We start from the raw sequence: 204302 nt of genomic DNA, 5'->3' as shown, positions 1-204302 counted from the left end.
ACAGAGATTGTCATGGTCCCAGGAGGAACAAGACATGCTGGCCAAAGCAATAATAAGTTAATTATAAGTAGTTATGATATTTGTTCTATGATGTGTTGTTATTGTATATTTTGATAGACCTCTTTGATGTTATTACTGCTATGACTGTTTAAGCTTTCCATGCTCGGGTTTAAGAGATTTAGGTATAATATAATAATAATAATAATAATAATAATAATAATAATAATGTGTTATTATCGGTAGTTGTTTGTGAAGATACATCCTCTTTCTTTTTGAAAGACAGGTGGCTCTTACAAGGAACTGGAAAAGTACCGACATTTAGCTAGACAGAGGAGGTTCTATTTTACAGCAACCGCAAGCTGCTTCCATGGCATTTCACAGAAATGTCACTGACTTACTTTTATTTTAGGGGGGCTTGCAATTTAAATAAGTTGTTATGAGTGGTCTCATCTTAATCTTCCAAGTTGTTGCTATCCACGAATATTGAGTTAAGCTTCTGTGATTGGCTCGCAATAACTGTAGGTTACAAGGTATATATTACGCTTACTGGATCTGCGTAGGTCAGAACATTGCTTGGTTTTCCTAACACCTGCGTGTGTTGAGATTGTTCTCGGGTTTGCAAACTATTAAACTTATTTACTCAATCTTGCCTGTTCTACTGAGTCTCCTAGTTTCTGTCTTACAGAAGTTTAAAGTGTAAACTTCCATTACACATCCAGCCAGCATCTCATTATGTAATGTTTTGGTCTAATTTTTGTCTAATGAGTGAATTGCCTTAGTGATACAGTACATATGAATGTGTTACAGAGAGAGATGTTCAGATTGAATGGATCTGGTCAGTTTTTTGTACTATAAGTCTGAAGCATGTCATACAATTTATTCTACCTGCTCTGTGCCCTGAGCTTGTTATGCAATTAACATTAACTGCATTCCTGCTGAGGGGGCGTATGGGACATTAACACATAATTGTGGTTTTGCTTCATGTTTCTGTTTGCTATACATGGCACAGTACATTGGGGTTATTGGGGATTGTGTGGTTCTCACTAGAATGCATGCTGGCTCTAAGATTTAAAAATGCACATCATTAATATATCCAATCGGATAACATTTCACAGAAGCTTTGTCAAGTAGGAGTGACCCCCATTCTCTGCACACACCTTTGTCAATGCCACCCATGTATTAAAGAAGTGCTTTGGCAGGATCCCTTTGTAGATGTGGTGTTTTTAATCAGGGTTTTGTCTCTAAAAGTAAGCATTACTAATGTGAATGTTTGTGAGAGGGAGAGAGAGGGAGAGCCTGTGCAAACAAGCTGAGGGCAGTGCATTGTGTTTAATAGAAAGGTCCTTTCTTAGAAGACAACATGCTGTAAAACGAAACCTGCCAGGATTTGAGCGAAACCTGCCAGGATTTTTCTTTTGCTAAAGCCATTTGAACAATAACATCATTCTTTAGAATACTATAGGAACAATTAAAACTACAAATGGGCATGGGGAAATGACATTTCTGATCTAATGGTTTGTAAATATGAAGTGAAATACCTGTGCTTTGCATCATTGACATGGCCACAAAAACCTATTAAGAAAATCATAGAAAACAGCTGCTTACCCAGTATGAAAACAATAACTCAAATGTTTGTTTCCTCAATATACTACAGTATATGTCACCAACACACAGCACGCAGTGTTTCAATCTCCCTTCAGATTTGAATTCTTACCTCAAAATGTTTTCTGAGGCAGTGTGGCAGCTTTGTACAATGACTGCCTCATGGCGGCTAATAGGGTATTTCTTTCGATAGTTGCAAATCAATTAACTTCTTGTCGTTTCCCTCTAAACTGTTTTTTTTTAATGCATGCTTTTGCCACAGCCATTAACACTGCATAAATCGGTAGTACTTTTAATAATAATCTGGTACACAAGGGTTGATTTTCTCTGACTCTTTCATTATAAATGCATCAAAACAAACACAGGTGTAAATGTGATTGCTTCTGTACAGTATGGTAAGCGATTAACTGCCTGACAGCAATGCCATACAGTAAGCACCGCTTTCCCAAGCGCAAAGCATTTTCAGTGCAGGCTATAAGGTGAGCCTTATTTCAGAAACGTGTCAAACTGGTAATCAAATGCTTTATCTTTTAATAACTGTTGCAAGCGGTTTTTATGACAATTACTCAAATATTGTGGGATTTTATTTTTTTAATTTTTGATAAGGCTATGTTAAGGTGCTTTGACTATGAATTCAGAAACGGTGTAGTTAACAAAGCAGATGTGTTATTATTTGTGTTTAAGTGTTTGTTGTTGTAATATTTCTCACCCTAAACCTAAAAATGTCCAATTAACCCTACTAGGGTGTACCTGCAAATCTGTCAACCTTTACAATCAATCAAATCACTCCGTTGGCAGAGGATACTACAGCTTTTGATTTCTGAAGTGTATGGAATAAAAAAACAAGTTTAAGTTGAAAAAAAAAACCATTCTATCAGTATGGCAACCGTAGAAACTACTGCAAAAGAAAGAAGTCAAAAACAAAACATATATTCAAGTATTGGAAAACAAAAAACAAAAGAAAGTGAACAGAACCCGTTTTAAGGTATTGCTCTATACAGTAATGGTGTATCATAGTGAAGGCTTGTTTTTAAGTGAAGTGTACGAAGAGGTAAACATTGACAATTGTAAAATAAAAGATCCAGCAGGCCTTGCTGTTTATTACAATTCAGAATGTTTGCCTCCTTGTACACTACACTTAAAAACAAATTATCGCTTGCATGTTATAATTAAAGATAATAATAATAGCTTTAATAATAGCTTTAACAGTTCAGCAGCTAATATTACACAAAGTTATCAAGCTGGGCGAGGGCGACTCATTTAATTATGTAAGCCTCCATCTGACAAATTACAACATAGCAGACTGCCTTAACTTTGCTTTTACTATGATTTATCGTAGTTTTGGTATTAAATATTTTACACAGTGGGGTTCTGATTTTAGGGTTAACCCCAGATAATGCTCTGAAAATCTAACAGCCGAATAGGATTTGTTCAAGTAAGGTTGAACCCAATTTCATCTGAAACCTGTTGACCTGATAGATATTTCACAACAAGAATATACCAAAATAATTATGAAAATCATAATCATGTCTAGGTCTTTACCATGTTACACCATTGTAAACTTTTCAAAGGGTCTTACTATGAGTACTGAAAATTGTTACATTTCAGTGTGAGTTACTTTTTTTTTTTTACCTTTTTATTTACAAAATGTTTGGCAGATACTGGTAACTGATGAACATATATTATAGTGGATTACCTATGCAAAGCATTCAGTTGCCCTAAATCAACAAACCCCACTGTAAATATATTACCTTCAATAGCCCCCAACAGATGTATTGACAGACCAGAGCTTTACAGTACCAGCAATGAAAGCACAATGGGATGTGGGATTATGGTAGGACTACTGGTAGGACTACTGCAATGGAATACTAGTGTATTGAACATAGGCACAGGCTATCACTAGTTGGCAGGTGTAGCCCTTAATCCTTCTATTGGAGAAGAGAAGGTTGGCAGCATCTTTGTGCCTGACCTTACCAAGATGGCAGCCGTAAACCTGGCCATAGACACTGGTCTGTTTGATCTTGGCAAGGGAAGGAAGTTGATGGCTTTAGTGCCTACGCCTGTCAACAGGCCGAACTTCACAACTAAATGTCCTTCCCCCATCACATGGCAATGGAAACCAATCTGTCTTTAAGGCCATTTTCATCTGACTATGTTGGGTATAAAAACATGCCTTTGGAAATAAGATATGTAACCTCATTGCCATCTGCTGGTGACAAAATAGTTTTAGTGTGTTATTTGGTGTAGCATATAATTATGGAATAATGTATGGGGTAGTGTGTGATGTGAGAATTGCATGCCCATCTGAGATATATAAATCTCTGATGAGGATTTATTTTTTTCTTGGCTGAGAAGCGAGCGAGAGAAGACAGCAGCTATGTGTGAGGAACAGATGGAATTCCTTTCAGTTTCAGCCCTCACATGTCTGGATCTGCATTGCTAAAGTTAGCCTATTAACATTCATGACCCAACCTCAATTAAGCAACAGAACCCTTTACTTTCTGTAAGGGACCACCGAGTGCCGTTAAATGTCCCGAGCCGAAAATGGTTACATTAAAAAATTACATTTTAAGTGTTTCTGTTTCTTTTTTTTTTGTGGTTTTATGCAGCACTCATTTTTGTTGCTACTGAATGCAAACATTGTGCTCATTATTCCCCGAGTAATGCGGTTTGCTCACATTTCCATGTGTGCTCTGGTAGCTTCAGGCTTCATTATCCCAGTGGTAGATTATGTCGTGTTCAGGGTATTTCCTAAAGCCTAAATAATACCTCAATACTAAAAAAAAAAAAAATTCTATTTACATGGAGCTGTTCTTCAATTCAGGTGCCTTGTATACAAAAGAGATCATGGTTTATTTAACTAAATAAAAGTAGTGGTGTAGAGCCATCATCAGAATGTGGTACACATACCAAAACTTGACCCGTATAACATCAGAAAATGGTACACTGTCAATGCTGTGATTGACTACTGCACAAATCACTACAAAGAAAACTGTAACTCACCCACAAAATTGTACAATTTTAGATAACCCAATTTGTTGCTCATCAGTTAAAGTCACATAAATGTGCTGCGTTGTGAAAACAATTATATTAAAATAACTTTAAGGGCCAAACTCAGTACATCATACCTCTTTCAGATGGGCGTTTCCTTGTTTTCTGAGCTAAAATAACTTTAAAAAAGCTACTGAAAGTAATCAGACTGCATTCAGTTGTTTGATTTCTTTAATTCTTCTTTCAAACTGAACTGACAGCAAAACACTATTGTCGTTTTTTTTTTTTTGGGGGGGGGGGGGGGGTTGTACTTTATATTTGCTATACTAAATGTATATAGATAGATTAAGTGTATAGGACAGCCAGGAAACTGACAATGTACATTGACAGACAATATTCAGAGGCTGTGTGCAAGAACGGCAATGTTCTTTCATCAAGCAGGAAGTGGGTAAAATGGACAAATACTGTATTTGCATATTTTCAAGCAGTTTCATTTGGAACCGTGATTAACTTGAAAGATTGAATTCAAGGTTCCATACTGGAGACTAAAGTTCTCATATTGATCCATTTTCTAATTACAGTTTAACTTGCATGTAAATGATTACACATTTAAAAACATGTTTCTAAATCATTAAGCTTAGCTGAACACACCTAAGCTTGTAAAGCTCATAAAACCGCTGGAATGGATCAAACTGCTCTGATCTCAATCGCTCATGCATCACAGCATACAGAATAAGCAATAAACCTTTATCGCACCGTCACAAAGACGGTCGAAGTGGGCGGCGTCAGAACCAGGAAACGGAATGAACGACAGAGAGGTGTGGTTTGGCGAAGCTGAGCGAATGTTTCGCTCAGCATTTAATAAACAGAACAGAAAAAATAAAAAGGTTGTACAAACAAACACAAACACAGCACACGTTGCCAAAACAAAGAGACAAACAAAACGGACTAATACTAAACAAAAATACGGTGAGCAGATATTTTACTATTCTTATTAGAATTACAATAACTACCTCCGTCTCCAATCCTGTTCTCCACTCACCGAACACCCAACCCCGAGTTGGTGAAAACATGTTGTTTTTATGCAGCTGTACCAAGACTCGATTGCTAATCAATCATTCAATTGGATTCGCGGTACAACTGCACGTGAATTAATAAAGTGCAATTCCCCATGCTCACATATTACATTTTACTTGCACGTGAAGTGCTGCGCAATCCTCATGCCTAAATACAAATACACATTTTAAACACTCGTGTTACACAGACCTGTTTATATCTCATGTACCAATGACTATACACCAACATATAACAGATAATATACACAGGGGTGGGCACTTTGTCACACACACAGATAAAGGGTTTAAGCCATTAGTTTTGCTTTAAAAAAGAAAGTGCTTGTGGTTATATTATTAACTGATGAACAAACACAATCTGTTTGTAGCAAAACTACTTCAAATGTGAGCTTTGATTCATATTACACAAGATCATTCAAGTTTGAAAAACTAAGAAAAGTTTTTAAACAGACGAGCAGGGTAAATCTACCACCCCTTATCATTCCATTCAGATTTACCTGTTTGACAGATCTGTGTTGGTGAATATGCATATAGATCCCACTGCTTTAAAAAATAAATAATAATGAGTACTTTTTTTTTTGTAGATCTAAAAAGAGGCATGGATAGGATATTTTTAGGATTGAAGCTTTAAAGAAAGACATGTTGCTGGTACTGTTACTGGCATTCTGCACTATTTGCTAAAGAGTTTGGTACTGGTGCTGGTACTGGTACTGGTCTTGGAAGCCATAAAGTTGTTGGCAGTATTATTTTTTTCGTAATGGTCTATAGATTTTTTGATGTCAGTAAAAATAGTATTGGATTGGCAGGCCTGGGCACTAAAATGATAGATTTTGTCTGTATATCCACAGAGCCTCCCCAATCTTGGCATCAAGCCTGTCATAGGGATTGAGGGAATAGTTCTGTTACCATGGAAATAAGTTATTTTCAAGTCCCTAGATAAACAGATCCAAATATCTTCAGAACCACTTGAATAGATTAAACTTTTTTTTTTTAAATACAGCTAGCCACTAAAATCACTTTTGAACAATCCTGCCTAAAGTACAGTATGTTTGATGTGTTTACAGTCTTTGTTTTGAATACAAGAACCTTGTTTTTAGGCACCAAGGGATGCTCTTAATTACTGTGGAGTACTGGTGGCCTCAGTTTCTGTGATAATTATGACTCTGCTTGTTATAATGCTGTAACCCATGTGTTTACAAAAGAGTGCCAGCCAGCTTCAGCCTGGCTGTTGTGAGTTCTCATGTTTGATAGCGGGGCTTCTGCCTGAATACTGCAGTACTGTGTGCGAAGTGACTCTTCCTGACAAACCGTTTGGTACGCAGGCTTTAGACAATCTTTCAGAATCTCCGAATTTAGTTTCAGATGTAAGTTTGGCTTGAAACTGCACAGCATTATGGCTGCCATACTTTCAAAAACTTCCATCTACACAAACTGCCCCCTCTGTATTTCCACCATATCAATTATAAAAGTGTACCTAGGTAAACAAGAGTTTCACAGCACATCATGTTTACTTCAATACATTTTACTTGGTATTTATAATGATGTCCCGTCCCCCGTCCACTCCCCCCCAGGCAAAACAATGGCAATGCAGTGGTTCTACTAAGGGGGAATGGTAGTACAAGAGTATTCAAATAATAATTATATATGTATCAAAACATACTGGTTTCACATTCTAGCACCCAGGTACCAAATCAATATAAGCGTGCAATATTGGATCCACATCCAAAGTCTGGTACTTTTGTGTTAATGCTTTCAGGTGACTTTGCTTTATGATATACGATAATGGTAGATGAGTTGTGCTGTTTTAGGAGGCTTGGTGGTTGCAGTAAGGGAGCTGGAAAAAAACGGAACCTTTAAAAACACTATAAAGTACGAAAGTCACCTGTCTGTTATCTACACACAAACACACAAATCAAACCTTCCTGTATTGTTTTTGAAGACGTTATTGCAGCGTGGCAAATCAAATGAGCAGTTTTAATTTCCTTGGTTAACTCCCCACAGTAAAACGGGTGAGCTGTAGTATTTGCGTAGAAGACCGGTCCAAGCTTGATCAAACCACGCCTATATTGTATGTGAGGCGGTGAAGAATGTAACTTTTGGTTCATTTACAAGTTGTTGGTTGTTTTTTTTTTTGCAGAAGTATTCAAACAGGGCTAGACTTAAGCTTATTTTAGGTACGTCTATCGACCGTAAGTGAACAGCACACTACCTACAGACAACATGACGGGGATGGCATCGAAATTAGCCAAAGAGCGAGCAGCGGCCGCTGGCTTTGGAAGCAATTCGAACGCAGTGAAATACCTGAATCAAGACTTTGAAGCGCTCCGAAACCAGTGCCTTCAAGCTGGAAAGCTATTTGTAGACAACACTTTTCCTGCAGTACCCGAATCCTTGGGATTCAAAGAACTTGGGCCGAATTCCTCCAAAACCCGGGGAATCCAATGGAAAAGACCCGGGGTAAGTATTTATTTATTTATTTATTTATTTATTTATTTATCTTAATGGACTTTTCTGATACTTTTTGCTAGTAGTCGTAGTAAGCGGCTAGTGGGTTAAATTTAACGCCAGGGAATCTCTTTATTGTTATGTGTGCATACGAAATAGAATTGCTTACCCGAAAGAGATGTTGCCGGACAGTAAACTGGTTAGCAACATACTGGATTTTAGTTTTTTTTACGGGGGGGGGGTTATAGTAATGTTGAAAACATGCATATAAATTACCTAAAGACCTGTCAATGATCTTGTGTACGTTATTCAAGAATCTCCTGTTTGTTATAAGTTGACGACGCCCTGTCAAGTTTAGTGCGCAGTAATGTGTGGATTTTCTGGCACTGGTGGTAATTTAATTGAAACCAGACGAAGTTCCTGAATTGATTCAGCCTTTTCAGTTATTGAATTCGAGTTGTCTGCGAAGTGAAAAAATCCTCGCATTCGCATTGTGTTAAGTATTTTATGCTTTCGTATGTGCAGAAATTATAACAAACTTTACAGATTTTTTTTTGACTTGTACTTCTTAATGACCGGATAACTACACGTAGGATAAGGTGGGGCTCGTGGATACAGACGCTGATTAACGTCATCTGTGATGTTTACTGTCCAGAATTGAAGCTATATAACATTTCATACTTGATAATTTAAAAAAGATTATTATTTGGCAATTATTTTATTTATAATTAGATTATTATTTGCCAAGTACGTGACTCGTGTTTGATGTGCACCTAAGAAGCAATCACTTAGTACTGTATGATTATATATATCTCAACATTATAATGTACTTGTGGTTATAACATCAAAGAATTATCAGCAGTGTTGCAGAATGTAACACTAATTATTCCCAAAACCCGGTCCATTGCGCTAGTTTACAGCTTGGTCATTCAGATTCAAGAGACTTCCTCCATGTGGGAGAAGTTGAAATGCTTAAAATGGTTCAAGAAAAAACAAATCGGTCCATTCAAATCCTAATACAGTATAAATGCATTGTTGTGTAGTAATCACATTGCTGTAAACTTGCGCACCTTTAAGCGTATCTACCTTATGGTTATCCAGGGGGAGCCAGTAAATAGTGTTCATCCTGTTGCCAAACCTGCTGAAACTGAACAGCAGGTAGATAAAATCCAGACCAGGTTTGCATCAAATAGATTTTGCCTTTAGACAACAAACAGAATACTTTAGAATTTGTAAAGGGATTTTTAATCAAGTATTCTCGAATTTGACTAACAGATACAACTCCTGGATTAAGTGTGAAGCATACACTGCACAGTGCATACTCAAAATGAGACATCAGACAAGCCTATGCCTGTGCGCTTTTATCTTGCAAATTCAACATGGTTGGTCACAACGCAGTCATGTGCATTTCAGTTAAAATAGGGTACTACAATCATAATTGAGCAGTGGTGATGCTTAGTAATGCACAGTTACTCGATGCATGTGACCTTTTTGAAGATTTCCTCTGTTATGTTGTACATTTTGAATGCTGCATGTTTTCCAGGACTCCTTGAAAGTGTTGTGTCCCACATGAAACATTTTAAAAGTCACAATGTTGTTGCATTAAAAGCCCACATTGAAATATTAATTCAATGTCAGCATTGTAAACAAACTGGATTATCAACAGTGGGCTGTCTGAAAACTGTGTTCTAAATAACCACCAATGAATTGAGGAGGATTGTGAGACTGCAGCTTTAAATTAAGATTCATTAGTTTAGTTGGTTTTTCTGTTTCCTTCCAGTGTTATCACTGTTGACTTTTTTCTGCAGACACTAACAGCAGATTTCTAATACCCTAGCTTATATATAGCTGTAAGCGTACTTCTGTCCAGTTGTTATCCAGCATCAGTCTGATGTTCTGTATTTTAATCTTTTTTTAATCAGCCATTTTACATTGTGCATGCCAAAATGTGTTTTATTTTGCCTTGTAATTATTAATCTTTTACTGTTGTACTAGACCAGGGCTTCTCAACCTTGGACCCCCTGTGTCTTCTGGTTTTCATTCCAGCTGAGCGCTCAGTCACTTAACTAAACCCTTAATTTAACTGATCATTATACTTATTTTCAGTTCTTAAACAGTTGCAGATTTCAAGTTAGCTATAACATTGTATAAGTAACTTGAACTCTGCAACTGTTTAAGAGCTGAAAACAATTAAAAAGGTCTAATTCAGCAAATTATTAGTTCAATTAAGGGTTTAGTTAAGTAACTGAGAGCTCAGTTGGAATGAAAACCAACAGGGGGTCCCCAGGATTAGGGTTGAGGAGCCCTGGTCTAAACACTAGTTGCTAGCCTACTGTATATACTACCAGATCTGACCAGCAGCACACAAAAGGGCCTTTGAGACTGGCTTGTAAACACAAGAGAGACATCTACTTATCATGGGCGCAATAGATAGATTGATGAAATCAATTCTATGTAAAAACTAAATTAGAGCAACCATGAAAAAGTACATCCACGGTGGACCTCTGGATGTTTGTGAAAAGATATCAATCAGGGATCCACGATATATTTTACACTATACAAGTACATGTTGAAACTTACTGTTTATTTGCCTTTTATTAGGAGGTTTGCTCCAATCCCAAGTTCATCGATGCAGGTGCCACAAGAACTGACATCTGCCAAGGAGCGCTGGGTAAGTGAGATGATGTGTTGTAGGAAATATATATATATAATTGAATATAATGACAAGCATTCTGTATTAAATCTGCCCAGTCTTGTATCACAAAGGCTTTCACGTGATCAGTGATGACAGATGTTTTAAATATGCTAGGGGCAGTCCTTAACAAATTATCTTTAGTGGAAAGCAGTTATAAAAGGAAATGGTAGCACAAGGGTACAGTAGCTAATTGCTAAAATGGTAACGCAGTGGTAAAATGTTCACATTGTAAAGGAAATATAATGGCACTAACCAATAACATATCAGTACCACTGGGCTTCATTTTATAAGGACTGTACAGTATATGTTCCAGATCCATTTGAGCTGCCACTACTGGCAATTCTGTGTACTGCTAGGTTTTAAAATAACCATATTACAGTAGCTTGTATTAATATCCTGAAGCAGTATTAGAAAATCTTTTCAACACAAGCAACAAGGACTTGTTTTCAATCACTTTATAAAACACGCTTTGCAGAAACACCAGATGGAGTGCAGCTGTTCAGTATGTCATAAACCTTTTAAATCTTAATGTGTCTGACTGTTGCCATGGTTAGTTACATGTTTCATTCCCACCAGAGCAGGTCAATATTGACAGGTTCATAAGGTGGAGGGAGATTTTACCTGCTGTAAAACAACTTTTAATTAATTTTATTGCATGTGTGTGTTGCGCCAATGGCAAATAATATAAACAGGGCTGCGTTTGAGAATAGGGTAGTATTTGGTATGAAGGCAGTCTGTTGTTCTGTGGGTGAATAACTTTTCCTACATAATGCTTGATAGGGGAATATGAGTCAGACCTGAGCTACTAAAAAAATAACTGGGTGGGGCCTGCATTCTGGGCTTGTTTTGGAGCCAAACAGATATACACTTCTGGGTTGCCACTGAGACCGCAAGGTTATGAAACAAGGCAAATATTTCTGTGAATCACTGGTATTCCTATTCCAGTGGGGGTTGAATATCCTTACAGTATAGCTGCATCTGTATTCACCCACAGCTTCAACTGTATAAGCTGAATCTGTAATATGACATATTTCAAAAGGAACCGGATGTGAGGAGGAATGCTAGTTTCAGAAGTATAACTATTTTGACTCAACCTCATCCATGCCAATTTAGTGTGTGCTTTTCTCTGCCAGTCATGCATTTCTCCAAAACTCACAGCCCTTGAAAGTCTTACATAAGTTTTGCTTTTTGAACTGAGAGAAAAGATTTTAATGAAAACAGTGAAGCTCAATGTGTGTGTCTGGGGGAGTGATAATAACAATGAAACCAAAGTAAAAAAAACAGTGGGTTACAAAGAAGACAAACTGCAGTTTAATGTAGTAAATTCATTTAAAATGCAGTACAGTACAATGCTGTGCTGTATGTTCAGGTTACTATTTACTGCAGTATTCTGTTGTAAGGTGCTATAACATGGCTATATACTGCAGTATTTTAAACTATGCACCAGTAAAGTGTGTACAGAATTAGAAACTGCAATACTGTAGAAATATGGAAAGTACGTTTTACACAGGCGTTTTTAGCAGCAGAATAAATGGAGCAATATAAGAACTGAGCTGCTACCCTAGTAGAGCTAAGTTCAGCCCTGTATTAAACCTTTTCTCCCGAATGCCACTTCAGTAGTTACTGGTTTTATCTGAGATAGAAATGAACAATTTCTGGTTCTTTTGATTGTGTGATTTCTGTTTCCGCTTCAGTATTACGAGGCCAACACAAGATAAGGTTTATGTCTGTAATTTAACAGGGACTGTATGTGGGCTTCCAGGATGAAAGGGGTTAAACAAAATGGGTGGTACCAGGAACATTTAATTGTGTTTAAAAATGAAAAGAAAAAGCTTAAACTCGTTCCAAATGCAGCCTGGCACAAAAGGAATTGTGTTTCCCCTTTTGAGTATTGTTTTATGCTTTAAGTTACACGTTTCCAAGGGAAACGCCTGCTCTTTTACTTTAGTGGTATTTGCAACTAACCTGACCGAACAGGAAACCGTCTGCGTTGCTTGCAACCCGAGAGCTTGGGGCAGTGTGCCTGATTCAGCACAGATTCAACACTCTCAGTGCAGTGCTCACTGCACATTGTTCTTTCAATAATCAGTTTGTTTCTTTTGGGTTCAAGGGTTGCAGTTGTAGTTACCGCAGTATTGTGTTTTGAAACAAACAGAAACAAAACAGACAAACCTTCTGGCAGTAAATGTACTCACAGGAAATGTAACACTTTGATATAATGGTCCGGGTACAGCAATACTTCGGGTGATAGCTGGTTCAGCTAACCTAGTTCTCCTTCTGCTATAGACCAGTAGATTCAGTAGACTACTACTAGCAAACGTGCAGGATTAACACTGCACTGCCTCACATTCTGTGCTATTCGTTTACTTGTTTCAGTCTGTTAAATAACATTTATTTTCGTCATAGGGCTTGATATTGTGTAGCAGCACTTTTACAAATGTTTTCACAATAATAGATGCATACGTTGTAGTGTGGTTATTTGTTGAGCATTTCATATATAACCTGTGCTTGATCTAGAATTTTTTTTTCCTTTCAGCAGTGTCAGTTACAACAACTGAAGCATATTAAACCAATAAATTCCGAGGGTTATAATAATAATCTACTATAAACAATAGCTCTCAATAGCACGTTTTTTTTTTTTGATTAGGGGACTGCTGGCTCCTGGCTGCCATCGCCTCTCTGACCCTCAACGAGGATGTTTTGGCCCGGGTCGTTCCCAGCGGACAAAGCTTCAAGGAGAACTACGCCGGAATCTTTCACTTCCAGGTAAAAGAGAAAATGCAGTGAGGGACACTGTAATGGTTTGGAATATTATCCAGAAAAGCTAAGCAAATTGTCCCGCTCTCCCCCCAAGCCCAAAAGAATGTTAATAACAAAAAAATTGTTACATTGTTTTCAAGATGTTCAATTCTGTTTGCCAATGTTATTCTCACGTTTGTTCTTCAATTGTTAAAATCAAACACTTTGCTAGTTCTACATTTTTTGTCTGCTATGTCACCGTGTATTGTAACAAATAATATACACCAAAAGTGGTGCTAGCACTCTCGGGATTGATATGTCGCCAGAAACCCTTGATAGAATTGCAGCTGTATTTTGCACTGTTGGGTGTAGGTTATTCCTTGTATGTGTGTGCTGTGGATTGTGTTGTGAGTGGCAGTGGCGTTTCTAATTTGGTGATTTCTCCTTTCAGTTCTGGCAGTTTGGGGAGTGGGTTGATGTTGTTGTTGATGACAGGCTGCCCACAAAGGATGGGGAACTGGTTTTTGTGCACACAGAGGAGAAAACAGAGTTCTGGAGCGCACTGCTGGAGAAGGCCTATGCCAAGTAAGTAGGCCTTGTTGGTGATTTGTGCTATGTTAAGTCAGGGAAGCACTTCTCACTTTGAAAAAAGCTGGCTTGTAGAGTTGGTGAGCTCTGCATCAGTGGAAACAAGTGAGAAAATACAGGTAGTGGAGTGAGTCTACTGATTAATTAGTTTAAAGATAAGAGGGTCTACCCTGACCCCACTTCCAATTGAAGTATCCTTTACTCTACAGAGACTGACAGTTTCCTTAATATCACACTGTGGCAAAGTGGTTGCAGTGCGCAGGTGTAGAGGTGTTGCAGAGCTCAAGACAAGAACAAACAACAAAGTACTGGTGAAATGATGGTTTATTTATAGTCCAAAGTCTGATGACAAACAGTAAATAATAATGATAAAAGACAATACACAGAGTTTGCGTATTGCTCTGTTTAATCCACGGGTTGGTCCTGAAATAATAGTCCCAGTATGTAAACACCCACAGTTAACACAAACATGATCACAAGTCCACATTGAGTGGTATAGTGCTCGTGGTGCAAATACAATTGACCATGAAACAAGTGCACTGTCACATCTCTACGTCCCCTTACATACCGTCAATCACGCTCACTTGGTTAATGAGCGCAACCACTCCTCCAGTCTGCGGTTGCCACATCATTTCCTTCCGGGTCAATGATTTAGTGTACCGTAGCTCCGTCCCCTTTCTAAATGGACGACTTCCGCCTAACCCTGGGAATGAATTGTCTGGTGACCCAGTCCAGGGCACTCTGTTCCCTTTACACAGTGCCCTCACAGGTTGGGAGGAAGATATATCACAAAGAATCATTTGGTCTCTGTCACACACACTAAAACATATTTACCCTTAGTCACATTTGGCAATGTAAGAACCCACATCATTAAAGTTTGGTGGTAAGAGATTTGAAACAGTTCGATCAAGAACCAACCCTTTAAAGACACACCACCCTGTACAGGTTTACAACTCAGCACAACATCTTGACGAACATCCACATGTTTGTCTTGCAGGATGAATGGCTGCTACGAGGCCCTGTCTGGGGGGTCCACTACTGAAGGCTTTGAAGATTTCACCGGTGGAATCGCAGAGATGTATGACCTGAAGAAAGCTCCAAAGAACCTTTTTCAGATCATCAGGAAAGCCCTGGATTCAGGATCTCTTCTGGGATGCTCTATTGATGTAATTATTCTGCAGTTGTTTGACACATTTAACTTTTAACAGTGGTAAGAATTTGTTTTAGGAAAATGCAAATTCAGGCAAAAAGAAACCAAATGTAGAGCAGTTTTTATGTTTGATGTTAACCTTAATAATGGAAACATCATTGGTAGTGCACACTGTTTTCCTGCAGCAAAATGAACTTTCTTGAAGATCCTAACGTTGTATACATTTTTAAATATCTTCTGGGAGCTGCAATTTCAAGTACAGATTTCTGAGTTGAAGGTGTACAAGGTGTTGCAGTCATACCAACTTTACTGCTACTTCCAAGTCATTCTTGATAACTAACTGTGGTTTTATTAATGCAGATCACAAGTGCATCAGACAGTGAGGCGGTCACTTACCAGAAGCTGGTGAAGGGACACGCATACTCACTCACAGGTGCTGAAGTGGTAAGTGATGAGCCAAGTGCTTCGTCTCATTGCAGTGTTTTACTTTGTATTTCACATTCACTGCTGTTTTACGCTACCCTTATAACAATGTACCACTGTATTTATGCAGCTAACATGCTTTTCCCATGGCTATACTGTGCATTTACCATAGATTACCCTGGTTTGCCATGTTTATTAATATGTTTTACCATAGCTCGATATTCTTTACCATGGTTACCTATTTCTTTCCCATGCTTTATTACATTTTGCTATGCTTGTTAGACAAAAAAAGATATCCCTCCATTACCATCTGACAATATCCCTGGATGGACTCCTTTTAATGTGTCCTTTAAAGAGTAAGTAGTGTGGTTCTGAAAAATATAGCGTTGCACATCCCCAGGTCAGGGGTCTCCCCAGACCTTTTGAGCCAGACGGGCTGCCCGGCTGAAAACACCCGGTCTGCCCTTCTTGCAGATGCTACTGTGTCTTTAACAATAAGGATTGATTCTGCTTCTAGCAGACAAGATCACTTGCGCTTTGCTGGGTGAAAAAAAAAAAATCTTTGAACCACATGACACCTGTGTGACATCTTGGCACAACATTTAACCAATCTCAGAGTTGAAGGGGCGGGTTTTCTGTATTAAGCACTTTGAGAGGCTAAAACTTTAAAATGACTGCTAAAAAAATAACCAATTTATTTTCAAAGCATAAATAGTGACAATGAATGCACTATATACTTGAAGCACGGTAATTTACCATAAAAAAAAAACTAATAAAAAATGTAGAACATAGAAAAGAGCAAGCAGATAGCAAGCAGTCAACGAAAGACAACACATTATTCAAATTCTTTTGTTGTATTACATATTTAAGGTAAGGCAGGTTTATTTTTCTGTTAAAAGTGCTCCTGGCTGTACAGAATTCCTGGTGAGAACCCTACAGGTGTTGCTACAGCTGTTTACATAACATACTGTTGCAGAGAAGGGGAGGAGCAGGCAGAGGCCCTGCACATGAAAAAATGTGTGTTTTGTGTAAAAAAAAAAAAAAAATAGGGTGCGACCAGGGGTAATTGACCAAACATCATTCCATTATCAACTGGCCACATACCACTTTTCAATAACAGTCACACCATTCAGCACTTACACAATCCCTACACCAATTAAATAATTGCATTCACTCATTGCTTAGTGGGCCTCTGCCCTGCTCACATCCTCCCCCTCCTCTGCCACAGTTGCCTATCGTTTTTCTTTTTATTGTTAACATCCTGATAACTTTTTACGAAACAGAAATGCCAGAGCACTTGTTTTTTGGTTGGTTGTTTGGTTTTTTTTTTTTTGTTGTTTTTTTTTTTTTTAAATCTGACCTTTTTTTAAATAACTTTGAAACAGACAACTGTAAAAAGTTGTCAAGATGTTAACAATGAAAAAAGAAATTATAGGCATTATTTAAACAGGTGTAGCAACGCGTGGGGATGTACAACGCTGTATTTCCAGAACCCCGCTACTTACTCTTTAAGACTGCACTAAATCTTCGTGTTCATTTTGAAGTTATGTTACGCATCTCTGTGTTATGGGCTATGCGAAGAGAAATAGTTTTAGTAAGTTTTTTTTTTTAATCCACAGTGTGTTCATTTTTTCTGTTTTGTTGTTGTGCGCAGTCATGATAGGCAGAGCCTGCTGGTGTTTTTTAGGTGAATTATCGAGGCCGTGCAGAGCAGCTGATCCGAGTCAGGAATCCATGGGGTCAGGTGGAGTGGACCGGTGCATGGAGTGACAAGTAGGTTGTGGACTGTGGGAACAATTTTGAATGAGTTTCAGAGAAAATGTCACAACGGAAATATTGCAATAGAGAAAACAAACTATAAAAATCTAACAGGGGACTTCAAAAGACGATGCATCACCAGTGATATACGTAGTCTGAGGACTAACCCTGCCAGTGAGTTTCACATTCACTTGGACAATAAACAAGTCTTCTTCATCAATTGATGAGTGCAGTGGCTACATAAACAAGTCAAAGTGAAAAGCGAAACAACAATAAGGGACTTGGGAGAAAATGATTGTAGAAACAAGAAACGAAAAAAGGCTCTTTTTAAAGTTATTGCTCCTTTTTAAACTTTAAATGCATGTAAAATGCATGCTAATAGCAGAATGGTGTGTTTATAATGCATCACCAGGGTTTCTCTTGTTTTGGAGGTTTCTTTCTGGGTGTTCATTCCAAACCTTGTCTCTGGTGTTTCACCCTCACAGCTCCCCCGAGTGGAACAGCGTGGAAGCTTCTCAGCGGCCCAACAAAGCCGAGGACGGAGAGTTTTGGTGAGCCGCACTTTGAAATTGGGGTCTTTTTCTAAACACTGTGCATGTATTTTACTTGGCACAAACCGTTTTAAAAGTAAAGTAGTACAGTATGTACATTGTAACTTTGTGTTTCACACAATAGAAAAAACTTACTATATACCAGCTCAACTGTCAAGTTAGGAACTACCTAAACTGTCTATATGAACTATGTATGTATGTAAGTATGTAAAAGCTCCTGCTGAAAAATGCCTTTTCTTTGTTTCTGGTCTTTGCCAGGATGTCGTTTTCAGACTTCATGAGGCATTACTCCAGGCTGGAGATCTGCAACCTGACTCCTGACACCCTGACCAGTAACGACTACAAGAACTGGAGCGTGTGCAACTACCACGGAACCTGGAGAACCGGCTCCACAGCGGGGGGCTGCAGGAACAACCCGTGTAAGAAACCCAGAGAGCATAAAAACCCATTCTGACCAAGGCAGCCGTTTACTATGAAGAGTTTCTGTGTGTTGACGAGAATACAATGAGTCATAGAGGTGGGGCTCATTAGTCATGGCAGGAAACAGGAATTGTCATCCTAGCAGTGCCGCTGAATTTTTTTTTTTTTTTGTCTTTTATTTTTTATGACATTCTGACACAGAAGCCATATAACAAGGTCCCTTAAACTTCGGTTTATTATTGTGTCATTCAGCTGAGACATCAGCACTGGATTTGTGCCACATTTAATGCTGCATGACTTTTCTGATTATGCAAAGCAGTTAGTTGTTAAATTTATAATACCTGGCTGGTTGTATATTCGGCATGTATAGGTTTGAACTGCCGGTATTGTATTTACCTCCTGATTTAGTTTCTCTGCTTAGCCACAAGTCTTTATCTGTGCATCTTCTCTGTTGGCTCATGCAGTACATTCTTGTTAAAAAATACTTTACCCCTCAAACAATTTCTTCTGCAAGAAACATGAGGATATATCATTGCATCTTAAAACCAATGCACCATCCCTCCCCGAAGGGAACTATATACCTCAAACTGAGATTTGGCTTGTATGTGCAGCAACAGATCATGACAGGCACCATGAGAGCTTTCTCTCACAGCTCAGTCCTGCTCTGAACATCCCTGCCACCCAATCCTGGGCCTCTCTCAACTCAAGGAGTGACTGACAATGGTTCCAGGTTATGCAGATTATTTTGTGATGTGGATTACACTAATGTCGGCTAGGGCTAGGTTGAGACCACCAGCCACATTTCACCTGTTAATTGAAAAAAAATATCCTGCTGAACCTCCTATCTCGCACACAAGGTCTTTCCTCCTGCCAACATTTTTACTTTCCTTTGTCATTAAGTTAAGATGCTATGTTAAAGCAGTAGCACATGCATCATTTAAAATGTTTTAAGTAATTTAGGTGCAACATTTTAAAATTATTTTAAGGTCAAAGCACAGCACCCTCTGAATAATCTAAACCAGTTGGGACTGGATGTATTGATCCCCTTATTCGCCACAAAAAGACACTAGAGGGCTAGATGAGGTTTAAAATATTTAAGGGTGTGTTCAGATCATTGACACGATAATGTTTCGTTGCTCTCTGCCAGATGAGGGTCTTGTATGAAGCTCATGTGAGGCACATGAGGAGCAGTGTGTAAAGATACATTGTGTATCAATGAATTCTGCTACCTTTATTTCCATCAGATACTGTGTTGTAATAAAGGTCTGTATTGTTTGTATTGTAATACAAGAACAAAAGCACAACAGAGCTCATTGTAGCTCACCAAATGGTTCTGGAGGAGGAATACGTGTGTTTTATAGTTGGTAGGAATACGTGCCCTCTGTAACTCATTTCATTTTAGTTACATGACATGAGCAAATGTTCTTATTATGCATCGTACAAGTAGGCAATCTAGGCTTGCACATGTATCGTGATACATATCGTATTGTGACCTGCATATCGCGAAAAATATAATGTTGTGACATTACTGTATCGTCGGACCCCTATTGAATCATCAGATACCTTCTGGACGAACCCCCAGTTTGTGCTCAAGCTGGAGGAGGTGGACGATGACCCTGATGATGGGGAGGACGGCTGCACCTTCCTGGTGGGTCTGATACAGAAGAACCGCAGAAGGCAGAGGAAGATGGGAGAGGACATGCACACCATCGGCTTCGCCATCTACGAGGTACATGCACTGTGAACTCTGAGGGGCGGGGGTTACATCTACGAGATACAGTTACTGAACTCTGAGGAGGGGTTACATCTACGAGGTACAGTTACTGAACTCTGAGGAGGGGTTACATCTACGAGGTACAGTTACTGAACTCTGAGGGGGGGGTTACATCTACGAGGTACAGTTACTGAACTCTGAGGAGGGGGGTTACATCTACGAGGTACAGTTACTGAACTCTGAGGGGGGGGTTACATCTACGAGGTACAGTTACTGAACTCTGAGGAGGGGTTACATCTACGAGATACAGTTACTGAACTCTGAGGAGGGGTTACATCTACGAGGTACAGTTACTGAACTCTGAGGGGGGGGTTACATCTACGAGGTACAGTTACTGAACTCTGAGGAGGGGGTTACATCTACGAGGTACAGTTACTGAACTCTGGGGGGGGGGTTACATCTACGAGGTACAGTTACTGAACTCTGAGGGGGGGGTTACTGAGGAGGGGGTTACATCTACGAGGTACAGTTACTGAACTCTGAGGGGGGGGTTACATCTACGAGGTACAGTTACTGAACTCTGGGGGGGGGGTTACATCTACGAGGTACAGTTACTGAACTCTGAGGGGGGGGTTACATCTACGAGGTACAGTTACTGAACTCTGAGGGGGGGGGGGGGGGGGGGGGGGGGGGGGGGGGGGTACATCTACGAGGATGTCACTGGGGGGGTCCCCCCATCTAAAGGTAGTTACTCCACAATGAACTCTGAGGGGGGGGGGGGGGGGGGTACAGTTACATCTACAAGGTACATCTACAAGTACAGTACTGAACTCTGGGGGGGGGGGGGGGTTACATCTACAAGGTACAGTTACTGAACTCTGAGGGGTTGCATCTAAAGCAGGTTGCAAGTCTGGAAAGGGCTTATATAAAGCGGATGAATTAAAAAGTAAGATGTTAAAACAAAACAAAACAAAAAAATGTCTAGCTGTCTTGGTCTGAATCCCAGATGGTATCTCATAAAAAATAATTCCATATTAGTGTGAAAGATTTCATATAGAATAATGCTCAAATTAACAAGCGATTACTCGCAAAAATATATTGCATTGCAGTACTTTTTTTTTTTTTTTTTTTGAAAGCATGACAAGTAATTTCCTTTGTCTTTCTGTTCCAGGTTCCACAGCAGGTATGCACACTGGCTCGGAGGGAGTTCTTCTCACTCTGATTGGAGCAACGGTATCCCCATGATGAAAGAGAGCAGTGTCTCTATGACTAGGGGTTCATTAGTATTGCCTCCAGCCTTTCTGCGACTGCATGGTTCACAAATTTTTTGACTTTTCTTAATGAAATTTCACTTGGACACGGAAGCAGTTGCCAGCCGAGCCTCTGACCACTTTTAAAGTCTAACAAATCTGCTGTCTTCCCCATTGTACCCTAAAGTGACTTGTCACAGGGAGATGCAGCTAACACATGTTACAGAGTGTAATCGAGGGATTCAATTTGCTGTGAACTTATTCAGTCATTTTCGAGGCAGACGATTTCACATAAATGTGTGCTACGCATTTCAGCTTTCTGCTTGTGCAACACGTATTAAATAAAGTATAAATGGTATTCTATTTCATATACCAGGCACGTTTGGTATTTTCTCAGATCACAATGAAACATTTAGTTTTTTTGTTTGTCCCGAAAGTTCCATGGTCAAAGGGATGTTCACTTGGATAAGAACTTCTTCCTGACTCACGCCCAGACTGCCAGGTCTGAGACCTTCATCAACCTGCGGGAGGTGTGCAGCCGCTTCAAGCTGCCGCCCGGGGAGTACCTCGTGGTCCCCTCCACCTTCGAGCCGCACAAAAACGGGGACTTCTGCCTGCGTGTCTTCACAGAGAAACAGGCCGAGACACAGTGAGTACCGCGGTCCTGGGAAACGTAGCGCAGGCACAGTTTGAGAGAGCCTGGGTCCTGTAACCTGTTGCCGCTTAACCAGCTATTTGGGAAATTCTAGAACAATGGAATGTGCTGCTGCAAGGCATGGTATCCTTGTTTATATCTGATTTTAAATCTGATGTAATGTCAGTGGGAACACCTTGTCAAAACCAATCTGTCATCCACTAGTATGTTTATTTTCAAATCACTGAAGAGATAGAGTTCTCCCCCTGTATAGCTCCTTAACCCGTTCCACACTATAGAGGACGAGTATTATGAACTTGATTTTAGCCGAGATGCAGTATGCATGTTTTTTCTTTCTTTTTTTTTTATCCTAACGTCTGCATTATTCCATTTTGTTCTCGCGTCTTCCTTTTAAATCAGAATTGTAATGTGTTTTTTTTGTTGCATGCAGGGTGTGTGATGATCCCGTTGATGCTGTCCTTGATGAGGTACGTTTGGTTTGTTCTCACTTGCATTTTGTTTTTCTTTTTTCTCTATTCTCTGTTGTATGTCTATTGTTTTACAGTCCACCAAACACAGTTTTACTTAATCAACATACTTATAATGATATAAAATATGAAATGAGATTAAGTCAGATTACTAAACAACTAATATATTGTTATTATTCTTTTAAAAAACATGTTTTTTTATGTTTTATTTTTTTAAACCAGGGTTTGGTTTCTGAGGACCAAATAGAAACAAATTTCAAGAACTTGTTTGTCAGACTTGCAGGGCAGGTGAGTGTAACCTATTATTATTATTATTATTATTATTATTATTATTACTTCTGTGATAATTAATTAGAAGTGCGTGCTGGAAGCTAGTTACACAAAACTTTTTTTTTTTTTTTTTTTTTTTAACTGCAGTCTTCATAGAACGCTTTTAAAGTAGTGTGTTTGCATTGGGTTAGTTATGAACTTGTCCTTACAGCCTCTGATAACGTGTTGTATTTTTTGTTTGCAGGACAATGAGATTTCTGCCTCAGAACTGAAAACTATTTTAAATAACGTGGTGTCAAAACGTAAGTCAGTTTATTATTTTGTTATTTTATATATTATTATTATTACTTATTTTATTTTTTTACATTTTTGTTGTTCCACAAAAGGCACGATATTAAACCCTGAAAACAGTCTCATCGAAGATGTGAAGTATTTGTACATTTTTCTTTGTATGAACGGCCTTTTTTCTATGTTCTACTCATACTAGATGGCCTGTGGTCTTTGGTTTCCTCACTCCAGAATGCCACTGAGTGACTGTGTCCTTTCAAGTGTATTTGCTCCACCAGCTCTAACAGAAGGGCTGTGATAAGAGCAAAACTGCATACTGAGCATACTGAGGGTTAAACCACACCTTCTTATTTTTACTGATTTTATTTTTCAGGCTCTGACATTAAAACGGATGGCTTCAGTCTAGAAACTTGCAGAGTCATGGTCAACCTTATGGACGTATCCTGTATTTATTTTAAGAGTTTTTTTTTTTTAATTGTTTTATTTGTTTGTTGACACTGCCCGATGCTTACTGCAGCATCCCAGACTATATGGTTAGGCATGAGTCATCAGTCTAATTACAGATGTCCCATAAGGGTGTAGTTATATACATTTCAGTATAGTAGTATTTTCTGCTGCTGCTGTTATGAACAAAACATAAACAATGTGTTGAGCAGGTTGACCTTAACACAACCACAGGACAGTGGAAATGGTAAACTCGGAATAGCGGAGTTTGCAACTCTATGGAAAAAAATTCAGAAATATCTGGTAAGAATGTATTTAATCAGCAACCAGTTCAGATGTGTTTTATTTTAGGAGGTTTCCTATACCGTATTTAATGTTTGAATAAAATAAATAGAGATTATATTTGTGTGTTTTAAGACGTAAAGCAATTAAAGACAGTGTTTTCGGAGCATTACAATGTTTTTCTTTTCAGTCTAAAACCTCAAGTGTAACAATACCATCACTAATCCATGTTAGTATGATAATTCATCTCAGTTTAATTGGTTTTATTTCTAGAAAATATACAAGGACAACGATCTAGACCAGTCTGGCACTATGAGCACCCCTGAAATGCGAATAGCACTGAAAGAAGCAGGTATTTCTTTGTCCCGATCGGAAACCTTTAACTCATCCCGGTTTTGCTATTGTAGATTTTTTTTAATTGTATCAGTGTGCTTAGAAAGATAACAGCAGAGCAATTAGAGTATTGTATTGGGTTGTGTTAGCGCCATTCAAAAGTACAGTAAACAATCTTGATTATGTTTCATAATTCTGATTATGTGTAAATCACTTGTTTTAATGGTAATCGCCGAGTTGAGTGTGTGGTTTATGACAGCAATGAAGCTAACGTTCTTTCGGCCAGGTTTCAGACTGAACAACAGCATTCACCAGATTCTTGTTGCCCGTTACGCTGACACCGACATGACCATCGACTTTGATAACTTTGTTGCCTGCCTGATGCGTCTTGAAAACATGTTCAGTAAGTACCTATAGCCATAACCTCAAGCATTCAATTCGATTCATTCTGATGTCCGTTGAACTGTAAGTGACCAAGTCAAGCCTTCTCCAGGGTTGTATCTTTTCGGTTATTTAACCAGTGGAGCTTCAGCTAAGCAATCCTTAGGTTATTTTGGGGGGGTCCCTATGTGGTTCCCCAAGTAAAAGCAGGGCTGCATATTGTGCAGGGCGAGTCACACAGCCAGGGGAGTGCATGGGGAGCATGTTGTCAGTGTCAAGTTGCCGTTCGTCGCTGCGGATTCCACAGGCAGCGTCACAATGACTGGCGCTTATTCAGGTTAGGAAGGCAAATGAGCAGGTTTGGAGAATACAAACAGTTCACCTGAGGTGTGGTTGGGAACATGATTGGACATTCTAATTTGGGGAGAAAAAGGGATGAGAAGGAGGGGGGGGAGAGAAAAGACACCATCACTTCTAGTCTGTCAATGGGGTAGTGATTTCAGTACATACAGTTCTACAGTGCATATTCTACCATACCTCATTAACTCAGTCTGTTTGTGGCAATGAAAACCTTTATCATTACTGGCCAGTGTATAGAAAGTGTGGGAAATCAAGGGGTTCTTATGATGTGTGTGTTTTGTTTTTTTAGGAATCTTTAAAAAGGTGGACAGTGAAGACACTGGGTTCATGGAGCTCAACTATTTCCAGGTGAGAGACCCTTTGATTTACATTGGATCGGTTTCCCTTCATGCCACAGTCATCAGCTGGATAAAGCAGACAATGCAGCTGTTGTCCTATAAAATTGCATTGTATGTTTGCTGTTTTTTTTTGCTAAAAGTCAAATCAGAAGGCAACATGTTTGCATTGGTTTTTGAAGAACCAGAAATCTAAAATCCAATAGTTCACTATTAGAAGATCAAAATAATAAATGTTTTTCTTCAGGTTGTTGGAAAATAACCCAGATTTTTCGTTTTAAACTCTGTGCCTGAGATTCAATGTTAATAATAGCTTGCTGTCTTGTATTTTCAACACCATCCACCCTGTACAGCTCTAGATTACTAGGCGTGGTACGCTGTTTTTGGGACACAATGCAAAGTTTCAGATCCCTTAGAACAGTCAGTTAAATGACACTTTGTTGTTGTTTTTTTTTCTTGCAGTGGCTGTCTTTCGCCCTGATCTAACCATTCAGAAGATTTAACAGGAGAGACAAAGCAAGAGGAACACACAAGACTATTTTACAATATATAGAAACGTTTATATTCTCCACAGTATGTAACCAATGTTTTCGATGTTTCATTATAGAGTATGTCGGGAAAGAAGATGTAGTTTGCTTTGCCTTTTTATATGTTGATGGGTCATAAAAATAAATCTTATAATCACTTCTAAATTATGAGCTGCCTTTTTTTTTTTTTACATTGATAAATACACTGTTTTCAGTAATCGGTTATTTTGAGCCATAAGTGCACACTGACTTAACCAAGGTGGCAGCGCTTTCTGAATATATCTGTTCTTCAATATACCTTTCTAGTCAAATCCTAAAATTGTAAAATGTCTTGTCCCTGTGTCAGTGCAAAAATGTACTCACTTTAGGTTGTATTATATTGTCCTAATTTATCAGAACCTAACCTTTCATTTCCTTCTAAAGTTCATATTGTTTCCCTGTGCAGGAATCTGCTCCCAAAACACACTTCCTGTCCTAAACAATGTCATTTCCCTTTGGCCTGTATGCTAGTTGGAACATGGAAAAATGTCCTTTTTTTTTTTTTTTTTTTTTACGAAGGGACAAGTCGGCAACGCTATCACTGGTCAACTATTGCTGGTCAGTTGCTAGAATGTCTAGATTGTGGGATTTGATTGGTTCTGATACTAAAAACTGGATACTGAACCACCTAACCATAGTTTGCTGGCATCTAACTTCCAGACCAAACAGGGGAGCTTGACAGGCCCTGCTGTTTCTGATTGTTTACCATCACAAGTGAGACAAGGTACGTTATTTGGTGGTGTGGGTTAAAACAACTTTGAACTTCTCTTCGAAGCTTAAAAGCTTGATTTATCTTTATGGTGAAAGTGATAGCTGTTCTTTGTGATAGGACACTATAGATAGATGTTGTTCTTGCAGAATTAGGTTGAGATGGCTTTTTTTTTTACTTTGCACATTTTAAAACATCATTCCTCATACAGTACTGTAAATGTACATGATGATGACCCACATTATTCAGAGAAGTGGCACTTGAAAGGCGGAGCCAGTGAAGGGTGGTTTTGATTAGCTTGAGAAAGAACAAGCGTAGATTCTGTTCTACGTGCAGTGGATGGTCAGAGTGTTGGAACAATTAGACACAGCCATGCTCTGCAGCTTCTACACACACTAGCAATGGTTTGCAGGTCATGTAAACAGACCAGGCCTCTCATTAAATATGTGGTGGGGCATGATGTTTACAAAAAATGCATCTCTTGATATGTTACATTTTAAAGTAGAAAATTCTGGAAGTTTTTCTTAGAAGAAAAACTGAAATTGGGTTTATATCAGTGATTTGGAGTACATGTTTGCCTATCATTTATAAAGTATCTACCAAAACTGGCTATTTTCTACATTGAGATTTTTGAGGTGGGATTTGAATCAAGAACCTCCTACTTACAAACCTGTTTCTTTAACCACTGGACCACACAGCCTACTTAACCTATAGAGACATCTTTTTTTTGGCCTATGCCCCTAAATTGGTTTTGTAATGCGTTTAACTTGTTTGTGTTGGTGGTTAATTTGAATTTGTGTTTTTGTATGATATGCCACCTTCTTGACCAGGTCTCACGTGTAAAAGGAGATTTTAATTTCAATGGGACTTTCCTGGTTAAATGAAGGTTATATATATATATATATATATATATATATATATATATATATATATATATATATATATATATATATATATATATGTATGTATGTGTGTGTGTGTTAGCCACTCCGAGTTTCCACAGTTCGACTGCAGTATATACATGTTTATATAAAACCGACTCGCAAATAACCCATAAAAGTGTAATAATTTCTAGCTGGTCGATATAAAAAGCATACACACAGGCACGCCACAGAGGGTCGGAGAAGGAATTAAGAATTAACAATGTCAGTTTACTGCTAACTTCTCGCATTTTACAACGTGAACAGTAGTAGTGAATGACATTGACTTGCCACAGGAAGATGGGGGTTTTACATGTGTTTCAGAATACAGTGTCAGTGACTTCAGTTTGTCGTGGGAGGAGGGAAAACCTTTTACAGAAGTTACACAAAGGAGGGTATTGCACATGACGGGTGTTTTTCAATGTTAAATGGTACAGGTCTGTATTTACCGTTTCACTTTTCCAGAAGTACTGGAAAACTGCGGCAGAAAAGAATGATTCAACAAAACGCGTCGTAGGACGAAGAATCTTGCAAGCGCGATACTGGCTCTTTAATTACGTCATTTATCCTGTCATGCCTGTGATCTTTGCTGACTCCTTGTATCCGCCCGCCCCTACGCGCTGGGATCGGCTCGGCTCATTGCATTGCTGCAGCAGGGAATATCGTCCCTAACTTTTCCATGTACCAGGCAATGTTGACCAGAAAATCTGAGTTCCTCTGAAACATCGGGAAAAAGAAAGCCCGCAGTCCTATATAAGCAGCTGCAGGGGAATCGTTTCTACGCAGTAAGACTTGTTTAATATTGCCAAACCTAGTAAACTGCACCCAGTAATTCTGTTTTGTGTTATTGTTAAGTTCAGGTAACAGTACGAGATCTATGGTGTGTCATTCATATGCGTAGCATGAACAAAGGCAATGTATTATGTATTTGTCATAAGCTATATAATGTATTTAAATTATATATCGGTTCAAGCTGCTTGTAATAATACTTAGGGTTATGGTTGTGATTTATTTTGCGCTTTGATGTGGTTTTTTAATTATTATTGGCATGCACTGCAGTTTTTAAACAAGTTATCATATTATGTTCTAATAATAGTTGACGTCAGGTGACTGTATAGTTCTGGTTATAAATATTATTATAATAAATAGTTTGTTTAACGTAATTCTGTGGTTTTTGAAGGAGTTGGGTTTAGTCTGTATTGTTAAGTGAAATCTGTTCTTCAGATAAAGGCTACACAGTAACTTACCATACCCTGTTAATTATGGATTGCTTCAATCATGGGAGGTTGTTGGGGGACATTATATATATTAGCTCAAAGAGCCAGCTGCCCAACGATTCGATATGTTGTACATATCTTTCTCAAGGGAGCCAGCGTTTGAATCAAAACATTGGAGGTATTTATAGGTGTTTGACGGCATGACAACTACTTGTTATTGTTTATGTTCAAATCCATGATTTATTCTTACATGATGTAATGGTGTTCTATATGTGACATCACTTTTACTTATATCGTTAAATCTATATTAACTCTAATTAACATTATTTTATATAAACTTATATTTATATTATCATGCAATGCTGGCTCTGAGGATCAGCCTTGATATGGTCTCCCCAGCGCATCAGCATGCACAACTTTTGAATTAATTTTGTTTATTTAATTATTTAACTTTTATATATTTATTGGAATTAATTAGTTTGTTCTTTTCTGTTGAGTCCCGCTGGCATAATTGTGTTCAGTCTATTTATCCATTTACTTTCTTTTATTCTTCTATATATGACATTATCTAATTTTAGCTGTTCTAATACTAAAAACCTTACATCATTTATGTCATGTCCTTGACTGGTGAAGTGCTGTACTATTGGCTCATTCATTTTTTTATTTCTAATTAATGAAAGGTGGTTCTGAATTATTTTATATAAAGTTGTTCCAGTCTCTAACATATTTTATTTCATCACATTTTTCACAGGCTATTCCACAAACAACATTGCTATTTTTACAGTAGGTATTAGTTTTTAGTGGATTCTTATGTTTAATTATATTTCTACTTTTGTAGATTTCAAAAATGCGGCAGACAGCCATCTTGTTTAACGCGAGTTTCTTAAAAGTCAATTGTATTGCTACAGTGTCAAGGATGAGGCTTGTGAAGTTTCGAGCTGGTCAAGTAAACCGTTTGTCAACTGAGACAGTTTTAAATTTCAGACGTAAACATACATCTGGTGGCCATCTTGTTTTATAAAACAACCATTTTGACATATTTATATTCCATTGTTACTGGGACAATAACTACAATGTTTGGAGTTTGTTGGTCAAATGGTGTTCAAACAGCAGCAGTTTGCTGGTGAGGGCGCGTTTCTATAAAATTTGTGGCAGCCATTTTGACATTAAAATTAATCACAGCAACTTCTGCTTCGCAAACTTGATGTGGGTTTGGATGCAGCTGATGTATGCCAAGTTTCAGAACAATCGCTTCAGGAAGATTTTTAAAGGTTTTTATCGAAAAATGCTTCACGGCGCCAATTGCAAGGACGCAGCAGCAAAATTTTTTCAGCATCTGACAGCCAATGTATCGAGCTTGTTACCTGTCAGAACCTGATCAGTAACACAGCCTCGAAGCAGCAGCAGTTTAAAGTTTTGGGAAGAAAAAAAAAACGTTAACAATAGGTTTCCCAACCTTTGGCTTGGAAGCCTAATTATTATTGAACCGTGAGTCAAATAAACAGGATCAGATAATGGGCCAGGTTATCCGAACTTTCTCCGTGTTGCAGACTGTTCAGTGTCCAGTTGATCTTAGAACGCACCGATGTCTGTATTAATGTATTTCACTCTTAACATTTAAAATACATTTAGGCAACCGCTTTTACAATAGTGACAGCAAATAGTAATGTTGTTTTCCTTTTCTTTTTTAAAACATTTGTCTCTAGAGATCCTTCCCCAACAGATTCATTGCCCGGGTCTGACAGAGCCTCCTGTACAATTCTGATTAACTCATTAGATTGATAAATCCAATCAGCAGAAGTTTTTGCTGATCTGTTGATGTGGCCAGCAGTGATACAGCAAGTCTGCATCAAACGGGAAAGGATGTGTCTGTTGGTTGCTGAGGTTTCTTGCATTTTTTAAATCAGGCCTCCAGCTCTGATTGATTAGATTTTGTTTTGTACAGTATGCTGGTGTCCCAATAGGTGTTTTAAGCATATTGTTTAACTATCCAGTGAGTGGGAATGGAGCAGAAATAATGGGTCATAAATGATGATGCCATAGTAAATGGCGAGATTTATATGGCCAGTTATCTGTGGCATATCAACATAATTGTTGTTTTCTGCTTTCGCATATGCATTACACATGAGGAATAAGTGTTTCAGAAATGTCCACACATGTGGAACTACAGCTTGCACATCTTTGTGTTAAACATCTCAGTATGTATCAGGTGAAGCAGTGTTTGCTCATCCTAAAGATTCATCTGTGAATTGAAAGAAAAATTAAAATACAATTAGAATAAAAATACAATTTTAAATAAAAAATGGTGACTATTATAGCCTTTGTTAAAGGCTAGATTACGGCAAAGAAATACTATTGTGATTGTATCAAGCTTTTCAGATCTGCAGTAGGCTGCTGACCATGCATCAATAGAATAAAGTGGCAGAAGAGCCTCAGGTGAGTTCCAGTTAACAAGCTGGCATGTCAATCCCAGCTCAGGTCACTGGGAGGACAAGAGGTGCTTTTCAAATGAAGAAGCCGGGTAGTAAAACATTTTTAGCAGAAAAATAACTAGCTTCTGTTACTCAATGAGTTTTATGTAAGTGCCTCATGAAATTTTATTGATTTAATTGAGCTGATGAAACTTACTCCATTGCTTATCTTCACACTTATCTGAAGAATCCTGCAGGGACTAAACAGCTTTCCCTCATACCATCCAATTCATGTGACAGTGTGACCTTTCAACTCCAGCCAGCCCCACTTAAGCCCCTTTCACACTGGCATGCCTACCCGTGTTCTGGCTGCCTGGGTCACAATCCTGCGTAGTGTGAAACCACGTACCTGGGTCGTACGTGGGGATGAAGAAATATTTGGGCTGATAATTCAATCCAGAGAAGCTTGGATGGAAGTGTCCATAACAAGCTGCTTCTGGGCTTTTATTATATTTATTTATTTGTTTATATTTGTGTGTGTATGTATGTAGAGTAGGTGTGGCTGACAGAGTTGAAAGGTTACACTGTCACATGATTTGAAAGGAGTGATGAGGAAGTATGTTCAGTCACAGCACAGGCCGGGTAAACACAGATTTAGAGAAATGATACTAACTCAATCTTGGATTAAATGATACGAACTCAATTTTAGATTAAATGATACAAACTCAATCTTGGATTAAATGATAACTCAAGCTTGTCTTAAATGATACTAACTCAATCTTGGATTAAATGATACTAACTCAATCTTGGATTAAATGATACTAACTCAATCTTGGATTAAATGATACCAACTCAATCTTGAATAAGCAGAACACATAACGACGCAGAATGATTGCAAGCACCATAAATAGTGATCTAAGTGTATCATCCCTGTTTGTTTTAGGTCATGTTCTCCTGACTACCTTGTGCTGCACTTCTACAGTATAAACATCTGCAGCGATACGAACGGTTTCGAATCTCAGTGGACAGCCAGCTGCAATGCTGCTGGGCTCTTTCAGTAGTTGAATGAATGTAAACACACTGCAGAGAGTCTCCCATCTTATGCATCTGGCATATAGACAGGAATGTGTGTGTGAGCAGACAGCGGTTGACCTGAGCCAACCCTCTCCATTTATAGAGAAGAACTGATTCAGTCTGTGATTCTCGTCCTGCATTAATGAAAAGAGGCATTGCAGTACTGTACCACACAGAAACCTACACAATTAGCTTCATGCACCTTTTTTAAAAGCGCTACTGCACCTTTTGTCTTTTTCTTAATGATAAAGTACTACTGTTAAAGTACTACTTGTCAGAAAAGAATGTTTCAAGCTCTGTGTTTTTCATTGAACCCCTCAGTGAAGACAGTCTTGATTGTTTCCCATTGTTCTCAATTTGAAAGCCTCAGAACCAGTAAAACGTAATTTGCAAAAAAATCGGGCAGGCAGGAAATAAAACAAAACAAAAAAACCTTTTTATTGCTAGATATTGCTTTTACATGCATCTCCATTGTCTGTATGCAGTGTTAGTTGTATGCCTGCCGAATGGCCATGGTTGGAAAAGTACTGTAAATTACATTTGTAATTGAAATCTAAAAGCAGTTTCTTTTAAATGTCGTAATTCTGGCCTTGCAGTGAACATTATCTATTACAACTCTCTGTATTCCACCTTTTAAAATTTCTTACACCTTAATTACAGAACAGCATTTTTAATAGCAAGCCTCTTTTGGTTCTGAGGCTTTCAAATTGAGAACAGTGGGAAACACATCTGTCATTCTATCATTATTATTATATTTTCAGCCACTTTCAGTGACCCTATTTGTTTGAAAAAAAAAAAGTTATATACTACGTTTCTGTATTTGTACGTGTGATTGTTGCTGTTGGTTATTTAGAATAAAGAGACTAAACACACTAATGTTTATTTACATTATTAATTATTTGCATTCATTATTATTTTAACTGCTGCAGCATAATTGTAGGTGAACAAAATATTATGACTGTAATTGTGATTTCAGCAAGTGGTTGTGCTAATTGTAATTGTGAGTATAATTGTAATTGAGCCCAGGTCTGATGTGAGCTACATCACCCCCTTACATTACATGTTCATAAGGTAACAGCAGGCCAAGTTCAGCGCTGGCAGGGGATGTATGACAGTAACATGATTATTGATGCAATGTTTGCTGCCTCACTGCACATTCTACCTGCTGGTATAGTTGGGGGTTCTCTCTCGCTCCAATGTAAAGTTCTAAAGTGAGTTGCCCCTTTCTGTACAAGTTTGGGTGCTGCCATTACATTGTCTAAGGAAACGGTGCATTATATTATCAGCTATTCCAGAGGGTAACTGGATTCCAGAGGGTTACATTATGGAATGTTTCAGCGACAGCTGGGTCAACATTTACATTGAAGGAATTCTAAAACTCATCTGACACTGTAGTTATGCAGAAAGGTGACCCTGAAATAAAAGGGTTTTATCCTTCATTGTTATTATATATGCATACATTTGACCAATACTCTGCTGTATGCATTGTCGCTGGAGTTTGATTGTAATAGCAGTCTGCTTTTTTGAGCAGAGTTAACTTATTCTGTGAAGTGCAATAACAGAATATGTTTTTAGTATATATGCATACTGTACATGCTAACCCTTATAAGTAATAAAGCATAGTTAAAAGCATGGTAAGACATGGGTAAGCACTGTAAAGAATAGTTAGTTAACGCACCATATATCATGTGGTAAACTTACTTTCTAATCACCCTGTGAATATAGATATAGCTATAAATACAAGTAGCTTTCGAGGTATATAAATGTGAATATAACACATTATTGCAAATATATGTGAGTACATTACAAGTGACTTTTGCTTTTTTTCCAAAGCTTGGGGCATTTCAGGGACCTAATGCAGGTAATAAATCCATGTTGGTGTATAAATCCATGTTTGCTTTTTGCTTACTGCTGACAAAATGAATGTTGCAGGAGGCTCCAAGTTTAGTACAACAGATTAAACAGATCATGTTATCCTTGTAACAAGTCTGTTAAAATGTGATTCCCAACAATTCAAATAAGGGTCAAGTTCTTTAAGGAAAAAGATGCATACAGTAAATCCTTGCAGGATATTTGTCATTTTATAGCTTGTTTCCCTTATAAAAGTGAGAGTTAGAAAATAAAAAGCATTAATATTTCTGCTGGACTCATGATTCCTTAACCTTTGAAGACTAATTAACCTTGGAACCTCCCGAACTTGGATTCCTAGAATTCCTTATGTGATGTTTTGGGTTCCATTTATCATGTTCTTTTGAGTTTTGAGAAACTGCATAACCATGTATTCTGCACAGCTTAAAACCCTGTTTCAGTCAACAGTATGCATTCATGTCGTGCCAGTCTTTTAATGTTGTACTGTATGTCCCACCCAGTTGTGCATTGGATGCAAATGGATCCTATATAGGTACCACAGCACTTGTTAGACAGACTGCTCTCTCCAATATTTTGCATGTATTTGAAGATGGGTGTTTTAGATTCAAGGTTAAATGCCCCGCACTCAGTAGATCTGCATTCCTAGATAGTTGATAACATTTTTGTGATGCTGATTTAAATCCTCCCCATGTTTCCTTAAGTATCTGTCCCAATACATATATTTCATATTTAAGCTGACAAATCATTTAATGTAATGACTGAAGAAAGTGGATGAATAGCTGTAAAAGTAAAATAAAGCATTTGTGTAATTAAGGAAAATTCAATTTAAAGGTATTTTGAACTTTACTAAATTAAATACAGTCATGCTGTTACATAAGGAAATAGGTCCCATTGTTACTGCCATTAACTAAATAGAATTGAAACTGCTGTTAAATTAGATTCTCTCGTATGCCTGAACAGCTCTGGTGTTTCTTGGGAATAGTGCCTGTGAGTGTGTGAGAGTCTTAACTGTAGCTTAGTGCCGTGATCAGATTGTGAAAAAGGGCCACAGCTGAACAGGAGCTATTAATACCGAGCATTTGTGACCACCCACTTTATTTATACCGTCTGCAGCATGCTTCAGTTTGGGGGGATCTCATCTCACATACACAAGGACAGGCTGAAGGCAGAAGGCATGGGCACCAACGAGAGGGCTCTGAAATTCCACAACCAGGACTATGAGGCCCTTAAACAGGAGTGTCTGGAGAGCGGCACCCTGTTTGAGGACCCCTTCTTCCCAGCCGAAGCTCCCTCTCTGGGGTTCAAGGAGCTGGGGGCCCACTCTTCCAAAACCCGGGGGGTGGAGTGGCGGAGACCCACGGTAAGGTGTCTTCTTGGTATGCCCACAAGTCATGCCAATAAGCTTTTATTATTATTATTATTTCTGTCTTTCATAATGTCAGTTAGCTTTTTTCTTTCTAACCTGATTTTATTTTTGTCAACCCAAAATTAAAAACATACATTTTTACCCTGCTAAAAGGACGTGCAAACCATTGTTCTTAAAAATCAATTCCAGTTTTAACAACCTCAGAATAGACTATGTGTACTGTGAAGGAGCTAAGCTGGTATCCTGTGTTTTTAAACAGGTAAGCCCAGCTGTAGAATAGTTAAGGGCTAGCCTTGCAACCTGTACCGGAGCTGTTTGAACTCTTTAACCTGTTTCCTGTATTTTTAAACTTTAACTGAAAGATTGCTTCCTGAAGCTCTTTTAACTGAGTAGTCGATGCAAGTTGATTGACTTCCTTAATTACTGTACACCTAGGTTTGAGCAGAGTTGACTTATTCTGCAGGTCAGTTGGGCAACAGTGTTGAAACATTTCTGTCTTGCATCACAGTCTGCTAGTTTGTGTTGAACGAGGTGAGGCAAGTCAAACACACAGTTGCTAAAGTATGTAAGATTGTATCACCTTTGTTGATGTCAAACGTTATAGCATTGTTCTATATAGTATAGATAGTCATAGTTTTGTACCCTGAAATAATCTGAAGTCTACATTACATTTTGCTCACCAGGAGCTCCCGTTAGTGTAAATAGCCATTTACTGTATTAGCTCTGCAGCTGTGGGATTGTGTGTCTTGGTGCAGTTCCAAGATATCCCACTCTGCACCTCTGTGCTTTACAACAGCCAAAGTAGTGTAAGCAGGAACATTTTATGAAGGGGAAGGTTTAAAACATAAGAATTTAACTGTCAAGAATGCCGTAGACCTTTTATTTTTGTTGTTAATTTATCAGAAAAGACTTTTTAACAAATGTGTAAGCTGTAGAGTGCAGTGATAGCCATATTATTGTCAGTAGTGTTAGTAGTTTTTTGCTTGTGAAACTTAGCTAAGCAATAGCTGTGTACATTTTACAGTACTAATAAAATAATAAAAGTCACTTACGTGCATCCTGACTATTATCATTCCACTATTAGCCATAAAGAAATGTAGTATTCATTTCTTAATAGGCTTGGTACATGCTAGTGAGTCTATGTCTGTTTGAAAGTGTCTGGGTATGTCTAAACACAACTAGGGTATGTACAGACTGATCAGAATTCTGAACTGTCTGAGTCATGGTTGTTTCTGGATTCCAGAGAGTTCTTTAGGGGTGTGGTCTCAGGGTAAAGTTTCTGAAGCTGAGGAGAGTGACAATGCCAAGGTCAGGAGGGGTGGGGAATAAAGAATGTTCACGCCCAGGGGAGTTATGATATTATAGGTAAAACCTGGGTGGATCTTACAGCTAGTTAGTATCGGATGGCTTGTATCTGGTAGTTTGTATCAACAGTTTATTATCTACCAGTATATGTATTGTAAAGGGTGCTGTAAGATACAAGCAGATTTTCACTGTCGCCTCTCAAGGGGTGGATATTAGCTTGTATCATAGAGCATCCTTTGTAAATACCAGTTCTGAACTGTACCTTTCAAATACTGTATGGCCCGAGTAACATTTCGTAGGAGTTCACAGATGACCCCCTGTTCATTTTGTATTATTTCGTAGGAGTTCACAGATGACCCCCAGTTCATTGTTGGAGGTGCTACAAGGACTGACATCTGCCAGGGGGCCCTTGGTAAGTTCCACAGGTGTGAAGTACAGGACAGGACTGTGCCCTGCTTTGTCATTGAACTGCAGCTCACAAACTGATGAAGTTCGGACATTATTGTAACATGCCTGTGTGGAATAAGTTACCAGAACAGATGCATTAAAAAATGTTCCTTATCAGAGGATAGTGGCTAATGGTGGGGGGAAGAGGGGAAAATAACATTCAGAACTACAGCAAATGCTGGCGATTGACTGAAATCTTTCTGCTTTTAAAGAAAGGTGAGGTGCTAAGCCAACGCTCACAGTATTGCGATCTCTGCTGAGGTGTGCAGTGTCTCAGTCCGCATTTATTGTGCATTCGTCTGCATTGTGATTGTGCCAGTTGGTTAGTTGTCGTTTTGTCTTTTAATCACAGTGTTTGTTACTCCATTGGTTGTCCTTCATGGGAGCTGAATATCGGCTGAGATGTGAGAGCAGAGATGCCTTTGTACGTTTGTATGGACGTTACTGGACCTGGTATATCCAGAGTTTGGAGTAGCAGTTTTGTTTGTGTACTCCTTTGAGATTACAGGTGGCAGAGAGACAGAAGAGATAAAACTATGGAATTAGACCGCTGCGTTGGGGAACAGAGTCTGGTAACCCTCTGTTTCTTCTGAGGGTTTGTTACTGGCTGCTCTGAAGAAGGAAAAGGTTAGGCCTATGTATGCTTATAAATATGTGGTAAATACGAACAATAAGGACAGAATAATTGAGAGTTTACTGCAGGTGCAGTGCATTGTGTGAAGGGAGTTCACTTTATGGATCATATTGCATTTGGAAAATAAATGGGGCCTTGTAAATATATATCTATTGTTAAGGAGCTGGTCAAAAAAAGTGGATGTTATATGATGCCGGTGGTTCCAGTGGTACTGAATCGCTTGTACAGTATTGTATGATGTTACTCCAGAAGCAAGCTTATCTATAAGGCAGGAATGTTTCTTAAGATTCTGGATATGTACTGATCAACGACAGTATGTTTGCAGTGTTAAATTTACAAGTTTCATTTTGGTCACTATTGATCTACTGTTTAATTTACATCTCTGGCTGTACCCTTGGGCCCTGTTGGGGGACTTGTTCTGAACTGTTTATTGTGTTAAATGTGTTAAATAATTAAATAAAGTTATAAGGTAGATTATAGATAGACATCTTGCAAGAGTTCTATCCTAATGAGCATTCTCATGGCAACAAGTTTTGTGGGTTGCTGTTTTGAATGGAATAAAATCCCTGATTCTCCATGTGACTGTGCAGAGGTTTCCACAAATAACAACTGAACTACTACATCGTTTTCTGTTGATTATTTTAAATATAACAAGAGAGTTTTGTATAAATATTCTTGTACTGTACTGTTATGTATTTCATTTATAATGGCATTGAACGAAGGTCGTTATTAATGTTTGTAATGTCACTGCTGAATATGAGACTCCTACACTTCTTGTATTTTCACAGAATGTTACAGCTCTCATGGGTTGCTTTACTTCTTTGTTTGTTAACAACCTTGAGAGACAGACATTATCAGGAAAAGGAAACCAGGTTTTTTTCCCTTTTGTTGCTCTTTCCATATCCCTAGTCTAGGTGATGAAAACAAAAAATGAGTCTGTGTGGTATTCTGATGGAACCTGCACATGTGTTACCGGAGAGGGAATTGCACCTTCATTGTATTTGCTATCCAGAGCTTTAACTTGAACTCCTGAAGAATCTGAAAACGGCCTTAAAAGAAAATAAAAAGATTTTCAGGAACGTAAACAATTGAAAGTATTCATTGACTGTTTCAAAATACATCTTTTCAATAGTGTTTTGAAGATTACATGTTTTTATATATTCATTAAATTTTTCTATACTGTTGATGATTTCTTTAAAAAAAAAAAAAAAAAAAAGGTCTCAATGTTAAGATCAAATATGCCACAAGGACCACTGTTGTGATCAAATTGAGCACTTCAAAGCTTGCTATGACCTCACCCTCAATGATGCATGGTCACACCCTTACCATTATCTTCCCCATGGTTACTGTTGCTACCTGCCAAGTTTCATTACTCTACAGAAGGGCATACTGCACCTACAGACTTGTTGTGATAAATATAGATCTCCCAGTCATTGTGGGAGGATAGGAGAGCTGCAAACAGGCTGCCACTGTAATACAGCTGTTAATGGTTTACATGCAATACAAAAGACTGGGTAAACAGAGCCATGTTGTCTGTTTGATTGGGTAACAGAAATGCAAAGCAATATTTAACTTGGAGAGATGCAAGTACTGCCAGCTTTTTCCCTTCAGTTGACTAGCTTGACCTTCTCATGTGTTGTAGTTTGTCTCATTTGAATGCATGCTGTGGTTTTTAATGAGAGCCAGAGCATGGGGAAGTGGCTCAGGTTGTGCCCAGCACAACAGGGGTTTTGTTTCACATGGTTTTAATTGAACCTCTTCAAAGGCTCATCCCAGGGAATGAATAGCATGGTGTTGAATGGGTGTGCTTTGTCCTGTTTCCTGAATGCCTTGTGACTCTATTGACTGTTAGCTGGCTTTGACTCCATGAAAAAAGGATGACGAGTAATTCTAAAACTTCTATTAACTGGGTATGCTCTTTACATTTCTTTCTCTCTGTATGTCCTGGGGGCACCTCCTTTTCATTTCCTGTAACTAGTTTAAGTCACCTGATCTACTTGATGTACCATCTTCAATTAGTTACTGGAACTTTAAAGAATAATTTCAGGGAAGTACTGAAAATATGATCCATCGCCTTTGTGCTGCATTCTAATGACGCTGCAGTGTTGATAGTATCAGATAGCCTTGCCCTACCCTGGCCACACATGTTTCTTAATCCATTAAGGCTTTGATTCTCTGCTCCACCCAAACACTTTGCATTGCCACAAGCTTAAAATATGGCTTAGCTGTCAGATTAATGAAATATACATAAAACAGTGTTTATGGGATGGAACCAGGACTAGTACCATATTTCATGCCATGGCATCACACATCAAAATATTAGAGTATCAAATAAGAAACGAGCTAAAGAAAACAAATAGTTTTTTAGCCTTCAAATGGTTTATCTTGACCCTCCCTGACGTGTCTGTGTGTGTGTGTGTGTCTGTCTCTGTATGTGTGTGAGTGAGTGCAGAGACAGTGGGTTGTGTTCGTGAAACCTGCCTTTACCACTTCCACACACAGTGTTGGCACCATAGTTTCATGTCCAGTTAACCCAAGCAGTGCTGGACACTTTGCTCTTCAGTTCTAGTATCATGGATACACCAGCAGAACATAGTCATTTGTTCATATTTGAAATTCCCAGCGCCCGGGCACTTCATATTAAATAGGCTGATCCATTTAAATATAGAATACGGTTTTATATAAGGACTGCTTTTAACCACAAATATAATTCTAATACTGCTACATTCTATATACAGGATTAGTTCTGCTGTTTAAAATCTGTTCTGTATGCAATGTATAATAGATATTTCAATTGCATTAAGTTTGGATTAACAATAAACTTTGGGATTGTTCTAAAGTGAATATATTATAGAAGAAAGCCTTTAACCCCATTAATCAGATTGAGAACTGATTTATTTTAGTTTTTGTTAAAGTTTGTGAAGCATTTGCATATAGATAGTGATGTGGTGTGTAGGGTATATAAATGTAGCAATAGCCATGCTCACTGTGGTTAACGCAGGAAAGAGTAATACAGGGAATTGAAACCAGGCTGTGTGACACTTAATAATCAGTTATTAAAAGAAGCAGTCAATGTTGGTGTAACCAGCGCCTGTTTGAAGACCTCTCTCTCTCTCTGTCTCTCTTTCTCTCTGCATGTGTATGTGTGTGTGCGTATGTGTGCTGCAGGTGACTGCTGGCTCCTGGCTGCCATTGGCTCCCTCACACTCAATGAGAGGCTGCTGCATCGAGTCGTACCTCACGGGCAGTCCTTCCAGGAAGACTACGCCGGAATCTTCCACTTCCAGGTAAACTGGACGCCAGGGGTCGTTGAGACTTCCGCCCACTGTAGTCCATTTCTTCTTGCGGGACATAAAGTGTTAAACTGTACAATTTAGATTTTATTTTGTTCTTTGACTCAGGCAAAGCCCCTTTATACCTGCCCCAACACAGTAGATTCACTATGTGACTCACCTGATACCACTTACTGTAGCCCTATCTGGAGCAAAGAGAGATTTGTGTTTCAGCTGGGGTCCTAATACTGTTGCGCAGGGAATGAGGGCCAAGAAAATGTTTTAAAGCCTTGGTTATTGCCCACTTTAAAAGAAAGGACTTGCGTAGTTATAAATGAAAATATTCCCCAGGAGTTCCCAGGGGGTGGGGAGGGCTTAGGTCAGCCAGGGTGTCCTCGACTCACCGTGCACCAGCAACCCCTGTAGACTGGTCAGGTGCCGGTGGGCCAGCCTGTAAGCGGCCCAGAGCTGCGTGGTCCTCCGACGCTGTAGCTTTGAACGTAGCTGCATGGCAGGCCTGCAGAGTGAAAAGAAGAGGACTGCTGACGGCACTCGTTTCGGAGGACGCAAGTGCTCGTCTTTGTCTCTCCCGAGTCAGTGCGGGGGTTGCAGCGGTGAGCCAGGTTTAAAAAGAATTGGGCATTTCAAATTGGGAGAAAGTTGGGTAAAAGACAATTGACGATTTATCAAATTTAAAATAAATACAAAATAAAAATATTGAAATGTTTTACACACAGTCATTTTTAAAGACAGAAACAGTAATGCACTAAAGAGTGTCCAACTGGCACATGAGATGGCACAGTGAGTGATAAACAAGGGCTCGTCCTTTTATCTACAGTGTCACACACTGAAATCTGATTATTGGGTTTCCCTGTTGCAGTTCTGGCAGTTTGGAGAGTGGGTGGATGTTGTTATTGATGACAGGCTGCCCATTAAGGACGGGGAGCTGGTCTTTGTCCACTCTGCAGAAGGAAATGAGTTCTGGAGCGCCTTGATTGAGAAAGCTTATGCCAAGTACGTGCAATGATATATTCCCTGATCAAGAAGAAACCTCAAAGTAACTTTAAGTGTAATAATGGAAGCCTGCGGGTGATGCCATTCTCTACAGGTTGAACGGCTCCTATGAGGCTCTGTCTGGCGGCAGCACGACAGAAGGGTTTGAGGACTTCACCGGGGGCGTGTCGGAGATGTACGAGCTGCGCCAGGCTCCCAGGGACCTGTACAAAATCATCCAGAAGGCTCTGGAGAGGGGTTCTCTGCTTGGCTGCTCCATCGATGTAAGGAAATTAATGATGATTTTTTTTTTTTTTATGTGGATTACTGCATATGAACTACATATACAAAGGTGACTACCCCCTTTATAATCAATTGTACAAAATATGAATTGACCTGTCACTCACCCCTCTTCGTTCGAGCCACATCCCTCCACCTCCCCTAATCGCCGCCTCCTCTCTTCAGTTACCCCATGGTCAACCCGCTTGAAAGTCCATGTCCTGGCCGTTAGGACGAGGCAATAGACCCCCAAACCGAGCGGCTTGATGTCAAATGTTTAATCTTGAACCACACTCCAAAATCAAATCAATACCATTCATTACAAATTCTGTGTTGTTGGGGTGTTTCTATATGAACAATTTAGGTTTTTCATTACAGATCACAAGTGCCTTTGACATGGAATCAGTGACGTTTAAGAAGCTGGTAAAAGGCCATGCATACTCTGTGACAGGACTGAGAGAGGTGAGAAAAGCCCCTTCTATACAATTGCAAGTGCTGGAGAATACATTACCAACAATGTTTCCCTGATTTATAGGTGATCTGTGCAAATATTACATTAAAAGATTGTTGTGTAACTGTTGGGAACAATAGCTGTGTCCTGAGTTCTTTATGAATTACTAACAACTGAAGTATACAACTTTAAAGTTACTTATTAAAAATCTATTTTAAAAATGATTGCAGTAGTCAAAGTAACTTGTACTGCATGACTAAATTTCAGCATATAGGCATTCTCCACTTCATTCCTATATGTGTATGAGCTGATCTTGATGTGTAACTGCTCCCACTCTGACAGGTAGATTACCGGGGGTGCAGGGAGCGCCTGATCCGCATCAGGAACCCCTGGGGTCAGGTGGAATGGACTGGAGCCTGGAGCGACAAGTAAGCCTGGCCGTTCATTCTGAGCCACCCGCAGCCATCCCAGCAGCTCCTGTCTCCCAGCCAGACGCTAACCCAGAGTCCTATAGAGATTCAGAGTAAAATACAAGTTAAACGTCACGCAGCTGCTACCACCAGTGTTTTTATTTTTTATCTTTTTTTAGGTTAGTAGTGCTTTCAAAAAAGCTGAAGAGACGCTTAATTAACTTGATTTGGTTGTTCAAAATGTATGTAGAGAAACCAAAACTGAAGCAAATCATTTTGTGAATAGCGGGCAGTTTTCTTAATATCGCTAGTACTGTCAAATTTCTCAGCTGCTTTTGAACAACAAAGGTGACTATAACCTGCTCAGAGCTGGGCCATGTTTTTCTACACTAGATTTATATAGATGCGTTGCAAAACGTTTGTATTGATTGTCTTTTTGAAATACTCCAAATTAAGAATGGTGTTTTTTTCCCCTGTGTTCCTTTGTTCTTCTTAGCTCCTCGGAGTGGAATGAAGTCGACTCTTCTGATAAGGAGGAGCTGCAATTAAAAATGGAAGATGGGGAGTTCTGGTAGGTAGTAGTCTGACAGATGACAACAGCGCAGATACCAGGGCTCATGGCAAAGGAAGACGCATCTAAATTGTCAACCCCCTGCTGTAGCTTTGTTTATGTGTATCAGCTTAGAGTATCAAGCACATCAGCATTTCCAGCAACTAATAAAAGCATTTATCCTCTCTCTGCAGGATGGCCTTCGGTGAGTTTCTGAGGCAGTTCTCTCGCCTGGAGATCTGTAACCTGACCCCCGATGCCTTGAGCGAGGAGAGCCTGAGCTTCTGGAACACCATCAAGTACGAAGGCAGCTGGCGGCGTGGGAGCTCCGCGGGAGGATGCAGGAACCACCCGAGTGAGGAAATGTCCCTTTACTGCAGTGCTTTAACCCCTTACTGTCAGGCCAGCGCCTCCCTCTGGCTGGTTATCTACCTGCAGTGCAACTCGCTGCAGCCTTTACTGTGTAATCCATCCACATCCTACAAATACCACCCCCCTCAGAAACTGCTGCGAAATGAATACTGTTTCAACATTAGGCAAAAAAAAGGGGCACTGAATCTTGCCCTACACAGCTAACTGCAAACCGGGGCTATTTGCAAACTTTTAGTGAACAAAAGTTACAGAAACCTTATTTTGGGAAAAAGTTTGGTATATGAAGAGAAACACTGGCAGGTGATCGGCTCTGTGATATAAAGTCTTTAATTAACTCCTATTTTTTTAAAAGAAGAAAACATCATTTAAATGTTACAAAAAAAGAAATGCACACACCTGGAGAGTGCTGAAGAGAACTTGGAGAACTGAAGAAAATATTACCTGCTGGTTTGGTTCTAGTTTTGTAAAATGAACAGACATTTTACCTCTTTCAAAAAGTAGGAGTAATTAAAGACTGGAGTAAACACTTTGAAAATATGGCCTCTAGAGTGGTTTGCTTTTAATTGGCTATAGAAGTGAACACTAGATTAAACCAAATATGCAAATGGAGTGTGCACTAGTTGAAACATCTCTAAGCTCCAACTGGGAAGTCAAGTATTTTTTTTGTTTGTTTTGTGCAACTTTGTAAAGCATTGTTATGTTGAATTGCAATTATTCCGACAGAGTTTTTACATAGCAAGACCTTTTTAAAAACAATTTAAAAAGGTGCAAGTCCTGTTTTGGCTTGACTCCCAAAACATTTTGGAAGTGTTGCTTGTTGTTTTTTTTTTTTTTTTAACGATTCTCCTGTGTCTGCCTGCCTCCTGCAGACACTTTCTGGATCAACCCGCAGTATAAAATCACCCTGCTGGAGGAGGATGATGACCCCGATGACAACGAGCTCGCCTGCAGCTTCCTGGTTGCCTTGATGCAGAAGGACAGGCGGCAGTACCGGCGGCACGGCCAGGACATGCACACCATCGGCTTTGCCATTTACGAGGTGAGGAGAGCCGAGGTTACAGGAACATGTATAATTAAACCTAGAACAAAAAAATGCTGATCTTCAGAACACTGCTTCATAAAAATTGACCACACTGACTGCATGCTATGTGTGTAGTTTTACCCTGCTTTCCCTGTGGTTATGCTCTGCATTTACCACAGTTGCTTTAATATGCTTTAACGTGCTTGCCTGTGCTTTCCCATGCTTTCACTGTGCTTTATTGCACTTCTCTATGCTTTTACCATTGTACTTTTTTATAAGGACTTTAAACAATTGAATCTGTATGCTGTTCTTCAGTTGTAATACTCTCTAATTATATATAGACAGATACATATTTTTCTTTTCTTCTTTTTAAACAGGTTCCGGATGAGGTATGTATTTGCACAAAGATTACTGTGTTCCAAGGTCATCTCTTCCTGGTCCATTTATACTGCTGGTGCAACAGGCTGGTTGAATTCCTAATAATAAACTTTGAGTTATTAATGCCAACTAGTGTCCTATAGGCCTACTGCAATTCCTATGATGCTGTTTAGTTATCTTATTTTGTATGTATTTCATGTAAATGTATGCATGGAGATGAATATATGACTGTACATACTTACAATTTTAATATGCAAAACAACAAATACATATATTTAAAGAGACAGGCTGACAACCTTAGGTCTCGTTCTAAAACCACCACAAGCGTCGCATGCATACGCACGCACATGCAGTAAAGTTTTAATGACTGTTTCAGTACAAGGGTTGCCAGAACGTGCACCTGAAGAAGGATTTCTTCCTGAAGCACTCCTCGTGTGCTCGCTCTGAGACCTTCATTAACCTGCGGGAGGTGAGCTCTCGACTGCGCCTGCCCCCGGGGGAGTACATCGTCGTCCCCTCCACCTTCGATCCCAACAAGGAGGCCGACTTCGTCCTGAGAGTCTTCACAGAGAAGCAGTCAGACACCCAGTGAGTCCCATTCTCCTTCCTGTGCGCAGTGCGGCTACCTGTCTGAGGAATCGGGTGTACAATCCTGGTTCAGGGTTCAAAAAAATTAATATCTGCTTTTAATTTTTTCCAGAGAGCTAGATGATGAAATCAGTGCCGATCTAGAAGATGAGGTGGGTTTTTAAAACTACCAATTACATACATTTATTTATTTAGAGAAGTTGGGCTAGAGGTCCCAAATTGAAGCTGAGCACTATAGTGGCTTGATATCTCAAGCCTATTGAATTGAAAGGAGCCACAAGGACTGGTTATTAACTCATAAGCTGTTACCATGACATTATCAATTATTGAATAATCAGAATAGAAAGTGGTAAGTACCTTTTTGATATTTTTATAAAAACTGCATGGAATCATTTCCTAGCGCTTAGAATTAAGTGGGTAGAGGGGTCCCCGAGTGGCTCACCTGGTAAGAGGTCAGGTGGGGTGTAGGGTAAATATTACAACCAGGGGAGCACAGGTTTGCATCCTGGCTCTGAGAAGACACTGGTCTTCTCTAGGGATTCCGGAGGGAGCGTTGCATTGGCCTTGGCACTGCCAAGGATTAGGGAGGCAAAACCAGAAGGGACTGTTTCTCCTCATCTCGCTACAGCGGACCCTACCGGCCAGGCACCTAGTGAGCTAAGGCAGACTCCTTTGTCCTGCAGAGGCAGGTAGCTCACCTGCTCTTGAGTTCCTGGGTGTGGAAGGGGCAGCTGGCTCGGTCGTGGGATCGGAGGATGGCACTGAACCTTCAGTTCCTTGAATTGTGTGAGGAATTGCTGCGGTGAGGGGAAAAAAAGAATTGGCTATTCTCAAATGTGGAGAAAAAAATTGGACAGAAAAATTATTCAGTGGCAAGGGGTGAAACCCAAGCTTATGTGACCCTGAATATGTATTTTTAAATGCATTTCAGGAGGAGATCTCAGAAGATGATGTTGATGAATCCTTCAAGTCCATGTTCCAGCAGTTAGCTGGGGAGGTATTTTGTTTGTATTTTATTTAAATCTCAGTTGAATTGCCAACCGTCTAGTATGGCTAATGTGTACACACCTAGAACAGTGTGAACTCTTTGAAAATATAAGAACATAAGAACATAAGAAAGTTTACAAACGAGAGGAGGCCATTCGGCCCATCTTGCTCGTTTGGTTGTTAGTAGCTTATTGATCCCAAAATCTCATCAAGCAGCTTCTTGAAGGATCCCAGGGTGTCAGCTTCAACAACATTACTGGGGAGTTGATTCCAGACCCTCACAATTCTCTGTGTAAAAAAGTGTCTCCTATTTTCTGTTCTGAATGCCCCTTTTTCTAATCTCCATTTGTGACCCCTGGTCCTTGTTTCTTTTTTCAGGTTGAAAAAGTCCCTTGGGTCGACACTGTCAATACCTTTTAGAATTTTGAATGCTTGAATTAGGTCGCCACGTAGTCTTCTTTGTTCAAGACTGAACAGATTCAATTCTTTTAGCCTGTCTGCATATGACATGCCTTTTAAGCCCGGAATAATTCTGGTCGCTCTTCTTTGCACTCTTTCTAGAGCAGCAATATCTTTTTTATAGCGAGGTGACCAGAACTGAACACAATATTCAAGATGAGGTCTTACTAGTGCATTGTACAGTTTTAACATTACTTCCCTTGATTTAAATTCAACACTTTTCACAATGTATCCGAGCATCTTGTTAGCCTTTTTTATAGCTTCCCCACATTGTCTAGATGAAGACAAAAAAAACTCCTAGGCTTTCTGGAAATCTAAATAAACCATGTCATATGCTTTGCAATTATCCATTATCGATGTTGCATCCTCAAAAAAATCAAGCAAGTTAGTTAGGCACGATCTCCCTTTCCTAAAACCATGTTGACTGTCTCCCAGTACTTTCTGTTTTCTGTTACCATATAGGTAATTTTCCATTTCAGTTTGGATCTTATTATAGTTTCTGGAAATCTAAATAAACCATAATGTTTGCATATAATAGAAGTTAGGCTTACTGGTCTGTAGTTACCTGGTTCATTTTGTTTTGTTTCCCTTTTTGTGGATCGGTATTACGTTTGCAATTTTCCAGTCTGTCGGTACCACCCCTGTGTCAAGAGACTGCTGCATGATCTTGGTTAGCGGTTTGTAAATTACTTCTTTCATTTCTTTGAGTACTACTGGGAGGATCTCATCCGGCCCAGGGGATTTGTTTATTTTAAGAGCTCCTAGTCCCTTTAACACTTCTGCCTCAGTTATGCTAAAGTTATTTAAAACTGGATAGGAACTGGATGACATGTGGGGCATGTTGTCAGTATCTTCCTTTGTAAAAACTTGTGAAAAGTAATCATTTAACATATTTGCTATTTTTTTTCTTCATCTACGATTTTGCCATTTGTATCTCTTAAACATTTAATCTCCTCTTTGAATGTTCTCTTGCTGTTGTAATATTGGAAAAACATTTTGGAATTGGTTTTAGCTCCCTTAGCAATGTTTATTTCTATTTCTCTCTTGGCCTTTCTAACTTCCTTTTTGACTTGCGTTTGCAGTTCTGTGTACTCTTTCTGCGTACTTTCTTTTTGGTCCTTTTTGACCCACAGTGTCTGTATATATGTTACTGCTAGATACCTTCAGGATTTGCTTTAACAAGTTTAAGTTTAATTATAGATGAAAGCCTGGAGAAACCAACACTTTACTGTGATAAGTTAATGTTTTCTAGGACATGGAGATCAGCATGCAGGAGCTCAGGACCATCCTTAACAGAGTGGTGAGTCGACGTAAGTGCCACAGATCAGTTCAATCAAATAAAAGCAATTTACACGTGGTGTGGAGAAACTAAAAGGTGTTTTAATAACCATCAGATTGCATACTTTGTATTTCATTTGTATGCTTTGTATGTTATCAATGTGTAAGGTTGTCATATCATTCTCAAAGCAGCTGGTGTTGACAGATGTACATATGATGGCTTGATAAATGAATCAGAATTTAAATCAGAATTTTAAATTTAGAGTTTAAATCAGAATGTCATTTTCTTTTGTCTCATGGTCAACCTTTAATAACTTGTCTCTGTGTTCATGTATTTGTCTTTTCATTCCAGATAAGGACCTCAAAACTGACGGATTCAGTATGGAGTCCTGTAGGAGCATGGTCAACCTCTTGGATGTATCTTTTGCAAAACTAAAAAAAACAAAAACACATGTCCAGAGTTTATACATTTTTGGATTAACTACCTTAAATGAAATGTGATGAATAGTGATTTATTTTTATTCATGCTTAGAGTCCTATTAAATGTGTTTTATTACAGATACACATTAGTAATGTATATCAATAATAGTGTAGTATACATCAAGTTGATTAAATTATCTGCACATTATATATATATATATATATATATATATATATATTTAAAAAAAATTGTTTTTAATGTTCAGATCTTCAACCAAAAATTAGTATTAGAGTAGTATTAGATAAAAGGGACTCTGAGTGAACAAATAACACAAAATTTTGATACTTATTTCATTTATTTATTAAAGAAAGTTATGCAACACCCAATGCCCCCGTGTGAAAAAGTAATCGCCCCCTTAGACTCAATAACTGGTTACGCCAACTTTAGCAGCGATAACTGCAACCAAACGCTTCCTGTAGTTATTGATCAGCCTCTCACAGAGGAATTTTGGTCCACTCCTTCATGCAGAACTGTTTCAACTCAGTGACATTTGTGGGTTTTTGAGCATAAACTGCTTGTTTCAGGTCCTGACATCTCAATGGGGTTTAGGTCTGGACTTTGACTAGGCCATTCCAAAACTTTAAATTTCTTGTTCTTCAACAATTCTGATGTAGACTTGCTTGTGTGTTTCGGATCATTGTCTTGCTGCATGACCCAGCTGTGCTTCAGCTCATGGATGGATGGCCTGACATTCTCCTGTAGAATTCTCTGATACAGAGCAGAATTCATGGTTCCTTCAATGATGGCAAGTCATCCAGGTCCTGATGAAGCAAAGCATCCCAAAATCAAGACATTACCACCACCGTGCTTGACCGTTGGTGTGAGGTTCTTACTGTGGACTGCAGTGTTTCAGAACGCTTGATGATCATCCAGGTGCTTTTTGGCAAACTTGAGATGAGCATTCATGTTCTTTTTAGTGAGCAGTGGTTTCCACCTTGCTACTCTGCCATGTATCCCATTTTGCCCAGTGTCTTTCTGATGGTGGAGTCATGAACACTGACCTTAGCTGAGGCGAGAGAGGCCTGCAGATCCCTGGATGTTGTTCTAGGGTTCTTTGGGACTTCCTGGACAATTTTGGCTGTTGGAGAGATTTTGGCAGGACTGCCACTCATGGGAAGATTCACTGCTGTCCCAGACTTTTGATCCTGTGTGCTGACAACTTCACTCTGATGACAAGAGCCAAAGTTAGTCAGATATATGTTGGGCAGGGCTGGCCCAAATCAGGCCTGATTGTTAACCAAAGTATTCAAACAGCTGACCTTAATTACCCCTTTAACTGGGTTGAGTTAACTAGGGGGGCAATAACTTTTTCACACCTGAAGATTGCATGTTTGATTACCTTGCACACCAAGCAAATGAAAAAAGCACCAAACTTTGGTGTCATTTTTTCTCTCAGACTCCCTCTATATACTACAACAACCCACAAAAAGATCTGACAAAATTCAATGTGAAAAATGTGTAAAAATGCAGGAAATCAGATGCGGCAAATGTTTTTTCACAGCACTGTGTGTGTGTGTGTATATATACACACACACACACACACACACACACACATACACACAGTGCCGTGAGGCTGTTGTGGGGCTGTCATAATAATTGCACACACAGCAATCTACCCATTGAAAAAAAAAGACAGGAATTGTGTTTTATTGCACTGAAGCAGGACTCCAGTATACAACAAGCTTTGAGTTTCTCAGTATTTAAACACTAAGAAAACCAGATTCATTCATTCAAAACAAAAACAGCGTTTGCTCCAGTGCAAAGTTTGCACCACTTGAAATAAAACAAAGAATTGGCACACTAATGCAAAATACAGTACAAGCAAACAGACATTTTCCCCAAAAGCAATAAACAGCTAATGATGCTTAACAACGGTATCTTTTGACTCCCATTCCAGCTGACAGCTGCAAAATCTGCACATCATTATTTTGTCAGCGTCGGCTGCATACGCCCTCTCGTGCTTAAATTCTTTGCAGCGTTGTTTAATTGTTATGCATGGTTTAGGTAATTTAGAAACAAACTTCTCTTCCATCACAATTTTAATTCCCAAACGACTCGCTTCAAATGATACATCTGCCCAAGTGCTAGTCAGAGTTTCCGTCGCCCTTCACACCTTGTCTATGGTAACGGCTGAGCCTTGACAAGTACGATTGTATTTTCTATATGAACCTCACAATTAAAAAATGTCACTCTGTTTTAGAATGATTTTTTGTGTTATTTCTTTATCTATTTGCATGTCATTTTATATGTTACATTTGGTGTTATTTTGTGTTATTTTGTATTTGTGAAAAACTCGGGGCTCTAAGTATGCTCAATTGAAGCTAATTCTGTGGGTTGAAAGTATAAATAAATCTACCTAGAGAGACCCCAAGTGGGCCCCTGTAAAAGCAGAGCCGCGTGGTGTGCAGAGTCATACAGTCAGGGGGGTGCAGGTTTGCGTTCTGGCTGTGTGAAGTTGACAGTCTTCGCTGTGGATTCCGGAGGGAGCTTCACGTTGGTTCTGGCGCTCCTGCAGGTTTGGGAGGCAAAAGCAGCAGGGACTATTTCTCCTCATCGCGCTACAGCAGACCCTACCGGCCCGGCGCCCAGTGAGATCAAAGGCCTGCAAAGCTGGCCCTTATCCTCCAGAGGCCGGTAGCTTGCTGACATCCGCTCTCGAGTTCCTGGGTGTTAAAGAGGGTGGGATTGGAGGATGCCCACTGAACCCTCATCTCTCCTGTGCTGTGTGGAGAATTGCTGTGGTGAGGAGAAAAAAATAATAATTGGACATTCTAAATTGGGGAGAAAATTTGGGGGTAAAAAACTGGGCACCCTAAATTTAACTAAATAAATAAATTAATAAATGTACCTGAATCTCTTGAGTTGGTGATGAAAACATCCTTAACCAGTCTGCCACACAGAAAGATGGCAGTGCTCGTCTAGGACTGGTGGAATTCCAGATCCTGTGGAACAAGATCAGGAAGTGGCTGGTAAGACAGCATTGATCCTGTGAATGAATTTGCCCATTGTAGCCCACGTGCTTGTGTTATTTGAAATTGAAATGGGCCCCATGTTGGCTCGATTTAATCTTGGTCTACCTAGTGATCTTTTTTCATTTTACTTCTGTAGGGCTGGACCTCTTTTTTTAAATTCCACATTATAGGGCTGATCACTTTATTAAAAGCTGTTTTATACTTGTTCATTATGTAAGCAACATACCCATGAATTCACGTTCGATAACCTCAACAACCATTATAATATCCCATTCTGCCAGCTTTAATTGAAATTCTGGTATGAGAAGCTGCTTTGCTAAGACTTTGAAAGACATTTATGAATGATAAAGTAATATAAAGAAACTGAAGGAGATATAAATAAATAAATATCATGAAGAAGGGAGGGGTACTAGGGTTAACTTCATATTTTCCATTTTGTGATACACAAATTAAGTTGTGTCTTTTATTTGTCTGCCCAGACCATCTTTAGACAGTACGATCTTGACAGATCAGGAACCATGAGTGCCTATGAGATGCGCCTTGCTCTTGAATCAGCAGGTAACCTGGTTTGTTTAGCATTGTAATAGCTTTTCCAAACGTTCTGCTGTTAAAAATCTGTCTCCCGATCTAGCCACATAATATCATTCATTTGATACGTTTCATGTTTTCTGCAGGTTTTAAACTCAATAACAAGTTAAACCAGGTTCTCGTTGCAAGATATGCAGACAATGAAACAATTGATTTCGATAACTTCATCTGCTGCCTAGTCAAACTAGAAGCCATGTTCAGTAAGTGTTTCTAAAATGAGTTGACCATTGAATGAACAGTCAAAATACAATCCACACCATTCAGGAGCATGTAGAAAAGTGTTGCCTTTTTTTCACCTGTTTGTTCCCGTTTTGCAGGATCATTTCAGCAGCTGGACAGAGATGAAAGTGGCATTGTGGAGCTGAATCTAACCGAGGTGAGAGGCCTTGTCATCACGTACCTAGCTAAGAATTCCTCACAGAGAGAGACGCTGGCCATGGGAAGTTCAGTGTATTTATTGGCATGTAACCGGAGCCGTACTGTAGCTGGGAGGTCCGGGGTAGAGAGAGTTGAGATGACACCCTGGAATTTGTTATACATGAGGATATGTTACTATTTTCAATGAGTTTGAGATATGGGCATTGCCAGGGGTAAAGACAACATTGAATGGGTAATAACCAAAGCTTTAAAAAAATAAATAAATACATCCCAATAGCTTTTTTGACCATTTGTTTGCATTTCTTTACTTTTTTTACATTTTCCACATGTTTTAATCTGTTAGCATCTATAGCAGGTATAAGCTGCTAAACTAACCAGTACAGGTACAGCTGTGTAACATATGTTTTTCTTTTTCCTGTTTCAGTGGCTGATGATGACAATGTGTGGTTAAAGATAGAATTAGTCTTCCGAGAGACATCAAGGGGCTATGCATCTTGAAACTGCCTCCCACCTACACCATCACGCACGATATCATCTAAACCCCCTTAACCTTGCTATTAAACCAAGTAATGTGCCTGCAAGTTGCAGAAAGGAATATGTGCTAGCCGGGGTCTTATATGGTGTATGCACCATTCAGGGCAGGGTAATATTGATATCTAATTTCACCATGTACTGAAGGTTAATATACTATCTTTACATAGATAAACAATCACCATACAAGCATGCTAGCAAACTTCTGGTAAGAAAAGTGTGCTGTGTTGCATGGATATTGAAATCAAGCAGTCTAGTTATGAAATAGAAGATGTATTTTGTTTCCTAGATTTAATCATGTACTGCTAAATCTCAATGATTCCAGGAGGCCTAATTTTCTACAGGCTGTGAGACTGGAAATATCCAGCAGGTGGCAGCGTCCACACGTTTTGTTTCTTTACCACTACACTACAGCTTCCTTTTTGAATCAGTGTTTTCTGTATCACCCTGCCCCAGGTAACAGCAGAATAAAGTTTGAGTTTGGACTAGTTAAAAAGCAATACTTAATAAACTGCATGGCTATTGAATCACGTTCTCATGTCTTAGATATGCATTATACAAACTAAACACCAAGGCCCTGTTGCTCTTAGCTGGTTTAACTAATTCAGGCTAATCAGAGGTCTCGATTAACCCGATAATTGAAGTCAGTCTCAGATCTCAGTTCCTCAGCGGCGAATACAGGCTAAAAGTGTCATGTTAACTCGATTCCGATTGAAGAAATCCGGGTAATTGCGCGTGTTCGCTGTACCTCAAAGGGAGAATCGCAGAGCACTGAAACAATGATCCTCACGAAAGATCACGTTGAAAGAGAGAGCAACTTTTTTTTCAGCCTGACTGAGCAAGAGCTCATCATGGAAAGTTTTGAGGAATATAAAAGCATTCTCACAACTAAATGCAACACTGCTGCTGCTGCCAAGTCCAGAGAGGAAGCATGGAAAAAATTGCAGATAAACTAAACGCATAAGTTGTTTTTTTTTTTTTTTTTTTTTTTAATTTGTGGAGCACCGCACATGTGACTGTTGTCGCAGGAGCTGTCACAGATCATCTGAGAATAACTGAGGCCAAGTCATGGATGATGTACAGTATTATCCAAAGTCTGACACCTACTGTCTAGCACTGGCATTGTGTAATTGTCATTAGAATGGATAATGTGCATCAGTTGCTGAATTGTAGATCATTTTTAATTTCATGTAAGTGATAACGTCATAAGTACCTGTACATTAATGCTGTGAAAGGATTTCCTGTTCACAAAATCCGCCTCATTTGGTTGTCTGTCCACAGCACCAGTGACGCTGGGGAACTCTGCATAATAATGTAGCCTACTTAATAAACGATAACGATGGGATTACCTATTCATTAAATTGCATATAACCTAGTAGATTACCTGCGACTGCAGAGAAGCCCTCTTTGATGGCGTTTCCCCTTGTATGTCCGGGAAATGTGATGAACACATTAAGAAATCTCTTTAGGGCGAGGTAGACCCTTCGGGCTGCACGGCATAACGGCTTTGCCGATATTTTCAGCATCGCCAACTGAGTATAGGAATGCGCCGCTAGCAAAAAAAGGCGCAGCCCTATGCATATAGTATGTGTTACTGTCAACGCACGGCTGTGCCAGGTGGTATGGGCAATGCACGGCTCAAGTAGATTTATTAGGTAAATGATACCTTGCCGACCGAATCTATAGCGCTCAAATACAAAACATCTGTGATGCAAAGGATCTTGGCGATCTCTAAATACTCTTTCCCTACGAAAAGCTAATCTAATTAAAATTGCTCCTTGATCTATGGGATCCCTAAGGAAGGGCGCTGCCGTTTTAGAGGGGTGTGTCAAGTGCTTTCATTGAATTTTTATACACAGATCCGGCTAATTTTAAGTTAGCCTGCGCTGGAGCAGGTTTAAGATTAAGGATGTGTTGCTATGGTAATTTAGTCAGCTATACTTTAAGCTTGCTTCGAGGAACGGAAAAAGCCAGACTTCTGTCAAGTTATCCTGAGAGTTATCTGACTAACTCAGTTAGCCAGCTAGGAGGAACAGGGCCCAGATAAGCAGTTATTGTGTTGTAGGCAACTATACAGCGATGGTTACTGTTTTTCTATAGTTCAACATTTTACTGTTCCAGACACTACAAAATAGAGAAGGTTGGGTGTTGATCTGGTCAAGCAACAGTTAAACAGTGGTCTGATGGACATCTGATTAATCCTCATCATCACCATTAATAATAATAATAATAATAATAATAATAATAATAATAATAATATAATTGTAATTCATGCCTTCGAAGGCAACCTAAATTGTACTGGCGTGTTTTTATTTTTAAAAGCAGTATTTTGTGGTTAGTATTTTGAGTAGAAGATCATAATGATTTTTTCAATATTATTATTAGATCTGTTTTAATCTGTGCCATTCTCTATTCAAGTACTGTAATGAAAATGAATAGATACGGTTACTAATTAGGCTGTTTTTAAAACACTGGGCTGATTCCTTCTATACTGCTATGAGAAATGTCTACCCAATAAAGGACCAAATAAAAACAACACTGCATTCGCTAGTGTCCCGTTTATTTCATTGAAAGTAACTTGTAGAAGAGTAGATGTGATTGTTTATTACTTTGTTGCAATTGCTCCTAGTAGCTGCAATATGTAATAATTTAGTGTGTCTGTCTGTATATTCACAAGGGAGCATCCCAGTTGCACAATGTAAGGGGTACATGAAGTAAAATATCTGTAAGCTAAAAACAGTGAAAAGGTTCATTTCTATACAGACGCCAACTGTAACGAAACTTTTAGATAATCATAAGACTACACATATAATGGTAATACTGGGGAGATTATGGTATTACATGTCTGGCGTTGAAACACATGTGAACGTGTGTAAATACGGTAACCCAGCCAAGCAGGGGTGGGGAAATGATGCCCTGCACGCAATCTTAACGGAAACAGAACACACATTTCTTCTTGACGTTGCAACTTCCTGTAAATGATGTTACTACAACAATGACCCTTTTTTTTAAGAATTCTGCCCGTGTCTCCGGTTCCTGAGAAATCATGTGATTTTGTGACCCATCAGCCTTCATCAAAAGTTGAAATGAATGTATTTAACACTTCCATTGCAATTATATATATATATATATATATATATATATATATATATATATATATATATATAGTGTGTGTTTTATGAATTTTTTTAATGTAAGTAGTTTGAGCATGCTTTAACTTACCACATTAACTGAAAAAAATGGAAGAAAAATAAGCATTTATTAATTTTAATATCACCACCCTTATGTCATACTTGAGAGTTTTATAGAAACCCCTTAACCAAATAAGATGAATCTTGAGCTACTTTTCCATGCTATTGTTAGCTGTGATCTTACACATACACTGCGGATTACTTGTTGTTACTTACATTGTTGCTTGCAACAGCAAAAACTGAAATGTGTTCAGTTAGTAGACTGACGCAGTAAACCGCACGTTGACATCGAGCACTGAGAACAACATAAATAGCAGTATGTAGTTCTGTTCAATATAACACGTTTATTTGTACACACTAAATGAGGAGGCCCGCATATGATCAGAATGTACACCTGCCAGATTTTTTACGAGAATATTAACATTTGCGCCGCTGTCCGTTTTGAAGTGTCCAGAACTCGGCCTGTATTATCATTTTGGCTTCGATTCCAGGAGTCCCAAAAGCACAGCATCAGCCTCCAGCAGGGTGGTGTCTGTCTTTGCTCCGAGGAACCGAGACGTGAGCTCCAGGTCCACCAGTCTCAAACGCACTCTTGAACCGCGCTGGTACTTCTCTCCGTCGACTGAAGGTCTTTTGCACACGCAGTGAAACTTTCCACCGAAGTCAATGTACAGGTCGTCGTTTACAATGTGGAAGATTTTGCCGACTGCCACTTTATCCCTGGCAGTTCCCATCTGAATCAAAGGAGAGTGCTTTAACAGATATGCAAAAGACTGTTCATTCTTGTTGCTGGCTGGCTTTCTGACAGTGCCCGCTGCCATGGCATGTTTCTGCTGCAGGTCAGAATGGAGCTCAAACGCTGCCGCAAACCCGCCGAACTTTTTCTCAGCTGGCAGGGGGGTATCCTCTTCGTTACCGGGGATTTCACCCGTCTCCCCGGTACTGAATTTTTTAGTAAACGCCAGGAGACTCCGGCATGATATCCGAGCCAAATTTGTTGCTCTCTTTGAAACACACCCCACCCTGCACAAGGCAGACATTTTTCTGACCCCAAACTTTAAACTCGGAAGGAAAAAGATGGCTAACTTCCGTCATAATATAATACAGAATTTGGGGCTATTATATCCTCCATTTTATAGAGTTCAGGTGCTCTTTACACACAATTGCCTGAAGACTGGTTACTGGGACTAACTGCCATTTTTAAATAAAAGGATTTGAGTTTTGCTGTTTCTACATGGGAGCGTGTTTAATAGCAGAGGCAATCATTTAGCCACGTTTATTAATTTTCGTTAAAATATAGTATTGTTCAAATTATACTTAAAAAGTAACAAAGGTTTCTATCATAACGTTGTTTAAATAGCTGGGGTTTTATTTGTTTTTAACAACAACCACAAAAAAGTTATCTTTGAGTATTAAATCGGATGCAAATCAATTTAAACTGCCACCTGGCGTGTTGAATCTAGTGATAGCTGCCAGTCTGGTGATTACGTATCAGTTTTAAACCCTTAATGTAGTGTATTGAAATTGAATATAATACACACATGGGAGGGGTCCTCGGCAAAAAAAAAAACTCATTAAAATGTAATAGACTTATCCCCCTCAACTCGACACGACCATCATGACAGCAAAGACATAATGAAGCGTTAGTGATCAGCAGATGTGTCAGCCGCACGAAGACCACAGCGTGTCGTTTTCACTAACTCTTACTGTGCAGCACACATACACGAATATATATATATATATATATATATATATATATGTGTAAATATCGGGACGCGGGACACTTGCTAGGAAATCGGGACTATCCCGACCATACAGGGACGGTTGGCATTTTATGCAATAGATCCGAGATTTTTCCTTTTTTTTTTTTTCTTTTTCACTAACGTTTCATTTGGAAAGGATCGATCAGTGATCTATTCTGGTACAAATGCAATTTGCTTTTCCAGATGTGGAACGTTAGTCCTGGTACCGCCAATACTCTACAATTCCACTCTACCTAAATAGTGACTGAGTGGGTGATTTCCATTTCTCATTCTCCTAGGCTTTAAAATCTGTGGAATGTGACATGCAACAATAAATGGACATTCACAATTGCATATTGTAAATACAAACTGTATTAGTTATAAAGAAAATGATGAAAAGCATGATCTAACAATTCACAGTAAAAAAAAAAAAAAAAAAAAAAAAAAGACATTCATGAAAACAATTGTTTGAATGTAGAAAGTTACCCTATATTTTAATATATGTACCATAACACATTAGCTCTATGTATTCCAAGGCTGTGCATTCTGGTGTGTTCATTTCTTGCTGGTAATAGGCTGTTAAAGTGTCACAAATAGCACTCAGGACATGTGAAAAAGAAAAAACATATTTGTACTCAAAGTATAGAACACCACATAATACTGCATAGAAAACACAAATCTTATAAACAAACAGTTTGTATAATGAAATAGCTGGATGTCTTATCTTTTTATGGCATTTTGTTTAGTTTTTTTGCACAATAAATGGTTTTACTTTTTCTTTCCTTTGGCAGGTTTAGCAAAGAGAGCTGGTTCAATCTGATCTTTTGATTTCCCCCGGACTGAGAAGAGCCTTGCAGCCCTCTCCTGCAGAGTGCCTCCACATTTCAATCCAAGCGCCATTAACTCTATCTTCATTCTCTCAAGCCCCAGCACCTCTAGTTCTGAAGCAGAGCTGAACGTCATCAGATCCAGGGGTCCATTATCAGCAGAGTGTGTGCTACTGCAATCAGGCTGAGATTCACCAGGCTTTTCCAGGCTGGTCTCTTGCATCTCCTCCTCAGTTTCTCTTTCTTCTAGTGTCTCTTTCTTCTCATCCTCCACACTGCCAATCTTTCCTGGTAGCTCTGCATCTGGCTGGGCTGGCGTTGTAACCACCATGGTCTCCTCTTTCACCAGTTCTACAGGGCTCTTTTGAGGAGAGTTGGATCCTGAACTGGAACTAGATACTGGTGCTTCCTCAGCATTAGAGCAAGAGCCAGCTGTTGCTTTACCTTTCTTTGTTGGGCTTTGAGCTTCCCCTGAACTCTCTCCTGAGGTCGAGGGAGATTCCTCCCTGTCGCTTTCAAGGCTGTCTTCATCTGAGCTGCCAGAATCCTCTAGTCCATAAACGCTAGTCCTGCAGATAAATAACCAGCAATTAATCATATGATAAAGACACGATGCCTGCCGTAGAGCCCGTATCATTTGAATACATTGAAGTATGTATACAGTACAGGGGAAGTAATTAGGATATTGGAAGAGACAAGAATTCCGATTACAGTATTTTGAGGAAGACACCTTAAAAACCAAATAATCATGTTTAGATTTTTTACCTAACCTCTTCCCCAAAAAAAGTTCCACCAAAAAGATCACACCCTAAGGGTGTACCAGTTATTTACTTAGCTTATGGCCTCAGCTAATAAAGTCAATTCATACCAAAAGCGTTTTCTCTTTCCTGATTTTGGTTTTTTGCTCGGGATGGGGCGTTTCCGACTAGGACCACCTTCTGCTTCCACCACAGCACTGGAGGAAGCTTGCATACCTTGAAAAAGAAAATACACGTCTACATTTGTAAAGTAAAAAAAACAAACATCACAAATAAACATTGCAAAGCACTGAAAAAAGCAGACATCAATAATTATTTAAATCACTTGTTTGAGAGGTCAGAGCTGCCACACTATTCCAATGGTTTTTAAAACTTGCAGGATACATGTAACTTCCCTTCTAGTTTAAGAGAAAGCATGTCACATTTAAAGACACATCTAAATAATCTGAGACAGCAAGGTGGAGACTTGGTCAATTTGGTGTAGAATGATCCAATTAGAAGTTCAGACATTTAAAATAAATGGGGACTGTTCTAAAATTAGTTCAAAACTTATCTGATGAGACAGGAAGTAATAGACTATACAATAGTAGTATTTACAACTACTCAAAAAAAAAAAAAAAAAAAAAAAAAAAAAAAAAAAAGCTTTTTACCTTTCAACACAGAGTCCTCCAGGCGCTCTGACAGCTCGTGACACTGTTGCTCATAGTTTGGGTCAGTGAAGTAATGTTTGGGTTCGGCGAGTTTGCGCTGCAGGCGCTCAATTCTCCTTTGCTCCTTTTCTGCTTCCCTCTCTGCCTGCTTTTTGATCCAATCTGCCATCCTGCACGCACAAGAAGAAAAATGATTACTTACCTATTAATTTAAGGGAACCAGTGCTAAATGCTTGTGTAATATAGAAAAGTTGTCAATGCATTATTTCATACCCTTTCAAGCTGAGAGCAGTTTGGATTACATGCGTATATAAAACATCTCAATTCTTACTCTTTCTCATGGTTAACATCTCGAAGGCGCCTTCCACTCAAATCCCGACATGCTTCCCTATTGGTGGTCTTCTCAATCTGTGCACCCAGAGCTCGAAGCATAGAACCAAAACCTGCGAAATATTACAACATTCAGATGCTGTCTCTTGCCAACTAGCAGAAGGGCACTTTAACCATTTCAAGTCTTATGACTCAACTTTGCCAAGAATCTGCATTGGCGTAAATGTGTTGGTGAGGACCACCCTTCACATTACCATACATGTTAAAAACAAAGGCATGAAAATGTTAACACATACATGCCATGTGCCTAAATACATGAAACTATCACTGTTAAGAATGGCTGAAATTAGAAGACTTTTTGGTGGGTATATTCCTGGAATCTGCAGGAGGCAGTGGTCAGGGAAATCCTACATCATTCAAGCAGGACTAAAAACATTTACAAACCCACCTGTGATTAGGTACAGTCACAGGAAAAAGTATTTAGTAACATTTTAAGTTGCTTTAATTAGTGGGTAATGTTCATTAAATGCTTCTTTTTAACATGTAAATTATCTTATATTAAGTGTATGGTGCCAATACTATTACAGGTAAATCATTTAAAATAATTGAGATTAACAAACTTCTACCCAAATCACACAGTGTACCACGTACTGTCCTGAGATAGAGAAGACGAGACAGTGACAGACTACAGCTAACGCATACCATCTGACAAGAGGCTGATTAACTGTACAAACCTCCTTTCCCTCCGCAGAGCCGAGGCTCCAAGCTGTAAACAACCCCAGGTCGAACCAGGTCATCATCACTCGCCGGACTGCCATTGCACTTAATGTAGAAATCAGTCGCAGGGATGGCCTTAAAAACCCCAAACAGATTCCTTGGTTACATGAAGCACTGACTCAATTAATTGTTTTCTCTGTGCTTTAACTACATCTACATCACTGTTCGCAAAGACCTCACAAACAACTAGTATAAACTGCAAATATAATGTCTTTGTTCTCGTTCATGTTCTTTTCCATGCACACTTAACCTTTCCACTGGCCACTCTATACGTAATAATAACATTTACCCTAGATCCATGCTTACCTGTTTCTGTGCGAATATATGCACTAATTCACCGACTAAAGAGCCATTAGAAAGTGAAAAAGACTGAAATTTGGACGACAAGTCTCTCACAAACACCTCCATTTTCAACAACAGACGGCCGATGATATCCTTTCCGGAAATTGTAAACACGTTCAACGGAGGTCACAATGTCGTACTTGAAGCCGACGTGTGACTTAGGGGCGTGGCTGAGGGGGGGAGGGGAAGGACTAAACCCTGTCATGTGATTCAGAAATGGCCACGCTATTCGTTGAACCGCGCTTGAACCAGTGTTGCAACATTAGAGGTTTTCCTCCAGATTTAGATTTTTTATTTCTTACTCAAGGATTTCTGGAGGTAAGAATTTAACAAAGGTTTTTTTTTTTAAAGATGGGTGCGTTCACGGAGATCATTCCGCGTAGATTCTATGCATAATCATCCGTGAACGCACCCGTTGATCATCCGTGAACGCGCCCGTTGATCATCCGTGAACGCACCCGTTGATCATCCGTGAACGCGCCCGTTGATCATCCGTGAACGCACCCGTTGATCATCCGTGAACGCACCCGTTGATCCCGTTGATCATCCGTGAACGCACCCGTTGATCATCCGTGAACGCACCCGTTGATCATCCGTGAACGCACCCGTTGATCATCCGTGAACGCACCCGTTGATCATCCGTGAACGCACCCATTTAGCCCTCCCCAAATTCTGCAGTGACCCTCTAGCTAGGCCCTAATGTAAGCTTGTCAAGGGCAGCTATATAGCACAGTCTTAGCCTGTGTTATAGTTTGACTGAAAAAGTACAATGAAGAATGACAAAGTTAAAGTTACAGAATTGTAATAATTGAGATTGTTCAATACTAAGTAGCCTAGATTATTATTATTATTATTATTATTATTATTATTATTATTATTATTATTATTATTATTATTATTATTATTAGTAGTAGTAGTAGTAGTAGTATTAGTATTATTAGCTCCAATCTGATTTTGGTATTTTAGTATCCAAGATTAAAATCTTTATACCTTTTGACTTTCTTTAACAAAAGCAGCATTTCAAACTCTCCCATATCTCGGCTGGGTGATGAAAGACCATTAATTCAGTAGTGTTACAACGGGAGCACTCAGAAGCTATAATTACTCTGTTTTTTCTTCCTCCAAATTCAGCACTATGCGGTTTGCTGAAAGTTTTAATGGCGCGGTAACCATTACTAAATTAAAAAAAAAAATGGAACTCTGGGTAGTTTTGCTACACTATTTTGCTATAACCTCATGTAACTCCGGTCATAATCTTAACAATAAAATAAGTTTGGATTTTTTTTCAAGTTGTATGTTTGATATCTATTCATGTTTTACTAAATTTGTATATTCTTCTCACAGTATTTTGAACATTTGCATCAGTTCACTTTGTTTATTCAAAAATACCAATAGGAATGTTCAATATTAGCATATTCATAGTTTAAACATACGTTTAATTAAAATATAGCCGATTGATACGCTTTTCATTTGAAATACAGTACTTTTAAAACATTTATAAAGACTAACGTTGTCAACACTTTGAATTCATCTTTGAAAGCCTCCTCAAGTTCCTAAGCTGAGGAGTGTTTTTTTTTACTTATCATGTGGAGCAGTTCTTATGTCGTTAGCAATTAAATGTGGAAAAATAAATATGTTTTTTTTTTTAAATAAATATTTATTCTGCAAGCCAAACCTGGAGCTAACATGCAAATAAGTCCCCGCCCATTGAAGAGTTTGACATAAGCATGCTATGCACAGAGGAGACGGGACAGAGGCTGAGTGTTCAAGGTCGGGGACCCAGAGGATCGTTCTCATAATATGCATTACACGACCATTTCTTTGGCACAAAATCATACAGCTGGGGCCGATGACATCTTTGTTTTGCATGAAAATATCAAAGAACATTTGCTCCCTGAAATGCTCGTGCAAGATAACCCCGTTTTATTGAAGGGCAGCACACTGAAGAAAATAAAGCTCCCTGTCTCCACTGTGCATATAATGCCTGCGACAAACGCTTAAATGGATCAAACTGGCAATTATTTAGTTTAAAATAACTTTGTAGTGAAACTTGATGAAGTAACTATAAGTAATCCACCTCATATTGTTGTATGAACAATTTCTTTAAAAGTAAACTTGCCATATACGTAATCCATTAGTATCTGAATGTGATATATTCTAAGATTGTCTGCATCATTTCGATTAGGCTGGGTGTGTGCGTGTGACCAAGGTGCTAGCTACGTCACAGCCTGCTTGCTGTTGAAGCTGCTGCTTGTGTGTGAGGAGACAGGCAGTGTCATATTTCAACCTCCTGCTAGTCAGCATGAGTGCAGTGAGAGCTTTTGACTTGTGTTTGGTGCTTACTTTCTGACTTTTCTGATTTTTTTTTCTTATTTGTGTACTTAATAAAATACTAACCTAACCTTGTGTCTGCGCGTGTGTGTTTATAGTAAATCTTCCATCTTTGTAACCCATCAATTAAATAAGAGAATTAATCAACCCAGATAAACATTAAATTATCAATTATTTAATTGTTCCTACATCTTTATCTCTATTCCGTTTGAATCCACCAAGAATCTCAGTGTCACCCTTGACCCCTTCCTCCCCTACTCTACAGCACATCGCTGGCATGCTCCTGTTGCTTCTTCCTCACCAACATACGTAGAATTCACCCATTCCTCACTTACTGCTCCACACAGCTCCTAGTTCAGGCCCTTGGACTTTAGTTACTACTGCAACTCCCTCCTCGCAGGCCGCTCCAGCTCATTCAACACTCTGCTGCTCACCTTGTCGTTTCTCTTCCTCGTTTCTCCCACGCTACACCGCATCTCCGCTCTCTGCAGTGGCTCTTTATAGCTGCTCGCATCCAATTCAAAACTCTTGTACTTGCCTATTGCTGTCTTAACCTTTCTGCTCCCTCCTATCTGTAGACTGTCATTTCTCCTACACCCCCCTTCGTCCCTTCCACTCCTCCACCTCCTGCAGACTAGCTGTACCCCCCTCCACTCCACCTGCAGAGCCTGCTCCTTCTCCACCCATACTCATGTTTTTTTTTGTATTTTCTCTTATTGAAAAATCGTTCTCATCCATTTATCATACTTACTACATGTTCTTGCTGGACTTTACTCATATAAGCACATATTTACTATAAGTTATAACTGCTCTGAGTCAAACATGCTCTTACTTATACCTTACTGTAATCTTACTTTTATTTGATCTTATACTTTCATAATTGTTCTTATTGATATTTTATAATACGATACTTTGTACTATGGTAACAAATGTAAGTCGCCCTGGATAAGGGCATCTGCTAAGAAATAAATAATAATAATAATAATAATAATAAAGTCACAATGATTTGCATTGAATCAGTAGTTAAAAGTAAGCTACTAAGTGACTGAGATCATGCATCTGCCAGGCTCCCACAAACTCAGTTGCGCACAAGCTGAGGAATTCTCAAGCACAGATGACGGTGTGATTTTGGATAAGATACCACTTCAGATGGAATACCAGAAACAATAATTATATGTGTGCCTTAAGCTTGACATCAGATTTCTCCCACCATATAAAACGGCACTGTGTTCTGTTAAAACATGTTTTCACAACACTGAAAGTGCTGTTTTAAGTATTTTTTAAATACTATTTTCATCAATATAATCAAGTTTGTGTCTGGGAAATCTTTTTCAGCTGTTTTTGAGAGTTTATGATATACTTCTAATTTTTCAAAGCACTGTCTGACCTAAAATAATGTTTAATAAACACTTCAGAAAACAATCCTATAATATAAACAGCCTTTAAAACAGACATTGATGTTTTTTTATATTTTTAATGTGCCCCTAATAATCACAATGAAATAGTAATTATTATAAAATGACTTATAACATTAATATATTGTTACATTGGGGATTGATTACATCAATAAAAGTGAAATCTTTTTTTTAACACAGAAAAATGCATGTAAATGTTGCCTGATTAGACTGGCTGCAGTCCCAGTTCATCACACAAACTTCTGAGCAATAGCCAACACTTTGGAATACTCTCCTTCTAGCCTGCGTAGACTGGAGGGCACAGGCACCTTGATTCTTGTCCCTGTGGGGTTTCCATTGTCCTCGATGAGAACGACGTTGTTGGAATCGAATCGTGGCATCATTCTGGGGCCAGGCATTTTGTGGCCAATTATGAGGGCTTTTTTCTTCTGTCCTTTGATGGCCAGTAGAATTTTGTCCCCCACTTTGCCAACCCCAGTTTTGTTATAGACATGAATGCATTTGGCAGGTCGATGGTAGGGAGTGTTCCCCAGCGGACTGTTGTCTACCACACGCACTCGGGACATTTTCTGAATGGCTGCACAGGCAGCAGAATGGCTGAATGGAAACAAAAAAAGAAAAAGAAAAACACTGCATTACAATCAAGACTGCATGGATCTGCTCACTGAACTGGAGACGTAAAAGCCTGATTACAGTATCCAGAGGAACAAGCTGACCTGTTACGCAGCTCTCTTTGCTACAGAGATTTCACAAGTGTCGTTTTCGAAGACACACGTTACAGCAAACTACAATCAGTTATCATTAAGATGAACTCAGATTAAAACACATTTTCTACATGGTCCCAGGCAAATTCAACAGTCGCTTATTGTAACTTACTTCTTATAATATGAATTCACTTAACATTAACAATTTCGGAGCCCTCCTAGTTTGAACAGTTAAATGTAAAGGGCATTGGGAAATGTATTCATTTCCATCCAGATTAGTGCTTTTGTTTTGTATTTATTTATTTTGGTTACACCTCTTAGGTCATGTCACCTTTTCAAGTTTAAAGTAAAGCCATCTCTAGCATTTTTTTTTTTTTGTTAGCCTCAGTTTACTTCCTAATCTCAAGAGGCGAGTGCAACTCTCCCAATGGGCCCCCAGCATAGATCAGCAATATTTTGTGAGTGCAAGTCGAATCACACCCTGCTTTTCCCAGATGAACCAGCGGTGACCCCCTACACGTGCAAATAACGAGGATGTCTGCAACACAGCAAAACTGGATATCTGAATGAAGTACCTGAAAGGCAGCTGCTGTGGTTTTCCAGATGCATGCGTCAGCAATAACCCCAGTCCTTTTCTTAACAGTGCCATGTGAACCTGCATTGTCAGGAAATGAGTATGTAAATGATTTAACCAATTTAAAGTTTGGCCTCAATACAGTTTCTCATGAGGAATATTTCAAACCACTGATATAAAAAAGTGCCAAGACAAAACTGATGCAACAGATAGACAGAGTTCTTGTAAAATGACTAATCAATCTCAGCGCCACTGCTGGTAAACTGCACCATGATTCAACAATCGCTCTACAGTCTTGGCTTTTGTATTATTGAAAACCTCTTTTAATCAAATGTGTGCAAATGTCTCAGCCTCTCCATTCGTGATGACTGCGAGTTCCCACTGCCCAAATGAAACAGCAGGCCTGCTTCAGCTACTGCGTTTTTATTTTAAAGAGATGCAGTGCAATTGAGTGTTATGGTTATCCCTTCATTACATTTTTCCATTGGATTCCTAGAACAGGTTCTCTGGCTGCAGCTTGCAGAAGTGACTTTGTCTGGGGTTACATTTTAATTGCAATCACGTTGTTGCTATAAATGCACTGCCAAAATGTATTTCGATCTCGGTTCTTGTTTGTTTTGTTATGTGGTACGTATAACCGCAGAGGGGTCTACTTCAGTTCAAATGTACAAGCGCCATCCAAAGGTGTACATAATATAAAGAATACATGCCCAGACATTCCTTGGCGTAGTATAACAACCAGCATGATAGTAAGCCTACTATTTTGTCGAAGTGTCATATTCACAAACCACAACTGAGTGTTATGTTTATGTACACAAATCAGTTTTCTGTATGCGAAGAACCACGACACACTTGCGCGTGCTGTTTCTGATTATTGACATTTTAGTACAGAATTATGAGGTGCCGCCAACGAACTTAGTCCGACACAAATAAAATAAAAGGAGAACCAACACAGATACAAATGGAAACAGCATCACTGGTGCAGTTTCATTAACATTTTCAGCACACCCTTTTAAATGACGTCAAGAGTCCATGCATTAAAGGAAAGTCACCAACACTGCACTCAAAGTAACATGCAACCGACCAACACACCCGCACCATAATAACAACACCTTTAGAAATATAAATGCAACGACATACTGAACAATAGCATCAACACATAGCTGCACCACAACAAAGCGTACCTGTGAACGTGCAAAGTCGAAAAAGATATAGGCAAGAACAGTATGAGAAAGGCGGATTGCGTCATCTCGCCGCGCAAACCCTGAGTCCTGCTGCGTCCACGCAGCAGGTGCCTTTGCAGTGACGAGCAGCCAGTCCTCCCCCCTCCTCCTCTTTCTCACCTCCCCGCCCGCAAAGTTATTCTCATCCTTGATTTGGCGAGCTGCAGATTGCTTAGCGCCCGCAACGGACCGGGACGGTAGTGGTAATGTTCACGACATTTATTTATCGAAGGCTGATAAAAGTGGTGTGAAATCTAAAGGATTAAGTGGGTGAAAAAGAGGAAAACAGCAACATTGCCTTGCGCTAAACCAGGTAAGGCTCTGTGTGTGTGTGTGTGTGTGTGTGTGTGTGTGTAGTTTGTCGTTGTTCTTTATCTAGGTTATGTAATGTGAGCAGAAATCGTCTGGATGTGCCTGCTGCTGCTGCGGCATTGAATTACAGTGTATTCCCCGTGCGGAACTGTTTATGCAGGATGGGAAGATGTACGCCTTAATCGGTTTTAATAGGAACATGTTTTTAAAAATAACAGGTTTACTGAACATGGGAATGGGTCGCGCAGTTGTAGATTTCAAGTGCTACTGTGGCTAAGGCTTGAGGATTCGTTTTGACGGACAAAGGGTGCGCACAATGAGAGTATTTCCTAATTAAACTAGGCAAGTGCTCTGGAGACGACCCCTCCCCCCCATTCTTCTTTATATATAGTTTTGATGTATTTAGTAATGTTACTGCATTTTTGTTTTCGGTGTATCTATAATTAATTAGCATGCGTGTGATTGGGCTGGATACAGAGCAACTGGAATATCATGTTGTGCAGTGCCGATTGCAGAACCGGGATAAATGCGCAAGGGAATTCCATTACAAAGCAGGGCAAACCATTATACAGTCCGGGCGCGACTATATATATATCATATATATATATATTATATATATCATATATATTATATATATATATATATATATATATATATATAAACATACTGTATGGAGATTCTATCGTTTCAATGCTATCTGGTGATATTAGCACATGCAAGTACCTTTCGACGAAAAAGCGTTATAAAATTTTGTCAGGATTGCTACCGAATCTGCAGTCACTGAAAGAATGATATAGAAATAATACAACACTTAATATTCAGACACACACAAAGAAAAGCTGCTGATCATTGATAGGGGAATTGTGCATATATAATAAATGTAGTATATTGGTTTGCACACTGATCTGTATACTGCAGCAGCTACATAAATGTGTGTTTTTATTTACAGCACGTCATCACTGTGCCAGTCACTGGCACCAGAAAATGACCTTTCTTGCCTTGCATTATCTTGAATTCTTTTATTGCCGTTTTATATCCAACGACCCTTTGTTGATATGCAGGTTTCAATATTTTTAAGAATCTGTCAATTCATGCCCACTTTCTTTTGCCAAGTTCCTCTGGGTGTTGAAACAAAGGCACAGGCGCTCAAACACTTCAAGCTATGGTATAAACAGTATATCATACAGTATTTGATCTTTGTCATGCAGAATTCCATGTGTTTTTTTTTCTTCTGTTTTCCAGAACATGTAAAATGTGGTATTGTAACTTTCAACTTTGTCTTGTACTGACTCGGTTTCAACTTTGAGGTCGGGGAGAGAATCAAATTTTTACTTTTGTATTTATGGTGTGGTTCTCAAGATACAGCCAAAGCTTTTTTCAGAACTAAACAGCAAAAAGAAAGAAAACAGAACCACTACTATCCTATACCATAAGATAGCACCAGTAATTTGTGTACAAATTAAATTACCCCAGGAGAGCATGCAAGATCACAGTATGTCAGCAGGAGCTGTAATGTGCCCTGAAGATGATGATGGAAGAAATTAAATTCCGATCACTACCAAACAGTATAACAAAAGCATGCAAATATAAGCTGCTTTAGTCGTGCCTACACACATAGACCACTGTGATTTTGTCATTTTATGTGATTAGTTTGTTAACAGTGGAAATTCATTTGACAGCCCGAACCTTATAAAGGGTAATTAAAGACCAAATGTTAGTGTTGCCTCTTTATGCAGTTTATCCTCTGACAGATGAGGATGATGTCCTAGATGTGTCATTGTAAAGTGTGTTTCAATTGCTTTCCAAAAGAAAAGCATTAAGCCATTTACGAAGGAGTGAAGCAACCCTCTGTTGGTCCACATGAGATGGAAAACCCATTTATGTAACAAACAATGAAGGTAACAGAAGGTTGTCAGCAAGGATGGCTATAAGATTCCTTGGGGGTGTTTTTGCAATTCCAGTCTTCACTATGAGCATTAGTACCAGCTATGCTTGTCCTCTCTGTGGTTTGACCAGTTGCATTCAGAGCTTGTAGGCTGCAGCATTACAAATCGCCCACATTTATTTATATTTAGTAATTCTCATTTTATGTAAAAGGTTTACATATTTGTTTGTTTACCACAGTGAGAAGTAATTGTCTGCTAAGTTACACTGTGTAACATTGTTATTAAGCAAAATGTTAAGCAAGGTTTATTATTATTATTATTATTATTATTATTATTATTATTATTATTATTACTATGCTGCTGGTATTTTCTGTTTTGCCGACATTATTTTTAGTTTGACTTCATTTAGGGGACAGTGATTTGTTTTCTCACCACATTCACTTCCTGTGTTGCAGGTAAGAGGAAGCCTCGGTTTCCTGTGGACAGCTGCTGTATAAAGACATGGGTGTCTGGCTGAGGTAGCGTCTTATCACCTGTAACTCATGAAGTGAACTTAAAACAATGTGGAAGGAGCAGTTTGCTTCAACTGAGTGGAAACAAATGGAAAGGAAACCAATTAGATGGACAACAAAACTAAAAGAATGTGAATAGAAGGAGTATTCATTTAAAAGCCTTGGTCGTTTCCCCTGTAAATAGAAATGTAATATTGATCTATTCCCTCTCAAATAGTCATTAAGTGCATGTATTTTGATCACCCACGAAGTTCATCTCACTGTTTTGAGAATTTGTGCAGCATAGTGTTGTTAGAACTTTGATTGTTTGGTCAAATGTCAAACTTTTTAGATGCAAGTGTTTTGTTTACAGTATAGGTGATGAGGAAGCTATTAGTAACAAAACTGAACCACTTTCAGTATCGCTAGGAGTTCAAATGTCTTTAAAAAAGAGGGTGTTTGTGTTTTGTTCACAGCATCTACCCCACAGAGAATTAATAGGATACACTGGTGATATGAGAGAATTCACTTGCCATTTTTATGAGTTCCTGGCATGGGAAAAGGAAATGAATTTGCAGTGAGAATATTAATTCACGATTTCCTGTCCAGTTCTGAGGTATGTAGTTGATTAAGAAATCTTCTGGAAGAAATGTCATGTAAGAAGGGGTGTGAGTCAGGGCCTGGCACAGAAAACAGCATGGAGGGGTGCTGGTTGCAAGTTTAATTTCATCAAGGCTACAATGACCTTGTTGCTGCTTGCAGTCTATACTAATCTGGGACTGCAGCCTGGTGTGTTGTGGTACATTTGTTACAGTTCATTAAATCACCAGAAAAATCACTATCAGGACCAGGAGAATCAACTCTGTGCAAAAAACAAAAGATGCGTTTAATAAATATGCCTGGTTCTGTGGAACTGCTCCCAGTGGACAGCTCATATTGTGGAAGTAGGTCATACAGTGCAGTAGGGTAGACAATACCAGGGGTTTCCTGGAAGCACTGTCATATGAAAGAAGGCTTTAAGGAGAGCCAATGATGCTTTTATATAATTTTTATTCGCTGGCTGCCTTTTTAGTGTGATCTCTTCTTTTAAAGTTAATTCAGTATTTGCAAGTATTTCAAATACAGCGCTATGAATGAACTGCTGCATCTTGGTACCTGTGCTCTAGGTCACATGGTCATCTTGAAGCGAGACCACAATTAGTAACCGCGTCCCAAATAAAGCCAATAATCAAAAGATTTTCAGCAGTGGTGATGTTGCTAGGATAATAGGAGGTAAGGAAGTGGATTTGAAAGTCTTGCGTACTACCCCTTTAACATCTACCACAGGAGATCACAGTGGTGCAGTGCTTGTGCTTTTAGAGGTCTGCTTGTTTTTACTGTCTTAAATCATCATGGCATACTGAAGTGCTATTTATAAAAAAAGACATTTCACTGGCCGCTGTTTTTAGGGCAGGGTGCTACTGCATTCTCTGACCAAATGTTTACAAATCCAGCAAATTGAAGCTTAATAGATATATTTGAAACTTCTGCATTTTTTTTTTTTTTTTACCAACCTTTAACATATTCTTGTTCAATATGTTAGTTTCCATTTTGATTGGATAAGAACCAAAGAAGTACAATTTTGAGACCAGCCTGTATTTTTAAGTTAAACAGTAATAATGGTTTAACCTGGACTGTATGGAGGTGTTTTTGTGTAATTTTATTAATTTATGAATTGATATTATATACAAGTGGAAGTAAGATGAAAAATAAAGTGCAGTAACCTGTCTGTTTTAAGCATAGATTTTGATCACGTTGGCTAGATTTCTTAATTTACCTGATCAGAGATAACACGACTTGGTGGCAGGGAGGCACATTCCGCAGTAATGGGGTTACATGCAGACCGTTAGCAGTAGTGCAAGTGGTAAATTATGAGAATAACTATTGTAGCTGACTGCACTGCCCACGTTGCAGCTAGTGTAGGCTGGTTGCCAGGGAGACCGCAGCTGCAGCATCAGCGGGCGTCACTATGGGGCAAAAAAAGAACTGAATAGTCACATGTGTTCTGTGTTCCCTCCAATTAAAGGAAGCCTGGACTTCATCACGTATTTCAGTTTTTATTCATTTCATTTTTTGGTGCTTATTATTAGCTAGTTTGGAGTTTTATGAAAAGCGGTTGTTTTTCGGGGCTTTCGCTTTTTATATACTGTATGAAATTACAGTTTTTGGTTACTTTGCAAAATGCTTGGACATTTTTTTTTCTGTCACAGTATGCATAGTAACTCGACAGTACTTGCAGACTTCAGTTGTACCTTCTTCCCTTTGCTGTCTAACACATACTGTTCTGAGGTTTTTGTTTGTTTTGGGCATGTTTTTTACATTTCGCCACAATTTGCTATTCTGTTTTAAATTCCACGAGCGTTAATGAGAGAGAGAGCTTGAAGGCTAAGGCGCTCGTTCTGTCAAGAAACACTCTGCTTCTAATTGTAATCTTGTTTTAAATCTCGCAAGCATGTTACAATCCTCCAATAAAATTGTAGGAATTTGCTGCCACACTGTAGTTGGGGTGGGTCTAAAGTTTTCAGAACGAATTAATGCGAGATTCAAGTCAGGAAGGAGGGACATTGCCCAACTGCAGTGGGGAAGTTTTAATTTTGTTTTTGTAGGGTATTTTATTTGTTTATTTCACAGGGAAAGTGGTCAAGTCAATGTGAAGTGAGTAACCATATCCTGTGTTTTTCCGGTGTTTAGTGGATATACTTGGATTTCATTTTTTGTTTGTGTCGTGGGTTTTTTTATCGGTACATATGTTTAAGAATGTAATGGCTAACTGCTGCTGTAAGTGAAGATAGCGGATACAAACAATATTGACACTGGAGTGCTTCACATTACCCTTGAACTAAACAGCCGTGTTATTTTTTATTAAGTTAATCTTTTCGGTACTCTTAAGCACAGAATGTACGGTTATTAGGAGCTAGGCATATTATTGGAAGAAATTTGTTCTGCTAAATTAAAAATCCAAGTGTTGTATTTGTCTGGAGAACTGTTGTCTGAAAGGTTACCCATACTATGAAATTATAATTCTAACATTTGAGAAATAAAATGGCTTCTTTTCTATGAGAGTTACAATTCTAGGTTGTCATGACGTGGTCCAGTTTGTGATTAAGAGAGATTTTGTTTTTTTTAGCGCTGCTGTTGAAGTGCTTGGCACATTATTATTGCTCCCCCCTTTTTTTTTTGGTACTGACAATATGGTCAATGTTTTACTTCTAATACAGTAACAGAATGCTTTCCAAACACATGTGGGGTTGCAAGAAGATAATTCCTCAAAGCATACAATGTGCTGTCCTGTGTTTTTGTTGACATTTGACTCTGGGGGATCCTGTTACTGAAAATTACAAATTGCAGAGCAGGAGGCTTTCCAGAGGGTAGGCTGACACCCGATAGGACTGTCATCATCCTTGGCTAGCTGTCTTTTTTTTTTTTTTTAAAGAGCTGAAATGTTTGATCTGAAGTAGTCTGTGTAGATGGCTTTTGTTTGTTTGTTTGTTTGTTTTTTGTTTGTTTGTTTGTTTGTTTGTTTGTTTTAGCAGCAGCAGCATTCACAACCATCCTGGATTATATTAATTGGCAGCCTGTGCCAAACACGTGTTTGTTTCACCTCTCACCCGGATATTAATGGTGTTTGTTTGTTTCTACCTTGCCAAGTAAGGTCTGGTACAATAGATGGAAGTTTACTGAGGTCTTCGGAGTGGAAAGATGAAGGAAGTGGGATTAATGCCTGCAACATACTGTAGGTTCATTAGTAGACATTACTGTAAGAAGTCCTGTCCTTCAGTTGTTGTATTGAATTGTGCTTTTTCAGAATCTTTACATTTATTCAATGCATTCTTATTATCGTTATCGTGACAGGCTTGCAAACTTTTCCTTGTCGCTCAGGAACCAAATGGATCTTGCAGCCTTAGGGTACTGTATTCTGTCATTAAATATGAAAAAAAAAAGATATATACAATATTAGTGGCAGCTGGTGGTCCAAAAAAAAAGGCAGAGAGCTTGGGGTGGGGGGGGGGTGGGGTTCCATTAAGCTTCCAGCAGCAGAAGAATCTTATTATTGACTGACAGGTGCCTTTATCCAAGTCGACTTACAGGTGTTACAGGGCAGTACTGTACAGGGTTACAATGCAATATTACTATTTAAAAACAGTAAAGTTTGCAGTAAGTGCAAATAATACTACTAAAATACAATATGATGCAACAAGTTAGGATTACACCACGTTATATCTGCAATGACATGTTAGTAGTGCAATAGTGTAAGGATAGTGGATCAGCTGAGGCTCCAGTAACATGTTGCTGAGGTCAGGCAAGTCCTGTGCATAGTAGGAGTGGTAGATCAAGAGATCTACAAGTGCAGTCTGAACAGGTTTTACCCAATTCAGCTGTTAAACGCATTTTCACCACTAGCCAGCAGAGAAAAGAAAACAGTAGCCCATCATAGTTTATTGTCAGGACAGTCCCAATTTCCTAGCAAATGTCCCGCGTCCCGATGCATAGGAAGAAAGACCTGATATTTACAAATAGAAAAAATTAATTGATTCTGCACAGTAGAGTTGGTGAAAACCACACGCTGTGGTCTTCATGCTGCTGACACAACTGCTGATCACTAACTTACACAAAGGTAAGAACACTTCATTATTCACAGTCTATTTTTACTGTCACGATGGTCGTGTCGTGTTGAGTTGGGGGTGATGCGTCTATTATATGATAATGAGTGTTTTTTGTGTATGACTCCTCCCACGTGTATTTATTAGGAAAAGGAAGTAAATGAGATACGAGATTAATTGAGTGATGGAAGGTACTTGGTTTCAGTAGCGTGGGTTTGGAATTATGATATTTGTGGAGATGGTTGGGTGTGCAAATACTGCTTTTCAAAGGTCTCCCCTGGTCGGGTTCAGATCGGTTGTTAAATTTCGGCCCAAGAAGAGCTTTACTGTATAGGTGAAAAGAGAGTAAACAGGTTTGCCTGTGCTGGGGAAAATAAATAAATACTGCTGGGGAAGGGCTACAAAAATATAAATATGACTTCCAACAAACACTAACAGAGAGAAAAAAAAAACAAAACAAAACCAACAACTAGATTTGTTCCCAGAGAAAAAGTGGTATCATAATGTGGAACTTTGAAAATATATGATGATAAACGTTATGAATGACCTGTACAATTTTTATGGTTTTAAAACTTTTTAATCACCATCATGCAGCACAACATGTACAGAAGGCAGAAGAAAGGAGACTTTGGGGCTCAAACTTGCCCTTGGAATAGACACACACTTTAACTGTGAAGGCTATTACTATAAGTATTCAGACAAGCTTAATGGAGTGACAATCATGGCTTTAAAATCAGCGTGACATCTTAGAAGTAGAGGGGGAAAAAACATCTCAGTACTGGCGCTAAACAACATTAGATTATGTTAATGTGTGTAGTTGTTTTATGTTACTTTTTAGTGTAATTGTAAATCAGGGTTCCAAGTAGTTCCCTTTTACAATGTTTTTAGCACTATCTTGTAAAGGTGAGGGAAATGCAGCTTTTCTTGTGGTGAACTTAACACATTTATTAATAGATATTATTTGTTAATATTGTTTCACTTAATACCTGCCGTAACCACATGTAAATATCAACACCTACAATAATGCAGTGAGCCCAAACTGGTTTCTTCATTCTCCACATTAATCTGACATCACAGAGAGTTAATAATCGCCACAATCTAGTTATATTGACGATCAAACTTGTATATAGAGGAAACTCCATTCACAGCTGAGTTCTTAGTTACAACTAGCCACAAATATGAAAGGCTTCTCTAAAACGTAAACACTTCTGTAGTAGAAGTTATAAAGCACATTTCTGAGCCTGTTTCTCTGAGTGGAGACATCATTTATCCTGCTGTTGATGCCTATTTGTGGCTCAGAAGTTTCAATCTTGACTTTATCAATTAATTATACAGTCTGTGTGATCCATTAACTGCTTTAATCACACCTGCTTGCTAGTAATATTAAATTGTATTGAAATGCCCTTACAAGTGATACAAAGTATTAACATAATACTATTTACTGCAAATGCTTCATAATGCCAGCTATTGTTTAATATATTTACTTGCATGTAATTTGAGTTTCAAAATATTTGCTTAGTACAATTAAAATATATATATATATATATATATATATATATATATATATATATATATATATATATATATATATATATATAATGTTGTTGGAAAACATGGATCGAGAATTGATTAGCAGTTTGCTACGCATGTGGACTGGCAGAGCTATACTGGTGTTCTTTTCTGAAAAGAAACTAATATTGCAGATAGCAGACTGTTTGGTTCAAATTGCATGTACTGCTAACAATTGATAGAGACCTTGTGTCTACAAGTTTCTTGCCCAACATTGAATGCAAGCTAACGAGATAACAATGCTGTGGACTAGAAGGCAACAGGCTCTAAAGACTTCAGAGAGATTGAAAGAGATAATGCCACTAGGATCAGAGGGGGTCGCAAGAAGATAACAAAAGGCAGATGTGTAGACCTTTTGTCTCCAGGAGTGTGAAGAATGCACTGAGTGCAGAGGTTGTCACACACACACACACACACACACACACACACACACACACACACACACACACACACACACACACTCACTCACTCACACAATAAATTAAATTACCTTGACCATTGGTTAAGTGTCAGAGAAAGGGGAGGTGGACCATCTATACAGAAGGGTATTTAATGTCATGCAAACATTGTAATGATGAGTATTCTGTTTGTCCTGTACCTGGGACCAGACTCCCTGCATATTTCAATAAACCTGGCAAGTGATAAAAGAAAAGGACTCTGTGCATTTTCTTGAATCTACTTAATCACCATCTATTTTTTGTAAGTTACTTCTATATCTATCTATCTATATATATATATATATATATCTATATATATATATATATATATATATATATATATATATAATATATATATGTCATATGTAAATTGTGTTTGGTTAAGGTATACATTTTATATATGATAAAAAATTGCTATTATTATTTATATATATATATATATATATATATATATATATATATATATATATATATAATATATATATAATTTTATTTTTAAATTTTATTTGTTTATTGATTTATTTATTTTTCTTTTTAAATTTGGAATCGACAGTTATTTTTCTCGCAATTTGGAATGCCCAATTGTCAAACCCAGCTCACGCTGTACCCCCACACAAATCCACACTGTAAGCCCACCATGAAGCCACTACAGCATCAGAGGACCATACAGTTCTGAATTGCACACAGGCAGGCCTGCAGGTGTCCGGCCAGCCACAGGGGTCGCTTGTGTGCAATGAGCCAAGGACTCTTCAAGCCAACCTAAACCCTCCCTGCCTGGGCAGTACTTGGCCAATTGTGCGCTTCCCACAGGGAACTCCCAGTCTTGGGAGCTGTTGTTGTTGTTTATTTATTTATTAGCTGACACCCTTATCCTTGGCGACTAACAATTGTTACAAAATATCACATTGTAAAGTATCACGGTACAGAATATTGCATTACAGAGTATGATATTACAGATAAGACCAGTTGTAAAGTACAATAAAATCAGTAGCAAAAAATATCAAATTCTAATAAGAATGGTCAGAAAAAGAAAGAGTGACTTGCCTTTGTCTAGGCAACCTTCAGTAAATAACCACGTTGGGACACATGTAAATGTATTTATTTTTTTGCACGGAGAGTCCTGTCTCTGTGGTATAGGTTGAGTAAATTTACATTGTCCTCCAGCTCATCAGGACGTGAGCTAGGCCTCAAAAAAGGTAGTAACCAGATTGAGTATTAGATGAGTGTGCTGGAGGATTTATACTGGAAGCCTTTTTATAAGATAGGTTTAATGTCTTAGTCTAATCCAGCTAATTTTACAAGACCGGCTGTTACCCTGCTGAGGGTTACTACATGACTAGCTTGAAGACCAGTCTGTCCTCATTAAAAACTGTGTGGCTGCTTTGTTCTGTTCTTACTTGTTATGTTTGTTATACACCAAGACTTTAGATCGGTTACAAAATTAAAGAAATTCAAAAGCACACAGCAATTATAACCCTCCACTATATCACCATGGAAAGCTGGCAGAAGAAGATCACATCTTGTTAGAGAGTGACGTGTGACTTTGCGATTACCTCGTCTAATTCCTTCAGGGATGTTAGATAAGGAATCTTCAGAGTCATACCTTTTTTAGACTTCCTTTGTGAAACAGAAGTCATTTAGTGTTGTTTTGGGATGTTATATTTAGAAACAACTGCCAACTGAACACCTGCAATTGCTGCCTGCTTTATCACATCCTGCCACCCAAGCAAATGCAGGTTTTTTCCTCTAGCTTTCTTTGTTCAATGCATGTGTTTTTTTGTTTTGTTTTTATTTAAACAAATTTCCATTATTGATTTCAATAATCACAAGCCACACTTTTTTACAGCTTAAACGCCATTACGCACTGGAGTCGTTCCGTCAATTAGCATCCATCATCTGAAGAAGTCGTGCGTCAATCCATTGCACACTAGATGCGTTAATATCATACGTCAGAGTGGTGGTGTGCAATAGAGGCTTTGTAGTGAATATACCTAGTTTCAGTATTGTAATAAAAAATAAATGCAATTCTGTTGTACATAACTTTGAACACAGAAAAAAAAATGTAGTATAAACTTAATGATCAGAAAAAGCTGATGGAAGTTAAAAAGTTTGCTAATTGTTATGTTTCTACTAGGTCTACAATAATGTTACGCAATACATAATAAAAAAAAATATATTATATTACACAACAGAGTTGTCATAGCATCAGGAACCATATGAACAATATTTAATTTTTCAAACACTCGCTCCTGTAGTAAATATATCTAAAAGCTGGGAAGCTAGCAATGAGCTACCAAAAATACTTTACAAGAATGACCTTCTGCCACTCTCTGAGGATGGAGCCAGAAATTCCGTCACTTTCATGTAGTGCCCCTCTTTTCTGACTCTTAAGCCCTGACCGCTGTTGTCCTGTCACACTTCTTTCTCTGATTTGTGTCTCCAGGTTAGGCCATTGTTTCTTTACTTCCTCGACTACATTTGAAATAAAAAGTATATGCTTGTAATAACCTATACTGCACAGAATCCATGTGTTTATGTATGCTGTCAGTTCATAGTTTTATAATACATATTCATTCCCAAGTCCACAGGAATGTTTTTCTATATGTGTTTTTTTTTTTTTTTTTTTTTTAATGTCTTCGTAATCTTTGTTGGAGTTATCATAAAGTAATTTTTGCTTGGCGACACACACAGTTAGATTTTCCATTTTATTCGGGGAACTGCAAGAATCCACGTGTCTTCCTAGTTGTTTTTTTTTTTTTTGGTCAATGTCATTTTTAATGTGCATCAAATTGGATCAAGTCGATTCCAAAATTGATGCATCACTGTTGTGCAACAATTACGGACTCAGCGTGCAAGGTGCAATAGGGAATGCACATGATCGTTTTTTTGTTTGTTTAGGCGCACATTAAATTTGGATGCGTTATCGAATCCAGGGTACAATGACCTTTATTGTTGTCATTAGACACAATAATAAGACCACTAGCTATAAGCAGAAATTAAGCAATTATGTCAGTTACCAATGTCTGGGAGACTGCAATTGACACAGCGCTGGTGTATGTTCATGGAAGATCTTGAATTGTCAACTACACCTACAAGTGCCTGCTGTTTTATACAGTTTCTACACCCCTTGCTTGCAAAACTAGTTGCTAGCTTATCTCTTGTGTGCCAACAATGTTTTAACCAGACAACTCTTGCTTACACCAGGTCAGGTCAGTTCTGCTCATTTTATTGCCCCTTTGTCAGGCAAAAATAGCATTCAAACCCTGCCCACATAACAGCATGTGCGTCATAGTTTTGTTACTAATCTTTTTTTTTTTTACTGGGTAGCTGTTGAAACAAGTTTTACAATGAAAAGAACATGCCCCCATACAAACAAAAATGAGGCCAAAGGTCATCAAAAGTTTTTAGACGGGTTGTCCACAATGGGCGTGTGCAACACAAATGATCTTCTGCATACACATGACCCAACCCTGTAACCCTGTTCAACATTCCATGTGGCAGCTGTATCAACCTCAAAACCTCCCAGTTTTTGTCCACTTGAGCTGGAGTTACCCAGTTAAAAATATCCAAACAATAATAGGATGTCCCACTTTGCGAAACAAGGTATCCCACTGCAATAATTTTTAATATATGAACCGATACCCAATTTCTGTGGCATATGTGTGTAGACTGAACAGTACACCGTGACACTAAGGAAATAAAATAACGATGTTCAGTCTTCAAGCCTGGCTCATTTTTGGGCTTTGAGTAACTGCATTCTTCTACACAGACAGGACCTGCCTTTAGCCTACAGTTCCTGTAGACACATATTTCATGAAACGATCATTGAACCGCCTCTATTGTAAGCAATGTGTGTCGCTAACTATTTCAATAAACCTGACAGGTATAGAGGTCTAGATCATGCCCCCTCAACACGGCAGACCAGTAAACCATTCTCTGGGAATGGCATACGCTTTGGTGACTTTTTCCATATGTGATCCCAAAATGTTAAATTCTCTTTCTGTATCTAGTTAAATGTCAAACATGGGGTTTATTTTTTGTTTTTGTTGTTGTTGCACACAAGCGTGCATTACATGTGCGTGTCTGTGCACACGTGACCCTGGGCAAATTAATTTGCTGTTTATAAATAAACTTTCTGCCTGGGATGGTTTGTTGCTTGCTGAGCTGCAGGTGTCAGCTGATGTTCTATACAAGAGTTTTGTAAACAGAGATCTTGTGGAAAGACAGCGCAGTCACTCTGAGATATGAGACGCGTTACGGTACATCAAGATACCTTACCTTAAGATGATGAACCAGCCAAGGATATTATCCCTCTAGACTAGACTACTAATTTGAGAAATCAGGCTGCTGCTACTTCTACTCTGAATTGATATATTCATTACAGATTGAGTGACCCCTGAGTCTATATGTTAACTATTAAAGAGTTATTCATGTCACTATAGGGGAAGAACAATACAAGCTGAACACAATAAACTTAATTGAGAGTAATTCTTAAACCCAGGACTGGGTGTGTATTTCTAATCCTGGGACATGACTTCAAGCTTGTGGTGATGAAGTGTCATTCAGGTGGGAAAATACCAAGAAAAAGTAGTTTTGGTTTCAGGCCTGTTTTCCAGTTGTCTTCTCTCTTTCATTCTGTTTTTTTTAATGGTCTCTAGATATTGGTAGATCTTAAAGTTGTCCTAAAATGTATAAAACTAGATTTTTTGTAGACTTCATTTCACTGTTTTATTTTTTTCAGTCTAGTTAAGTTAGTAAGCAGATTAATTGTGTTAATTGTGTAGATCATTAAAATCTGCCTCTCTCACAGACTGTACCCCGAGTTGTTCTTGTTCTATGTTTTTTAATTTTTCATAAAGCAATACTGAATGGTTGTGTTTCATTCGGAGCCGATTAATGTAGACACACTATCATACCTACAGTACATTAAGCTCAAAGTTATCACAGTGGTTTACTATATCTTAGACACAAGGGACTCTAAAGAGTATTTTTTACTGTAGTGTAGTTAAACATGTTCATAGACGTTAAGGCTATGTTACAGTGGGGAGTGGGGAGGTGCTATAAGACACAACGGCGGAGGGAGGCTGTCTGGAACAGGTTTTTGCTTTCTGTGTTTACCTACCAAGAACCAGCATGTTTACTGTTAATACCAATGTTTTTAAAATTTAGTTAGTCTTGCTGTGTTTATGCAGAAGACCCTCGCAATACTGACCCTCTCAGAGTCACGTACCACTCCGCTCTCCTTCTCTCCTCGGCCTCCCGCCTGCTATCCAGCGCCTCTAACAGTACCGATAGTGTAGCGTGATCCATCCCTGAGCTGACACCACGTGTGGCAGAGTGGTTGCAGTGCTCAAGACAAGGACAAACAACAAAGTACTGGTGAAATGATGGTTTATTTATAATCCAAAGTCTGATGACAACAGTATAGAAATGGAGGGTTGGCAATACACAATGATGTGTATTGCATAGTTCAATAAACACAGGGTTCAGTTCCGAAATAATAAACACACACACAGACACAGTCACAAGTCCAGAGTGAGTGCTGTAGTGCTCGTGGTGAAATACAATTTACTCAAGCGCAGAGGTGAAGTGTTAACCGGTATTGTGCTGGCCTGTAGCGACAGCTGCAGATCGTGTTAGCCATCTAATAAATAACAAGCAGTACAATTAGACGATACAAACAAACAAAACACTCAAGGTTATTTTACACTTGTCCTTCAGCAGTTCTCTCTTAACCATTACAAAGGAACAGGTCACCTAGCCGTGTCCCCTTTTGTGCCGTCAGTCACACCCCCTTGGTTAGTGAGTGCAACCATTTCTCCTCCAATCCGCAGTTGCCACATCGATTTCCCGTCTGGAGCGATGACTTGGTATACCGTAGCTCCACCCCCTTTGTAGATGGCCGACATCCACCTAACCCTGGGAATGAATTATCTGACCATCCAGTCCAGGACGCTCTGTTCCCTTTATGCAGCAACCTCACAGGTTGGGAGGGAGATTTATAACCAAGATTAATTCTTTCTCTATCACAAGATCACAGTGGCCTTTCCCAATAAAGCACTGCTTTTAGATTACTGTGGGGATAAAAGCCCATCAGCATCAGTTCCATTTGTAATGTACCATAATCTTTTAAATATCGTGCAGTTATGAAGCTGAACATTGTACTGTAAAGGTAGTGCCATTTGTGTAACATTTATGAGCTTGTGGCCATAAATGAATGAATAACAGATTTGAGTTGTTGACATCTCAATTTGGAAAAAGCCCTAGAGTGTTATGGCTAATAATGATTTCCTCGCTGCCATCTGCACAATGACTGTGGAGGTCATTCAAGTGTTCTACCAGAAATACTTGAACTCTAAATACTGCATGTTTAAAAAAAAACTAATGTGCTTCATTAATCTGATGAGAAGAGGTGCTGGGTTTCAAAGCTGGCAGTATAAAACCGGTCCACTAAACTAGCTGTCAATCGTCATTGCTGTTCTTTTCTCCTCATATGGATTTATCAGCTTGCAGTAATATTAATATACAGCAATGGGATTGTGAGTTATTTGTTTTCCTGTACAGATAAACAGACTGGCTTCAAAAACCTCCTGATCCGCTGTATAATAGGACACAGGGAGTCACCAGGATGGGGCTGTGTTTCAAGACCTGACCAATATACTTCAGTCAGCACCTCATTATAAAAGAGCGACTTCAACATGATGAGAGTCAGTGTACTGTATCAATATCTCTGCCTCAATGGCATGACTCTGATCTCGACCTTGGCTTTGGATGTCCCGGCTCTGGGACTAGGTGTTTCAGACAGGTTATGTGCCCTTTCTCATGCGTCCTGCAGCTAACTTTGTTTTATTTTCAGTTCCCATTTTAGTTTGCATATTCTGATGGAATAAAATGTTTACATAGTTTACTTTTCTGGAAGACAGATGCATGAATTTAATGTAAACTGCTTACATTTACCCCAACTCAAGTTCTTGACTGTGACCTTGGCTTAAAGGCTTGTAGCCTTTACACTGACCTCAACCTCGAGGATCCTGGCCTTTATACTGACCACAGTTTGACCTGGAGTATCCTGGCCTCAGCCATAGACTACCACTGGGCTTTTGGCCTTGGCCTCAGGTACCTGGCTTGAGTACAACACGGATCTAAATGAAACTGCTGGACCTTCTAGGGGTCTAGGTAGCTGACATGAGCATGCATGCTTCAGTAGATAGTCTTGCGTTGCTTCGTGGTTTCTTGACCTTTTTACATCAGGAATTGCCTGCTGGGTCTCAGCGGCTTTTAATTTCAGTGCAGGTTCTTCTTTTGTTGTGTTGCAGAATAATTGCAGGCATCTGTGTTTTTAAGTAATGTCTGATAAAACTCCAGAGGTTGAATTTTCCTCTGTAAGCCGTAATTCACATGGCACTGCTGTTTATGCCCTTTTCGCACGGGCTTACTAGTTTGGGTGTGTGAGAAAGGCCTTGGGGGTGTGAGTGAAGCAACTGTCTGTCGGGTGATTCAGGTCTCAGCAATAGAAGACTGGACTTTTCTGCATTACAGTATGCTGCTGAAAGCAGGGCATGAAGTTAAGGTTAATTCAGGGGCACTAAGGCAGTTCTAGGGGGCAAAACATAAATCCAACCCAAGGGCACCAAGGTGATTTCAAACAACAAAAAAACAGAGAGCCTATTATGTTAATGACATTTTAATTCAAACAAACACAAATCAATGTTTTCTGAGTGACTCACACACTAATTATTACAAAAATAAAATGGTATAAAAAAATCTAATTGAAAAACAAACTTTCAGAATGGAAAAAATACAAAGGGGAATTTGACATAAAATAAATATTCAGGGTATTTTTTATAAACTGGGCCAGCTTGTTAACAACAGCTAAATATAGCACTTGCCTGTGTTATGCAGTTAAAGCTTTTTTAAAACCCTCTGCCATGTGTTTCATGATTTAAGGTAAACAAGTTCAACTGGATTTCATATAAAATGCCGTCCGCTGGTGAATCATGCGTTTTAATCAAGCATTTTGATTGGATTGTATTATTACACGGCACTGGTTCTAATTAGTGGAAGTCCTGAAATCCATGCGCACAGCCTTGTGGTACAACAGCACACATACGTGAAGTGAAGGGAAAGGTAAAGACAGATTTTCAGGCAAACTGGCTGGAGTTTAATAACGGGAGTGGTCAGATGAGCTGTTCGGTCTGCAGTGTGTCTGCGTAACCGCTGTAACCCGTACAAAAAAACCAGAAACTTCATCAGGCAATGGAGAGTGCCCTGGATTGCAGTGATGAACAGCTGGATGTACATAATGTGAGAGAATTTATATAGTTTCACAGTTCTTGAAGTTTACAGTTGCAAATAATTTACAGTTTTTTTTTTTTTTTTTTTTTTTTGTTCGTTGCTGGACAAAAGAAAGGTACCCCGAGAATTACCTATTGTGTGTGAATTTTTAGTGTTGGCGTTTTGGGGAGGAATAACACCAACCAGATAACAAAACAACAATGTTCATTGAAATATCTATATAAATTAGCAATTTATGTACACTGAAGACATGAAAGGCGTTATAATTTTAAAGTATTACAATTATAAGCATATAATTAGATCTAACATATGTGATCATAGACTGTGTGATTTATGTGTAATGTGGTATACGTTGTTTGTAGGTTGTTTTTTTTTTAAACTAAGCTTTAAATTAAAAAAGGACATTTAAATATAGGTCTACATTATTTGAAGGATATTGTTGTGCACCCATTTCTTAACTGAACATCAGGTAAATCCTAGAGCATTTCACTGCCACATTAGATAGCTCTTCTTCTTCCTTTCTTTTTAAATGTTTTGGAGTTGGCACTGAGAATCACAGATGGAAAAATCACAGTGACACAGCCAGTGAACACGTGTGTTTTTTTTGTTCTAACAGCGTCCCAGAAGACTGGAGTTACCCAACCTTCACACAGTCACTGTTTCAAAACAATGATTAAGAACAGTCATACAGCTAACATTTTTTTAATTTTTTTTTTATTAAGGAGCGTTTACTGTTATTTGAGGTGTATAAAGAGACGCTCAGCTTTATGAAAATGGGTGTGCAGTAACTTGTAAGACCCTGATTTCAGGTTTCTAGCCTGATTTCAAGTCTTGACAACTGTAAACATCTTAATGTGGAGCCAATGACTCAATGCTCACTGTGGGACTGGAGCTTCTGTTAGAATCAGTGGAATGCTCACTTTATTGTGACCAGATAAAAAAAACAGGATGCCAGGGCTGGGCAGAGCTTTAGTAGTGTATTGTAAACCACATTCAACTCCAACCCACTTTCAAACTTAAATATATACAGTACAGCAGGCCTGTTAATGTATCGCCAGTATTTAAACATTTTACCTTGAAGTCCATGAGCAGATTTCATTTTTCACAGTGAAACCTGGGTGGTAGCCAGTGGAACAGAGAAACATTTATAGGTGTGTTTACACTTGCTCAAATATTCTGGAACGAGCATCCAGGATGATGTGTTCCGGAAGATTTTGCTGCTGTAAACTAGGGGTGGGTATTGGAATATATTGCAATACTGTCGACAATATTGTGACATATTGCTATACATATTGGAATTTAATGCTGAATGATCCTGATGTTGATTTTTTGCTACTAAAATAAATCTACATATTTGAACTGTGCGTTTTGTCATTTTTATGTAATTTAAAGTATTAGAATGTAATATGACAAATTAAACTCTCATATGAAATACCCAGTAACTCATTTTTGTTGGATCCTGAAGTACATGCATGTGCTCCCAATTTGAAAACAGAAAAACAGTACTGGCTTGAAAGCTATTTAAAATTCTCTAAAAACATTGATTTTAAATGTAATTTTTTTATGATGAATAATATTTATTTTCATTTTGTATTAAACATGTTTTTCAAAAGTACATCTTATGACTGGCCATAAACATGGGTTTAAAGCTGCTTCTATATCAGTCATGTGATATATCAGGAGTAGGATGTGAAATACTATACAGGGCATCGCTGTGATTGAAGACGGGGAGGATGTGATATACTATACAGGGCATCGCTGTGATTGAAGACGGGGAGGATGTGATATACTATACAGGGCATCGCTGTGATTGAAGACGGGGAGGATGTGATATACTATACAGGGCATCGCTGTGATTGAAGACGGGGAGGATGTGATGTACTATACAGGGCATCACCGTGATTGAAGACAGGGGGAGGATGTGATATACTGTACAGGGCATCGCTGTGATTGAAGACAGGGGGAGGATGTGATGTACTATACAGGGCATCGCTGTGATTGAAGACAGGGGGAGGGTGTGATATACTATCCGGAGCTTCGCAGTGATTGAGGACAGGGGGAGGATGTGATATACTATACAGGGCATCGCTGTGATTGAAGACGGGAGGATGTGATATACTATACAGGGCATCGCTGTGATTGAAGACGGTAGGATGTGATATACTATACAGGGCATCACCGTGATTGAAGACAGGGGGAGGGTGCGATATACTATACAGGGCATCACTGTGATTGAAGACGGGGAGGATGTGATTGAAGATGGGGAGGATGTGATGTACTATACAGGGCATTGCTGTAATTGAAGACGGGGAGGATGTGATATACTATACAGGGCATCGCTGTGATTGAAGACGGGGAGGATGTGATGTACTATACAGGGCATTGCTGTGATTGAAGACAGGGGGAGGATGTGATACACTATACAGGGCATCGTGGTGATTGAAGACAGGGGGAGGATGTGATATACTATACAGGGCATCGCTGTGATTGAAGACAGGGGAGGATGTGATATACTATACAGGGCATCGCTGTGATTGAAGACGGGGAGGGTGTGATATACTATACAGGGCATCGCTGTGATTGAAGACTGGGAGGATGTGATATACTATACAGGGCATCGCTGTGATTGAAGACGGGGAGGGTGTGATATACTATACAGGGCATCGCTGTGATTGAAGACAGGGGGAGGATGTGATTGAAGACAGGGAGGATGTGATGTATTATACAGGACATCGCTGTAATTGAAGACGGGGAGGATGTGATGTACTATACAGGGCATCGCTGTAATTGAAGACGGGGAGGGTGTGATATACTATACAGGGCATCGCTGTGATTGAAGACAGGGGGAGGATGTGATTGAAGACGGGGGAGGATGTGATATACTATACAGGGCATCGCTGTGATTGAAGACGGGGAGGATGTGATGTACTATACAGGGCATCGCTGTGATTGAAGACAGGGGGAGGATGTGATATACTATACAGGGCATCGCTGTGATTGAAGACGGGGGAGGATGTGATATACTATACAGGGCATCGCTGTGATTGAAGACAGGGGGAGGATGTGATTGAAGACGGGGGAGGATGTAATGTACTATACAGGGCATCGCTGTAATTGAAGATGGGGAGGATGTGATATACTATACCGGGCATCGCTGTGATTGAAGACGGGGGGAGGATGTGATATACTATACAGGGCATCGCTGTGATTGAAGACAGGGGGAGGATGTGATGTACTATACAGGGCATCGCTGTGATTGAAGACGGGGAGGATGTGATATACTATACAGGGCATCGCTGTGATTGAAGACAGGGGGAGGATGTGATTGAAGACGGGGGAGGATGTAATGTACTATACAGGGCATCGCTGTAATTGAAGATGGGGAGGATGTGATATACTATACCGGGCATCGCTGTGATTGAAGACGGGGGGAGGATGTGATATACTATACAGGGCATCGCTGTGATTGAAGACAGGGGGAGGATGTGATATACTATACAGGGCATCGCTGTGATTGAAGACGGGGAGGATGTGATATACTATACAGGGCATCGCTGTGATTGAAGACAGGGGGAGGATGTGATATACTATACAGGGCATCGCTGTGATTGAAGACGGGGAGGATGTGATATACTATACAGGGCATCGCTGTGATTGAAGACGGGGAGGATGTGATATACTATACAGGGCATCGCTGTGATTGAAGACAGGGGGAGGATGTGATATACTATACAGGGCATCGCTGTGATTGAAGACAGGGGGAGGATGTGATATACTATACAGGGCATCGCTGTGATTGAAGACGGGGAGGATGTGATATACTATACAGGGCATCGCTGTGATTGAAGACAGGGGGAGGATGTTATGTACAATACAGGGCCTCACTGTGATTGAAGACCGGGGGAGGATGTGATATACAGGGCATCGCTGTGATTGAAGACAGGGGGAGGGTGTGATATACTATACAGGGCATCGCTGTGATTGAAGACGGGGAGGATGTGATGTACTATACAGGGCATCGATGTGATTGAAGACGGGGAGGATGTGATATACTATACAGGGCATCGCTGTGATTGAAGACAGGGGGAGGATGTGATGTACTATACAGGGCATCATGGTGATTGAAACTGCGCCGGAGATGATCTCATAATCGAAGGGAACAGAAAAAAAACATGCATGATTAAAAATAGTCAAAAAATAACCAAACCACCAATATTTACCTGCTAGATGCTTTCAAAACAAGCAGGAGAAAGTTGCCTAAAAGTCGCAGGTGAGACGCATTCATTACCATGAAATGCTACGTCAAGTTCAATGTACAAGTAAAATGTGAATTCATATAATTTGTTTTAGAAAAATCTATTTGAATTGACGGTCCAGTATTTTAAGACGTACTGTATGTAAGGTTGGTGGTACCGTCAGCTTTGCATAAACAACATAATGTTTGATGCTATACAGCATATCCTTTTTAGATTTTTTTTTTTTGTATAAATTAATTTTTTATCATTTTCTCCCCAATTTGGTAAGCCCAATTATTTTGTTTCAACCTGGCTCACCGCTGTCACCCCTGCGCTGACTGGAGAGACGAAGACAGACACGCGTCCTCTGAAACGTGTGCTGTCAGCCATGCGCTTCTTTTCACTCTGCAGGCCTGCAAGACAGCCACCTCAGAGCGACAGCATCAGAGGACCATGCAGATCCGGGCAGGCAGGCCCGCGGAATGCCTGCTAAATATTGCAGTATACCGGTACATCGGTATTATCTCGCACCCCTAGTGTAAACGCTACCAAAAGCGTTCCTGAATGCATCTACTTACCCTCTCAAAAGTTGGGGTTTGATTCCAACACAGCCTGAATATTTGCTAGTGTAACCACGCTGAGGACAAGTTCCGGAACAATTAGAGAAAATTCCCAGCAGGCATGGCACACAAGCCAACTACATGATCGCCTTCCCGTGATTAACTAGACATTAGCAATAAGTACTGTGATTAATATCCACTGCCTTATACATTACATGAACACAATAAAAGTAAAATAAGATTACATATACACTGCATTTTTCTACTCTGGTGCGTTATGAGCATCAACAATTTACTCAAAGTCACCACTGGTGTTTTTTACTGTTGTAACAACCTTGACTTGCATAAAGAAGGAAAACCATTGAGTGAAATAACTCGCATGACTTGATTTTCAAGGTGTGGTATCCGAAGCATAATCAACAAGTACAGAGAAACATCATCTGTAATTGAAAAACCCAGGACTGGAAGACCCAAAAAGCTGTCTATCAGATAACACACCTTGAAAGTCAAGTCATGCGAGCTATTTCACTCACTGTTTTTCTTTCTTTATGCAAGTCAAGGTTGTTGTAATAGTAGAAAACACTAGTGGAGGCTTTCAGTAAATTGTTGATGCTCATAGTGCGTCAGAGTAGAAAAATACAACAACAGTGTATGTTGCTTACCTTTCCAAAAGTTGCCTAATCGTCTTCATCAATGTCCACCGCAGGCAGTGGCATTGCTCGTCCTCTTCTTCTGAAAGAAGTACTCCTTACTGTTACATACAATTGTAAATGCACCCTTCCAGAACAGAATGTTTCAGAATCCTTTCAAAACTATTCCGGAATGCAAGTGTAACCTGATCTGTGGTGAAAGAATGCATCAGACAGCTAAATATTCTAATGCTTTATTTTTTATTTTTTATTTTTTTTACAAATTAGAGATTTGTACACAATGCATATTGAATCTTTTGTGTTTTAATCGAGCTGTATAAAAGACCTTTAGCCTTGTGAGTATCTTATTTACCTTATTCTGAAAGATGAGGGCCCTCAAGCAATCTATGTTGGCAGTATTCTTTACTGTTCTGTTAACCTGAACCAGACGGCAACAATTCCTATTACTTGTGCATGTTTCACTTGAAGCCCTTTTTGATGTGCAGAAGTTACAGTAGGGAATATTTTGTTTGGTGCAGTACAGCAAATTCTGCGGATTCCTTTTTGAGTGGCTTTTATAGTTATGCAGTTTCTCTGGTCTACAGGGTAGAAATTGTCAATCTGATTGCTTTTTTAAAGTGATGAGGTTTTCTAATAATCTGCATCTTATACTGTTACAGACCAGCCCCTGCCACCCTATTCCCTGAGGCAAGGGAATAGCCATGTCAGTTTTGTACGTTCTTAAGAAGGCAATTAAATGGAACATCAAAATGTATGCTGTATCTGCAGTTGTGCTTGATACTGAATGTACTGTAGTCTGCAACTGGTAAATTTAACGTGAAAGCTGCAGGGTGCCACAATTCAGTTCAGTCTTAAACAAGTAGTTGTTTTACATCAGAAGCCAGAAAGCTTTGCGTTTCCTAAAGGTAATTTCTGCTGCAGACACACACAGAATTCATCCATTCAATTCCTCTCCTTGTGAACCACGCAGGCATGCTTTCACATGTCTACCACAAGTTCGTCTGTAGTTCAGAAAAAAAAGGGATCCTCTTTTATAATGTGTTCTGGAAGGAAACTTTAGGTAAAAGATTTCACATCATATTGCTAATCCCTCCATTAAAACTAACCTGCACCTGCTCCTCCGTCTGTATGATACTGCCAGAGTCCTGACTGCCCTTGCTGATTTGTTCAGAGCAGTCGACAGGCCTCCTCAGATGATCTCACCCCATGCTGGATGGAATATAAATGTGTCACTTCTTTGTGGAGAGAGCGGTACAGAATATAAATGTGTCACTCCTTTGTGTAGAGAGCGGCACAGAATATGCCCTTCACGAGAATGGTAGATTGGTTATTATATAATTTGCCCTCACAAGACCTGCAGCAGGACTTTCATCAAGTTAATTAATCAAAAGGCATATCATTTAGCAGTTTGAGGGAACACTGAACTGCACACACTGCTTAATACTAAATGAATATCCTGTTGCAGTCGTAATTGGGGACAAACAGACTCACAATGAGTAGGAGCTGACTGCAAGTTGGGTGGCGGTGTTCATTTCTCTAAGCTGGCTATTGAAGGAATATGGTCTTTTCATCAGTGACTGTGGTAGGCATATATTACAGTATATTTTGCATCGTATTAGAAAATGTGTAGATTTTGTTAAACTTCAGAGGGATATAACTTTAGCTCATTGTTGTTTTTCTTTTGCTGCTTGTGTGTATTTTTGTTGTTCTTGGTGTAGTTGATGTTCAGTTCTGCCAACGATGCTGCCAAGTACTTTGTAGTAACTTTCAACAGTTGAACCACTGCAAATATCGGTGCATGGGAAGGCTTTACATATGTCAGTTACTTGCACTGCATGGTGAAAGACAGCATCAGTCTTTAATCTCTTTGTTCTGGAAAGTGACTGCTTGCCTCTTGCACATGTGATCCACTGCTGTAGGTGATTGAAATACCTATTGCATAATAATGTTCTGTTTACACATGGTTGCCATGTGAGCACTAAACGGTTACCGGTATTTCCTGTCTTGTGATGCATGTAGCCGAGTCCCAGTTAAGGGTGTGGAGCGCATTTGTTAAAGCACAAGATATTGTTATTATTAGTATTATTATTATTTGTATTGTTATTAGTATTATTATTAATGTTTTTAGATTTAGTTTGGTGTGGGTAGGGGATCTAATAAAAAAGACCCAAACATTTTGACTCGATGGAAAGCATTAGACTGTATAAAGTCTGTAACAGGCTGAAATCAATGGGAAGCTGAAAACTTAACTGTTTTGATGAGGTATCTGTATACTGTATCATGTGACTTTTGTGTCACATTGGATTATATAGGATAAAGTAAATACTACTCCATTTTGACTTAATTCTCACTCACTCACTTACTCTTCTGTGCTTGCTTTTCATCAGGAGTGAATATTGCAGAAGCAAAAAGTGAACTTCTGTCTATCATGGAATACCTTATGTGTTACCTTTGATTGTATTTTTGCTGCCAAGCATTTTCCGTGGCCCTTTTATCAATGTGAAATGTGGTGTATGTGTCATGCCTCAGGATTGTTTGTGTTGTTATGTAGTGTTGTATTGTGCATTATTGCTATTCATGCTTGTGTAAAAGTCTGTTTTGCACAAACTGAACTACTGTAGTTAAAGGGTAATGCATTCAGCATTATCATTTGTTTGCTTCAAATGCACAAACTTAGCCAAACATGTGCAGTATTAACTTACACTATCACAATCTGCTGTGCTGCTTGATACTGTAGTACTGCATAGTCTAAGCACTAATGAATCAGCAGTCCTAAATGTTTGATTGTCTAATCTGAAGATGTTTCCGTTGATTGCTCCCCTGTGTAAAGCAGAATTAGTTGAACTGAAACATCTCAGAATGATGATCCAGAGAGATCTGCAATAATTTTAAACATCGTTGGGAGGCGAGCTTACTGGATGTGTACAGTAATTGCCAATATGGCGGCTCTGGCTCTGCTGTTGCTTTAACTGCATAAAGCATTTTAGACTGTGACTTTATTTTATTCAATAATGTTATCTCAGTGACTTCACATTGACTGTTTAACTTCTGGGCCAATACTATTCAGTTGGTCCAAACAGTTGCTGATATAAATGTCGCCGCTGTTTCAGTGTGAAATTAGGACCAAACCCGCGCTTTTGCTTCACCTACACATGTTTTTAACTAATGGCTATCAATGATACAAATCTGTTTCACGCATCCATTTTACTTCATACTTACAAAGTATTCCATCATAGATGCAATTCCCGGTGTTGTAAAAGCATGCATGGTCTGCAGAGGTTGACCTGGAGTTGTTTTTTAATACAAACTAGGAAAGGTCTTGATGAAATACAATACGCCCTTCTTTACTCACTCAAACAAGCAGTGGGCAATAGCTCTGTAAGCTGAGTTAAGGTGAATGATGCATGTCTGAACAACTGTTTTCATGTAGACTTGAAGACAGGCCTCGATCTGTATAAACTGTAAATGCTACTGGAACAAATGATTGAATATGGCAATAAACATTAATACAGAGTTATTCAAATTCAGCATCCTGCTCTTGATTTTATTAAAGAAGTAATGCCAACCAGATGCAAATAAAACAGTACAGCAGCGTGTTTCTCTCCTCTGTTTTCTTTGGTAATTTGCCGAGATACAGGTTTTACTGTTGTGCTGACAGAAACTGCAACTGTATGGAACATCCTTGTGATTCCAAATACAGTGATGATGGGGCCAGTGCAGCACGAGTGAATTGTTCAACCCCTTACTATAATAACTTGCATCAGTTCATTTTTTTTTGTTAGAAAGCCTTTGAAACATTCTTAAATTATAGTCTCTATGTTATTTCCAGGTTGTCTTCCACATGGGGTAACAAGATCGTAACGGCCATTTTTGCAAACTTCAGACTCTTTCTCACCATGAAGGGCACGAGTTACAAAGCCTAAAGCTGGAATTCCTTATTTCACTTGACTTGATTTTATAGGTGAAATGCAAGTTAGCTCAAAGCGAGAGGAATTTACAGTTCATCTCGCCAGCATTGTAGTAGAACTACTGGAATTCTTAAGAAGAAAATATGGGGAGCATCTGGTAAAGGCACTCCGTGTGAGTTCAGGATGCTCCTTATAGCCTGTAGATCGCTGGCTCGATATCAAGCTATTCCACTGCCGGCCGTGGACGGAAGTTTCCAGGGGGAGACGCACAATTGGCCGAGCACTGCCCGGGTGGGGACGGCTTAGGTCAGCCAGGGTGTCCTCGGCACACCGTCAACCAGCAACTCCTGTAGACTGGCCGGGCACCTGCGGGCCTGCTTGTCATTTGCTTAGAGTTGCGTGGGCCTCCGACGCTGTAGTTTTTAGGTGGCTGCATGGCAGGCCTGCAGAGTGAAAAGAAATGGATGGCACACATGTGTCAGTGCGGGGGTGGCAGCGGTGAGCCAGGTTGAAATAAAAAAATAATTGTCGATTTCCAATATGCATGTATTGTATGAAAGCTGTTTAGTTAAATAAGAGGCAGACTCTTAATAAGCAGTCATAGCCCACGTGCTGTGGAGGTGTCCTGGTAGTGGGGGCTGTGGCCAAACCTTTTATCCTCCAGTGAACTGGACTGGGACCCATGCCAGTCCGAACCAAAAACAAAATCCAACTCAGAAACAGAAGTTCAGAAGAATGGTGTGATATTTATTTACAGTGTCCAAAAGTTGTATTCACACAGCAACAACAACAACAAAAAGAATAAACAAAGTCTTCTCAGTCGGGTAGGCCTTTTTTCCCCATGGTTACAAGGGGCCCGGTTTCTGGTCACAGAGGTTCCCGTGTTTGTGTTCACCGGCTGGTCACAGGTGGAATTGCAGGCTCTATTCTGTGTACATTAAGGGGAAAGTGGTAGGAGTGTGAGAGCTGTCCTACCCACAGTTGCTTATGCTGCCAAGTCAGCTGTTTCACTTCGGTCCTCTGGCGGTGGCAACAGCCCTCCTTCTATGCTTCCCAAACACCACAAACTCCCCAGGCACCCCAGTCCCCTTATACACTTTCAATCTCTGCCTCCCCAATCACTGATACACCTGTCACTAGTTGGCAGGTGTATCTCTTTCATCACTGTATTGGAGAAGGGAAGGTTGAAAGTGTCTATGTGGCTGACCTTACCAAGATTGCCACTGTAAACCAGCCTGTGGCAGAGCAGAGCTCTGCCCTTTATAAATTGGCAGGGATGGGGTTAAATTCCCCTACCTGCCTGGGTGTATTGTGTTCAGGTGGCTGGGGTTGATTAGAGTAATTAATGATCAATCAGCACCCAGCCACCTGACATAAAAGGAGGCCTCAGCTTCCCATTAGGGAGAGGAGGGAGCTGAGGAAGCAAGCTGGTGTTTGTGCTTGCTGTGCTTTGGTTTGCTGTTTTGTGTTTTTTGTATTTTCTGAACTAGTGAAGGCATCGCCCAGCCTGGAAACCTTTATTTTTGTAAGTCTTGTTCTGTGTCTTTCTATTTGTGCTTAAATACCTTTGTTTTGGCCCTTGTGCCCTTTTATTTTGTGTTTATTTATAATAAAAGTATTATTTTTTTGAACTGCAGTCTGTCTCTGGGCCTCTATCCACTCGCTAGCCTGTCACACAGCCATAGACACTTGTCTGTTCCATCCTGGCAAGGGAAGGAAGTTATTGGCTTTAGCTCCTTAGGAGGCCAAATTTCACAATTATATGTCCCTCACGCCGTCACACCTCCTTCGAGAAGTGTAGCTAATCGTCCATATTCATGACCTTCGCGTCTCATTTAAGGCAGCAGGTATAACATCATACAGTAGCACACCCATGCTGTGCTGCTCAACAGTAGATAGATTAAGTCCTGATTACTTCTACTAGTATTCATCTTGCCTTTCATTTAATTGCAAGGACATAGATAAGTCATGGTTTCTTACTGTACCTCAGGTCATTTGAATTCAGTAATACAGAGAAGATATTTGAGTCTAATAGAATAAGATTTAACCTTGTATCTGTTCTATACTCTATGCAGATGGAAGCTAGCCAGGTATATTGCTCTTGTTCTGAGGATTGAATCATGTAGCTTTCCAAGGGAAATGTCATCAGATTAGGATAAAAGAAAAAGTCTCTTCAGTGCATTTTTCTTTTTTTAATTTATATGGCAGTCCTCCTAGATTTACAAGGTACAGCATTGTAAATGCATGCTACTGTACTGGAAGTCTTTAAATGATATTGTATATAGGGTGATATTTTTTAAGTTGACTTTCCACCCCTACACTGTACATTATATTGTTTTCAGATCCTATTTAGATGAAGACACCCCTACAGTAACAATCCGTTATGAAAATGAATGGAATTTGCTCACGCTGTCAAATGGCCTATTGAAGCAAATCTAAGACCGATCTGTTGTGGAGTTCGGCTGGTGTGTCAAATTCTGCATTTAGTTTTGGCCCCGCCTTCTGACATTGCTGACCAATCCGCTTTTAGGTTATGAATATGACACACTTACTGTAAAAGTGTACAACCCAATGAAAACAACCCTGCCTCTACCCTTGTCAAATATTCACAACAATGGGTAGGAGGCATTTTTAGATACTGAGTGGTGAAGGTGTGTGGAGTGCTGATTCATCAGGGCCCTTCAAGTATTCTGTACCGTATGCAGTTCTGGGATCAATTGGCTATTAACAACCAGACAGCCGACGGGCAGAATTGCCATCTCCTTGTTCGTAACCTTTCATAAAGGTTCTGTCTTGCCTTCTGCTCTCCAATTTTCATTATCCTGGAGGGACTTTAGGTCTTTTCCATGGAAAAATGTTTTTTCTATTTTAATGAAACTTGTTATTATCATTTAGGATAAGTTATTGAGAGTATTAGATGTATTTTAGGGATGTGGGGGGGGTGTCTGTCTGTCTGTCTGCCACACTTTTATCATTTACATGTATCTTGAGAACGCATGGTTATTCCGCATATGGTAAATCGGTCATTTTAATATAATATTTATTTTATTTTTTTTGCGGTGTCAAAATGACTGTAAATACGAGGGAGGTTTTTTGTTTGTTTCTTGTTTTCGTTTTTTGCATTAATTGGTCTTTTGTTTTCTTTCCTTTTAGACAAAGCAATGAAGCAGTAGAGATGATCCCTCTGTTGATTTTGATAATGGCAGCAGTGGCTGATGCGTGCACAGATAACTGTTCGAACCCCTCCAGGGATTACTGCTACACGGCTCGGATCCGCAGCACCGTGTTGCAGGGCCTGCCCTTCGGAGGGGTCCCCACTGTGCTGGCGCTGGACTTCATGTGCTTTCTGGTGGGTGAACTGTACCGTGCATCAGCACGTTCATACTGACTGTGTGAAAGAACCAACACCCAACACTGCAGGCAAAGTATTGGCTAATTGGTGAAAAGGGGGTGCAATGGTTATTCATGCTATGCAGAACAGAATAGTACAGTTAAATGTATCAAGCTGCTATTTGCAAGACTCCCATTGCATAAATGAGACACTTGAGTTTGTTACCCATACACTGTGGCTAATAAAACACATATTAAAACCTGGAATGGGTGAAACTGCTGTGCAATAGGGGTTTTATTTCCATCCCTGATATATGTGTATGTTTAGTGTTTTTATCATTGGTTTGTGTTATGCTTTTAAGCTGCCACTAGGAACAAGATTCTGAAGGATAATAACTGACCAACATGGTTGCCTGAGAGGTTTAATACTACCCAACTAACAGACATTTTTTAATTTGCCTGTTGTGTTCCAATACTTGTTGAAATGTCTCCAAGTGTATACACAAAAGTACTGTATTGGGACTGATTTTATTAAAATGCAGAGCTGACCCCTTGTTCTTAAGTGTCTTTGTTTCCATGAATTCATCACAAAATGGTCCCATATTGAAATGCATGCAAAATATTAGGTTCAGCAATGGCGACTACCAAACTTCAACTACCCCACCCCTAGCAGTTGTATCATTAGTATAGTATGAATACCTGTTGGAAGGAGTGTAAAATTAAGTAAATTGGGAAACAAAGGTTGGGCTGGTAAAGTTCCACTCCCTGTTGCTGCCAGACAGTGTCCTTAATTAAACTGATTACAGGGTGATGGTGACACAGTTCCCAGAAGTTGATATATGAAAGCTACAGCCTTAAAAAAAAAATAATTAAAAAACACAGTGAGGTCCAGCAAACCCCATCATGAAGCCTGAAATGCATGTCTGGATCCTTTGATTTATTATAAGCTGTAAAAATCCATGCAGACAATGTGTGTTTTTTTTTTTTTTCCTTTCAATTTTCTAGGTTTTGCTGTTTGTGTTTTCAATTTTGCGAAAGGTTGCCTGGGATTACGGGCGGCTTGCTTTGGTGACAGATGCAGACAGGTAATTATGCAGACTGATTGGTGAATAGATTGTGCTATCTACAAATTATTGATTTGTCCTTGAAAGTTGATCAAAAGTAAAAAAATAAATAAATAAAACAGTGGGTACCTTGTTACAAGGCTCAAGAAATACCATTGCTTTCTGACAGCTTATTTAAATTGACCCTTGTTTCCAAGCTGACACAGGAACACCGGAAGTGTGCAAAATCCTAGATTACAAGCTATGCAGAAGGCTTTTAAAAGTTAAAAGTAGACCTACTCTACTGGCCCAGAAATGTCTAATCTGTACAAATGCAGATATAAAGTCTTAGGGGTAGATGTACTAAAGTGTTGCGTCTGTCGCAGTTGTTGCAGTCCACATGCAGACCAGTCAGAAGTGCAGCGTGCAGTGTAATAAACAAACGCAACGCTGCTAGCATCGTTTTAATAAATGCTTTGCAGCCGCAGTTCTTATTTGCACTTTAGCCTTACATGAATATGTAATTCTGGGCATTCCTGCAGACATTTTTAAAAACAAGGTGGAGATTCAGTGCAAATGAGGGATCAAAAATATTGTAATGAGATGTACTAAAGCTGAGGGCAATTGCGACACTTACAATAGCATCAATTTGTTAAGAACTTTTGGAAGCATGTTTTAAACAGTCACAATTGTTGCTGGCATTTCCCAGTCAGCTTTTTCTCGTGCATTGCCAGTTGTGCTCAATGTGTTTTTGACACGAACACCCAAGTACCTTATTTCACTAAAGTCAGGGTTTACTTACAAGCCTTGAAAACAAATATCTATGACATGTCTGGTTTTCCCAGCATGTTGGAGCAGTACACTGCACACATGTGCCACTAACCGCTCCAGTTCATTCTGAGCATCTGTATCGGACCATGCTCTATTATGTGTTAATTATCTAGGCAACTAAGTAGACAAAGTTAAAAATTGTAATAATTAAAATAAAACCCCTAAAATCATTTAGTTTCAATGTAAAATAATCTTTTATATGCATTGTATACCAATGTGTACAGTTTCAAATAAAATAGCAGCAGTTGAGTTGTGGTTTGCTGCAGCAGAGGGTGCCCGAAGGATAACGTCTATACATGCAAGGGTGCAAGAATCAAAATGTGTACGGTGCAGCAGCATGGGTTACTCTGTGTTACCAGTAGGGTAAAGTACAAAAAAGCACTCTAGGTATTCATTTGATTTTACTGCTGTACTGTATACTGTATAGGCCTACTGTACAGATTGATACTTTCACATAATGGAACGTGTAGCCTGCCCAAAACACATTAGTGTTATTTCAGCGCAATAATTTATATTTAAAATACACTGAACTGTAAACGTATGAGTGTGCGATTTTATATATATTTAACATATAACAGTATTGAAATAGGTAAAATGAAAATGGAACAGAATGAGTTGAAAAGATGACATTTACATTTAACAAAAGCAATGTTATTTTGATTCTTGCACCCTTGCATGTATAGACGTTATCCTTCGGGCACCCTCTGCTGCAGCAAACCACAACTCAACTGCTGCTATTTTATTTAAAAAAATGTCGCACAACTCTCGCTAGAGATCTCGCTAAGATGACGCAAGTGATATTTAAATTAGTATATTGAGGCTCTCTTCATTAACACATTTTCTCTTAGTACATACGACTGTGCACTTTGCCAATTGTTGTAACAAAAATGCAAATTGTGGTATGTTTGTGCTGCGACTGGCCCATCTTAGTACGTCTACCCCTTAGTTACATCTAAAATTACAATAACCACAGCAGCAATGTAGTTTTGACCCTGTGGTTAGGGTGCATGTGCGCATCTGGTTGGTGCTAGTATGAGACAGTGGGAATATATGGAGGAATGTTTGTGCAATGATCCCAATGATGCAGCATCAACAACATGGCTTGGTAACCCATCTCATACACTCATTCTTTTAAACCCTGGTTGCTCTTTGACTCTCTCCAAGACCACTTTCCTCCTTGTCTTTTTTGGTAATGTGATGGCCAGAACTGATCACAGTATTTTAGGTGTGGACTCACCAGTATGTGTTATGCAACCTCATCATGACCTCTGAAGTACTCTACATTACTATACCCAAGCATTCCTTGCCTTTTCAATTGAGTCCCCACACTGCTAGTTTGGTCACAGAGATGGCTCTATTACAACACCAAGGAGTTAGGAGTTATTAGTAATTGTTCATGTAGCTGTAAGGGAGGAATTCATTTCAGCAGGGGTTTGTTTGATTTTACCAAGGGTATTCTGTTCTTCAACAGGTTAATGTCAAATGTTAAGCCCCCAATTAATCAGTTCAAACATCAAAGACATTGAAACCAAGCAACGGGGAGTCTCATGTCTTTTCTGTCATATTCGTTAACGTTTGGACCACAGCAGCATTGCAAAGTGTTCACATGACTTTAAAATTACCCTGTACATTGTACTGAGACATGTTTTAACCAAACTGCAGGTTATGCAGCACCTCAAAATCTTTTAGTTGTTTTCTTTTAGTTGTTTTATTAGCCTATTTTGTATTATTCTTTAATATTTAATAATTTTTTTAACTTTTATTTTCTTTGTTTTATTTTTTAAGACAGGGGCAGAGTCACAGACATGTCAAAGAAGAACAGAAATAGTATGTTTTTAATAATTTTTGTGTATTTTTCTCTTTCTCCCCTTGAGTTGTCTTTTGTTTGTTTTCAAGTCTTTGGATTGGGTTTCAAGGTTTCTTTGGTTTCCATGTAATAGCTCAACAATATATGAAAGATCTACGAAGCATGCATGATAAGTTATGCTGTACTATACATGCTGCTTGTTGTTTTAACCGCACATCAAGAGAAACAATTCAGTGAACACGGAAAGGCAGGTAACACCTTCTTGTTAATGAACTAGTTATTAAAAGACATTGCAAGAAATAAGTTCATTAGGACACCTTAAATGCAGCTCAGTATGTAAATAAAATTCAGCTGAAGAAGGGCTTCTGTCCGGAACATCCTGAAATAAAAAACATCCAAAAAAACCCAATTTTTCATTTGATGTGCCTGTTACTTCTACAACTTGAGCAGCAAAGCTGTAGTTGGCAGTTTTTAGGAAGAATGGCAGTGGGTCAGCAGAGTTTCCTTTGCTTATGAAGAGAGAATCCTTCCTTTGATCTTTGAAAGGATGGGTATCATAAATGGAAAGAAGTGTGTGCCACTCCTGCCAGTTAGTGATTTAAACATGCACAGGCATTCAGCACTGGCATTACTGTATTTTCACAGGTTGTTGCTTGTAGGTTTGCAGCTGTTTTGGCATGTTTATATGTCTATCAGTTACTCCTGGGCAAAATTTCACAATATGTGTTTACAGCATTGCAAAGGGTTAATGATCAAGTATCCTATTCTGATTAATCTCAACCTCTTTTTAGTAAGAACTCTTTCAGAGTCTACCTTAGAAATGCAAAAAAGCCTAGATAATAATAATATTAATAATACATAATAATAATAATACTAATAATAATAATAATGTATCAATGAATATAATACTTGTAATAGTGTTAAACCTAAAACCGTACAGAGCTACTTGCAGACCGCCATGTGGTTCCTGAATGAAGAAAATAATCCATCAGGAGCATCATGGTAATATGGGATGTGTTTTAAGCAAATTTACAGAGAGAAATGTAATTATAATTAATTGTCCTGAGTACTTTTCTTTCTAATTTCACACCGTTAATGCTTTATTCCTCTCTGACCATTTACTTTTGCCTCTGCACTGCTTCAAAATCCAGTCCTCTTTGTCATGTATTGCATTGCTTTTCAATGTTCATGATATGTCAAACATCTAGTCTTAAATGCTCACCTTGCCCATCTTACTTCAGCTCTCTTGCTAAAGAGGTTTTGTGTTTCTTAATTTCCAGCTTCGTTTAGTAGGCTGTTCAATACCTAACTAACCAGCTGCCTGCAGTGAAACTTCTAATATCCAACTAGCTTTGTAAGGATAAAAGTTGTACATCTATATCTTTATTGATCTGTCGTGACAATTTGAAAAGAGCATCACAGATACCAATAGTGACAACATGTTCCATTGTGATGCAGTGTTGATTGGCCAGACCTTTGAATTCTCAATTATTTTATTAGTGGGGGATCACATTGGTGCCTTCGTTGAAGTTACTAAAATGGGCCCTACAAATCCTGCTCCCCAGTTCATAGAATTATAGGACTGTGGAGGCCAGCCTTTAAACATCTATTATAATTATATTGGTCTTCTGTATTGTAAAAATGCAGCAAACTGGTTATTTAGAAGAAGAAAAAAGTCCTACTTAATGATCACATATAGTGCTTTTCTGATCAGTGTTGGGGGGTCCTATTGGTCTTTTAAAGGCATGACTAACCATTAACAATTCCTCTGTCTCCTTCTGTTTTCACCACCTGTAGAGAAAAAAGGAGCACAAGCCCCTTCTCGTCTGAACTAGCCTGTTTGCTTCTTAACTCAAAGGAGCAGAACCGCCGCCTTCTGTCAGACGTTGATTTAGGATTCCTCACTCTTTGCATTTAATGTGTCTCTGAAGCCAAGGCAGAATTGGTGTACAAAACATGGTTAAATAGCACTGTATTGGTGTAAGATTGGAAACTTTCAGCTGTGAAGAAATGTATGCTGCATTACTGTAGCAATGAGTGCACAGTATAAGAGCATGTGATATCAAGCAATATTCAAAAGATCATTTCAAGTATTTTTTGTCTGTGCCTCTTCCTGTAATAACTCTGTGTTTTCTTTTTTAGTGTGGCGTCAGCAATCCATGCTGAAATGCCCCAGAGTTATGAGCGACTAACGTCGGTCTCCAGTTCGGTAGACTTTGACCAAAGAGACAATGTAAGCTAACGGTGCTCTCCTTAGTTTCCCCCCACCCTCCCCCACTGTTTTACAGACCACCGGTGAAATCCATTCCTTCATTCGTAGGTAGGGTGCGAGTGATTAAACAAATAATCCTCCTCAGCAGAAGCCTACCCACCCACACACTCAATCTGCATTTTCCTTTGTGCTATTTCTTTCCCTTCAAAATTTAAATTTCAAAGGCTTCCCAAAGGGAGTTCCACCACCCTCACAATTTACATCTTAAAAAGACAGGCTTTGGTTTTTAAATGATTGTAGCCGTTCATGCAAGACGTGGCAACCAACGAATCTGATCCATTTCCATTAAATGTGTATTATCCTAACTCAATGGAGCACGCAGTGGAGCTTTAAGTGCTCAGTGGACATCCCACTGGAAAATTCCGTGCCAAAATTGACAGATTTCAGAAGCCACTGCCACCATCAATAGTGTTTAGAATAACTTTGAATTAATTGTGACCATAAACCTTTGCAATCAGTACAGAATTGGATTGTTACTTCCTATTTTGGATCAATGCTGTTTTAAAGTGATTGTTACAAACAAAATAACTGTTTATATTTTCCACTTATTCATGTACATCCTTTCACTACCTAAAATGTGTGGTTTGTAGCTGCAACTATGCTAGGTTAAAGGAATCTCTGATTGCAGGCCTTGCTTTCTTATAGTCTTGGGGAGGGACATTTTCCCCACTGCTTCAGGGCCTTCTTTCCTGTCAATAACCAACCAGCTGCTTCCTCTCGTGACTGACATGCTTTCCTGTCATGACCCCAGGGACACTGGGGTTGAAATGACCCAGAAAGTACAAGTAGATTTCCTGGAAGGCAAGTCCAGCAAACTGAGAACTTCCTTTTACCTAGTGTAGTACCAAATGTTACTATAAATAAAATTTAAATACCTGTTTTAAACTGCGAATTTGGGATGTGCATAGTCAATGGTGTGGGGAGACTGGTATGGTTAGCTGCAACCAATTTAAGGTCTACTGAGCTTCAATTATTTACTAATTGATGCTTATGTTATTGAAAAGCAAAGATTTATTTTTTCTTGTATTTCTTTGTTGTTGCTCCAGGGATTCTGTTCTTGGTTGACTGCTATCTTCAGAATAAAGTAAGTATGCCTGACTCTTGGGGACATTTAAAGAAAACAAAAGTTGAATATGGGCTTTGATGTGGCAGAAGGTTTCATATCAAAGCAATACAATTTACTGCTTGTGTAAATTAAAAAATGCATCAATATGATATACACAACTAACATGGCCCTTGATATTGCTTAAAATAAATCACAAACAGAAAGAAAGTACTGTGTAAATTGTAGACCTTCATACACTTGCTCAGTAACCAAAAACCCATCCCTCCTGGAAATATGAAGAGACTGGCAATAAGTCCGCCTTGAACCCAAGCCAGATGTATTCATTAACACCAGTGGAAGCTTGCATTGTGTCTATTCCTCTCTGCAGTGCAGTTTGGAGAGAGAGAGAGAGAGAGAGAGAGAGAGAGGAGAGAGAGAGAGAGAGAGAGAGAGAGAGAGAGAGAGAGAGAGAGAGAGAGAGAGAGAGAGAGAGAGAGAGGAGAGAGAGAGAGAGAGAGAGAGAGAGAGAGAGAGAGAGAGAGAGAGAGAGAGAGAGAGAGAGAGAGAGAGAGAGAGAGAGAGAGAGAGAGACTTCTTACAGTGGACTGTTTGCATCAATGCCAGAGTGTCACATCGGTCACTGGAACACAGTTCATATAAGAAACTGTGCTAGTGGTTCTGATTTAGTACTAATAATCCCTGTATTAATATCTTCTATGCACTTTACTGTCAGTAGCCTCGACTGTAGTTTTGTGTTACATTAAGTAACAAGCAATACGATATTAAAAAAAAAAAATGAATATAGTGCCTGGAGGAGAGTGGATTTTTCCTGTTTGGGAAAAAAAAAATCATATGGTTATTATGTATAACAGACCAGTGTTACCCACCAATTTTTTTTAAGTTGCTGATATTTCCCTCTGAATTCCCTTCAAGCTATGAAATAGTGTTAATTAACATTTGTGCAACAGACCCTCCAAGCATGTAGGGGTGGAGGGGTTGTGCTAATAAAGGCAAGAATGGTGAATTTTTAAAGCTTTGGTTTTCTGAAGATTACAGAAAACTCAACTGAAACTTGCACATCCCTAAATGTGGCATCCTTCATACGACCTGCATCTGTCTCCTTCACAGGGATGATGAGATCCGAGAGAAATGCGGGGGTGATGCTGTGCATTACCTTTCATTCCAGCGACATATCATTGGACTGCTGGTGGTTGTTGGGGTCCTGTCTGTGGGAATTGTGTTGCCTGTGAACTTCTCAGGAGACTTGCTTGGTGAGGATTCATTACTGGATGTTTGTGATGTTCATAACTTTTGAACACCCTGTCAGATTGATCTGAAAATGTGTGTTTGTCTTCATAACAGCGAGGGGAAATACCAATCAGTTCTCCCCCCAGAACACCCCAAAAACTCACCTGCTGGCTAATAATAGCTCTATTAATTGTGGGCTGCTCTAAGATTGTGGCCTGTACCTTAAGATTATTCCCTGTTCTCTTCTGGTTAATGGTGTAGAGCCATGCACAGTTTAACGTATTTAAGGTTGTGGTCGCCTTGTTGAAAATATCTTCTTTTGTTTTGCCAAGCTAATGCAGAACTTGGACATGTCAAACTCCTACTGCTAGAAGGAAAGTCTTAGAAAGAGCATGCCTGTTTGGTTCAATGAGACCGGGCATCACATAGAGCATGTTTCGGGGGTGGAGGAAGCTTTTGATCCAACAGCTTAAACAATTTTGGGCTTTAAGATAGCTGAATGGAGCTCAAACTCTGTTTGTGTGCAGCTAGATGGCAAAAAAATAAACAGATCAATCACTGAATACAGTTGCTGAGTATCCTGTGCAGATTTCAACGCAACCATCATTTCTACTTTTGATTGCTGCTTTTAAAATCTGATTCAAGTTTCCCAAGTCAAGCTAATCATGCTACATGATCCAAAGGTATTCTGTCCTGACCGCTTTGCACATTTGACATGGATTGAGTTGAGGCTGTCTTGTTGGAGTTTTAAGAGTTATGCTTGTGAGCACTTGCAATTTATAGCACCAAGTTAGCTTTCTTGGCTGAATTTTCTTCAGAGCTGCTGTTTGTTGAATAAACAAGGATTGATGTATTCTTTCAAGTTTGCAGGTCTCAGACTCCACTGCTATTGGACAGAGCAGTGCAGGGGCTGCCTGTCTTCCCTCATCCCTTGCCTACTGGCTGCATGGAGGTCTGTTTTTTCTATTTCACGACTCAGTTGTGAAATATTAAGTCAACAATAGTAAACAGCAGTGGCAGGAGAAGCTGTTGCAGTGAGAGCCAAAACAGAAATGTCATGAAAAGCAGTCTTTTATTATTATTATTACTATCCCTGGAGATGGGGATATTGTGGCTGAATATTCGTCGATAGTTTTACACAGATCTAGAGCACCACTCATGCAATTGTCAACTTGCAAAGGACATTCTTTAGCAAAAGCTGTTAAGTGTGTAGGGAGAAAGATCTCAATCACGATTGTGTTACATACACATACAGTGGATGTAGGTCATGGGGATTCTTTTCTCTTGTTACTGATAACTGTGATTCTGTATGACGCTGTCATGCTTGTTATTGGTCATTCTGAATAAATAACAGTGATCCAATTAATGACATGTAATTTTTTTTGTTTTTAAGCTCAATTGCATTCATTGTTTGACAATCTAAATTACTAAAGGATATCCTCTTTTTTTATCTTTCAACAGAAAATAATGCATATAGCTTTGGAAGAACAACTATAGCAAATTTAAATTCTGGGTAAGTTCAAATGTGTGTGTCTTTCTCTCTCTCTCTCTTCACCCCCCCTTTTTTTCTGATATTGTTTTATTTAGATTTATAGAAATGTTTAACTAGTTTGTGTGAACTCGAAGTTGCCCTGCCAAAACTTGAAAAAACATATATGTATGCATTATGAAATAGATATAAAATAGATACATAGATAGGCTATAGCGATGTCTGTTAGCCATTTTAAATCACAGGTATGTTTTTAACCAATGAAATGCTCTTGGAGGGAAGGAGGAAGTCTGCATATTTGTAATGTGATATTTTGTATCAACTGTAAGTCGCCCTGGAGAAGGGCGTCAGCTAAGAAATTATTAATAATAATAATAATAATAATAATATTATTATTATTATTATTATTATTATTATTATTATTAGAACAGTTTTAAATTTGGCAAGCTGTAGCATTGCAGCGCAAGTGTCAGCAACAGAGTTTTGTGGAGCAGTTTCAATTCGAAATATTGCATTAGTTCATTATCTCATGATGCTTTAACTTTTAACACCATAGTAGCCATGACCCTATCTATACTCTGTAAGGAGTTAGAAGCTATTTTTACATTTGACTGAAGCTTTTTAAAGAAATGTGTCAGGTGGCCATGTTGTTTTACCCACACCATTTTTGAAAAAGCCAATTGTATTGACACAGGGATGATGCTTGTCAACTCTGGAGATAATAAACTAAACCGTGTTCAACTGAAGCGGGTTAATGACATCCTCAATCAAAGAATTATTAAATATATAAGGTAAAGCATTGCACTGCATTGTAAATCATGGGAACAGGGAAGAAGAATCAGAATCGAGTAGAATCAGTTTGTTTTATGAAGGTTTTTTCTTTTTTGAATATAATTTTTTTTTTTTTTTTTTTTGTATGGGTTTTAAATAATTAAATACAATGATAAAAATAAACTCATATTTTCTTCTTCCCTTTGTACCAACAGGAATAACTTGCTGTGGTTGCACACTTCCTTTGCATTTCTTTACCTGTTACTGACAGTATACAGTATGAGGCGGCATACCTCCAGAATGCACTACAAGGAAGATGACTTGGTAAGATCACCTGTAGTGTCTTGACTTGGCATCCTAGCTCACACAAATATCATTATTGTGGGATTAACTCATACCATTGTTTTGTGTTAAGAGGTTTTGTGTTAAGTTAAAAACTATAGCACACCATTTGCTTACATTGCTTAAAAATACAAGAAAAAGCAAAACTGCAAGTAAATTATCAAGCCAGTGGATTTTTACAGTGGATATAAAATAGGTACATAAATAGGCTGTAGTGATGAATGTTAGCCATTTTAAATCACAGGTGTGTTTTTAACCAATGAAATGCACTTGGAGGGAAGGAGGAATTTTGCATATTTGTTAATTGAGAAAAGGAACAACTCTAGTGCTTAACATTGCCTCCCCCCCCTTTCCATTAGGTAAAACGTACTTTATTTATAAATGGAATTTCTAAATATGCTGAAGAGGAGAAAATAAAGTTACATTTTGAGTAAGTATTGCCTTTATGTAAGCACTCATTGTTCCTGCTATTGTATTACTGTTGTATTGTAATACTGTATTCTATGCAGTTGTAATGTCCCACATTGTAGTAGTAAACTAGTGTTTTGCCCACTACCATGAAGTATTATAGTATTTTTATTATGGGTTATCATTCTTTTCATAGAAATAAAACCGAAAATCATGTTATATATATATATATATATATATATATATATATATATATATATATATATATATATATATATATATATATTAGCATAAGTCAGGAACCAAGGGTAATTGCCTGTTTGTTTGTTTTTTGTTTAAGATAATTGCTGAAATTAATAGTTGACGCACTGTCGTAATCACTGGAGGAAAGTATTCATTTGATATTGTTCTGTTGTACTCGTATGAAACTCGGAGAGAAATGATCTGAAACAGAAAACTAAACAAGCAATTGCCAGACTTATGTTACACCGTGTGTGTGTGTGTGTGTGTGTGTGTGTGTGTGTGTGTGTGTTGTTGTTGTTGTTGTTGTTGTTGTTTTTGTTCTTCTCTATATTTCAGAAGACCCAATCCAAAAAAAGGCAAAACTTGCAAGAAACATTCAAACAGCATTTTGGGTCGTGTCCTCATCAGTCTTTTACTTGTAAAAAGATAAACAGCTTTGTACTGCATTAACGCTCCCTTAAATTGTTACATATTCCCTAATGGTGCAGGCCGGGCAGCCTGGCAGTGAATTAATTTGAGCAATGTGAGTTAAAGAACGTTAACAGCCCGCTCGTGCTGTCAGCAGCAGAGTTATTAGATCATCCTCAATTGTGGGATGAGTATGATCTCCAGCTAGAAGCCTCAGTACCTTGTACCCAGCTCTGTCTTAAGCTCATTTTTACCTTTAATCCATCCAGTTTAAATATAGGAATCTGTCTCTGAAATGCCACTGCCAGTAGCTGCCACTACTGTTAATTAGGTGTTTGAGGGATATTGTGAAGTTACTACATGAAGTTACAGTACAGATTGATCTATTAGTAGATTAATTACACATGCATTCATTTAAGTGCATTGCAAGTACTAGGTGTATACATTAACCTCTTTACAGTTGGTTTCTGGTTAGCCCTTTAAGATGTGGGCTAACATCTTTCAGAGTGGAATTCCAGTGTGTGCGTGATTTATTTGTATTTTTTAATACTGGGTCATCATTCACCAAAATCCCTTTTTTTTTATCTAGTTATCTTTTATCGTTTAGGAGTGACTATTCCGCATTCTTCTCTTTTCTGTAAAGTAATTAATTTAGTTCAATTTCATGCACGTTTTGATTTTCTATTAAAGGGCATTTTGGGTTTTTTTTTTTTGCACTGTCGGTACAACATGTGTTTGTTGTTTTTGTATTTTCCAGGCATGCGTATGAGAACTGCAAAGTGCTGGAGGCACGCCTCTGTTACAATGTGGCCAAACTCATGTCCCTTGATGGAGATAGGTAAAACTGGTCGGAAAATATTCTCCTTCAATCCCTAAAAATGCATTCTTTCTACGCAGTACACTGTGCTCAACATTGTATCTTCCCTGTACAGTATTGTGTGGATATTTAATATACTGTATTATACAGTGACGAGGATTGTCCTCTTATTTGAATTGCAATATGACAATCCAGGGTGTGTCATTGTGAGGCACGATTCAAACCTCGCACAACACATCTCAGGTAGGTCCGATATCCCACAATGACTCGCATTCTGTCTTGTCATATTGCTTAAATATAATAAAATTTATATTGGTTTATTTATATTATGTGATTATTACATGTTAAACTAATGATTCATAATCCTGTTGCAGTGATTATCATTTTAAATATGAATTTTTAAAACGCGTCAAGGTGTCAGTTTACGATTTTGTTTTTCACCGTTGGTGTAACCAAGCTCCATTTATGAATGAACAGATATAAAAAAAAAAAAAATGAAATAACTCGTAATACTAGGCTTTTAGTGGAAGAATGGTTAAAGTTGGCCTGCACTTGTTGAAAATAAGAGGATTGGTATACTTCTGTTGCCCTTGGAAAATGCGCACCAACGATCACTGAAGAGCAGATTGAAAGTATTGAGAAAAGGCTGACGAGTGGTGCAGTTGACTGCCAAGGCAGAAGTGATAAGAATGCTCTCATTGTGATTGCTGTGCTAGGCTTGAGCTTCTTATTGCTGAGGCTCACTCCGCTGAACCTGGCAACAGAGTCAGATGCAGTCAGCGTCTAGCTTTAACCATCAGTCAGTAAAAGTGGGGGTATCTCATACCACAATCCCCTGGTGTAATGAAGTACAGATTAGACAAAAGCCTTGTGAATGATTTCAGCCATTTATAAAAGAAGAGTAGATTAAATTTGTCGACTGTATGTGGTTAACTTGTCAGTTCTCAAGATCTATGTTACATAAACCACAATTAGGCGGGAAGTGAATTAGATTAGAGTGGGACAGCATTTAAACATAATCCTATAAAAAAAGAAAAAGAAAAAAAGATCAAACTGTTTTTATAGTAAGACGTTGGTTGTCTTGGGAACGCTGAGTTGCTGACTGTGTGTTTTCAGGAAAAAGGCAGAGCGTGGCAGAAAGTTCTATGCTGACTTGTGTGAAAGAGAACACATCAACACCATGATCAACCCCAAACCGTGTGGACATCTGTGCTGCTGCATCGTTAAGGGCTGTGAGAAGGTAAAGAGAGGGAGAGGGGCTCTGTCTTGACTGCCTGCGCTCTACTAGATCAGGGGTCCTCCAGCATTTTGGTTGGGTGATTTAACTGTTACCCCCAGTTTTTGGTTTTTCTTTAGATTTTTTGATATGGCACTGCAAGATTGTGTTTTGCATTGGCCGTTTCATACATAGTACCACGCAGCGGGAAAGATTGAGTGTGTTCACACCGGGTGTATCTGGGAATAGTTTGTAAGTGTGTGAAGCAGTCGGGATGTATTTTATAAGTGGTAAAACTATAAACTTAATATTGTTAGAAAGAACAAGATATGCAGCTTTCTTGAGCTGTGTGACCATTAAGATTTTGTAACTTTATATCTTTTGTTTCTTTACGTTCAGAATACTTTTAATTTCACAGTTGCTTTGACTAGTTTGTTTTTTGTTTTTATCGGTAGAGGAGGGTTAATGAGGAACAAATGATTAGAGGAGATTAGAGTAAATAAACTTATACATTTTGTTGTCTGAAATATTATAAAATGTCATAAAACGTGAAAAAATAAATAGACTTGTCCTCTTCCCACTTGGTCAACTCCTGCCTTGGCTCCCTGTCTGTGTAGGAGGAGGCTGTCTGTTACTATACAAACCTGGAGGCCAAGCTGAAGAAGGACTACCTGAAGGAGAAGGAGAAGGTGTGCGAGAAGCCTCTGGGGATGGCCTTTGTCACTTTCCAAAATGAGTCAATGACTGCAATGTAAGGGAACATCTGCTAATTAAACTGGTCCAGGGGGTTAGCTGATACAATTCCACTGAGAATCCTCACATTATAACAAAAAGATGTGTTATATGTCACATGACCCCCCTTTCTATATTCTGTTTTGCTTCCTCAGCGATAGGAAACTAAATATGTCATTGGTAACCTTCTGCGGCAAGTGGTATCATAATCATTGGATAACAATATATACTAAGATTTATATACAGATTTCAAGTAGGTAAGAACTTTCTGTTCTAGCTAAAACGGCATCTGGGAAATGTGTGTCTCTCTCTTTCTCTCTATATAGATAGATAGATAAAACATTATGTTAGTGTAACACAATTGTGGGACATTGCAGCTCTAAATAGGTATAATTGGGTGCTCTTATCTAGCATACATCATCATTACTTAGTGGACTATTTAACAGATATGCTATCTGCTTCAATGTAAAGGACATCGTGAATGTGGGACAGATGCAGTAGGTAGGTGTAAACTTTTAAAACTGAAGTAGCATTATGTGTCATGAAGGTCCAGCCCTCTCTATATTATGCAGGGTTTTTTATCTCTGCATGCTGTAAACCACTGGTTGCGCTTAGTTTAAAATCTTAGCCAGACATCAAAATTGAACTGGTGTGAGGGTCATATCTGTAGATGATGTCTACATTGCCACTTTGTAAAGTGAGGTTAGGTTTGCGAATCCTAAATGGAAATCTATGCTGGTATATGTAACAAACTTTTTAACGTTCTTTTGAGCGGTTGGAGCCAGTGAACAGCTTTTGTAGATTACCAGTGAAAGACAAAATGTACAGAGAGGAAACTTCATTCTTAGAAGCCTTTAGAGAACATTTAGTTTAGCCTTTGTGATGACGCTGCTGAAAATGGGAGAATTCAAAGAGTAAAACAGTTATAGTTGAATATACAGTCCTGAACTGTGCTCCAAGTGCCTGTGTTGATGTAAATGAATATAAATCAATATCACAGTACTGCTTTACATTGTAACATTTTATAAAAAGGTTTTTTAAAAAATCGACATTTTGAGCTTTTTTTCTTTTAAGCAACTTTTAGATGTGTTAAACGGAGTCTTTGCTAGCCGTGCCTGTGTTTAATAACTGTCCTTTTGTCTTTTGTATTGCCAGTATCCTGAAGGACTTTAATGCCTGCAAGTGTCAGGGCTTTAAATGCAGAGGAGAGCCTCAGTCCTCACCGTACAGTGAAAGCCTTCGTGTGCACGACTGGACAGTCATCTATGCCCCTGACCCTCAGAATGTGTACTGGTAAGATGAGCAGCAGCAATTCTTAGATTAAACGTATTATTTGTTATTTGATCTCACAGGTGCTCTGAGCCAACCGAGTTCCAAGTTCCCTAAATACCAGAAATAAATAAATAAATAAATAAATAAATAAATAAATAAAACAAAACCACATGCATAATAGTAAGAAGATTCCCTGCAACAAGCATTTACCTGTCATTTTCTGTGTTGTTACAATCTGAGAAGTCTCCTACTGTGTTCTCAATCATAGTCTTGATGTTTGTTGTATTTGTTTTGATTAGTGCTACTGTTGGGGAGGGGGGATCTGTTTCATGAATTTGATAAGAAAAAGGAAATAAGATCAGGTTGAAGTTGTGCTTTGCTGAGAATCACCCAACACTACATGGGACGATGCCAAAGTCTTTGGCAGAAGCTTGAGGCAAGGTACTGTGTTAGGATGACATTAGTGTCAGCTGAGTGTTTCCTTTGCTTTTAAATTTAAACAACTTTGTCTTTTCTGTCGTTTAACAGGGGTAACGTTGCATGCTGTATTGCATTTTTCATGAGATACTGTTTTTTTTTTTTGTATGTCTGTGTAAACGGGCAATGGGATACGCTTGTTCAGTTTTAGTCTTGTAATAGCAAATAGATTGTTTCTATCTTGCTGTTATTACTGGTGTCTTGTTTTTGTCACGTTTGTGGAGATTTATTAGAAAGTACACCCACATACTGTATTTACGGCCAGCAATTACGCCTACTTATTTACCTTGAAGGTTTTGTACTGCATTTGTGTTAGTTTCAGTTGGAAAAATAATATGAGGTACCTGGGAAGCAAGTAGTCTGTAAAATTTGATATTTGTATATTGAACCATGTTAGGTTTCTTATCAATATATCTATTAGGTTATCTATCTATCTATATCTATATCTATATCTATATCTATATCTATCTATCTATCTGTATATATATACTTTATCAATTTGTTCTATTTTCCAATTTGTTTAGTTACCAATTAAAAAGACTAATCTAGTACCCTAAAGAGGACATCATCTTTCAGGCTGACCGATTCAGAACCTGTTTTAGCATTCACTAGAGGAAAGTCGCATTTCTTCCACAATTCATTACTTGCAGCAACCAATGTATTTTATCGCTTCATTTTCCCCACTCATTTAACAACATAGTGATTCATTTGTTACTTTGCTGCTTGCCGTAATTGCTTTCTGATAGATCCATATAGTCAGCAGTTGCTGGGTTACTGGGCCCTGATCATAAAACCTTTAAGGAATGTTTTGTTAAGAACGATTTTATTAGTTTCTAGTGTTAATCAAGCTTGCAATTTATGAAACAAACGCAATAATTCTGTAAATCATACCTGTTGTGCACTTCATGCACTACTGTCACCAGATGTGCAGTTTTGAAAGACACACATGTATTCTCATGATCATTAAAAAAAAAAAAAAAAAATTATATAACGTAATTTGCTCCAACCCCTTTCAAGAGATCAATAAAGCTTAGGGAACTGAGCACAGCTATTTATCATTAACATTGGAATGACCGTGTTTATAGGCATACCTAGAACAAACACGACAGGTCAATTTGACTGGTGTATTAAAAACAACATAAATATTATAATCAAAGGATAAACAATTGAATATAAGTCATATATTTATTCAGGAACGTCATATAAAGCATCAGCGTAACCGAAACATTCTAAATAAATGGACATTTGAACGGAAATGTGTTTATCTACAGACATATTACATAAAGCGCAACCTCAAAAAATGGTAAAAAAATGTAATAAATAAATACTTGAAAATAAATGTGTGTGTATATACAGGTATATTGGGTACATACAAAACTACAACTTACAAAGTCTAAGTGCGCGCACAGATCGCACAGATCCTGCGCTTTTCAAAAGATGCAGTGCACTTACCGCACATTTGGCACAGCTATCAACAGTAACCCAGGCTTCTGGCACCAAATGCCTCTGTACTCCATGGGCATATACTAGTATAATGAAAGCGTCTGATTCCTCCAAGGGCTTTGACCAGGGATCACCTTGGTGGCACTACTGCTTCAGAAACAGATTCTTCATTGTCCCTCTGCTGAATCCAAATTGTTGTTTGGTAAAATTTGCAGTACCCAGCTACGCGATTCTTTCTTTGTCAGGGTAGTTAGTTCATATGTTTAGGATAAGTCAGGAAAGCTCAGCTCCGGATCTTAAACACACACACCGCAATTTAAATTGACATTCCAAAAACGGTCACAATGATCGCCTGGTCATTCCGGTGTTAAATGTAATTAACACATTATGTACTGTTCCTTCATTGTGAAGCCTGTCTTAAATATGGTAACAATCTCCATCCTGTTAATATATATCTTATTTTTTCTTATCGGTGCAGTAATCATTTTTAGCAAAGGAATGCTTTGCTACTATACATAGATTTTCCAACTTGGATTTAAAAATCTCTCAAGAAGACCTTCAAATAGCATTGCGCAAATATTTGTAATATTATTATTTAGTAAACTGTGTTTAATATGTAATACGTAAGATTACTTGTGATGTTTGCCCTAAGCACTTAAATAGTCTATTCTCCACTGCATACGCTCTCTGTCACCATAGTAATACTTGTTATTCAAAAGAACTGCTATTATCTGTTGTTGTATTGAAGTCTCATGAACATGTTTGTGTATTTATTGGAGGACAAGCTACCCCTTTTCCTTACTGCTTATATAATTAGATCTTCAGCATTTCCTGCACTGACACTGAATTGGTAACAGAATACTCCCTTCTGTTAAGGGAGCGCTGGTCCCTCTCTTATTGTGCAAATACAATAAACATATTGCTGTAGTCTGGTATCTTTGCTGTAGGACACATGGTCTTATTACAGCTTGACCACTGAACTGAGTTTGAACTGCAGCACAAAAAGTGGAGATTGTGTACAATCTTGCAAAGCCCATGTTTGGCTGAGTATCAATGGGGTTTACATTCAAACGGAGTGCAATACGATTTATTGTGCTTTGCTTTAGCAACTCAAGCTTTTTTTTTACCTTTTTTAGGTTGGTCAGGGCACCACGTTGTCAGCCTGCTATCAATTTGGCAATTAACTTGACCCTTCTACTACACCGTTTATATATATATATATAGATACGTATCTCTGTATGAATAAATGAAGGTCCTAAGTGCTGTGGCAAATATATTTTGTTCTCAATTTGTGTTGCAGTGAATAATTTATTGTCCTGCCTGGTGTTTTTTTTTTTTAATATTGTATTTTATAACAATTGTTGGTCTTTGTTTATTGAGTTTGGGTTGGATAGGTCCCTGGTGGCACAGGGAAGTGGGTTTAATTGTCTCTGATATGAATCAATAGTTGCCACACGTCAATATGATATCTTTCTGCCACTTTTTAGCAGCAAAACCACTTAGATTTTTTTTATTTTTTAATACGTTAAGTAAATCGCCCTGGTATTGATTTCCTTCCAGAGTTTTGAGCGGTGGATGTTTTCAGGTCGTTTGGAGTCTGGGGTGGTAGCGCATTCAGAAGCTATGCACCACGGCTGAGGAATTATTTTCACAAGGCATTTGTTGCTCTGCAGTCATTTAAGTAGCATTGAAGCCCCCTAATAATAAATTGTAACTGTTTAAAGATGCATGGTATTTGACCATGCATTTTTAATATGACTGAATGCCTTTCTTCTGTTTTGACAGGGAGAATTTGTCACTCGGAGGGCTGTCTTGGTGGGTGCGCTGCTTGGTCATCAACTGTGTTCTCTTCCTTCTACTGTTCTTCCTCACCACTCCTGCCATCATCATCACCACTATGGACAAGTTTAATGTCACCAAGCCTGTTGAGTATTTAAATGTAAGTAACTGCGTGCAGTCCTGTGCTAATATAGTATACTGTACTGCATTTTCCTGTACAAGCTGTACATACCCTCCAAGGATGAAAGAATACACAGTGTAAAGAGTTATAGGAGAAAGGCTGCAAAGGCTTGAGTTCTATAATAATGCGTTGGTATCTCGTTTCAGACACATTTTAAAAGGTGCAGGTGCCTACATTCAGTTAGAACATATAAAGGACAAGGATATGAATAGCTTGGATGGACACCAAATATGATAATACTGTGTGAAATAGACTGTGCATGATTTTTCTTTCCCTTCTCTCCACAGAACCCAATTATCACCCAGTTTTTCCCCACACTCCTGCTGTGGTCATTCTCGGCTCTGCTTCCAACTATTGTTTACTACTCTGCCTTCTTTGAAGCCCATTGGACAAGGTATATACTGTAAAAGAAATGGTTGTCTTTTACTGTAGTAAAGGTAGTGATTGTCACCAAGATTATGGGACAAGTAATAATGTTGCTAATGTTAATAAAATCTAAGAACATTGATTTCACGTATTTATATTTTTGATGATCCTGAAACCTTTTATTTTCCGGTTGCACCTTAAAAACAATGTTACGTTTTTGAAATACTTTATTCCTGTTCTGTTTTATTTATTTTTTATTGCAGTGTTCAGTTCTGACAGGGGTGTGCATATCAATTCTCTACTTACTCTTTCTAGATCTGGAGAGAACAGAACAACCATGCATAAATGTTACACCTTCCTCATATTTATGGTCTTGCTACTGCCTTCTTTGGGACTCAGCAGGTATGGTTCACAGCTAGCTTCCTGTATAGAGAGATTAATTGCATCTATTAAATAACTTTATTGCATGAGTGCAACTGTATTGTATTATTTTGGGGTTTTTTTGATCCTAGTTTGCAGAAAACTTTGAAAGATGTGTTTATTTATTTATGTTTAATTACAGTTTGGAGCTTTTCTTCCGCTGGCTGTTTGACAAGAAATTCTTAGCAGATGCTGCAGTCAGGTTTGAGTAAGTGTCCTCATTCTGTTAAATGGGGATTGTAATTTTTTTCTTAGTTGCACAAGTACTACAGTCACCAGCAGTTCACTGATGTCTCAAGCAAAATCCTTGAGTAGCAATGCAGTGATTCAGCACTTTAATAATACTTTCGTATCTTATGTTATGATAACAAATCTGGAATAAGTTGTGGTGTATGTGTCTGTGCCAGTGATATATCTAGTGTAATTTTATGTGTAAAGGAACAGATAGTATATAATGAATTAGAAAGTAAGCAATACATTACACAGTAATAAATTCATGTTGCAGAAAGCCATGTTTTCTGCCTCAGAAGACACTGGAGATTGATAATAAACAACAGCAAATTGAAATGTATACTGTTTGTTTTAGTCTAGGTATACCCTCAAGTATTAACCAAACAAATAAACAGACCCCAAACTACTCCACCCCAAAGTCAGCATATGCTTTCTTATCTTTTCTTTCCCGCAAATATATTTGAGAGTAGTTTAATTTTTCAGTCTGAAAACATCACATTCACCCTTGTGTGAATATCATTACCCAGTGTGCTCACAATTTCCTTTTACAATATTCCCCCACCCCCACAAACCAATGTTGGTACAGACTGTCACATGGTTCCTTGCACTGTGTCATCAATTGTGTTCTCCCTGTAGGTGCGTCTTTCTTCCTGACAACGGAGCTTTCTTTGTGAACTATGTCATTGCCTCTGCTTTCATTGGTTGCGCTATGGAGCTGCTGCGAATCCCTGGACTGCTGCTGTACATGATCCGTCTGTGCCTGGCCAAATCAGCAGCTGAGCGACGCATTGTAAAAAGAGTAGGTATTGTGTGTGTGTGTGTGGCAATGGGTGGTGATAGTACATCAGAACCCATGCTTTATATTGAACATAATGGTGAGGATATGAAGTACACACAATTGCAGATTGTTCTAACTAAGCGTTCCCCAAGAGCTCTGTAAACACCCACTCAGTCTAATATTAGATCGTTTGCAAGTGCACATTGGCGTGTTTTGGCAAACACCCTTCTAGCTTTTTAGTTCTTTTTGGCTTGCCTTTTAGCCGGAGGAAAAGTGAATTCACTCATTTAAATAAATATTGCTCCAAATTCACTCATTTTAATGTCATGATCTTGTTCGTCCTATCCCTTCAGCTAAAACCCCAAAGCACTTTCCAGAGCACTGTAGTGCTAATTTAATAACAAAAAACTGTCGAACCTGTTTGTAAGCATGCTCAAGGCACCATTATAAGGTGGTCTTTTTGACATTTTTGTACAGGTGATTTACATTTGGGGATAGACTAAATGTACTATAAAGTACTGTAGTATGAGGGAAACTCTTCAGTGCAAATATACTTTTGTTATGCAAATGGATCCCTGACATGTACTCTGCAGTAAAAAGAGATGCATCTCCCTGTTGCAAGACAATTTCAGTCAGATCTGAGAGAGAGCCCCATTCCCATGGCTGCACAAATTATACAGCTATGGACATTTTTGCATCACCTAGAAGTTTATGATTGAGACACACACACATATATATATATATATGTGGGTGTGTGTGTGTGTGAACATAATTTTTATATTTTATTTAACATAATGTAATCAAAGAAACTGCAAAATGATATAGCAAGTGTCTACCAGAAGCCATACTAGTAGTACAGGATTTCATGTTCGATTTCAAAATGTCAAAAGTAGTATGTAATTCAGTATGTTAATGTAGCATTATTCAGCAGGTTTCATGTGACTTTATGAAGCAAACAAGCGGCTGTTAATTCTATAGGGTAATGCTAAACTTTTGGACAGAGCTGTATACTGTTGTGCAAATCTATATAGATCATTCCGGATGGTAGATTTCCACCCCCAACTTCCCTGAAGGAAATGGAGAAGAGGGGAGGAATAATAGACACATATCCCTCTAAAACTATTTAAGAGGTTTGCAGACTCATCACACAAAGTCAGCACTTGGGTACATTGAGAGGGTTTATGGCAGATGCACTGGCACTGGAACACTTTCCTGATTTGTAGATAGGCATGTAGTTTTAACAAAATACACAAACTAGTTTTATATAATACAAAGTGTACTGACCTGCTCAGGGGTGTAGCAGTGCAACTACATTAATCTGATACGCTAGGCATTTCACAATTTGAGATTTATAGTAAAACAAGCATGAGATACCAGATCATGACTTCTTCTTTCTTTCAAAATGTTTTGAAAGGGCAAGCTGTGCCTTTGTGACAAGGAGCTTTGTGTTGAATTTGAAAGCCCTTAATGCATGAAAAACTGGGGGAAAGGGCAGGGGAGCTGTGCATGGGCATGGCTTGTCTTTTTGAATAAGTAGGAGCAGAACAAGAGCTCAGCCTTCTAGGCAGAACATTGTTCTTTTCTTTTACAGGTACACATTCGACTGAAAAATAGATACCAGACACTGCATCCCTTTTTCATCTGCCCATAAAGTAGTAGTTTGCTTTCAGTGTAACCTGATTCCATTCTCTATTTTGTATCTCTAGCGGCAAGCATACGAGTTCCAGTTCGGGTCTGCTTATGCCTGGATGATGTGTGTTTTTACCGTTGTCATGACATACAGCATCACTTGCCCCATTATAGTCCCTTTCGGTAAGTACTGCTTCCTAATGAAACAAGCTGCAAACACTCTCCAGAGACCCTTCTGAATACACACACCTACTCATTCCCAGCAGGCAGGCATATAATACCATGTACATGAGGAGCATCATTATCCAAAGATCTTGTCCAATTGTGAATAAACTTGCTAGGGGCAACATTTTTAATTTACACAGAGATGGTCCATTGTATGCTCTTTTTAAAAAATAAATAAATAAATAAAAAGGCTGTTCTCAGTTTAGTTGATTTACTATAGATTTTGGCTAAAGTGTCAAGCTTTTCATTTTAAATCACTGATTTAGAGGTGAGAATTACTTTTAAAGGTTAGGGTATCCGTAACCTTTTTTAACCAATTTTGTGGCAAACGCTGCCTCCTACTGGGTCCAAGTGAAACTAAATTGCATTGTTGTGGAAGCTGGAGCAGTCGTTTCTGCCAGATAGGACACTGAGTCTCACATTGATCTGCTGTGTTGCATTAACGTGTAGTGCAGTTTACTAACAAGTTCATAATTTGGGACTGGTAATATTTGGGACCGTCCTGAGTTTTGCACACATTTGGTACTCATTGCTTAGTTACTAGATCTGTAGTTACACATTGATTCAAGTGCAACACAAAATGCAGGTAAATGGGATCACAGCAGTGTTGTAGCTTCCCGTTCAATCTGTGTGGCTTCTAAGTGCTCTTGTTAGGAAAGCAATAAACTAGTTTCTCAAAGCAAGTATCTTTATCTTCTTTTCAGTACAGAACTACATAGTCTTGCTGAAATCGGTTCAGATAGTCCTTAGTCCTAACCTAATTTTCTTCTAGATATATAGGATTTAGCCGACTGCTATTACCCACAAGTGCTTGGTGAAAATAACATTAAAGTGTATCTGTCATGTTGTTGGGTTTTTTTTTTTTTTTTTTTACTTAAAAATGAAATCATCAGTATTAATTTGTTATAAAAATGCAAAAATAAAGTGTTAAAAAATTGTTTTGTGCCCGTATTTTATAAACGCGGATCCTAAGCCACACCCACTGAAAAACGCTCCATTTGTGCCACCTCACCTGTGACGTAGTGGGAGGGCGGAACACGCCCCACGCTGCACTGACAGACACACACTGAAAGACAGGGTCTGCGAAGGTAAAGTAGAAGGTAAAGTCCTGCATATAGCGCCTTTTCCCCGTGGAAGGTTCAGTTTTGGAATGTTTTTGGGGGGTAAGTGGCAGGACACGTCATTTGACCCGCCATAAAATGTAATTGCCTACCCCGGGTGTACATTTCTACGTCTCTTCCGGTCTAATCGCATTTTCCCCCATGCAGTGTTGCCCATTTAGCAATTTTAGTCGCTAGATCCAGTGACTTTTGGGTTTCCCTAGCAACAAAAACGTTGTCAAAGCGACTAGTGACAAATCCAGCGACTTTCACAGGCAACAACAGGGATTTTCAGAAAAAGAAGTCGACAAATTGTATCATCACAACATAAGTCACACGCAGCTCAATACGCCACGCTTCTCTCGTCCCGGGTAGTATGTTTGTGTCGTTCTTCACGTAGTGCAGGTTTCCACAGATCTGCACAGTTCTGGACAAAACGGCTCTGGACTTTGAGGGCTGCTGCGTGACGTCACCCGACTCCATCCGCAGATGGAACAAATCAAATGTGCAAAAACAAATCTGTGCAGATCCTCCACAGCCCAGCGCAGCTTTGTGAACCGAAGAGATCACGAGTGACTTGCTTATCGTAATGCAAATAACTACTGCAACTGCTGCCCCCTGTTAGCGGAAGCGAACGACATCAATTATTTAAACAAACACAAGTACTAAATGAGTGATGTATAATATTACAATAAAATCAATTACATCAGGCTAACTCTGTATATATTATCTGACAAATATAAATAGGACGTTTAAAAATGATCAGCGGTCATTAGTACATTTGATATAGTTTATATTGGTGTTTACTCTGGTTAAGTGATCCCAAGAGGAGTGATAAACTTTCTAGCGACATCCTGCTTTATGAACATGGCAACACTGTTTCCGTGAAGCGTGAACAGATGCCTCACACAATCAATAATATCGCTGTTGTTTTAAGACGGTTTTTTTTCACTATTTAAAAAACATAGTTTATCTTGTTATAAGTATTACTTATCTCATTTTTTATGGAAAACTTACATATGTACTTTAAGCAGTGCTGTGTACATACTATAACTGAGCGCGATACAGGGTCGCGATACGTGTGTTTTATTTTGAGAGATTAATTGTTTAATTAACACGCGAGTACATTGTGATGGGATTACATTTGAAGATATCCGGATGCGCGATTGCGCTGTTCTGTATGGCGACAATATTATGCCTGTGGAATTGTTATATTATTTGTCTTGATGTCATTTTAGCTGCTGTTTAGTCAAGGGTGCTTTGAAGAAGCGTACGTGTTTGTAGGTGTTTTGTGGATTCATTGCGGTTTGAGATTGTATTCGGGGCACTGCTGGTCGGGAGCGCGTGTGCTTGTATTAATTCATTGGGTTTATGGAAATGTGTGCTCGGGTGTAAGATTTTATAGCGAATTTATTTTATGTCGATTAGATCTTTTAATTTGTATTGTTTTTTAATGCATTATTTTAAGTAGTTCGCATTGTTGACTGCTTATTTGCAAGTCGCAAAGGAAAACACGACATACCAGATTTAGGTGTATTGCACGTCCACGATATGATGTAGGAACCACGCGTATACAGCATTACATTTTTTTAAATTATTTTAAAAGGCCGTTATGGAACTGAGGCACAAGACTTAGGCATTATCAGCTCTGATGGTCAGGTTGGGTGGCTATCAGCTGTACTTGGCAAATTACCAGGCAAAGTTGTTGGAGGAGCTTTGCTCCCCAGGTTGCAGCAGCTCAGACTTTATCCACTTGGAAGTGACCCTGATCACCAAGCACATGACGTCTGCAGCTCTTCACACTGGTGAAACAGCTGGGAGGGCTATGGCTTCCACTTTGGCAACAAAAAGACAAGTGTGGGTGTCTCAGACTAACTGCCCAAGACAGTGCGGGCGGATATAGTCGACTGTCCGATTACTGAAGGCCTCTTGTTTGGTTCAGACTAGAGTTGCGATTACTGCATGGAATATTATTTTTTATATTTTTTTTGGATTGTAGTTCCATTTTTTTTTTTTTAATTATTATTATTATTATTTTTTAACTGTCAGATCAAAATTGATCACAAGAATAATGTATCGACAGGTCTACGTGGTACCAATGCATAGTTGTAATCCTGTCTTAAAATTTGTGTAGCATTTATGATTTTGTTTAAAAAAAAAAAAAGTCCTTTGTACTCATTCCATTTTAGTTTTGGAGCGCACAGGAAAGGGCAAAGTCCATCTGTCAAATTAATTTAAAATCATCACGGAAGTGCTTGCAAACTGTTTGCCAAGAGAATCCCAAGTCTTTGAAGCAGGAGCAGTCTGGGATACACTGCAAACCTTCAAAAGGTCCTACGAGTTCAATATTGGATGACCAGTGGCTCTCCCTCTGAAATGTCTTATTTTGCACATGACTTTGAGTAAGTAAGATAAAATCAAAAGTAGATCCCAGGGTCGTAATTGGATTCAATCTGGTGGGGGGAGATGAGATGGCATCTTTGTGTTCTGTGAATCTCACAGTTTTGTTTTGATTGCATACAGTCCACAGCAAAGTGGTACACTTTTAGTAATTTTAGTTTACCCTTGCATAGCAGTGTACTTTTAGTCTTATCAATGAGACACGTCACACCCCTTCATTCCAGGTAACACACAATAAAGGTTCACAGGGAAACCTGGAATAGCTCTCGTACCGCTACATAATGAGTCTGGAATTATTCACAGTCCTGTTTTTTGAGTTTTTATTTCAAGTCAAATTTTATTTAAAAAGCACCTTTCATGTCAAGCCATCCCAAGGCACTTTTGACAAAAAGAAAAGAACATTCAGAAGTACATTTAGTACAATAAAAACAATATAAACAATAAAAACAGCAAGAGAAAACAACATTTTAAAATAAAAGCAACATATGAGGTACTCAAACTGAATAAATAGGAATAAAACTATATAAAAGATATTTTATAAAGATATGAAAGCCCTGTTATAAAAGATGGTTAATTAAAGTTGAAGGTTAATTAATTTTTTTAGAAATTGCTGATGTAGGTCTGTGTCTCACTGTGCATGATAGAACATTCCCTGTGACTGAATGCTCTACCACCTGTCCTTTGCTTTAAAATCCTTGGGGCAGATAGCAGCCCTGCATCTTGGGATCAGAGTGGCTGGCCAGGAGCATACGGGACTAAAAGAGCCTTCAAATAGGCCAGAGCCAAACCGTTTATGTATTTGCCATTTGAAACTGTACAAGTGCACTTATGGAAGGTTCTTGTTTTGCAGGATTGATGTATATGCTACTGAAACACCTGGTGGACAGATACAACATGTATTATGCGTACTTACCTGCCAAGCTGGACAAGAAAATCCACTCTGGAGCGGTTAACCAAGTGGTGGCAGCGCCAATCCTCTGCCTCTTCTGGCTGCTGTTTTTCTCTACTGTTCGGACAGGTGAGAGAGAGAGAGAGGACGCCCGTTTTTAAACTAGAATGCATCTCTCATTGTCTTTCCATTATGACCGGAAGACTGGTCTAGGAGCACAAGGAAATTATGCTCCAAAAGAAAGTGCTAATGCTAGTTCTGTCGAGTAAAAAAATATACATTCTTTTAAAACTACTTGCCAATTGCTCTTCAAAAAAAGCCTTTTTGAATTTAGAATCTGTGCTTTGCACATGTGTGCTTAGTGACTCCTCAGTTTAAAATAACAAGGTGTTTGGATTTTGTTACTAAAATGTGTCTTGTGACGTTCCATTATGTTAACTCCTAATCTTGCCACTTCTTTTTCCTCCAGGATTTCTGGCTTCAACATCCATGTTCACCTTTGTGGTGCTGATCATCACCATTGTCATCTGCCTTTCTCATGTCTGCTTTGGGCACTTCAAATACCTCAGTGCTCACAACTACAAGGTAAGCATATTGTATTTACTCACACCCGTAATAGGGAAGTGTAGGGTACAATTCAAAGCTCTCTCTTTAAAATGAATATATTCACCAGTAGAAGCAAAACTCCAGGGTTGAACATGTGCTGCAAATTGGTTACATACAAAGGTTTATCTTTGCATAATGAATAAGTCTTGTGGATCTGTGGGAATTTTGGATCCAGATAATTACTGCATTATTATTATTATTATTTTTTTTAATGAAACGTGAACTAAAAGTAAAAAGTACTGATTCATGATGCAGTAGAGAGAATTTGAACCTTGGTTACTGCATCCAGTTTTAACCTGGTGATGCGCTTCCTTGTTAACTGTCAGTTTTCTAAAATCCAAATGCATTGTTGCCGAATGATTACTTTTTGGTTTTAAGTAAATTGTTACAGAAACGCACAGTTGCACTAGTATGATATTCTGCACTCAGTCTTGTTCCCGGGTTACTATTGCTTCTCACACAAGACACTACAAACGTTTGGGGATTTCATTTCTTTTCCTTTACCAGATTGACACGCAGGAAGCCGAAGTGGACGGTGTTGAAAATGGACACCCTCCTCGTTCTTCTCAGTCCCCACCAAAGTCTGCGGTATGTGTGGTGTTTTTTTTGTTTTATTTGTACTTCACACTTGTAGATTTTTTTTTTTTTTTTCCCTTTTTGTTTTTCGGCTCCTGCTTTTTAAATCTGCTTCCTCTGCTGAAATATCAAGCAAGGGACATCGCTGCTGCACAGCTTCTGCAGCGCTGCAATGCAGAGGGATTATACCAGCCTTTCACATTTTACTAAATCCATTTATAATCAAATAGCTTTGTTTAAACTGCCAGTTCTCCGCATATCCCCGTATTAATAATAGTACAGTACAACGTTGCATGTCCAACCCCCTGTGGACTGGGGTATACGCGGATATGTGAAAGTTGGATTTGCGAACATCTACAGAAAAAGCATTTACACATCCATAAATAGGTTAGTGAACAAAAACAACACGCAAGTGGCTTTAAACACGGGGAAATGTTTTGCTTTAAAAGTAAGCAAACGTAAACAAGATTAATTAGGCTACAAATAGTCTTGCAATGCTGTTTGCTGTAAGGCATCTCCACGCAAAGCCTTTAAAAATAAATAATTAAATAAATACAAAACAAACAGTAAATGTACAGTAAATTATGGCTTCTTTCTTAACTCTGTTTGAATACTGCTTCGGCTATTTTAAACAAACAGCCAGTAAGCATTGCGTTTATGAAGCTCGCTTGGTTTAATTCAAATGCATTTAAAAGCTACAACACCACCTTGCTAATATCTGCAAGCATGCACTTCATCATGTAAACACATTGCACAAAAACATAGTTAAACACAAAGCTTTCTCAACTGGTGTATTGAAACGTCACTGCTACACGCAGCTGACTGACACACACACACACACACACACACACAGCCCGCCTCTCTTAAAGGGGAACGCACCAAAAGGCTGATTTGCTACAACACTTTCTTTCTGTTTCCATCATGGAAGCTGCATTTGCTGCCAATGTCATTGTTCTCGTAGCCTACTTTTTTAATATTTATTTATTTAGCGAGGCGTTTAATTGATCAGGGTGGTTATGTGACGGTCGGATATGTGATGTTCCACTGTAGTATTACTATTAGCAGTACAGTGTCTGCTGATGTGTGCTGCAATCTAGGATTTTGGAGGGTGTCGTCTTTCAGTATTTACAGAACTGACAAAGGTTAACTTCAGATTGTTTGTAGCTTTGAACTTTATCTGTTGTAGTAGTAATACGCTTTATGGAAATGGTTAGCAGGCTCATTTAATGCACTGTTTTCTTAGTCTGCTGTTCTGAAACCAGAAGTCCTCATCTGTGTTCTTCCTCTCCCTGCAGATGTACATCGCCCAGGTTCTGCAGGATCTCAGCTCGGACGAGGTGTCTCCAGCAGGCAGTGGTGACGAGGAGCTGATCAATCCGGACACCAGCCTCAACGAGGCAGACTTCCAGTCTGGAGAGGACAGTCTGATCGCCAACGAGGTTCTAGCAAACCAATAACTGGTAGACAAAACTAAGAACAGGAGGACCAAGGGCCGTACGGATTTATGTACAACACCAAACCAACAGCTCGTAATTAGATCCAGAGTCCAGGAATCTTACAAATACAGCCCTGTCTGTCTGCACTGATAACTGCCCGTCTCGCACACACACCAGTTCCAAGCTGCCGTGCAACAGCATAGCAGCCTGAAACAACTCCCTCTACAATTTCTGTTTCTGAAGAGATGGATGGAAGGAGCTGCAACAGGAATATTGGAGTCCTTTTTCTAAATAAATGCTTGTTGAGTAGGGAAAAAAAAAAAGAGGCGTTATAATCCTAGGAAGAAAAAAAAAATTGCGTTTCATAATTCTCTGACGAAATTTCCCAGCAGGTGATTGAGGTCTGCTGTATAATGCTATACATATATTAATGTTGTTTACAATACTTTTTAAATTTTTTTTTGTAGAGATAAGAATTTTGCTTTTATTTATTTAAATGCTAATTAATCACCTCTGTTCTCCTGTGGAAAGGAGGTTAAAAGTTTAAAGTAGGACTTGTAAGAGGTCTTTGCAACCTGGTATTGCGCCTGAAATTCTGCGAATCGGAACAATCGTGCTGCATGCTCTTGCATACGTACGTCCCAGGAGGATCGAATACGCTGCTTTGCGCTCCCTGTAGAAAGTGCTTTATGACGATGGTATAAAAATAGTAAAAGTTCTCCAGTGCTGTTTTTATACTATTACCAAAAATGTAAGTCTGAATACTGCTCTGCTTTAGTTGGAAATTATTTGATCAACTCTAGCAGTATTCTGGGCTTATATAAAAAGATAATTGTCTATACAGTACCTGGGCCAGCCATACTATTTTATTTTATTATTTTGGTTCAGAGAAACTAACACTGAAGCCAGTGATGGTGCAACAGCAGTGACTGGCTAAATGTGACTAGGCATTGTATTGCTGCTAGGACTAGACTGAACCATACTTTATACAGACAGTCTTAAAGTAGCACTTTAATTTACTAATCCAGACTATAAACCAACACAGGCTGCTTTCCTCCTAATCTAGATACACTACTAAAAAGAAAAGGTTCCACATACATGAACTGTGAATTAAGATTCACGAAGCACACTTTAGGGTGGCTACCCATCTCCCTTCTCTAGCTTCTTGACGAAATCTTCACTCGTAAAGCATGTGCACTAAAATGTGGCAAGGGGACCTATATGAAAAAAATACATATATAGACAATTTGAAATGGTGTGCAATGCTTATCTGTTGTGAAATAAATAAAAACAAGAAGCAAGAGTTCTTTGCGCATTGGTTTCAGATATATATTTTTTTTTAATCATAGTACTAGTACCACGTTATTTTGTTTGCACTTTATACTGTATAAGACAGCTTGGAGAGTTTCCTTCTCTTAATGGTCATTACAGGTTCAATAAATAAGCAATTTTATAATTGTGAGTGCACTGTACATATTACATCTGCAGAGGATAAAATGGGAATGATATATCTTTACGTCAATGAGTACGGATTAAGCCATTCGTGTCTTGAAATTCAGTTTTTTATAAGCTTCTGGTTGTGAATAATCGTGCAATCCTAAATTAAGCAAACAAAGCAAGTCTGAGACTAATTGTATACTTAATTATTTGAAATGCAAATCAATAAATTAAATGTATGATCCCTAATCCTTCGCTGATGGGTCTTTTTCTTCAGTTTGGAGTGTAAAAAAAAAAAAAAAAATGGTCTTCTTTTTTGTATGGCACATTGGTTCTCTATTTAAATTTTCAATAACTGATCACCTTGAGTCGGCTTCCAGTTTGTTGCTGTTTGTGATGCTAAATGTACTTCAGAAGGTGGTTATGACAGTCAGAGGCACAACTGCTTTTAGATTTGCCCAATATTAAGATCTCTTTTTTGCCCAAATTTACTAGATCTCTTATTCTTAATGGGCAACTACTACAGACCAAAATATGATTTGAAGTCTACAAGACCAGTGAATACAACATCAGGTTTTGAGGCATTTTGTTGTTGTGAAATGTTTTTTTTTTTTTTTTTTTTTTTGCATGGTTGCCAGTGAAAACTACTGAAAAAAGCAGGTGGGGATGAGTAGAAAAAAAATCTGGGTTTCTGGCAGGAGTCGTGTTATGAGGAGGTATGGGTTTGACCTTCAATATCTTCTCATTGCGTCTTCCTCCAATCTTACGTTTCCATATCTGCAGGGTATGAATAAGGCAGCATAGTGCTCTCTTTGGAATGGAGGCTAACCCTGAAAACATGATGATGATGATGATGATGTAAGCCATTTTGAAAGATTAGGTAGAGGTCACTGTTCACTAACTTGTTTAATTTTGCTGAAATTGAATGTGGAAATATAATCAGTGTTGTCTACAAGGTGCAGGCTAATAAAAACTAGTACCTTAAACTATGGGGCTGTATAAGGTGGAGGCCTCCTGTAGAAATAGTTTATACTGCTGCATTACTGGCAAAGCAGTGGCAAAACTGAAAACATCATATGGGGGATTTTACTAGTGGGTGGTATAATATGGAGGCTATTGTAAGTACCAAGGCTCAGGTAATAGACGCATGTTAATCTCCATGTGTGTTTTTTTTTCTTTTTTTTGTAAGTATGTAACATGCCCAATGTGTGTTTCATTCACACATGTGCCCATGTGGAATTCCCTTTCTTGTTTAATTTATAGCGAATATTGGCTGTAAACTAACTTTATATTGAGCTAGTTTTATGCCATTATAAAACTGTTAGTATGTCTCTTTCCAAACTGATTGAAAGCATTTGGTACTGCTTAAACCTTTGACTTGTGTTGAGTATTTCTTTTTGTATAGTGCTTGAATATTGTGGCTCTTTTATAGTAAACATACACCGTAGCATTAAAATTGCTGGATTACAACCAGTTAAGTCACTTACATCTGTAATTAGCTTGCACTAGAATGCAGGCTGTTGTCAACCAGGTAATACTGCTGTGAAATATGTTTCAATAAAGTTACATACTTTCACATGTTGTTCTTACTCCCCAAAAAAACAACTAAAAGGTACTGTTTTTTTTATCTATCTATCTTGAGGATTTGCTGTCTCCTGTGTTCTTAGAAGTATGCAACATTATCTCTTCTTTTTTCTCTCTGTTGAATCTCCAGAATCTCCAGCAGTAACCGGTATTTGTTCACATCACATTGTAACTAGCATCACATTCCTAGTAGTGCATAAAACAACCGGAAATAAAACTAGATATTTGTGATGTGATATTTATGGCCATCAATATACATTCATTTCAAAATTGATTACTTTCTGCTACTTGACAAATAATGTGTGTCTGGGTATCAAAAGGGTTTATGAGCCTGGTCCCAGGCTGTGCAAATGTGAAATCCTTCTTGTATATAGATAGCCTTCCTTAACCACACTATCACTGTAAAGTAAGGGTAGTGTGGTGTTAATAAGTACATATGTACAGCTTCATGTAATTGTTTGTAGGGGGGTTGAGTTAACATGTACAGAATATAGACACTAGTTCTTGTTTTTCTTTTATTTAAATTGTGTTATTTCGTTTTGCTTATTGGTAACTTGTTTTTGTCTGCAATACATTTTATAAAAGTTATATTCTGTATTTCACTTCATTTGCACAGTTTCTGTGGGCTATTTGTATTTTTTTCAGAAGGCTGTGTCTGTATGTTGATACATTTGTAAATGTTTTCTGATCCCTTGAACAACAATAAACTTGGTATTCATCCTTATAACCTGTTTGGGTTTTTTTTTTTTAAATTAACCCTTGGAATGTGTTATATATATATATAAAATGTATGTATATACTGATGCACAATGATGACACAACAGCATTGGGCACAGACAATGTTATTTAAATTTTTACATTTTAACTAGTGAGCAGATAGGTTTGTTGATTGTTTGAATAGTATTGTTCCTTGGGATAACAAAATACTGAGCTCAAGTCATGCGATTTCATAAAAACACCAGGTCTTCAGTGTTTGGTATTCGAGTTGCGTTAAAATTGCCAAAATGAGATGATTAAGAATCTGTATAAAATAGCCATTCAAAAAGACAAGATTTTAATTAACGAAAGATACAACCATGCCCCGCTTGAGTAATGAAGATCGCCTGGTTGCTATCGGCATGATTGAAGACGGCCTGTCTCTGAGAGAAGTTGCCCAGAGAATGAGATGTTCTGCTTCAACAATCAGCAGACTAGTCCAGAAGAACTAACCCATGCATCAGCAGAATGACTGAAGCTCGCCGTCTGCATGAAAATGATTTGAATGCTTGGAGGCCGTTCAGAGGTAACATGCTGAAATCTGAGAGACTAAATCGCTGTATTCTGTGGGCTGGAGAACATCTGATGTGGAGGCAGGGAGTGGTGTTTTGCCTTTGACAGACCTGACGGAAGACGACGAGTGTGGAGACGCTGTGGTGAGCGTTATGCTGACTGTGTTGTGTTGTTCAAGCCATCCAGTGGGGTGGTGGAACTGTGATATGCGGAGGAATCTCCTTTAACTCAAGAACGCCTTTGGTGCAGATTGAGGGCAACCTTACTGCTCAGCGATACATTGACGAAGTCCTTGAGGCAACAGTTTTTCCATTCCTGCAAGCTAATCTGGAAGTGTCAATTTTCCAGCAGCACAATGCAAGACCACACAGTGCTGGGATTACAATTGCACTGCTTCAAGAAAACAATGTCGAGGTCTCTTGCATGGCCAACTTTTTCTCCTGACTTGAGTACATTAAAACATCTGTGGGTCCAAATCGCCAGTGCCATCCACAGGAGACAGTTGCAACCTGCCAACCTTTGCCAGGAAGAGTGGTGGAACATCCCACAGCAGTCTATCCAAAGGTTGATCAGATCTATGCATAAGGTGTCCATTTTAGGACATCCTCAGACATCACCTTTACTGGAGTCAAGTCTTATATGTCAAAATCTATCTGTTCGCATTCTCCTGCTCACAGCTCGCCCGCCCCCCACTTATAGCCTCGGGGGAGGGTCCGCCCACCTCACGCGCACACACACACACACTAAGACGTGCCCCCTACCCGTACAATACACTGAACACCAAACGAGACATAACAAACAAGACAAACACAATGTCCAAGACAATGCCATCGCTCCAGGGTCATTACAATATTTTTTCACCATTAAGAAAATAGTATGCAAATATTTATCGCAATACATTGGTTCTTGTACATTTTTTACATGTGCAACTTTGCGGTGGACTTCTCATTTTGTCTTATTCGTCATGAATTGCTTTTTGCTTTTTAGAGAAATTGATTGTCTGTTTCCAGTTTGTTTGCAAAAAAAATAATGTGTAATTAATGGTAAATGTACCCCTGTTTGACAGTAGGAAAAAACCCATTATTTCACCTATACCAAAATCTGACAGGGTACCACTTTCAATGTGACAAAATACTGCTTTCTGACAGTATGCAGGTTAAGCTTTGGTACGGTTATCACATTCTGACAATGTACACTTTCTAACACTACACCTGTATACTAATTTGAGTATTCGGATTAAAAAACTAAACTTTATAAAAACAGATATTTTAAATATGTGCGTGATTATGTGGCTATTTAGGATCTGGTTCGAAGGCATCAGTTTGCAGTGCTTCTGTTTAAACACTGCAAGACAGTTTGGTCTTCCAAAAACACTGATATTTATACAGACCAGTCTTGTATAAGCGCAATCTTGAGCCTCAATCGGGGAAATAAAAACAGATTCAGACGGAGACTGTCTTGGAAAAGATTTTACAGTCAGTCTGTGCTGTCAAGACCCAAATAATTTGATTATTGAAATGGTGAATTAACTCAGTCAACACCAATGACTCTCACCTGTTGAGCGCTCCATTCGTGCAGTTCTATTTGCATGTATCAGATCTTCTTACAAATAGCTGTTTTTAAATATCCTATTATATAGTTTAGGAAGACCACTTTTCGTAATGAAGTTCATATTTTAATGCTTTTTTTCACTCCCAATTCTTTACATGATTCATGCCCTCCCCCTCCTCTCACGACCCTGACTGCTTTTCAAGTGCTGTTGAGGTCAGGACTTACATTAGAGTGAGATTTCAGCCACAATGTAAAAATGGTTTGAGTTTTGGTCACAAGTAGAATGAGATTTGGTGGTCTCACGAACGCGAACCTCAGGCACTGGGCACTGTTACTGGCATTCATAAAAATGACAATGAGTGGCTGAGCTTAAACACACATGAACTAAACTGCTCCTCATAGTGTGCAATGTGGGAATCTCCTGTTGCCATAGCTCGGAGTGTCCCTTGTAAGCTTCCGTACAGCCAGGCCAGCTTCTCACAATCACGACTGCTGTGTTTCTTGGTCATGTGACCTGCACATTCATGACAACAGTGGTGAAGGGCTACTGTCTGTCTAAAGAGCAAGTTGGCAGGGAGACAAGAAAACAGTTTTATTTGCTTTTGTGTTGTTTGTTTTACTTCAATGTTTACATCCTGGAAACTGTTTACAATGTGTACTTTGGTTGTTAAGGTGAGGGGAGGACGTCTTTTCTTGTTTTGAAATCAAAACATTAACGAATGGATTTATTTAATACCTGCTGATAAACACTTCTTAAAGGCGATTGCGTGCCCAAGTAATAGCACAACACTAGTTGTTAGATATAAAGACAGTTACACACACACTAAATGCTGCTTCATTCTCCCACACAGACAGAGGGGTCCTCTGCACACAGGCTGAGTGCCACGGAGATGCTGTTCTCTGCCGGAACCTTCCTTTCTGTGGCCACTGTCCATCTGTTACCAGAGATCAGCAGCAGGGGGCACCAGCATGTTCCCCATCACCACAGCAGCTCAGGGGAGGTCCAGCAGGGGGTCTGAGGGTGCTGGAGAGCCTGACATCAGAGCTGAGCTCCCTGTGCTCATATCTCTCGGACTGCACGATAATTAAACAGGGCAGCTGAATCCAAGCATTTCAGGCACACCCAGGCCTGGTGAGAGCAGCAGGATAAAGAGCATGCAAAGCTGCACTCCTGCCTCTGATCAAACCTCTAGGAGACGTTCGGATTCTTGTTTCTATTTTCTGGTCGTGTCTCATTCAAATGCATCATTTGCAGTATAAACCAGCACTGCTGATGTCCTTTCATCATTAACACCGGCTGTCGTTGAGACACAACCCAGGTCTGACTCTTTATCTAGAGTTGTTTTTTTTAAATAAGGTGACTTGTTAAAAAACTCAAAAATCCTGGGGGTTATTATCAGAGGAGAAAGCAGACTTTCAGCTTTTCTGTCTGCTCAAGGTGGAGAAAGTTAAATCACAGTCATGTTTTGCTGCTTGCTTTTCTACTACAAGAGTACCTGTTTCACCAGAAATGATTGGGACATTTTGGGACTGGATACAAAATAATGTGTACTGGAAAGAAACCTCATGTTTAGGAGAACTGAAGTAATTAATTTTAAATTCATTGGTTAATTCATACAGATTTAATTACCCATATTCATTCCATGTAACTTTGTAATTAGACACGGCATGCATTAATACATGAATTAACACTTCTCTCAGCTCTTGGTGGGCAAGTAAGAGGGTATGAATTAGTGAAGAATAACCATTAAACAGTGAATTCATTAGGAGAGGAAAGGGGGAATCTACTTTTTTTTTTAAAATCATGCTGAATTAACAGGGCTCAATTCAAAATCAGTGACTTCAGAACTCAGAGGAAGGTGTTATTTCTGCAGTATGTAGCTGGAATTTAATATGAATCTGCGGCCATTATTTTAAAGTGTTACCACATTGTCATATAATCTGTGTTCCATATTACATGTCTATAAATAGGCAACTAGAACTGAAGACAGCCCATGAATCAGCTGACACAGTATTATAGAAGCACTCAGAATTCACAGTACTCTAAATGATCAAAATAAACTGCAAGTTAGATCCCTGTGTTTATACCTCTTGTGTTTTGTATTCTGTTTGTTCTGTGTTTTTTGCAAGTCATTTAGAGCAGGGTGCCTACTTTGCTAACTGCATGTTCTGTAGTATGGAATGTAAAAATGTTTTTTTTTTGCAAATGAGATACCTAAGTAGAAGATAAAATTGGAAAATGTATGTTTTTCTTTTTACTGTTTAACTGTAATATTTTGTAATATAGATTATTGATAATACCACAGAACAGCTGATGATAAGTTCATTCTTAAAACATCACCATGTATTAAAAAAAAAAGAAAGAAAAGGAATTCAGGTCAATGTCAACCGTGATAGGAAAGAAAACATAAAATAAATAACACAAATGAAACCTTTTTCAGTAATTAAATGAAATTTTTTTTTTTTTAATATTTTTTTTTTTTAAAACAAGCACAAAATATACAATTAGAAGAACAACAAAATAATATATATTTAAAAAAAAAAAAAAGCTCTCAAACTTTAAAAACAGGGTATCATACCTAGATACTACAGTAAAACATCCACACAAACATTTACTCAATCAAAGTGACACAGACACTCAGCATATGCGGTCCAGTTGAAGTGGTCAGAGTCTACTAGATTATTTTACATACAGAAAATCTTGTGTGGTTCACCAGGACTTGCTGTCTAAAACTGAAACACCTTAATCTCAAACAGAAACACCTCTTTGTCTTTAGCACCAATACCTGTCAGAAATGAAACCGAGAACACTGCTTTTATACTACTCTAGCTCCTCCCACCCTATTAGGAGCAGTAAATGTCAGTAAGCTTTGCTCCCTTCAATAACGCTGAAGCAGGACATGATAAAAACATACCCACAATGTACTATAAAAGACTGCAGATTCTAATGCAAGAGGACTGTTGTTTAATAGCTGCTACTCATACCCCAGGTTAAGTTGTAGGAAGCTTAAAAGTGAAACACTAGTTTCTGCTTGCATGCAGTGTTGTTTGGGATCAGAGTTTAATATAGGTCTGTGCAGGCACGGAGCTAAAAGTGCATGAGTAGAATAGCAATTAACATAGTGACTGCCCATCATGCCCTAATGCTGTCAATGACAATTAGAGTTTTACACTAGACAAGGTGTTAAGGAAGGGAAACTAGAAATAAAGAATCGAGATGGTTAATTACAGTTAAATAAGGCCAAAAGTTTCTTACCAAAAAAAAAAAGGTGGTACTAAAGCACACAGTGAACAACCAAGTTCGAGCACAAACGTGTCTTCACATTTCCAATTCTTTGAAAAGTGTATAGAATTATTTTAGGATTTCATCATTACCAATACAACATGTTAACATATCAGCTTGGCTGCATTTTCAAATCGGCATCTATTTTAGCAATGTTAAAGATACATATTTCAGAGCCATCAATCATGATCCTACAAACAAGAGCTATGAACAAGCATCCAATCATTGAAGTCGCCAGTGTAAGTAAGGGGTATGTCAAGCCATCCGGTTTTGTAAGTGGGAGGCCCAGAACTGGGCTTTCATGCCAGTCAACCTCCTCAGAGCAGTGTCAGTGGAACCTGACACTGTCCATTAGAAAACAGAATGTCAGCCATGTCATGGTTTATTGGTTTTGAAGACATGGGACTCAGTGAAAAACATATTCAAATATCAACTTGATTAAACGTCATTGTTCATGCAAGCCACAGGTCATGTGGAAAAGTCTCTGCACACTAGTACAGTAAGCCTTTAGAACCCTGATTATCCAAAACACCTCTATTATCTGAACTGAACCTGTCTTGTGTGCTGTCCTCTTCTGCCCTGCAAAGGAAATGTGCTATGCAGCCCTGAATTTCAGGTAATTACAGAACAGTGCAGTTCTATAGGTTATATATTTACAGGTAAAAGGGTGAATTATATATTTTTCATATCATGTAAAACATTTACTTGATTATCAGAACAATTAGATTATCCGAACACCCCCTGGTCCCAATTAGTTTGGGTTTAGAAGTTTTACTGTAGAGCTTTGGAAATCAGTGTTCAAGTGATAAGATTCAGAAAAAAAAAAAAAACACTATTATAAAAGACATAATTCAAGATTTTAAGTAGAAACCGTGAGCCTTAAACGACATGCCCGTACAGGTTAATCAAGGTTATTTACACAGCATTATAAGAAATAATACATACTGTTAATATATGCAGGCTTCACAATTTAGTGTGTTCGTGAACATGTCAACCTGCAACCTGTTCCTTCAGTACTGACAGAAAACAGAAAGCCTTCTATTACCCTTGTGGTATTCTGAATCTATGTTTTATAAGAGTTTGTGTTGGGCGAGTCAAACACTGTTGGTAAAAGGGAGGGAGGGATGAACATAAAAAGCAAAACATCCCTTTATACTCCAAAGCTGGCAACATTCAAACACTTTCACTAGATTAGAAAATAGAGACGATAGGGAGGCTAAGTATGATGCTGTGCCTGTGGCATTACTCTGTTAGAGTCACTATACAGAGAAGGGGCACACCTTCAATTAGTTTCATAAACCACATTTTGTATGTTAGAAAACAGCAAGCAGTCTCCTTTTCAGCTGCCCAAGGAAGTTCACAGATACAAAAACAGGAGGTCAAAGCTTGGTGTGCTGGTTGTGAAGGTGTCCTCCACAGTGCTAGAGTTTAATTTTGGTCAGGCTGGCTCTGAGCTGGGCCTCGAGTGCCATCTGGTCGAATGAGCGGCTGTTAATCTGCTCCCTCACACTCTCCCTCACTTGGAGGGAGGCACGGGCCACCTTACGGGACTCCTCGATGACGGCTTTCTTCTCCTGCAGGATCCGCTCGCTCTTCCTGTTCTTCTTGTGGATGCCCTCCTGCACCCCCCGCCGGTGCCACTCCTCCTCCTCTTCCACCTTCTGCATCAGCAGCTGGTGGGACCGCTTTTTCTCAGCGTTGACCCTCCTGGCTTCCTGCGCTTTGCGGCGCACCTTCTCCCCCACGGACTCGCCGGCCTGCTGGATCTTCCTGTGGGTGAGCTGGGCCAGCGCCTCCCTGTGCCTCTGCTGTTCCTGCTCACGATTCTCCGCCCGGATTCTGGCCAGGATGACCTGCTCCTGCTCCCTGGTGCACCTCTCCGTGAGCTGTCTGCTGCGTTCCTCCAGCACCTGCTTCTGCTTCTCCTGGGATTTCTGCAGTTTCTTCTCCAGGGCAGTCCTCTTGTGGAGCTCCTCTGCTTTGGCCTGCTCCTCCACCTCCCTCTTGAGGAGCAGGTGCTTCAGCTTCTCATGCCGGTTCTCCTGCTGGATCTTCTCCCTCTCCTTCATCTCCTTCAGCAGCTTGCATTGGGAGGCCCGGAAGATTTTCTCCTGCGCCTCCTGGCACTGCTTCACCCTGACTGCCTCCTCGTCCTGCTCCTTCTCCCTCAGCAGCTGCTCCTGGTAGCGTTTTTTGCAGTCCGCTTCATACCTGGCTCTCTCGATCTTCTCCTGCCTCCTGGCCTCCTGCTCCGCTGCCAGCCTGTGCCACTTGTCCCGGTGCAGGGCGGCTGCTCTCTCTCTCTCCTCTGCCAGCAGTGCCTCCTTAAGCTGCACCTGGCTCTTCCGCGCCTCCAGCTCCCGCTGCCAGCGCTCCACACTGCGACCCAGCTGCTGCCTCCTCTCCCTCTCCGCCCTCGCCTTCTGCAGCCTCTCCTTCCTCTTTCCCTCCTCCCAGAGCTGCTCAGCTCTTAGTCTCAGCTGCTGCCGTGATTTCTTCTCTTCATGCTTGGCAAGCATCAAAGCGGCAATTTTTCTGTCCCTCTCGGGGACAGATACGCAGGTTTCCCTCCTGACGGCTATCAAAAGTTTCTGTAGTTTCTTCTCAGTGGCAGGGTAATGGCTCAGATCCCCCAGGCTCAAGCTAGTGCCTACATAGCCCTGAACACCTGTGTTTTTCAATTCCACTTTGGCCAGCTTTTGTGCTTTATAATCTGAGGAGGGTGACTTCTTGCTAGCTTCTGACTTCTTGTTACTGTTTCTTGTCCATTCTGAAGACCTGTTTATCCCAAGTGATTCAGAACTGTTGTGAACTTTACCTTCTTCTTTGGTCTCTGAAACCAGCGCTGTGTTTTTCTGAATGACTGACACTGGCACTCTGGTTGGTATAGGGGTTCTACCTTCCTTTTCCTCCTCTATGATTTTCAGTCTCTCCTCTCTGCAATCGCGTAATTGTCTCCTACGTTCCTTTTCATGCAATTCATAGAGTTCAGTGACTGTTCTCAGCGGGGTGTCTGGGTTTTCATCCACAAACTCTGACAAGGGTTTGTGCAAAAGTTCTACAGGTTTCAATCCTATCCTAGCACACGCCTCCAGAGATCTTGGGCTTGTCAGGACGTACCTGCTCCTCTCCGCTTCGGAAGAGTCAAAATTATACAGATCCAGGTGTAACATGGGAGAAACAGACCCCTCATCTTCCATCTTTCTGTTATATAACGCCGTAATAATTTGCTTCCCCTGCGCTCGACACGATACCGGCCAAAATACGTCGTTTTAAATCAAATTTACATCTGTCCATGCAACCTTGAAAAGAAATGGCTTTTCCTTGTGCTATGAAGTCAGCCTCTTTTGCAAATGCAACACTTCAGCCAGACGTGAGTTAGAACAAAGGTTCAAAACCTCAAACCACCTCTGTCTCATTGGAAACGGTTTACCTGTTCCACGATAATGTCACGTTTGTTTAACAGCCATCGCTCACTTTGTTTACACTCTTCTCTGCTGGTAGACGCTTAATCGGTGGCCATGGGTAACCACCGAGGAGAGGTTGGTTCAGCGAGGGACTCCTTACGCGTACATCGCACAAAACTCTCATGCAGCTCCCTCTAGCTGGCGGATGACTGGAAATGCGGCGCTGAATTCAAAGGTAAAGCTAATTATAATATATAATATATATATATATATATATATATATATATATATATATATATATAGATATATATATATATATATATATATATATACGCATGAAAGACACCTTTCTCAAGTACCTAACTTTTGTTTTTTTATCTTTTGTGGTCTTGTTTAACTACAGTTACAGATTAGCAAAGATAACAAAATTATGCTGTACTTGCCGTGCACAGGTTTATGATGAAATCTCATAGGTGTCTGTTAACCACAAGTATGTTAAAGCTAATTTTGAACAGCAGAGGGCAGGCAAGTTCTGTGACAGTCCGTGAACCGTAGGAAAGGGGATGCTCTTTCATATGTAACACGTCATGTCATGGATTTGATGTACAGATACTTTGTGAACGCGGGCAGTCCCCCAACATGACTGACTCATTGCAAATGGATTCCCTGCCATGCATTCTGTAATATATACGACGGTATAATAAAAGAAAATGGCAAATGTAGCATGACTGGCATGTAGCAGAGCCTGATATCGAGGAGACAGTCATCAAAGAAAGATTTGCATCCGTTGGGTTGTATCAGATGGAAACGACGTCACAACACGGTTTAATAATTCTGTATTGTTTCTATTGCTGACTTCACGTGGGGTAAAGTTATTTACATAAGCAAATATATAACATCATCTTCATTTCCCAACCACAGTATGTCTAGTATTAGTTACAGTATAATTAATTGATGAATTCCTCGTACCAATTTTGACACACATTTCCCTGCACACAATAAGTAATTGTCAGTGCTCATTTTCTTGCAACATATGTCTGTTGAATTGCAGACCATTTCACAAACTTCAGTGGAATTAAAACTAGAACAGGACTGCGTGCATTTCCACAAAATGACTAACACAAGGCCTGGCACCAGGACACACAAACTTCAGGTTTGGTGGTCCAGTGATTAAAGAAAGGGGCTTGTTATCAGCCAGTTCTAGGTTCAGGTGAGTCTAGCAGCAGTTGTAGATGCTTATTTCATCCACTAGTCTCAGTCAGTCGCTTTGGGTAAAAGTGTCTGTTAAATGACTAATTAGTAATAATAACAATAAAATAAATTGAATAAGCACTATAATTAGCCACTCATTAGTCACCGTTTTTGACGAGAGTCCTGCTGTAGTTAGTTGACTTCCCATTGAGAATGAACTGCTACCACAAAAGCATCTTTATTAATAGAAAGTAGACAGATGAAATGCAAAAGCCCAACACATGTACATATTTTAAAGAGTGCTGGAAAGCGACTAGTAACTGTAAACCCAGTCAGTGTGCAGAATGTAATTAAAAGTATTGATTGTAAGCCCATCACCACAGTGATGAATGAGACAGCTGCTGTCCCTGTGACACACCAGATGTTATAAACAGTGTAACATGATACTAGGCTTATTTCAATGCAGAACAAGAAACGGGACACTCAGTTCACTAACAGCTGGCTGAGACCTGCTGCTCAGCTGTGGGGGCAGTTCCCTTTGTAAAAGAACGTTATATAATAAATTGTACACCCTAGTTATCCATGAGGTAAAATCATAGAAATGATTGGCTGGTTATATGTGGCCTTTTTTCATGAGCTACCATTTTCATGTCTGATGTTAATACTTGACTATGAGAGAGCTGCTGGAGCCCAAACAGCAAACTCAAATGTTCCAGGTAAATGAAGGGCAGGGCTGACTTTTTAAATATTCCCTCCCTGTTAGCGGGCAGCAGGAAAGCTGTTACTGATTGTCTGCAAGTTCACCTCCAATCTTTCTGACATTTGTTTTAGTGGAGCTGTTTGCAAGTGGTTTGGGGTCAGGCTACCTGCTTGGTAAGGGGTGATGAAAATTAAAACACTTGAGCTACATGACTTAACAGCAAATGCACGAGCGTATGAATGTAAACCATGCAGGATACACTAAGGGGACTTTCAGAGGCAAATCAACCTTATATTTATGTACTTGTATCTAAAGAGGTCCTGAATCTATAATGCTGCTTACATTTCAAACACTAACAGCAACATCTTTTTTAAACAATAAAATCTAACTTTGTGGTGTAGGTAGTTTTTACCTCGATCCTCTGCTTGATGAAACAGTCTGAACCGTGCCGTCAGATTTACCCTGAATGCATGTTGGAAATCTTTTTTTTTTTTTTTTTAATGATCCAATTACAGCTTTTTATTCCCCCTTGGAAAAATGAAGTATTTTCTGAAGTAAAATAATCTTGGTTTTATACATAGTGATCCAGTAAAGCTAAACCATCCTTCAGATGTTTAGGCAAGATTCTCCTTTGTGGGCAAGATCTCACGGCATTCAACCTTGCAGAGTGGGTCTTGTTCAAATGCAATAATCTGAAAGAAAAGGAACTGCAAAACAAATACAGTCAGCAATGACATTTATTCAGTATTGCTTTTTATTCAGTTTGTTTCACCTCTTTGCAGCATCCCAAACCCGTCTCTAGATGAAATTATACACGTTTTTTAAAATGGAAGTCGCATTAGCACATTTCAGTTCACTTTGGCAACAAGCTGCCGATTCAGAGTTCATCAGCTTTTTATACTCAATTACATTTATTCACACTTGTTTGAGGTTCCTTCTGGAATAAATGGCTTTCTCTGAAGCTTGGCAGGTGGACACAGAACTCTGCTCACATATTAGCCTTCTTGCTCTTGTACTCTAAAACAGCGGTTCCCAACCTGTGTGCCTGACGTTTGGTCATGTCATTTGTTAGGTTGTGTGAGTGAGTGAATAGGATAAAAATGATGCAATGTGAAAGTTATACTAAATACATAAAATATAGGTGCTATAAAGTATAAAGGTGGAAGAAAATTTGAAAACTATATACTAAAAGGCACTGAGAAAATGTGTACATTCTGCTCATCCTTAAACTATCGAAGAATGTTACAAGTTTCTTCAAGTGTTACTAGAATAGTATACAAAATAAGGTTCTGTGAAAAGTCTGGAAGACTCACTCCCACCAACTGTTTCCCCCACATATTTAAGGAGAATGGCAGCTCTGATCTAACACGGTTATATTTATTTGTTAACATCCCCTTATTTTCACTGTCTACGGTTACTATACACTGTAGGTTAATGATAATACTATAAAGACGTAATCCTAAAATTTGACAGAGAGAATGCCATGCCACCTCTATCTAATTAGTGTCTGTCTGCCCTCATTTAATTAGAAACATGACATCTAAATCACATAACTAGCGCTTTTAATACTGCTTTAAGCATGCCAGATCATTGTATCATTAAAGCTGCCGCTTGTCACAAATCTCCTGGCTTTCATTGTGCATATGGCTACTAAATACTACCCTTTATCATCACTTCATACTGATATTAAAGCTAGTTACAATGCAACTTTTTATACTAGAAACTTCAGTATCTACATGGTAACAAACATACTGAAACTGACAAAACAGGAAACTAACAACAAAAAGAACTAATACAACGTGCGTTTCTAAGCAGTGCAGTGACTGAGTTTCCAGTTGAAAATAACAGCTTCACTCATCTCTATACAGCATCAGGGCTCACTATCCAGTAATTCAGTATATTTTAATAAAATATTTAAAAATTATAACAAGAAACAAAATAGCACATATTAAAAACAAAAAAAAAAAAAACCAAAAAAACACCACTGATAGAACTTAACAAGCATATTGCATAATGTACATCTTTTTTTTTTAAACAAGGAAAACACAAAATATATAAAAATGATTGAAACAATTGAAAAAATACAGTTTAAAAAGCAGTGTAACTTTGCATTTGTTTATTTAACAATTGAATCTCATTTTTAAGGCACGCTTCCCCTCTAGCCCGCTGGTGTATAAAATCAAGGCTGGTCTAAAGCTTGGTAAAGGGAGTCTGCAGAGGCAAGCCTCCTTCTTGTTTCCAGCGCAATCAGGACTTGTGGGGATTCCCCTGTGTCGCTATACCAGCGCCCGGAACAGGAAGGAGACTGAGGCACCCAGCGCCAGGCCCAGAGACAGGAAGAAGGCCATGACGGCCCCAGTCGTTTCCGCTTCATGAGGGGCCACTTTCCTGTGGACAAAACAAGACGTAAAAGACGTTAAATCTATACCCTCAACACAACCAGTCCTTCTCAGGGGTCCGACCCCGGGTACAACAAGGAAAACCAGCTGTGCAGACAGCGCTTGATCACCCTTGACAGATGATCTATCTAACTGTATTTTACCAGCGAAGGAAGTTTTAAAATGTGCACGAGATACAATCAGAATTCATATAATTTGAGCTGAACTTTGAGACTAGAATCTAAATGAATGTTGCAACAACAACAATAGCCATAGCCATGGTAATAGCCTTGGCAGGACTATAATATTGCTAAACAACACGTACACACATACACACACACACATATACATACACATATACACACACATGTATCTACATTTAATATAGAGTAACAGCACCTAGATACACTAACACAGTATACAGTGCTTTAACCAAAAGGCAACAAAAATGCCTATTTTAAGCAATCCCGACCAAGGGACAGCAGATATTCCTTAAACAGTTCTCAGCTCTACAGCACTCCTTTCTCGCTTGTACTGCTGCCCCCAGCGGCCTCTTCCTTACTTGGGTCCGAAGCACATGCAGAGGCTGGCCAGGTATCCGTTGGAGAAGGCGAAGAGGATCATGAAGATGATGTACCAGGCGTCGTGACCAAAGAAGACAGGCAGATTGTCCCGGGGCTGCACGTTACACAGCATGAACAGGGGCACGAAGACCACGCGAGCCACCACCATGATCGGCAAGAGCAAGCTGTCACTCCCGGGCTGAAGAGGAAGCACAAATCAGCACTCCAATCAGTAAAACAGACGCACGGCATACAGTGAACTGCCCGAGCTCCTCTGAGCAGCAGCTTTATGGGTAGCAGGGTCCTGATGGGAGAATTTGAGCTTGTAACACAATCCTTTACAGGAGAAGAGAAGGTGCTGCTGTTTCCTAATATTTAATTCTTAGAATTACATTTGAGTTATGGCACAGCTATCCCGATAGCAGCTTCCTAAAGTACCAAACAATACAAACAAACAACTGTGGTAAAGATTACTGATGTCTTTGGCATTTAATCAGCGCTAGGAATGATGTTTCATTGACGTTTGATACTAAATGCCACTATATGACGGAGTGGTGATTGGATATTTGATTGTCAATCACCCCTGGCCACATGGTATAAAAGGAGAACAAAGGAGTGTTTGTGGGGGCTGGTTAATTGAGGGAGAGTCTGAGTGCAGCAGGGTGTGCTCTCAGTCCAAGCACAGTTATAGCTCAGCTTGGGTGCTGTTTTGAACTGATGTGTTTTTGTTTACCCATTTTATTTTGAGTTTCTATATTGTTAATAAAAGTGTGCATCGGTGCTAAAACTGCAGCTTTGCGACTGGGTCTGCTTCTTGCCATTCATCAGCCTTAGCCATGACACCATCCTTTCCCAATGCGGTATAGTCAGTGAATGCATGAAAAAACTAACCAATACAAAATATACAAGAATGACACACTAAAAGATTCTTAGCACAACATACAGGCACACAATGTTATTAAATCCAGTAAGAGGTAAGAAAACAGATTGCACAACAAGCACTGGTTGTAATTTTGTTTACCCTCAGGCCAGAGGTAACAGAAGACTCATTTTAAAAATGGGTCTAAATGAGAATAAGCGCACATCAAATATCTGTGTTTAGATTTTTATATCTATTAACTAAAAACATGATACTTCAAGATATTTCAAGTTTCAGGTAATATGTGACATAATTCATCTTCATTAGTGTTGTTTTTGGTCACAGTAAAACAAAAAATGGTATTTGCTTGGATAATTTGCTGATGTTCTGTAGAAACACCATGCAGTTTCCAGCCTCAGTGGAAATACACACAATCCTGGAGTAAGTGTTATTGCACTAACCAGTTCAAGTACAAGGGCCCTTGATCAGACTGGGAAGAGTGTTCATTAATGCTTTAACAAAACCGTTTACTGCAAGGTAAGTGCCTCTTCCATATGGCATCAAGACTTACCCACAAGCAGATCGCGGTGAGACTTCTTCCAGCCCAGTCACACAGGTTAAACAGCAGGAAACAAGAAACAGGGATAAAATAGTTTCCTAAAACCCAACAAACAAAACCAACTCATTACACAACAGTATGCTGCAGGGCTTCTCCCACATGCAGGGTCAGGGGTCCTGTTTCAATTCCATTTCTGTTAAAATCCATTCCCATTTTCCCTTCCCTTTACACCATTAATCAAAATTGCAATTCACAGTATTCTGTTAATATGAGACTCTAACAGTGGCAGTAAATTACTGAAATTGAAGTCACTGTTAGTTAATTAAATGGGCTTCAAAATGAAAGCAGTTGAACAATCACAACAATTATTATGTCTCTAAAATATCAATTCCAATTCCTCAACTTATTTTAAAAGGAAATTGGAATTGAAAAACAGGAAATGACCATGTTGGCCCAGTGAAGCTGACAGGGCCAAACATGGGCTGTGAAATTAAAACGTTTTAACCTTCAAAGCTAATACAAACAAAACAAAACACTAATTATATCATGTCAGAAACTGATTTGTGAAAGAGTTATCATGCAACTTACTCCAGGCACTGTCCCCTGCAGCGGTGGATTTCACATCGGCAGTGACAGCAGGAAATGTTCCAATAGTGACCGTAAACACAAAGCACACGGAAAACGCCAGCACCCAGATCTGCAACAACAGCAGCGGCAGCGCTCTCAGTCCATCGCAGCTCTTTTGTAGCCAGTACCCATGCTTTTCCCATAGCTATACTGTGCATTTGCCATGTTTATTAAAAGGGTACATAAGGACCTTTTTATTTTATTGTGTTACATGTTCCTATGTGTTTACGAAAGGTGTGTGTATTGTTTTAGAGAATTTTATTTTTTGTTTATATTTTCACCACTTTTTTTTTTTTTTTTTTTTTTAACTTTTAAATTGCATTCCTGGCTTCACATGTACCCGCATGGAACTTTTAGAACTACATTTCCCATCATCCTCCTGCTAACATATGTAACCGAGACGGACTCACTAAGGAGGAGGAGGGTGATGGGAAATGCAGTTCTGAGAGGTCCATGCGGGTACATGTGAAGCCATTTTGAGGCAAGGAATGCAATTTAAAAGTTTAAAAAAGTGGTCGAAATGTAAAAAAAAAAAAACCCAAAAAACAAAACATACATCTTATGTAACCAGTTGTTTCGGTCGGCATATAGACGCGTTACCTTTTTTAAGATCTCAACTACTGAGACTTGAGGTTGAAGATCGTCTGTGAGGCTTATGACAGTCTTTTTATCTGCCCCTTTTGTATGTTCTGCTAAAAGAAGAAGAATAAAACACAAAAAAAGGAGAAGGATTAGGTGGTTCACTGTAATTTTGTTTGTATCTATTTGTACAACATATTAATTCTAGTCATTACAAAAAGTATCAAACTCTATATTGTTGTAAGCTGGATTACACTTTATAGTGAAACCACTGGTTTCAGTACTTTAACATGGACGGTAATGATATAGGCGTGCTTTAACAGATCATGACATGCGTCTTTATAGAAATCAAATCTGTTTCAGTATAGTAGCCTCTAGTAATACAGTATAGGTTATTAATCTCCCTGAAGCTGTGCCATCAAAAACACACAGTGCAGAAAAGCAGTGCCAGAGCCTTGGCCACCTCCTGCACAAGCAGAGCATCAAGCCAAGGCATACCTGTCTTTAGCAGGTCTAGCTTTGTTTCACCATCGCTGCTGCTCGTCAAAGGGCTGCTGTCTTTATTCAAATAAAACAAGAAAAATTCCTGTGTAAAATAAATACAAAAACAAAACAAGTGAATAAATGAAAGCCAAAACCTTAAAATAGGCAAAACCAGGTTTATTTTACTGTGATAAACAAACCAAGCTTTCAAACATAGTAGCCGTCTTTCCCCAAGGGTTACATTCGAAAACATTATCAACATGGTGTAACTGTGTGCCAGATGCGCTTGTAAAGCACCTTCTTTAGGTGTCATTATGTATAGAAATTGTTCCCCTCGAAATCAACAGGTAGCAAGCTATGAGTACTTGAACAATTACTTTAAAAAATATTCATTAAAATCACCACCCCACTACTGTAGAACCCACAGCCTCTTTGTTGTAGCATTGGAGTACTGCAGTACAGTAATTCATTGCCTATCTGACTGCGGTATGACCAGAGTATGGGCAGATATGTAAAAATGCGGATGCATGAATCCTGTTTTAAATACCATTATATAGGTATTTAGGTATTAGGTAGCTCCCTTGTTTAGAAAGATACAGGGTATTAATGCTTGTGACAGAGTAGCCATCTGCCGTGTGAGTGCATGCATTCGCTGCTGAGTGACAGGCAGGAGATCGAGATGATGGTTGAAGTTGATACACCCCGCAGGCGAACAAGATTTATTTACATATCTACCCTCTGAACAGCTAACATGACACTACCAGCAAGCAGCACTGGTCACATACAACAAAGTGTACAAAAACTTTGGTAGGATCTTCAATCTCTGAGCTAATCTTCTCTGTTCAGCAATAAACTAACGCTGCTGAAGAGATTGATCATGGCGGATAAACGGTTCAGACGGATGTGTGACTGGAGGATATGCGACCGATTACTGGAATTCAATACATTTTTTTTTTTAAATTCACCCCCTCCGGCCAAACCATCCTCAAAAACCAAACATACAGCTAAAAATGGTACCATGAGACAGCAAAGAACCTCTGATTAGACACCATACTGGCATTCAAGAACAAACAAAACCCCACGATGGGAACTATACTCTCCTCGCTGGCTTATCTGAAGGTATAGTAACAGTGACCCTTACCATTTTAGGGAGGGCGATGTAGCAACCAATAGCGATGAGGATCACTGCGCAAGCTGTGATGAAATAGCCAAAGGCACTGTCTTGTAATGCAGAACCACCTGGAAGGAAGGGTGCATGGGAAGAGTTTGGAAGTTTTTCTTTGCTTGTTTAATTTTTCCATAGCCCACATCTTTGATTTGTCACGGTTTTCTTTTTTGCACATCAAATCAATGTAAAGTGTACAGAGTCTCTTGTCTTGGTTTACATGTAGCCCTACTGCTGAAAAATAAATATGTAATTTAGGGTAGCATGTATATTGTCATTAGCTGACAGCTGCTTCCCAAAAACACTGCCTAAAACCGAAGAGGTCACTGCCAGAGTAGCAAAAGATTACTCAGAGAGAGACACGTGTTTGTTTGTGGCTTTCATTTTCCAATGACTTATGCATTTAATACCGCAATTAAATTATTTTGCCATGACATAGACTTTACTACAAGCAATAAAACTGCATCATGAACCTCAGGAGAATTTCCTTAAAGCAGTAGTTTTCTTTTCAATATATCTGTAAAACAGATTAAATCAAAACTTACTTGCAATGGCACAGATCATGGCAAAGGCAGCAAATGTGCCTGCCAAGCCCTGTCCACTCATGATGGGGGCAGTGTAACTGGCTGGCAGCAGGCCAGCTAGTCCGAACAGACTGCCCTGAAGAATCGCTCCAAAGGCTGCAAGGACAGAAAAGCATGACCCTTACCTACCTCAGAGACAAAAATAGCGCAAAGACAACAAGGCCAATCAAGGCATTCAATGACATTTATAAATTAAGTGTTTAAATCCTTCTAAAGTAAGTCAGGAGAGGTCCTTGAGATTTGAACAAGCTAGCATTACACAAGGAGCATTGTGCTTATGCATCTGTGGGAAAATAAAGTTCTCAAGTTGATAATCACTCATACACATAGTTTTTCAGCGTGAAAGTCACGGCTTATTTCGTTCTGAGTTTAGATAATTCTTGTAATAAGTAAACTCCAACCATTTTTTAAACATTTTGTTGTGTTTTATGTATGTAAAAATATTACGCAGTTGGAAATAATCAGAAAGTCCAGTCCAGTCCAGATCACTGGTAAACTTTTTGTTGATCCAGACATGGGAGATGAATTGAAAATTGGTAATTGTGATCGTTGGTTCAACACTAGTAAAAGAGCAGGCGTCACTTACAGTTGATACAGACAATTGTGATCATCGTCAGCACAAAGAAGGAGAGAGGAAGGATGGAGATCTTGACGAGAGCTGCAGTCACGAGGAACAGCAGCAGAATGACAGCCAGGCTTCCCATGATGCGCACCTTCTGGGGAACCCTGACAGGGCATTGACAGCTTTAGCACCACTCAGAAGAACCAAGCATAGAAAACAAGCCAAAACACCCAACCCTTCTTTTAAATCTAAAGCAAGCCCCTCCCTTCCACAGACGTTGGAGCGCTACAACAATGCTGAGGTCACAAAAACACCATGAAGGAGTGAAGCCCAGGGTGCTGATAGGAGGTTTTACCTGACACATCGAATGCTAACATGTGAAACAGCTTTGTGAAAGAAAGAAAGCGTATTTAAAGCTAGCTTTGTGAAAGAAAGAAGGTTTCACCTTTGATGGAGGACAGAGTTGAGGCAGGAGAAGATGAGAAGTGGCACCATGGCACACAGAGTCATGAAGTTGTTGAATTTGGACTCCAAGTAATTCTTTGGCACCAAGACTGTCAGGTTGCCTGTGTTATTGACCTGTAACATCCTTTCCTCTGCAGTTACCAGCCGGCTGGTGAAGTACTGTGTGAGAGAGAGGAAACAAGCTCAACAAACACAAGCTCAACAAAAACCAGCTCAACACCACACCAAGGTTTCATTACCTCCAGCATGTCGCATATTTATTCAAGTGGTCCAGTGCAGGATTGATCAGTATAATTATAATAATACACGCCTACACTTTCACTTACTACACGGATGGAAAGAAGATCCCTGTGCCATTCCTGGTTTTACTACGAGTTTAAAAAGACATACACACACACAAGCTTGTTATCTCTACACTGTGGCTAATCAAGCTTGTTAACATCTGGAATGAGTGAAACTGCTAGCAATAGAGGCTTATTTTCACCCCTGTACTAATTATGCTTTTGATCGAGCCAGCTGAAAACTCCAATTGGACAAGTGAACATTACTTTCAGATGACTGATTCTTTTTTTTGCTGTGCAACAAATGGAATGGCCTGTTTCACTTTAGTAACCCCTCATGAACAAGTATGTAAGTAAAATACATCCTTGACATAGCAGTGTGCAGTAATTGAGAGCTATCAGTAATATGAGAAGGTATGTAAAGAGGTATGTAAAAATGCAAGCTTGACATACATACAGTCTGCATATAGCCCAAGATTGCAATAACAGGTCTCTAGTTGTTTTTTCTCCGGAAAAAGTCGAGAAAACCATTCAATGGCCTACTGAGACAGATAGGAGCTGAGAGAAGCAGAGGAAAAAAAAGGGCACATCTGAGCAATACAGATAGCTCCTGCACCACAGAGATAACACGGACATAAACAAAGAAGCTAGCTGCTTCTGCATCCAGCGTAAGAGTGCACTAAAGTGGAGTGCCATGCAGCGGCCTGAAACATAACCACAAAGTGTTTTTGCGTTCACTTGGCTTAAAAGTATTTTATAGAAAAAAGCACAAACAGAAAACAAGAAATAAACCCAGTAATAAATTACCATTGTGGCAGTCATGAAGAAATTCCATGGCAGGAGCGTTCCTAATCCAAGAATGAAGAATATCAACCACACAGCCTTGTATCTGCAAAGAGGTGAAGAGAAGCACAGTTTCAGCGGCTTATATATGGTCAATATCACTGAACTGTACAGATGTGTGGATACAAACTGCTCCAATGCTACTCTTTGTACTGCTGTACTGTTACCTGTGTCAGAACATTTCACCATTAGGGGTGAGGATTCCATGATCATTGAATGTATAAATACAAATGAAATAAGTAAATACATGAATACACTGAAGCATACACTCACTTGTCTTGTGGTGGATTAGTAGCAGTCATTTTGCTAGTCTGTTGTTTCTGCAACGGTTTTAATTCAATTAACAGCACAGAACCTGGAACAAAAGAAACACGTTTATAATTTTCCAAGGCACACGTCATCCGAATGGCACACCACCGTCAGTATCGTTACTTTGACAGTTCAAAGTTAACAACACAAGTGGTACAATTTATAGAGTGCCACCAAAATGCATTCACAAATTTATTTTGTATGGTAAAACAATACAAAACAAGGACCTTCATATATCGACTACTAACTGCTGCATTGTTATGATAAGCATTTGGGTTAAAAATTTATTGATAAATTGCAGTTCTTTGTTTTGTGCCAGCATCAACATCTTACAGTTTTAAAATCAGCATGCAACTTTCTATTTGAAAGTCCGATTTTATAAAAAGTGTTTGCTATTTGTTTTCAACAAATGCAATAATATGACAAACTATTTTATTTACAGTCTGCAAAATTGTAAAATTAGAAAAAGGTTACCATTTCATAAAACACACTTTACATTACTCACAGAAAATCCAGTTGACCAATTCTAAAATTATGCAGGACTACATACAGCACACTATTTAAAAAAAAAAAAAAACAAACAAAAAAAAAACACATGCTTACTTCAGTCAAGATTGAAAAAAAGCAAGCATGGTGCTTACACACTTCTCAATTGATCCAGTATGAAGCTGTAAAATGTTTATGAAGTCTCCTTTTATATATCTTGGAGGAACGATCCATAATTCAGACCCCTTTCCAAGAAGCCCCCCTTACTGGCAACACCCTGCATATTTGTGCTTCTGATAAGCACACATGTAGCAACAGATTTTACTCTAAAAACCACACATTATATGAGATAGTTAAACATATGCAGCCTCGTATCCAAAGTCAACAATCTCCAATCTGGACCCATTTGTAAACTGCTGGTCAGAAGCAAAGAATACATTGAAATGATCGCATTAAGCAGAGCCCCTGCAACCCATTGCACAAATAACAGGTTTCATAATGTCTTAAAAAAAAAAAAAAAAAAAAAAAAAAAAAGACAGCTCAAAAACATATACATCACACTAAAAGGTGAGTTATTTATTATGGCTTTTTGAGATCGCCTGAAAAAAATAAGCCAGGAATGGAAATAAGTCTCCCGCTGGTTTTATTATGAGTTTAATAAGACGTAGCTGAGCTTGTTACCTCTAAACTGTGGCTAATCAAAATGGTAGTAAAACCTGGTATGGGTGAAACTGCTATACAACAGGAGCCTTTTTCCATCCCTGTAAACATTGAAAAGGAGCAAACTTTGTACTTGACCAGGGTAGGCAATTCAAGCCGACAATCCAGGGGCCTGATTTTCCACTGTGGACAAACAGTCTTCTACATTTACTATGACGAGGGCAATTTGCCTGCAGTGCAAAATACATGCCCAGGTCCTTGTTACAAAGTTCTTTGTTGTTTATTAAAACTAATTAAACCTTAAATTTCAGGTCCTAAAGCAAAACATTATTTTATTAAGTTTGTTTACTCATTTACACAAAGACATTGATCAGCCTGCTTCACATGGCGAGATTCGCCTCACAAGATTTGTCCTGTGAGCCGAGTGCAAGACATGATTTTTGGTAAAACAGCAACAGAAACTGGAACAAATGTTTTTCTGCATAAGGTTCAACTCAACTAGTGTAGTCTGGGTACAGCAAATCTAACCAAAACAAGAATTTACATTACAATTCTGCTGGTGCAAGTGGAAGTAGAGGCAAGGCCCTCATGCAATTATCTTGACTACTGAACAAAAGGCTCAGAGTCCTATGCATGGATAGGCAACGGTTCTTTTACTCCGTTACCTAGTCTCACCAGCAAGGGTCAGTGGTATCCTGCTACGAAGGATCCCCCAATCTATACAGACTGTCAGAGATCAGGTGTACAGGTAATCTGTGCACTTGCCTAACTGTCAGAGGCCTCCCCTCACAATCCCCAAGCGCATGGTGATTGAGTGTTTATCTCTGTATCTCGTTACCTTGAAGGGACTGTCCCGGACTGAATCATTTATTTTTCAGGCCATCCCAGACCAGAATTGTTTCCTTAGCCCTGGAATTACCCGAAAACCTGTTCTTTAAACTGAAAGGTGCAGAACATTTAACCACTTTTCGGTGCCAACACTGTTGGATCCATGACAGCTGTGTCTTTTGGAGCTAATTAATCTGACTGCTGCATAATCACATTCCTGATTACAAACCAAGTCTTTCAGAAAAGCAGTGCTATAAATCCTGCAACATTAATCATAGCTTTTAATGTTTCAATTCCACAAACACATCTGGTGTTTGTTAGTACGAACGTGCAAATGCTTCACGCCAAATAGTTATAGAAAACTCTAAAATCTTGTCTTATACCAAGGCGCGTGTATGGCTATACACTCGGTCACTTGCATGGCTATGGAGCTCCCGGGTGCATGCGGCTATTAATGATTTCTGCATTCTGTTAAGATAATGTTTGTTCAATGTAATGCAAAGCCTGTACATTTTAGTATTATACATATATTTATGTCTGTGTGGTCCAGTGGTTAAACAAAAGGGATTTTGAACCAGGGACTGCCTGGTTCAATTCTCGGCTCACTCACTGACTCATTGTGTGACTCTGAGCAAGTCACTTAACCTCCTGCAGTGACTGCAACTGATGCACAATTCACACGCCCTAGTCTCTAAGTTACCTTGGATAAAGGCATCTGCTAAATAATAATAATAATATATAGTCAACTCTAAGCCAAATGCATACTGTCAGTTTTTATTGAAGTTACAGTAACACTGAAATTTAATTTAAATTACAATACAGATGAAAAGTATTATACATTTCAAAGTACTGTTGTGAGTTAACTTCTACATTGCAACTTGAAAATCTGCATGTCCTATTCTGATCATGGGCATTTTTAACCAAAAAAGCAAGGTGCCCTCAACAGCAGGGAATTGAGCATTTTTTAAACACTGCTGACTGGCCTGTATTACTGTGTCCCGGATTTTCCGAATGGTTGACAGTGTTTGCAAGGATGTTGAAATCTTTCTTTTACGATAGTGCATTGTACAATGCTTTCAACACCTCCGTTTTTGTCTGCAAAGATAATACCCGTTTTTTACACTGGTCACTCTTCAATCCATGGAAATTATATTGATACATGAGCACCATGGCAACTCAAAACCTGCAGCTCTGGCAACCTGAAATCTACCAAAAGGATCAGTCGAGCTAAAACAGCACTAAAATATAGAACAGAGGTACCAACATCCTTTACACTCAAATGTTTGAATTAGGGCAATTTGTTTTGTACAAACAGGAAACTTTTGTTATAAAAAGCAACTTATAATAAGCGACTGCTAAATCTGTCCGGGACTGCGACAGGGCAGAAGCTCTGCTAGTGTAAATAGTGTGTGTGAGAATGCAAGGTTGGCACAGGTGGGGTTAAATCTGTCCATGCCAGCAATCACAGGCATGGCCATTCCTCCTTTAGGTAATTGAGTGCTAACTGTGGAGTGGTCACATGTATAAAAAGGAAGCAAAATCCTTTGTTGGCGGAGTTTGGGGCAGAGTGTTTGTGTTGTGATTTTTGTATTGTTTTGCATTGTGGCTGTGAAGCTAATGTCCAGCCTACAAGTGTGTTTTTTTGTTTAAACCTTTTATTTTGGCCCATGTGGCATGTTTTTTTTTGTTCCCATTTGTGGGTTTGTTTTTGTTAATAGAAGTATGCACCAGCGCTTAAACTGAAGCTTTCTGTCTCTGGGTCTCTTTCCTGCTGGTAACAGCCTGGGCCGTGATGTTACCCTGTCACATGTGGTGTCAGTAACGGGATAGAGCCACCTGTGTGTTTACTCCTAGTTATTTTTAACGAGAATTGACTGTTCGTGTGTGCATGTACACACACACACACACACATAACTACATCCTGAATTTTATCATTTAAACCTTGTGTACATCCAAAAAAAACATGGGTGAACAGGTTGATAAGCAATGTGTTTGACTGCAAACATGAGATTGTGAAGTTGGCATTCATATTTTTTAAAAAAACCAAAAAACTGCCAATTGACTTTGTGCACCATCCATTCCACTATGCTTCCAGGACTATTTCACTCTGTATTTATACTGGGAATCCAAAGCTGGTTTGGATTTTTCTAAAGAGAGCATGTTGTCATGATTTTGTAAAAAAAAAAAAAATAAATAAAAAAGATAAAAAAAATTAAGAAAGCAGCTTGAAAAAACAAAACCATTTGTAAAAAGGTTTACTATAAAATGATGAAGGGTTTGAGGGAGAGGTTCCTGCAAAGACTGCACAGCATAGGGATTGTAACTTTATTGCAGCAAATTGTCAACCTTGAAAAACAATGAACCCTTTCTTGCATTGTATTGTTAAAATCTCATTTGGAACAAGTATTATCTAAAAAGAATAAAAGGAAATTACTGTCTTGTCAAACTTTTGGTACAATGTGCAAGCCAGGAACTGTAGGACATGAGAAATTACAATTGGGTGAAACACAGCAGTGAACCTGTGTAGTAACAACTCAGTCAACACGCCCTTGTTATCAAAGTGTTTCATATTTTATCCTGGTTATCGTACAGTGCACTCCGTTTATAAGAATCACATCCCTCCCGGATGATTTTACTCTTAAGCGGTTGATTCTTAAAAGCGGACTAATACAATTAGCAAAAGTGCCCCCGCGCATCAGCGGTTTAAATACAGTATACAAATGTCAATGGTGCTCAGTCACCAAGGACAATACATCAAAACAAGTCCTTGTGGATAAGCAACTTGTTATATGCTCACGATTATGTTTACTCAAGGCTGCACAATCCTATTTTACTACAGCATACTTGAAGTGATCGTCTTGTGAGGGTGCCTAGTTTAACTGCAGTGCTACATGTAATGGCCTTTGAATTAAAATAACATTGCAGTACAACTTTGTACTGTCAGGACTACCACTGCATTTAAGCATCTGTGGCTTGCTTTTTTCAGTTGCGATGCAAATCAACGTTTTTCACTAAGCGAAGATGCAAAGCTCCGCAACCCCCCCCCCCCCCCCCCATGCATATTACACAGTAACAGTATTGTAACTAATTTTCACTAAGAGAACACAAAAATTACCTGTACAATACAGTCGCGTGTATCTTTTTCCTGCCATGGGGACACACATAAACTGCAAACTATTTTTCTACTGGGAGTCGCTGCGGACTAGGGATTATACTGCACACGCTGTGTATGTGCCTAATCACGCGAGATGTGAAAAACAGCTTTATTGGTTGTATACGTCATTGCACGTGATACAGTATTGTATTACATGCAGTCAGTTGCTTGATTCTTACAAGCGGAGTATTTGAGCATGGTTAGTATAGGAATGATTTTGTCCGAGGGGTTTTGATCACTATATGCGGTTGATTCTGATATCAGTAATTCTTATAAACTGTAAATAGGATTACTCTCACATATTTGGTATTTTTGTAATGCCAGCAATAAGACTGAACTACAGTGTTAGTGGAAGACAGTAAATGTGATTCTCAGTGCTGGACATTTGTTTTCTGAACTATTGTAATATAATTCTTAGGTTTTCCTGCTTATTTTAATGCCAGCAATGAGCCAAGTGATGTCTATAAACATTATGACAGGTTTGAAGTTTCTTCAGGTGCTTTACTTACTGTTACAGCAACAACAGTCTGACTGAAAATAAATTTTTATTGTGTTATTTATTTGTATTGTGACAAAATATTAAAATGTACTTATTTTCACTACCAACATTATATCTATATGTTCATGTTATTATTAATACATTGATAAAAAAAAAAAAAAAGTGTGAACAAATGGAATTGGCAATTTTTGAATAAAGGAATTTGGTATTCCCAAGAATGGAACAATTAGTAGCCCTAAAGATGGTTACAATTGAAGGCAGTGCAGACGCCAGTGTTTTATGCAGTAGTATAAAGCAATTTTATGCAGGCCACCACTTAAGCATGCAGTCTATATCTACGATAACAACGGACAGGGCTGCATAGAATCAGAGGATGATTAAAATCAGAAGCAGAGCCACACTAAATGTCTTTTTAAAATTTAAAGTAAATTGCAAAATTGTTCAGATACTTCTGTTCGAATATTGTTTCAAAACTGTATAATGCAACAAAAATATATTAAAAGGGTTAATGCGTGGCCGAAGGTTTCTCGCTGATAATTTACCCTTTCTCAGTCAAAACGGCAAGTATCTCTTAATTCAATCTGGGGCTGTAGCGTTTATTTTACATTGATCAAAATGACTGCGGCCCTTAAAACGAGGGCGGACTTTATTAATAATGCTTTGCTTTACAAAAGCTGCAATATTTTATTACATGATTTAAGGCATTTTAGAAGTGAGAGCACTATACTCTTGTGTGTTTTGGGGACTTGAATACAGTACATTTAGTGACAGTTAATGACAGCCTATTAGGTGGGAGTTGGGAGGTCAGGAGAGTACTGTACAGTGACCGGCAAAGCTCTAAGTTCCTTTGAGTTTAAGTTTTCACCATCCAAGCTGAGGACAAGGTAAAAATGACAGCCCTTGTTTAATCCCCTGCGGTGTTGGCACTGAACTCTGCTCGGGGAAAAAAACAAAGAGATGTGAAGGACTGGTGTGCTGTCAGTAGCTCATCTTGGATTGCATGTCGGGACTGTACCATAAAATAACGTGCTTACTAAGGTGTGCGTACATTAGTTTCTGTGACATGGTGGATTGAGGCTGCAGTCTCTTCGGGGGGCGTCACATGTACAGTATATAGCCAGAGTTGCGTGTCTCTATTTATTTTTTGAGCAGGGGTAGAAAAAAATATACCTTTATGTTTCTTTATTGAGAGCGGCGTATATTCGAGGACGGCGTCTATTAAAAAGGTGATATCTGAGTGAGGCGCTAATTCGAAGTAACGTGTGTGTGTGTGCGTGTGTGTATGACACACACACACACAATATTTACATTGCAGGCTTTTGCCCAGCCACAAGTGCTTTCCAGTTACAATATGAGGAATGCACGGTAACTATTTAAAGGTCAATCAAACTCCTGGGTCAGAATTATAAAATGTCTACAGCCCAACCAATCCACAATTATGACCTAAATCACCATACAAATGGAAAACATCCAGCTTTAATCTAATAACCTGCTGTACAGCATGACAGGATGCAAAACAGATAGACCTCATTTAAACCGTACAAGCACCTCATCATGGTAACATAATGCCTCACATATTTGGGTTTGCCCCCTTCAGGTTCTCCTGTAAATCAGCTGTTACAGTCTTTACGTTTAACAATATAATAGCACATTAGGGCAAAAGACAAGACTTATTGTCATAGGCACGAATACCAAGCGACATCTCTGACTCCCTCCTTTTTATCATCAGCAGCATCCTAACCATGTGATCTGCAGCACAGAAATTGATTTGGCACAAGGATGCAGCACTTTCAGCTTTCTATGATACATTTGAAAATTCAAATGAAATAAAAATGTGCTAATCATTTCTTTGAAAGAGCCCCACTGCATTAATGAGTGGTGCTTGTCTGGCTCGGATGTTTTCATTTAAATCGCATGCCAGCTTTGAAATTGATAAAATCTCTACTCAACCTGGGCACAGCGGCATAAGCTCTCATATCTAATTTAATTGAATCAGTTTACATGTAATTATGAGGGTGGTGGTACCACTAATCACATGCCTGAATGACCTGGCCCATGCTTCTGTGAATGAGACAACAGCAGGACACGCCTTCCTTCTTTCCACGTTGTCAGTCCTAGTACTTGGTCACATTTACTGTATGCCTATTTTGGCGAGCTTTGATTTCAAATCTGTCCCTGCAGAAATGTCACTGCTGGGCATCTGCGTTCCCACACTCTACTGCAAGGGCTCACACGGAGGCACATAGTGGATATTTGAATGGGAATTGGAGGAAAAGCAGCGGCTGGTTAATAAAGACAGAGAAAGGGTGTGGTTACTGAGAATGTGACTGCTTGTAAAGGAAAGAAATAACTAGGCTCTGCACGAGAAATGTGTTCTTTATAGTTTTACCCTTTACCCTTTTATCCTTTACAGGAACACAACACCCATTAATTACATTAACAAACCTGTAGTTCCTTCTACATAAGTAGAATTATTTAGTTTGTAGGTCTACATATTTAATATGCCAAAATATAATAAATATATCAGTATTCATAAACAATGTTTTCAATAATGTACTATTAATTCTAGGCTTTCAAAAGCAAGGCGACAGGCTTGAGATTTTTTAAAACAAATTTCACTTGGTTTACTCTTAATAAAAGATGTTATGATTGGGGGTTAAATTAGGAATGACAGGCATAGGGCATACAAGGCAAATTAATTTAAAATAAAAGATTTTTTTTAAAAATGCTACATGTGGCATGTTAGTTTAAGACACATTTACTCGTAGCTTAAATAGGTTATTGTAATCGTGGACGTTAACATTTGCTTATCTACATGCACACTGTATTGCAGATCTATAGACTATAATAATTAATTGACGAAATGCAAGCTGTCTGTCTGACGTTATGGGCTATCTAGCCTTATCATCACGTCATACTCCAATCAAATTTGATTGGCTGGTACTGAAAATGTTGCCCTCATGTTGCCTGAAAAATATAACATCGTCCTCAGTGTGAGACACGTCCCTGGCATCTCGCCGGGGTGGTCACACTAGCAGACAGGTCGGCAATATGTGTCTCCTTGTTGCAATCGACAAATGTAGACTGTGTGACCAGGCCTTAAGAACTGATAAGATAATCCCAAAGATAATCAATCAGTCATTGATGGAGCACATAATATTTTAAACCAGCAGCAAACCTGAATATCAACGAGTGTAACACCAAGTTTAATACTCCGCTGTTAGCAGTGTATGTTTTAAAGTTGAACTAGAATACAGAATATGCAACATTTTTACTGTGCCTGCTTCATACTGTTTTTGGGGTGAGCTGCTATAACAATCATTACGGCGAATCCCCGGTCCCCAAGGCACGATTCAAATTTACTCGCGGTAACATGACTTTTTTTCTGATCCAGCAGCTGTAACATTGTTTTAATAAAATTCACTAGTCACGGGTACACACAACAATGTATTCTACACTAATGTATTAGAAGAAACATTCTGATAGTAATATAAAATCCACCTTTTAAGTCACATACATCACAAATAAACTTTTCCCACAACATTCACACAAAACTCGTTTTTAAATAAAAATGTTCCTATACAAAATCGGAGTGGATTAGAAACAGTGCAAATGCAGAAACACCCTTTTCCAAGACGCTGTGCTGCACGCCGTCGGGTACACAGCGCAGTTGCCAAGTCCCTTATAATAAATTGAGTTTTTTGAGAATTGCGTGTTGTGCTGGTGTCAATGTATATGCACGTCATTAGAATTTTAGAATCCTCCTAACCCCACCAGTTCAACTAACAAGAATACAATAAAAACCCTATAAAACCCCGACTCCCGTCCATCCGAAATGAGATGGGCATGTTTTGAAAGACTGACTTTTCTCTCGTGGGCGCTCTCACTCTCAAGACTAACACTGTCAGTGAGACTGGTATCCACGTGGAGTAATAACTACTCATTAAAACAACTAAATTAATTAGTTGTATATATATATATTTATCATGGCTTGATTTATATATATAAATCAAGCCATGCATAATAATAAGGTTTCACACACACGTGAAATTGGTTTATCGTATGGAACGTTTTCTGACTGTTTCCGTTTTAGTCTAGAACATTCTAACATTTTTAAATACATACTTTTTTTTTTTGTTAACGGATTGTTATAAACTACAACACATGCAATAACATTACCGTTTCCAGTATCCTCTGCAACACCGCTCCTGCTTGCTTCAGCGTTTGACTTCCTTCTGTCCTGACGGAATATTTCAGGGTACCTTTTTGAGCACTGTGATGAAGCACGTGGCAATGAGTCTCTTTATGTAAAAAAGAGGGGGTGGGGATGATTTAACATAGATAGTACATCTCTGGATTTAAATCACACAACACGTGCTCTAATAACACAGTGTTATATACCGGTATCTATTACTGAGTAAATGGATGTGGATTGCTTGAAACCCCCCCCAAAGTTTATGAACATTAAGTAAAAAAAAAAAAAAAAAAAAAGACGCTGTAAAATATTTATTTACTCTGCAAAACAAAAAACAAAACACTTTAAAACAAACTGATGAGGAGGGACACTTTTAGAGTTGCGCTGTGTCCCTCTTTATCAGCCCTGCAAAACACAATGCACATTGTTTAAAGAATATCCCAAGATAGATAATGAAGAACTCATTATCAACAGTTACTTATTAAAAGCCTCCCTTGCCTTAATGCACTGATGATGCTATACCATTTGATTGTGTAAAAGAACAAAAGCGAAGCATACCGGTATTTTCAGCCTTTACACAGGGACACTAAACTGCTCTTAACAGGTGGCATCCTTCTAATTTGTCTGACCATTCTCACCAATCTATTCAGTGGTTTTCAACCTGCTTTTTAAAAACGCAGGGGTTAGCTTTTAATTGGACTGCAATTTTTCAAGCAGTTCCTAGGATTGGCATAGCTGCTAATCGCACTACCTGGAACCCTAAATAAATATATCCTAACTGGAAAGATCTGGACATTTCATTTTTAATACAGCTTAATTTACCCCCACCCCCTAACAGTGGGTCAAACGTACCAGCGAAACCATAAAAAAAAAAGGTGCAAGTCATGGACATTACATCTGCTTGCACTTACTGTATAAAGTAAATCACCACCTCTTTTCAATTACCAAACTTGCACGCCGGTCACAAGACTAACCTGTGATTTGTATCTCCACAAACTAGGCTGACTGGGTCACATCAATTTGTTACGTTAACCAGGGGCAACTCAGTATGTCACAAAACTGCAGGAACTCACATTGTTAAATTCAAAGAATTAACACACAGTCTGGCCGTTCAATGAAGGATACACAGGACACGTGGACAGCTTACAACCCATTTCAATTATGTCAAGCACTTTTAAGAAAATATCTTTTAACATTTTTATATTTTCTTGAGAATGTATGCTGTACAATTGTAAAGCAAGCATGTTCATTTTTAAACGGAACACTTAAAACACTTAAAGACTGGTCAATTTTTGCACTTACTAACTTGTTCTGTGTGTAATGTAGGATTGTTGTGGAATCTGTATTAACGCTATCTTCTAGGAACACGGCACTTAAAAATCTTTAAAAACCCTACAGTTTAGCAGCACAGAAAGACCCTGTCCTCATACAGAGAAAGTGTGGAAGTCACACAAAACCAGCACCTGAGAGGGGAAAAAACCTGTATATGTGGGTTCTGGATGTCTAAGAGTCAATAACAATGTATCTGTTCATGATTATCTGTACCATCTATCTGTGTTTACCCACCTTTATATTTATCATTACACCACTGCAAATGTTCGTTTACAAGATTTTCCAACAACTGGAGCCAGAAAATGCAGGCGCATCCTGTGTACTTGCCAACTTCAAAATCTTTAACTGAAAACACTGTGACAAAAAACAGAGTGTATGTTCAAGAGAACATTTTTTTTCTCCATGCAGAACATGTACAGGAATGTAAATACGTCTTATATAATGTTACTTGGAACATTGTTTTAAACACTTTTGGTTTGAAAAATAAATCTAAAAATCCTTTGTCTAATGCTTCAGATATTCAAAACCAGGTGAAAAATGTCAATTGGTTGTAATATGCTATATTACATACAGAAATAAACCACTTTTTCATTGGTGGGCAGCAAGGTCCCTCCAATACCTAGCTCTAACATAGGATAGGGTTTACTAAGCCTTTTGGGTGCTAGATAGACTAGCAAAGCACATTGCATTAAGGACAATGTTCTTAATGTCTTACTTCACTGATCTCTCCCAGGAATTTGCAGGCAGACTGAATGTGATCAGTGTGGGGAAGTTCACATTGTCACTGCATGTGCAATCACATTGAACAGAGAGGACTTCAGTCCCCAACCTTGCCAATCCAACATCTTTTTTTAACAGAAGAATTATTAATAATGTACCACTTCTTTGAAGACATTGCAGGTTCATTGTAGTCTGCTTGCTACTTAAGTACTGCATATATAACATGTTAACCCTATGCAAGGTGAACCTCCCCATGCATTGTTAAATAATAGTAAAACATTATTTTGATCTAAAATATGCTTGGTAATTAACACTACTGTTAACATTTCATGTCAAACACATTTACCATCTACACGAAATCCAATAAATTGCAAAACATCCCTTTCCTGTCCTCCCTTTCCTTTACCAAAAACTACCATTCTTTGTGTCTGATTCTTTTTTTTTTTTTTTTTTTTTTTAAATAAATTGTGTAGCTTACATTTTTAAAAGAGGAAAATGTTAATAAAATATTTTTAACTCATATGACTTGTCCAGTGCGAATCCAGAGGCCGGAAAATTGTACCCTAGCAACAAACTGACGTTGGCTATCTACAACACTAGCACTAATTTAAGCGATAACTCTATAATCAATGCTTTAATGCAAACTGGCAATAGGAGTGTGGCAGGGTGGAAGCCCTGCCAGTGCACAGGTGTGTGGGGAATATTGGTTTGGCAGGGAGTTTTGTTTTATTATTATTATTATTATTATTATTATTATTATTATTAATAAACGTGTGCAAGTGTTTGACCCTGCAACGTCTGTCTCTGGGTTTCCTTCCTGTCAGTTACTAGCCTTGGCTGTGACTCTACCATGTCACAGGGAGACTTCAATGCATTGATTAATCATTGCATCTAATTGCATTGACACTCAGCAACTTGCAATATCACTGACGGCTCATTATCATTTTATGAGTAAAACATTAAGTCTGTTCAAGACATTACTATCATTGTTGATTTCATCCCACCTTCATTGCTTTCATTGTGCTAAGGGCTCGCTGTGCTGACGGCTTTGCCAGGTGGTTTCCTAGAACAGTGGAAATAATGGGAAGAAAAACACCAGGAGGGGATGGGCAGGAGATCCGGTCTGGTTCTTTGGTACATGTTTTCTAGAGTTGAAATCAGGTAATTTTCTGAAATAACAGTGGGACAGATTTCCATGAACCCTGGAAGAGTTCCCACAAAGGAACTATTTTTAGGAGAAAGCTGTCATCATCATGTGCCTGGCTTCAGAAACTACACACCAGCCACAGCATGTGAACGGAGTGGACGCTCATAAACGCCGCTCCTCGCTCTCTTCCTCTTTGAAACCGCTTGCTCCAAGAGTTTTATTTCCCCAGTCTGCTCTGCTCCGGTGCTTCTAATTCTGTAGCCAGCTCTGCTCCAATGCTAGCGTGAATCGCTTCCAAAATGTACAGATGTGCGAACCAGTTCCTTTGAAATCGGGTACCTGGTTCCTGCTTTGGTACTGACAAACCGGATACAAATATCAGGGATCCGGTTCCAGCGAGTGCTATTATTATGTTTTTAGTAAAACTGATTATTAAAACATTAATTTCTGTCAAAAATACGTTTGATAACTATAATCGACTTGTTCACACTTAGAAAAAAGAAAGGTGGGCAAAATATTTATTAAAGCAATAATGGGTTTTTTAAAGTTTTTATTTATTTATTTATTTATTAATTTAAATTATATTTATTTCCCTGGAGAATAATTCCATCTCATTTTTACATGCAGGGATGAAAACACTGTGGTTAAAGTGAATCTGCTGGACTTCGATGGGATCATTCTCAAGACAACCATAAGCCGAACACGACATGATTTCAGCTATCTGAAAAAGTAATTTAACCCCAGCCGATGGGGTCGTATTTTGGCTTGGGATCCTAACATACACTGACCTGTTTGCACATACCATGTGGTTAAAGATTTTTTTAATTGTATAAGCTCCTAGCAACATGGTCCAGCTCCAAGGTGTTATCATTTGGTCGTATCTGGCCTTTAACTTCTTGGTCACTTTTCTGTTCCCTGTCAGTTGCTTCTCCAGTTCTTTCCAAATGTCTACTGCCTTTTCAAGCATGCAGCTGTCACTTTGCATCTTGTCAAGAGCAGCTGCTATTGGCTCAAGTCAGGCAAGGAACTCTTCTGCCGACCTCTTCAGGGCAAGGTTTGACACCTTGTTTGCGACAATTGCCTCAGTCATCTCCTGGTGAACCTCACATATTTTCATCAGGATTGGCCACTTTGTGATGTACACTTTAAGGCAGTACTGTATCTACCAAGTACACTTGGCCATCACCTGTCATCACAGTAACACGTATTGTGGGCTCATTGTGAATATTGGACCATCCATCCAAAGCAAGGAATACACTTTTCCCCCTGCATTCATCAGCACACTTCTTGCGTTCTTTGTTATATATAATGGACAGGAACTTGTCTGCAATGTGTTTTCTGGAGGGAGGAGTATAGCCAGGTCACAACATTTCTGCCACCTTTTGGAAGCGGAGATGATCCACCAAATGAAAGGGGAATTGGTAACAAATACCATTGCAGTGACTTGCTCAGTCTTTTGCATTGAAGTCATTTTTACTACAAAACAGTCTAAAGCTGACTTCTTCCTGGTGCTTGTGGGGTCTGATGGTCTCTTAAAAGATGCAAATGAGGTTGAAAGCTTTGCTGAACCCAATGGACCTGGCAGATCAGATGTGGTTGATGCTGAAGCAGCACAATTTGTCTCTGAAATGATAAAGAAATAGCATGAAATGACAAGAGCACACTAACTTCATCTGACTTGTCATATTTTTTAATTGCAAATGATTGTAAAATTATTTGAACACTAAAATTCAAAAGAGCATTCTCATTAATTGGGAACTTACCAGTTTCATTTTGTGCCACCATCCTGAGCAAAATATTTCTCCCTGGAGTCTTCAGTCGTGCAACTAGACCTTGCAGTTCAAAGTCAAATTTTCTGCATTTTGCTCTATAAACCTTTCCTGATTTAGATGTTATTTTCTTTAAATGAGACCAAAGTGGGTCACTCTTTCTGTCTGACATGCTTGTCTTGTCTACCGTTAAAGCTATAATACTTAATACACAGAAAATAAACTCTTTGTTTAGTTGTTTTACAGATTAGTTTGTAAACAAGCATAAGGCCTCAAGCCAATATGACCTGAGATATTTATCGATGTAGCTTTGCATACATTAAGAAAATGCATCATTATATTTGTATTACTATTATTATTATTAAGTCTGAAATTGGTTATGCCCATCTGAAGAGAGGTTTATACAAAGGGCTTATAAAAATCTGTACTTGGCTTAGGTTAGTACAGACTCATTTTCTGTGCAAGTAACCTCCTCTCTGATAATGTTCCATATCATTCTTCACTACCATCCAACTTATTTTTATGTTATAAAGTTGACACATAACTAAATGATCTAAGTAAATACTGTATACCTCTGAGTTTATTACTTTCTAATATTTTGCACATAAACATACACAGCACATTACGTAATAATGGAGATTACATTAATCACATCGCTTGTTTCATATGCAGCAAATGAACTGTAGCCCTGGCCAGCAACTGGTGTACTTAAAACGGAAGGAGAAGTTAAACATTTCAGATTATCAGAAGACGCTTTCCCCAGTCTCAATGACTGGTATTGGAAATAACACATAGATTGAAGATGCATGTAAAAGCAGGGAATCTCATCTTGTAATTACAAGCTTTTAAATTGGTACCTCCCCATTTTAAGCGCTATCTGACAGTCTAAAATGTGTTTAAAAGGGGGGAATATTTGGAAATCCCCTTAAACTGTTGTCAGCATCAACCACACCAGCCACCAAGGAGATATTTCATTGACTAGTGTAGTTTATCTAACAATATTTATTACTCTTAATACACTAGTGAATAACCTTGTTTCATACACAGGGCGTCAATACTTATTTCTGCAACTGTACATACATGTACTGAAACAATGTATGTTAAACAACGTATCTATCATTCTCAGTGTGAAAGACTGTGCTGATGCAATACCGAGTTAAGTGTGAAAGGGGATTTTCATTCTTATGCACACATATAACAAAACCATCGCGAGTCCATGACTGCACCAAACTACAATTCCTAGAAGACTCTGTGAAGTTCACAAATGTGTCACTTGCCAGGAACTACCCCCACCCCCCTCAGTGCACAGGTTTTATATGACTTGGCAGTGTCAGCAAGACTGGTATTGCACAATTGCAAAGCAACTGCATACCAGATTTGATGAAGATCTCTTGCAGATCGAAAACATTGATCTTGGGTATAATAAAAAATCTAAACACTTTGGAGTATAACATATAAGTGTGTGGGTACTATGTTTGTTTAACTTCAAAATCTTTCTACCCTGCACCGTGAAAAAAAGTTTTTTTTTTTTCAAAAATGCGCCAGGCAGCAATCTTGTTTACCGCAAGTTTCTTAGTTGTATTGCTACAGTGTCAAGGATGATGCTTGGGAAGTTTCGAGTTAGTAAAGTAAACCGTTTGTCAACTGAGGCAGTTTTAAATTTCTGTTGTAAATGTACATCTGGCGGCCATCTTGTTTTATAAAACATCACCATTTTGACATATTTGTATCCCATTGTTACTGGGACAATAACTACCAAGTTTGGAGTTTGTTGGACAAACAGTTTTCAAACAGCAGCAGTTTGTTGTTAGGGGCGCGTTTCGATAAGATTTGTGGCAGCCATTTTTACATTATAATTTATCACAGCAACTTCTGCTTCACAAATTTGATGCAGGTTTGGATGCTGATGAAATATGCCAAGTTTCAGATCAATCACTTCACCGGTTCCCAAGAAGAAGATTTTGAAAGGTTTTAATGAAAAATATGTCACAGCGCCATTTGCAAGGACACAGCAGCAAAATTTTTTCAGCATCAGACAGCCAATGTATCCAGCTTGTTACCTGCCAAGTCAGAACCTGATCAGTCACACAGCTTCAAAGCAGCAGCATTTTATAGATTTGGGAAGAAAAAAAATAATAATTAAAAAAAACTAAATAAAAAAACCTAACAAACTTTAACAATAACAATAGGCTTCCCAGCCTTTGGCTTGGAAGCCTAATAATAACTACATGCCACACAAGTACATAAAGAGGAATGATCTGACTACAACATTTAAATTTCAAACAACAAAAGCGAACTCGCTCTGGATAAAAGCGTCATGCTAGAAAGAAAACAGTGGGTTCAGTAGGGATACAACAGGGAAATAGTATAAAGTTACTCTATTTAAAAAACAATTCTGTACAAAATACATTAAAAAAAAAAAAATCCCAAAACATCATGTTCTTGTATCAGTCCTCTATCCCAGATGCCCTGTGGAGGAGTAATCATATACAAACACAAATAAATCAAAACACATGCTGAATATCATTCTGCAATAAGTGAAAAACAATATGCAGCCCAATTACATATTCTTCTGTTTTCTAATATAATATAAATAATCACACAGAGCTCTTTTTATTTGCCATTTTTTGCGCAACTGTTGCGCAAATTCTGGCGAGACAGGGAATAAATACAAGGTATTTTGTCATTTGTAGCCAATACCAGCATCTGTTTTTTGTATCCAAAGCATGTCAAAAAAATGTTAAGTTTGAAAATTCGGATATTTGTCCCAGCACTATAAAATAAGAAAACAAACATGTTACTTCTCTGTATGAAAAATGAAAAAAGGAAAAGAAAAAATTTCTACTTTTTTTACATTGTTCCCTTTATCTTTTTGGTTGTTTGCAATCATTTAGGGTGCAGTTGCTCAAGTATTGTGTAGTCTGTACTTTTTGATACCGTGGTTTTAAATGGGTTCCTGAACTGCTCTTCATGGCTCTTCACACAGATACAGTAGATATAAAGTGGGCTAGACCAGCCAAAATCTCCTTTATTTAGTCCAGCATCTTCTACAGCAGAACACAGCAGGGTATTACCAGCTAAACACATCACTTTGGAATGACTTTGGGAAATCTATTCACGATAACACATTTCCTTAACAGGAACATCAATAATCTGCTACCACAAACATGATTCCCATAAAGACTTCATGTGAATACTAGATATAAATATCACATTCGCAAATCAATTTTCACACACTGCTCCAAGCGCTTTTTTTTTCTTTTAATAAGAAGAACTTAATGTACGCTTATGTGTACCGTTAAGTGTGCTCAGATAGAAATCCCATTAGCAGGGTGCCAGTGTTTTGCAGATACCAGCCCCTCATGACTGTCACCCACATCTGCGATGCAAGAAAGTGGATCACCAAGGCTGCGATTGCTTTTACTGAGCCAGGAAGCGTGGAAACGAACACAGATTTCATATGTGCTGGGAGCAAGCAGACCTTTGGAGAATGCAATTGAAAATGGACTTTGCAAAACTACAACAATGTTGAATACCATAATAAAGGCCCGCACACACCAGACGTGACACGATTTTTACTGGGGCAACACGACAAATTCGCTGCGAAAACTCACACCAGGTGCACACCAGAAGCGATCCCAGACACGATGTGACAGCTGGAAATTTGCCAGATCTTTCAGAAAGTATGATTAGTAACAAACACAATAGAAAATGGCTTATTATTATTATAGGTCAGGGAAATTAGGTACTGCAAGTATGACCTTCCATTTTCAGTGAAAGTGTGTGACGTGTACTTTATTATTTATGTAGGCATTCATGTGTTATTATTATTATTATTATTATTATTAATATATTGGTGTTTAGGTGCGGACGGATGAAAGCTGTCTGACATGATTATTTATTATTTAAGATGGCGACAAAAAGAAGTGCGTTTGTGTTTTGTTTATTTGTTCAGAAACCTTGTGCAGGTGACCATCTCCACATTTAATTCACTGATTAATTGTTGCTAATTGGGAGATGTTCACCTGTATAAAAGGGCACACTGGCCAAAGTGAAACAAACAATTCTATTCAAGTATAAATTCAGAGGTAGGAGTTGTTTCTCTATTAACAGACATATGTCTCGTCTCTGGAGCGCAGAAAGCTGCAGGTTTTTATACAGATGACCATCTTTGGTCACTGGTTACCTTCTGCACACGCTTTTTAAATAAATAAACAAAATACAAAATACAAACGCACACTTTTCACCGTCATCTTAAATAATAAATAATCACGTTGGATGGCCTTCGTCCATCCGCACATAAACACAATATATTTCTATAATAATAATAATAATAACTACATAAAAAAAAAAAAAATACACGCAGGGGGTGGGCATCCCGTCACAAAGTGAAACAGGGCTTGATTTCAAACCACATGACATGAAGTTGTTCTCTGATTGCTCAGTTGTGTATCTGTCGCTTGATGAATTCGCAAAAATTGGATCAGTTTCCTTTTTTTTCATTGCTCGTGTTGGAATTTGTCTCGCTGACGTCGTTTGTTGTGTCGCCTTTGGTGTTAAAAAGCTTGTATGTGTGCTTCTGTGAATGGAGTGCATATTAATCCTTGCAAAGGCCACTTAAGACAAGGGGCCCCTTTCTTATCTAGAAGATACAGTTACATAAGCTTACTTTGCAAGGTGACAACTTAGCAAAACTATGATCTAATTTAATGAACATCAAAATATGCTTACAGCCTAGTCTTTTACAGTAGAAAGTAACTCCAGCTGTTTAGCATTGGTTGAGAATTTCTTAGCAGACTTAAAGCAGGTCCATTCCTGGCAGAGCTGTTCAGAACTGACTGAGGAAACCTGAACTTCATAATCATTTCATAAGCATTATATTTTGCTTTTGTACCTCAAATACTAGAGTGTGTAACAGGAATGGGATTTTTATTATACTTATTATAGTTAGACAGCTGGTAAATTGGCTGTTTTAGGACTTAGAGACAAGTGATATAAGATATAAAAAACATACTTTTATATAACCATTTGCTATCTCAAATTGATGCTGCTAGTTTGTAAAGACACAAACAACCAGACTGTCTAGGAGTTAGAACCTGTTGTGGCCTGTAGCCACTCGATCCAAGCATTTATTAAACCGAAGGAGTATCTCTATTGGTTAAACATGGAGTAAACAGAGTCTTTGTGGTTTTTCTTGACTGCTTAAAACAGTTGTCAGGATATCTGTAAGTTAGTGCACGAACTATCCACTTACAGGAGTCCAAAACATCTCTATGTCCTCCTAAATGTCTCCCCTAAGTTTAAGTGTGCTGACAGCATTAAAGAAAAATGTTGAAACGTGACAAAAGGGTGGTGTCACAGAGAACAGGGTTCTCCCCAGGAATTCCGAACAGGGTTCTCCCCAGGAATTCTGAACAGGGTTCTTCCCAGGAATTCCGAACAGGGTTCTCCCCAGGACTTCTCTATAGCTGGGAGCACTTCTAACATAAAAATAAAACGCCTTACCTTAAATATATAACAAGACAAAGAACTTGAATGTTTTTTTTTTTTTTCAAATACATTTATTGAAATACATGTAATAAAACACCCTGCTGCACTTGCTTGTAACAGAAACTTATATTGGAAAAATAAATATAATTCAGTAATGGCACACTGCCTACACCACAGGCATGATTTGGGATTATTTACCGATGTCCATCTCTAAGCCACTCATTTCCATTTAGGTCATTTCCACATTCATCGTCACTATTTTTGGTTCAAAAATAACGGGCAATTTGTTTAGAATTCATAATGTTTCAACCTCTCAAAGTGCTTGAAACGGAAAACCCACCCATTCAGCTCTCTGATTGGTTAAACGTAGTGTCAAGACATAACACAGCTGTCATGTGGTTCAAGTATTTTTTTTCACCCAGCGCACTCAAGTGATACGGTCCTTATCATTAAAGACACAGCAGCATCCGCAAGATGGACGGCTCTGGGTTTTTCAGCTGGGAGGTGACAGCCACTTAGTTGGGTGGCCAAACTGGCTGAAAATGCCTTGTGAGAACCCTGGAGAATAATGTACAGTACTTAGGAGGTATATTAGTTACATGGCTACACAACAAATAAGTAAAATATTATGGCTAAGAAATCTAAAAAGGCTAAAAATCAAACAATACAGTATATAAAACAAATATTTTGACTAAAGAATCTAACAAGGATATAAATAAAACTTGTATACTTTAAAACAGATAAATATTATGACTAAAACTAAAGGATACAAATTAATACTGTATATAAAACACAAATAGTCTGATAAAAAAAAAAAATTAATTTGTTAAAACAAAATGATCTTTTCCTTCTTTCACTATGACCATTACTGCAGGAAAAAAAGAAAGGAAAATGAATCATCACTTTTATTCCTTGCCGTTGAGATTAAGAGCACTACTTGCGCAACAACCCCAAGCACAGTGGAACATGGATCGATTGAAAACTGCATTCATGGATCACTTCACAGAACTTCACACAGGGGTCGCGCTAGCTTTTCTGTGCGTCCCCGAAAAGCACATGCCCAAAATTGTGCGTTCCATCCATCAGATACTAAACGATCAGTTGTTGTCACAAAGGCTAATAACCTCCCGGGACGTGCACTCTGGTACATTTTTATGAACTTGTTTCTGTGTGCTATATAGTAAATCATTCTCATAACAATGAGACGGGATTCTAAGCACTGTTTGTTGCCTTCATCTACGTGTGTTTGCGTCTTTATCTGCATTCCAATAAGATGGACAGCAGCAACATCGCCGTGTCTGTGTCGTTTACATCTGCGTGTATATGCTTTTTTTTTGCCCAGCAGCTTTTACATCTTGCCGTCTCGATAAACAAGCCACGGGTACGGGTACACGGGTCAAATTATAAGAACGTATTTTTCGTTTGCGTTTCTCTGCATTACTACTGCTTCGGTCACTGTAGTTCTCGTACAGTCAGAAGTAAATGACTGCATGTGCAAATGGGTGACCTTCATTAGACTCCCCAGAAAATAGACTAAACCGACTGCTTAACCATACTGCCACAGACACTGGTCTGGCACCTAAAAGTAAATGTCCTTCTTAATATTGCTGCGTAAGCCAAATATGAGGCTTATTGCTGCCACCTACAGGACTGGAGTGTACCTTAATCAAGGATGTTATATTCTAGAAAGGTTTATTTTTTTTTTAAAGCAAGCATTTTACAGTAATTTTGTTGCAGTGTAATATTACCACAAATATGCATTTCTGCGTCTTAAACTGCACCGCAACGCTCAGGGCTGCTGCCAGCAGCGTGATTACATGATGACCCATGACTCCAAGCAAACACCAAAACTGCAGACTGAAAACATCAAACAAAAAACACTGGGACAAATATTTGCAAACAGTATTGAATTTAAAGAACTACTCAATTATTAACTTACATCCATTAAATACTGTATACTATTGCATTGAGAACGTGTGGCACAAGATACTTGCAAGTTTAATTTCACAGTTTTCATTGCGAAAAAGACACTCGTGATCATGTGGTAGTTGAAAACCAGAAATCACACAAAAACAGTGCAGCTAGAGGCAATTCAAAGAAAAAGGAATGACAACACATGCTGATTTGCTGTAACTCGAACCGAATCCACCAAGTGATCTAGCAACCTGTTTCTCTCAAGTAGTTTCCAATACATAAACCTGAACCTTCATTTTCATACCAGCCAACGGTTTAAAATGAGCTTCTCACAGTGGCAACAAATTACTCACAACTGAAGTCCATTAAATTGACTTAAAGTAAAGGCAGTTGAACAATCACAACAATTACGATGTCTTAAAACACCAATTCCAAGTCCAATTCCTTCGAAGGGATTTGACCCCCGACCGTGTGCAGGATCTTTCCAAAGAATGAATCTGCTCTTAAAGTGATTCAAGGTGACAGGATGCAGGCTTTTCCAAACAAGCAAATACTATTCCAAGGATCTGTCCTAATTGGCTTGCCTTCAGTCTCCCCTCCATACTTGATCCTATCATATTAAAAGCAATGGAAAACATGCAAATATAAATTTGGTTAAAGCGCAAATATAACCATAAGGTACTGTGGTATCTTGTGCAGCGGTATCGGCGCTGTGTTCAGAGCGGGAGGTCCCGGGTTCGCATCCCGCCTCCGCAAACCCCTGCCTACGGGAACTTGTTACAGTATAGATGTTTAATGTAAGGTTAGAAACCTTTTTTTGAAAGTTGCCAACTGTACTGCCCTCCTCCCACCTGGCCCATTACAGACACGTACCTGGCTTTCCACTGTAAATAACAGCACGGGCGAAACAGACGGCAACATGTTACTCAGAGAAGATGCTTTGATGGTTCAGGTATCAAACTATATCCTCACTGGGTGCAATACAGACTCCATGCTCTCAGCACACTTTTTTGTGATTATCACGATACAGAAATACATATTAAGTTAACAGATTAGTAACTTTAAAACCCCCTGGGTGATATTTTAACACATTTAAGTTTTCTATTACAAACCTCAAGGAATCGTATCTGAAAATGTTCAAACTAAGATTTGTAGACTGGTAAAGTGCTTGTGTGTGTGTGTGTGTTTGTGTGCGTGTCGAAAATAAAGTACAGAACTACGTCAATTCAACAGAGAGTGCTGGGGGCTTTTTCACAAAGGCAATTCAATAAATCAATGATGTCATTTCGCATGAATCACTATTTCCATCTTGCATGCACTTTGCCCAATGCATTATATGTGGAACTTGCTTCATTCTGTGTACTGAATTGATTGAACTTATTCATGGGCAGAGCACGATCGGTATTTTAAACTTGGTTTGTATGTTTAAGTCTTTGCAATTTAGCACCCTCTGATATTTAGCAGACACTTTTGTGTAAATAAGGTTGTGCTTCACATGCCTGATTAATCTGTTATGAAAATGAAATAACCAACATGTATTCTGTATAATATACCTGCAACATATCTGACAGCCTTTGAATGAGGCCAATAGAGGTGAACAGCTGGCAGGTTCTTCCTCATCCAAGCAGGCCAATTACTGATGTTTGCAGTGGGACACCCTCTAAAGAGACTAGGACAAGGGCTTTTGGTTCACATCTGAGTAGTAACAAGCAATGGTCACTTATCTTCAAAACTGTATGTAAACTCCATGCAGACCTAGTTTGTCACAAACCAGTCATCTTGCTTCATTAACTCCAGGTTGACTTGTTTAATAAATTAATTCTGGAACCTCAAGTTTTTATTTTATTTTATACATTAAAAAGAACAGCTGCAAGGGGAACCAGGAACCATATGGTCAAACTACCATGTACATACCCTACCACAATTAAGAACAATTACAAAATAAAACCTTGCATATTTTAAAATAATCGCGCCTTCTGAAGTGTGCAATAAATTACAAAATATAAACCTGTATATTTAAAAATAATCACGCCTTCTGAAGTGTGCAATAAATTAAAATTACCAACAATGAGTGAGGCGCTGGGTGGGCTTAAGCCCCTGCCTTCCTGCACTTATGCACGAGTCATGCGATGCTTGAAAAGTGCCCTTTTTCCTCAATGAGCCCCTGTCCTTTTAATGTCCTCTGCGCGTTATTGATGACCAGTAACCCCCTTGACCGATTCGTAAACGAACCAGGACACACACACTTTGCACCACTAAGAGCATTTCGGCCAAATATAAACAAAGCAGCGTGACTTTCGCACGTTCAGGTAAATCAAGCTGTCAATACGGCAATATCGTTATAATGTACTTTTCCTAATTTGATTGCATTTACTGCCACTCAAAAAAAAAAAACAAAAAAAAACAATAGGCTACAGCATAAAATACTGAAGTGCTTTTCAAATTATATCTGTCGGTTAATAATCTAACACAAACCCGTATTGATATGAAGGTATTTAACGAAACATCACAGTAAAAACAAAGGAACGTGGTCGTAGTATTGCTTTTTGGGTTACGGTAGATCTTGTGAAATGAAGGTTAACAGACAGTGTGCCTTAATGTGCTACATTTATAAACACGCTGTTTAGTTACATTCACAGTACAGACATTTCGATTAGTGTACCGTTTCTTAATAAATACACACATATTGCAGAATGAACTTACGTTATCTGTCGGGCACTGCTTTCTCATCCACGCTTCCCTGTGCTCTGTGCCCTAAGTTATAGAAATGTTTGCATTTTTTTTTAAGTGCGCTCCCAGAAGGCTTTGCTTGGTCCTAGTGCTTGTCGAAATGTTTTTATTTATTATTTTATTTATTTATTTATTTATTTATCTATTTATCTATCTATCTATCTATCTATCTATCTATCTATTTATTTATCTATTTATTTGTTTATTTTAATATGTATAATTTGTGTGAATTATTATTAACACGTGTTCGATTTGACCATCTGCGTTTTTTTGGCTTTTTTAAAATATTAGTTTTATATCTTTAATTATAGATTCGTTTTTGGTTAAGTTTTTTGACAGCTAAGGAAGTGGATTGTTGTGTCTTTTTTTGTTCTCGTGTTTCAATAATACTAGATTGCATTTTTCTTCTTGAATACAGAAAGTTGTCTGCACAAAATACCGGTAGTCTGTTTCAACGGTGTAATAAATAAATTCACATAATGCATTTAATTTTAGTTTAATATTGCCGGTACAAAAAAAAAAAAAAAAAAAAAACAAAAAAAAAAAAAAAAAAAAAAAACAAAACAACTGTGTCGTCAATAGAACTTTATGCAGTAAGATGCAATGGCACTCATAAATACCAGGGGTAATTTGCAATACAGTACTAGACTGCAGTACAGCTGTATTGAGCACCCCCTATTAAATGTTTCCACTTCATGCTGAAGTTTACTGAACCACTAAAGGGACATGGCCATGGTGTGAGTTAAAAAAGGTTAGTACCTCCTGAGCACAAGTTCATATCTTGTTGACTGCAGCAGACACAGGGCGTTCTTGGTGGATAGATTAGGAGATTATCTATTCCACTAGGAGACATATTCAGTGATGTCAGAAGTGAAAGAATTTGCACCAATCATGAGCTCAGCTTGCAGAACAGAGGGTCCCCTATTGTAAGAAAAAAAGTGATCCACACATTGCAGAATGATGGATTGGAGATGGGGCAGATCATGCATGCTTGGGATTGGTGAGGGATGTGCTTCGGGGTTGCGATTTTGGGTGAGGGCATAAAAGGGAGTGAGGGCATTGACGCGAACAGTGGCACTGGGGTGCTGAAAGCCATTGAACAAAACTGTAACCCCTGTATATGACAGAAGCCATGCAAAGCCAGGGGGTGCTGCCGCACCCCCAGCACCCCTAGTTCCAGTGCCCTTGGGCAAGAAGCAGATCAGCAATTCGAGCACTAGGGGATACTCTGTTCAATTTGACTGCAATTAGTTTGGCATAGCACACGGCTTACAGGTTGCTTTACTTTTGTTTCTACAATCTGTGTAACACTATGTTGCTCAGCTGTTACTGTACTACTCGCTTGAAAGCAGCATGCTTTACTTGTTGAGTATAGAATCCCTGCCTGCAATAAACCGTTGAATTCGAGAACCTGCAATATCTGTGTGAGATGGCTGAGTGACCAATATGCTGAGATACGGGCTGAAGGGGAGCGAGGGACAGCTACAGGAGCCAGCCAGTGCAGAACGGCGGAGGCAGTCGCCATGACGCCAGCAGCAAACGAGGAACTGGAAGTGGAGGGGCGGCCTCACCAGGACGGAAGCAGAACTGCGGCATCCACAAAAAAACACAGGAGCTAAAATGGCCCACTGGATGGATGTTAACAACAGTGGAGGCGGGACAAAGGCCAAGACAGAGAGACAGAGAGCTAAGCTCCGAGATGAGCCCACTGCAGCAGAGAGAGAGAAGGCAGTCCACCTTGTAGCATCAGAAGGGGGGGGTCATCATATCATTCTGTGCATGAAAGTAACAGAATTGGAACATACAGGGGGAGTCTTAAACCATTGTCTGTGTCTTCTTGGTTTCTGGTCTTCAACTTAAAAAGAGTCGTAAACTAAATACTGGACACATGGCTTATCTTCACGATCGCTGAATGACGCATTCGGCGCCACAAGCAAAACAATTCTAGGTGCCCTCACATTAGAGCAGTCCTTGTCGGAAATCCAGCTGACAGGGGGCGAAATAGCGGACCAGTGGAGAACAAGGAACCGCATTGGTATGAGAACAACCAATGAAAGACACTTTACGTGGACTCAGGCACTACCCAAAATAACCAGACTAACCAATCACAGGGTTGAAGAGAGAATCACAAAATCCGCTGACTTTTGATGTGTGAGATGGGAGCTTCTGCTGTGAGCTGCGAGCTTCTGCTGCGTGGTGCTGCTTCCAGTTGAGCTGCTGCTTCCAGACATGCATGCTGACCAAGTGTGGTGTCCGCAAAGGAGGTGTGCACAAGGAGTGTCCACCCGCTAGAGGTGGCTGGGAGTTCGGAGGAACGAAATGAAGGCTACACTGCTCTGAAGAAAGTTGAAGAGTAATGGGAGCACACATGCTCGAATTCACAGAAGGCAAGGAAGAACCAATGTTCTGAATAATGGCTAAAATCATCTTCTGAGGAAGGTCCCTGCTGTCTGTCCTACGAGAGACTGGATCATTAAACGGGATATTGCATTAATCGGAAAGCAGGTCTTTGTTTCCACAAATCTGCATGAAACGAACTGAAGTGAAGCCGTCATGTTTTTGGAAGATTCTGAGAGAATCGCCACAGGAACACTTATACAAACTATATAACTTTTCAATTGCAACACATTAGCTGAACTGAGTTCCATCTGATCAACGGAACTATTCCCAGTGGAAAACTGCCAACAATAACTAATTCTGCAAGCCTTGGAGATCAACAAGCTGATCTCCATTTGAAAAGAACTCCAGTAATTGTATTGCGAGCCTACACAATAATGCATACAGCAAAGTGCTGTCTACATTGCAACTGCGGATTCGGAGAGCTGCAGTATTCATCGACACAGATTGACTTCTGTATATGGAAATCAATAAGTATTCAACATGCCTAATATTAAATACTTTATGACTTGAGAAAGTAATTGTAGCAAATGCTATCAAGTGAAAACTGTTCTAGAAATAGAATATAACTTCTTGTTTTAGAGTGTGTGAAATGTATTATGTTTGTTTGAAATGTGCAACTCAAAAGGAGTTGCCTCGTGAATGCAGAGAATTTCATCATTGCCCCATTTTAGTTCATTTGAAAATGTAATCAACATATTATTAGTTTGGTACATCAAGTCTAAACTAAATTAACATATTAACATATAATTAACAACTGATAACATATTATTAGTTTGGTACATCACGTCTAAACTAAATTAACACGGTAAAACTAATTTGCTAAATTAGGTACTGGAATGTTGGATTCCTTGCTGAATGGGAAGTTGAATTAATTCTCGTGCATATTTACATGATCGATTACAACGAGAAACGGGTATTGAAAATACTAATGCAAAATAGACACTTTGTGTGATAAAACATATTCAACATTAGTATATTAACCATGTATGCTAATGATGTTATGGTTGTTGTAAACGTTTGACTATAGAATCAATGAACTGCATATTACTATTCACGCACATCTCTAACCAATAGCCTTTCCTTTCTGTAATATTAGATTAGTTGTGTACCCCTTTTTTTCCTTAAATAAACAATTGTTTTATATTTCTGACACGTTGTGTGGATGTCAATTGTTGTCAAGGGAATCCGAGTTATTATGGAGTCTCAGTTATCAACATTTGGATGTTCTTAAACAGTGCGCCTAGAGACTAATTTATGTATAAATATATTGTATACCAAAGTCACTACAACCTGGAGTATTGCTGACAAGTGGGGAATACTGTAATGACACCATCAACCCGCATCAAAACAAACAAGTTTGACGGGCGGGGCAATTGGACTAGATTGTCGAGGTAAACAAGTGATCAGAGGCCGAGAAGAGGGGTACATGATCACTGCGCTGGATGGGGATGCCCAGAATTGTGTCCTTACACTATCAAAATTCAGACGAGCTGCCTCCAACTTCACCCATGTGACATAACCGAACGACTGCCGGAGACATCCCGGTAAGTCCCTGGGGGTCTGGGGGAAAGACATCACCATCCTAATCCAGCGTGTGTACCCCAAACTGGTGACTGAGGACAAGGACAAAGTGTGGCATGTTGCTTTCATTGGGGCAGTGGCACAGGGTGACTTACAGCACCACCTCTTTTTACAAGAGCCCAAGACCTGCAGGACACTGTTAGCGAGGCATGCCGTCTGGCTCTCGGAACTCGTCACCGTGCTCCTGCCCTCAGGAAACAACACGTGGCCAGTGTAGGAGGGACAGCATGGGCCCCACCCTCGCTGGCACCACTCCACCTCCACTGGAGCACGCCATTGTTCTAGGGAGGACTTTGGTGGAGGTCCATCTGTAGCCAATGATGGTACGGCTTCGCACAGTCACCAGGGAGCTGGTGCACATACAGGGAAGAGGGACCATGACGATCCAGGTGGCAGCTGGATGGTGCGTTACCCTGCAAGGTCCCTGCAGCCTCGGCTTGGATTTTTTGAGGAGCAGTGGCAGCCAGCTGCATCTCCGAAAGGGGACCCTACACTTCCAGGGGGGCACAGCCAAGGGCACGGCCAAGACCCCCTTGCCCGATGATTGTGACCAGCACACCCCTGATTGAGAACAAACCCACAGGGGTGAGCAGGCTCCTACCAACAGCCACTGCTGCAAGCCCAGAGACCAGGTCCGAATCAACACTACCTGGACCCTACCCACACCTACAAACAGCCAAAGATGGTAGCCAAAGATGGGGCAGGCGTTGCCGGGGCACAGCCACTACTGCCTACTCCCCGGGCGTCCAGCCTGGGCGGAACAGCCAACTCAGTCACTCCCAGTCTTCGCAATCTGTGAGAGAGGATGCCCTTCTGGCCGCAGTAACCGCCGTCTAGAGCTGCAGCTGTGAGGGGCTTGGTACGGGAGCTGCTGCTGAAGAACAGCAACAGTTTTGCTACCAGCCCAGAGGAAGCAGGCCGAACTCATTTGGTGCAGCATCACATCGATACAGGGGAGGCCAAGCTGCGGCAGATGGGAGGCTGCCGAGAAGGTGCTGAGAGAGATGCTAGAAGTGGGCCTTATTGAACCGTCAGACATCCCCTGGACTTCGAGTGCCTCTGGGAGGTGTTGACAGTCCCCGGGGCTCCCCCTGCCTACCATTTGTCCTGGACATGGACGCTAGCAATGAAGGGATCGGCGCTCTACTGTCTCAACAAGTGCCTGACAGAGAGAGGGTGGTGGCCTACTACAGCCGGTCCCTCAACTAGGTGGAGCGGCGGTACTGCGTGACCCGGCAGGAGCTATTAGCAGTGGTCGCGGCGGTCCAGCACTTTTGACATTACCTGTGCGGCTGGACATTTGCGCTGGTGTTCCTGCAATGCCAATGGATGGAGCCGACTATAGGGGAAATGTGGTGAAAGGTGATGGCCCCCCAGACAATGTGGGCAGTGCTGAAGGTTCACTGTGGTAGCCCTGGCACCGGGCACTACTGGGTTACTCTGTGTTACTCACCTCCGCTTGGACCTAACAGACTGCCACCTGCAGTCTCGTGATTTGCAAATTATTATTGGGACAAGTTGACCGACACATAAATGATCGAGCCCTGGACTGGATGGCCAAACAATTCATTCCCATACCTGTATTGTAAGCGTGCCTGAGTGTTTGTTTGTTGTTATTGGACGACACATGATCCGGAGCTGTCGTAAAAGGCCAGCACCAAACATGGACAACGTTGCACTTGTGTCACAATTAACTGTATTTGCACCACGAGCACGATGGCACTCACTGTGGACTTGTGATCATGTTTCTGTTATGTGTGGGTGTTTAAATATCAAGACTTTAATTTCGGGGCCAACCCGTGGATTACAACAGAGCAATACTCAAACCAGTAGTGTATTGTCTGTTATCATTATTGTTTACTGTTTTGTCATCAGACTTTGGATTATAAAAATAATCCCCTATTTCATCAGTACTTTGTTGTCTGTCATTGTCTTGAGCATTACGTCACCACTTTGCCACACCAATTTCAGAGGCAATAAATTGATGAAAATATATATTTTTTTAAACCATATGCTAGTAGTCAGTGGCAACCAGTTAAAAAATGTAAAAGGAATAAAGCAATGCCTAGTAAACACTGCCAAGCCCAGCTTGGTTCCCCTTTTGTACAAGTCGAATGAACAGAGAAGAGTAGGTATGCATATTAATGACATCTGAATAGTTGTGGTTCGATCATGCTATTAACAATAACCTGTTTGTCCTTTTGGAAGAAAATGGTGCAGCGCAAAATTCTACCACATAGCAGAGAGTTCAGGAGCAGGGATGCTGTTTAACCACTTCTGATTACCCAAACCATTGCTTATTTAACCCTAAACAGGTAAGACAACAAGCAAAGAAACCGAGAGGTGGCCCACCGCTGGCATGCTGTTCAGCAGCATGGTGACAGGCAGAAGCAGTAAAACCCCACCTTGAACAGGTATTCCATGACTGGGAAGAATTAAATTCACCTACAATCTAACTCTCATTATCTCCCATCATTTTGATTAATTTAATAAATGATTCTTTTGAATACAGTAAAAGTGTGATTACCTGTCATTTAATCTAGATGTGTGGTAATGCCAGTGCCAAAGATCAAAGTTGACGTCTGGGCAATTGCTTAACTATGATTAAAGGAGTCATTAGTAACCCTGCACCACGTATAAATGCATTATAAGTGCATTTCCAGGACTGTATTTTTAAGACCTAAGAGAATCGAAATTGTGTAAAACAACTCCTTTTTCTTTTTAACAGATTACAGAAGTGTGACTCAGTCTGGGGTTTCATGGTGACAGAAATAACCAACTCGCAAATTCTGGCGCATTATGCTTACTGTTTGTGAAGAGCTGTGAAAATGTCCCTAAATTGTGAAGTAAGCATGTTTGTGTGTTTAATTTTGTGTAAACAGAATAAACAAAGTGGTGTCTGGCTTCACCTCTGAAATAACTGGACTGTAAACACTTCTGTGCTGTTTATTGTAGCTGCCTCATTTGTTCGTTTACCTTGTTTATAATTGTGAGGCAAAGTGATACAAAATCTTTAGGGAAATCCTAAGGATAGCTGAGAGGAAAAACGAGGTACAGCCTCTAGCCTTGGATTCTCATATTGTGGGGCCCCATTAAACACGCACACCCAAACTATGCAGACATGTTGCACATAATACCGTTCTCTGTGAAACAATTTTTTTACATCCTAGTTCTTGGATATATAATATACAGAAATATTATGAAATATGTATCCAGAAGTAATCAGTCACTTCTAAATAGAACTGCTTGCTGCCATTTGAAATAAAATAAAAAAACATGTTTTTTTGTTTGTTTGGTCCTTTAAATATTGTATTTACAGTATGTCCCAACAATAGACTTCTGAAATATTCAATTGGTGTGATTCAACATTACACTGATTTTTGATTTTGTTTTAATCCATTCCTTAAAGTGCCACAGCAAATAATTCTTAGAGGGCATTGAGCTTGTGTTAAAACTATTGTAGCAGCAATGAACCCTGAACACAGGCAATTGCTTCAAAACAAGAAATCCACTCACTTGATAGATTTTTATGTCTGATCTAAAAAGCTAAAGGCTGCTTAACCCCTTATCGGTCAGGCAGTGATAAAGTCCAAGGTGTTTTTGAACTTAATCATTGCTTACCTCACACCTGGCCATTAGAAGCTAGCTAGCCAATCACATAACAGCATTTCCATAACGCTAATGATGGTGTAAATGCCTTTATTGTGTCGACACTGGCAGACAACAAGCCTATAAAAATATTAGCAGTGTGTAGGCACGATTTGAAATGCAGTTGCATTGTAAGCACAAGATGATCAGTGTAACTTGTTCTTTTGCTCCAATAACTGCACATTATTTGTATATTGTATATGCTTGTTAACAATTGTTTCCAGGATGTTCAGGGTTATTACTACCTGCTTTCCTTCACTAGTAGGCAGGATTGAGCGTTTCTAAGGGTTGAAATGCCAGTACTGTACCAATCACCCGGGAATCAATTCAATATCAGAGTAGTAAATTTTACCATTCACCCATAGCATTTTGTACAGGGAGCTTATATGGCTGCCTGAAGGCCACAGTGTATTAGAGGTAGAAATGCATAGCCTAGTTTCTTTTACTACTGCAAAATCTCCATATAATGGCTAAGCTGAATATAATGCAATCCCCAATGAGGCGTTGATCTCTCATGAGAGATTTACCATTTGAATGATAGGCTTCAGGATCCAGCAGATCTGATATCATTGAAGGGTTTTAGTCAGAGGCTGTGGAATTTAATTAGAAGGATCTACTGCATCTATTTCGAGTGATGTTATTTTCGTACTCTTGTCTCTCTTATGTCAGTGGGATAGTCTTACTGGGATTCGCTGGCTAGCTGTGTGTATCACATGGTGCTTCATTATTATTAGCAGTAAAGGCAAACAGCATGCATGCGTGTTACTTAAATCCTACCTTTCAGATTTCATACTGTGCTGGGAAACGCATTGCAGCTCGACCTATATACCATTTTGCTTCTTATTAGTAAGATTGAGCTGCTGCTATTAAGAAAATTAAAATATAACCCAGCTAACTCATTAAAATGGCTAGAAGTGAGTGGTCTTTATAATTACCGAAAAAGCCAAGATGATGCTAGGCCAGACCATACAACTGATATTTAAAGCAAGAACTATACAAAAACCAAGCTGGCAGATTCCTGGTATGATCCACGTATCCCTTGTTTTGTTAAGTTACGACAGCTTTTTTTCTTACTTGCCTGGTAGAACTAATGTCTTTCAACATGCTATTTTTGCTCCAGCAGGTGTCAAGGTTTGAGAGAGACCATACCAGATCCCAGAAAGCCACAGGAGTCCTGTTCACAAAGAGGTGGAGGATATGCTCAGGCTTGGAGTCACTGAACCTTCCAGGAGCGAGTGGTGCAGTCCTATTGTGATGGTGGACAAGTACGATGGCTCCACTCAGTTCTATGTGGATTTTAGAAAGGTTCATGCCATCTCCAAGTTCAATGCATATCCAGTGCCCCGAGTGGATGAGCTCCTCGACAAGAGAAAACTGCTTTCTCTACCCCAGATGACTTGTTCCATATCCGGACCATGCCCTTCAGGTTTCATGGCGCTCCAGCCACCTTTCAGAGATTGTTGGACCAGGTCTTAGCTCCCCATTGTCAGTTTGCTGCTGCATACATTGATGATGTGGTCATTTTTAGCTCCACCTGGAAGGAGCATATTATTAGACCTTCAGCCATCCTTCAGTCTCTAAGGGAGGCAGGGTTAACAGCCAAGCTGGGCAAGTGTGCATTTGGTAAACAAGAGACCCAATATCTTGGCTACATTATGGGTAATGGTCAGGTAAAGTCCAGGCGCTGGTGGAGACGGCGATCCTGAGAACCAGGCTGCAGGTGAGAGCACTACTAGGGTTATCTGGCTATTATCATCGTTTTTAACCTGAGTATGCCACCATAGTAATCTCCCTGGTAGATCTCACTGAAAGGCTGCTCCAAAAGTAGTTAAGTGGACAGTGCAGTGTCAGGAAGCATTTGATATGATTAAGAAGAACCTCTATCAAGCGCCTACTCTGATTTCACCAGATTTCTGCAAAGAGTTCATCCTTCAGACTGATGCCTCCCACATTGGTCTGGGGCAGTCCTGTCCTAATAAGTTCACGGCGTAGAACAGCCTATCATTTATTTGAGCAAAAAAAAAAAAGTCTCCTAGGGAGATTAACTACTCCGTCATTGAGAAGTGTGTTTCAAATGGGCTACTCCCGGTCTTCTCTATCACTTGTTGGGGTGTTCTTTCTCTCTTGTCACTGATCATGCTCCTTTAAGGCAATTACACATGATGAAGGGCAATAATGTCCAGATAACTCGGTGGTATCTGGCGTTGCAACCCTTCCACTATACTCTGAAACATCGTGCGGGTAAGGAGCATCAAAACGCTGATTTTTTTTTCAAGGGAGGGGGGATCATTGGGGAATGTAGAGTTGGCCGAGTGTTCCTTCGGCATCACTCTCAGGGGTGAGATGTGTGATAAAAAGAGAATCAATGCTATAAATCTCCCTCCCCATCGAAAAGGGCGCTGGGTAAGGTTGGTAGTACACGTCCCCATAGACTGGTCGACTCGACGGTGGGCGGAAACCGGAAGTTAGCCATCTTGGAGAAAGTGCGTAACTGCAAGTACTTCAAATAACTCAATTGCGATCAGATCAGGCAGCGATTGGATAACTCATGGCAATGGGCTGGTTGCAGGGAGGAGTTGGTGGTGCAAAGGGGATGCGGTTGCATGAGTACAACCCCTAAAGCTGAGACGATACATATAGAGCCTGTATTTTGTTTCAGGACCATGTTGCTAGGAGCGTGATGCAGAGCGCGAGCGGAGCTGGACCATGTTGCTAGCAGCGTGGAGTGGAGCGTGAGGGCGAACAGCCTCTGCCACCTCTGCTCCCGCTCCAAAAGATGTTTTGCAAAGGAAAAATATTTCAGACTGTACATAAGATATGATCCATAAACGATGTAGCTTGTGCTGTGCTCTGACAATATTATGCAATCTATGAAATCGTCTTGTATAATTAAAGTTAACAAAATAATCAATAATATCTAATTTGCACAGTAAAGGTTTTATTACAACAGCGAAAGCCATTGTGTGCGTGTATATGAACCATGTTAATTGCAAATTTCACAAAGCTTATACAATTAAAAAAATATTTAACCACATGGTATGTGCAAACAGGTCAGTGTATGTTAGGATCCCAAGTCAGAATACGACCCCATCGGCTGGGGTTAGATTACTTTTTCAGATGGCTTAGGGTTCAGCAGATTCACTTTAACCAAAGCATTTTCATCACTGCATGTAAAAGTGAGATGGAATTATTCTCCAGGGAAATAAATATAATTTAAATTAATTAAAAACTTAAAAAAACAAACAAACAAACAAAAAATAAACATTATTGTTGTACTAAATATTTTGCCGGTCTTTCTTTTTTCTAATCGTGTAGTTTTCTTTAGTTTTACTAAAAACATAATAATAGCACTCGCTGGAACCGGATCCCCGATATTTGTATCTGGTTCGTTGGTACCTAAGCCAGAACCGGGTACCTGATTTCAAAGGAAACGGTTCACACATCTCTACATTTTGGAAGAGATTTACACTAGCAGTGGAACGGAGCATGAGCGGAGCTGGCTGCAGAATTAGAAGCGCCGGAGCGGAGCAGACTGGGGAAATAAAAGCCTTGGAGTGAGCGGATTCAAAGAGGAATAGAGCGGGGAGCTGCGTTTATAAGCGCTCCACTCCGCTCACACGCTCTGGTTATAGTACATAGTTTCCGAATTGTCTGAGCTACTGGACGAGATAATAAAATTGCCCTGATATTCATTTCGATGGATGATACGCATCATTGGTTGTGCATTCATTCAGCTGTGAAAACTGAACACACCACCATTTATTGTTCAGCTTTTTTATACATATTTAATATGCTGATATTAATAGACATCAACTGAATCATATAGAACCAATTTGGTAATTAAGAAAAACAACAACAGTCTATATCAGTGTCATAAACGTCAAACATGACATGGACAGATTTATCAAGCTGGGAACACCAAAATGCAATTTGCACCATTTTTTGTGAAAGTAAAATTAGGCTGTTAACAAAATAAAGTAAAAACCAGCTGGGCAGTTCCGTTGTTTGTAGTTTGTACTAGTTACTTATATTTACAGAGTTATAGAACACTTTGTCAATAGCCCAAATCTTTCAAAAGTAGAAAAAAATTAACAACTTCTGTGCTAAATCTAAGGGCCGTCTGTTTCTTATTTTCAATCTAACAGGCTTGTAATAAGCTTGTCTTATTAAAGCAGTCCTATTTAAAATATAACTATGCTTTTCCACATGGTGAATAATTAACTGTGATATGATGTACTGTCACCCTACTTTTGCGGAATGTCAGTATTTTTCCTAATCAACAGATGGAAAAGTGTTTGTTCAAGTGTCTTGCAAAAGAATTAAAGTCTATGGTACACTGCAGCCTCCTGGTTGAGGTGCTGGAGAACTGGGAGGAGTTAAATATTGTCGACTAGTTGCAAAGATTATCCCCTCTTTACAAAAGCATTCATTTCAGAAAAGAAGTTGACAGGGTTTTGATCTGATGGTCCTCCATCCACACCTTGATTGACCTGGCTGTGTGGCATGGAGTATTGTCCTGCTGGAAAAACCAATCCTCAGAGTTGGGGAACATTGTCAGAGCAGAAGGAAGCAAGTTTTCTTCCAGGACAACCTTGTACTTGGCTTGATTCATTCCAAAGCTGCCCAATTCCAGCCTTGCTGAAGCATCCCCAGATCATCACCGATCCTCCACCACATTTCACAGTGGGTGCGAGACACTCATTAGATGACCATTAGATGACCAGGTGTTGGGCAAAGCTGAAAATTGGACTCATCTGGGGGTGCTTCAGCAAGGCTGGAATCGGGCAGATTTGTCTTTGTGAAGGGCGCATGAATCAAACCAAGTACAAGGTTGTCCTGGAAGAAAACTTGCTTCCTTCTGCTCTGAGAATGTTCTCCAACTCTGAGGATTGGTTTTTCCAGCAGGACAATGCTCCATGCCACACAGCCAGGTCAATCAAGGTGTGGATGGAGGACCATCAGATCAAGACCCTGTCATGGCCAGCCCAATCTCCAGACCTGAACCCCATTGAAAACCTCTGGAATGTGATCAAGAGGAAGAAGGATGGTCACAAGCCATCAAACAAAGCCGAGCTGCTTGAATTTTTGTGCCAGGAGTGGCATAAAGTCACCCAACATCAATGTGAAAGACTGGTGGAGAGCATGCCAAGACGCATGAAAGGGGTGATTGAAAATCAGGGTTATTCCACCAAATACTGATTTCTGAACTTTTCCTAAGTTAAAACATTAGTATTGTGTTGTTTAAAAATGAATATGAACTTATTTTCTTTGCATTATTCGAGGTCTGACAACACTGCATCTTTTTTGTTATTTTGACCAGTTGTCATTTTCTGCAAATAAATACTCTAAATGACAATATTTTTATTTGGAATTTGGGAGAAATGTTGTCAGTAGTTTATAGAATAAAACAAAAATGTTCATTTTACCCAAACACACACCTATAAATAGTAAAACCAGAGAAACTGATAATTTTTCAGTGGTCTCTTAATTTTTTCCAGAGCTGTATATAAGGCATACTACCACAGTTGTTATGTCAAAAAGTGTTCATTCCTTTAGAGGAAAATATACTTGAACTTTGACCCATTCAACTCCTCAAGACCATCACTTTCAATTCAAACACAACATGTCTCGTTTTCAATCATTCGACAGCAACACCCACAGTACAGAAATGTTCATTAATGATCAATAAAAAAAAAAAAAAAATACGGGAAATTAAAACAAGGTAGGGGCAATCATCCAAATAAAGCTGAAGCACTAACGAATAACGACACAGAACGTCTGTACAGCACTGAAACACTACGTTTTAAAAAAAAAAACAACTGTGCTGCTGAACCTCGTGTTCTTTAATATTAGCATCACAAGGGTATCCATGTATTATAAAAAATAATAGATGGGCCTCTTCAGTGAGTTACAGGAACACAATTCCATCTCGGGTTTCTGTGGCAGTTTATAAATTACTTGACCTTCAGTCTCATAATTTATGACAACCCTATACCTAAACCCAGAATTATTTTCCTGTGAATCACTGAAGCCCATATATATATATATATATATATATATATATATATATATATATATATATATATATATATATATATATATATATATATATAGTAGATATTGGTACGAGTTTCTGATATCACCGGATGATACCACTTTCTAAGACTACACCGGCTATATATAGTTACAGCTTCTAACATAGTGGAAAACAACTTGATGTGGCGCTTATCTATAAACTCGAAGGCACATTAAAACAGTTAAGCTTGAACTTGAAGCTTATCTATAAACTTCAGGTACATTAAAACAGTATTCCAATTCCTTTCAAAAGAAAAGAAGATAGTGACAGACAAATTGAAAAAGGCATGCAAATAGAATAATCTAGCTAGAAAAAAATAAATCAAAAGACCCGTATATATATATATATATATATATATATATATATATATATATATATATATATATATATATATATATATATATATATGACATAATTTATATATTTTATTTTTCATTATGTAATCAAAGAAACTACAAAATGATACTGCAAAAGTCTACCAGAAGTCATAATTTTGATTTCAAAATGTCACATTTCTCAAGTTTTTTGTCAGTTCTAAGCATATGGAAAACTACAAAATATTATGTAATTCAATATGCTAATGTAACGTTATTCAGCAGGTTTCATTTGACCTTATGAAGCAAAATGTGTTAATTATATAGGGTGATGCAAAACCTTTGGGCTGTAGCTGTAGTGTGGCAGACAGACAGTACATAGGGGTTGACATTTTAAAGGAAGACTCTAAAAACCTTAAATAACTTTGTGAAGAGGTCCCACCATCACAGACTAGCGCTGCAGTATATCAAAAGGCTGATTACCAGGTACCTGTACCCACATGCAATTGTTTAAATAAGCTTTAAATGTGACATACAAGGCAGAAATATTACTCACAGATAGAGGAATGAATCAGTGCAGCCGTCTCTGTCCACAGCAGGCTTGCAGTCAGACCTTGAGAGCAGGGTTCAAAGACATGAAGCCATATCTCTGAAATCCACAATCAGTAGTTAGCTTGCATGGCTCATCACTTTATAACTATGCATATGCAAAAAGATAAATTATGACTCAATTATAAGGCTCTCTGTATCACAAATTAAGTCATAAATGGAAACACTTTGTCTAAGTTTCACCAGTATGGAATGCATATGAATACTGTCTAAATACATTATGTTTTCTAGTTATTTAATTTAATAAATGTTCTTAAATTGTCATGAATCTATGATGAATGCATGCTGTGAGCACAGGGGAGTTCACGTGAAATTGCACTTATTATTTTAAATGCTAACCGTTTTACCTAATATTCACTTATCATTTACAGACATTTAAAAAAAAAAAAAAATCCTTCCTGACCTTTTCCTTGAATCATTTCCCAATAGGTTGAAAGGTCCTGAATGATCAAAGAAAGTCAACAGGACACCCCCTGCTGGGCCCCCATGCAGACAAGCAGCTGACAGGTTCTGAAAAAAGAAGAAGTGTAAGAAAAAAAAGTTTAAAAAAGGGATTAGTTGTGAACTGAAGTGGCTGGTAGGTAAAATGCTGGCACTTCATGTCAATTCCAACAATATAAGCTGTCATTCCTATGGTCTTCCATTCCCATTAAAAAAAAAAAAATATATATATATATATATAACTGGCAAGCATAATGCCCTGTTACCACTGGGCACTCTGATATCAACACATATAAGAATCTATTCTCCAGCTGGAACTGGAATTCCTCATATTTGTTTCATCAGAACATGGATTAGAAGGTTGATGATGCATGACAAGGCTCCAAACTGATGATACTCACTGTCAATTTGAACAATATTATGATCAACATGTTGGGATCAATAGTCCAAACTGGGGTCTATTCAATGTATCCAAACAGGCCTAAATAGGCATATTACTGAATTGTGTCTTCACGATCCAGTGTCCGGGTTTCTGAGCTGAGGCAACAAAGAATTCGGAAGACTGCGCTCCTGGTTACCATAACTTTTTGTCATGTTGCGTTCAACATTTATTGCCATGTGGACACCCAGGCCAGACTGCGTTAAAAATTATTGTAGCATTTTACAAGATAATAAAATAAGCAAATATGCACAACTCTTGGAGCCGATGTGCTAAACTGGGAGTTGTGTTGTTTTTTGATTGGGTGCTTACAGATAAGACCGGTGTGGGAGCTGTTTTGGAATACAGCCAGCGGAATTATATAACCTAAAGTTTCCATCAGAATTCAACGTATTCAGTAGGGAGTACAGTACAGAGCTCAGGGTTGCACACTCCTTTAGTAGATAACAGAGATACAGAAGTCCATACATCTCAGCTTTCATCAAATTACATAATGCAGGCATGCTTGTGCAAAACTAGTTAAATGGCTTTGGCAATGTTATTCATTTTTCAAAATACAGCAGACATACACGGTCGCCTCAAACACTTTCTGCTGTTTGGTTTAGTCGAAGAAAAAGTAAAAGCACAATGAAAAGTGCAAACAACACCATCTGTAAAACCAATTCCACTCAAACGCAGTTAGCCTCGTGTCCATGGTAATATTAAATATGAATTACGTTAACTTGTGGCCCCCTTATCAGCCTCCTTCAAACTTCAGCGTAGGGATTGTGAACTACATATAAATCTAGGACTTATCAAGCATAGTAAATACCTTGTGAACTCTAGGTGTTCTGTTTAAAAGCAAGTGGAAATGAAATTTTTCAGGGAGGACTAGAACTATTTTTACGGAATAAATCTACAGTTATAAATCCCTCATGAGTAATCAGACTGTCACTGTTATGTACATCTTGTGTAGATGTGATCCTGTGCATAGATTACAGTTTGCTTGGAAATTCAGAGAGTGTTGCATTGTTGTATTGGCTCTAGTGCTCCTGCTGGTTAGGGAGGCAAAACTGCCAGGGACTGTTTCTTCTCATCGCACCGCAGCAGACTACTGGCAGGACTGGCATTTGTCCTCCAGAGGGTGGTCACTCGACAACCGTTTATGAGTTCCTGGGTGTAAAGAGGAAATTGGGTTCTAAACTGGGCAAAAATCAGGGGTAAAATAATTGGACACGCCAAGAAAAAATAAAAAAATAAAAGGGCAGTGTAGCTGGGCAAATCCCTACCTGAAAAAAATTGTGTGGCCGCCCAGTTCTAGTTAGCTGAAGAAAACAAAGTGTAGTTTAGCACTGAATGTGGGAGTTAGGTTTCATTTTATTTATTTTTGTTTTGTGACTAATAAATGTGGGCAACCACGCTAAACTTAATTTCTGTGTCTGGGTCTGCTTAAAACGAACCTGTGAACAAGTGAAATCCTTCACAGGCAGTAATTTAATTTACATAGCACATGACAATTTGGCCTAAGCATGAACTATCATAGTTTTGTGCAATTACAAGGGAACGCTGTACTTCAATTACACCACTCTTCTCAACTACACTGTGTCAGATTCTGTATTGTAGCCTCACAGTAACATCTTGCCTCACAGAAAAAGTCTGGTATGGAAGGTTTCCACATGAAACTGCCGTGCTGCATGTCTCCTTGACCCATTTTTACTTTATCCTCCAGCTCCCCTGTGTAATCTCAAGTTTCTTTGCAGAATACTAATCGTTTTTACTTGAACGGGGAAATTTGCCCTCAATAGATTCTGAAGTATTATTCCAGGAGTATTTTTTAAAATTGTATTTCTTTTTATTTTTTTAAACTTACTGAGGAATGAGCGTATTTAATGTAAGGAAATGTTCTGGCATAAGGGTCTTTATGAGGCAGCCTAGGTTATCAGTTAAGAGTGAGAGACCCTGTGAACATGTATCCTGACCACAGCACTATATTCAAGTGCATTTATATTTAAACCCCCAGTGCTTAAAATCCAGTATAGGGGACTTGCATAAATGGTTGGCTTTAAAACAATCTTCCATTGAGAAGGATAAGCAGTCAGAAAGCTAAATCAGCACTGGAGAGCAATACATTTAAATGCAACAATCCAAGAACAGTGTGTAGCTCCGAAAGGAAAAACTCACTTGTGATAATTATATATAATGAGTGCGGAGAGGAAGCATAGAGGGATGTATTAATGATGCAATAACTGGGGTGTCTGCTTCCCAAGTGCGGAATGTGACAATAACTTTGAATTCAATTCATGTTAATAGAGCTGATAGTCCCACTATATTATCAGAACACATGATCTACGGTATACTCCATTCACATTGGAGAATCTGCTCAAGCATGGCTTCCTCTCATATGTTCTCTATTTAAACCACACAGTGGTGGGGTTGTTCTTCACAATAGTGGTGAAGTATGTATGTTTCCTAATGGATAACATTGAAGGTGTGTGTGCTGCTTCTGTTTGTTGACGAGAAAACACTGGATTTTAACTTACAGTCCTCAATACTCATTAGTATCACTTTCTGGTAGTCTCTTGTCATTCTGTTTTTGGATGCTTCTTCATTTACATTTGTTATTCAGTTTGGTTTATTTATATTAGAAGTCTTTGGTTAATACAGAAAGATGCCAATTCCTGCTGTACTAGCTTTGAAAGGGTTTAATAATTGGTAACTGCAAACATTTTGCAGGTCTGGTTTGGGATTTACCATACTTTATAAAGGTTTTTGAAGATCTACGCTGAACTCTAAGTCACTTGGTGAGGTTTTGTAGTAGTAATAGTGGTTAGTTTTTAACATCCGAAAGTTGACATCAGGAAGAAATTTGGATGCACTGGTAGTTATAGAGCTTTTAACTTCATCTTATCTTACTGCCAGTGGATGGAATCTGTAACGGCAGTACATCACACAGCACTGCCAGTTACATATAGCAGATAAACTTCATCAAACAGATAGTAAATTACAGAGAAGTACAGCAAAGCAATTTTAAAAGGTAGACAGACTATTGTGGCTCCTGTACTATAACTGGAATTTAATCCAGCAACTTCATAGTCACTGTTCTCTAAAAGCCTTAGAGAGAACCTGGCTCTCCATGTCCAAAAAACTAATTTCTCACCCGCACTGATAGACAAATGATCTGGTTGATGCATGGCCATGTTATTTGTTTTTCTAATGGTTTTATTGCTGAGATAGTTTCTATATCTGCCCACTCAGCTGATAACCTAGAAGCCTGAATTCTGAAGTTAGCAAGTTTGGAACTACAAAACACTACGATACAAAGGAAAAAGGAGACAATGTGTAGAGGCAGGAATTTCAGAGCCTGCTTAACTGTTTTCGTAAAGCACTCGGGTCATGGGTTAGCAGGTCTTGCACTGCCAGTATGTTGAATCACAACAGGAGGGTTTCAAACACTGTTATTGCATTGGGAACAGTTGTATACACAGATGTGTCTCACATACACACAGGAATACAAATACAAAATTGCAATACTACACGAATCGTTATTTCATAGAACCTATCCAACATCTTGTTTGGAATTATTAGTAAAATGGATGGAAAGTGTACACATCACTCATCTGTAAACCTCTGTGTTCTGCTGCTCCGCACATACAGGACATGGGAATGAGGTATCTGAGTGTGAAAATAACCGTTTAACTAAAGGAACCCTAAAACTCCTAGCGAGCAAGTTGGTTCTGTGCCTTATGATGCAAGCAGGATAATTAACTGTTACCAAGTATGCCTGTTGCTGTACTATAATAAAAATATTAGGATGCATTTTCACATGTTCAGATGGCCTCACTGGAAACAGGCATTGATAAAATGACAATTATATTATCTTCTTTACAATCATTCATTAGGACAGGTTTTCTTGGAAACAAATGACCATGTCGTACTAATTAGGTCTAACTCTAGCCTAAGGGATGGGCAAGACTTTGCTGGCCCTCAAACCCATTGGAAACCAGTCTCTAACTCCCTCTGGTGGTATAGTACATGGAGATCAGTGAGACAATACTAAAAATACTGCAGTTCCTCAGTGCATGATGTGAATTTCTTAATGCATGTGACATTTCAATCATTAAAGGCATACAATACATTAAAAGTAGTGCAATTACTTCAAGTTTTAACTGGTACAGTGCAAGCCTGTATTAAGAAGCTCGTGTATATAAGGTAATAGCACCTCTATACATTCCCATGTAAAACAATGCGTATATAAAGACCACCTGTCGATGGTCCCTTGCTTGATTAGAGTGTGGCAGCAGTACCCAGGGTTATTGAGGCTGTAGAGCTCCACACACATATTTGAAGGGAATTCATAATATTTCAGATTATTAATCTGAGCCTGGGAATCATACATATACATTCAGTTTAATCAACAGTCATGTTAATAGTATTAATAAAACATTCTCTCTCTGTGGCAGCAAGAAGCAGGACTGACAGTATTACTTACTATTTTAAAAGAAAGGGTAAAATTATACCCCTGCCTCTAATGCACATGTCAGTGGCTGATGCACAATTCCAGTCATTCTTAAAGCCAGCAGATCTGCCATCAAATCAATGAGTTCCTGCTGCAGCCATGCTCTCAGTCAGCACTACCTCTGTGATGAGGCGATGTTCCCCATTTTAGATCAAGTGAAGTGGTGCCTGCACTATTACTGTGTTTTTTGGTGTTTGGAGCTGCCTAAGCAACACTTTATTGTGTTACATTAAATGAAACATTGAGGATTATAATAAATCAACAACATGACTCAAATTTTCATGTGCTGAATTGCTGTACTGGCCCAGGAACTATATATATATATATTGGTCGCGACCAGTTGCATGGTTAGAACTTGACCCTGAACAGACTTTGGCAGGACTTAAAACCCCAAAACACTCTTTCAATCCAAACACAACATTTGTTTGTAATAAATAAACAAAATCAGATGGTTTCCAGAGTCATTTCTTGGGAAATTGACTCCCACACCAAGCAGTAAAACAACGCGTTATGTGACTAATAAACAGAATAAGGTTAACTAGTGCAAATAAGAACTTTGCTCCTAGTTTATAATTATTCTAATTATCATTAATGTTGCATTTCAATTATCTGTACAGGAACCTTTGAGGATTATTCAAATTTTTAACAACATTTCTTAGAATAAGACGATGATTCAAACAGACAGTATTGTTTAATCTGAAACTAATTAAAAACTAATCGTGGAAAAAGCATCTTGGTTTAAGCATCTTCATGTTTATTCAATAAAATGAGTCAAGCTTTTTAGTGTGTTTGGGCCAAATCATTCTAGTAGTGCATCATTTTGTCAAAAAAAAAAAGAGATTGAAATAACCGGACCCTTTCTAGAAAGCCTTGTGCTGCATGTAAGCTTCTACCAGCCTACGCAGTTGTCAAAAAAACCCCAAAAAAACAAAACAAAACCAGCCACATTTTGCCATGGTTTGGCATGTGGACACTATGAGTGTACCAGGAATCACCAGCAAGGCAAGCAGTGTGACCCGGCCTAGCGCTTCAAATGGAATGGATGAGAAAAAACGAATGAGTGTAAATGTATCTTCAAATCATATTTATTAATCAATCTACTTTCAGCAAGTAGCCTCACACTACATTTTCTTATTCCCTTTTCAATCTTGTTACCTTTGCAATTACTTTGGGAGCGTCTTATTGCTGTTACACAGATACGTGGTTTTCTTTATGTTTTGATACTTTCAGCCCGGTTCAGGAGCGGCTCTTCCAGTGCAGTTGCCTATTATAGACATACTGTATGTAACAATTACTGTATACAGTAATTGCAAACATCATGCAAAGGTAAAGGGGCAGTAGAAAATTAAGACCATGTGTTTTGCAGCTATTTGCTTTTTATTACAGTTTTAAGTTTACAGTTTGTCATTATATAATATTTTCTGTAGCTATGGCAACAGTACAGGTATTGTAATTGATAGGCCTCATGTGAAAAAAATAATCGTTCTATCTATCTCTCTATCTTCTTTCTTTCTTTCTTTCTTTCTTTCTTTCTTTCTTTCTTTCTTTCTTTCTTTCTTTCTTTCTTTCTGCCAGTTGGAATAAGCATAACCAATAATCATTCTAGAAACTAAATCCACAGAATACCTTTAGTTTAAACGACTCACTATCTGCTTGTGTAAAGAGGACATAAGCATATGCTTCATGTGTCATGGAAAAGGCTTCTTAGTCCTAAGTTAGCTGTGTGCCACATCATCATACCTTTGTACACCATTGGCCATTTGCACTCCATATCTCTGTAATCAGTACAGTGTGGCCTGCCTGGCTCAGCATTGAGCTACCTTGGCAGTGAGGATCTTCTGGGAAACCCTGCTTTCAGTCTGAAACAGTAAGTACTTCTTATTTGTTGATGTGTGCAGTCATTCAGAGTTCTTATTGCAATTAATTGAATACTACAGTAGCCTGTTGCATATCCGACTGCGATGTACCCTACGTAAAAAGTCGGATAAATGAATTCTGTTTTAAATACCATTATTCACAACTGTAACAATTACTATCTGATTTTTACCATTTCTACAGGACCCGACCTGAACCTGCAACCCGCTACAGCACAATCTTCTGACCCCCGACCTGAACCCACAAGTGTTTGTTCTTTACTTACTGCCTGCATTGAGCCACATTCACACTCAGATATCTCTACCATTCTCCATTGAGTTTATACTCAATTCATACACTCTGCTTACTCTACTATAAAATAACTGTCTATTCCTTTCGTGCCACCAGTTGAAAGGGAGCTACACCTGTGCTTTCACAGAGATGTACCAGTTCTGTGGCTGTCGTTCACAAAAACATAATGACAGGTTTTACAAGGAATGAATCCAGTCACATGTTAATTATTTTCATTCGCTATGATTCCAGAAGAATTCCACACTTCTGATTTACCTCTCAAACTATTATCCACTACATGATATAAACCCTGCACTATCTTTTGTTTCACCTCGTTCATTAACATTTTTAATATCACCAAGCAGATGAGGATCTTGCAACATATCAAACAAGCGAGAACACTGCTTAGTGAGCTGACTCCTGACTAATCCGGCTCCTGATTTAAGGCCTTTGCACACTGGATCCGATACGTCATTTTTCGTCCGTCATCCAAAAAATTGTCTGTCAAGTTCATTGCACATTGGATACGTTAAAACCACACCAGAAAAAAAAAAATGGCAGAAGCATCTTCAACTAGCTCCAGCAGGGAGGATGAAGATGTATTACTTGAGGCTTTGTGGTCCAGTGGTTAAAGAAACAGGCTTGTAACCAGCAGATGCCCAGTTCCAATCCCAGCTCAGCCACTGACTCATTGTGTGACCCTAAGCAAGTCACTTAACCTCCTTGTGCTCCATCTTTCGGGTGAGACGTTGTTGTAAGTGACTGTGCAGCTGATGCACAGTTCACACACCATAGTCTCATATCTTGTAAAGTGCTTTGTGATGTTGGTCTACTATGAAAGGTGCTATATAAAGATTATTATAAGTATTATTACTTATCCTGTGGAGTCAAAGCAAAAAAAGGCAATTTTGGAAGTGTAAACAGCTGGGGGGGTACCCAGGCTACATGAAGGTACCGACTGAACAAGAGTGGCTTGATATTGAAAGGAGGTTTGAACAAAAATGGAACTTTCCAAATTGTTTGGGAGATCTTGACAAAAAACACATTGTATTCCAGGCACCATCCAATTCGGGATCAGTGTTCTTTAATTATAAAGGAACATTTTCAATTGTGTTACTGGGCCTTTTTAATGCAGATTACTGTTTTTACTGCTATTGATGTTGGTAGTTATGGCAATAACAGCGATGGTGGCATTTTTTCAAATTCTGCATTGGACAGGGCACTACAGAATAGAACAATAAATGTTCCATCATCTTCACAGCTTCCATTTGCACAACACCTGAGCCAAGTAAACCATGGCATTGTGGCTGACAAGGCCTTCCCACTCAAATGTTACCTTCTGATGCCCTGTTCTGGTAAGATGATCTAAGAAGACCAATGTATCTTTAACCCTTTGCGGTCCATTTGTTCAGCGCCTGTCAGGCACGTCAGGTCTAATTTATTTTCACACAAGCTGTTTATTTTACACACGCTGTTTAAAAGTAATTTTATTCACAGAAAAACATATTTAAAAGGCACTGCATATCAACATGACAGTCAGTACTGCATCTCCAGTCCTGCTCCACCCCCTTGTTCACTGTATTTATCACACATCTCTTCATAGTCATGCATATTGTTAAATCATCTCCTGATCACTTAATTTATTTACCAAACTCCTCAAAAATTCGATCCAAGACATTATTTTATTAATATAGCATCTCATAAAGCTTGGCAAATGTCTGCAATTTTCTTTGAGCGCTGGATGCAGAAGCAGCTATCTTGTTTGTTTATGTCTGTCTTATATCTGTGGTGAAGGGACTGTGCTTATTGCTCAGATCTGCCTCCATTTTTTTCCGACTTCTCTCAGCCATTGAAAACTTTTCTCTGCTTTTTCCAGAGAAAAAACAACAAGGGACCTGTGATTGACGCCTTTTTGATGATGTCGGACAGGGTCCAACATCAGACCAGAAAAGAAAAATTTTAATGTCGGACCTGAACTACATCCAGAGGTCCAGCACAGTTGGTGATGCAGCTGCTATCCATGACGATGACTACCTCGAGGTTGCAAGTGAGGGTTCAGGCATAAAGGATATTCCAAACTTAAGAGGCAATCGGAGGCATGTTGTGTTCGTGATTGATTTGGACCACTCAATTTATTCAAAACGCACTATTTTATGTATTTTAACTACGTATTTTCTGCGTAGGGGCGTGCAGCGTAATTGCAAGAATAGCCAATCACCTTCGGAATAACATATTTTTTTATTTCACAAATAGGCTGTAAAGAAATCAAGATTAAGGAAAATTGCAAATCACGACGACGAGAGACTGACAATGACTCAGCACCCTTCGCCTTCTTACCTCTCGAACTGCCAGCCTCTCCCCGCCCAGCTCTGGTTCTCTTCTGTGCTCCGCTTGGCTCGTACTGAACTGCACTCTGCAGAAAAGAAATGGAAGAAAACCAATCTCCCTGCTGCTGCCTTGGATCTCTATTGCTCGGTCCTCGCTTCCTTCTCTTCTACACTCACTTAACCCAAACACTCCTACTTCCACTCTGTCATGCAATCTTCTACCAACAATCCCTGTAAACTTTTCTTTACCTTCTCCTCCCTCCTTATCCACCCTTTTTCCACCTTCCTCCATCTCAACTGATGACTTTGCCTCCTTTTTCTCCACCAAAATCAGATATCTGCAAACTCTTCACTACCTTGCCTCCTTCCCCACCTAGCCCCTCTACCCCTCCCCCTTACCCTCTGCAATCATTACTAATCTATCCTCCTTCTCACCCTTCTAGGACTCTGATCTTTGCTGCCTTGTATATCTTCCTCCCGACCTGTGAGGGTACTAAGCGAGGACAGAGTTTTTTGGATGGTGGGGCCTTACATTTATTTCCCTGGGTCGGGAAGTTGGTCAGTCTTGAAAAAGGCGAGACTTCGTTGCAGGAATGCATTGACCTGGAAGGGAACCAACGTAGCAGCCGCAGATTGTAAAGGCAGCTGCATTTGTTTACCAAGGGGTCATGCGTGACACCATGTAAGAGGGATGGAGAATCATAATCTGTTCCTTCGCATTTGGTTTGTAGTGAGTAAAAGCCAGGACAGTAAAAGTGTGTTGTTGCCCAAAATTGTGAGTGTTGTGTTTTTGTTTGTTTGTAATTGTCTTGTCTTGTCTTGTACGTTACCAGACAGTTAACACAAT

The 204302-nt window shown here is 39.0% G+C and overlaps 8 protein-coding genes across 21 annotated transcripts; 3 read left to right on the top strand and 5 right to left on the bottom strand.

Moving 5' to 3' along the window:
• Positions 1–7686: 7686 nt before the first annotated feature.
• Positions 7687–25906, top strand: LOC121316792 (calpain-2 catalytic subunit-like). Its single transcript, XM_041251998.1, has 21 exons — positions 7687–8123; positions 10713–10782; positions 13454–13572; positions 13997–14130; positions 15131–15299; positions 15644–15727; positions 17394–17479; positions 17950–18015; positions 18274–18434; positions 19995–20164; positions 21321–21332; positions 21837–22048; positions 22485–22521; positions 22744–22809; positions 23036–23093; positions 23453–23517; positions 23758–23826; positions 24079–24157; positions 24425–24541; positions 25169–25227; positions 25677–25906. Exons 1-21 carry the CDS (start codon positions 7887–7889, stop codon positions 25698–25700), a joined length of 2094 nt encoding a protein of 697 aa, XP_041107932.1. The 5' UTR covers positions 7687–7886; the 3' UTR covers positions 25701–25906.
• Positions 25907–26295: 389 nt separating this feature from the next.
• Positions 26296–54247, top strand: LOC121316791 (calpain-1 catalytic subunit-like). 4 transcript variants are annotated; one of them, XM_041251997.1, is made up of 23 exons: positions 26296–26504; positions 33945–33972; positions 35094–35340; positions 36994–37063; positions 40901–41019; positions 41885–42018; positions 42113–42281; positions 42655–42738; positions 43070–43155; positions 43634–43708; positions 43882–44042; positions 44929–45098; positions 45458–45469; positions 45835–46046; positions 46159–46198; positions 46978–47043; positions 48745–48802; positions 49123–49187; positions 52152–52220; positions 52703–52781; positions 52898–53011; positions 53129–53187; positions 53614–54247. In XM_041251997.1, the coding sequence occupies exons 3-23, from the start codon at positions 35095–35097 to the stop codon at positions 53638–53640; spliced, it is 2115 nt and encodes a 704-aa protein (XP_041107931.1). In that variant the 5' UTR covers positions 26296–26504; positions 33945–33972; position 35094; the 3' UTR covers positions 53641–54247. The 4 variants fall into 4 exon arrangements, with proteins under 4 accessions (XP_041107931.1, XP_041107930.1, XP_041107929.1 ...); XM_041251995.1 differs by lacking the exon at positions 26296–26504 and adding an exon at positions 27806–28194; XM_041251996.1 differs by lacking the exon at positions 33945–33972.
• Positions 54248–54688: 441 nt separating this feature from the next.
• Positions 54689–57978, bottom strand: mrps28 (mitochondrial ribosomal protein S28). The gene has a single exon (XM_041252000.1). It carries the CDS (start codon positions 57949–57951, stop codon positions 57382–57384), a length of 570 nt encoding a protein of 189 aa, XP_041107934.1. The 5' UTR covers positions 57952–57978; the 3' UTR covers positions 54689–57381.
• A 1262-nt stretch (positions 57979–59240) lies between these two features.
• sde2 (SDE2 telomere maintenance homolog (S. pombe)) lies at positions 59241–62445 on the bottom strand. Its single transcript, XM_041251999.1, has 6 exons — positions 62302–62445; positions 61953–62070; positions 61220–61331; positions 60889–61058; positions 60349–60454; positions 59241–60049 (listed from the first exon to the last, which is right to left on the bottom strand). Exons 1-6 carry the CDS (start codon positions 62401–62403, stop codon positions 59422–59424), a joined length of 1236 nt encoding a protein of 411 aa, XP_041107933.1. The 5' UTR covers positions 62404–62445; the 3' UTR covers positions 59241–59421.
• Positions 62446–66137: 3692 nt separating this feature from the next.
• LOC121316795 (39S ribosomal protein L14, mitochondrial-like) lies at positions 66138–68629 on the bottom strand. Its single transcript, XM_041252001.1, has 3 exons — positions 68546–68629; positions 67363–67442; positions 66138–66680 (listed from the first exon to the last, which is right to left on the bottom strand). Exons 2-3 carry the CDS (start codon positions 67434–67436, stop codon positions 66314–66316), a joined length of 441 nt encoding a protein of 146 aa, XP_041107935.1. The 5' UTR covers positions 67437–67442; positions 68546–68629; the 3' UTR covers positions 66138–66313.
• Positions 68630–68763: 134 nt separating this feature from the next.
• On the top strand, positions 68764–133122 carry LOC121316789 (CSC1-like protein 2). Of its 6 annotated transcripts, none has more exons than XM_041251987.1 (25): positions 68764–68897; positions 71238–71300; positions 98721–98916; positions 99903–99982; positions 102557–102598; positions 104721–104811; positions 105897–105934; positions 107024–107166; positions 108605–108656; positions 109619–109727; positions 110105–110175; positions 111562–111642; positions 112738–112861; positions 113455–113588; positions 114725–114862; positions 118547–118700; positions 119009–119115; positions 119403–119489; positions 119650–119715; positions 120375–120537; positions 122223–122328; positions 126721–126888; positions 127229–127344; positions 127873–127953; positions 129237–133122. In XM_041251987.1, the coding sequence occupies exons 2-25, from the start codon at positions 71284–71286 to the stop codon at positions 129396–129398; spliced, it is 2526 nt and encodes an 841-aa protein (XP_041107921.1). In that variant the 5' UTR covers positions 68764–68897; positions 71238–71283; the 3' UTR covers positions 129399–133122. The 6 variants fall into 6 exon arrangements, with proteins under 6 accessions (XP_041107921.1, XP_041107922.1, XP_041107925.1 ...); XM_041251989.1 differs by lacking the exon at positions 68764–68897 and adding an exon at positions 71750–71889 and having other exon boundaries at positions 71286–71300; XM_041251988.1 differs by lacking the exon at positions 71238–71300.
• Positions 133123–137775: 4653 nt separating this feature from the next.
• On the bottom strand, positions 137776–142013 carry LOC121316788 (coiled-coil domain-containing protein 177). Its single transcript, XM_041251986.1, has one exon. The coding sequence runs from the start codon at positions 141699–141701 to the stop codon at positions 139923–139925; it is 1779 nt and encodes a 592-aa protein (XP_041107920.1). The 5' UTR covers positions 141702–142013; the 3' UTR covers positions 137776–139922.
• A 2526-nt stretch (positions 142014–144539) lies between these two features.
• On the bottom strand, positions 144540–193647 carry LOC121316787 (equilibrative nucleoside transporter 1-like). Of its 6 annotated transcripts, none has more exons than XM_041251980.1 (13): positions 193556–193647; positions 154021–154102; positions 153712–153793; positions 152604–152782; positions 152183–152322; positions 151558–151692; positions 150989–151086; positions 149863–149950; positions 149386–149477; positions 148747–148855; positions 148171–148256; positions 146740–146939; positions 144540–146187 (listed from the first exon to the last, which is right to left on the bottom strand). In XM_041251980.1, the coding sequence occupies exons 2-13, from the start codon at positions 154047–154049 to the stop codon at positions 146076–146078; spliced, it is 1350 nt and encodes a 449-aa protein (XP_041107914.1). In that variant the 5' UTR covers positions 154050–154102; positions 193556–193647; the 3' UTR covers positions 144540–146075. The 6 variants fall into 6 exon arrangements, with proteins under 6 accessions (XP_041107914.1, XP_041107915.1, XP_041107918.1 ...); XM_041251981.1 differs by having other exon boundaries at positions 149386–149474; XM_041251984.1 differs by lacking the exon at positions 193556–193647 and adding an exon at positions 178954–179050.
• Positions 193648–204302: the final 10655 nt, after the last annotated feature.

Source organism: Polyodon spathula, chromosome 6 (assembly GCF_017654505.1).
Source record: "Polyodon spathula isolate WHYD16114869_AA chromosome 6, ASM1765450v1, whole genome shotgun sequence".
Taxonomy (NCBI): domain Eukaryota; kingdom Metazoa; phylum Chordata; class Actinopteri; order Acipenseriformes; family Polyodontidae; genus Polyodon; species Polyodon spathula.
The sequence above is the reverse complement of the archived record's forward strand: the minus strand, read 5'-3'. Positions and strand labels throughout refer to the sequence as shown.

Excerpts from the sequence above, each read along its gene's own strand:
- LOC121316792 (XM_041251998.1), top strand. The coding sequence starts at position 7,887 with ATGACGGGGATGGCATCGAAATTAGCCAAAGAGCGAGCAGCGGCCGCT. Across the intron at positions 13,573-13,996 it reads CCGGAATCTTTCACTTCCAG|TTCTGGCAGTTTGGGGAGTG; the intron begins GTAAAAGAGAAA and ends TTCTCCTTTCAG. Across the intron at positions 24,158-24,424 it reads AATAGCACTGAAAGAAGCAG|GTTTCAGACTGAACAACAGC; the intron begins GTATTTCTTTGT and ends TCTTTCGGCCAG.
- LOC121316791 (XM_041251996.1), top strand. The coding sequence starts at position 35,095 with ATGCTTCAGTTTGGGGGGATCTCATCTCACATACACAAGGACAGGCTG. Across the intron at positions 41,020-41,884 it reads CCGGAATCTTCCACTTCCAG|TTCTGGCAGTTTGGAGAGTG; the intron begins GTAAACTGGACG and ends TCCCTGTTGCAG. Across the intron at positions 42,019-42,112 it reads ATTGAGAAAGCTTATGCCAA|GTTGAACGGCTCCTATGAGG; the intron begins GTACGTGCAATG and ends CATTCTCTACAG.
- mrps28 (XM_041252000.1), bottom strand. The coding sequence starts at position 57,951 with ATGTCTGCCTTGTGCAGGGTGGGGTGTGTTTCAAAGAGAGCAACAAAT.
- sde2 (XM_041251999.1), bottom strand. The coding sequence starts at position 62,403 with ATGGAGGTGTTTGTGAGAGACTTGTCGTCCAAATTTCAGTCTTTTTCA. Across the intron at positions 61,332-61,952 it reads GCTCTGCGGAGGGAAAGGAG|GTTTTGGTTCTATGCTTCGA; the intron begins GTTTGTACAGTT and ends AATATTTCGCAG. Across the intron at positions 60,050-60,348 it reads GGAAAGAGAAAACGCTTTTG|GACTAGCGTTTATGGACTAG; the intron begins GTATGAATTGAC and ends ATTTATCTGCAG.
- LOC121316795 (XM_041252001.1), bottom strand. The coding sequence starts at position 67,436 with ATGGCACTGTTAAGAAAAGGACTGGGGTTATTGCTGACGCATGCATCT. Across the intron at positions 66,681-67,362 it reads CCACAGCAGCTGCCTTTCAG|CCATTCTGCTGCCTGTGCAG; the intron begins GTACTTCATTCA and ends GTTTCCATTCAG.
- LOC121316789 (XM_041251987.1), top strand. Across the intron at positions 98,917-99,902 it reads TGGACTTCATGTGCTTTCTG|GTTTTGCTGTTTGTGTTTTC; the intron begins GTGGGTGAACTG and ends TCAATTTTCTAG. Across the intron at positions 105,935-107,023 it reads ACTGCTATCTTCAGAATAAA|GGATGATGAGATCCGAGAGA; the intron begins GTAAGTATGCCT and ends TCTCCTTCACAG.
- LOC121316788 (XM_041251986.1), bottom strand. The coding sequence starts at position 141,701 with ATGGAAGATGAGGGGTCTGTTTCTCCCATGTTACACCTGGATCTGTAT.
- LOC121316787 (XM_041251980.1), bottom strand. The coding sequence starts at position 154,049 with ATGACTGCTACTAATCCACCACAAGACAA. Across the intron at positions 153,794-154,020 it reads ACTAATCCACCACAAGACAA|ATACAAGGCTGTGTGGTTGA; the intron begins GTGAGTGTATGC and ends ACCTCTTTGCAG. Across the intron at positions 152,323-152,603 it reads AACTCTGTCCTCCATCAAAG|GGTTCCCCAGAAGGTGCGCA; the intron begins GTGAAACCTTCT and ends ATGCCCTGTCAG.